Source organism: Python bivittatus, unplaced genomic scaffold (genome assembly GCF_059951505.1).
Source record: "Python bivittatus isolate LINGU-HERP-01145 unplaced genomic scaffold, Pbiv_v1 ctg000020_np1212, whole genome shotgun sequence".
Lineage (NCBI taxonomy): Eukaryota > Metazoa > Chordata > Lepidosauria > Squamata > Pythonidae > Python > Python bivittatus.
The window spans coordinates 51,907,112-52,195,469 of NW_028277030.1; positions in this window are offsets into that span (position 1 = coordinate 51,907,112).

The following is a 288,358-nucleotide window of genomic DNA, read 5'->3' on the forward strand; positions in this document are numbered from 1 at the left end:
TAAGTTCTCCAGTGGTATTTATATTGTTTCTTATATTTCCAAATTTTGCCAAATCATTTTTTCTGAACATTCAGAAAGGTGGATAAACAGTATGCCACATTTCTTAATTTTTGTTTAAATCTTGGAAACTATTTCATATAACATCCAGTGATCTGTATCATTCAGTATCATCTTCCCTTATTTGCACCATCTCGCCAAGGTTTCAGACAAAATCTTTCTTGGAGACACCAGCAACTGAACCTGAGAACACCTGCATGCAAACTATTTTTTTTTTTAACCATTGTAGAAGATTACAGGCTATTCCCTTAGTTTAGCTGAGATTGCTCACACTATATTATTGGAAAATTCTGATCGCTTTCACTGGACTAATAAAGTATTGCTTTTAATATATACTATGCATCCACTTTCCCCCACCGACTATCTTCCCAGCTTCTAGGACTTGTACAATGCCTTTTAAAACAGCTATACATATTCAATTTATTTATTTAAGATTTATAAGGCTGCCCAACTCAACCAGTTGGTTAATAGCAGATATACATTTACGACATTTAATCATTGTCTATTTTGATCCCAAAATTAAAACGAAGAAACAAACAAGATATTGGAATGCATATACAGGTTGAAGACTTTGACAAAAGCACCAATGTGAAAACAGTGATTCATGGATTTGCGTGTACTCCTGTTCTATCCACTCCATTTCAATCTTTTCCAGGTTGATGGAACACATCTGAAGAGTAGCAATAACTGCATGGGATTGAACAATCTCATAATTGTTCACAAAATTGGGAATCTTAATTGCAGATATCTCAGTATGGTGGAGGATGATGATCATGTTTGATGCACTCTTCAAACTTTCTCTATTCTCACACAGATGCCAGAAGTAGAATAGACCAGAAAATATCTCCCCAGCTTTCTTCGTACATGGACATTTTGAATGCCTTGAATTCCTATAGAAATATGAGTTCATTCCAGGCAATGAATCATCACAATCAGTTCTAAGAAAGACAGAGTCTCATTTTAGTAAGATACTTAACACTAGATGAATACAAATGTCTCTTTCCTCAATGGGAAAGTGGCATACATTGATACCCATCTGTGTTGTCCTGTCAAGTGATGAGAAGAATTTCACAAGTCTCTTGCTTCTCCAGATTTCTTATCAGGTACAGAAATGCCTTTTATCACCTCCCTGAAGATTTATTTGTTATATTACATATCACTCTGTATTTTATTTGACACTTTCAGAGCTGCATGGTGTATCTCAAATTAAAATTAAACCATACAGGCCAAGTATTTCAAGGACTTATTCAATCTCTCACTTAAGCCCACGGCAGCTGAGGAGACTCAGAAGCTTTTAAATCTAATATGTATGTACAATATACAACGTGACAAGCCTTGTTGCTTAATTGACTATCCAGGGTTATTAGTTTTATCAGAAACATAATATTGATTTATCCGGTATGCTGTATATCACCATGAGGCCTTTGTGAGGCCATAAGCATCTCCTCTGCCTTTGATGTATTCTGAGGTTACAGCCAGTGTTATATTTCAGCATACTAGAAGCGTGGTTCCTGTGCACCTTGAACTCTTTGCTTTCTTTTAATTTAGTTGATTATTATTTAAATTTTAAAACTTTAGTATTGTGTTATTTAAGTGGGATAAGTGCTGGAACAAAGTCATAGATTGGAGATATCACAGCTTTCTTTTCGTTTTTGGCTGAGAAACAGGAGTTAGAATTATGAGCTGTAATACAATATGAAGATGATAATTTATTATGTTACTAATTTATTAGAGTTGACAGAGTTGTTAAGTGTTCTCTTTGGTTCATAAACTTCAAGGTCTGGCTGTATATCTGTTGTTGTTGTTGTCTGGACATGTTTTCTAAATAGATATTTTGGTTAGGTACAAAGGGGAAAAGAAAAGGGTGCCTGGGAATATATATTTTTCTAAAATAATTGACAGCATAAACTTTTTTAGTTATTCTAAAAGCCAACATTTAAATACTGATAATGTAGAATTTCCTTCCTGAATTTGTAAGCTTGTCTATAGTTACTTAGGCAACCCTGAGAATTTCTATCTTTGTAAATTCCAGTATGAACTGATCTGATCCATGCCTCACAAATTAGCAAATGGATTGAAATGAGGCTCTCAGTCAGATTTAGTACTTCTCTGCAGGTGGTGAGAGAGTTCACAGATTAAAAAATAAATAATAACTCAAAAGTTTGTACTCTAAGATATAATATGTTTAAATGTGATTAAGAGGAAATATTCTCCAAAGTATGTATTTGTAGTAAGATTTTTTTTTACATTGATTATATGTGTGTGTGTGTGTGTGTAGACGCGCGCGCACACACGCACACACAAGTAAATAAAAATTCTAGGCCTTCAAACTAAAATGATAGTACAAATATATTTAAAAACTTGCTAGAAAAGGCGAAGAAGAAGAAGAAGAAGAAGAAGAAGAAGAAGAAGAAGAAGAAGAAGAAGAAGAAGAAGAAGAAGAAGAAGAAGCAGCAGCAGCAGCAGCAGCAGCAGCAGCAAACACAATAAAAACAACCCATTAAAACATTTCTATGTATGGCAAAATAATTTTATATGGAAGGTTTTGAATTATTTATTTATTTATTTTAATTCGGAAAGGGGATTGAACCAATTTATGAGTAAATACTTCCAAAATTGGATAGAACAGAGGTTACCGTATCTTCCACCTTGTGTGATCAGGCGAGATAGTGACTGAATTACTAGAACTGAAGAAGCAATGTTTGGGCTTCTCCACTCACAGTACCATTGTACTTGTTAGAATTTGAAAGCAAGGTAACCTTGCTTTTGTTTCTTATGTGGAGAAATTTCATGTGAGTATCCTTCATTACGATGGCGTCTTCAAGAGGACATTTAAATTGACTAACTTATTGAGATAATTTTTTACAGTTATATAGAAAGCTGTTTGCTATCCCTATTGAGAATATGTGTCAGCAGTGAAATATTGCCAAGAAACATGTGTGAGTCCAAACCGCTGCAGGCAGCCTTTTTAATGCAATGTGTGAATGGCATTCCATTTTTCTTTCCTCCTACTACTTTGATTCTAGGTTGGAGAAGTAGAAGGGGGAAGAATCAACAATCAAGCTACCATCCATCTCATTGCTTTCTTCTTGACTATACCCCAAATCATAAAGGTGTAAGAAGTATAAAACTTCTATTTGCTAACACTCCTGGGGTTTGGGATGGCATGAGAATGAATAGATGCCTATGGAATCTAAGTCAATATATTTTATTATCTCATAGAATTATGTGCTATGAGCTGTTTGCACGCTACCATGATAGTGTATATGTGCAACTAATACCACAACCATTTTGAGTTCTAGTATTTATGTGAAGTAGTTTCACAGTGCTTCATTGCCCAAGTTTCCCAACACTCATGTTGTGGCAGCAAGACCATACTTAGGCATAATGTAAGGTCAGGACTCATGCCCTAAACTGCATCTTGTCTCCCTTTCAACAACACGACATAAGCTTGGGGAAGTATTGGGAATAGCTCAGTGGTGCTTAGAGGTACAGATCTTATGGAGAATTTTTTGGAAGAAAGCAGATGCATCCTTTTATGCTTTTGGATTATTTAATCAGAATAAACTTGAATATAATTCATTTTGAATTTTTAGAGAGAACAGATTAATCATTTTAGCTGAACTTCAACTCATGCTGAAAAATCTTCAGATGCACAATATACATAAACTGATTGTATGGTTAAATGGGACTTTGTCCAGATCAGTGTAGGGAGATTAAGATAAGTATCAAAGCCAGGAGGTCAAGTCAGAAACATACAGACCCAGGAAATGTATCACCAATCCAAGGGAAAACTAGAACAAATCCCACCCTGAGGAAACCCTTTATAGCTCTTCCTTCTGAGATGATCTCATGTTCACTTTTAGTTGCTATAGTTACTATGGTGTTTGGTACTCATTTATTATCTATCAAGGCTGTAATTCCTAGTGGGATTGTCACTATATAGAGGAGTCATGAACAGAATGAATAGGTTCTAGTTCTAGTTCTCACATTCTTGACAGAATAGAATATGCCATAGACAAAGAACAAGGGAAATTAGAGTATATTACATCACAGTCTGAACAGAGCTGAGAAGCTTTCAATTCATCACGCTAACCTTAAACCTAACCATGATACAAGGTACTGTTGATTATAAGTAAACTGAAATGAGTCATCTTCTCCCTTCTTAAGGAGGCAGCCTCTTACTTTTTCATCTTAAGGATGGAATGTAGAATCGTTCCCAGTAGAGACTTAATAGACAAGATCAGTGAAGTTTTTCCAGATAATCCTGTCTGACATAACAGCAAAGACGTGATGATAGACTAAGATAGGAAAATTTGGCCATCTGTATCTGCTTGTTGACTTGAAAGGACAGAGTAATAGTAGAAGAGAAAGAGAGAGGGAGGGAAGCAGAGTTCTTCTAGTTCCTAGCACCTATGATTTGCTTTGGCAGGTACAGAAGCAGCATATAGACCAGTGTTTCTCAACCTTGGCAACTTTAAGACATGTGGACTTCAGCTTCCAGAATTCCCCAGCTAGGATGCTGGCTGAGGTATTCTGAGAGTTGAAGCCCACACATCTTAAAGTGGCCAAGATTGAGAAGCACTGATATAGACAGATAAACTCAAGTTTCTTCATGTAAATTCAGGATCTTATGTTGTTTTCCCTGAAAGAAAAGTCTGAAAGAAATGGAAGCTGAGAAAGAAACCTTAGTTTTTTCCCATAGTTTAAAGTCAATATATTGAACTTACTCTCTTCCTATTTATTGGTTTCATTTAATGAGCTATTATCTGAGGGATGTTAGGAAGATCAGTGGATCTATTCCTGGTCCAGTGGATGAAACTCATATTGATCCTAATTAAGGGAAATATTGAATATCATATTTATTCACCAAAGTACAATGCAAAGAAGCTTGCCTAGAAAACCTCTTTCCAAAGCAGGACATAGTTGCATAACAGGATTAATAGAGAAGATATGTGAAGAAGCCATGGATTAGGAAACATTTGAATAAGCCAGTTAAATGTGCTAGGATAAGAAAGCTTACACTATGTTCTCAAGAAATCTAGGGGTCCTTGTAATACATTACTGTGAACTCTGTGATCAGAATGAAATTAATGCATGACATCACATGAAAGAGGTGCTGGTCTACCCACTTCTCAAAAGGCCAGGCCTGGATACAGCATAACTGAATAGCTACCTTCCTATCTTCGATTTTCCCTTTTGGGGAAATATTGTTGAAAAAGTGGTGGAGCTGCAAAAGCCCTGTACCAAACCAGGAGTCATCTACAAAATAAAATGCAAGGATTGCAAATAGCATTGTATACAGTAGGACAAATAGGCAGAAGACTAGTAGAATGAACCTTTGAACCCCAGCTGTTCAAGTATATGAAGCTACTTCACTAATCTCACTCCGCAAAGACATTCTTAGGCATAACTTCAGTTGGAAAACAATGAAATTCTTAAACAAGCCAGACTGAAAAATACAAGAGTATTCTTAAAAGCATGATATCCTGACTGAATAATGATCAACAGTCATACAGAATTAAATGTTGTCTATGGTCCTATCAAAAGGCATAACCAAAGACCCGACATTAACATATCAGCTCAATACACAACATCTCCCCATCACACAGCAATCAACCAACACCTAGTTAAATCAGAGCCATCTCCTTCTCAACCTAATACCCGAAAGCCAATTACAGTGTGACAATCACAGGAAGAGAACAATACTCTCTCAAAGAGCCATCCTTTCACCTAGCTATTAACACCACAGATTATGCAAGAAGCAACCAACATGGGGTAAATCAGAAGCAGTACCACATAACCCAAGTAAATAATCTACTACCAACACTGTATCTGCCATAGGACCATCCCATCCAAGCACATGCACAGCAGACAAGACAACCAAGGTGCTTCCCTTTGGCAGAAGCCCTGCGCTGATGATGCCACCCTGTAGAGCAATGAAGCATCTACTACCCCAAAACGCAGCTCAGAGAATGCCAATAGTGCAGCATGCCAACCCTGAGCTATGCACATTTGCTACCCCCGCACTGCTTCACAAATGAAGATAAATTGGATGAAGACATAATAGATAGAGGAGCAGACTATTTTTAATGTTTCATGGCAAATAGATAATCATGTACTACACATAGAACAAAACATGCAACGCATAATTTGCATTGAGGCATTTCAGTCAAAGGAGAATGAAAAGATACAGAATGACAATGATCCATAGCAGCAGCACCAGTTGGAAAACTGCAATGCAGCAAAGATAAAGTTTATTTTATATGACAGATATGGGGATTGCAAAATGGAGGAAGCAAAATCTGTGGGGTAATTTTGTTATGTCTCTAAGTAGTTGCCAATGATGAACGGTGTACTTTTCACTGAAGCGCTGCTCCAGGGACAAAAGAGGAGGCTATGTCTGCTATTTAAACTGGTTTCTGCCCTTGCCCTATTTGTTTGCATTAAACTTTGAAATCTGTAGGAAAGAGGGTTGTTTGAATCATATAAACAAATACAACTCATCCTTCCATACTTACAAACTGTAATGTGATCATCCTTTTATGTTTGTCTTTTTCTCCATGTGTGGTATAATTCTATGGTTGCAAAAAAAGATGAATATAAAATATATACAATAAATACAACATGAAACAGGTATGATAATAAACAAAAGGCATGCATTGGAGACATGCTTGCCAGAAATGCACACTTTAGGTACAACTTTTGTGCAGGCTTTAAAAAGTTTACTTAGCTGATGTGAAAGTGGAACAGAATGAAGTAATGAGGGGAAAACGATGAACATTGTAGAATATGAAACACCTCAAGGAAACTTGCTTCTATCATTCCTACTAAAAAATGTACCTGTGTTTCCTTCATTAGAAGGTTCTCTTTATAAAGCTGCCAAAAAGGAAGAAAAGCGGCGGGGTGTGTGTGTGTGTGTGTGTGTGTGTGTGAAAGAGGGAGGGAGGGAAGGAGGGAGGGAGAGAAAGCTATTTCTATTAGCTCTCAGGCACCATCTGCTGGCCATTTGTACCCTTAGACTGTCAATTGTGGTGACAAATGCAAGATACTTTGCCTTATCAAGATAGAACAAGTTTGGAAACAGTTACACTGCTCATTCTTTTCTTACAGAATACCTTGCAAGAATAGAAAGGCATGAGAAGCATAGTAATTGATCTTGGTGTAAACTAGATTTAGGTAGGTTTCCTTTTTTTTTAACACATACTTTTCATTTCTTTGGCTTACAATTTGTTACTATTTCCTGCACTTTGCATAAAGTTGTTTGCATCAAAAGGGCTCTCAGCAATATATAATAGTGTCTGAGGATTGTGTGACAGTGTCCTGTCTTTCACTGTACAATAATCTTTTAATATTGGTCAATAGCTCTTCTTTCTCCATCTCCCAATATCATAGCTAACACCATGAAGAAAAGATGTCATAAGGTAGATCTTCCCATAGTTCTTTCCCAGAGCAGAAGGGCACAGAAGTCATAGAGGAACCATGTTCAACCAACACCCCATGGGCCACAACCAACCCCTGATCTTTTCCTCTGTTCCTTCCATCCATAGCTACTGGGTTCCCCCACATGGTGCTACCAACAGTTAGTGCAAATCACTGAACTGCAGTGACATGATTTTCTGTAAAATATCAGTAGGAAAGGAAAGGAAATAACTATATGAATACTGTGAAAGCAACATGAAAGTGGAGTCAGAAATGGAAGAGTTCCAGCTCTAGGTCTTTTTCCACTACAGTCATTTTAAGATGGGAATTCAGATCATATAAAAGAAAGAAATCCTTGTTAGTGTCTGAGGCTTTCCCAATTTTTGGAGTTTTTTTACCTGTTTGTTTTTAACCCAATAGAGCAGCACACAATAGATTTAAGCAAGGCCCAGTACTCATAACGTCATATAACCACTGCTGAATATTGCCATTACATTCTGGCTGTAATGTGAAAGGTGTCAGAGTACTTTCCATTAGGTTGAATATTATAACTATGTTACTTTGTAAGCAGGGTGAATCCACTGTTCCTGAGAATCCACAAGAAATCTGAGGGCAAAAGCCCCCCCCCCCCCAAATTAATGTTCCCACTTTTAGTTTGAACACAGGAACTCTGAAAGACAGATAGCTGTATATTTTCTTGGTCCTAACCAACAATTCATCCAGTAAATATATAAACTCATATATTTTTTTATTTACCAGTCCATGTACTGACCACTGATTCACTTCAGATTCCATTGTTTGAAGTCTCCAAAACTAGAAGCTACATAGGGGAAAAAAGGTTAGGCAATTTTCAAATAGTTTGGACTAATTTTACCAATTAATGAGAGTCAAATTGGTTTTCAGTGGAATGTAAATACAATCAGTCAATCAATCAACCAACCAGCCAGTCTAATAAAAGACAAACAAAGGTGTGTATGTGTGTGTGTGTGACATATATTACTAGCACATGCATGCCTGTATTGCCTATTCCCTTGGGAAGCAAGACATTTGTAAGAAGCTGAGACACACTCTGTCACCTGAGACTTGGAACATTGATCTGTAAACAGTGACTACTGGAGTTACAGTCTTGTAAATACATTCCACTGATTTTTTTTACTTTTTCAGCATATCTCAACATTGATATTTGGCCATTTACATTTTGTAGTCCATTATGTAATTTAAATAAACATAAATGCAAATTTTGCATGTGGAAAAAGTAAATACACCCCTACATTTATCACTATACAAATACTGAAAATTAGAACCAGGTGCACTAAATCAGGTGCAAATGATTAGGCCATCATTAAGAGAGAATCTGGGAGGAACCTATCTTATTTAAACCTCAGACATTTAGTTTGATTTGCTCTTTATTTTTGAAGGGTATGGAATTACCATACCTAGATCAAAAGAGCTCTCGAAGACTTTCAGAAAGAAGGTTGTAGATGCCTATGAGTCTGGGAAGGGATTTAAAAAGATCACTACTCAATTAGACATCAATCATTCCACTGTTTGGAAGATCATTTACAAGTGGAGAACAATTGCCAACTTGCCCAGGTTGAGCCATCCCAGCAAGTTCAGCCTGAGAGTAAAATGGAAAATACTGAAAGAAGTCTCTAAGAGCCCCAAAATTTCATCCTGTGACCTACAAGTATCTCTCACCACTATTGATGTCTAAGGGCATGAGTCTACCATTAGAAAGAAGATGCACAATTTAGATCCACACGGGAGATGTGCCAAGAAGAAACCTTTGCTATCCAGAAAGAACATCAGGGCAAGAGTAAAGTTTGCTCACGAATGCCTAGGCAATGACCAGGACTTCTGGAACAATATGCTGCAGACAGACAGGGCAAAAATAGAGTTATTTGGCCACAGTACCAGAAGACAAGTTTGGCCAAAACCAAAGACAGCATTTTACCAGAAGAACCTGATACCAACTGTAAAGCACAGTGGTGGAAATGTTATGGTTTGGGGCTGCTTTGCTGCATCAGGGCCTGGGCAGCTCACCATCATTGAATCCACTATGAACTCTTCATTGTACCACAGGGTGCTTGAGGTTAATGTGAGACCATCTGTTAGAAGACTGAAACTCAACTGAAAGTGGACCTTGCTACATGACAATGACCCTAAACATTCTAGTAAATCCACTAAAGAATGGCTGAAAAAAAGAGAGAGAAAGAGAAAGAGAGAGAGAGAGAGAGCGAGAGAGAGAGAAGAGAGAGAAAGGAATGAAGGCAGGAAGGCAGCAGGAAGGAAGGGAGGGAAGGAGGGAGGGAGCGTTCTGGGATGGCCAAGTCAAAGCCCAGTTCTAAATCCCATTGAGATGTTGTGGGGTGATTTGACACAAGCTGTGCATGCAATAAACCCCTCAAACATTGCACAACTGAAAACATTCTGCATGGAGGACCGGGAAAAAATTCCTCCCACTCAACATCAGAGACTAGTAGACAGTTATAAGAAATGTCTACTTGAGGGTGTTCTCTGCCAAAAGGGGTAATACCAGGAATTAGAGGTGAGGGTGTACTTCCTTTTTCCACAGAAGGAAATGGCATATTTGTTAATTTTTTTGTTGAATAAATGATTGCAAAGTCAATTTTTCATAGTTTGTTTTGTTCAATTTCATCACCATGTACAAAAGAAAATAAAAACTTTACATGGGATGTACTTTTTCAATGACTGACAAAAATGGAGTTTTTTATGAAGCATAAAACTACAATAAACTGTCTTTTTACCCCAGCACTTTCTCATAGATAGATATACATGTATATGGATAGTATAAGGAGAGTCAAATGATTAAAGAGTGTAGGAAAAGAAGACTCAGGCTGCTATGCTGTGGCCTTGAGACAGTGCTTTTGGAGGCATTCTCAGCAAATTCTGAGACTTGCTGTCTCCAGGGTTAAAGATAGTGCTATCTTTCAGAAGCACAACTTTTCTGCTTGACTCCACACCTGGCAGCTTCAAAGACTGGGAAATCCCAACTTCAGAAATCTCTCATAGAAGTATCCTTGAAGCTCAGGCATGGTTGAGACAGGATGATCTCCACATCTAAAGGGATTCTGTTCTGCCCCCATCCCTGTCGCGATTGCTTGGAGTAAAGGATTCAGGACACAGTTACTCAGTTTCCCATTATCTGCAGAGTGGTCCACCTCCTCTCCGCTTCACAGAAAAGTTGTTCAGAGGAAACAGACTAAGCTTCCTCCTTCGGATATTTCAAGGGGTAAATTAGTTCTGGATGAGCAATAATTCCATTGCTGAAATTCCTGTCACCCTGTCGCTTTCAGCTCAATCAACCTTGTTAATGAAGGCTCTGTGAGAATCTTGCTTTTGGGCTGAGGCAGCTGCCAAAAGCAGAATGGTCCCTCTCCAAACCATTGTTGTGCGATGGAATTTAAACCAGACATTTTGCTCCCAGTGCTTGCAATGGGAAATCCAAACAAACAAGACCCCTGGAAAAGGACCGAGAGAGGGAATACAAACACTCCTTCATTCTAATTTCCAATCTGTTGCACTGGAATTGACAGTATTGGAGAATTTGGAATATGCTGGCCAGCAGAGTTCTTGACAGTTGGATGGCATACAAGTTTAATAAATTATGATTACTGAGAAGGCTTGCTCTGCCCATTTATTAGTACTGATGTTTTTCTTTCTACTATTCTTTAGCAGTAAGAGCAATTTTAGTAGTAATTGTAGTTGTTAGGCTGTGTTAGACACAAGAGAGGAAAGGCATTGTTCACTCTAGAGCTGTGCAAATCCCTTAGAACAAGAGCTTCACAAAGACACTGGAGTACATACAAAGTATCTACCTTTAAATCAATAAAGCAGCTACAAATATTTCCAGGGGTCACGAGGCTGCTCCCAGTTGCCTCCAGGAAGCAAAGTAAAGCACACTGGAAAATTACACAGCTAGGGCTTCATCAGGGGAAAGTGGGCAAGGGAAGAATGACAAAACCAGTGTTACGCTGTTGTGCCACAAACCCTGCCATTTTGTGTGTGCAATATGATGTTGCATGCATGTGTAAAAAGGGTGAAGCTTGCAAAGCAATGTTGGGACACTGCTTTCATCATTCTGACAAAAGCAGCAGAGTTCTATGTACACCCATATGCACTGTTGCAATATATTTAGTAGTAGTTTGTCAGCCTTACAAGGTAGACCAGACAGGAAACATAACCAGATGAGCTAATTCTACTTTATTGTAAGGTTACATTAACAAAGTCTTGCAGGTCTGAAGGTACTTCTCTCCCCCCATCCCCTTTACAGCCCCCAAATTAGGGAGGGTCTCTTCTGAGCCTCTTGCCTCACCCACATTCCTGCTGTGGGCTAAGCTGCCTTTTATCTGACCATTCCCTTGGCTGCATCTCTTCTCCCTGTCTCCCAAGGTCATTGCCACATACAATTATATAGTTGTACTCACACTGCTATACCTTCTAATAGCAATAATAATGTAATAAACACAGAGGAGAGAAATTATTATCCCTAGAGGTTACAATGTTTCTCCACAATGATTCCTACTTAGAGTCAAGGGATCTGAAGTCCAAAGTAATTATGTACCTAAACCCACTCTATCCATTTATGGCTAAATGAGTCAAGAACGGGGTAAAATCTTTCCTTCTCTCAGTTAAAGCATTGGTGTGACACTGTGAGACTTGAATCTCAGCTGAAGGCTGATACTGTGAAAAATTACAGATCTAAAAGGTGCCTGAAGACTGTAAAAATGAATTTGATTGTTTTAGAAATAATTAAACAGTGAAGACATGGGTTTCAGATTCAAAGTTGTAGTGCCATGAAGGGAGCACATTGTCCTGAACTGTTGTTAGATAGAATCCACCTCTTTTTAATCTTATAAAAACAGAAAATGTTAGATGTTGGTTCTTTCAGCAAATGTTAAGTGTCACAGTGCATTGGTGAATTAAGATATCTCTCAAGAAAATGAGCACTGTCAAAAAGTAATAAGTGCAGGTGAGGGGAAACAATATGGAAAATAATATACTGCCATAATATAAGTCAATGATAACTGCGTGTCCTTGAATGCCATTTTCAGAGTTGGGCCATCCCATTTTAGAAATGAGATAACAAAAGGTAAAAATAGCTTAGCTCGGAGAAAGGGAGCCCATCCCCCCCCCCAAAAAGATTGAAAACATGTGGTGGAAGTATTACAAAGAAAGATTAAAATTTGAGTAAAGACCAGAGATTTAAAAGATAATTAAGTTGAGTAAGTATAATGGATGTAGCTTAACGATCCAATTCATCTTTTTCTGTGCTACATGGAATATAGGTTGCATTTAACAACCATTAAGAAGGAAACATTAGATGCAGATTATCAACATTTCTATAAGAAGTATTTTATACTACTTCATAATTATATAGCTAATTCCTATCATTTTCCTATCATGCTTATATTTTGGAAAATACCACATTTTGAACAAAGCAGATGTGTTTGAGTTTCATATGGTTCAGAAAACCCTAAATCTGCTGATATTATAAGTGATAGGAAACCACAGTTATTCCTCATGTTTCTAAATATCATGTGATTGTTCAACTGAAGAAATAGAATGGGTTTCTCAAAAGACAGGTGTGAAGACAAGGTTGAAATAGTCTTGTCTGAAATAGATGAGCATCATTATTACAGACTGAAAGACTCTAATTTACTTTGCAGATTCTGAATTACTTAGAACTAATTTATATACAAACTAGTGAGAATTTTGCTACAACCTCTACTTCTGAAATTTAAAAATGGTCTCTTTAGGTCCTCTCAGTTCTGTGGAAGATTATACTATAAAATGAAACAACAAGAAAAGCAGTTTTACAAACATTCCTGACTCATTCATATAAGTTTAGCATAGCACTTTCTAGGTTATTGTGCTATCTACAGCAGCATCTTCTGTAGCGGAATGGAAACAAACTCCTGCCATGAGGCTGGACACTTTCAAATTAATAATTACAATGTAATGCAATAATATATACCATACACAGTACTTCACAAACAGAGCATCCACATTGACAGCCGAGAACAGTCAGTATTGTTTGTGTATAATGTTATATCTGGTCCTCTTTGCTACTGCCTAGTGGCTTCAGTGTCAAACCATTTTTTATATTGCAGTTTTGGTTGTTATTGTCATAGCAGTATTTACATACATCGAAGATCTGATTTATTTCTGATGCCAACATCCTTGTGATGTTACACTTGGACAAGTTTTTATATAATAAGCATAGGTGAGATAAGACCTTTAATATCTGGGATAATGCTTAATGTACCTGCCTTGCCCAAATAGTGTTCCCGAGATTATCAAGTTTCCTACTAAATTGCCAAAATGTCCATGAAGTGACTGTGCTGCTTCTTGCTTTTAGATTTCAGCATATCTTCATTCATTCCTGGCCTCTGGTTTCAGGCTTGCAAAGCGTATAGGTTTGGGGTCCCTTCCTTATCAATGAGAAATTGATTGCTAGTCAAGGCAAACAGATCTGAGATCAGGATGTTACTGATCAGGTTGTTTCAAAGGTGAGAAGTTTCAGTTTCCCCAAATGCTCTCTATTCTCTTATCTCAGCTAGTCATGCCAGTCAAAAACAAACATAACTCATAAACAAGATTAGAAGATTATTTTCTAGCTATGATTTTCCCAGGGCTGAGAAGATACCATTTCCTGAAACTCTTAATCTGGCATGCAACTGAAGCACCAAATTAGCAAAGGGGAGACTCCTCCTTGTCTTCCTCCATTTACTTACCAGCTGTATTAGAACAGCCTCCAAAACAAGGAGTGACAAGGGAAGAAGAAGCTGGTGGATTGAAGAAAAGCAACAGAGTTTGTGGATTAACAGGAGAGAATTTGGATAATTGATCAGAGTTGTCATGTAAATGATGCACTTATGAGGTGGTTGTAGGGATGCAATATAATTTGAATTATATTTTGAATCAGGGTTCTTATATATATATACACACACTCAAATTCTGAGGTTGTTCAAAGCATTGCATTATTAAATATATTGCTTACAGGATCATTTCTTATTGCAAAGCCAGGTGACTGCAATCTGAAATTATTTCGGTTAGGACTGGAAGTGATTCATAACATGTTGTGATGTTAGGAAGCATAACAATGGCAAGATCTGACTTGGACCCTGAAATAGCAATGCAAATAACAGTCCAGTTTACTTCAGATGGATTCAGAGGCCTTCAATCTGATTTGGATTCCAAATCTATAACTTGATTCAGAAATCCTAATTTCCTATTAAGCATCACTCAAAATCAACAGCCAAAATATATTTAACAGTCAGTTGTTTACAATTCTAAGTGACTTTAAATTCTGACTTCTTTTCAGATGGTGTTGCTGAAAACTTTTATTTCCAGAAATAATTCTCAGGCAAAGTTGTCCATTGTGGGAGGATCAAGCATGTCAAGTTTCAGATTAGTAGGTTCAGGGATTTTTGTGCAAAGGGAGTATTTATTTTAGAGCTAAAAGAACATGTAACTTCCTCTTTTGGAATGGTGGATAATTGCTATGAAATATCTCCCTCCCTTCTTTCATCTCAGAGCTTTGGGAGAAATTTGTCTATTTTTGTCTATGTTTCTATGCCTATAGGAATATATAAATTATTAACAACTCTACAGGGGGATCAGAATGCCTTGTTTCCTGCTAAAATGGAATGACTTTGCCCCTGTATGTACTCAAGAACAGGGATGCTTGTTTGCCCATCAGGCAATTCTAATAGTGTGTAATAATGCACCCATGGGTGGTACACCTAATAAGATATGTGTTTACTTAAGATAATCACCCATGGATTGTCTTAAGCAGACACATATATTATTAGGTGCAGAATCTTCCTCCCCTCTCCTTTCCCTCTTTCTCCCAATAGTATTTGGTATCCCCTCTGACCCCTATTTCAACAGGTTGTGTTGTTGAGTAAGGCTTTCTTTCTATAGCTGATTGACTTTTACACCGACTTCAATACTGTCTTTCCAGGTCTGCTTTAGTGATAATGTTACAGGAGAAGAATGTTCTGTATCAATTTGCTGTAATGAGGTTGTCATGGATAAACAGTGGAACACACTAGGATTATAGGGGATTAATAAACTAATCTTGATCTCCAATAAGATTGGCCAGCTGTACAGTTGCTACGCAGAGAGTAGTTACCACCAAAAAACATATATCCTCAAATCAGGATGCACAATCTAAATGCTCCAGGGGCTGGTGATAAAAGGTGCTTCACTGTGGTGCTGGAGATGAACACATGAAGGAAGGTGGCCTGAATTACCAAGGCAGCTCCATGAGTTTAATGACAGCCAGCCTTTTAGAATAATTAGATTACATTATTCCAAATGCAGGCCTGTAGTATGCCTCTTTCTTCAGTTACTCCATCAGTAAAGTTATGGCTTAATTTTCTCAAACTTTGCAATCTCTTAATTAGGTGGCTCGTCTTTTCATTTCAGTGGATGGACAATTGGTTTTAGTTTGGCATTTCTCAATCTGCTTGAATCAGCCCAAATCAATTCACAGTTAAACATTTCTTCAAATGCAAAGAACACTTTGACAACTGAGCCTTGAATTTTAATTCAGCAAGGTCAACATATTTAGGTTTATGGAATACAGTTGGAAGTGACCATGCATTAATAGCAAATACAGTGATGAAATTATCAGCATTAGCATTTTACAGAAAGATATGCAAATGCATGAACAGTTGACCTCCAGACCTCCTCCACTGTATTGGGTTCCCAAGAGCCATAAATGCATAAAGCTCTTTGGGAGAGAACTAAGAATTGGAGAACTATCCTTCCCTGAATAGGGTGGCACATCTACGTTAGTGTATTTTGTGACTTCCTCTGGCTTCTTTTTCCTTTAGGCTTACTATGCTCATTGGTAGATTTCAGCTGCTCAGAGCCTTTAGGGCTTGAATCATATAGAAGCTTTTTTAAGTAAATGAATATGTAAGTAAGCAAATAAACAAAACCACTTCAAAGTGTTTCAGTTTCAGTTTCAGTTTCAGTTTCTGACAAGGTACTTTCATCCTAAGAGTTAGACATTATAAGAGTCAGCATATTGATAAAACAGAACACTAGTAACCTGCCGGTACTGCTAAACAAATAATAAATAGCAGCATAAAATATATACAGATGGCTAAATATGAATTAGCAGCAAGGTGGAGACCTGCTGTCAATTCAAGAAAGCAATGATTATGTAATACTAATCGTGGCTGTAAATACTGCTTTTAGACGAACAGTATCATTCCCAATATAGCATGCCAACTGGAAACCCAATTTAAATAAACATGATAGGTTTGATAGATGAGAGACATACACTGCCAAACATTGGATCCACAGTTTCTATGCTTGGTACTCAGAAAAATCTATGGCAGTTAAGCAGTAAATAAAAAATTGCTAAAGCCATCAGAAAACACACCAACAGATAGACACGCAATGCATACCAAAGTTCTATGGTCTTGATGTGTATCAATGCCAGTATTATTCCTCCCCGCAACAAGGTCACAGTTCATACAGGAAGAGGGAGTGTATTTTGCACGTGGGATGTCTCTGCATCATTCAGTCTCCTGTACTGATGGTTAAAAGGCTTTCATAATCATGGTGAGTAAATTACCTTTGGCTTAATTCAGGATATGCTTATTATTGGCAATCATTCTCAAGGAGCATTCCTGAAAAACTAATTCTATTTTACAAGCATGCTCTTAGAGCAGTTAATGTTGGCACAGGCATGCTGATCATCACAAGCAATGTCAATGTATTGATGCCTGAAGGCTGTTTTTGTTTTTTAGGAAGAGGAGTTGGTTTTCCTTTCTGGCACCAATCCCAAATGACAAAGCCACTTGGAGAGGGAAATACCTTAAACCAAACGTAATTCTTCCCTCCGTGGCTGAGTTAAAATAATAATAATAAAAAAGGGTTCTGAAATGGAAAATGGAACCCAGCTGTGTGAATGGCACTCTGCAGTTTGTTTTCATATTGTATATCATTTTATTAAGGCTACAAGTTAACAGGTATCATCCCCCACAAAAGGTAAAGCAAGCCTGGAATAAGGAATGAAAGGTAGAAATATTGAATCAGCATTTGACTTGTTTGCTTTTATGTCTAGATTCAGATATCAAATAAAGCATTTGCTATGTGAGCACTCTATGTGTATGATGTTCTATCATACATTTATCATAGAATCATTTTATTCGTTTTTGCATACAGTTTATTCTGTATTTTATTGTGCATAGTTTTTTTTGTTTTTTGTTTTGTTTTTTTGCAAATATTTTAATCTTTATCTAGGTGAAGGACTTGTGTTAGTATCAGAGATACTAGAGAAATCTAATTTCCTTTTCAACTGCAATCGACCGAAACAGAAACTATTGCAGCTTTACCAGGGGCATAATTTAGAAAGTTTGCAAGCATCTATCTCAGAATATTTCTCAGTTCAGAATATTGGGAAAGGTTGCATACATTTCATTTCAGGCAAAACTGAACAGCAATTTAATTACACCGTTCTTTAGAGATTCACTTTAGAACTTCTTAACTATGCTACAGGATCCTGAGTCTGCCAGTATACTTAATGGGTCTTTAGACTGGTGATGCAAGGTGTATTGGTTTACATGGTAATCTCTAGGTTAGAGACTACGGTGTGTATGGAAAAGTGTGAACATGCTTAGGATAAAACTGGGCTTTGGGTGTGCTTGTGACACAGTAGCCAAAGTGTTCCAAAACTGCCTGCTACTGTCCTTATCATTATCAAGGCGTATAGTAGAATATGATTAAAACCTACTTTACAACTTCTCAAATGTTATGTGAAAGCTCTGATTGATCAGACCCATGATGGATGGCAGAAGTCAGTATATATGGACTGTGTGGTGATATAGATCTGCCTTTCTACACAGTAAATAGTACAACTAAAAGAAAAACACTAAGCAGGGATGTCTTGGTTCACTAAGGAAAATACACATGGGGGAGTTTTTTAGCAGCAAATTAGAAACTAAAGTAGGGCAATTTTTAAAATGCAGCTGATCATAAGGTGATCTTACTAGGCATGACACAAGATGTGTAATGTAGAAATTATACATTTATCTTCTATTTAGAGAGCTATTTAATCTGTTTTCTCTGGTGATTTTAACAGTTCGGCTGATTAATGCCAGGTTCACTACGTAAAATTGAAAGTGGAATAGCTCCAGCTATAAAATGTGGTTACTTCATTGCCCCTTTAAGTTAAGTGATAAGCTGAAAGCTTGTTGTTAGAAATAATCCTTAATTTTTCATACATCTATTGATTTCTTCTGTTCCCATTATATTGCTAATTTTTGTTGTTTGATATTTCTACTTGCAGGATTTATTTCCAGCTCTCTGCCAGATAGTTTATATAGTAATTTTATTAAACATTAAAATTAAAAAGATAACAACTAATACAAACTAAAAAAAAAAAGAACAGAAAGAAAATAAAATAAATAAAAAGCGTTGAAAATAAAAAATAGAAAGATAAATAAAAAGAAAAAAATAAGAATATAGCAAAGAAGAAGAAAAGAAAAAATAAAAAGAAATTGCTTGCTCTTTCATCACAAGTATAAACAAATTTAGAAACTTATCACCTTCTCTTAAAATGCAACAAATGATCTCTTCCTCCCATATCCCACCTCTTTTCTATAAACAAATCCTTAAAGCCTTGTTACTCTGTCCTGGTCAGCAAAAGTCCATTAAGGGTTACCAGAGATAACAATGTATCTATTTTAACCTTGATCAAATAAACCAATTTTATATTCCTTCCTTTTACTTTTAACAATCTTGATCTTTAGTCCATTTAAATAATACTGTTGAACTTGATTTCTTTTCATTTTTACTTTGTCCCTGCTCAAAAAACTCTTCAAAGCTTTAACAAGTCTCTTTGTGAATCCAATATAGGAAAGTTGTCCACATTACCCTTCTGGTCTGTTATTTGTATATCCCTTTTAATTATTAGGACATCAGCCAGTTTCATTTGTATATCCAATATAGCATCTTTTTCTATATCATTCTTGTAGCCTGTCAACTTTTAAATCCACTTTCAGGTCAGTCTCAGTCTTGTCCAGTAGAACCTGTTCCACTTCCATAACATCTTTTAAACACAGTCTATCTCTAATGGCAGACACAGTTAAAAATAACTTCTGGGTCCATTGTTCAAAAAATATCCTTCAAAATTTCCAATGTCAAAATATTTTGCTTCATTCTATATTAATAAGTCAAATTTAAATGTTCTTCTCTTTTAATTGTAATCGTTAGTTCCTTCTGGTTCCCTCTAGTGTCCAATCTTCAAATATCCATCCTATCATGTTTGTGTGTGTGTTGGGGGGGGGGGTCAGTTTATTTAGGAATTCAAAACAACAACATTTTCCCATGGGAAGGATTCTTATAATTAATTTCAAAATCTTATTTCAAATCCATGTGGACCCTTAGTCCATTTGTAACTTTCCAGAATCAGCATTCTGATCAAGTTCAACTCCTCCCCACCCACACACAAAAAAGATTATTTTTAAAAGTCCTAAAATTTGTATTTAAAACTTCTTTCACTAAGAATTGAAGGAGACTCACCCAGTGCTGTAAAACCTGTCAATTCAAAGGTACCTAATAGCTGAAAAGCAATTAACAAGCAATTTTCCAAAGTGATTAGGAAAGGAAGTATGCGAACCCTGTGTCCTTTTAAAGGTGCTGACCAGGGTTTGAGCATTGTGGCTATTCCCTCATCTCCCAGAGCTCTAAACCCACTGGAGACTATTGTTTTGCAGTCTTCTTGTGAGGAGCAACTCTCTGGAGAACACGCAGGTGATCCCAAGTCATCTCCTTGTCCAGAGAGGAATCCCAAAGAGGTGATCCAGTTTCTGGATCTTCATTCTGCTGTGGTCATCGGCTCCTCTTTCAACAGAGCTGTCTTCAATTTGTCATTTCCTTCCCAGAAGTCTCAGCCCTCTGCCAGATAGTTTTTGTTGCTTTGTAATATTTTAAAGAATAATATTTACATCATTCCCCATATTTTTATTAATATGTAACACAGACATATACAAGTGCTATTATCATATAAGCTTATGAGTGGATCAGAAGAAACATGGCTGTGTAAATTAGGCTTTTTTGTTACTATAGAACTGAAAAATTATGATTTGTTAATTTTCATTGCCAGGGAAATACAATTATTGATATAAAACTATGAAATAATTGACAATATTTCTCTTACACTTTCTCTGCTCTGTACTTAACTGCAAATCTTCTATAGAATTATGCAGGTTTCCACTGGGGGGGGGGGTGGGGAATAAAACAAATAACAGTTGGTATGCACAGTACTGCACCATGATAATCCAATTATTTCCCATAGTGTGGAAATAACATGCAATTTCCACACCTGTGACTTCTGAGAAGTTGGTATTTGCACCGTCTGGATCTGAATACATAGTTAAATTTTCTCCAGTGTTCTGGCTCAGATTTACATTCTATCTTTTGCTCTCATAAACATCATAATGACATTTCTCCCCTCTTCCTGCATGTTGCTAATGTGCCCACCCTCTTGTTCAATAGGGAACCCCAGCTGATTTTCAATCCCCAGTTTTATTATAAACATGACCCCAAGATTGTGAGTTGCATGACTTGTGGAAGAAAGACAAAGTAGGGGAACCTATACATTTATGATCCTTCAGTATTCCTGTTAGAAAAAGAAGGGCAAGGTGTTAGGCAAATCATCAAACTACTATGAACTAAACAGGAGACATTATTCTGGGTTGATGCTAGTCAGTAAACACTTGGTGCTGCTTCTGTAATCATTTATAGTATGTGCTTTGATTTTTGTCCTGGATAAAGTCTGGTCTTTAAAGAGTTCAAAGAAGCATAAACAGTTTTATCTGCTTCAATTGTCTTTGTTACAACATCTGTAGATACTAGGACTAGGAAAATCAGCCTTGATTCAGTTCAGATAAATTGGACATCCAATATTTGAAGAAAGAATAATTCAATTCACGTTTGTGATTTGAGATTTGGAGGCAACCAGATTCAATTTGAGCTACTTCAAGATTTAAGTTAAAAATAAAATCCATAGGGCTATACTGGAAACATTTCAGAACTCCTGAAGTGGCTTCATTTTTTGGAAGAATGGAGTGCAAAGTAGCACGTTTGGTAAAACCCTGAGAGAAAGTTAACTTTGTCAAGTTTCAGTGGGTTAACTCCTCCTCCTTTTCCTTCTCTCTCTTTTCATTAATAACCTCCCACACCTGTTGAGCAGCTAAGATAGCAGAGGTGAGGAAAGGAAAGGATAGTGTGCTTAGCTGAATTGACTCAAAAATTATTCTAATCCAATTTAAAAATACAAACTACTGAACATTCTGTTAAACAAAATAAATTCTTATTTCTGTACTTGCCTTTCCTGGGTGCCACAACTTATGCGTTTATTATAATATTTTTCAAATATAGTGACCAGAACTATGTATAGCATTGCAGATGAGGACACAGGATGTATTACATTATAATGTTGGCATGTTTAACTGCAGTCCTTTTCCTAATGATCCCTCACATTGAATTTGCCTTTTTCACACCTGTCACACATGAGTCAACATCTTCACTGAGTACCCACCATGACCCCCAAATATTTTTCCTGGTTTGTTAGAGACAGCTCAGTCCCATTGGTGTATATGTTGAGCCAGGAACTTTCACCCCAATATGCATCATTTTACATGTCCTTAAATTGCACTACATTTGCCATTTGGCTGAGCATTTACCAGTTTAAAAACATTCCTACAGAGCTCTTCACAATCTGAATATTTACTATATTTACTATATTTGAATATTTACTGGTATGGTAGATCAAAGTTGGGAAGTATCTTGAGGCTTCTGAATCTCCACATGCAAAAAGTTTCATACCCTTCCCCAAACCAATATACAAATATATATTATTTAACCAAATATTTATTGAGTATAAGAATTGTTTCTACTTTCAGCCATAGTGATTCTGAAAATGGATTAGCATTGAGATATTACTGACATTGTGTACAAGCCATGGTTAATTTGGAATATAATTTTAATCAGAGCATCATGATTTAATTTTAAAAAATCATCAGCATCCTGAGGATAGACTCCTAATGAGAGTTCCTACTTTTTAAATATCAACCTCTTTTAGCATCTTTCTTTATCTATATGTACAGATGCTGCAAGTTGAATTGGAAGGCTTGTTAGCATGCTGAACACATTTTAGCTGAATACTCCTGTTTCTTTCAGGCAGAGGCACGTAGTAATCTTATCCTCAGCATTGCAATTAAACCTATGCAATCTTTTCTCTCTCACACATACAGAAACTGAACTTGCATTTTTTTTTAAAGAACACCTAGAACTTTGCCAGTTACTCAGTATTCTGATTCTCAACCATAATCATAGAAGTTAGAATCTTTTTTTTTTTTTTCTTGGCTTTTCAGGAGCTTGATGTCTGTTGTTTCATGATCGCAGAGAATCTATAGACTTCTCTCATTTGGAAAGACGCTGACTGAAAGAAGCTCCAGCCTACGGATTCAAGTTAAAGAAAAAATGGAAAGGTATTTAAACAGTTACAAATGTTTTAAAAAAAGGATATAAACTGTATGCATTATTTGTACACGCTGGCATAAGCATTTCAAATGCTTAATATGGAAAAGTATTTCTTTGGGCTCTGTGTGTGTGTGTGTGTTTACCAGTTCTGCAGCTCTGCTAAAATGTTTCTGGTGGTCTCTGACAAAGAAAGTAGTGATTTTGACTATTCATAGACCATTTGCTGCTTAGTCCTATCAGTGCATTGAGGTAATAACTCATTGGATTTGATGTGCAGTTAATTAAATAGTGAGAAGTTTAGAAGCGTCATCATAGGCTTCAAGGTGCTGGTAATAACTTTAAAGCCCTACATGGCATAGGACCAGGTTACTTGTGGAACTGCCTTCTATCAAGAACATCTGCCTGCCACACACGGTCCCATAAGGAGGGCATGCTCCAGGTACTCTGTTTTAAACTTTGCCACCTTATGGGACCTAGGGAGTGTGCCTTTTCAGTGGCTGCTCTAGAACAGTCCCCTTCCCCCATCCCAATATATGACAGGCTCCAACTCTGCTCACCTTCAGGAAAGCCATTAAGACCTGTCTTTTTCCACAGGTCTTTGGTTCCTGTTGAGTGGAGTGCCATTCTGGCTGTTTTCATTATTGTGCTAGATCACCATTTTATATTTTGTATTTTATATATTGTATATATTTTATGTTATATGGTTCTTTTGGTCTACTGCTTGTTTTTCTGTTGTATGTCACCCAGAGTTGTGCTGTCGGGCGGCTCTGTAAATCCAATGAATGAATGAATGAATGAATGAATGAATGAATGAATGAATGAATGAAGTATTAACCTTTTTCTGTTGCTTGGATTGTCCCAAGAGGTTTTGAGAAGACTGTTTTACTAAAGGAAGCATTATTTAAAAGGGCAGGGGAAATGTGTGGCTAATCTGTCTTCAAATCAACTTTTCTCTTTATTTTACATGCAACTTACTTCACAATACAAGCTTCATCGTTTCTTCCTGTTCCCTCCTAATTCCTCCTTTTATTGTGTCTGGTTTCAATTTAAGCCTGATGGCAGGGACCATCTGGCATTTATTTTTCCTGTACATCTCTCTGGGATTTCTTCAGGTAGAAGAATGGGATATAAATGCTTTAAATTAATCAATAAAATCCAGAGTTTAAATTAAGAATGGGGGTATGTACCTTGAAAAAAGCTTTTTGCTATGTAAGCAGAGGACAGCATCATGCATTCTATCAACATCCAAAAAGCTGCCAGTGTTGACAGATATTTTGTCAAGCTCTCCCCAGTGTGATCAGTACTGCCAGTCAGGCCTTTTCCTCTACTGTGGCTTATTAGCAGGGGCACAGATGCATGCCAATTGAACTATGTTGCTGGGTTCAAAGAAGCTGAACAGCTACTAGGCTGTAATCAGTGCTGGGACACAATCGCAATATTCCACAGTGCAATGCCCCATAGCAAAGATGCAGAATTGCATTATGGGAAATTAAGAATACTGGTGCTGCTTGAAGCTGAGCAGGAAGAACACCAGAGCAAAGAAGACGACTCAGTCAGCAGCAGCAGCAGCAGGACTGACTAATGCCAGCTTAATGAGGACAGAGTATCATCAAAAACATTATCCCATTCAATCCTGATGGAAGCCCTAGAGAGAAAGCATTCAGGAAAGATAATCAATATAGCTCATATCTCTTGTATACTGTTCATATGCATAATATGCAGACAAACCAAGTTATAAACAGAAAGTTTGACCAAGGAGGCCAAAGTTATGTCCGATTAACAATAATCTTCGTACATACAGTACTTATGTACACAACTGGAAGTACGGAAAGTCCTACACATTCCAAGGAGGTAAGATGTGGAATACATTTTTGCAGGCCACCATGGATTAGACAGCCAGCACACAGACAGAAACTGCTGCTGCTGCTGTCACTGAGTGGATAGTCCAGAAAATTTCAGCTTAGGAGTCATAAGCATCAATTACAGTAAATTAATCCAGGTTTCAAATAATTCCTGTATTACGGTGGGGTTTCTCTTTTGTGCACCTGTATAATCTCAGGTTCTGAACTTCCAGCCCTTGCAAAAATACACTGAGGTGCCTAGAAAAATAAGAGGCAATGCTGGTAGATAAAATAGAAAAAGAGAGAGGATAGCTCACTGGGTAGGTCAGGTTTCCCTTGAGTCAGTATGTACAACCCAATTTAGATCTGCTTAGTGTACACACGTGTGTTTCCCCAACAGAAGCAGGGCTGAAAGAGATGTGTATATATTCTGTTTGAATGGCAATCTCTTGAAAGTTGTAGTAACATAAGAAAGAGAAAAGAACAGTATGTCAGCTTGCTTGACTGAGCAGGAAATGTTTATTGCGATGATGGTTATTTAAGTTACACACTTGAGGTTTAGTTTTAAGGAGTCTTGACTGGGGGTCTTTGAGGCCAGCAAATAATTGGAAACACAAAACACAGCCATTTTCCAGCATGGATGCACAACTCTGATAAAGCAAAAGAACCTGGCACCAATACCAGGTCCTCAAGGTTTACCTCCTCCACCCATACAAATTAAAAACAAATCAAGCATTGATCTGTGAGAAAGCAGGAACAGGTCTAAGCAATTCAGCCTCTTTTTCCACCTAACATCCTTATATTATTTATGTACGTTCACACACACATACATACACGTACATACATACTGATAAATGGTGCTCATTATGAATGCTAGGATTACTTTACAACTTAGCACACTGGCAACGGTAAATGGCTGTTGACCTTTGCAAAATTGGAGCTTGAGGATTCTAATCTATTACCCATGCTCCTACATGTTGAGATCTCAAGTGCAAGGAAATCGGATCTATTAGCATGCATTTGGCAGAATGTGACATGCCCCACTGCTACAATGTAAAGGCAAATCGGTCCATTAGCACTAGTTATTCAGTAACTTGAGTATGTCCCCAAGTGTAATGGTCTGTCACCATTTTCAGCCAGGTGCTCCTGTTCCCTTCAGTGAGTAAGTATGGTTAAAAACAAGGTTTGTATTAAACTGTCAATAAATCTCTTGCAATGTGTATTTTCCTCATCTTGCCTTTTGGGTATGAATGTCACTAGCACATTGATATGACAGTAGCAGAATGGCTTAGTTTGTAGCTTGCACAGGTCATTTCATACCCCTAATATTAATTGGGAGTGTGAGTTTAGGGACATCTCACAAGTGAGACTTCAGACTTCTTAGGCTGAAGAGGCACAATCGGTTTCACTTTGCAGCACTTCTGAAAGATCACTCATGCAATGAAATAGAAAGATGGCTGTTTGTTCAGCTTGTTCCACCATGGAGTGACTTTGCCACACAGTCATAGGCTCAAAAGAAGATTTAAAATCATAACAAAAGGAATGGCAGTTCTGAACAAATTTATGTATGCAAATTCCTTTAACTGGAACCTTTAAGGATCTGTATTTGTGCCTGTTTATAGAATAAGCATAATTTTGATATAGGTAGCTGTCTTATCTTGACAAATGCATTGATCCATCTAGCTTAATATTGTCTGCTCTAATTAGCAGAAGCTCATCAAATTTGTAAGGAAGGTCTGTCAAAGCCTGATGCTATCTTCTGCATGCAAAAACAACAACAAAATCCAACCCCCGCAAAAACTCAGACTACTACCGATCTATGATTGTCTCCATTCCTTCTTCCCACTCTTCCATTATACTCTTTTACTTTCTTTCTTGTCCCCTTTTATTCCTCCAGCATATTGTTTTTTTAATTTCTTTGTTGTTATTTTTAAAATATACATGTATCTGATTTTATTGTCAGAATCTACTACTTGTAATTATTATTACAAATGTGTAATGTTATACATATCAATTGGTAAGGGTCATTGAATTTGGTGGGGATTACCTCGGTGTAAATTGTTACAGGATTGCAGTGTTAGCAGCAATTGCAAGAAGAGTAAATCAATCCTGACACATCTCTTTACAAATGTGAATTGCAAAGTGTAATAAGGGGAAGTAATTCATGCAATAAAATGAGAAGCAATAAAGAAACATGTGCTGTTCCTAAAAGAGATGTAGAAAGCTACTGGACAAGGACTGCATGGGAGGACCTGGGAGAACATGACCTCAATAGGAAAGCTATCAGAGGATAAAGATTCCAGAAAATGACTTTGTAAAAGATCTGTGTGTATATGTGTATGTGTGTATGTGTGTATATGTATATGTGTGTATATATATATATATGTGTGTGTGTGTGTGTGTGTATGTGTGTGTGTGTGTCTATATGTGTGTGTGTGTGTGTGTGTGTATGTATATATATTATATTATATATATTATATATATATTATGGAGGGTGGGAGAACCTGAATGCCTTGGGAAAAATGTGGAGGACTGTGGGTGAAAGACTGTCTCAGTTTTGATGGCTGTACCTTGTGAGAGCTGTACTTCTTCCATCACAGCAAGTAGTGGCAATACAATTTATTTCCTGCATTCACTTCCTGCTTTTCCAATAAACATAGCATGCAGGAAGGCTAATAATAACATACAGATAAAATAATAGAAACAACACACTTCATCAAATGTAAATGCAACAATCAGAAAGAAATAACAGTTCCCATCCCTTTTAGCAGCTTGTCAGCTTGAAACCTTAAAGTCAGAATGGAAATGTTTTTGACAGCCTGCAGAAAGAAAAGTGAGGTGGAGACATAAAAGAATTCAAACACAGATTCTGCATGGAGTGAATTTGGGTGTTCTGCTTCCAGGGGTTTCGTTTCCGCTTCAATGTAGAGTGCCTGGACTTTTTTTTATCCACTATATAAAATAAGGGGAAGTGTTTCCTATTTTCCTTTTCTGCAAGTGATTAACTGTTCTGCCCACACATTCAGAACACTGTGGAGCTCTTCAGAAGGAAGATTTTTCTCCCTCAGAGCTTTCAGAAATACACAGGTTGCCATGCAGTGCTAGGCTTGCATGGGTCACCCACTAAGTGCTGTGGAAAAGGCAGCATTTCTGCAAAGTGTCCTACTCTACTTTGACAAATAAATGAAAGGAAAATGGAAGACTAATCCCCAGGCATCTCAGTCAAAGCTGAAACTCCTCATCCAAATGATCCATCATATTTCCTAGAGGTTTGAGGATTTAAAATTCCATTACAGAAACTGCCTGTACAGAAATTTGCTCCCACATGTAGACAAAAAGATTGAAATTTAACATATCCTTAAGTTTGGCAAGAATTATTTTCAAACATACACCTGAGAAGACATATTTATTTATATGCTTGTTTGTTTGATTTACATCACAGCTTTCCTTCAGGGGCTCAAGGTGGCATTTATAGCACTCCCTCCAATGAATAACTCATGAAGTAGGTTGAACCGACAAGTAGGGATTGATCCAAAGCCACCCAGTGAGCATCCATGAGTAGAGGTAGACTTAAACCTGAGTTTCCCCAGTCCTAGTTGTAAACATTGACCTCAACTTCATGCCAACTCTCTGTTGCAACAAATGTGCAATTTAAAAACCTATGAAAAATATTTTTAAGGGTAGGATTTAGAGAAATAAACACACACAAAAACTCTATATATCTAGAGGTCCTTTGGAATCCCTTCTATTCTCAGATGATCATTCCCCTTCCCCTTCCCCTTCCCCTTCCCCTTCCCCTTCCCCTTCCCCTTCCCCTTCCCCTTCCCCTTCCCCTTCCCTCCCTCCCTCCCTCCCTTCTTCCTTCCTTTCTTTCTTTCTTTCTTTCTTTCTTTCTTTCTTTCTTTCTTTCTTTCTTTCTTTCTTTCTTTCTTTCTTTCTTTCTTTCTTTCTTCATACAGCATGGACTTATTGGCTGCCCTTTAAAGGAAAACACATCTGAGGAAATACATTTACTGTAGGTTCTTATTTTAATCTTAGCCATGCACTTATTGTCTGTGAAACACACACAAGCTGCCATCTTTCATCACACAACATGATATGTAGAAATCCTTTTTAAATGGAAGGAATAAACTCTCCCAATGGTATATAATACAGAATGGTATATAATACAGGCAACATATGGGCGAGCAGTCACCTTTCCAAATGAACTCTCTTCCTCCATCCTAACATTAGCATCTAAATGAGATGGGGATTGTCGTTAGGCATAAAACCAGATTGTGTAAAGTTTTATTTCTTAAAATATATAACAGCAAAGAAATCAATTATGGCTTTGCCCCCTCCTTCTGCTCGTTAGATACATCTGAAGCGTTGATGTTGTGAATTTCGTTTATTTGCTGCTGGCCTAATAATCCCCTGCATGCTGGGAAAAACCTTTGTTTTCTGACAGAAGTAATAAAGCTGTCTCCACGATTCCCCTGTGTGAGACAAGGAGTGCTCCTGCTTTATTTAATCGGCTAGTGTGCTGCCTTTTCAAAGTAAACACTTCATAGGGACCCAAGGCAGAAAGACACACAGATGACAGGTCTGCTGTCACATAAAAATTACCAGGAAAAAAAAAAAGAAAAAAAGGATAATAGAAATTAAGAAATCCTCAACCTGAGATGAAATAACAAGGTGTCTTCACTTGACTAATATATATATCAGGTCAAGCAGGCCCTGACATGGAGTGTGGATCTCCTGGCAAAAGTGCCTTGGGTCCCCTCCCGGATTTCTCCCTGGCCCCCGCCCCAATTCACTCTGTTCCCGGCGAACAGAGAAAAGAAAGAAAATGAAGCGATCTTAATGGCAGTGGGAGGCCGGCTGCTTTCTTTTTAGCATGTCCTGAGCCCAGTCACCCAGAACAACTTGTGATCCCCGGACAAAGCCTCTCCCAGCAGGTGGCCATATCAAGAAATTTTCCTCCAGGAATTAGATATTATCCCAGGAATCAGCACTGAGTCAAACATAATGCCCCATCCTGCTGGGTCAAGTAGGATTTCATTTCAATTTCTTTACACAACGATGCGTTTCATCTTGTCTGCGCACAATGACAGTGCTCAGGCATGAAATAAATTGAAGTGCTTGAAAGGCTGAATTATCCCTTGAACCTGCAGCATTCCCGACCCCCAAACACACATTGTCAAGTGAGTTCCTGATAAGCAGGATCTTCAGCCAGTGTTTGTGCTGCTTGGCTTCCTTTAATCATACTCCCTTTTGTAAAAGGGATTTTTTTTTTTTTTGAGGGGGGGGAGATAAATCATTGCTGAGCAAAAAAAGGTCATTTTCAAAAGGCTTTAAGAGCTTCATTTTGTGCGGCTTTTCAAGGTGAAACAGGTAATTCAGTGCACTGGAAGTCTTTTGTATTCAACTTCATTCACCCTTCATGCCACCGCTACCAACAAAAAAGTAATGAAATAAGCCCAAATAAAGTCCTTTATTAGGCGCATTTCCTAACTAGATTCAAGGAACATTTTTGTTGTTTCTTATACACGAGGTAGAGCATATGCCTTCCTAAAAAAGTTATATAAAGCGATTTAGTCAAGGGTTAACTTGCTTTTCCAATTTGTTTAATAATAACAACATTTTACCTCCCTCAGGTATAATTTCTGTATTCTCATCACTGGTGGAATTCCTCCATGACTGCATTTTTATCAAATGACCGATGAGGCAGATGGAGAGATAGAAAAAGGAAAAGAGAGAAACAGCACAATCTATCTGATATCTACATTGGTTAATTTAAAGGCCCTTCACATCTAGATATATTGTGAGTTCCTGCTTGAACATGTCGGCCAAAATAAACAATTTGCACTAATACTGAGAGGAAAATAGAAATAAACAAAATAATAATAATAATAATAATAATAATAATAATAATAATAAGCAGCAGCAGCAGCAGCAGCAATGCACAGTAGAATGGAAATAATGTATGACACAAATATAGATTGTATGACATGTATATCATTTCATTACTAAAAATGAATACCGCAAGGTAAATCTATTTCTTTGCTATAACATCTTACTTTTTTTCAAAATAATTACTTACAATAAAAAAATCTCTCTCAATTTAGAATCTCTTCCCTCAATTAAACCTTTTAAAATTATTTTCAAGGATAAAAGATTTATTTTATAATAGTACTTTTCATTTTTGAAGGTATGGAATTTGATAAATCAGCTGACAGTTATTTATATGAAATAACTAGAAACATTATTTCAAAACAGATTAAAAAAGAGAATTTTTAAAAATTGCATCAGATTTTTATTCATTATCAGGATTTTATTTTAAGCCATTGAATATATTGTCAGGTCTGTAAAAGAAGGAGGAGGAGGAAGAAGAGGGGGAGGAAGCTTCTTTCTGCATTTTATTTACCTTCACAGATGGAAAAGAAAAGGCTATCGAAGTTCTTAACATTCCAGTTTGCTTCTATGATGCAGGAAAGACATGATATTTATTTCTGTGGTTTGACATAGGAATAACAATCAAGTGTGGTGTGCTTCCGACCTTTAGTAGTTTTTCATTTACAGCACCAGAATGGTGTGTCAAGTCATCCTACTTCCAGCAACTTCTCAGTTCTCCTTTTAATACCTCTCACAGTAAATGGAGACTTTCTGGTAAATAAGTGAAACATTTTGCTATTGCATTTTCTCTGAAATCAAAAAGGCAACATGCTTTTAAATTTCCTACAGAAAGGGCCATACAGCAACCGCGTTATATTACAGCTGAAATTGTAAATCTTGAACCAGTGGAAACCAAAGACTCTGACGGTGCCATTACAAGGAATGAGCAAATGCAGAATTCAGAGCGTTAGTTGCAAACAATCCTTTCATGCAGGGCAAGAAGATCTTTCAAAGCTTGGCTTCAGCTGCTCTGAGGAGTTTGAAAGAAGAATCAGCATTATGATTGAAGATAAAAATGTCTTCACTCTGAGGTCTAGCATTGGTTTTTGTGACTTATTATACATGTGCTCTCCTAGTATACTGGAATATTGTAATTTTTCTTTTCTTCTGAATGTTAACAGGCCTTCTTTCTCCTGTTGGAGCCAAGTGCCTGTACTGTGAACATATGCTCAGGACTATTGATAACAAAGGCAGTTACGTTTCAGTCAAGAGGAAATGAAGGAATAGTTATTATTGTCATAGAAGCAATGGAGACATTCATATCAGAGATTAAAAAACAGTTGTACTTTGTACCCGAAATGGCTCTTCAAGGCTTTGCAGGGTTTGGGGAGGAAAACAATTGTCTTTGGGCAAAAGGACCTTAAAGCTGAGGAAGAGAGAATTGCCACAGTATTCTCCATAATGAGAAAATAATATGAGACTGTAGAGGAAATCATAAGCAGTTTAATGACCTGATCCAGAACTTAACTGAGACATTCTTCAACCCCTGGTACAGAATGGTGGCCCACTTTCAGTTCCACATTATCAGGGGTGTCAACACAGACATAACAGGAGTAGTGGCTGCCTTGGGACCTGCAGACACAAGGCACCTGGTTGGATCTTTCAATATATATATATATATATATATATATATGTATGTATGTATGTGTGTGTGTGTATGTATAAAGCACATCTGGCTGGGGCCTCCTGCAGGACTAGCGCATACCCATAAAGGAACCTAGAGTGGCACAGTGGAGATGCGGAGCGCCCAGACACCCTGAGCACCCATTGAGTAGGGCAGCCACTAGATGATAGCACAGAGAGACAGAAAACCTTCGTGACATTTACTGGTTGCCCATATTTTTGTAGCCCAGATCTGATAGCCCTAAGACCAATGCAAGTTGCTGCTGCGCCTCTACCCTTGAGAGAGCACCCCAAGTATCTTCACTGGAATTCTTGCCAAGAATGGTTTGCGTGTGGCATTAAATGCAGCCACCACTTCTTTAATGGATGACTAATGCATTGAAGGGGGTCCTACCTGAGAGGTTTGTCATGGGGCCCTGAGAGCTCTACTTAAGCTCTTACGAATTATGTATAACTCAAAATAACTTCCAGGAAAATCTGGGTCTTTCAACTCATAATTCCAGAACTTTAAAATTGCTTTCAATTTTCTATTTAATAATACACTGAGACGAGCAAAAAAACAAAAACTGTTGTGGTTTATTGGGGAACTCTTCCTTTCATTACATTCTGCAATTTGATTTGATTTGATTGATATTTTTGTGGTTTGCATTTTTAAAGGATGCTGACATTTGAACTAAATAAATTACAAGTGCCCCATCTGAATGCAGCTTTTTATATGAAGATTATTGGCCTTTCATGTGCTTTCTGACTCACAACAACTTCCAGACTGGGGAATATTCTTTCTACCCATCTATTTCTGAGTATATACCCACATGTTTATAGAATGTATATTTATATTCAAAATATATGAATTATAAATATGCATTATATAAAAATACATAAATTTCATTCTATATAAATTTGATTCAGTTCCACAATATCGGAGGAAGGAACTTCATGAAGCCCATGACAGTATATTGTTTTAAAAAACACAGAATTGTTTACCTGGTATTACCTATACCAGTAGCAAGTTACAAATGTAGTTTAAAATGAATGCAGTATGCAGTCTAATGCAGGAATGTAATGACAATTGACACAAATGATCCTGAGACAGCAGTATGAAACTAATAAAAATTGTGATTCAATAAAGTCATGTCCTGATTGGAAATGGGGGAAAAAAAACAACAAAAAAAACCCTGATAGCATCCTTTCGTATTCCATTTTAGAAGGTAGAAAAAGAGGGAAGCTAGTTATAAAGCTTTTTGCTTTTTCATAAACAGATACTTTTATTCCATTTTAATAGATCATACTTTCTACAGAAAAACAAAATCAAAGGCATATGAAATTATAGAAAATATTTTTTAAACTGATATGGTTGTTCTTGTTTTCTTCCACATTGTTTTAGCACTTCATTTTTTCCAAAATTCCCTAATTTTCTTCTAATATATTTCAGAAGCTTATATTAGAATGCTATACCTTTGACTAAAATGCAGTTGAAGTCAAGGTGATTGTTTAATAAATCTAGAAAAATTTTGACTTTGAATTCATTCTTTTACCTGCCCTTTGAAGCAGTGTATATTCTTTTGGAAAAATTAAAAAAGGATTGCAGTAGAAAATGACTCGGTTTTCTTTCATGTGTAAAACTGTCTCACTTTTAATTGGATATATAAAATAAAACCTCAAAAGAAAATGAATTATAACTGCTAATTTTCAAACAAAATTTGTTTGCACTATAATTCTAAATAGAAATAGAATTTTCTCTCTAATTCCATTAAGTCACACATCATCACATGTACAAAGTGACATGAAACACTTGGTGAAATCCACCAATATTATTGTCATGACAGATTCTCCTTTCTTTGAAGACTTGAAATTCATCCTAAAATTCTGCTCTGGGTAGATACATGTAAGTGTAGGAACTGCAGGAGAAAGAGAAAAAGAAGACGTCTATTTGTATAGCACGGGATGGAACTCTTTATAAAAGTTTGGAAACATGATGTTTGATGGCAAATGCCATAATGCTCAATATCTTTTAAAGTGGGGCAAATATTTATTCTCACTCTAAATATGTCATTTTATAATGTTTTGAGAGACACACAATACAAATACATGATGGCAAAGATAATGGACACTTACGTCTAATACCTGAGATCCTAAAATTCAACAATGATATAGATGTACCTGTTTTTCTAGACATGCATCTGCTGCAAAATCCATTAAAAAACGAGCTCAATCAATAATAATTGTGGAGTAAAGATGGAATAATAAACTTTTATTTATCACATGGCCACTGATGGTCCGCAGACTGCAAGTAGAGTTCTACTTTTGAATTCCAGGGGGAAAAGAGTTGTATTTTGGAACATGATTTCTATTCTTCAGGTTTGGAAGTTGTTTTAAGGTTGGGAATTGTAATCACATACAGTATCTCACAGAGCACTCCTGTTCCTATATGTGTCCTTAGTATATATCTAAAAGTTTTGGCTTTGCCCCTTCCACTGAGGTCTCTGCATCACTAGATGTTCTCATGAAGCTCTCCAGAAGGGTTGTACAACTCCAGATGATCACTTGATGTATTTCTTTGCAGCCATCTAGTGGTTGTCAGAGATCCTGTATGGTGTAGTTAATAAGGCACCAGGCTAGAAACTGGGAGACCATGAGTTCCTGCCAAAGCCAGCTGGGTGACCTTGGGCCAGTCACACTTTCTCAATCCTAGAAAAAAGGCAAGGGCAAACCACTTCTGAAATCTTGCCAAGAAAACTGCAGGGATTAGTCCAGGCAGTCGCCAGAAGTCAACGCTGACTTGAAAGCGTACACACATAGACACACAAAAGTGGTTGTCTGGCTTTCTGCAGCCCAAATCTTGTTGGCCTACAATTAATGTGTTTTTAAAATCCTGCATTTTACTTTTTTCTTTAAGTTCATGTTCATTTCATATATTTCATCTTTAAAAGTTGCATATAATTTAGAAATAAATTACTGGGTTTCTAGAAGGCATTCCTTTTGCTGGGTTTTCATATTTCCAAACAAATATTTTTAAGTCACTGAAGCCAAAAAATCTACCAAATATATCTGAAGATTATAGGAGTTAAAATATATACAATAATACTTTCTATGGCTATCACAGTTTAATATGCATTTTAGGGAAGATTTTATAATATCATTTATGGGAAGAACATCCCCTAAAGGCATAATGAATTCTTTCAGATGTCTCAATGCTTTTTTCCCTTCTCTCTGAAGATTAACTCTTCTTTATGCTGCACATGGTTTTAGGAATTCCACAAGAAAAGATAGTCATTTTGATGCACTGATGCTCATATCTTATAATCTACTTAAAAGCAACAGTAATGAAAACAGGCTAAGTTTAGGAACAGTTTAAGCATAACAGAAATATAGTGAAAAAGCCACAATATTAGACATTACAATTAATTACAAGGTGATCTATTTCTGTGGAGACCCAGTCTGGTGTAGTGGTTAAGGAACCGGGCTAGAAACTGGGAGGCTGTGAGTTCTAGTCCCACCTAGGCACGAAGCCAGCTGGGAAACCTTCAGCCAGTCACTCTCTCTCAGCCCTAGGAAGGAGGCAATGGCAAACCACTTCTGAAAAACCATGCCAAGAAAACTGCAGGGACTTGTCCAGGCAGTCTCTGAGAATCAGACACAACTGAATGGATTAAAAAAAAATATCTATTTCTATATTTAAGGTTCTATAATTTGACTCCCTGTATAGAACAACATTCAGTCAAAAATATTTTTTTCATGTGAAACTAGAACTCCATATGTGGTTTTCCATTGATTGGGGATATAAAAAAGTTATAAACCTGATGCCTTGGAATTAGGTGGGGGAAGAAACAATCTCAGGAACCGTTTCATGGTTGAGCAATACACTGCGTCCTTCCCATTCCAATAATGCTATTTCTAGGCAAAGCACATGAATACATCAAATCAGCATTTTGCTGCATATTCCCACATTTTGGAAAGTTATTAAAGATAAAATTCTTGCTCATCACTAGCTAAGGCCAAAACTACCTGAAAATATGAAGGTACAGGGTCTCACCTTGTGACTTAACCAAAAAAAACCCCAAAACAAAACAGTGTACTAATCCTTTGGGTACATCTGTGTGCTTACACTGACTGTAATAGGTTTAATTCTACAATAAAGTCTGCATTTTTTTAATGAATTGCATTTTTTACTTTATGATGCATTTTGTTTTTAAACCTATATTATTGTATTTGAGAATGTGCTTAGAGTATTAGGAGTGAAGCAACATAAGAGAACAAACAAACAAACAAATCCCTAGCAGAAGTATTTGGAAAAAGATGCAGAAATGCTGAAAATCCAGGCTTCTTCTGAAAGTAAAAAAGAGTGAAATAACTGGCTTGTCTCCAACATTCCGTGCATGTCTATAACACTTTCTCCATTCCTGCCTTGCTACACTGTACTGTGGTTCACTTGGCTGGCTAGAAGTTGGGCAATCTTAGTTTAAAATACGTTGCATAATCAATATGCATAATATTTAATTAAAAACAGTTTAGCATAGTCATTAAATGTATAAGTTAGTGCTGGACTTCAGTGTTATGTTAGTAGCAGAAAAGTCAACATGGTGTTCTACATTGAGAACTGACTGATAGTTTGCCACCTTCTATGAGTCCCTTCTGGTGTCTGGAGTCATCAGTTATAAGGGAGACAACTGTTCCATCTCTAGCTATCCAGCTGACGAGCCAGATTGCCAACTCCAGGACAGAATTTGTTCATTAGCAAACTCAGACCAGTGATCTGGATGTGCTCGCAGCATTTATTGCCAACTAAATGTCAGCATAAAATGTCCACTAAATTCCCTCAACAACATCAGGAGCTGCAAAACCAGCTGAACTTCAGATATAGCACAAAATTAATGGGCAAAATAATTTTGCAAATAACACTCTTGTTACTGTAACAGGAACATTGAACTAATCATGTATTTTTCTATAGCACAACAGTGACTTAACTCTGGAGTCCTAGATGGTCTGAATACAGCAAACAAAAATGACCTCTAATGATTTGTTTAAACACCAGCTTGTATTTATTGTTTCTCAATTTGTGAATTATATGGAGAAGATATAATTCATTTAATTGGTATGGACTCAACTTTCTTTGGTTTTCCTTAGAGAGCCTTGTACTTTAGGAATTGCAGTAACATTTTCCTAGCATTTATCTAGTCGATACTCATAAAGTGCAACTGGTAGCATCTCCCTATAGTTGCACTGTTTGCAAATAATTAATTGGGTCTTTTGTTTTTGTTTTTTAAAGATATAGTTATATACTGCCAGGAATAAGCACAAAATATCATCCCCAAATATCTGTACAAAGGCAGCTTATTGAAACAGCCTAAAGCTTCAGTAAGTTGTTATATATTCATTATAAAGATATAGAAGAAAACTAACCAAAAAAAGGAAAGAAAATATAAAGAAGTAACTTCCGCCTTCATCACAAGAAGTATAAACAATTTTAACAACTTGTCACTTTCTCTTAAAATACAATAAACAATCTCTTTATACCATATCACATCTCTTAACTATAGACAAATCCTTAAAACCTCATCATTCAGTTTTGGTCAGCAAAAATCCATTAAGGGTTACCAGAGATAACAACATATCTATTTTAGCCTTGATCAAATAAACCAACTTTATATTCCTTCCTTTTACTTTTAACAATCTTGGTCTTTAATCCCTTCAAATAATATCCTAGAACTTGATTTTTTTTCTTTTTTTTTCTCCCTTCTCACCAAGTCTTTAAAAACTTTAACAGGTTTCCTTTGTAAATCCAATATAGGAAAATTATCCAAGTCACTTTCCTGGTTTGATATTTGTATGTCCCTTTTAATTATTAAAACATCAGCTGGTTTCATTTGTATATCCAGTATTTCATCTTTTTCCAGATTGTTCTTGTAGACGGTCATTTTTAAATCCATGTTCAAATCTATTTCCATCTTATCTAGTAGAACCTGTTCCTCTTCTATGAAAACATACACACACGGTCTGTCTATGATGACAGATATTCTTAAAATTAACTGCTGAGTCCATTGATCACAAATATCCTTCAGTACATCCAATGTTAAAATATTTTGCTCCATTCTGTATTAACAGGTCAAATAAGTGTTCTTTTCCTTTAAATATAATCTTTACTTCCTTTACTTCTTTATATTTCTTTCCTCTTTTTGTTATATTCTTATTTTTTTCTTTCTTTCCTATTCTTCCTTTTATATACTTTTTTTTTCCTTTCCTGCACTTTCTATTTTTTCTTTCCATTTTTTCTTTTGTAGTTTGTATTAGTTTTTATCTGATAATTGTAATCCTTAATAATTTTTTAAAAGAAAACTATCAATCAGCAGTCAATTAGAACTGGATCAAAGTCAGACTTCTCTGAATTAAAAAGATGTTCTAAGAATTAGTCATTTATTGATTTATTGCTTACATTTATATTCCTTCTTTTCCAAGTTCTCAAAGTAACATATCTAACACTTCCCCACAATTGTACCCTTGTAGGTAAATTAGGCTGAGAGAAGGTGATTGGTCCAAAGTCAACCAATGAGCTTCATGACTAAATTAGATTGAATTAAGATAGTTCAGTCCAACATTCTAACTGGGACACCATACTGGTGGTCAGTAACAGACAGTTTGGCTAAAGGAGAGATAGGAAGCTCTGCAATAAGCATCAGCAAGGCTGAAGTCTGGCAAGCTTAATCCCAGATGACCTTAATGTAATGGAAGGAACAGTAAGATAAAGATATTTCATTGAATTCCAAACCCAAACCTTTTAGACCTTTTGTGGTTCAAAACAATATTATGATTTTTTGTATAAAGACAAATGACCCTGTAGAGCAGCGGTTCTCAACCTTAGCAACTTTAAGATGTGTGGACGTCAACTTCCAGAATTCCCCAGCCATGCTGGCTGGGGAATTCTGGGAGTTGACGTCCACTCATCTTAAAGTTGTCAAGGTTGAAAAACTCTAATCTAGAGTCTGTTTGTGACTAAGGCAACAGACAAGTTGCAATATATATATGAATTTTAAAAATTCATATATACATGAATTTTAAAAATTAGAATTACAAGGTCTTTGTCACAAGCACCAGTTTCTGCATCCTGTTGAATACTTGCAACAAACAAGTTTTCAAAGACAGCTTGGGACCAAACTAACACAAACCTGTACTCCTTTCTTAGCAGGCTGTCATGGTGTTAAGATTCTTGGTGGGGGGAATCCCTTGTCACAATTCTCACTATCATTGGTAGCATGTCTGGGGAGATTACTCTTAAATTTTAGACATCCTTGACAAAGGAGAAAAGGGCAGCTTCCTTCCTTTTCTTTTTCTCCCAGCAAGTATTGAACAAACAAACAAATTAGGATCCTTTGATGGGTAAGTGGTTAGGGTGAATTGGAGGTGGGTGTACTATATGTTTTTATTGCTGTTGCAGTTGTTGAAATAGTGTTCTAGATAGACTCATAGTAGCATCTTTAGGTAATGTATTCTTATGTTTGTTCTTAATGTTAGCCATCTGAGCAAGGCAACCTGATGAGCAAACAATATGATATACACATTAAAAAAAATTATAACAATTGAACTCCAGTTTCACTAAGTTATGTATTTTCACTGCCAAGGTCATCCTAGCCTCCTGTCTGGAGATGGAACATGACTCCATAAAAACTTTTTTTTTTTATGTGCACTCAATTGTTACCGATCCTGCGGTGACTGCCTGGACGAGTCCTTTGCAGTTTTCAAGGCAAGGTGTTTCGGAAGTGGTTTGCCAGTGCCTCCTTCCTAGGGCAGAGCCCAGCTGGCAAGCACAGGAGGCGGGGTTTCTGTTGCTTTGCGCCTTTTTTTTTTCCGGGCGTGCGCAGTTTCTGCGCTACCGGCAACTGCTCCCATCTCCTTTTTGCAAGGCGCCGCCAGCATTTTTCCCACCAGGGTGAGAGTCCCCATTTATCTACTCACGGAAGTTTTCGAGCTGCTGGGTTGGCAGGAGCTGGGGAGGAAGCAGGAGCTCGCTCTGCTGCGCGGAGCTGGGCTCAAACCGCTGAAGTGTCGACCATTTCTGGCTGGCAACTTTCAGCGTCATTAAGCCGCTGCACCACCATGTCCCCCACTATCAATTTCACTCTCTTTCAGATGGACTATATTGTGCAAAGCGTTATTGCCTAAAGCTAAGTAAAATCAGGTCCATTGGCTGGCTCTGCCCTTATCTGAGAGTTATACCTTTGCCCAGTTCTCTTCCTAAGAGCTCTTTACAGTTGCATAGTAGGGCAAAAATGCTGACAGTATGAACACTGTCAAAGCATGAAGCAAGACTGGGGTCGCACTTACTTCATCCCTGCAATTCCCACTGTCCAATATCCATGCAGTTACATTCTGAAATTAGAGGAGGCTACATATTTAGAATTTCTCACCCAATGACTGAGAACCTTGATTATGCAGCAAGTACGGAAAGAGAAAATGTTAACTTCCTGAGGAAATAATGCCCAAATAAATTTTCTGAATTCCAGCATTATGATACCAAGGAAATGACCTTCTCTCCACTATAATAATTGTGATATTTTTAATTTTTAATTTTTATTTCTTATTTTATTTATTCCCTCTTCCCCCTTAGGGCACTCATGTTGGCTAACAATAAGGAAAAAATAACCTTTAACATCTCATTAACCAGTTAAAACACTATTAAACTAACTCAGATTGTTCTAAGTGATGTAAAAGCAAGAGAGAAAGCTGTTGGAATTAGAAAAACATGGTTAGGATCATTTACAGGCTGGGTATCATGTAGTGCTGAAAATTATTCTAAAGGGTCATTAGGGTTATTTGCTCCAAGTAGAAAAATGTCCCCATTGGTACTAATCATACCTTGGAATCGTTATCATATTTCAGGATGCCTATATAAGGAATAAAGAGACAGATGGCTTTCCAGGGGTAAGATTCCAACTTTTAATATTTTTTGGCTACCTAGAGAAATAGCATAAATATTGCTTTGCAATTCTACAACAGAGAAGTTTATTTGAGCAAGTGTTGTTGTTGTTGAAGGCCAATATTGTTTTTTAAGCTTTTTCAAAAGGCTTATGTTGATTTTTACCTAACATGAAATGCCCTGAAAAAATGCCAGTCCCAATATTCATGCCTTAAGATTTGCTCAGGAGGATTTCCTTGGTGTACTTCTAAGGAAGACAAAGGTCTCTGCTGTGGCATTAGTGTATGTAACTCACTCTTCAAAGAAATGCAAATTGTGCTGCATTCCCTATCTTCTTGGCACAAGCGAGAAGCTTTCTGTTTGCCCAGGCATTTTAGTCTGTCAGTTTCTTCTCTTATAATTTGCCTTTTGCATGTTTTATGGCTGAACTCTATTTTGTTTTTATTGTATTTTAAGGTTATATCTCCTTTGCTGATCCTTGTTTTGCACACAGCCAGATATTTTTAAATGAAAAGCAGCTCTGAAATCTTACTGCCATGACCATTACAAACAATCTAGCTCTCTGAATTTCTAAAATAATTCATAGCAGTAAAAATCTTAAGTTTGTAATTCAAAATCCAGTCCTAGGCAGAGTACGTATAACTTATTTTTTAAACTTTTTAAAATACAATAGTTCTAGCAGTACATGATTTAAAAGTACAGACTTCCAAGATTGCTAATCAGCTCATTAAATACTTAAATTGTCACAATCCCATGTCACAGTTCTTTAATTTCATCAGATATAGTTTTTTCCTTGCAAATCTGGTTAATTATAAAAAACATTAACTCGTTTTCTTGATAGTTCTTAACAGAGACAGTTGCCAGTTCCTGGAATCTTTTAAATGTCCAAACTGGGCAATGGAAGCAGGGTTATCACTTCTTCTAGTGTCGGCCTTGCAGGGTAAACCTGATAGGAATCACAATCAGATGAGCTCATTCCACTTTATTGTAAAGCTACATTGACAGAATCTTGGAAGTCTGAAAGTACAATTCTCCCCCCCCCCCAGTTGCCTTTACAGCTGGAGAAACTAGGGAAGGTCTCTTCTGAACCTCTTGCCCTGCCATTATCCAGCTGCAGACTGTGCTGCCTTTTATCTGACCATTCTCTTGGCAATATCTCTTTGCCCAATTTCCCAAGGTCTTTCCCACATACCATTACCTCTGTTTGACACCAATTCTTAGCCCCCTTTCTTTAATCCAAAGGATCCATTTATAAGGATGTATTACCACATACTTTCTACCCTTTATTACATATATAAATATACTATATCCTATCTCATGACTGACTATAGATTTTATTGCAACCTATGATATAAAAAGGATAATGTAATGGAAGTCATAGGTGAGGAGGAGACCGGTATGAAAGATCAAGGCTACCAGGAGGGAGGTAGTGCATTCCAGAGAGGGGGACAAGGCAAGGGCTTTCTCAGTCCACAGCAAGACCATGAGAAGAAGAGCCTTAGGCTAGCCCCTCCCTAGACTCTCACAGGGTATATCCACTAGTAGCTTTAGGATAGGTTTAGTCTGGCGGGATTCTATCTATAGTGTGTAAGCAATAAAGGAACTACACTGGACTGGATTGTTTCCTCATCGTTCTTGGGCTGAACCTGACAGATACTTTGCATAAGTCTATAAGGATAGTTTGTTTCTATACTACCTCCAGGATCAATCCGATCAATAAACCAATTTCTGCTTCAATATAATTGTCTCTTGGTCTCTAGAACAAACATATCCTTGGGGGGGGGCGGAATCTTCATTCTATTGATGCAACTAAAATTAACCAAGCAGAGAATTTTCATTTCATTCATAAAACATTATTTTTCCATGATCATTTTATGAATACTCAAAAACAGTATTCAAGAAGTTTGGGAAATGTATACTTCCACTCTTTGAATTCAAATTAATGAAACCCATTTTGTAGAAGAAATAGAGCTATAGGCATATGTTTGTCTTTAAGTACTAGATGAAGTTGATACTAATTTTATAGGTTATATTGATCAGTGAAATTAACTCTACAGATTCAAAGAGAATAAAGTAAGGTTTAAAAGGGTAACTATGATATGTCTTGCATTTTTATTTATTTGCTGTTAGATATTTCCTGATCAATGCTGAACTCTTTATGCCAGCAATATATTGCTTCTAAAGTTAATACAGACAGGTCAAAGAGATCTCTAAACCTGGAATTCATATAATAACATTCCCTCCACTGTATTAAGGTGCTGCTTTAAATTCTACATGCAATATCATAATGAGTTCTATTAAAATGGATTTCAGTTTGTATCTAAAATTACATCTTTGGAAAGACATACTTATTTTCAAAGAAAATAATTATTTTTCATAAAGAAATGCAACAACAACCCTTGAATGCTAATATATGAATAATTTCTCTTTGAAAAAGTGTTACAATCTAGATTATAATATGGAGAAAAACATATGATTATAATATCATATAAAGTCAGATGGCTTGGTTATTAAGTTTCAAAAGTGATCCTATTGACCTTCTATGGAGAGAGCATATATACACAGAAACATACAGATACTTGGGTCAGTAACTACAAAATAGCAAAATTATATATACCCCTCCGTCTTGTGCACAAGTCAGGTTTTTTTAATATTCATCAGTAAAATAATTTATGAAATTTATTGACATAAGTGTAGATATAGCCTTTATCCTACATGATTAAAATTCATGGAAATCTATGAATATCTATTATATGCAATTCCAGCTTCAAAGCCAGTTTGTCCTATATGTTTGTTTTTGTTGACCAATAACAGTGAAATGAAGTATTTTTGTTTTGGGGGTGGGGGAGCTTCCCAGAGACCTCTGGCCACCATGAGAACACTAGATAAAATGATCCTCCTATGGTGTATATGTACTCTATTTTTTGGCTTTTTCTCAGACTTTCTTCAAAACATCTATTTTCTATCCATCGGTCCACCTGAAAACATGGGCTGTTCTACAAACCCATTCAAAGTTCTAGTGTCCATTTTCCTAAGAATTGCTTTTTCTGTAAATTTTTCTAGTTAAAGATTTTTCTCTTCAAGTCTATATTACCCCAAACATCACAACACATACAGTAATGGCTGAATTGCCACTGGTTGTTTTCTGAGTAGACTGGGCATCTTAACAGTGTTTAGAATGTTATAGACAATTTCAGCAGTGATTCTTATAGAACCAAGCAAAACTCCCTATAGTATTAGTTATCTGATTTAGACTTTGGCAATAATCAGTCCTAGCTTCTAGTGTGAATAAAATGTTTCTTCTTCTGTGTGTCATATACTGGTATTTCAAAGAAAAGTTGATAAGGTGTTCAAACTTAATGTCTTCCTTAAAAGCAGGCAAGAGGAAGCAAGGAGTCTACAATTACCAATGTTGCATATATTATATATAGGCTGAAGACAAGAAGATAAATCTGACTAAAAATGATGCATAATTTAGAATTAGAGTTCAGTTTGTTATGTGAGATTCATATATGGAAAGAGCTGTGTGTAAATATGGGGCAGAATTGATATCTAACAAGGCTTATTTCATTATTTGAGTTTCATTAATTTATAGATAATCTTAGTGGCATCAGTATAGTTGTCTCAAGCAACCATGGATGAGTTGTATCCAGAAGGAGCTTTGAGCAAATAGCTTATCTGCATATCAAAGTTGGGGTATCTGATTATCATGCATCATACCCACCTTCACTTCAACTCTACCCAGCCTTCTACAGTTATCCTTGTGGTTCAAGTGTCCATCTGGGCAGAAGAAGGTATGCTATGGAAAGGCTGTTGAAATTGATGAGGAATTAGGGAGAGATGATCTTCTGCCAGTACAACTGAATGTTACAATTTCTTAGAAATTTCCTAGTAGCAAGAGCAGTTCAATAGTAGTACTTCAAGAAATTATGGTCAACGTGAGGGTGTGTTCAAGTGGAGTTTGGATAGGCATTTGTTTGGGATGATTTAATTTGGATTCCTGCAGTGAGCAGGAGTGGCTTAATTGACTCCTTCCAATTCTATGATCCCAAAATTTGATGGTCTGATAAATTATTTGTGCCTAGTTTATGAAACATTGCTTCTGGTATGGACATGAATGTGTCTATTACCGTCAAGAATCAGTCGTTAAAAGTTCATGGCCACAGTCATAGCAAACTCTCCAGTTTATGAACCAGATGCAAAGTAGATTAGAGTTCACTTGTAATCTCACATTTGCAGGCACCTGTTGGTACATAGGCATAATAACTAATCTCACAAGACTTGAGACAGGCTGTTTATTTATATTTTTTTCTGAGCCAGAATAAGTCATCTGGTTGGAAAAGAGCTGTTGGAAATTCTCAGAGATAATAATGTTGTGATAATTGCTTTATGCAACTATTATCAATTGATTTAAATAGTCCACAATGAGCATCTATTTTTCTGCATATTAGGCATTACAACAATAAGCATGCCTGAACTGATGATGCACAGGAAAAAGAACCCAGAGTAATTACAAAACTAATAGAGCCAAACACATGTGTGCTTATAAATAGAAGAACAAATAATGAATATATAATTTTAAAAGATTTTTTTAAAAGATCTCTGCTGAATAGAGATTTCAGGTGCTGCCATAAGGATGCTTGAATAACTCTTTTTTCAGTCACAATGCCAGGAATCTCAGTTGACTGTGAGGCTCAGTTGAATTTTATTTTTGAATAACAAAGTTTTAAGTTACAGCTGTTTAGAAACCGCTTTCTGCAATTAAATAATAATTACCTACAGTTTACAACTGAGTGTTCCTTTGATAGAATCCCTGGGTTTGTCTCCAAGTAATTTGTGAAATGGCCCTTATACACCCAACAAAATAGTGCAACGTAGCAAGAAGCCAACTTCCCAAATGGAAATTCTAGCCAAAGGAGAGGAATAGTATTTTTTGGATTAGATGTTTCCTTAATAATTTCCTTGAAAATATCTGTTGAATTAATGCTTTATTGAAAAACATCAAGCAGCTTTGAATTTCTTTGATCAGGTGACAGCCATACACTAAGGCTATGCAGCACTTAGGAAATAATTCAGAAAAGTTGCTTTGAGGTATATGATAGCACAAAAAAACATAATAATAGTAATAGTAATAATAATTATAGTAATAATAGTAATAGTAACAATAATAATAATAATAATAATAAAAAGGGGGGGAGAACTTGCAATATATAGTATGGCAGTATAAGAAAATAACATCATAACATAACATGAATAACAATCAAAGAATATTCAGGAATACTGAAAATTATAACATAACCCAAGATAACAATCAAAGCATATTCAAGAATAATGAAGAACACAGTAAGACAAAGAAAGACCTTTACGCCTCTTCTGCCAATCAGGAAAACCCCAAAGATGATGGTGGGCAGACCCTTTCCAAACCACTAAATATGCAGCACCTTCCAGATTAAGTCTGCATTGAAGTTACATCCCGTGGACGTTTCTGACTAGTTAACATAGTCTCTAAACTATTATTAAGCACACCTACTTTTCAGTGGTGTCATCTCATTGGATTTTACCAAGAACAAGTTAACTGTCTTTTAGGTAAAAACCCACGTTGATCCTCATGAATAAATTCTTGCAAAGTTATTTTCAGTCTATCAGTCAGAATTGTTGTAAACAACTTGTAATCATAATTCCAAAATGATATTGGCCTACAGTTTCTTGTTAAAGGCGAGTTTTGTCTCTCTTTAAGTATTAGTGCTATATTGGCCTCTTTCCAACTCTCTGGCATCTTTCTTCCCTGTGAAATAGAGTTCATTGTATTTTGTAAAGGTTGTAAAAGTTCATCCTCAAAACATCCTCAGAACAAAAGAACCTGATAATCCGTCTGGTCCAGGCACCTTTCCTGGTTTAATCTCCTTTATAGCTTCAGAAACTTCCCTTATTGTTATAGGTCTGTTCATGATCTGTTTCTGTTCCTCTGTAATCCTTGGTGAGTTTTGTTTCTTTACGTATTCATCTGTTTTGTCCAGAGAGATGTCATTTGCTTTATACAGGTTAGAATAATATTGTTGAAATGCGTTTTCATGGCCGTCCTATCCATTAATATAGTATCTCCCTCTTGTAATTTCAGTATCATTTCCTTTTTTTTTTTCTTTTTGTAATTTATATGCCAACCACTTCCCTGGTTTGTTTGCAAACTCAAAGTTTTTTTGCTTTACATAGTTCATTTTTATTTCCATTTCTCTTACTGTGAGCATAGATAACTGTTGTTGTAAAAGCTTAATTTGTTAAGAAATACTTATCTCCCCTGGAAATTTCCTTAATTCTTATTTTCTCATTATCTCATCCAAAATAGCTTGTGTTTTCTCTTGCCTCTTCTTTTTGAGTTCACTATCAAGTTGTATGAAATAACCTCTGATAAAAGATTTACTTGCGTCCCAAACCATTCTTAAATAAGTATCTCTGTTTAAATTATTTTCAAAAAATTATTTTAATTTCTTTTTACAATCCTCCACTATTGCTTCATTCTGTAGCAACATTTCATTTAGTCTCCATCTAAAAGATGGATTTCCTTTTATAAGCCAAATTCACAGGATTATGATCTGAAAGAATCTTTGGTAATATCTCTACTTTAGAAAACTTAGTAGCCAAATTCTTCAAAATCTGTATCACATCTATTCTTGAAAAGGATCTATGTCTTTCAGAAAAGTAGGTATACTCTCTTGAATTGTCATTTTTCTGTCTCCATATGTCCACAAGCCCTAAATTGTCCATCATATTAAAAAAAAAAAAAAAGAACTTTTGGTAATTTGCCTTGAGTGATTTTAATATTGTTCTCAGAAGTTCTATCCAGTAAGTCATATACAATCCTATATACCATGCACCTAAGACAAAGAGGTACGCACTACTCCCAATTCCTCCTTGTCAATCTTCTGGTAGAACACCAGCACTGCACTAGTATACAATAAAGAGGAATAAAATGTCCATGCTTTTTTTTTCCTTGTCAAATGCCCAAAATATTGTAAAGACAATAAAAACCCTAATTAAAAAACAAAATACAAGGCATATTGTTCGCTAGCTCTGAATCCATATACACTACCTTGTTTTGTGTTTGGAGACTGACACAGCCCAGTAAACAATGAGACATTTTAAACTTCAGTTAATGTTCATCTCCTATCCTTCTATACAGATATACAAATTCATTTGTAGATGGAATTTTTCATTCATAGATCTGGAAAACTACTCTCTGACATTTTAACATCTTTTTCACAGATTATTTCCTAGGAGGAAATCTCTAGTCCAATAATTTTCTTAATCTTTTTAAAAACCACAATTTTTTAAAAGGTGTTTGAAGTCCTTGAATTTACCCCAGGGTTCATGGCCATCTTTAATTCTCATTTCTAATCCCTTAACACTGTTAATCAAGTCTTCAGTAGTTTTAATTATTATTCAACATCTTATTTAGGATTAGAATTCTTTTTTCCATGATTACCCTATGAATGTAGTTCATCAAATATTCGTTGTACAACTACAATTAAACATATAATTCCCCCAAAGCTGTTAAAAACAATTTGAAGTAAAGAAAGTGAGGACATTGGAAACAAGCCCTATAGACTGATTAAAAAAAAACAACAATAAAAATTATGTATTTCCTCCTCAAAGTTATACTAACTTAGAGTAACGAAGGAGTACGCATTGCTAGCAATATTACACATATGTCAAAGATAGGACTTCCATAAAATATCTAGTCTCCTTGAGAGCTTGATTTCTTTTAAGCTTGACTTGTCATCAGAGTTCTCCCATTGAGATGGGCTAATTTGTCCATTCTGATTCCTTTCTGGACTCGATCCTTTTCACTTCAAAACGTGTCATGTGTGGCCTTCCTCACTGGGCTCTCAGAATGAATTTGTTGCTGAATTTGGACTTTGTCAAGCTAAGCTTTAATAGCACTAATTCACAGCCTTTTTTTTTTTTTTTTTTTTGCGGAACAGCAGGCAGTATAAATGTTGTATGCATTCCTCTTCAGGAACGATATCAGGGCTCCAAAGCTAATTTCATCAATTTTCTACAAAAATCTAATAGGGTATACACCATGGGATACGCCATACTGTACATTTGTGAATCTTCTGCCTGTTTCTTTAAGAGCAGGACAGCCCTCAGAAGTAGCCTAGATACATGCTATTATAAATGTTAACAATTGCAAATACAGGAAATTCACCAAGCCCCCATATCCTAAGAGCTTGCTACTGTCATCCAAGTATGCATAATGTCCCTAAATGTCGTGGACTCATTTATTTCAGCAGAGATAAAAATCAGTGCACATACAAACAGAGATATATTTATGTGTGAAAGAGAAAATGAAAATCCGGAATATTGACATTCCTAGCTAGGATTTTTTTTTTCCTTCATGTACTTCAAATAAAGGGTGCATATAGCTGTTTAATGTTTTCTGTCTTGTGCCTCTTTGTAAGCCCTATGAATTATGTACATTGTGTTCCTTTCTATTCTGAAGTGGTTATCAGTGTTTTCTCTACACTGAATTTGTCCAGTGCCCTGAGATATTGTTGGTGCAACCCAGCAGCAGAATTGATTGGGAGGGAATCCTCTCACATTATAGGAAAGTGTTATCCCCAAAGCCAATGGCTGAACATTTTAATCAGTTAGATATAGATGGGGGCGGGGGGAGTGTTCCCAAATTCTCAGGGCTCACTCGAAGAAATCTTATCTGCAGAGGGGCCAAGAATCAAACAATTCCAAAGAGACTCCCCATGGCAGATGGCTCAATTTGTGCTAGTTGAGCAGTTGAATCAGGCAGTGGAGGTAGAAAATTACAGCCCTGGAGAAGGTGAATGTTTAGCTTACATTCGTTAGTAGCATTAAGGCTCAGATCGTCATCATTATCATTCAGCATATCAAACATCAGACAGATGTTTCTGATATTCCTAAGCAGCTTGTGAATGTTCTGAAGTCTACCACAAAATACAATCAAGGCCCATGTGGGATATCCTGCAACTGCAGAAAAATATCTTTGAATCCTGGAGATTGTATCCTAGTTTGCAAGCAAGTCACCGCTGCATCCCAACTGTTTATTATCATATGAATTCATCATATCCTCTACAACACTGTTATCTGGAGTTGATATTTCTTGTTATGAGAGGCAACACAGGTTATTTTATGCATCTGAAGACTGAACTGTGATAAGCAGTGCATCAAGAGTAATGGTAACAAATGCTTTGTGCTCTAGCAGTAGTCACTGAAGACTTTTTTTTCCTTTAAGAAGAAAATTGCTGGAAGATTGCAATTCAGAATTCAAGAGCCAACGAGATTTTTAGGAAAAGGAATACTTTATTGCTTATTATATACCAACTGACAATGTAACCCTGCCAAACTGTGCCCATACTCAAAATCAGAAGTGATAAACTCATAGGAAACGTGCAGGCTGCCTGCAACTCCAGGCCCACTTCTTCTGGCCGCAAAAATTACCCCAAACCATGCCACTGAAATTTAGCAGCTAATCATGATACAATTTTTTCACCAATTGGAAAAGAACTCTGAGCTGGAGCTTTAACTTCCAATGGGCTGAACACATCTATAAACCATAGCTCACCCCTCAAAGCATATGCTGCGAGCCCCTCCCCCAAGAACCAGGGAGGAAAAACAGCCTGAAAATCCCACATCAGACTTCTACAGTGAGATAACCTTGTCTGCCATGGCCCTCAAAAGGAAAAATAATAATTTAAACAAAGCAGCCCCATCCAGTCTAGATTTTTATAACATTCAGTGCCAGATGGTAAGATTGCATTTTTTTACGGCTGTTTTTAACAAAAACCACTTAGCAATCCTAAAACCAAAGGTAGAAAATCACCAGAATAATATGAAAAACAGTATATTCTGGGGGAAGGCAAGTGAGATTGTTTTGATTATTGTTGTCATCACTAATACATTTACACCATCCCTTTCTGCTTATATAAGCACTTAAGAAGGCGTACAGCAATAAAAGGGAAGAATATTAGGGGCAGGTTGCAGTAATACATTCTCACCCTACTCACAGTGCCCTACTAATTCTGACTAAGAACAAATCTCCACATAATAACCGTTCCTCTACTCCAGAGAATCACAAAAGAGTATATGGAAAACCAAATGCCTTCATCCAGTCTGAAAGCTTGGTGAGCATTCCTACACTTCCCAGTTGTGAGTAATATATGGCTGACTTTCTGCTTATTTTGGTGGAAAAATGGGTTCTGGTCAAGCAGCAAGAAAGATGAAGCAGTTAAAGATCTTGATGCTCTATCTATGACACTTGGCATGAGGATGTCAGAACATCACTCTTTTATTGCGATGCCTCATTGAAGCCCCTCACCATTTGGGAGGAAGTGCAAAGCCTAATTCTCCACCACCACCAAATCTCTGTCATGCTAGCTGTTGGTATCGCCTGCCATTCACTTGAAAATCCCATAATAACTGTTTCCTATCTTTTATTAAACTAGCTAAAAGCTTAAAGCGTCTGAAATAAATTCCTCCTTATAGAGTTGTCTTACCAATTCACTGGAACTTTAGGAATGAATGGTAGCCATTTGACAGAAAGGAACAAGTAAAAAATTATATTGGGCACACCTGGTTCCAACCTAAAATTCATCTAATTTTGCAAGGGAGAACATCTTGCCAGTTCCAGCTTCTTTCATCCAACATCATATAATAAAGAATTACAGAGTGATATTGCTATCTGTGTAAGACAAACTTTCATAGGCATAGTGCCTTTCTAAATCACATCTGAGTGTAACAACATTTAGGAACTCAGTAAGTTGCAAGTTCCACAGCAGCTATAAGCTATTTCATAGGATCAGAACATTACCTAGTCCAACCTCTTGTTCCATATAGGTTCTACTGCAGTATTTCTGACACTTGACCAATCCAGTCTTTTCTGAAGACCTCTAGTGAGAGAGAGAGAAGTAGAGATGAGAGAGATAGAGGTAAAGGCAGGGGCAGAGGCAGAGAGAGAGAGAGAGAGAGAATTGGTGCCTTTGAAATTGAGTCCTGGCGACTGCCTGGACAAGACCCTACAGTTTTCTTGGCAAGGTTTTCAGAAGTGGTTTGCCATTGCCTCCTTCCTAAGGCTGAGGGAGAGTGACTGGCCCAAGGTCACTCAGCTGCCTTTGTGCCTAGGTGGGACTAGAAGTCACAGTCTCCCAGTTTCTAGTCTGGTGCATTAGCCACTACACCAGACTGGCTGTCTTCTAGTGATTTGTCCCAATACAATGCTGTTTAAATGTTCAATCATTTGTTCCATGGATTACAAATGGCATATATGTAATGACAGTAAACATATTCCTTTTTCTCCCTCAATTCCAATATTCTTGCTCAAGAAAATCCACCGTCAAACACCATTCTAAATGTCACACTTTATGAACAGTGCTTTTTAAAATCAATTCATACATATGTAGTGCTCTTCAGAGATTTTGCTTGAAAAATCATAATCTTGTAGTAGCTGTCTTCCTTTCAGTCCCTTTAAACAAAGTGAAATTTCAGTTTGCTTCAATGGGAATTGCTGAATGACCTCATAGTTTTCAGTTTATTTTAGTTTAACAGAAGGAAGGAAGGAAAGAAGGAAGGAAGGAAGGAAGAAGGGGTGGAGGAGGTATGGCCTTTCGAGTAATGTGGTGATCATTCTGTATTGCAGCAACTCTTTTTGTATGGGGAAATAGCAGTTTATATAATTCCCCAATGAGAAGCTGTCATCCATCTTTTGAATAAGCTTTATCCCTCTTTCTGCAGTGAGTTCTTGAAACCGCTGATGACTCCAAGCAATTTTTTCTAACTTCCTAAATAAAGACATCACTCTATCTGCAAAAAACAGTACACGGGCAGGAAGGGGCATCTGTCTCGGGGGGGAAAAGCTCTTACCAGCTTAGTTAAAAGCTGTGAAATGTTATTATTGAGTGTATGTCAATGTGATGTGTCCTTACAGTTTAAAGTGCTGCTTGAAGCACAAGATTTCTCATTTATGATATATCAGCCTAAGTATATAAAGTGTTCTGGGGAAAGACTCTTACCACTCCATCAAAGGTAATTAAAGGCAGAAGAGTAAACTTCAAAGACAAATGGAACAGAGTTGGAGGGAAGAAGGAAGAAATGATCTTTTCTTCAGTTGTTACAAAGCGATTTATTGAGAGTTTCTTACGAGAAAGACTTTAATGATGACTAACTTTATCGCTATTCTTTTTTTTTTTTAATCATTACAAGGAGAAAATAAACATAAGAGTTTCTCAAGGATGTGCTATTAAATTTTAAAATGAACTACTGTAAAATATCTTATCAGTTTGGATTAAATTTTCCTAGATGAGTTACACTTATGTGTGCACTAGATACAATTGTTAGCTGATGTATTATTAATATATTGTTCTTGAATATTATTATTATTATTATTATTATTATTAATAATAATAATAATAATAATTAATCTTCTCAGTGTGGATGAACTACCTGGGTCTCAAATAATATATTGGAATAGGGCATTTTACATTGTAACTCAACATGAGAAATCAATGAATTGGAATTATTCTATCATGATGGATTTTCCCCTTCATATACTACAATTTAGCTTTGGATTATCTCTAATATTTTTATTGGGATATTTCTTAGAAAATGAAGGTTTCAGAACGTACTGCCTCAATTATGATTCATTTTTAAGTTGTTGCACAGCTGCTGCAGGTGCATCTATTGAATACACTGTCAAGCAGGATATGACATCCTGTTTCAGGGTCATTTTAATGAGGGATTCCAGGATGAACAATGCCGCAAGATGGGGATTTAGAAGGTGAAGGGTTAGAGTGAGGTTAAAACTGGAGAGCAACTCTGACCCATCATCTTGACTATTGTTATTAAGATAAAGTCCTGCTGGGTTTCCCAGGTATAATGGGCTGGTTACAATAATTTATTTGAAGCAAAATATGAAAGCTTTCTTTTTTTAAGTAAAGGGATGTTATGTTATATCTATGGTAGACAAAGGCAGAAGTGGACTTAACAGGCGCTAGCAATCCAAAATAGTCTGCTTCAAACAGTTGATTTCAGACAGGAAGCATTTTCCTGCCTCTGATCTCAGAGCATGGTGTCATTTCAATTTTTCACCTCATGTACAAAATGTATACAAGTCAGTATTGGATAGAAACCCTTGATTTATATGGTTCCAGGATATTTACTACTCTTTACCATTTTTAGAAAGCCAGCACCTGTGAATTAGGCATCATGAATATGTGTCTGTTTCATGCAGTTCATTCCAAATGAATGTTTCCCCATTTTAAGATGGCCAAAATACACATGAGAGGGAGAGATTTGGGGTCATCAATGTATTAACAAGAACTAAACAACAAAGGAAGAGCTGCTAAAATGTTTCATGTTATACTGTGATATGGATCCTGAAATCATCTGCAAATATCTTACATTGTAAAATAAAGAAAAGGTAAGTAACCTTCTAAACATATAATAATTGAATATATAATGCCCAAATTCTTTTCAATCCTTTCATTATTGGCTTTTTTATTCTGTTTTCTGTAGGTTAAACTCTGCTCGTAAGGACGGAGTTTAAAACAAACAAACAAAAAGAGTTAGCATTTTCAGCCAGAGGTTCTACTTGTCTTTTCAGTGATCTGCTGATACCATATTCCCCCCGCCCCAAAATATATAGGTCCACATATTTTGAATCTGATTGAATGCAGTTTTAACATGATTAAATTTAATGGATCAGGATTAAAGTATTATTGTTCCACATGTATTTAATGATTTCTTCCTTTGATCAAAGAAAAGTTGCAGGAGAGGAGAAGAACATATCTCCAGCACTACAAATTATGTACTGCTAGCTTATACTATCTGATAGAGGTTTATTTATTTTTATTTATTTATTTATTTATTTATTTATTTATTTATTAAACTTGTCCCTGCCCATCTTCCCCCAATTTATAATTTTATAACTGTATAATGAATGCAGGAATCCTTCTCTTGAAAGAACAGGATTGTAGTTTAAGGATTGTCCTTGTCTTGATATAGTCCACTGGTATACATACTTATAAAGTCTACCATTAAGAAGTTATTTATGGGTGCTATAATTGGCAGTGATTTACTTTTATTCCTAGGATTTTCTCATCAGGAAGGTACTGTTTTATGATATTTGACTGCTGTTTTAAATGTTGACAGAATCCAATATTTTTGCCATTATAATTTTTAAAAAATCACTTTGAAATATTCATCTTTTCAAATATGCTTTTTAGTTTATGGTTTTATAGTATTTTTGTTCTTTTTAAAATTTTTGAGATTATAATCTCTTCAATCAAGAGATTATAAATAAGATTAGAGCTGTGCAGAAATTTGATTCAGAATGTTAATTAGAAAGTAATTCTATTGACTCTTTGAATTGAATTGCCATTCTGAATCAAATAAAAATCAGAATGAATCAGTCTGATTCAATATTTGATTCTAACATCCAAATCCAATCCAATCCATTTTCCAAACTGAGTTGAACAATTTGAAGGGGATTTTCCTTGCTTTACCCAAAACTGCATAATGAACTTCTTGATTTTAAGGGGGAGGGCCCTCATGTTCAAATCCAATAGTCCTATCGGAAGAACTATACTGGTGCAACCTGGATTTGCATTTGCATATATGTAAAATGTATGCATGTTCCTGAGCTCTGTCCTTCACCAAGCTGTAATTCATAGCACGAGTTATGTATCATACACTGCTACCGGCTTTCCAGAATAAATATATGAAAACGTCATCACTTTCCTTTGAAGCTCTGAAGAAATGAAATCTTACAACAGAAAAAAGAGTAACTAAATAGTAATAGTAATAGTAATAATAATAATAATAATAATAAACCGAACAACCACAGATCAGGCAGGAGCAATAACAGTCAATGCATAATTGCAAAAAAAAAATGCTTTAAAAAATCAGAATATTAATTAATATTATTTCTTGGAATTAGCTATATATTCACCTGGGTTGCTTACTTACTATCCCTTGACTGATACCCTTAGTGTTCTTTCCTGAATCTTCATCTTCATCTTCTCTTATATATATATATATATATATATATATAAGGAAACATTTTCTTTTGTTTTTTATGGAAGATGCAGGCATGGGATCACTAAAACTAGTTTGAGAATGGAAAAGGTACAAAGTTATAATGAAAATGTAGTTTTAACTGCTTGGGCTGAATCCTATGGGGAAAAACATTCTATTATATAGCTGGTATTTGAAATCATTTGGAGATCAATCATGTGTCAACTTAACATGCTTAAATCTTTACTGTTTCTTAGATATGAATGTGTTCATAAAATCAAATTATGCATATCATGTTTAATTACCCTAAAGGATAAGATGGGAATACTCCCATTTTTGAAGAATTTCGTTTTTTCTTGATTAGGAGGTGGAAACACAGTGACTTTATATCCCAGATATATTCTCTGGGTATTACATTTTTAAAAATCTCACCAGAATAATTAGTTTAAAATACATTATATTCACACACTTCACATACTTCTCCGCATTTTTCTTGTTGCTGTTGCTGTTTTCAAAAAACTATCAATATATAAGCTAATAATTAGCTACAATACCATGGCTTAACAAGCTCATGATAATTACAATATACCTTATGCACCTGTGCGTAGTAAATATTTAATACATGACCTTGGAAGATTAGAACAACTTCAACCAGTTTCCCAGGCAGGAGATCTTTCTTTGCCTGTCAAACATTTCACAACTGGAGAAAAACCTCACATCCAGCATTTTTTAAACTTTGCCTACAATCGGCAAAGAAGCTGGAAAGGCAAATGGTGTGGGCTGCTAGAAGAGAAAATTGTATGGGATAGTTTGTTCTTTCAAAGAAAGGAAATAAATGCCAAACTGTGCTTCATGCAGAGGAGACTGTCATTCCTGATGTGGTTTCTCACACATTATTTTCCCTGTTATTTTCACCACTATAATAAGGAAGCAAGCAGAGTAAATTGAGACCAGAGAGGGGAGCTTTGTCAAGAGGTGCTCTAATTGAGTGCTTACTATACTGTTCTTTGCCCATGATGGCTTAATTAACCAGCTACAATGTATAGCCACTATCCTTGGGAAATGTGTGTGCCTGTGTGTATGTGTGTGTGTGTCTATATATACACATACACACACACACACACATAGGAATGATGGATGGATGGATGGATGGATGGATGGATGGATGGATGGATGGATGGATGGATAAGCCTCTCAACTGCTCTTTTAGTTGTAGTTCTTGGTTTATCTAATTCTACATTTAGTAGCCGGGTTTCAAAAAATAGACTGCAGCACTTTCAAAATGTTAGTTAAGCAATTTAGACACCTAAATAAAAGTCTTAAAAAGAAATCCCTTCTCACCCCTATGGGTGGTCTGTGTCTTCCACAATCTTGGGTCCACTACCAGAGGCCTGAGAGTTTGAGGGTTCTGCACAGTATCTTAGCTGTTTCTAGCACTGCACTCTTCTGGACAGAGAGCTCTGATGTTGTTTCTGGGATCTGTTGGAGCCACTCTCCCAGTTCAGGAGTCACAGCCCTGAGTGCTCCTACCACCACTGGGACCACTTTGGCCTTGACTTTCCACGTCTTCTCTAGTTCCTCCTTCAGGCCCTGGCATTTCTCCAGCTTCTCATACTCCTTCTTCCTGGTGTTACTGTTACTTGGCACCACTACGTCTATCACCACCACTGTCTTCTGATCCTTGTCTATTACCACAATGTCTGGTTGATTGGCCAGTATCTGCTTGTCTGTCTGGTTCTGGAAATCCCACAGGATCTTAGTCCTGTTATTCTCCACAACCTTCTGTGGAATCTCCCATCTGGACTTGGGAGGGTCTAGGCATTCTCTCAGCAGCTCATCTTTGGGTGCCATCTTACTGACGTACTCCTGAATGCTCTGGGTTTCATCCAGGACAGTGGTTTATATTCATTTCAGTGTGTATGTATGTGTGTGTGTGTGTGTGTACATACACGTTCATACACACACACACACATATACATACATCAATGTGTATGTATATGGGAATACATCAGTGAAAGTCATATCAAATCTGTCTTGATCGATCCCATGAGGTGGGACAAGATAATAAGTATCAAGTAACACTTATTAAATTAGAACGAGTTGGGGCATTTAAATCTTAGCTTTACTTTTTTCTGGTCCAGATTGCTGCCTACTTAGACTGGAGTGATTTGGAAATGACAAAAGTTCCTCCTAGGTATGGTTTCAGAAATAACTTCCATTACTGACCTTTTTCACTTTTCACAAATCTTTTCCTTGACAACTCTCTTCCTTGAGCAATCAGGTTCTGTACATTATATCTCTTAAGCTAGCCAGTCAATTGTTTTCCATTCCCCACCTTGTCCATCTGAAGGAGTTTCACTGTGCAATGGAGAATCAGTAGAATCTGTAGCCTCTCACAATACAATGTTGATACCTGCTCCTAAACATGAGTACTACTTAGATTTGCACACAAACCAAACATTGTACCATGGTTAACAATGCTAAACAATTGTCTATATTTCCAGTCCTTAAAAGTAGGTGGAGGGTTTAAGGGCTGTGGGTTTTACAGACAGAAAATCTGTGGTCAGAATATATTCTAGTGTTGACTGTTTACAGGTGCACTCTATTGTTTCTAAGCCATGTGCTTCATGTTGTTTCCACATTCAGTTGTTTATAATTTTATGCTTGATACAAACTCTCCCATCTGAGGGGTCATGAACGGTGAAGTCTAATAAGCCACAGTTGGGACACAAAATGGCAGACAAAGCAATAGGGCAGGAAAAAGAGCACTCAAAGTACAGTTACAGAGAGTTTAAAAAGTAAATCAATACACAGGAGCAAATGAAGAAAATAATCAAAATAAAAGCCAAGGTTCAAAAGTCAATTCTGGGCACACCACAAAGGAAGAAGGAAAGAGACAAACACTATAAATGTCTCAAAAAAGATCCTCTGCACCTCAGTGTCCTTTCATGAACCAAGTCCTTAGTCCTTCTAGGCTAAACTGGTGGTCATTAATGCCCTTACAAGACTCTGACAGAAACTCCAGGCTCCACATTTCCTCCTCTGAGTAGAAATCCAAGGCAGTCAAAAAACAGGTCATTCAGGTGTTTTCATCAGAGTTTTGTTTAACACTGATTATTCAAATAGTTTTTGCAATCTTTTTTTTTAAAAGTTAGATATCTAACATTTATCCAATCCACTGTCCAGGTCTAATAGTTTGCTGTCAACTTCAAGTTTCCTTTCTGCTCTTCTTCTTCAAGACTTGGAGATGATGCATTCAAATACAGGCCTATCCTTTGATAGCCCTTCAAACAGAGGATTATCTTCTGTAAAACTGAAATAAAATCAACGAACTTGTAACATACAAGATAGATATTGCAAATTCATTTGTATATAAAAGTATGAAATAGCTTTTAAAACTAGGGTATAATTTACTCTAAACAGAATGAAGATCTCAAAGTAAAGTTCTCACATGAAATTGCACTTAGGTTTAATTGCATAAAAGATTATGTGACATTAAAATAGCAGCAATACAAATAACACAGGTTGATTTAAAAGCAACTTAACAATTATATAGAATTTTATATAACTGGCAATTCTACTCCATTGTCAGACATTTCATACACACCAGTCCCTCAGTGTCTTTGAAGCACATTAACATGAGGAAGGGTGGCACTCCCTTTCTGCAATGAAACACTAATGGAAGAAAACTGCTTTCCATTTGCATTTCTATTAATGACAACCAATCTTTATAAGCAGTCTGCATTCCTATTAAACACAATGCTGAAATCTGAAGTAGGTCAAAAGAAAGAAGCACCTGCCCCACACACAGCTCCTGGAGATCAGAATTGAAAGAAAAAGCATGCACTGATCTGTGGACTTGTTATTAATGCAAAATGGAACTCAGGTCAAAATATACTTTTTTTATTCAGAACAAAGAAGAAAGGCTAGTTTAAAAGATTAAAAGAAAATATAAGCTTCTTTGTGTTATGGAAAAACTAAAATACCTATATTGCTCCTGAGAAAATGGACAAATTCCATATTAAAGCAGTACCAGTCATAGGCCACTTCAAGGTCAAAAAATAATGTGTAAGCTTAAGAACTCTTTATTGGGCAAGGACATAAATAAAAAGGGGAAGGTGGAGGATATTTGTTTACCATCATTTATATCCTGGCTACTTAAGTGATTCTAGGTAGTTCACACTGTGCATTGTACATTGATTCTAACATCCATAAAATCTGTATCAACAATGAAGAATAGTGGGAATAGATGACATTATAATTGAGTCCTTTGAGACAGCCAAGAAGATGGTCTTGAGAGGAATATTCAGAAGCCGTTACAAAAAGAAAAAAGGGCAGAGCCCCAGGAAAGTAGATAGTGTTAGGAACAGAACACAGAATCTTACAAGTCTGACTATCTCAAAAAAGTAGAGTTCTAGTCTTCTTGTGAAGTCTATTTCCTGGTCTGGACAACCTTGAAGGTCTGAGAGTTCTGTGGTGCTAAAGTGGTATCCCTTTGTCCTAGGACAATTCCAAGGATTGCTCTGAGAACAATAAACAAGCATACAATGATTGAACACTCTTCTACAAAAGTCTAAAATCCAGATGTTAAACACAAGCCTGCCTCCATTTTTAGGAGGAATTTAAAAATTCTTTGGTAAGAACAGAATTAGTAAGAATATAGATTTGATTTGAGCAACTCTGGAAATAATTTTCAATATTGTACTAGGTAAAAAAATAACAGAAGACAGAAAGGTTATGTTAAGAATTGATTATATGCCATCAAGTTGATATTGACCTTGGCACCCACATAGCTAGACCTTCTCCATGGTGATCTGTCCCCAATGTCACCCTTTAGGACTTCCAATGATGCACCCGTTACTGCTATACTTGAGTATTCACCTTCCTGCTGGTCATCCTCTTCTCTTTCCTTCTACCTTTCCCAGCATCATATACTGCTCAAGAGAAGTCGGTCTTTCCATAACATATAAAAAATGTGATAATTTTACCCTGTTCATTTCTGCCTCAAGTGAGAACTCTGGATTGATTTCTTCTGTGATACATTTGTTTGTTTTCTTGACTATCCATGGTATTCTCAGGAGACTTCTCCAGTATCAAAGTTCAAAAGATCAATACCCTTTCTATTCTGCTTCTTCAAGGTCCAACTTTCGCTTCCATAGTGTGTCACAGGGAAAAGCTGCATTATTCAGGTCTTTGTAGGTATTAACATGTCATGTCATGGGATTTGAATATCAATTCCAAGGCCCACATTGTTATCCCTTCAAGCATATTTCTTGACTGGTTCCTTTACCATTGATAGTTGATCCTAAAAAGCAGAAGCTATCTACCACTTCAGTATCTTCACTGTCAAGTCTAAGGCTGGCTGCTTGTACCTATTGTCATTAATTTGTTCTTCTTTATATTTAATCAAACCCTATTTTTCCACTTTGCTTCTGGACTTTCATTACTAGAGCTTGCTGATCACTTCTATTTTCAGCTAGCAGAGTAGTGTTATCAAATGTAGCACAGGTTATTGATGTTTCTTTCCCCAGTTTTAAAACCGCACTCATCTTGTTTAATCTGGCTTTCCTCAACATGTATTCAGTATATAGATTTAATAAATAAAGGGAGAGTATTCAGCCTTGTCTTATTCCTTTGATGATATACAGCCAATCTTTTTCACCATGTTACATCCATACTGTGGCTTCTTGACCTGTGTATAGGTTTCTCAGGAGGACAATGAAATGTTCAGAGATTCCCATTTTCCTAAGCACGTTCCACAGCTTGACATGGTTGACACAATCAAGGGGCTTTCTATAATCAATGAAGCACATATTGACTGCTTTTTGGTATTCTTTGGCTTTCTCAATTATCTAGCATGTATCAGCAATACTGTCTCTCATTCCTCAGTCTTTTCTAAAGCCATCTTGAACATCTGGCATGTCGCTTTCCATGCAGAGCTGTAACCTGCACTGAATGATCCAAAATATTATTTTGCTAGCATATGAAATTAAGGATATAGTACAATAGTTTCCATGCTCTATTAAGTCTTCTTTATTTGGTATTGGTATGTAGACTGACTTCTTTTAATCTGTTACCCACTGTTCACTGATTCTTCTTTTGCTGCTTGCCATATTTCTGTAGATTTTCCATAAGTTTTTATAGCCTTCCAGTTTGTTAATGGCACAGAATGCTGACCTAACTTCATTGCCTAGTGCTAGAAGGTATTTTAAGTAAGGAATATCTTTTAAGGAATCTTGGATGTTGACATCCGTACTTCACAGCATTTCGGTATACTTCTTCCATTTTTGAGTTTCTTTGCATCAGTTACTCTCTGTCCATTGGCATCCTGTAGCATACCAGTTTCAGGTTAGAACCTCCTTCTGAGCTTGGAGATGTTTTGAAAGACTATCCTTGTTTTTCTATGTCTCCATCTTCAATGTCTTTAAAGATGTCATTGTAATACTGCTTTTTGGCTCTTCTAACAGCTATCTGAAAATCTTTGTTCCTTCTTGAGATGTGTGTCTTGGCTTTGGCTTCTCTTTTCTTCTGTGTAGTTTGCACCATCTGTTCTCACAACCAGTTTGCTTTCTTCTGTTTTTTGGTCTTTAGTAGTTTCTTTTCATATTCTTCCTTAACACATTATTTGATTTTGTTCTATGGTTCCTCTGGTTTCCTATCACTGAGGTACAGGACTTCAAACCTATTCCTGATGTTCTACTTGAAAATGGTGAGCTGAAGATCATATCATAAAAACTGGTTGCCTTTGTTCCTCCTTTTAGTGTGACATGGAACTTACATGGTCATATCTTTGCTCTTTCTTATAGTTGAGCTTTTCTACCTCCTTGTATCAATAATATACAGTAGTCAATTTGATTTCTTCTACTTCATCTGGTGATATCCATTTATATAGCCATTGTTTTGATTGTTTAAAAACTGTATTAGCAATCATTGCATTGGCAACAACTGATATGTCATTCTCCTGCTTTGTTTCTGTTATCTAGGCCATATATTCCAACTATCTTTTCCTCCATATTATTTCCAACTTTGACATTCTATTCTCCAACCACAAACAGTATATCTTGCTTGAGTTGAACTTGGTCATAAAATGCATCGACCTCCTGTTCTGCATTAGTGGTTGGAACATAAATGTGGATAACCATCATATTAAAGGGGTCTCTGCAAAGTCTAATTGATATTATTCATTGACTGCATAGCAGCCAAGCACTGTCGTTGCTATATCGTTTCTGACTATGAAAACAATACTGTTCCTTGTTCTGTGTGTGTGTGTGTGTGTGTGTGTGTGTGTGTCCTGAATAGTAAACAGTGTGATCTTCTGACTGAAAGTATTCAATTCCAGGCCATGTCAATTCACTGATCCCTAAGATGTTAATGTGCAGTTGATTCATTTACTCTTCCACTGTTTTGAGCGTTTCCATGTTCATGCTGCTTATATTCTATATCCCCACTGTAATTCTTTCTTTGCAGCTTTGGAGTTATTTTCTTGCATGGCAACATCAGCAACTAGATGTCCCAAAGGCTTTAATCTACCTGCATCATAAATATCATAAGTGCTGTGAAGGATCCTCAGCTCTTCTTCAGTAGCATGTTGAGTACCATCTGACCTGAGGGGGTCCATCATCTGGCATTATATTGCCAGTCACCTAATATTGTCTAGTGTATGGTTTTCTTGGTAAAATACAGGAGTGGTTTACTATTGCCTTCTCCCATGCAGTATGAAATAATGTGTTTGCCATTGTCACTAAAATGACAGCCTGCCTCCAGCATCTTCCTGTATTACTGCGGTCCAGTAAAGGGGCCTGCCTCTTTTAGCTGGGAGCTGGGGTAACCTTTATGCCTTGGGTGACCCTGCTTGGATTATAGACTCCTGCTATACTTCCAACATTCTTTACTCATCCCAGCTAGGAACCATTGAGAGATTTTATTTACAGCTTTGTAAATAAAGAATATTTTAGCTGGTAAACTATTCCTTCACATGCAGTTCTGGCCCTTGAAGAACTAAATTTGGTCTTCTCCAAGAAATGCACATCGACATGCCTACACAGTCCTATTCCATCACAATTGGAATAATCATATTCTAATTTCTAATACAAATTATTCTATCCTGGGAAAAATAGAAAGTACTTGCTAAATTACAATGGAGCGTGCCAATTGTTTGTAAACCCTTTGAAAGCTGTGATTGTGTTTGATTAATGCTATTTTAACCACGTTTATTCAATTTCTAGATATACAAAATATGTTAAACCATAAACCAACTACATGATATGGTTTAGCAGAATAAAAATAAACATGTCCTTGAAGCAACCAGATTCCAGTTGACTATTTTCTTGCAGTTTTATTGGAAGCATTATGGAAATAGTTTGCTATTGCTTTCCTCCAGAATGTTTGTTCAACTTCCCAATAAACCAATAGCCCTGAAATTCCCAAAAGGTTCCCCCATCCATGGGAAACTAAGTCCATCCAAGCCACTGACCCAACTACATTTTAACCTAACGTATTGTATGAATCCAATCCAAATCATAACTTCTGGTTTACAGACAAGAGTGACTGGGTTCACACATTTCAGCTTACTATGTGAACCCAGGGTTAAATGTATTTGGTTAATAGTATAAATATATTCAGTTAATAATATAAAAGAGGCATAAAGAGTCTACAGTTCTTCTGTGATTCTAATATACAAGTGAAATTATTAATATCCACATGTATGCAATATGCCACAGACACCTCTAGAAGAATCTTTACCTACTTTTTCTTCTATAATATTTGTTTATACATACATACACATACAGATTTACTCACGTTCAGACATCCAGACATAAGCATGTACATTTTTGCATTTTAATATGCTTAAAGAGCAAAGATCTTCCTTCTTCTGTTATTTATGTCTGTGCAAACCCTAAACTATGTGCAGACTCTGAAATGATAATGAAATGGCAAATTGATAGGGTCTTCTTTCTGCTGTGTACCGTATAGACATCTCAGAATGCTCTCACCTTGGTTTCATTAATCATCATGTAAAGTAAGAATGAACATCTTAATTTACTTATTTTAAAAATTAGAATCCAGAGGTCTACTAACTAAAGTTAGGAACAAGTAATAGGTCACTGGGAAGGCAGGGAACATGCTATAAGGATTGAACACATCCTTAGCCCATCCTTTCATTTTTAGTAAGCCCTCCTTCAAACTGAGCTCAAATACCAGAATGAAATTGACAATCCTGTTGTACAAAAGATATTCTTTGTTCCTTCTCAAGTATTCTTCCCTCTCAGCAGCCTAATTTAAACTTGAGAGGGAGTTCTCAGTGTTATTAAACCACTGAGAGTCAGAAATTCTTGGTGGTCTATTGAAAATCATTTAAAGATCTACCAGTGCATCTTTGTTTAACTTCTTCCTGTCTTAGCTTAAGGGACTGTTAAGAAGAATAAATCACATCTTTTATTTCATTGGATAGTTCCTCAAGCTTCATTATTCAGTAGTCTGTGCATGGGGTTAAGATAGCATGCAGGAAAAGGAGGAACAAGCTGATATTAGGGCTGTAAATGCTTCAAAAAGGATTTAGAAGTGCTTTGGGCCTTGCACAAGTGAACATGCAGGGACTTCTGCTATTTCTTAAAACCTGAAAAAAAGGTGCTCCAGCTTGCAATGTCACTTTAACTTTGATGTGTGAACTTTCTTTTTCCCAGCCTGTCACAGAAGTCTGAATATGTCCTCATGTTTTGAGTCCCTTGGCTTTCTGGCAACACACTGTAGGCCAGCGATTCTATTTGTATATCGGGGACGTGTCTTTTTAAACAGCTCCCAAAATGATGATGTCATTAGAGGAAGCACAGCTCCAATGTTGAGGTCTTACTATGATGATTCTGATGATGATTATTGCTTTACATCCCTTCAAGATTTCACCATTGAATACTGGTATTTTTCTGTTGGATTTTGGTGAGACAGTTTGAAGGATTTATAGGGGGTATAATAAAAGAAACTAGGTCTATATCTGGCCTGTGGTCATGGGCCACTCATGTGCTCATACTGTAGGGCAGTGTTTCTCAAGCCTAGCAACTTTAAGATGTGTGGACTTCAACTCCCAGAATTTCCCAGCCTACAACACTGCTGTAGGAGCTTGTCCATAAATATGGATCCTATTAGATGCTTGCAGATTTTGCAGTGATTTGGATTACTGTCTTCTTATATTTCCTAATCATGGGAGGAATAGACTACCCCATTAAGCCAAGGGCATGGCACTGGCTGAACCAGCACAGAAAGACCCAACCCATATTTCACCATGAGATCTTAAGCATGTGGAAATGGCAACATCTGAATAAAGCATTTTTTAAACAGAACCCAGTAATTTTTTTTTTGGTTTTGTTTTTTTAATGTATTAATTTTTGAAACACTGGCATGGTAGATTCAAGTGGCAAGGAGGTCAAAAATATTGATGAATTCTTGTGTCTGGGCATTGCTAACTAAGCAAGGGCAGATGCTTTTGTAATATTAATTCATTGAAAACTCCTATTTTTCAGAGGCAAGTTTATCTAGAAGGCTTTAAAACTGTATTTCTAAGCACTTCTAAGCACATAAAAAGCTACATCAGTTGCAATAAAGAGCTATTTATCACACAGAAATATCTCTACAATTAAGAAAAGGAAAGACTCCATGGGTTAAAGGAATTGAAATATTGGCTTGCCTCCTACACAGTGCAAAACAAAGGCACTCTCTGGCATCTAGGTCAAACCAATGTAAGCCAAGCTTGAATTCTGATTTGCCCCATACAATTAATTATAATAGAGCAGTAGCAAGAGCATATTTAAATATAAGAGTTAAGATTATCCATGACTGGTTTGAGTGCATCAATCAAATGTTTTGGCATGTAATGAGCTAGACAAACCAGTGTGGTAACCTGGGGATAGGGGGAAAAAAAACCCCCTCTTTTCTACCCTTAGCATTTTTCCAAATTACCATGACATCCCTTTATATAAGCCACCCAACTTTCAGCAGGTGGACTTTTGAGCCATTGTCCTGGAAGCACAAAGAGAATTCAGAGAGAAACATTTCATTTTGTTTCCTGTCTGGTATCCTTGCAGCTAAAATTTGTGTAACTTTTCTTTTCATAAGGCTTAACCTTTAACTAGGGGGGAGGAGTAAAATGCATACAGTTTACCAAAGCTGGCTGCTCTTCTAAATGCAGTGGCTGTTCAGAGTTGGTGCATGGATTTTTCAAGAAGTTCCAGTAATTGAACTAAATGCTTGCTTCAGAGTAAATGTAAATTTTGATAGAAAAAGAGATGCAGATGTTGGGAGTAAGAAATAAGCTCACTTCATTAAAGTGATCCTGATAAATTCTGATTATCAGCATGATACAGTCCAAGTCAAAACTCATTTAGAAGGATTTTGTGCAGAATTGGGCATTTTAAATCCTTCTGATTTCCATAGGGCTTAACTAGTTTTAACTGCATGAGAACAGGGCAACTTATATCTTACATATACATGACTACATTCCTTTGAAACAAGCGCCAGCCTCATGAGAGAAAATTTCATTAGGAGATTGATTCTCAATTGCCCTTTTCTAGGATGACATTTTAGGCTTAAAGTATGGCATTGTTGTGCTATACATGGCTTCAGTGAACAATATGCAGAGAAGTCTGTGGGTTGAGCAAAGAGAGGCCTGTAATGATGTAGGGAAGATTAATTACAGAGCAAGTTGTAAAGTGCAGAAAGAGAGTAACTATACTATGAGCCTGCAGACCTTTGGAACCAGAGAAAAAGAGTAAGAAGAGAATGAGCTACAATGCATAGCAGAGAGGACTGCATGCAGTCCTGAGCTCCTACAGCACTTGACTCATTTCAGTCTTCTCTTTTGAACAGAGCAGTTGAGAGCTCTTGTGCAAAATATTTGTTCTATTAATTTAGGGAGAATGAAGAGTGTGTCAGAAAGAGAGTGCCTGGCAGATAATGTGTTCTACCCATTATTTGTTCCAGCTCCACTCGCCATGTCGTGCCCTGTAGGTTATTCTTGAGGGAATGCAGATCTTTCAGCAAAAGAACAAAAAAATCCACCTCTTATGTACTGGGGAGGAAAGAATGTTATATATTGAAAGGCTACTGAAAGATTTAGAGTGGCTCAAAAAGGCAGCTGGTATTCTCAGAACCCATACAGTTGAGTTCTCATTAATCCACTGTTCCTTGGGTTTAGCAGGATTGTACTATCATCTTCCTTCCTTTAGTTTAAGGTTTAATTTTTAACATAGTCTACTCAAACTTTCATTCAAAGTGAAGAAACGAATTTACATTTTGCAGGAAAATTTTAAGCTTGTGTCTTCAAAGTAGTATCAACCAAGTATCTTTAATAATTTCATTCAATGAGCTTTTGAGGCAGCTGGTGGTAACTCCACTGAATGTTCACATTTAATCAGCACAAACTGTGGGTAGAACAGATGTTTATCCAACTGCATTTTTCCTAGAAATTCCGTTATTTACTAGCCTTCAGAATCACCTTTCCATGTGTGTGGTATAGCCATCTGGTTTCAGTATATCAGTAGTTGTGTGGTATAAAGCAGAGTGTGATGCAATCTGGTGAGTTTCCCCTTCTTCTAACAGTGAAGGGGAGGAGGTGTTTGCAATAAAACACAAAAGTATGTCATTGGAACAAGTGAAAATATTAAAGAGATGGCTGATTACAGCAATCTCCTTGAAATGCACTAAGTTCTGCAGGATGCATTCTCCTCTTTCCTTCATTTTGCAGTAGAAATATACAGTTACAGAATAAATATAACACATTTCCATATCATGGTTCATTAGCTGCAACTAGACTATTCTAACCCCTGAAGTCCTACTTCCTCTTTTCTCTCAAAAGGCCTGAATGACAAAGTGAGGAGGGCTTTTCCCCCTTATATTTCTCATGTGTCGTTATAATTTCTTATACATTTGAATACTGTATTTCTGCTTACGTGGCAAATGGAAGTTCAGGCTATGGGGACTACTGAGGGGCTGCTGAATACCAAACACATATGGTATAGCCATGTGAAAAATTAAAACAGATAGATAGATAGATAGATAGATAGATAGATAGATAGATAGATAGATAGACAGACAGACAGACAGACTTCCTTCCTTCCTTCCTTCCTTCCTTCCTTCCTTCCTTCCTTCCTTCCTTCCTTCCTTCCTTCCTTCCTTCCTTCCTTCCTTCCTTCCTTCCTTCCTACCTACCATAGTTTTTGTTTATTTCTTATATGGAAGCTCCTCAAATTTTGATCAAAAGTACAAATAGCAACATTTATTCTGGCATGCGCCCACCCATTATGTATCCACTCTTCTAGTTATTATCAAGCATCTAATCAGGTAGCTTTATTCTAGATGTCTTACATAACTTATGGAAAATAATATCTGTGTCCAGTCAGGGAATGTAGGTTTTCATGGCTGCTATTTATTGGTGAAATTGCTTTTGGGTCATGATGTGAGAGACAATGAATATGTGGGACATTTTGCTAGCTTCTCTCCAGTGGCACGTAGCTACCATTTAGGTGACAGCTGATAACTTTCCTCCTATTCAAGATTATTGGGAAGTTTATGCTTTTCTTTTTTACTCTCTTGATTCTGAGGAAACAGCTGTTACTTTGTGCTGATGTTCTCCAAGTCTATATCACAAGTTGGCCCTTGTGCCTGATGCTTAGCCAAGTCTGCCTGCACTGTCCTTCCATTTTCTTTAATTCTGCAATATATGGGACAGAGTATTATACACCCATTCTCTAGACCCGGGAGCAAAAACTGCTGCTACAGCAACACCTAGCCAAACATGTTTCCTTTCATGGAGAGGTTCATTTACAGTTAGAGAAATCTCAGGCCCAGTTTTGGACATCTAAATTATGAAGTATACCCCCCCAAAAAAAAAGATACACAAAGACTGTTACATGAGCAAAAAAGATTAGCTCTTAGGTCACTAATGAACAGGGCTGATAAAATAAATGATGCAATTAGGACACAAATTAAGCTGCTATATAATGCCCATTTAAGTAAGGTGTACACAATAAAAGATGTAACTAGAGCAAAAAAAAAAAAAAAAGCAGAACAACCAAGAAGGGTTATAAAGGGCATGCAAATCTTCTATACATCTCAGATATACTGACAAGATGAAAAAAAAAAAAAAAAACTGGGGGGAAAAAAAAAGAAAAAGAAAAATAGGAGTGAGATTTGGGAAAGCAGACATGATAGAACAATTGCTACCCTCTAATAAAGATTAATGCGAAGAGAGATCTCTTTGGAGAAGACCCTGATGCTGGGAAAGATTGAAGGCAAAAGGAGAAGAGGACGGCAGAGGATAAGATGGTTAGATAGCATCACTGAAGCAATGAGCATGAAACTGAGCAAACTCAGGGAGGCAGTGAAGGACAGGAAGGCCTGGTGCAATATGGTTCATGGGGTCACGAAGAGTCGGACACGACTAAACGACTAAACAACAACAACAATAAAGATTAACTTCCAAAACAAAGGACAGTGCCAATGTATAAAATGTGGTGTGGGCACAGTTACATTGGATAAACTGGGCATTCCCTAGAATGCAGAATTGAAGAATCTGAAAGGAACATTAGACTTAAAAATGTAGAACAGACACCATCAGCCAATCACCAATCACAAGAACCAAATTACAAAATAGACCTGGAGAATGTTAGCAACCTGACATAATGTAATTGATATTTCTCAGAGTTCCTAGAGAGGCATTAGAAATGTAGACACAAATTCCCAAATACTTTAAATAGGGAGGAAGTCTATCTACTGTCATCTATATAGCAGTTAGTGATGGTTTGTAGGTATTTCTCTTCATTGGACACAGGCACTATATGAGACATATTTGTTGTCACATTCACTTTGAGATCTGTTCTCAGGAAGCTAGTAGCATGACTAGCAAAACGTCAACAGATACCCATTGTTTTACATGGCTTTACCCAGAAGTCATTCCACCGTTCTCTGTGCTTCTTAATTTCTTTAATGATCTTGTACTGCATTTGTTCTTCTATATTTATACATCTATTTCACAATAAAATAAGATCTAATGAAGAAAAAGATGATCCACACATCACTTAATTATAAGTGATTATATGTATGGCATTTAATTATAGGATCTTGATTCAAAATTCCAGTCCTGCTGAAAAAGATAAGTTGGGCCTGAGCACATGATGCCATCATAACATACTTTAATAAAAGCAATCTTAAATACATGTATTTTATTACTGCTGAGCAAATATTTTCTATACTGTATTGTGTGTGTGTGTGTGTGTGTGTGCCTGTGAGTCAAAACTAGTCCATGCAGTTTTATAGGTAAGATTTCTGAAGTGGTTTGCCCTTCCCTCCTTCCTAGGGCTGAGAGAGAGAGTAACTGGCCTCAAGTCATCCAGTTGCCTTCATGCCTAAGGCAGATCTCCTGGTTTCTAGCCTGATGCCTTAACCACTACACCAAACTGGCTCTCACATACTATATTGCTAACACTGTATTCATCAGTTTTAAGGGGCCTACTTTGAAGTGCAATTTTATAGGAAAATGTCATTTGCTTAATTTTGATCTTTGAATTGATTTTTTAAAAATCCAGAGTATACTGAAATAGCAGTCTCTTTTTGACTTGAACTAATGAAGGAAAAATAATTTACCCCCTTCTGATTGCATTGATATTAAAGCCAGCCTGAGAGAAGTTAGAGATTTAATGCAACATGTTGATCACAATAGAACTCATAATTCTTCTTCAAATTGAGAGTAATTACTACGTGTTTCCTAAAATCAGAGAAGTGTGTTCATTCTTTTTAGCTCTGTTGGAGGAAAAATGAAGTCCATGTTTAAGTTACCGCACTTGTATAAATGTATTTTATGGGAGTCATTTTGGTGTTGGTGCTGGCCTAGAAAAATAGGAGACTATGAGTTCTAGAACTGCCTTAGGCATGAAAGCTGGCTAAGTGACTTTGGGCCAGTCACTGTCTCTCTCACCCCAACCTACCTCATAGGGTTGTTTTTGCAGGGAAAATAGGAGGTAGGAGTATTAGGTATGTTTGCCACCTTTAATATATATATAACAGGTGGGATAAAAATCTAATAACAACAAATAATTTTTAAAAAATCATTTCATTTAAAAGATAATATGAAATAACTACTGCCCAGAAACTCCTTAATCGCATAGTTATTACAGAACTGGATTCAACAGTTGACAAACTTGTCCTGTTGCAGTAATTTCCCTTGTACGTTAACTGTCAACAAATGTCTCTGAAAAGCTTCTAATATTCCTGTATTAATTTTCTGATCACGATTGTGATGTTATAGTGAAATTTATTAATGAGATGTGCTGCATAATTTATTATATACCATTTTTCGTAAGCCACTTAGATTTGCTTTTTGAGTGAAGCAGCATGCAAGCACTTGTAAAAAAATAAAGTAGAACATTGTTTAACTAATTGGTAAAATTTTCATCCATTTGTTTTCCTTTAAAGCATACAATACTAACTCATAATTTAGATACTGTATGCAGAGATACTGTTGAGAAACTTCCCCTTCTTTCTTGCATTAAAGAAAAGCTGATCTGCTGAATCAAGTGTTTTCCTAATGATCTTTTTTATTTTTATTTTTTAAAAAAAGGCTTTATATGTATTTGGTGTCTTGTACTCAACAATAATGCAGATGGGATGAGATCAAAGCTGCTGATCTGACAAATTTTACTCTGATTTAGAATTGCACCTAATTATAGGATAATGTGACATCATGAGGCTTTATCACCAAATTTGTTTCCCTTTAAAGCCTGACTTGGTTTGATTATATGATTATGTTGCTATTTTTAAATGCAGTTTATGGTAGCTTTATCCAGTCAACACAACCAGCAAAGCAGCTAGATAGACAAAAGACAATGGTGGACTAGGAAAGAGATGTTCACCATACTTTTAATTCTTTACATCCTCATAATACTCTTATCCCGGCATAAGTAGATCCTGACAATTTATAGATCTATCAATATTTTTTTAAAGTCACAATAAATAAATAATTTGCAAAATGAAAAATGAAGCAGCATTTCCACAAACTAGTAGTGCCCATTTTTGCTTATTTTACTGTTGTTGAATAATAAACACAAAATAGCTATTTGACTACACTATACTCTAAATCAAACCTATTCCTTGAGATTGTCCTACAAATCCAGCCACAATTCATTTAGCTGTTGCTTCTGCTTTTGGCAGACTAGAAGGAATTCTTTGTCTCTCTTAATTCTGAGATTCTGGCAGCGAGATTTGTCGGCCGTAGACAGTCTACTTCTAGACAAACTGTCCTTGCTTTTTGGCTCACGCCTCAAACAATAATGCATAATGCTGGAGAAAGGGAAAGAAAAAAAAAGAAACACTACTTGATTTGAACAGAGCCAGGTGAATTCACTGCCCAGTCCTTCCCTCTTTGCCTCAGACAGGTCATGAGGCTTAAATACGTAGTATCTACAGGAAGGAGAAATAATAAATAATTATCTGCCTGAACTCACTCCCCCAATTCCTTACTCCCCATTCTATTCTGCCTTGGTGGAGGATATTGATGAAAAATAAAAGATAAAAGTGTAAATTTATTCCTTTTTATTGTCCATTTCTTCTGGATCAGTTTCTACCCAACAGGACTTTTAAGAAACGTTTTAATTTGACCGATCATTGATGGGAGTGGATTGATTTTATTCTGTGCATATAAATGTAAGAGGCACTGGTTTTCCATTTATTTTTTTTTTAATTGTTAAAAAAGCCCCCTGTACTTACAACAGTACAAAATGTATTTATACAGACTGCGTCTCTTCCAATGCTTCATGGAATGCCCATATAACCACAGAAAATCAAATGAGTTCTCTTCAGGTGTTTGTATGAATCCATAAGAAGTCAGAAATAAGGGATGAAGCACATATGCTCTATCTTATGGTTCTATCTTACTTAGTGTCCTCAGCTGGTACTAGAAGGTCTAAAGAGATTGTACTTGTGTTTACTTGACTACAGAAACTCTAAGATCTGGGATCCTGCTTTAGTCAGTAAGAAATTTAACAGAATAGATAAATCCTTCATTTCTTTTAGGATTCAGAATGTAATGCTGCTTTTAAAAAACCAGACAGAAAAGGGGGGGGGTGTCTCTTTAAGCAATGGAATGTTTTCATCTGCATTGCCCCCTGCAGAACAGAATCATTGTATGTCACACTGAATGTCACAATCATTCACTGAAGCACCACTCTTTAAGAATAATTCTTAAATCTGGAACAGATTAACAGATTACTCCACCCTGGAGATTCTTCCTACCCTACAAGGGTTTTATAAGTCTTTGAAAATGTGGCTTTGCTCTCAGACCTGGGGTTAGGTTGTTTGTTGAGTCTCTGGAGGTTTTCTTTTATATTATAATGTGCTATTTGGTCCAGCAGTGCATGTTCTTTTCCAATTGTCTTTTATTTTTTAACCATGTAAGCCACCGAGACTCATTTGGGAGTTAAGCAGCCTCCAATTAATAAAATGAAATAAATAACAAATCTGCTTAACTCTTCTTCATCCCCAGTATATATGTTTGCTTCCATTAATACTTGAACTGACACTCTTGTCTGTATTTAGAGTAAAGGCCAAATATTTGAATTAAAGCAATACACATTGTGTCATAGTCCACTGCTGTTGGAAGAACATTAAAGGAATTATGAAAATAAACAGTTGGAAAGGAATTGATAGGTTGGACCAAAGCAATATTTATGGAACACAAAAGAATCTACAAGGGAGTCTGTGTGAATAGAAATTAAATTCTACATGAGAGCTCCCTGGGCAAGGCCAATCTAATGCTAAAAGTAGTGGACTTGCTATGTCATGCCCTGAACATTTCCACCAGCTAGCCTTCCCGCTGAGATCCCCTCATCTGTAATTCTATTGCATTTTCCATTTTCTTTTTCCTCAGGATTTGTGTGTGTGTGTGTGTGTGTGTGCGCCTTTGAGTCAGTCTTGACTCCTGGTGACTGCCTGGACAAGTCCACGCAGTTTTCTTGGCAAGATTTTTTGGAAGTGGTTGACCGTTGCCTCCTTCCTAGGGCTGAGAGAGAGACACTGGCCCAAAGTCACCCAGATGGCTTTGTGCCTAAGGTGGTCACCTCATGGTCTCCCAGTTTCCAGCCTGACATCTTAACCACTACCCCAAACAGTCTGTCTATTGGTTACCTTCCTCAGAAGTAAAGGAGATCTAGAAAAACAAGGCCTAAGAAGCAACTAAAACCTTTGTGTTTTGATATTTCATTGACAGTGTGTTTTCTATTAGTGTCATTAAGGTGAAGAAAAAACTATAAGCTACATTTTCCCCTTTCAACAAGAAGATTCAAGAACTTTTCATATACAGAGGGAGAGAGGTGCTTTAATGTACTCAATACATCTTCAAAGCACTTAAACCTCCCAATCCCTTTTCTTTTCTTAAAGGAGCTTCTCAACCAGCACACATTTCACACACCTCCATAGCATCCAAATTTGGTTACCACTTACCAGAGGATTAAAAGGCATCTGCAGGACTGGAAGCTTTTGTGACATTGAGGAAAACTGTACAGTGCAAGGGCCACCACTGTGCTGTCAAGATGCACACACAAATGGAGCTTGCTTTGTGATGGTGTGATGGTGCTTTCATCATTTGCCTGCATGTCTGCCCTTCTTGGATGCCTCTGGGGGGATTCTTTCTCGACCATCATGGTTCAACTGAATCTTTGAACCATCGTGTCACCATTTACATGCATTTCACAGTTATTGTCAATCCTTTTCAAGGGCCATAGTTTTCCAGGAAGTCATTTTGTAAACCTCCCCCATCTAACTGGAATCAGAAATAATCTATCCCTTCTCCATGGAACCCAAACGCCTAAGCTACGAGCCTTGGCAATCACAATGCTCACCTATCTGGTTTCCAGTTGACATATTAATTTGATAATGCGACCAACTTAATTTAGATTTCACCTGAAAGCAAATCATCCAAAAGCAAAGTTATCCATACCTCCTAATGTTGTTGCAGAAAACGCAAGCTGGTAAACTATAGAGTAGTGCAGAGGTTCAGATTCAAAAGGAAAAGTGTTCTTTGGATTGCGTAGAGTTGTGCATGTAGCATCTGTTGGAGCTTCTCAGAGCACTTCATCTTTGGGCTGTCCTCTGCAATGTGGCACATCTGGCTTCAGGAGTTTCAGGCAGGGGCTAAGTGTGCTGCACTGCAAAGCAGCTTTTGGCCTTTGAATCTGAAGGCCCCAACAATTCCTTCTCAGACTGCAAGTAACTAGCTACATTTTCACTGATTTCATTTGTATTATTTACCTTTCTCATTCAACCTGATGGAGAATAAATCATTTTTGAAATCTCACAGGTAAAGAAAAAAGATTCTTATACTTTCTTGAGTTACAAGGTGACCAAGGAAGGTCATGTCTTTCCTTGTATAATAATCTCTTGGAATTAACTTCACTTCAACCCCAAGGTAACCCATCTTCAGGGAATTCTTTTCATGGGCTGTTTTCATAGTAGGAAGTGGGGGCAGCCAGGAAGACTGCAGACAGATGTATCATAAAAAAGCAATGATCATAGATCTTCAGCCAATTTGCAATGATAAAAGAAGTTAAAAAATACTGGAAGAAATCTGGACAAAAACATAACAATTCTTTTATAACTGACATAGTAATAAGGAAGCCTCTCTATCACAAAAGAAAACTGGGGGGTGGGGGAGACAACTCCTGTTTCTCTTTGATTTTCCCCCATCTGTTCTTGCTTACCTCTCACTTGTTACCACAGTTCCTACTCACTAAATTTACTCCTTCCAAAAATCCTAACCCTTCAAATCCTTTATCTGCTCACCTAACATTCCTCATTCTTTAATCCCTTTGTCCCTTCCACCACCCACTTCCCCTGCCAAATTCTTCTTCTCCTCATAGCTGAGCCAGAGATCAGAGAAACCCTCTTGACATCTGGACCTCTAGACATGGTGAGCAACGGGACAAAGCAGGGTCAGATTGTCTAAGAACAAACTTAACCTAGTATTCTGCCCCTGATAGTTGGGAAAATTCCACGTCTTCTGAAACTCTGTCATTCTGGCTTTGTGGTCAGTCGGGTGTTTGCTTTCCATTAGCCCCATTGCCAGCTCCAGCAGGCCAAGGGCTTGTGCTTGCACAACCCGTCAAAATTTTCTGGAAAGCCTGAGGGCTGCAGAGGGACAAGTCTTCAGTCTCAGGAATCACATGCACCTCAGCAATAATTTGCATCTGCCTTTTTTGTTGTTTATTGCAATTATTGGTTTTTTAGTTGTGTCAGTTGGGATCATAGCAAATACAGTGTGGGGCACAAAGTATAGGGGCATTGTAGAGATGAAAGGGACCAATCAAGTCCTTCCCTGTTCTAATCTAACTCACTTCCTAGTGGATGAAGGCAAAAACATTCTCCAGATAATAGTAATAAACACTTCCAAACGTAATTCTAAGGCAGCATTTTCTGCAAGCCCTTTTCCTCTGATACATATATTTATGGAAACTATTGCAGCTAGGTATGAAGAAAAATAGAAGTACCTCTTTGGTTCAGAGCCCACTCAATATCCTTTTTATTATGTTAAGAAGCTGATGGTTTCAGCTTAATTATCTTCCTGTAAGGTATAGCAGAATAGTTATAGTGTAAACTGCTTTTCCTATTAAGTTCCTCGGGTGTGTTTTCCTGGTGATTGGGTTTCTAAATGCCATTCCTTTGTACACTACGTAGGAAGAAATTATGTCTGTAAATGCCTTTTGCATTCAACTCAGCTGGTAGATATAAAATCAGTTGGCTTAGTCAACAGGAGCAAAGTAGAAGAGACCGTTGCATTTCATTACCCTTATTATGTACCCATTTTGGCCTAGTTTGGGCTTTAAGTGCTTCCATAACAGCAGCAATTGTTGAACAGAGGAAGAAGGTCATTTAAACAGAAACATACATTTGCTCTTTCCCTTGTCATTACTCTGTAGATGTCTTGCTATTGTAGGGTGTTAGAAGAGGATTGCTAATGCTTAGCCTGCATTCTCAGAGCAACATTCACTTACAGATTTACTTAACTGAAGCAGCATAAGATTCACTATACTGAAGCAGCATAAGTGTCTGTGTATATATATGCATATATGCATACACACACACACATGCATGCACACACACACACTACTGCACAACCGTTTCTTCTTGTGGGTCACTTATGTCATAGTAGCAATGGCTGGATATGCACATGCAGGGAGATCAAAACTGTTCTTACAGAGAACCATCATTAGGGCTGAACTCCATGGTAATTAGCTCTATGTAAAGATTTCAAAAAGAGGCTTCGTAAGTATATTAGCATGAATGAAGCACCTTCTTCAAAGCATTAAGAAGACAGTTGTTTAGATGACCCACGCTGTTTGGAAGGGGAAAAAATAAGCCCCTTACCCTTTTCAGTGAGTGGAGACCACATTCTCTGCTTTGAACTAAGTTTATTGTAAATGTGCAGGGGGAGAATACAAGGTTCTGCCCATTGGGCAAAGGCAGGGAAGCAACTAATGTCATAAACATGGCCAAATAAGGATGTCTCATAGCAACGGCACCCCACCTTTGGCAATCCAGAGTCTCCTTTGCCCTACCTAATAGAGCAGGTACAGTGTCAGCAAGTGTTAGCACTTCAAAGGCCTATTTCCCTATCCCTTGAGGTTCTACTTCTGCATCAGCATGCTGCATAAGATGTTCCTATATTTGTACTTTTTTATACCAGGTTAGTGCTTTTTAGCAAGCTGAAACCATTTCACTAGGCCAAGCTACCTCTCAGGTCAGGTTTTCTCCTTGAAAACATTCTTCCCATCTGTCTGGGTTTGTGTATGTGTGTACATGCATAGACGATCTCTTTTGCTAGTAGTCCCTGCAGATCTATTGGCTGGGGATGTTCATAGACATGCAGACAATGAAGAATAGCCTTTGAAGCATCGTGGAAGGAAAGCCTGCCAGTGACCAGCGTGAGCTGTTCCTTCCCTTTGTGTGCTCCCTTGGCAATTTAAGGCAGCCTGAAGAGCATGGACCATACCTGGTCTCCAATTAGAAAAGGAAAATGTTGATAGCAGCAGAGTATGAGTGTGCAGGTGTGTGTTGGAAGAAGGTCTGTATCATGCAGGAGAGAGGAGAGGGAAAATCTGCAGCTGAGGGAGTGGAGCAGCCATCACCTTAGCAGGCAAGTGCTGGTAAAGGAGGAGCAGGCTTGGACTTCATCAAACCAGCAACAGATAAGCTGAAAGGAGAAACGAAGCCCAGCAACCTCACCACCCCAGTGGAGATGCTGAGAGCCTACAGTCAACAAGGAGCTGATAAAGCATCTTCTTTTTCCCACCCCAGCACAGACTGAGAAGCTAATAAGCTAATGCTTCAGCAGCAGTTCAAAACAGTAGCCGATAGCAACAGGAGCCAACTAATTTGAAGGAGGCCAAATGGTGGCTAAAGGCTTTGCTAAAAGCTCAGCAACAAAGAAGGACAGAATTGTTCATAGAACTGTTTAGGAATTAGATAAACACATTGGCATAGACTTAAGTATAAGTATAGGTCAGGTAGCCCTCATTTAGTGACTGCCTCATTTAGCTACCATTTGTAGTTACAACAGTGATGAAAATGTAACTTTGTGACCAGTCCTCACATTTACCACTTTCTCAGGTTTGTAAAGCACAGGTTTACTTAGATCATAAGTACAGGTTTCACTTAGTAACCGTTTCACTTAACAACCAAATTGCTGGTCCCAATTGTAGTCGCTAAACGAGGACTACCTGTATACCATAACATAGCACAGGTTTAGTGACAAGTGTTAGGAACTAAATAAGTTTGTAATATTTTTTAATAACTAAAGGCTCCCTGGAAACACAGAGAAGATAACAACAGTCTCTTTGTTGGTGGGCTGTACCATTCCTTAAAAGAATCCCCTCACAAGCATCCATGCAGACCTTCCAAAGGACCTGACTGCTTTAACACTTTGGGTACTTTTCATGCTAATGTGCTTTGCAAAGTCTCTGTTTTGAATGCTTTGCACGGTCTTAATGGTAGCTTTGTATTACAGCCGCTACTGCCCATATCTTTGTATGTTTGCACATTCCAGGTACAATTTGCTACGATGGACTATTTTAATCTCCAAAGTTAAAAAGTTAAAATCTTGATAGCATTTGTGTGATAGAAATCTATGCTATCTAAAATGTATTTTGTGGATTGACTTAACCTTCATTCCAAGTTACCTGAAAAATCAGAAATAAGTAGATTGAGGTTCTGCTGGTAGCAAAAGTAGAGCTTTCTGTAATACTTGATTTGTTGTCATGGTGGCTGCTTGCTTAGTTATGATCAAATGGTTCCATCAACTTCAGTATAAGCCTAACAATTTCAGTGTAAACCTAACCTAACATTAGACCGGTCTGTCCCCGGCGACTGATAGACCTGGAGGGGTTCCAGAGGGAGCTGGGGGCTGTTCCTGCTGGTCTGCTGTATGGCCAATCCAGACTTAGTTGCTGCCTGGAATAAAAGGGCAGTTGAAGCTTTGGCCTGGATTGCACCTATGCAACCTCTCCCCTCCTATGGATCCCATAACTTCCCAGGGTTTACCAAAGGGTTGAGGGAGCTGAGATGAGACACAAGACATCTAGAGTGTTGCTGGCATTCATCTAAGGATGAACTTGACCAAACACAGGTTAGAGTCATTATTAAGGCCTACCAAGTGGTGGTAAAGGTGGCAAAGCAACAACACTCCTCCGCCTTTATTGCATTCACAGATTGCCACCCCACAGCTCTGTTTTGAGTGATACAGGCTATCTTGGGTACAAGGGCCTCAGGCAACCTTTTGCAGGGTTGTGTGGAGGAATTTGCTCAGCATCTGTTGGATAAAATCACTCGGATTCATTCGCATTTGGACATTGGCTTTGCTGCAGGTCTATGGGAAATGCCCAGGGTGAAGTCTTCCTGGTTATCTGGGAATGGTTTGAACCTGTTGGACCTAAGGAGGGTCCTTAGGACTGTGAGTTCAGCCACCTGCTGTCTAGATCCATGCCTCTCCTGCATTGTGAAAGCAGCCCAGGGGGTGTCGTGTGGGTGGGTTCTGGCGATGGTGAATTCTTCTTTGAGTGAGGGGGTTGCTCCTGCACATCTTAAGGAGGCTTTGGTGCACCCCCTCCTCCAGAAGCCATCACAGTACCCCATGATTCTGGACAGTTTTCATCCAGTATCCAACCTCTCCTTTTTGGGGAAGGTGATTGAGAAGGTGGTTGTGCAGTAGCTTCAGAGGACTTTGGATGAAGTGGATTATCTGGATCCTTTTCAGTCAGGGTTCAGACCTGGGTATGGTACAGAAACAGCATTGGTCATGCTTCTGGATGATCTCTGGCATGGGCAGGATGATGTATGTGTGTCCATCCTTGCCTTACTTGGCCTCTTAGTGGCTTTTGATACCATTGACCATGGTATCCTTCTGGACTGACTCAAAGAATTAGGGGTGGGCGGCACAGTATTGTGCTGGTTCACCTCTTTCCTCCAGGGCTGGTTCCAGTCAGTGGTGGTTGGAGAGGAAAGATCCTGCCCCTAACAGGAGTTGGTGCTCTCACCTCTCCTACTTAACATCTACATGAGACCGCTGGGTAAGCTCATCTGTCACCATGGCATGAGGTATCATCAATATGCTGATGATACGTAATTGTATAACTCCAGCCCTGGCGACTTAAGCAATGCTGTGGATGTCCTATCTTGGCATCTGGAGGCTGTGAGGATCTGGATGGGGAACAACAGGCTTCAAGTGAACCTTGGCAAGACTTTGGGTTTTGAGCCCCTCTGGTTTTAGGATTTTACCATCTTTGGTACTGGATGGGTTTGCACTGCCCCAAATAGAACCTGTGTGCAAGCTGGGGGTCCTCCTGGACTCATGACTCCTGCTTAAAGAGCAGATGGCAATTGTGGCTAGGAGGGCCTTTGCACAACTTTGTGTGGTGTGCCAGTTGCACCCATTCCTAGATCAGAGGGACCTACTCATGATCACTCATGGGCTGGTCACCTCCTGGTTAGACTACTGCAATGTAGTCTATATGGGACTGTTCTTGAAGAGCATCTGGAAACTTCAGCTGGTGCAAAATGCAAAAGCGTGAGCAGTTAGGTGTGCTTCTAGTAGGGCACACGTTATACCTCTGCTTTGCGAGCTGCACTGGTTACTAGTTTGTTTTTAGGACCAATTCAAGGTGCTGGTATTCACCTTTAAAGCCCTTCATGGCATGGGGCCAGGCTATCTGTGGGGCCGCCTCTCCCTGATTTCATCTGCCCATCCTACCAGATCCAGCAGAGAAGGCATGTTATGGGTTCTATCACCTAGGGAGCTACATTTGGTGGGCCCCAAGCAGTGGGACTTTTCTGCTGTGGCATCTATGCTGTGGAACCTTCTCCCCAATGAAGTGAGACTGGCCTTGTCATTGTTGAGCTTTGGGAGGTCCCTTAAGACTTGCTTATGCCAGTAAGCCTGGGGACCCCAGGGGATGGGGGAATTAGTAATGTGGCTCTCTTATTTTTAACATCCTTTTATTCTCTGATTTATTTTGCTTTTTATATTTTTAATGTATTTATTGACTGTTTTTAGCTGTTGTATGCCGCCCAGAGTCACCTATGGTAAGATGGGCAGCTGTATAAATTGTTTTGATAAATACATTAATAAACTACAATAAACTTTCTGGACTAATGTCAGATACTTAATATCAATACCTATAACTAATGATTGGTGGATGAGTACAAAAAAATGCATTATGAAGTCATTCACGTATACAAATCTTCATAAAAGACTTTTTTTTTTTAATCTGTTCAGTTGAATCCGATTCTCAGAGGCTGCCTTGACAAGTCCCTGAAGTTTTCTTGGCAAGATTTGGGAAGTGGTTTGCTATTGCATCCTTCCTAGGGCTGAGAGAGAGTGGCTGGTCCAAGGTGACCCAGCTGGCTTTGTGCCTAGCGGGACTAGAACTCACAGTCTCCTAGTTTCTAGTCTGGTGCCTTTAACCATTACACCAAACTGGCTCTCTGGCTGTCTGGTTGATTACAAATCTGTGATTGTATTCATACTATGTATTTACCTAACTTTATACACTAAGCAATCAATAGCAAACATTCTTCAGCTTCCTTTGCTAAGTTTGGATTAGTAAACTGTTAGTTAGTTAGTACATCTATCTTCTTGAAATATAGTGGAATCCCATACCAAAACAGTTAAGCAGTATCTTTATGATCAAAGTGAGTAGATTGTTTTCCTCAGTTTTCCTGTAAGTGACACGATATAGCCAAGGTTCCTGGAAAATGCATTTATTTAGAGCCCTAAACCTCTGCTACTTAAAAGACATTACTTTTCATATCAGGTTATGGTAAACATAAACAATAATAGATTGAGTTGGAGACATTAAAACAGCTGATTATTGAATTATTCATTTTTATTCCATTAAATACTGTGCTTGAGACAGGATATGAACATTAGGGAATTAGGGTTAGGGTTGTTTTGCATTAGAAGAATTGCTGGAAATCATTCTATGGGACTATAGTTAGAATTAGCTATTATATTGCTGACAACCCAGCTGTCATATTCCAGAGTCCATTTGGCTGGACCAGATAGGCAGAAAATGTAAATCATGCAATATCTTTATATATGCATTACTTTGGTAGCCCATGAAAATGACACAGATGCATCCTCCATCCATTTACTTATACCTGAATTGTAGATAAAGTCTATGTATGGAAATTCTGCACTGTTTCTATCGATGAATAACATTTTATCTGTTTTATGTATCTTATTCTCAAATGCTTATTTTTAAGTAATGTATGGAAAATATTATTTAGATTTAAATTTGCTGAACCACGGCATGCTTTTAAGTTGAACTATATTTTTTCTTTTCTGATTTTGATAAGGAATATTCACATTCTGTCCCCTTATTACATTTACTGTTTTTGTGTAACCATTCTTGAAATGTGTATATAATGACTTTTTCACTTATTATGTAACACTTTCACATTCAGGGGAGAGCAACTTTATCTTTGCCATGTAGGCAAACATTCAATAGCAGGCCTTAGTGGATTCTAGTGCCCCATGCAACTTCACCAAATCCTTCAATATACACAAATGTGCTCTCCCCACTCATGCTGTCCAACCTCCTATTAGGATTAAAGCTACTGATGGCTGGATCTTATGCTCAGCACAGACAACATTGACAATTCACAAGTAGTAGTCATTGAGAATCCTTACAATTTTATTTAGCTTCCCTGTTAAATTTTCCAATAGTCCTGAGAATGGACAGTCTACACACTAACAATCTTTACGCTCACTGGGGCCAGATGACATTAGACCTAATTCCCTGAGATGCAAGATTCATGACCTGTGGAGTCTCAACCCCCTAACACTTACCACCACTCAGCATGAACACTTTTCTACTTTTCTACTTTTCTACTTTCTGATGGGCTTGGAAAATGAGAAGCACGAACCATGCCCCCACACAGGTTTTGTAACTGAACAATCCATTTTATTCCTGGAACCCAGACTCCTAAAAAACTCCACTAGCCACTGCCAGACACCTAAAGGAATTTACTGATGAGAACTTACAGAAAGTTTTTAATCTATCTCTCCTCCTCTCTCATCAGTGTTCCCACCTTTGTATGAGGAAGAAGGGTAGCTCTTTACATGATTACTGAATGACACCTGAACCCTGTAAGCATTAGAGTTCACTACTCTTCATTTCTGAATTTTTAGAATGTATTTTTGTGAAATTAGACTTCAGAAGGGCATACGATCTGATTCTCAATAAACAGGGACAGGAATATTTCACTGCCTTTGATTGTCTCTATGGAAAGTTTGAATATACAATAATGCCATGGACTGGACAGCAGCTTAGTGTTTCAAAGTTTTATGATCCATATTTTCCATGATTTTCTGGACAAGTAGTATATTTAGATGATTTACAATTTACCCTGAAGGCACTGCCATTCTCAGTGATCAAGTTCAAGCAGTTCTTCTACCGCTTTGTGACTGAAGTTGCTATGCTAAGCTAGAAAAAAGTATTTTTGATTTGCCTGTGTTGAACCATTTGAGCTCCCACAGTTCTTAAAAAAGAATCCAGAGTGACCCAGCTAAGGCTGAATCCATTCCAGTGTGGGAAACCCCAACCTAATCTGACCCACATCATTAGGGATATGTAATATTTGAGGTGGGGGGGGGGGTTGCCAACATTTTTTGCAAATGTATTCCTTCCCCCACCCCCATACCATTAAATTGCCTTGCTAAGAAGGACGTTTGGATATTCCTTATTTAGTTATTTAAGTGAATTCCAAAACACAAGTTGTTCTTGAAATCAAATAGGCATTCACTTCTCAGCCTATCCTCTAACATCCAGATCTCCCCTGCCCATTTGTTGTACATACCGATACTTCTTATTTTATTTTGGGATCTGTGTTCTACAACCCAGAATTTGAGGACAGTTTCCTCCTATGCATTCTCTTCCAGCAGTTCATGCCAGCCAAAAGTAATTATATCCCTCACCTCCTTAAATAAGGCTTTTTCAGCACTGGCACCATCTGTTCAAAGAAACTGAAAAGCTTATAGATGTTCAAACAGACTACAGGAATCTGGAATACTTATACACCTCTCACAGTTTCACACAGGGCTAGATCAGATGGGTATTCCCTCCCCCCTCATTTTGATTTTTGAATATTTTACCTTCCTAGTTCATAGAACAAGCCAGCTTATATTTTACTGGGTAAATCAAAATATTTCTTAATTTACAACCCTCCTCCAACTTCTATTATGGACATAGAAAACTCTTAACCCCCTTCTGTGATGCCTGGTCCACCTTCTAAGACTTTTTGAGTCGGAAAGGAAATTAGTTATTTAATTGATTTTTAAAAATAACTTTATTATTTAAAAAAACAACAATAAAAAGCTAACAAAAACTAATATTGAGAAAAGAATATAGAAAGAAAGAAAGATGAGAAATGAGATACAAGATTAACAAGTGTGAAAACAAGCAAAAGAAGAAGAAAATCAAAAGAAAAAAAATTGACTTCTGACCTTTCTCACAACAGATATGAGTAACAATGTACAGCCAATTCTTACTCTAAGGTTAAAACATAACTTCCATTATTTCTATTAATCCATATTATTTCTAATCATCAAATCCATACAACAAAATTTCATTTTTTCCATATCTTGCAAAAAGTCCATCAATTTGCCATCTCAGCTAAATCCATCAACTTCACCATCCATTTTTCCACCATAGGTAATCTCTTGTCCTTCCACCTCTGTGCATATAAAAGTCGTGCTGCTGTTATCATATATAAAAACAAAATTCCAGAGGTTTTTTTCCAACTGTTTGTCCATCACCTAAAAGAAAAGTCTCTGGTTTTTACTGTATGTTAATCTTTAAAATCTTCTGAATACAAATAAGTATCTCATTCCTTTTTTTTTTCTTCTTGCATTTTTACAGGTCCACCAAAGATGATAAAATGTCCTTTCATGTTGTTCAGATTTCTAGCATACATTTAAGTACCTTTACACATTTTAGTTAGTTTTTCTGGTGACAAATCACAATGATGCATCATTTTATAAAAGTTCTCTTTAAGATTATAACACAATGTAAATTTCAGTGCTTTCTGCCACATATTTTCCCATTGTTCCAACTGTACATTGTAACCAAAGTTTTTAGCCCATTTTATCCTGCAATCTTTAACTTGTTCATCTTCTGTCTCAAATTTCAATAAAAGTTTATACATCTTTGCAATAGCATATTCATCACTGGTACATAATGTTACTTCAAACTCAGTCTTACCATATTCAAAACCATAAGCCTTTCTATCCATTTTAAACCTTTCTTGTAATGAATATAAGAAATTGACATACATATCCCTTTTCTAACAGGTCTTCTCTTGTCTTCAATTTAAAATCCCTTTGAGAAAATTCCAATACATCACCATAGGTTAGTCATTTATTTTTAGTTATCATTTCTCTTCTATAGAAAGCTTCTTGTTGAGATAACCACAAACAAACTTTCAGAGACAATTTATATCTATTCCATATTCTCAAGATGGCATGTCTGATAAAATTATTTTTAAAATCTATATTAACTATCATACCATAAATAGTCACGCCACCCAAATCTTAAAGCCTGTCCCTCTAGTTCCAGTAACCTTCTGTTTCTCAAAATCATCCACTCTTTCATCCAGACCAAACAGCAAGCTATAAAATAGACTTTCAAATTTGGAAGACCTAAACCTCCTCTTTCTTTAGCATCTTGTAATACTTTGTACTTAATTCTGGGTTTTCTACCTAGCCACACAAATTTAAATATACAGTATCTTTATGCCATTGTTTAAATGGAACATCAATTGTCATCCCAGGTATTCTCTGAAACATAATTCTTTAATTGATTGACTCTGTTCTCAGCAAGAATAAGACCCATATGTGCAGGATTGCCATTATGGGTCCTTTTGCTTCCTGATCCTCTCTGTATCCTAGAAATAGGGAGAACCACACCGTAACTACCTCATGCATCCTTGCTTCCTTGAGAGAAGTATTGCAATTTGCACTAGACAGATGGACATTTTGAAGTATTTAAAACTACTCATTTCTGTGATTTAGTGGCTTTTTGTAAGAGCAGATGTTAAGAATTATGCTTCTTTATTCCACATTTATTGCTGTGCCAAACCTCAGATTTGCAGACTTCTGGACAGTTGCATCTCTTTTCCTGTCTTCTCCTGCCTTGGGATAGTTTCCTTGGACTTTAAAACTGGCCTACCATGTGTCAAGGGCCTGGATGCCAATCTGATCAATCACTTTTCTAAAATGGCCCACCATTTCCTGTTATGTCTGGCCCTCCTCTCCTGAAACAGTTTGTTTATTCAACAAGTTAGTGGAAGCCCAGTTTGCCCAATCTCTTGCTTTCTGACAGAGGTATATAATTCAAAGTATACTTGTGGACATCTCTATTTCATCTATTGGATATAAAGCTCCACCTGCCTTCTGCCTTTCATCTACAGCCAAGTGGAAACATGGAGAAGACAAATGCCACTTTCAAGCAAAACCTTCATTGCTGTGTAAACATCCAACAAGACAATTGGCCTGCCTTTTTACCTATGGAAGTGTTAGATGGGGAAATACCACCACCATACCTCCACACACCCACACTTTCTCCTGCCTTTAGTTAGGAAGTGGGATTACTATTAGTTTTTATAGGTATTTGTTATCAATAAATCAATTTGATATGCAGATGTTAAGGGATGACTGGAATAAAGAATCAGAGGTTCCTGTATTGCCTAGGCAATGGGAGAATGTCTTAACTTCTATAACAAGATTGTCAATGGACCTTAAACTACAACTTATACAACAAAAAATAATATTTACTCCACTATGTATAGAAAAGGATTATCAAAAACAGCATTTTGCTGAAGATGTAATAAGGACAATGCCACTTTAAAGCATATTTTTTACAATGTCCTCTACTTATGTTTTGGGAGAAAGTAGTGGACTATATAAATATGATTATGAGACAACAGCTAAAATTTTCAGAGGATAATATTCTTTTGAACTATATATCTAGTACATGGAATCTGACTTCTGGACAATGTAAATGGATTCTCCGTGCCCTTACTTTGGCCAAAAGATTGATATTGCAGCATTGGAAAGACAAAGGTATGGCCCCATTTATTCAATGGACTGAAGACCCGTTTGCACTTGCCACCTATGAGCGGATTGCCTATAGACGTAGACTTTGTAGGGACAAATATAATGAAATATGGGACTCATTTATACAAAATACAGTAGGTTAAAAAAAAGAATAGTCATATAAATCTATTAAAAATATATATATGCACTTGAATAATATTTGCATTAGACAAGCATATATAGAATTGTAATTGTTTATTGTTATAATGAGGGGGACGCGGTGGCGCAGCGGCTTAATGACGCTGAAAGTTGCCGGCCAGAAATGGTCGACGCTTCAGCGGTTCGAGTCCAGCCTTCGCGTTAACAGGGTGAGCTCCTGTTTCCTCCCCAGTTCCTGTCAACCCAACAGTTCAAAAACTCACGTGAGTAGATAAATGGGTACTCTCACTCCGGTGGGAGGAAAAATGCTGGCGGAGCCTTGCAAAAAAGGAGTCGGGAGCAGTTGCCGGTAAGCGCAAAAAACTGCGCACGCCCAAAAAGGGCGCGAAGCAACGGAAACCCCGCCTCCTGCGCTCACCAGCTGGGCTCTGCCCTAGGAAGGAGGCACTGGCAAACCACTTCCGAAACAATTGCCTTGAAAACTGCAAGGACTCGTCCAAGCAGTCACTGCAGAGTCGGTAACGACTGAGCGCAGATAAAAAAAAAAAAAAAATTGTTATAATGATGTATTGACACTTTTTTCTCTTTTTGTTGTATTTTTTTCACTTTTTTGTTAAAGCACTTTTATGTATTTTTTTATTTTTGTAATAAAAAAAAAATAAAAGATAAAATAAACACATGAAATAGTTAGGAAGGGGGATGAGTGGAGAGATTTGAACTAATGATGTTCCTGGCAAGGAAAAGTTGGGAATAGATGCTGTACAAAGGTAAGTATGGAGAGGAGCTGAGCGTTTGGACAGCTGAGGGAGTTCCTTTTGAAAAAATAATGAAGATAGAAGAAGGGGAGAAATGCCCTTCAGCTGCCCACAACAGAAGTAGGCAGGGAAGAAGCTTCTGATATTTTTAGATTCAAAACCAGTTCCAGGCTAGAGGTGGCAATTATGGAAGCATACCGCAACAGCCCCAGGCACCAAGCACATGCCAAATATCTCTCATTCAGAAGGATAGGAAGAAAAGGCCTTATGTTTAAATCCTTCAGAACATTAAAAAAAAAAAAAATCCTGAAATCTTTGCAGTGCAGTTGGAAGTCAACAGTTATTTGTGTGTGGCCTCATTCTTGTCCACAATAAGCTCTCTAATCTTGACATCCTGTGCCTGCGAACCTTTTGCTAAATTAAGCAGTTTAGCTAGAGGTGAAGTATCTGCAGATTGGGGATTTATGGTTGAGCCCAATTGTGATGCCTGATATTTACGTTACAGAAAAGCTACTGGGAGCCCATAGATTGTTTAGGGATTCTTTAAGACATAATGATAAACATGTTCCACTAGGGAGTTACATATGTTTCCTGACCACCACCAAGTTTCCCAATTGTTACTGAAATAAATTCTTCTTTTTATTTCAGTAACAGGGGTTAGTGGAATGTGGGGAGAATATAGATAGTCAGTCAAAGGTGCAGTGTTTAGAAACCAGAATAAAGTAATGTTCATTGTTTAACTTTAAAAGGTCAAGTGAAGTTGGCATTTATCTATATTAAATAAAGTTGTTGGTAAAACAGTGTTGCAGCTTGGAAACTTTATAAAGAGTCTCCAGTAAAGGGAAGACCATACCTTGTACTTACCTAGAAAGAAATAGTGTGCAGTTTGGGGGTCCTTTTGAACTCATAACTCCTGCTTGAAGCAGGTAGCAACTGAGGCCAAGATAGCCTTTGCATCAAACCTTTTGCAAATTGCTTCTCTTCCTGGATCTTGAGGTTCTGCTCACAGTCATTCATGCATTGGTCACCTCCTGCTTGGACTATTACAATATGCTTTTCATGGGGCTCCCATGAAAGACCATCTGGGGAAACAAGCTACAATTGTTTCAGAATGCAACAGTGTGGGCAATTATGGGCACACTACAGTTCACCCATGTAACACTATTACTTTGCAAGCTGCATTGACTTCTTATTGGCTTCTGGGTCAATCCTAGATGGTGTTTATCACTTCAAAAGCCCTTCATGGCACAGGACTGAGTGATATGCAGGACTATTTTTCGCTGATTTTGTCTGCTCATCCTACAATATCTGACAGAGTGGGCATGTTTGGGGTCCCCTCTGTGAAACTATCTATGGGACCAAGAAAGCATGCTTTCCTTGTTATATAGCCTGCCCTTTGGAATGGCGTGCCCCTTGATATTTAGATGTCCCTGACTCTGTTGGCTTTCCATGAGCCCCTAAAAACTGGTTTTTGTTTTTTTTCCCTGAGTATTGGGTTAAGATGTTGGGTGAGCCCATTTGGTAAATGGTTTTGGAATTTGAATATGTTGTGATTTGACACAGTTGCTTGTTTTTTATGTTGTGTTTTAAATAAACTTGTAGATTACTTTTGCCATTATATTGAGTCAGTTGCTTAGATTATCTTGTGATGTCCTCCTTTATGTCCCAAATGCCGTCTTGAAGTTAATTGGACTGGGAACTTCTTGGCTTTTCTCTTCTAAAATCTGCAGGAATGTTTACTATTGTTCTGGATATTTTCCCTTTTACTTCTTAATTAAATATGTTATTTATATACTGTTTTCACTACAGTTTTTGCAGTGAAAATGTATTTTTATGGACTCATTGAAGAAGAGGGTGATGGTTATTGATGAATATCCATTAAATCAGAAAGTTTGTTGCTTGCAGCAATTATACAAATTATACAAATCATGTTATTTATATCCATTTGCATCATTTATATCATGACACCATTACACAAATGAGGCAAATCAACATAAATGACATCATGGTCCTAAGGATGCCATTACACAAATGACATTAATTAGTGCAGAAAATTGGTGTATTCCATGTGAAGTCCATTTCACAGAACTGGGATAAATTGTGATTTCACTATATTATATATTTTAATTCTTAATTGCAAATTATGTTGAGATTTCTGATACTGGTGTAAGCAGTGAAAATATTCACTGCATGAATACACTGTATTCACTTTATACATACTGTATATATTCAATCATTGATATCCCCTGACCAGGATTTTTAAAGCAAGTTTGGATCTGACTAGTATTTAGATGGGAGATTGTCAGAAAAACCCAGAGTGTAGGTAAGACCTGAAGTAAAACAAACAAATCATCTTGGAAGAGAGCAAGTGCAAACCACTTTCTTCTTCTTGTCAAGAAACCAAGAATTAAGCTCAACTCCAGAGAATCTTTAGTTTTACTACTGAACAGAGAGTTGGACTTATCCCCTAAATACCTCCTTCCAGCTATATGATTCTATTATGTCTTTCACTGTAGGGGCTTTATTATATGAACAATGGAATGTTTGGGCATGGTCAGAAGAAGTCTTGGCCTCAGTTTGACATGACTCTGTCCGTCAATACAATTGATCAAGGAGTTTGATATGTTAGATTAGTTGCCCTAGTCTACTTCCAGCAATTTGTCAGAAAGCGTTTCTTTAGTGGACATAAAATTCTACCTTTGTTTTACCATTTAAACAGAACACTCCATTCTTCCATAGCAAAATTAAAACTGTTCTTTGAAAACAACCTCAGGGGACATTAAATACAATTGTATACTCTGCTTATTGCTGGATGTAACTATGATTAGTAGACACTATTGGCACTGACTGGCTCAATACCTGAAATATTGCAGTTTCATGTAGTCATATTGCTTGGGAAACAAATATCTATGACTCCTTTGGGGAAAATGTAGTGTCTTGCAGAATTTCTTTCCAACTGTACCAACTCAGGAAAATATACTTCATGTAAGTCTGTAAAGGCTTTTTGTTTGAAAACTCAGGAATCATGGTGTAGCATGGAACCAAAGCTGATGCAGGCTTATTAATATTCAAAGGGATGCAAATTAAAAATAAAATTTAAATGAAGTTCTGGCAGGTTTTCATTACTGGAAATACAATTTGCTTCTGAGATGCAGTATATCTGTAAATCAGCAATTCCAATCATGCCAGTTATTGGAAGTTATTGCAAGAAGTTGCCACTAGGCAGCTGAAATAATAGTTGTTTGGGTTTTGTTTTTAAAGCATGCAGACATAGTAATAGTAGAAGGAAACTGAGGAGAAATATGTGATTTGTGGTATAAAGGGTGAGTTCTGAATAAAGACAGGATTCCATTGCCATAGCCTATAAATAACTTGCTTGAAATGGTCAATCATGTGTCCTGCTGTAATGTTGAAATATCTGATCCGGCACCAGAATCACAGTATTCAGACAAGAACACAGCATCCTATTATCCCACACCACCCTGCTGCATTTATTGTTCACATATGCTGTACATATATCATAGCCTGTTAATATTGTACTGTTCAGTAGCTTAGATGGCCCAGTCCAAAAGTCAGACCTGGTTAAAACATAGATGGAATTCCACAAGGCTAGGCTATGATCTAGTTCAGGAAGTTGCAAAAAGAAAGTAACAGCAAACCATTTCTGCATCATTGCCAAGAAAATGTCATGGCTGTATCTGTGTTGTCAACAGGAGTTAAGTTTAATTTGAAGGCATCTTTCCCTTTTTATTGGTTTAATATTTTTATGTACATCGGATTGTAAGATCCATCTGAAAGACATACACATACACACAAACACACAAACAGAATGTACATTATTTAAGGAATGCATCCAGACCTGCTTTCAAAACAACCCTTACAGCATTCTCCTTTGTTTCCTTTAGTTATTTCTTACCTGATCTTTGCAATTTACCAAAATAAATTATAAGTGCTAATTTCCCCCACTACATATAGATTATTTGTATGTATTGCTGAAGATAAATATTAAACAGTTCTTCCACATAAAATATCAAGGCAGCGGAAAGGTCAATATAAAAGTAAATATTCTTATTTTGACTGTATATACTTATTTCTGAGTGACACTTAAAAAAAAAAAGAATATCTGTCACAACTTGAGCTATTATCTTAATCTTAACCCTAAGAGAAATCCCTGGTTGATCTCTAAATTTAAATTGCTATACTGTTTACTGAATGTACTTAGCCTGGGTGTATACATTATTCTTCCAAGTATTAAACACATTCTGTTATTTCTGAAGGTTAAATTATTGACGAAGAAATGTTGAGTCTTACGATGAGAAAGTTTTCCTTATTTCTCCATACCCTTTTAAATGTAGTATTCTCATAGAATAAACATCACAAAGAAATCACTACTTTCCAGGGCATTCTGTTCCTTATTTAGGTATCATTAGTCATTGCAGACATAAATTCTCACAGAAATGGTGTCATGCAAACTGAGCAATAGCCTGTAAGAATGTATTTGCCTAAAAGTGTAACACCCATGAGTTTGCCTATCCATGCGGATTCAATGTTGTTATTGATGATATATTAATAACATTAAATAAATTCATACATTGTATCTCAATGGCAACATGTCTGACTTCTAGGAATTGAATCTTATTTCCTGCAATCATGCTGAATCCATTTTTGTATAAAGCTTTATGTGACATTGTTTTAGGTGCTATAATGATTTGCCCCCCTCTCATTTAAGGTTGACTGAAGACCTAATAACAGACTGCCCTTGGTAACAAGACAGTCCTAGGCTATTTGCATTCACCATCTACATATGCAGATAACAAATAACTAACCCATATATTTGCAGGGACTTACTCAACCTGTAAATCTTGGCTGGCTATACAATTCCCATCTAAAATCAATTCTTTCTTGAGAGAAGCAAGCACAAGATTTAAATTACGCCCAAATTAAGAACAGAACAAATGCTCCTGAAGCTGTTGATATTTCTCACTTGTCTTTTAAAAATGTGGAGATTATGTGACAACCACTGCTAATCATTTCAAATTGGCATCTGTAGCTAGCATTTATGTCTAAAGATAACAGCTTTCCAAAAGTTTGTGAAATGGTTGTAGGGAATTCTGCACAGTTGTGTGCAGAAATAAACAGGTGGAAAGAAAACCGTGATCCTGTAACTCTGCACAAGCTCAATCATCTTTTTGTACAAGGACTTATGCATGCATTTATGATGTTGTACAGGCAACCAATGTCTGATTGGAACAGTTCATTACTGAAATGCCTAATATCATTGTTACAACATCTCTTAACTGTAAAACCCTCTCTATGTGGAGGATAGTTAGCACAGCCAATCTCTGCCCTCCCTCAATTTATGCCTATGTTTCTGCCAGACTTTATCTATCAGCTCTCAGCAGACAGTGAATCACAGAGTCCATATTTTATCATCTATGTCTATGTAAGTTACTAGTCTATAAATAATTCCCTTGGTATTTTGCAAAATTTGGTACCTGATTTATTCCCAAATGTTAGTTATGTTAGTTACTATTCAGAGTCTGGAGTAGCATCATGACCTATTCCTCCTGATGAAATGTATTACCTGAAACTCCCCATGGCATGATGTAGGAGGTCTTTGGGGCAGACAAGTATTCACACTGGGCATGTGACTGAAAGAAATAAAGTTGCATTTTGAATGGGAGAGATGACTAACACCATTCTTCTTCCATGCCGGGTAAGAAAATTTATCTGAGCCGAATAGAATATTCAACTGAATATTGAACAGAATATTTATTCAATGTTTTCTTCCTGCCAACATTTGCCAGCATCTTTGATGATAAATGGAACAATAAAGTTGTGTGTCTACTTCTTGCTCCTGCCCCTTTTGTTGTACTGGTTGAGTCTGGCCATTGTGGGTCTGCTGAAGAGAAATAATAGAATAAATAATTGGGATGAACCCAGTATGTCACTGTGGTCATTGCTGCTTGCTCTGTTCATTTACTCAAACAATCCAGGCCAGAAAAGTTCTATCCTCGCAAGAAAACTTTCATCTCTAAATGACTTAGGTGACATGCCTGACACAACATGAATATCATGGCTATATTCTGTCCTTTTGTTTACAATTTCACACACACAGAGATACATACATACAGGTATTTTCTTACCAATCATTATTTCCAATCAAATTTTCTTCCTATGTGCCACTGAAAGAAATATGACTTTGCGTGCATCTAGATTTTTTAGAAGTCTATATGGGCTTGCATGCAGCAATATGGCCTTGCTTTGTTTGAGATTATTAGGTGCTTTTGACCAAAATATTAGATTATTCTCCATAACAAAGGGAACAGGTGAGATAATAATCCTTGAAAAATTCTTTCATTTCCTTCATGTGCGTAAGCTTTTAATCTATCTACCATCCATCCACCATCCACCATCCATCCATCCATCCATCCATCCATCTATCTATCTATCTATCTATCTATCTATCTATCTATCTATCTATCTCCAACACACTTTTCACCTTCCTGCCAGTTGGTCACACAAAAGGGAGGAGTTGATGGAGAGCAAGAGAAACACCTTTGTACTACCTATCACCCACCAGACAATTTGGAAAGTTACTCATATAGTATTGGATTGTCAGAGGGAGAGAGGAGGTGGATGGAGGAAGGAGAATAGCTTTGAAAAAGGCAATGTTTGCAATATATGCCTACAGAATAAAGGGGCAATTAGTATAATAGGTCTGATATTGTTTCAGGGGAATCCTAATGACAAAAGAAATGGGGTTGCATTGTTTCTGAAGAATCTGGCAAGGAAGGACGTGCCACTCAGTTCCTGAGACAAATGTTCCATCTCCTTCTGACTAGATCATGCATTATTAATGAGCTCAGTTTCAAGTGTGAAAGAACTATTTTAAAAGTATTAACATAGTCTATTAGCTGTGATTGGCACTGCCTTCCTTTTCATTTTTGGCTGCTAGTGAGAGGCATCCCAACAGATTTCTGTGCATTTGGACATTGTTAATACCCTTCTTGTTATGCAGTCTGGACAACTGTATAGGCATTTGTGGCAAAAACGAGGGTAACGTTTTTGCTTTTCATGTCTCTGGACCCAATATATTAATTTCTGAAGCTCAATACATTTAATGAAAACACCACATGAGTTTATCTTTTTTATATGTCTTTCAGAATATTTCCATCAGCTCTTTTCAGCAAGAAGTAGGGAAAAGGCAGAGTTTACAGCATATTTTCCACTTGTGGAGTAAGCTATGAGCAGATGACAGATACATATACCAATGAACACTGGCTGGTTGTCAGTCTTGCATCTCCCCATGTTACAAAAGAAATCTCCACCTTTTAGTGAAAAACAGTGGCAACAAAATGTCTCATTCACATGAGAGGGGGATGCTTTTGCATAAATCAGCTGCAGGAACTGAGTAGAGGTTTATTAATGACATCATAAGCTCCAGCCAATCAGCAGTAGCACACAGCCATCTTCTGGTCAAAGTTCCAAAACTTTTCCTTTCCTTTCCTTTCCTTTCCTTTCCTTTCCTTTCCTTTCCTTTCCTTTCCTTTCCTTTCCTTTCCTTTCCTTTCCTTTCCTTTCCTTTCCTTTCCTTTCCTTTCCTTTCCTTTCCTTTCCTTTTTTTTTTTTTTTGTAAAACTATACAAACTATATCTTAACATGCCTTTAGGATGAATAATGGACCTAGATTGACTTTGTAACTTCTATTGTACTTTATTGTTATATAGTGAGTCACAGGAAGTTAAGGTGGGATAGAAATGTTGGATAACTAACTAATTATTCAGAAGATTGCTCCACATATCCAGTTGATGCACATATGGAAAAATAGCTTTTCATGTCTTCTGTCTGAAACAAATATCTTGCTAGTTCCACCTCATATTATGTTCAGTTGCATATATACATATGTGTAATATGAACTTTTCACAATTGGATATGACAGTCTTGTAGAGATCTTTCTTAAGTTGAGAGCCAAAAGGGTGAAGGCACCAGAGATTCTCTTCTTGGAGCATATTCAATAGAAATTGAATTTTGGAAAGTGAGTGGTGGTGCATATATTTTCACAGAGAAGATCATAGATTGAATTTTTGGCATTTCTAGATCAGGCTAGATAAAATTCTGTCTAAAGCTCTGGAGATTCACTGTCAGTCAGTATCAACAATTCCTTTGCTCTGACTCAGTAAAATGTAGCTTCCTATCTTTCACAATGAACACATGGGCTTTTCCAAAAATTAAAAAAAAAGGTATGCACTGATGGTGGATTGTGCTATTTATGTTGCAAAGACTGGCTAATTGTTTGGCAGTGCATCACTTCCTGAACTTGTAGAATGAGATTTTGAATGATCACTTTACAAATACATTAAACAATATACTATGAGCAACCATGAGGATCTCCTGCAAGAGAATCTCTTCCTTTCTGAAACAGGTGGTTCAAAAGTGCTGTGGGTTAGTGACCAGCAAGGAAGATGGAGCAAATTACATATACAGAAAAGACTCCCCAGAACTAGTTTGGATCATGAATCTGGAAGTGATTCTGGGCCTGAAATAGTTGTCCTGCCTTTTCTTGTACAAACATCTCTCCAGTTATCTATAGCCTCCTAGGTTCCCAATTTCTACTTTATCTCAGAAGATGACCATTTGAATAAATTTCTCCTATAGGACCTGTTCAGATCAGGAGATCTGGGCAGCCATGGATGCCTATTGATTTAGATATGAAACTAAAAGAAAGAGGACCCTTTCAGCTCTTGAAACAATAAACATACTTCAAAACCCCACAATAAGAAAGAAAAACAAGAAATTCTAAAACACCTTGAGGAGCTTCTTTCATAACTGAAGAAAGTTTAGATATTGGAAGACAGGTTTCAGCATAATATGAATCTACATTATGAATAAATATTTTGTGTCTTTGGACATCTGCAACTCTTTATTAGAAGCAGTATGCTCTTATCCACCAGCAAAAAAATAAATACACAAAAACTTAGCCCAGCCTATATATAGTTATATTCTGCTTCAGGGATGTACATGATTCAATAATAAAGTATGGTAAATGGCTAGGTTAAGCTGTCCCTTATTCACATTGTACCAGAGGTAATCTTTTGAGAACTGCAAGAAGCTACTGAAAAATTGAGTGATTTATCTTGGGGGGGGAAGAAGATTGCTTGAAGGGAATTTTGAAATTGGGTTGAGGGTATCATATAGCACAGAGACTGCAGGGAATTCACCCCTGAGATGACTTTGAGAGAAAAAAAATTAAAAAGACAACTTAGCATTTTGCCCATATGTAGTATGTAGTATGTATCTTTGCACTTATGTCTGTGTGTAAAACAAAAAATGGACTAGAATTCATTTTTTCAAAGATAGGTTAGGCTGACTACAGTGAAAAGACCTTTTAGCTATTTTAGAAAATATCCAACCTTTTTACTCTGAGATAAAGTAGAACAGGAGTTTCAAAAAATAAAGACACCTTTGAGTCGAACTCAGCTACTGATGACTACATCTCTCCAGTTTTCTTGGCTGTGTTACAGAAATGGTTTTTTGACATACTTTTTTTTTTTTTTTAACTTCCCAGTCTAGCCTATAGATGTGGAATTCTCTGCTGGACATCCATCCAAATTCTAAAATCAGGTATGTATTAATCAGGACTTGACATAGGAGGAGGATCCGGGGCACCTCAATGAAAATCACAAAATCTTTCCCCTGAGTTGCTTCTGTTTAAGCCTTCAGTAGTGAAGTAGAAACAATTGTTAAAGGTAGAAGTACTGAAGCTTCCTGTAACTCAAGTACTAGTATTAATAAAAGCTCCATTTGGATGCATTTCCATACAGATGCTTGACAGCCCAAGGTGAAACACCTGTTCATCTTACATATTCACCAAATGAATCTCTGCCCCCATTGCCTTTAGCTTTTAGGCTTCTTAGTTTGATCTGATTAAAAGAGACTGAGAAGCAGCTGACTTCCAATTTGGCCAACTTGTTTGGACTTTGAATGACTCATCCCCCACTTTTATTGAGAAATCAAGCCATCTTCTCCATCACAAGCTTATTGTTAGCCATATCTGGCAGGCAGAGTTCAACATCCAGATTTCTCTTCCTTGGAAGCATACAGGGCTGCCTGTTCTCTAGACAGCCTAATTATACCAATCAATCATGTAAAAAACTGGTCTCAAATGAAGAATTTACATCTTGTGGAGATACTAGCCAGCTACAGAGAAACATAAGCTCTGGAACTGATGGGCATGTTAAATGGAGGGAGAGGGGAAGTGTAATTTATAAAATAGAGTCCCAGTATGACTTCAATCAGTTGATGCCTCCTTATTCGGAACAGCACTTTTTCACAGCCTCATGAGGTATCAGCTCAGAATGAATGGTACTTGAGGACTGAAAAGATAGGCTGGCTGCAAATTATATCATAGGATATACCACAAGGAAACCACATACCATGCAAGGTCTATCATTGCCGAGATATTACTGCATCCTCTTGGATGTCTCCATTTTGAGAGGCACCTGTAAACGATAAAAAGGTTTGTGTACCTAACAGCAGTAAAATATTTATGCTCTGTTTTGTCATCTCTTAATCCACTTTAGAGTATCATGCCTATTTCTGGTGAATCCTCAGAGGAAGAGAGGAATTGTTGCTGTAGCAGCGTCCAAAAAAACTTGTCAAGGCAGAGCCACTGGATAACATTGAGGCAGGGCCAATTTCTGCTGGTGGGCAGCAAGGGATTAATAAGGAAGACCTGCAAGGCACTGCCTGACCTTTTCCTGCCTGCAGAAATCCAGAGGACCACTAGATAACAGCAAGAAGGATCTCACTGGTGCTGTTTTGAGATCATCAGATTTTTGCACCCCAGACAGGGTAGCCTACCCCAGGTCCTCATGGACCCCAATGCTTGAATATGCAGGAGGCCTCTTTCTCATGACCCACTGAAAATGCTATCCATACCTCCTTGGGCTGGGAGAAAAATATTAAAGCAAAAAATATGCTGTCCCTATTGTCCATTCCTATCCTCCCATGGACACCCTGCCACTAAACATGGCATCTTTTCTATTGTGTGCAGGAAGGGTTTGGTGAATTCCCTTTGTTTCCTTCCCATCCCCACAAGTGTCACCAGGCACAGACCAAAATCCACAATTCCCTTTAATTTGGGATGGGACTCCATGTTGCCTAATAGGTGACAGGTATGACAGAGGGCTGTAAAACAGGTGGGAGCTCTCCCACTGTACCATGCAACCCCACACTTCTGCCCTTCTCACCTGTTGGACTACTTTTAAACATGGGTTTAGTTCTTTACTTTTAAGAACAGGCTTATTAATAGCTGACAGACAGAATGGTTGCACAGGGTCTCTTTCCTGCTGCCTTTGTGTATCTGTCAGCTATGCCTTCTGCACACCTGTCAGCAGTGGAAGGGATGCAAGACACACACACACACACACACACACACACACACCTCAATGCTTGTCAGCTGTTGGGTGTGGAGAGCATGGGGACAAGTGTGGGCATTACTGGATGATACATCAGAATCTTCCTCAACCTTCCCCTCTGCTTATCACCATTGGTGTAGTGCAGTGTTGTCCAAACTTAGCCACTTTAAGATGAGTGGACTTCAACTCCCAGAATTCCCCAGCCAGCCATGCTGGCTGGGGAATTCTGGGAGTTGAAGTCCAGCCATGCTGGCTGGGGAATTCTGGGAGTTGAAGTCCAGTCATCTTAAAGTGGCCAAGTTTGGACAACACTGGTGTAGTGGTTAAGGAGCTGGACTAGAAGCCAGGGGACCATGAGTTCTCATCATCCCTTAGGCATTGAAGCCAGCAGGGTGACTTTGGGACAATCATTCTCTCTCGCCTCCCACCCCACCCCACCCCATCCCACCTCACATAGTTGTTGTTGTGGGGAAAATAGGAGAAAGGAATATCATATATGCCACCTTGAGTTAAACAAACAAACAAAAAAAAAGGTGAGATATAAAGCTAATAAATAAATACATTAGGCTGTTTTACCCATGGTTTAGGGCTTTTTTGACCGTAGCCCAAATAACAGACGACAGGCATGGGGGTATGGGTATGTGGAAGAGCCCTCTCTTGCTTCATAGGAACGTATAATTGTGGTGTTGGAAGGGATCACAAAGACTATCTAATTGAACCCTAGGATCATCTAGCCTAGTCAGCTGTCAGGCAGGCTAATTTTAATGTTTTAAATACCTGGAATAACATCTGACAGGCATGGAAAGGTGGGGGTTGGGCTGTGTTATCCTTGTGAGGTAGACCAGACAGGAAGCATGGCCAGATGAGCTAATTCTACTTTATTGTAAGGCTATGTCAACAGAATCTTGCAAATTGGACTCTTTTTCAAGGGTGCTAAATCTGTGTTCCGAAGCAGCTGAAATAGATTACAGACACAGGAGGGGAGGACATAGGCTTAGGATATTCAGGTTGATTCAGGTCTCTGAGTTCAGATTGGCTTAGACACTTAGTGGGCATTGGGGAAGAGTCATGGTTGAAAGATCCAAGAACAGAATGGTCTTGGATGATGATATCCAGAGTCCAGACAGGAAAATATTAGCTGTTCCCATCCTCTAGGGTCAGTTGACAGGAGATGGTGAAGCATATCTGCAGTAAAGCTGAAGTGAACTAAACCTTTGGCAGCTGCCTAAACCAAAACTGATTCTTTTCCAAGTACAATTATAATAGAGCTTTCTTCACACCCTTCCTGATGCCCCTGATTCTGTCTTATCTACATTGGTCATAAGTCAGTGCTCACTAGATCAGAGAATGAGAAAATATCCAGAACAAAAGCAGGGTCAGAAGCCAGTGAACCACATAATCATCTTCTTTGCATAAGGGCAGCAATCCAAGGAGGACTTGGGAGCTGATCAGAAGCATATGAAACCACAGAAAGCCACTGACCAGTTGCCAGTAGCTGATATGAGCTCAGGTTGCTGGGAACAGTGAAAGGCTGCCAAACACAGGTTTAAATACTGTAATAGAGGAAAACCCTCTGAGCCCTGGTATTGCCAATCACCTAAGACTTGGAGGGATCCTAATTTTTCTGTCTACCCTGAGGCGACCTTAGATCATTAGCTGCTCTGGTTTTAAGGTAGTGTTGTCTCTTTTAAGCAGACAACAATTCTGTGGAATTATTTCCTTGCTCCAATATTCAGGAAATCCCCATTGTCTGTTGGATCTTGGGATAGAAACCCCAGAACTTTGTCGGCTTGCATTTCGAAGCAGGATGTCCTTAAGATTATGCTCTTCCCAGTATAGGGGTATGCTTTATCATAGATTCTGAATGCTGCATGGATGATTCAATAAAACAAGGGATCTGCAAGCATTAATAGTTGCTGTGTAGAGTATGTTTACATTCCATGGGGTTGCTAACTGGGACTAGTGCTGGTTAACCTCTTAGATCCCTGGTTTAGGAGAATGCAGAAGGAAAATCATTCAAGGGATTCTTGTTTCATTTGCTGCAATAATTTTCTTTACATTTTATTTGCCTAGCTGAAGTGTTGTTTTAGTTATATCTGCCAGCAAAGAAGCATAGCAATGGGTCCCATTAAATCAGCATCTCCAGCAAATATCTCCCTGGCCATAATCACCACCTGATATCAAACAGGTCAAAGTGCTACTGCTATGTATGCTGACATTCTGAGTTCTACTTCTGAGGAAGTAGAAATGATATAAATATAGAAATAAATCATCACAAATAAAAGCCCTCCACCATTATCTCCAGACAAGCAAGTCATGTACAAGGAAGCAACTACCATAATTTCTGTACAGAAGTCAAAGGGGCTGCAAAATGGGGAAATGACAATTCAGCATTTTTAAAATGACAAGCCAGCTTTATAATACCTATTTAGGGAATTTACATATGCAACAATGTAATGTTTTGCCATGTAAGATAATAGCATACATGTAACCAATGAAATAGATATATTATGTCATGCTTGACATCCTGTAACCTTTTAAAATCTGTCTTCTGTCTTGCAGGGCAGGTCCTAAAATATCATAACAAATACATTTTTAATTATTAGTTAACCATCTCTATTCATTAGATACACAATCATTATTTCACAATAAAAGAACCAGGAAAAAAAGGCCTGTTTAGTCTCGTAAACATGTATGGCCTTTAAAAATGATTGTGGTATAAAATACAATGGAGCAAGGGAGGGAGGGAAGAAGTAGAAGAAGAATTACAAAAAAAATCACTTGAATGGTTGGATTGGGTAAAGGTAAAGTCTCATTTGAGTTGATGTCAACTCCAGTCCATGCAGCTTTCTTGGCAATGGTTTGCCATTGTTTTCTTCACATCTGGAGGAATGCATCATTTTGTTTGGCTCATGACTGGCATCACCAGATGAATTTTGCTGATAGACAATTCCTTCTTCCACAATACAATCTCTTTGTTTAAAGAAAGAAAGGCATAATCTTTTAGAACATTGTTCTCTTTCTTAAAGAAGCTTTACTAAAGAAAGGTATAATTCTATGCATGTTTACTTAGGAGCAAAACAGAGTGCTCAGTGGGTAGATTCTCCAGTAGGTGAGTTTAAGATTGCAATTTAATAATGAAAAAATACCAAACATAAAGGACAACAGTTTTTAATAATTTCATTTTGATTGCCTATTTCAGGAGTATGCTTGACCAAAAATAGGCTCCCCAAATAAACAAGTATGTCATTAGCTTGAAATCTTAATCCTTCTAATTTGTTAATCATGGATTTTCTTCATAAGCCTACAGTTTAAAGCTTGAACCCCACTGATTTCCAAAATCCAAACCTCCAAGCAAGTATTCTCAGACCCTCTCAAAACATGCTAGGACTTGCCCTTTTATCATATTATCCAGTGTTTTCCCTTATGTGCCCATACAAATTATGCCTCCAAATATATGAATGTATAACCTCTTACTTTAGCAGTTAAAGGAGAATGAAAGAGGGGTGTTGCATCACTCCTATCCCTTACTCCAGACACTTTGGTTGTTAAAGATCTAAGATGGCTCAGGTCAGAAAGCAGCAATTTTGAATCAAAGCCAGAAAGCATGGGTGCCAGGTACATTTGCAATGGGCTGGGAAGGGAGCAGAATGATGTCATCCATTTCTTCACATATGAAGTGGCGAATGGCTATTGTGGAGATGGGCCAAGAAGAAAGTGCAGCTCTGCTTTGTATCTTTGTTTAGATAGAATGTGTAAGTAGAGAGTTCCATTCTAGGTAACCAAAACATAATTGTTGTCATAGAGGTAGAATACCATAGACCTAAATCCAACCTGACATGGTTTAAATGATTTTGTTTGTTTGATTGATGGATTCATTCTTGGGGGAATGAATTAGGAATGTAAATGCTCATTAAAATTATGAAGCATTAAAACACACACACACATACCCCCCCCCCCCCAAATAATGAGTACTACATTTTATGGAAAATAGGCAAGTTGGGTCATTGGGACATTGACATCATACTCCAAATGGATCCACACAAGTTAATATGTTGATTAACAAGCCTAGAAATTTTATTTTGTAACAAACTGCAATTAATCATATCTAAATGTCATTCACAAGTATGCACATACTGCAAACAAGATGATCTTTGTTAGGCCACTCAACCCAGGCTCCAACTGATGAATCTGATGATGAAAGGCTTGTGACAGAGCAGCCAATTGCTTCATTTCACTCTAACGTGTCAGTCTTAGATACAATGCAAAGGGAGGCGCTTAACTAAATTTAATTAAACACTTTTCTTTTGGTTGGAAATAAAATAAAATAAATGAAACAATTCACGTCTCTCAGAATGTAGACATTTGTCTTCACATCTAATTTTAACTTAAAATTCTTCTCTGCCTGGTTCAGGTCTAATAGCTATGACTATGTTGAAGAAATATCTATTCAAACTAATTTACACCTTCTCAACTGTTGGGTGTTTTTGAAATTTGTATGCCGTTTTTGGGTTGCTTTGTATTTATATTGCAGGGATTCAAATAGCAGCATTTCAGTTGGTCCATATTGTGCTGATGTAGTTAAATGTGAAGTGATGTATGATATCTAGAGTTATATGTAGAAGATAGAGAAGGATAATACATTTTCTACCCTAGATAAATGGCTGAAGATTGAACTGGAGACATCTGGTATACACATGTCTCATGATCAAGAATGGTAACTTGTAATGAGACCTCTACCTAAGCTTTACCTAATCTCCACCCAAGTTGCACCCAGGACTAACATTTTACATGAAACATCTGAACCATCCTGAGATGAGGGACTTGTTGGGTTGCAGAAAGGAACCAATCCGGAGTGGAAAAAGCCAAGGTGAGGAGTGTGACAACCAATCAGAAGGACTAAAACCAGGGGAAATGCAACTGGTAGACTGATCCCAAGAGAAATAAAATACTGAGCTTTGGGATGAGAACCAAAGGGTTTCTCCTGTTGCTTCAATGCTTGTCAGTGTCCAACCTCTAAGCCTTGCCTTCAACCAGGTCTTCAGAATTTGATAGACTGCTAGTCAGACTAGTCATCATCCCAACTTACAGAGGTGTAAGACAAGGTTGCATATTAGCTCCATTACTTTTCAATCTGTATCTAAATCCAATAATTCAAGCGCCTGCTGCTGGAGCCCATCATCCACCTATTTTGGCTGACCGTGCAATTCCAGCCCTACTATACGCCAATGATGTAGTCATTATGTCTACCACACAAGTGGGAATGAGAAGAGCACTTAGGGCACTAGCTTTATTCTGCACAGATCAAGAACTTTGAATAAATGATCAGAAAACTAAAGTTTTAGTTTTTGCCCGATATTATCATAAAAGCCATAAATGGCAAATAAATGGGACCCCAACTGAACAGGTGTGCACCTATAAATACCTTGGAGTGCAATTCCATGCTTCTCTACTCTGGAATACACATTTCCTTTATCAAGCAAGTGTGGCACAGCACACTTCATCAGCAATTATAAGATTCTACCACTCAAAATATCCCTGCAGCATGCAAGGTTTTCCAAGCTAAAGTAATACCTCAGCTCCTCTATGGCTCTCAGATTTGCTCCTTTGCAAACCTCAGTAAAATTGAAACTATTCAAAATAAGTTTATGAGAGTCATTTTGATGGTACCAAAAAGTGTTAAAAATGCCATCTTAAGGGTAGAATTAGGTATAATTTCATTGGAAGCCAGAGCATGGTTTCTTCTTCTTACCTTCTGTCACCTATAGGTTTAGCCCCATTAGTATTTAGGGATCATTTCAAATCATTGCGGCAAAAACAAGCCTCAGATAGAATTCAATTGCTGGGCTTCTCTATGCAAACTCTGTGCTTATTAGGATTTGATAATGCTAGAACTGCCCTTAAACAACGTATCTGGGATACGTTGTATAGATTTACAAACAAATTTAATTAAGGTGTTGTACCCCAATATTTGTCAGTTTCTACCACAAGGGTTTATTCCAGCTTCTTATTTAACATCTATTACATTTCTGAAATTTCGCAACGCTTTCACCCTAGCTAGGATGGATGCGTTGCCCTCAGCAGTCCTTTTTGGACATTTTAAGGGCATTCCTATGCACCTTCAATTATGTCCATGCGGAGATGGCTCAATAGAAACATTAAGCCATATGCTACTATATTGCTCCCTATATAAGGATTCTAGACAGATATATACTGTATATATACCCAATATTGAAGAGATTTCCTGGCAGGGAGTGTGACTTCCATCTAATGCTACTCCTTTCGGACAAAGACCCAGAAATATCCTCCCAAGTTGCCCGGTTTTGTGCTACCATCTGTACAATACGCTCCACCATTATTTAGAGTTAAAATTCCACAACATAGTATCTTACTTTGATATATTTTAGCACTGTTATTTTAATTATTAGATTAAATAATATTAATTGTTCTGTTTTATAGATATATATAAATGTAAGATGGTTGTATTGTATACTTTGATTGTATCTGGCCTTAGGGCTGTAATAAACGTGTGTGTGTGTGTGTGTGACTAGTCATCCAACTAGAGTCTGCATCTTAGTAATATAAATTTGGACTGTAATGGGATGTTTCAAATATAATTATAAGAGCAATATCCTTTGTGCTTATGTAGATAATATTTTGCCAATGTAAGGTAGTTTGCTTGCTACTTCAGTAAAGATGGAACAATATTTAGCATTACAATCTCTGTGTTTTTCTCTGTTCATCTCTCAGCCACAATTGGGTAAATTAAAACAGAAGCAGCAGATTTCCTAATGTTGGAGTGTTGGTGATTCTGTGCAAAGTGTATGCAAGGCCAGTAAAAACACTTAGACAGGGTTACTTGCCTTTAGTTAAGCACTGAAAGAACAATTGAAAATAATAATCTGGGAAAGATCTGGGCCGAGAAATTGACTCAGTTACTTTGGGGATCCAAGATATCTCAGTTGGTTTCACCATCAATATGTGTCTATATATAATCCTTGGGGAGGAATCTGTTTGCTGGATTGTCTTTTCTAGTAGCAAATTAAGTTTTTAAGTACACCACAATAAATAAATTTCAGAATTTATTAGGCCATCATTAAGCTTAGAGACTTAGTGACTGGACTTGGTTATTAAAGCCTGGATTTAATCCAACTCATTTTTTCCCCCCTTGTGTTATATATGGACTAGTAAAAAAACATTCCTACAGAGAGTGTCAAACTCCTAACATCAGCACATGAGCAAGGAAATCAAATTCATGCAAACTTATATTAATTGGATTTAATGTCAGGAAAAAGAGGTTAGGTTGCAGAATCTTGGAAACTGGGTAAGTAAAATCCATTCCTCACTTATTAGCGTGTACATAAAAGTGGATCTCTGTGAGTTATCTGATCATCTTTCCCACAAACTCCCTAACAGATGGACCAATGCTTTGCTTAAGAAGGTTAGCTGAAATGTCCATCTGCTCCTGATCTGCTGTGTTTTGAAAACCTCCCTATTTCTCCCCAGAGTCCAAGAATTCCATTACTTAGGTCCTTGTCAGTGATGGTGGCAATATTAAAACACTCCTCCCCAAAGAACTGTATCTTTCAGCCTTCCCAGGTAGACCAGACAGGAAACATGACCAGATGAGCTAATTCTACTTTATCGTAAGCTACATTAACAAAATTTTGCAAGGCTGAAAGTACAAACCTCCCGCCATCTCTTTTTACAGCCTGATAAATTAGGGAGGATCCTTTCTGAGTTTCTTTCTTTTTCTGTTATGCAGCTGCAGGCTATGCCACCTCTTATCTGATCATTCCCTAGGCAGCATCTCTTTCCCCTGTCTCCCAAGGTCATTCCTACATACCATTATAATAGCTGACTCTGTCATTACAATTATGTTTTATACCAAGTTAAGACTTTTTATGAGTTGCCTCAGGCTTCATAATGTACAAAACAGTAAAGTAACCATTTTAGTTTATTCCAGTAGGAAGACAAAATGATTGATTCAGACTGGGATAATCACATGCAAACACATGATGGCTGAATTCTTTCCATGAGACACTATATTAAAAAAAAAAAAAACAACTTCTACCAAATGTGATCACTTAAAAAAAAAAAATGTATTGTGCCTATAACAGGCCCAGCTGAATCCAGCTGAACCCAGCTGATGAAAGGTTGGAAGTAATCCAACTTTCTTCTCAGAAGTCCTATCATAGTTCCCACTGCCACCATTTCTTTTCAGGGAGCACCTTACCCGAAGTCCTCCCCTTAACCCTGCTGTGTGTGAGGAATAAGGCTCTCCTACTCTTTGTTCCCTTTCTGAATTAAAAAGTAAGAATTAAAGAAAAAGAAATAGTATTATGAAAACTCAAAACTATTTAGCTTAGAGGAGTGGGGCTAGAGGATTCAGACCTTCCTGTGGAGATGGATCAATCTCACAAGAAATAAAATGAAACTTTATTTTAAAAAATGGTCAAATCTATGAACCCTTTAAATTTTAACTGTTCAAAATACAGACAAACAACTGTGAAGAACATCAATTCTGTACTCTTCAGATTGCATGAAGGCAGCTGTTTGATTAAGAAAGAAAATTTACAACAGAAAATGTAAAGCACTTGGTAGACCATAAGATACCGCTGGTCTGCTACAGATAGCTTATTACTGCCCCAAAGCCTTCATTAATCAAGTAAATCTTTCATACACCAGCATGCAGTCTTCATTAAAAAAAGGAAGGGACACAAAGTCACTTGGTGAGATGGGCAGCTACAGAAATCAAATAATTAACTAACTAAATAATATAATATAATTAATTATAAGACAACTGTAAGAAAGAGAATGTCCTTAGGCATACCATGAAGTACTGTATGCTGCCAGACTGATATAAAGCACAATTTACTAATTTGCACAGAGAACTAGAGGTAATTTTTACCACATACACACGAGAGACAGAGAGAGAGAGAGAGAAGAAAAAATCCTCTAATGCAAATTCCTGATATACTTGCTCACCTATTTTTTTTCCCCCCAGAAATAATGCTTTTGAATCATTTGATCACCTTCAATTTTTCCTGGACATCCTGCTTCCTGGGGATATCTATCTATCTATCTATCTATCTATCTATCTATCTATCTATCTATCTATCTATCTGTCTGTCTGTCTGTCTGTCTGTCTGTCTGTCTGTCTGTCTGTCTGTGTCTGTGTGTGTGTCTGTGTGTGTGTCTGTGTGTCTCTGTGTGTCTGTGTGTCTCTGTGTGTGATTTTTTATTGTGCCTTTATTATTTTTATAAATAATTCAAGGCGGTGAACATACCTAATGTTCCTTCCTCCTCCTATTTTCCCCACAACAACCACCCTGTGGGGTGAGCTGGGCTGAGAGAGAGGGACTGGCCCAAAGTCACCCAGCCGGTTTTCATGCCTGAGGTGGGACTAGAACTCCTGTTTTCTATCCACTAGATCAAACTGGCCCAAAGTTAATTCTGAGGTTGCTGTGGAGGTGGAAAGAACCACATTTATCTCCTCAGTCTTGGTGTACAGCTTCTGCAGTCCTACCCTTATTTTTAAGACAACCACATTTTTTAAATATCCTCCACAGAAGGAGGAACTGGAATAAACTGACTCAGTGAGTACATAACAAAGAGCATCTCTTCCCCATGGATAAATATTATGTGTTCAGCAGCTGACTTATTCCAATCTCTTAGATCTTGGGAAAGATGAGGGGCAAAGAACCAGGGAGAAAGCCTTGTCTGATCAAGCTGAAATATTTACTACTCCTTCTGGGCACACAGGCATTGCATGGTGCTCTTCTTCATTCCAATCTTGTGCTGCATCTAGAACAGGGATCCACAAACTCTCATTGACCCCTTCATGAAGTTTCAGATTGTTCATCAACCCCCAAAAATTTATTATATGAAAATAATTTAATTAATACTACTACTGCTGCTGCTACTACTACTAATAGCAACAACCCCTTGGATCATCCCATCAACTCTTGGGGGTCAGTATTGATCCCTTGGGGAACCCTGATCTAGAAGAACCATCATTTAACTGAGGGCATCCAGTATCCAGAAAGTTATTTTGTTGCACTAAACTCTAATGACTTGCAAAAAACAGCATGACATAAACCAGAAGCTATCTCAAATACAGTATCAGCTAGACTTAATCAACAATCTATGAATCAGTCTATGCTTAAAAACCATGATCTAGAAAAGTGGTGCACTTTCAGTAAAACTACAAGTTGCAAAGTATAGTTTCTGGGCATGTTGTATTTTTACATGCCCCAATTGTTTGGCATTATGATTTTATCTTGCTTCATATTTTCTGTCCTGCTGTTCCTGTGAGTCACAGTAAATTTGTGTATGTGAGATAAGGAAAAAAAAGAAGGAGAAGGAGAAGGAGAAGGAGAAGGAGAAGGAGAAGGAGAAGGAGAAGGAGAAGGAGAAAGGGAGATAGACATATGACACAATAGTTCTTTCTTTTTCCAGGCTGCTGGATAGAAAAGTTATGAGTGTCTCAGGCTGGTTGTGAATGTTTCACAATGATGCTTTAGTTCACTTCTCTCAATGACTCGGCTATGAAGCAGTAAATACAGCATGCCGGAAAGGTATTCCTGTGGCACTTACCTTATTTTACTGCATGGTTAGTCTTTGTGATGCCTGTAATCGATATGGCACTGCTGACAATTTGGAATGAAGTGGAATAAGAAAAAGAATATTTCCCTCAAGACCCTGAGAAAAAGTAATGTTTGAAGGGATATAAGGTGTATCAAATGATTGCAGTCATTTGCAATGACTGAGGAGATCTAGAGATGGCATAGCTTGGGAGCAGAAGTATTCTAATAGCTATGAGAAGAAGAAAAAAAAGAGTAAAAAGTGCCATTACAATAATCAAAATGCAGCTAGTGGTCTTCTGCCTCCCTAAAAAAAAAAAAATCAGCTACGTACGTGCTTTTCCCTTTTGTCTTAAAAGAAGGAAAAGTGTTGGGGAAAATAAGCGCAGCAAAACCACACATTTTCTGTGATTTATTTTAGACAATGATTGGCATGAAATGCAATTAATTTCCATAAAAAATTAAGCCTGTTGGTTTAGGCTTCTAGTGATTTTGTACTCTGTAGTAGTATCAAAGTCCTTCCTTTATGCTAACAAAAAGTTGAATACATAATACAAATTGTGAATATGTGGTGAATATTCACATTACAGTCTGAAAAGAATACTGAGTGATATTTCTTGCTGTTATTATCAATAATCAATATTTGCATAGTACTTCAACTTGGTGGATTAGTTTGTGTTCTGGGTGGGTGTGCATCAACCTTGGATGAACTCTGGATTCCAAGGCAATTTGGAATAGATTTTCATCTCCTCAGGTGATGAAAACTCACCCTTTTCCAATTTGGGGCCTCTACGATTTGTATCTCCAGAGCTTGAGGTTCTGAGAAGGATGGCAACTTGGCAAAAGAAAATAATAATAATAGCCTTTGTTGTGTACCTAATCATAATAAGTAAAATACATCTAATTGGTCTGTCTCCTGAATTGCTGATAATTTTAGTTTAGGCAAAAAACTGGACGTACAGCATTACAAAATGAGTTGAGCTATATGGTCTTTGGCTGTGGACAGCTATAGTTCAACAGCATCTGAACAGTTACTACTTCTATTCCTGCCCTACGTATTTTCTCTATTGGCTTTCCAGGGGATGGAAAGGGGCTTTGAAAAGCCTTGGATAAACTGTTTCAGTTGGCTCAGAAAGTTCCCTGAGTTATTCCTCATTTTTTAAAAAAAGAATGGTTTAGGAATCATTCACATAATATTAATTCTAGTTAGGCAAGGGAAACTCAAAAAATTATGCAAGCGTTACTTGGCTTAGGAATTATAATGGATCCGGAACTGTGTTTACATCCATGCAAAGGCCTTCTTAGACACTTACATCATGTCTTGCAAAATGCATAAATTAAACTGTGTTGGCCACCAGTTCAGATAGTTTAAATAGTAATCTGGAACAATTCATGGAGATAGATTTGTCAGTAGCTGCTAGGATGGATGGCTGTTTGCTACCTTGAGAATTCCACATGGCAAGCCTTGGATACTGCCACCTAGGGAGAGATGGGGAAGGAGAGCCATTTAGCACCCAGCCATATTCAGTTCCTGAATGCATCTGATTTGCTTGCTGTGTGACATGCATGTCAAAAAAGAGAGAAAGCTTTTTTTCATTTTCTTGTTCTTATGAGATAAACGTCTATCAGGAAAATGCTGTATCTAGCCATGCTTTAAATTTGATTTGAACCCTGGCAAATAGTTTTTTTTAAAAAAAACATTCTGAATGTGCTGCAAAGTAGCATATATTCCCATTTTGTTCTTGCTTTTGGGATTCTCTTTTGTCAGAAATATCCACAATTAGGTCAAGATTATTTTTATACAAATGTTCTTTCCTTGTTAATTTTTTATTCTACTTTCAGTGACAATAGCAAACTACATTTTCCTCTGTTCTGTAAATATATTATTTTTCCAGAATTTATAAAATTGGATTAGCAGACAAAAAAGTGTGGTAGAATATTTGGCATGCATGTTGAATCTGACCATTTGCATTTTGCGGTAATTCTTTTGTAAGTGAAATAAAACATGGCACATTCAGTTAAATGATGATAACAACAACAGCAATCATTGTAAGACTTCAGATCATTTGTTTCATTACCCTATTTCTGCCTTAGCCAAATTTATTCTTAGAATAATTAAGTCAAAAATTAATTTCTAAGATCACTGGGATACTATGGGGAGTAGAAAGAAAGATATAGGGTAAAAATATGGCTACACAATATGGCTTTATTGTTTTATTATCTCAAAAGCTTCCCATCTGATTTCCATGAGGAAAACCAATCCTACAATTGTACAATTCAAGTAATTAAGCACACTTAAAAACAACACCAACAACACTGCTTTGATTTCTATAGTTATGTACCACATTAAAAACTAAAAACAGAGATTCAGTTGGTGAACTCCTTGGGCCCATGTATGTTTTTAGTTATGCTATGAAATTGGTTTATATCTCATCCCTTCTGATAGTTTCTTTTCCCACCATTTGTTTGATTTTTTTCTTAATCTTCATATATCAGTGAACTGCCCAGAAAACAGAAATTATGGCATGGTCTTTATAAATCCTGTAAGCAAGCAAGCAAAGAAATAAATGTATTGCAGTAGCAAAATTGTGGCAGAACCGCAACATCACAGCTTGATTCGACCAGCTCCTTCAGCTGCTTCAGAACAGGGGATCTCCATACCTCCGTAAGAAAGTCTTTGTTTGAGGAAATTAGGATCAAGATTCACAACTGATGCTCAAAATTAACTAAATGTATTTTCAAGTCCAGTTTTAAACTGGATTGAGCCATGTTTCCCAAGATGTTACTGGGTAAAGCAAATGACTTAGTGGCTACCCTTGAACATCTCATCCTATTGCCCAAATGCTCTAGTCTACAAAACCCAGGTCATTTTTATTTCATTTCATTTTATTTACGATCCCAAAACAATAAAGACTCAGTTCCACTTGGAGGAAATCAAAGTACTTGTATACTATCCAAGTCATGTCCCACTTATTTCACAGATGATCTAGAGTCTGGAAAAAAAAGTCTACAGCACTCTAGAAAGTTAGTGGATTCATACAAGTGAGAACTTCCTTAATACAAGAAGATTTATTTGGAATTATATGGCTGCCTCTCTACCAAAACAACTCTGGGCAGCCAACAGAATTTAAAATCATAACAACTATATAAATAACTGTAAAAAAACCCACAGCATATCATCAAAGAAAAAGACATCGCAGATGAGAATAAAAAATCTCAAAATAATGATAAATCATCCTAGCTTCACAAACTTCCCAACCCCCTTGCTCAATGAATAGAACTCTTTTTTTCTTTTTGAAAAGTTATTTGATGTATGATGAAAGATTGTATGAGAAGGACTCACAGATGCTTACCTATATGCTTTTATTAGGTCGATCCTCAAAGATTCTGGAAGCTTACAATAGCTGACTATATCACTTTTACATGTTGTATCAAAGATAATCCATCTATTTGATTGATTTTGATTGACTATGTACCATTAAGTCATTGTTGACTCCTAGTGACCACATAGATAAATCTTTTCCATGACAATCTATCACTAAACTGTTCTTTCAAGTCTCCCAACAGTGCACTCATCACTACTATGACTGAGTCCATCCACCTTGCTGCTGGTCATCCTCTTCTTCTCTTTCCTTCCACCTATCCCAGCATTAGAGCCCTTTCCAGAGAGCTGGGTCTTTGCATAATGTGTCCGAAGTACAATAATTTTAGCTTGAATCCATTTATTTAAGAACAAACAAAATGTTATGTGATAAATAGATAGAGATGAGAGAGAGAGAGAGAGACAGAGAGAGAGACAGAGATAATAGAATGTACCCACAAAGTTTCAGAACATTTAAGGGTGAATTATCATAAATAGCTGTTAAGTTACTTAGGGAAAGTATATAACACCCTATATAATTTTCATGGATTCCTTTGCATTTGTATACTGTATCTAATAAAGTATGTTCTACTTTAATAAAGAGTTCCTGCATAAACCAGTAAAGCTGAAAAATATTTGGAGTTTTAGTTTCTTCCGTCAACTTGACATCCCTGGTGTTAAATCATTTTAACTGAAAGCATGCCAGGTTAACTGTCACTTGATAGTTTATTTGGGCCTTTTGGGTTTGTTTTTTTTTTTTGGATTGTTTGTTTGTTTTTGGTCTGTATGATCGGTTAAAAATTAAATGGGAAAGATGTTTGCAGATCTCCACAAACAGTGACAGTTTTAAATTGTTCACTGTCTTTTAAAGTGGAAATAAATATGTGGAGAACCAAAAGATGGAAGAGGAGGAAGGGCCATTGCTGAGCATTTTCAGATGTCTTCACAGCATGTGCAATGGCACTAATATTACAACGTTTGATTACAATGACACTAGAAAGATGGCAAAGAGGTTAGTGGTCCTTGTTGAGAGGAGAACAATGAGCAACTTGTCATCCCCCAAGGTGGAAAAAGTTTTCCCCTCATTGACTTGCCAGGTTGAAGGACCAGAAGATCCTCTTCATTTGTATGTGCAGCTGTTAGTTGTATGTATTTGTTGCTCTGAATTGCAACCTACAATCCCATCTACCTTCTCTTTTTTTATAGGCAACCTGATGCCATCTTCATCCTGAATAAGCATGATTATGAAATGGTTTTGATAAAATGAAATAATCAGAGATTTGCTCTGCTATTCAGGGGATGGAGGGAAAAAACCAGGCAAAATAGGATTAGATGGCATTTGTGTCTTTCTCAAAAGGCAGCAATATGATTAGCCTTCAGAGCAGACACGGGTGTTTTTGAACTGTACATAGGCTGTTGTACAAAGGATGATGTTCAGCTTGTTAAATGCGGTTTGCCATTCAACTCGTGATGCTCTTCTCTTTTCAAAGGGAAAACTCCAGCCTGCCTCTCCAGCGGCTATTAAATAAACAAAAGGCCACCTTGATTTGCTCCATCTTGATTTTGAATTTGCTTCTTCGTGTGTGCCACATTTTTTATTGCTGCTGCTGCTATTATTAATATTATTATTATTATTATTATTATTATTATTATTAATTACCAACTATGAGATCTTCCTTAATGACCGATTTAGATGTCACATTAAACTACGGCTAAAGCTTAACTGATGTTTGGCATGAAGCAAATGTCAACAACAAAACCCTATGATTTCCTGATGACAAATTTAGTAAAATGAGTGCTGAATGAAGGACAATTCATTCATTTTCTAAACATGGAAATTGTTATCCAGGCTCTCCATCATGTCTATACTTTTTCCAAATTTGGCAATGCAGTTTTCAGCTGAAAAAAATATTAAAAAGTTTTAATGAAACGATATTTCATTAGAGAAACTCCTTGCAAAATATCATTTATTAACAAAATGTGCACAGAAGTGTGTATATTGGAAGAAACATTCATGAAAAATGTATACAAATATTCATGCAGACTTTATTTTGAAACATTGCCAACATATTCAGAAATGAAATGATTTAAACTTAAGGGTGGAAAATAAAAATTCAGTGAAATTGAACATTACAGATCCACATATTTCTAATGCTAAGAAAACCTATGAAAACAGAAAAGCATCTCTAAAGTTTGATTTGGAATACTTTTGTAAACCCATTCTATGATATATAGCTACAAGGAACCAAGGTTTGTCATAAAGCTCAAGTTCTGTCTTAATTCAAGGAAAAGGTAAATTATAATATAAATGTCTTTGTGATGATTTCCTCAGTAATCATAGTAGTTAGTGATAAAAAGTGCTTTTCCCCTATTCTTCCAGCATGATTTCAGGAAAGTCACTTTATTTATACTCCTTAAAAAAACTAAAATACTTTGTGAAAACATTTCCTTTTGGAAGGTCAGATAAACTTTATGCTAGTCCATGCATTATCCAAATGTATCATTCATTAATTTTGTAGATAGTTTCAAGCTCTTCAATTAAAATTGCACATATCATAAAGAGTTTGTGCAGTGCAGTGTTTTGAGTGGTAGAGGAAGACTAGGAAAATCCAGGTTAAAATCTATGAAGTTCATTACATGACCTTGAACTATTTTGCAACTTAATCTGCAATATAAAATAGAGGTGACAACATATGCCACCTTACAATCCTTGCTTGAAAGATGAAATAAAAAAAAAAAATTCCTTGAAGGTCTATTTCAATTAATTCCAAGATTAGAGACTAGTTGCTTTAGCAATACCTATTAGGGCTGTGCAAAACTCAATTTGAAGATTTGGTTTGAGGGCAATTAGACTGAGTTACCCCTTCATGGATCACTGCCTTGTCGTGGCGAAGGGGCTTGCGTAACTCAGTGAAGCCATGAGCTATACCGTGCAGGGCCACCCAAGACGGACAGGTCATGACAGAGAGTTCTGACAAAATGTGGTCCACTGGAGAAGGAAATGGCAACCCACTCCAGTATCCTTGCCAAGAAAACCCCATGGACAATGTTAAAAGGCTAAAAGATATGACGCCGGAAGATGAGCCCCTCAGGTCGGAAGGTGTCCAATATGCTACTGGGGAAGAGCGGAGGGCATTTCCAAGTAGCTCCAGAAAGAGTGAAGCGGCTGGGCAAAGCCGAAAGGACGTTCAGCTGTGGATGTATCTGGAAGCGAAAAGAAGGTCCGATGCTGTAAAGAACAATATTGTATAGGTACCTGGAATGTAAGATCTATGAACCAAGGCAAGCTGGATGTGGTCAAACATGAGATGACAAGACTGAACATCAACATCTTGGGAAGCAGTGAACTGAAATGGACGGGAATGGGTGAATTTAATTCGGGTGACCATTATATCTACTACTGTGGCCAAGAAACCCTTAGAAGAAATGGAGTTGCACTCATAGTCAATAAGAGAGTGGGAAAGGCAGTAATGGGGTACAACCTCAAAAATGACAGAATGATCTCAGTGTGTATCCAAGGCAAACCATTCAATATCACAGTCATCCAAGTCTATGCCCCAACCACTGATGCTGAAGAAGCTGAGGTTGGCCACTTCTATGAAGACCTACAACATCTTCTAGAACTAGCACCAAAAAAAGATGTCCTTTTCATCATAGGGGATTGGAATGCTAAAATAGGAAGTGAAGGAGTAATCGTAATAAGAGGCAAGTTTGGCCTTGGAGCACAAAATGAAGCAGGGCAAAGGCTAATAGAATTCTGTCAAGAGAACAAGCTAGTCATAGCAAACACTCTTTTCCAACAACACAAGAGACGACTCTACACATGGACATCACCAGATGGTTAATACCGAAACCAGATTGATTATATACTTTGCAGCCAAAGATGGAGAAGCTCTATACAGACAGCAAAAACAAGACCAGGAGCTGACTGTGGCTCAGATCATGAGCTTCTTACTGCAAAATTTAGGCTTAAATTGAAGAATGTAGGGAAAACCACTAGACCACTCAGGTATGACTTAGATCATATTCCTTGTGAGTACACAGTGAAGGTGATGAATAGATTTAGAGGATTAGATTTGGTAGACAGAGTGCCTGAAGAACTATGGACGGAGGTCCGTAACATTGTACAGGAGGCAGCAACTAAAACCATCCCAAAGAAAAAGAAATGCAAGAAAGCAAAATGGCTGTCTGATGAGGCTTTACAAATAGCTGTGGAAAGAAGGAATGCGAAAAGCAAGGGTGAAAGGGAAAGATATAAGCAACTGAATGCAGATTTCCAGAGAATAGCAAGGAGAGATAAGAAGGCCTTCTTAAATGAACAATGCAAAGAAATCGAGGAAAACAATAGAATGGGGAAGACTAGAGATCTCTACAAGAAAATTGGAGATATGAAAGGAACGTTTAGTGCAAAGATGGGCATGATAAAGGACAAAAAAGGCAGGGACCTAACAGAAGCAGAAGAGATTAAGAAGAGGTGGCAAGAATACACAGAAGAACTATACAAGAAAGATCTTAATGTCCCCGATTTCCATACTGGTGTGGTCGCTGACCTTGAGCCAGACATCCTAGAGAGTGAAGTCAAGTGGGCCTTAGGAAGCATTGCTAAAAACAAAGCTAGTGGAGATGACAGTATTCCAGCTGAGTTATTTAAAATACTAAAAGATGATGGTGTTAAAGTGCTGCACTCAATATGCCAGCAAGTTTGGAAAACGCAACAGTGGCCACGGGATTGGAAAAGGTCAGTTTATGTTCCAATTCCAAAGAAGGGCAATGCCAAAGAATGCTCAAACTATCGCACAATTGCACTCATTTCACATGCTAACAAGGTTATGCTCAAAATCCTACAAGCTAGGCTTCAGCAATACATGAACCGAGAACTACCGGATGTACAAGCTGGGTTTCGAAGAGGCAGAGGAACTAGAGATCAAATCGCCAACATTCGCTGGATCATGGAGAAAGCACGAGAGTTCCAGAAAAATATCTACTTCTGCTTCATTGACTGTGCAAAAGCCTTTGATTGTGTGGATCACAACAAACTGTGGCAAATTCTTAAAGAGATGGGAGTACCAGACCATCTTACCTGTCTCCTGAGAAATCTGTATGCGGGACAAGAAGCAACAGTTAGAACCGGTCATGGAACAACCAATTGGTTCAAAATAGGGAAAGGTGTACGACAAGGCTGTATACTGTCACCCTGCTTATTTAACCTATATGCAGAGTACATCATGAGAAATACCAGGCTGGAAGAATCACAAGCCGGAATTAAGATTGCAGGGAGAATCATCAACAACCTCAGATATGCGGACGATACCACCCTAATGGCAGAAAGTGAAGAAGAACTAAAGAGCCTCTTGATGAGGGTGAAAGAGGAGAGTGCAAAAGCTGGCTTGAAACTCAACATTAAAAAAACTAAGATCATGGCATCTGGACCCATCAATTCCTGGCAAATAGAAGGGGTAGAAATGGAAGCAGTAACAGACTTCATTTATTTGGGCTCCAAGATCACCGCAGATGGAGACTGCAGCCATGAAATTAAAAGACGCTTGCTCCTTGGGAGGAAAGCTATGGCAAGCCTAGATAGCATATTAAAAAGCAGAGACGTCACCTTGCCGACAAAGATCCGCATAGTCAAAGCTATGGTTTTTCCAGTAGTAATGTATGGCTGTGAGAGCTGGACCATAAAAAGGGCTGAGCACCGAAGAATTGATGCCTTTGAACTGTGGTGCTGGAGAAGACTCTTGAGAGTCCCCTGGACTGCTAGGAGGTCAAACCAGTCAATCTTAAAGGAAATCAACCCTGATTGCTCATTGGAAGGATTGATAATGAAGCTCAAGCTCAGATACTTTGGTCACCTAATGCGAAGAGAGATCTCTTTGGAGAAGACCCTGATGCTGGGAAAGATTGAAGGCAAAAGGAGAAGAGGACGGCAGAGGATGAGATGGTTAGATAGCATCACTGAAGCAATGAGCATGAAACTGAGCAAACTCAGGGAGGCAGTGAAGGACAGGAAGGCCTGGCGCAATATGGTTCATGGGGTCACGAAGAGTCGGACACGACTTAACGACTAAACAACAACAGACTGAGTTACCGCTTCAAACTGAAATTTCTACTTGAATTTACACATTAATTTGATAGACCAATCAAATCATTGTGTTTTCAAATTGATTCAGATATTTAATGGACTTTTGTATACATATACATACATACATACATACATACATACATACATACATACATACATACATGCTTCTATCTAACCAAATCTTTGAATTGATTTGATTTACCAGTTTGGTTCACCAATACAAATAGATTCAACTCTTCTAATTGAATTGCAAATTTTAATCAGATCTTACTGATTTGCACATCCCTAACTGCTATTGATGGACAGGGAATTGATAACAAAGAACATAGCTTGGTTGATCTATCTGTCAAAGTTTGGTAAATTTCTACTTTTTAAGTTTTTGCTCCTATAGGCCTCCCAGATAGACTATTGCAATGTGCTCTACATGGGGCTGCCCTTGAAGAGTATTTGGAAGCTTCAGCTGGTACAAAATGCAGCAGCACAGACACTTATGTGTGCCTCTAGAATGGCACATGTTACACCTCTGCTGTGTGAGCTGCATTAGTTATCAGTTTGCTTCTGGATCTGCTGGTTTGATCTTTAAAGCCCTTCATGGCACCAAGCCACCTCCATCTGATTACATTTGCCTGTCCCATTAGGTCTGGCAGAAGAGATATGTTACAGGTCCCATCTGCAAAGGAATTACATCTGATGGGCCTTTTCTGCTGTGGCTCCTGTGTTTGGCCCCATACCTGACATCCTTCTGGAAGTCCCTTAAAACATGGTTGTGTCATCAGGCTTGAGGATCTCAAGGACGTGGTGAATTAGTGAGATGGTTGTATTGCCTATCATGATAGCTGTCTCTGCTACTCTGCTGTTGGTAACTCTGACTGGTGTTTTTAATTGTAGAATGCTTTTTGTTAGTTTTTATGATGTGTTTTTATTGTATGCCCCTCAGAGTCACATTCTATGAGATGGGTGGCTATATAAATGTGAGAGATAAATAAATAAATATTCTCCCTATACCAGGCATGATATGTTATGGAGGAAAATATCTTATCCTATTGGCTTACCCTAGTACCAGCTAGAATGTCACCATGGTAATAACATTTTATAGTTGGTATGAGAATCTGGACTTCAAAATGTCTGATACATGAGATTTCAATGAGTAAGAGAAACTTGTTCCTGATGTACAGTATCTTCATAACAGAAATGATAGCAGTCCTCTTCACGCTATGAAACTCTTCAATCCCTACTTTCTTCATAGCAAGCTGTTGTAGTGATGGATTCCTCTCTGTCAAAGGTTAGCAGATGCTCAATGTTTAGCTATCATGGATATTGTAGTAATTCATTTTCCATATTTACTGGGAGCTGGACAAAATGATACTTGAGGTGACTTTTGACTCTTAAGATTCTCACAAAAGTTCAATTCAAGACTTCATGCTTCATGCACCATTCTTGTAAAACAGATTTTGTTCTACATACTGAATGAAACCCATATACTGTGGGTTGATGTAGGATGAACTGGAATGGTGCTAGTAAAAATTCAAAATAGTAGTATGCAGTATAATGAGAATAATAATAATAATAATAATAATAATAATAATAATAATACCTAATGCATACTAGAAGATTCTTATTCTGAATGTGAAAAGCATATGATAATAGTCATGATAAAAATCCTTTGAAAAGTTCTTTTTATTTTTCAGTCTCATGAAATGACAGACATGTCGTAGTTTCCTGATTTTCCATCTTCTTGGATCTTCCTTTTTTAGTATTGTTTTAAATTTTGGATGTATTATGTGTTTTAGATATATTTATAGTTTTAATGTTTTCTGTAAGTCTCCCAGAGTCCCCTATTGTGGGGGAGATGGGCGGGGGAGAAATCCAATTAATAATAATAATAATAATAATAACAACAACAACAACAACAACAACAACAACAACATAAGTGAGTTGAACTTGCCACCTCAAAAACTGAGGATTTCTTAGACCATTTTGTTTTTAAATTATTGCTCACATTTTTGGTTAATGTGCTATTATGTACTTGAATAAGATCACAATTATATGATGTACTTGTATAAGCAGTGTATATTTATACTATATAATTTATATAATGAGTACCTGGATTAATACTGCTAAAGTTAAAAGGCCTAATTTGAAGCTTCTTTAAGTCAATGTTGGGTTACATGTGGCTGTGGAAATAAACACTTTCTCCCTAAAGGAAACACATTTTCTGCAAAGATTCAGATATCTATATAACTTTTTAACTTACTTGCACTACACATGCTTTTAGGAAAAGTTCAAGGATTAACAAAGATAAGCTAGAAGGTTAGCTTTCTTCAAGATTTTTCTCCGTCTTTTTTCCTGGGATACGTTCTTACTTCATTTTCACGGATACAGTGCTTTAACCTTAAAACATAGACTGCTATAGAAGGTAAAATGTACTGTGAATGAGAGAGAAAAATTAGCTTTAGTGCTATCACAACTTCTGTGTAGGCTTGAGACACTGCTAAGAAACTACTATTTACTGTCCCCAAAGTGCTCCAATGCCAGTTACCCCCTCCTAAGTTCTGCTTATTCAATATCCTTTTGGATGTTATGAGAATGAGGCATATTTACATGAAAAGACATGCCAATCAATCAGCACGTGCCCTTTTGGAACAGTCAGTTACCAATTGGAACAGTCAGTTACCAATCAACCAGTGTTCAGCTGCTGACCACAAACTGGTTACCTTGTTCTACCCACTCAGTAGAACCTGTAGAATAATTTAAAACGTATACTTCTACTCCATCCGGGTTTTCCATGACAACCATGTTATTGCTTAAATCCAGAAATTAGCATTTTTTTTCAAGTTAGCATGTTACAAAAGTGAGGATCAGTAGAGAGACTAATAAACACAGGGTGTCCTCAAGTGAAGTTACAGGCTGTCCTGTATACCCAAGGTGGAAATGTTTTGCCTTTGCAATGACATTCGTTGTTGCAGAACCGTTGGGTTTTATTTCCCCCTTAATTCTAAGAAAAGCTGGCACTGGATCTTCATTATGGCACAATCACATGACCCCAGATTCAGCGGCCTCCAGACCTGTACCCCCATTTGGAAAAACCCTTGGTTCCATCTTCCCAGGCTGAGCTGGGTGCAGTATGGAACATGCGACCTGAAAACCAGCATGTTTAGCAAAATATATAAGAACATAGCACAATGTTTTGTCTTGTTTAGGAACATAGGATTAGGAATCAGCATGTCCTCATAGGATACCCAGGATGACATAAAAACAAGAAACAGCAAACTTTTCCAGAAAAAAAGATGGGATATACAATAAAATAAAACAAAAGGCAACTTGTAAAGTCTGAAATCATATCAAATCAAATAGGAAAAAATAAAGGACACAGATGTAAATAAGGAAATCAGTGAAGTAGCCATAAACTAAGCAGGAGGATGAAGCAATCAATGCTGGAAAGTTAGGCAGCAAGAATAAGAAGCAATTAAGGGAAGGGAAGATGAGCGAGGGATTTCGCATCGCCTATCTGATTTATGCAAAACTATATTAAAAGGAAAGGAGCTACAGTATTTTCCTCAGGATTAGGCTGAATCTGAAATGTGGCAGGAAAAACAGACATTCTCTGGGCAAAGCAAATCCTCGCTGGACAGATGTGAGATGTGAGATACAGAGATGTATGCCAAATGATGTATGTCATTACACATCAGCAAATGGGCCCTCCTACTATCACATTGGCCAGGGAACTTCATGGAGTGTCTCAAAGAGTTGGGACTTCAGGGCATTTCTATTTGTAGAAAGACACAACAAGCAAAAGACTACAGTGGCAGCTGGTAAGATCCAAGAGCAAAGAAAAGAACTATTATAATTTTAGTCAGATATGTTTGAATGCTAATTGAGAGGGACACAATATTCACCTCTGCTCTTCCATAACTGAGCAGAAATGAAATGAACATTATGAAGTGTATTGGAATTGGAGAAACAAAGCAAGTAGCCCATTGGTGCTCTCAACACCAAGCTAGCCCCACTGTAACTAAAGAACTGCTTCTATCCAAATGAATCTGGTCATTCTTGACAAAACTTAGATAAGCCGCCTGTGGCCCACAGCTTATGTGCAGCCATGATCACTTATGCCATAGCCCCATTTCAAAACATAAGAATGTGCTTGGCATAGGTTAGTGTAAATATGTATTTTACTAGGCTCAGCAGCTGATCAGCTTCCAGTCCTATCCTGGGTAAACAGCATTAAAACAGGTCTACCACAATAATAATCCCAAATTTATTTCATTCACCCTATCAGTCATGCACTTATTTTATAAGAACTGTTTTCTTCTGGCAAACATGATGAACTTTTTGTTTCTTGATGGAATAGTGGGGTGGGGCAAAAGAGACTCCTATGGCCACCAAGATTCCTTTTAGAGAGAGTACAATTTTCAGCTTTGTCTTCTGTTTTATTCTGTTTTCCTTCCTCTTCCCCAGTTTTTCACTTGAATATGTGCTTTGTTTTTTTCACATTTTGCTGTAGGGTTATGGATAATCATGTGGTTGTTGTTAATCATGTGGGCATGTTCATTTTTAAAAAGGAGTGTATACATTCCACAGTAAATTAATTCTATTTAATTAAGGATATCATTTTAGTTGGGGACTTGTTGTTTGTCTGTTTGTGCTTTTGAGCCAGCCTGGACTCCTGGCAGCTGCCTTGCAGGTTTCTTGGCAGCATTTCCTGGAAGTAGTTTGTCCTTAACTTCTACCCAGAGCTGAGAAAGCATAACTGGCCCAAGGTCACCCAGCTGGCTTCATTCCTAAGGCAGAACTAGAACTCACAGTCTTCTGATCTCTAGCCTTGAACCACTACACCAAGCTCCCTCTTAGATTCAGTTTAACAAATACTAAATTAGACTTCAATACTCTGTTCCCCTCCTACCCCCCTCCTACTCCTTTAGCTAAATAAAATGTTCTGATAGTTATAAATCCAAAGTTGCCCAGCTCTTCATGTATGATTGCATTAGCATAGTTAAGCTAAAACAAAATAAAATAGGAAACTAATAAAGTTAATCATTAATTTCCCTTTTCTATTTTTTTCTGTTTGTTTAATTGTCATGCCAATGAAAAGTTAAAGTGTTAAAAGAGTGGACATGTTCAAACACATATTTTTGTTTGCATTTTAGCAGTCCTTGGCTCAGGATCTTTTTTTCCACTTCATATTGCTTGCTTATCTCTGTCCTCATTTCAGTTGTCCTAGATCTACAATTTTACCGTAAGGAGGAAAAAAAACAAAACAAAAACACCCTGCTAATAATAATAAGGTGGTCTTGCAGCATTTTTAGAGGCACCTCACATTATTAATATTTTATAATGTTTACTGCAAGTCAAATTCAGGAAGAAAAATATAAAAATCTCATGAATCTAACCGTTCTCCCCCTCCTTCCCTCATCTCTTACATGGAAATTCAGGTTGTTTATGCATTATCATTGGTTGATGATTGCAGATAACATTTTGCAACCAAGTATGCATAAAAATTACATCAAAATATGTCATAATTTTTAATATTCATTCTTCAGATGGTCTTTCCTGATGTATACAAAATCACTGAAAACTTTCTGAAAAATTACTTTAAAATGCATTCACACATTCTGTTATGTTTATTTTTAGAAAGCTTTTTTCACTTTTAATCTTTCCCTTTCTCTGTGTCACATGCAATGATATTTCTGGCAAATAAGCTTTTTTTTAAAAAAAAAATTTCAGGCATGTTTGTGGAACATATTTTTCTTCTTTTCTTCAGCTTTCCTTTTGTCTTTTTGATGATCATCATGCTTTTATTCAAGGCTGAAAATGATTACTTTTGAATGTTCTTCTGGAGCCTAACACTGACGTGGATGGCATTTTCAAAGCATACTCTGTCTGTGAGGTGAGCAGCCACAACTGTCTTCTTTCATCAGAAATGTTGTGATTTGTCCCTCCCCAATCTATGATTATCTTCAGCAATTTAATCTAAATAGACTTTACTACTTTCACACATGAACAGCCAGCAATAGCCGCCGAGGTGCAAATGTGATGAACCACTGACTGTGCCACGCGAAGGCACCGAGAGTTCACAAAAGCTATAACCTATGCAATGAACACAGAGGTAAAGAGTTACTAGCAGTTATAAAGGTATTGGACATTTAAAAAAAAATGTAAATGGTGCATGCACTATGATCTTTACTGTAAACCAGATAGGGAAAAGAGGCATTAAAGGTAATTATTGAAAGCCAATTGCATAGAACTACAGAACAAAAGCTATTTCCTTTTATGATGATAAGTGGATGGGCTGCCTTGGCTTAGGAGGATAAAATGATTTCAAGTCTCCTTATGTTTCCTTGATTAGAAGTTTCAAGATGTGATGTCTTAATAAAAAGAAATGTACAGACCTAAAAATGCTATTCTTGCTGTTTATCCATCCCACTTTTATATGCAAATAATTTTGTTTCTTTGATATTCAGTGGCCCAGTATCCTTACTGAGCCCTAAAGGACCATTCTGTGCTTTATTTGGGTGGCCTTTACAAGTTTTTATTTTATTTCTTTATTTTGCTTAAATTGTATTCAGCACTCAAAGCAGGAATGGACTGTGCAAAATCAGATTTTTCTAAGCAGTAAAATTAAATACTCACACCGCTTGACCTTTCTAGCAAAAATGTGATCCCCACTGAAACTCAGCATTCTGCAAAATGTTTTTCAAAACCTACTATTAGGTTTGAATTGATGAGTTGTTTTTTTCTTGGAAGGCACAGTGCTGGGGTCACCACAAAAAGAGCCTTGCTCTAGCAGAATCTTGAAGTACAGGAAACTCAGACAGCAATTTTTCTGCAGATTTCAAATGATCTCAGTGGAAATGTGATGGAAAAAATGGTCTATTTAATTGTTGGAAGAACTGTGTTCTGCCACATAAATAGAAATGGTGGCAATTTGTCTTAAAAGGTACCTGGTTGGATCCAGAAGGAAGAAATGGACAGGAGGCTTTTGTTGTTTTCATTATTCCTGAAAAAGAAGGCAAAGTTTTTAACTGCGATTACATGTTACAAGTCATAACAACGTATTACGGTACCTTAAAGCTAATAAATAAAACATACTTAATATTGCACAAGTTTTTGTGGATTACATTCTCTCATCTTTACAAGCTTTCAATTCATTTCCAGGACAATTTCAAAATGCTGATGTACCACCTGTTTCTCATTTATACCTACCCATAATATCCACACATAATGGAGAGCCAGTTTGGCATAGTGGTTAAGGTACCAGGCTAGAAACCAGGAGATTGTGAGTTCTAGTCTTGCCTTAGGCATAAAGCCAGCTGGGTGACCTTGGGCCAGTCCTGCTCTCTCAGCCCTGGGAAGGAGGCAAGGGCAAACCACTTCCAAAAAAACTTAGCAAGAAAACTGCAGGGACTTGTCCAGGCAATTGCCCAGGTCAACATTGACTCGAAGGCTATATATGTGTGTGTGTGTCTCCACAAAACTCTTCCTTCAGGTACCTTCACATTCTGAAGTTTTGGGAAAGGGGGAAGTCAAGGCTTTCTCACTGGTGTCCTGATATTCCTCTAAGGCTGGAATGCACCTGCAACTGAAGTCCCTATATTGTTCAAGTTGTCAGTATCAAGGAAAGATTTTTCCATTCTGTCTGAATAATTATTTTCATATTTAACATTGATTCCATTTATATAAGATCTATTTTAACCTCTGTTATTTTATCCCTGATAATAATATTATCTGTCTTATTTATCACTTCTAGATTATGGATGTTAAATTACCCAACTCTCAAGAAATTATCTTATGAGGCATTCAACAAATTAATTGATCGAAACATTATTATTAATAATAATATAAATGTTATTATCATATTTAAGCCACTCTTCATCTTTGTACCACCCAATTTGTTTCATAAAACTCTTGAAACATATGGAGGGCTCAGGCTAAAAAGGACATTTAGAACAATCCCCATGAAAATAATCGAAAGTTGGCTGGCTTGTCTCTCACCAATATCTTATTTATCATTAAATAAGATGCCATATTTTTCATCAGTTAAATCTCTGTCCTTATACAAGGTTCTCTTGCTTAAGGATACCCCCTACAATTCTCTAATAATAAAGCAGTAGGAAAGTATCACTGGTGGTCCAGTGGCAGAATTTATTCATTCATTGTTGCATATTAGGGTTTATTTTAATTTGTCAGTATGCCTGTGGCATTTTGCAAGGGAGGAAATCATTTGCAATAAAAATGGAAAATGCAATCAATGTTTTATTACAAGCAATGGTCACACTGACCATTGATGCAATGCCATAGTTCTTCTTTCTGACTAAGGTCATGAAAGTTCATGCCCATGATTTTCAGTCATTTGTCATCATTAAATAGAAAAGTACTTTTTTTTTTTTTAATGAACGCTGCAATAACTATGGCCCTCAAGGCAATGTCTCAGGGGCCAAATGATTTATCATGTTTCCCTCTTCAAGCTGGTGGAGCAAATGCACTGACCTGGATGAAGCACCCTTCAAGAATAAAAACTCTGATGTCATGAATAACAGAAAAAAGGAGCTATGAGTTTGGACAGGAAGTGATGATTGATTTAAAAGAGCCAGTTGTGGATCATTTAATCCAACTATTAGAGATTGATCTAAACAATAGAAATTTAGATTTCTTTTTTTACACTAGCAGAATATTCTCTACAAGAACTACAAGAATGACCAGCAGTGTATTCAAACCTCTTGTGCTCCTTGACTGATGTATATAAAGGGTACGAGTACTAGATGCAAGGCCTTCTACATAACAAGACTGGGCAGTTATGTTTGTGTGTGTGTGTGTGTGTGTGTGTGTGTGTATAAACTATGTCACCACCCATCTCGTTAAAATGCAACTCTGGGCAGTTTACAGAGAAGATAAAATCAGTTAAAATACAATATAAAAACAGTCTTAAATAAATAATAAATAAATTCCAAGAATTGGTGGAATTGGCAAGTAACTCTGGGAGCATCATCAGGGTGCCAGCCACCCCCAGGATTGATTAGAATTCTTATCTCCCCACACAAGCTGACAGAGCCAGGTCTTTAGTTCTTCCTGGAAAACCAGGAGGATAGGGGCCCACCACACCTCTGGGGGGAGACTATTCCAAAGGGTGGGGGCAATGGCAGAGAAGGCTCTCCTCCTGGATCCCGCCAGCTGACATCCTCTCACTGATGGGGTCCACAATGTGCCCCTTCTGCCTGACTGGGTGGGATGGGTTGATGTGATGGGGGTGAGACGGTCCCTCAGTTATCAGGGACATTATGTCCCACTCGGCTTGACTCATGGTGTAAGGGCTCCAAAGCATTTTATCCGATCACAGCAATGACATTATTGTCCAGACCTAAGGAACAGGATGAGTGCATGGAGCTCATTCAGTCATTACCAGTTCCATGTGTGACAGAAATCAAGTCCGTTCTGTATTGTTTCCAAGTGCATGTACAAGGTTATTTTGGACAACCTTTTTAGAAAGATGCATGCAGCCAATTCATGAAGTGTTTTAAAGGCAGCATTTTCTGAATACAACCCCCCCCCTTTTTTTTGTACCTGTTGGAGACACTTGAAAAAGGCATGAAGAGCAGCAGATGCTGCACATGTGAAAACAGGGAGGGAACAAAATGTGATGATGCCTTGATTCTGACTGAGACTGGAAAAATTACAGTTCAGGGCTGCAGAATACAGTCAGCATATCCAGTGAACTAAGTACTGCCAGAGCTCTTGTAATGAAATGAAAATATTTGAACTGGAACTACATGTAGTAATAGTCTTTTGGTGTAGTAATAGTACTTTTCAAAAAGTTATTTAAAGGATATACAGATCAATAATACAAAGCAACTTGCTGACGATATGGCTTTGCCTGGAAGCACAAAGAGATGACAAGAGTTGAAGACTCTATACCTAATCATGAACTCCTCCAATTCACCCATGGGATGTTACAATTAATTGGAAATTTTAATCATTTCACTGAAGAGGAGGAGGAGGAGGAGGAGGAGGAGGAGGAGGAGGAGGAGGAGAAAAAAAGAAGAAGAAGAAGAAGAAGAAGAAGAAGAAGAAGAAGAAGAAGAAGAAGAAGAAGAAGAAGAAGAAGAAGAAGAAGAAGAAGAAGAAGAAGAAGAAGAAGTGGTGTGCCCAATCCTCTTAGAACATTTCCAGAATCTCCCCAATGAAATTACGGAATCTTTCTTATCTTCTCATATTGAGCACCAACTAAAGCATATATGAAAAATGAAAAGAAAATCTTTGAAAAATATCAATTATTTTGAAAAATATCAGTTAATGTGGTATTGTAATATCCATCTCCCAAATGGAATGGATGGCATTATGTGACTTCCAAAAGCACACATTTTGCGAAAGCTAAAAAAGGAATGTTTGTAGTAGCACCTGGATCTAGAATCCAGATGTTTTTTGCTCCTGAAACAATAATGCCAAACTTTAGAGATGGGCATAGGTCATAGGGTAGCTTTATTTTCAGAGCAACTGACTCAGACAGCAGATTTTGGTTGTTATAAAAGCTCAGCAAATGATTCCTTATTAACTTAGTATTGCTGTACTGTATTGTCTATGGGGTCTCTTGTTATAAGATATCAGAATAACTTGGATATCATAGATTTTGATTTGGGCAGATTTAAAATGAAAAGAGATGGAGAAGGAGAAGGGGAAGGGGAGTGAACTGCAAAAGCAGACATCTCTTATGCATGAAATAAAACTATGTATGTGCCACATAATGCAATATAATTACTAACATGTAAATGAATGTATTTAACAATAGAAAAATAGTAAACCAGCATATGAACAATCTATCTCAGATTTCTAAATTCTTGTGACTCCTTGTGGCAAAAGGCTTGTTCAGATATATCAGGTTGTTGTATAAGTGACAGAGAATTTAAAAATCCCCAGGCTTTTTTAAAATAAATGCAATCATAAAAATGTAAAATATTCATAACCCTTGACCTCCTGATTTAATGGGACTTTAAGAAAGGCTCATGCCAAGTACTCCTTGAAGTTGTTTCACAGAACAATATGACCCCACTTCTAAAGGTGAAACAATGCTATCATGTTGCTTTGCAGTGCTCCAAAGCCTCAGCTCACAGCTGTAGTAGCTAGAATAAGCTTCTGTGCACATCAGAATGAGTCTCATTTACTCTTGGGACTAACTAGCAAGGCTTTGGAGTGATGTGAAATCCCTTATCAAGGTGAACTGCATCATCTCTGGGCCTTTCAGATACATACTGTGTTGGCTCATGATTTTCCAACTTTATGCTAGCTGGAGAATTCTGTGAGTTGAAGTCCACACATCTTAAAGTTGCTAAGGTTGAGAAACACTGGTGATGTGTGCTATGATAATATAGTACACTAGGTGATAGCAGAAATCAGTAATTGCCATTTGATTCTAATCATTATGTAGTCTGAGTATAATTAGGATGATTATTTCTTAAGTATTTAATAATTATGTCCTTTGATCATGTTAAAACATTATAATTGACCAGCAACGTTTGGAGGGGCTCTTGATGCTTCAAGCAAGCGACATGGCTCTGGTGTTGTAGTTAGTATGTCCTGCATTAAGCAAATTCTGTGGATTCTGTGAATTCTGGGCACTCTTGATAAGTTTGAGTAATATACCAAAGTGATCTTAAATCAATTTTCCCCTTTCTATAAATTTCATAAGACGAATCCAGATGGCTCCCCACCCTTAGCACCCTTATTCTATTATTTAGCTTAGTCTTTGTAATTTTCCAAGCCTCATTACTACTGAATCTGGCTTTTTGGTTTTAAGTCTTCATGCCAGAGCTTGTTTCATGATTTTAGATGGTTTTAATGATTTGTTTTTTCAAAATTGTTTGCATGGAATATTGAAGTAAAAGTGAAAGTAGAATCATGGTTTGTCTTGCACTCTCCACCCCCGACTTTTGTGGACTGAAGAAGGGTTTTTCAGTGTTCTGCAGAACCCTAAGTGGAGAACCTGATGGGGTTCTGGGAGGGATGAAGAGTAACAAAACAAAACATCCAAACATCCTTCATTCAAATGTAGCAAGCCTTCTAAAATGTAATGGAAAAGGCAGGGCTTGTTTTCCTGCAAAAAATGTCACAGCCACCATTTTGCAGATCAGGGGTTCCAGGATTTTTTTTTTTTTAACAAACAGTTCCATGGCCTGAGAAAAATGTGAAAGCCCCTGGATTGATAGGGAAAATCTGCAAGTAACAGGGTGCTTTGTACCATCAGGAATCCTGATGGTGCTAAGGACTGTGACGGTACAGTGTCATTTCAAATCTTCTTCATCAGTTTTAGGGAGTTGGCGTGGAGATGCAGAAACATTCTTTCCTGACTGCCCTCCATACTTATGACTGTGTAATGCCTATTGAAGACTGTGAGTAAAAGGATTGTAAAATCCTTTTGTCCTTGTCAATACGCCTTTCATAACTTTGAGCTCTTAAACGGCATGCACTCTTCTTGGCTAGCTCCCTGCTTCTCTGTCTTTAAATGAGTGATTAATGTATTTAGCAAATTGCTCGTCAGCTTTCTCCTTAGCTTAATTTATCAATTTATATTTGTTTTGCTGGCATATATGCTCTTTTTTAAAAAAAAAAAATTGTACCAGGCAGGCCTTGTGCCTGGATAGAGGGGTCCTGGCTGCTTTTCAGACTCATGTGTGAATGCACCGAAGCCTTGCTGAAGCCATTCATTTAAGTAACGAAGGCTGTGAAACTGGTTTGTGGTAGATTGCACCCAAGACATTAATCTTAGAAAGCAAATCTTCAGTTTTGGAGAGCTGAATGCACAGCACTGAATCTCAGAGGGCTTAATGGCTTCTAAGTAGATTGTCCAAATGGGAGGGCCATAAAGATGTATGTGAATATATTCTGAGCTCTCAGGTTTGAGGGAGAGATGCACCAATGTCCTATTATCAGATTGTTCTGGAATGAATGCTGGCTATTGTGGACAATCTGTGCCATAGGCTGACTTCCTATGAGATATAAAACTGCTTTAAAGATTAGTGGATGGATTGCAATTCTCTAAGTTTAAAGAAAAGCTGGAATAAAAGAAGATACACATAGATCTAAATTTCATTAGATTATATTGATGTAATTGAGTGCTTCAAAATGTGCTTAGTGATCCAGGTTGAGAAATATATATATACTTTTTCCAATTTTTCTAGCAATCAGATCTTTAGTTTTTGGGTACCAAATCTCACTTTTATTGATTTTTGTGGAAATATAATTACTTTGAAATATTAAAAAGGCTGATATGTGAATTCTAATACAAGGACTTGGGGGGCTGGCTTTTAAGATACTTCATCATCTTTATTCTATCTGGCCTTCCAGAAAATCTTGAGATACTTGCCACCTGGTGTGAACTACAATGGTCCCTTTGGAATGTGAAATGGTGGGAGGTATAGAGAAACTCAAGGACAAGGCCACAATTTGAGGCCAAGAGGAAGAGATGGATGAGATTTTCAAGCTGTATCCCTTTCCAACTTGTAACCATTGCAAAACATTTGCTCCTAGTCCATGGTCTAGAGGAATGTGATATACAAATTAAGCAATGGTTGTATGGAAGACTATCTGGAAAATTTATATTTTCCACTAGTTTCAGTCCTGGAAAAATGACATGTTAATAACACAACTAAATAATTATATCTAAAGACATTTTGAGAAAACTACACATCAGTCTGAAAAGACACTCATAATAAAACACATGGAATTCCACAGCTCTAACTGCATGCTAATTATACAGTCATTGAGCAAATGGAGCAAAGAGGAAGATTTTAGTGTTGTCTCTATCCCAGTATCTGCACACTTAGTTGAAGATCTAGATAGAAGCAATCACAATATGGGAGATGCCTTCTGCAAATGTCCTGATGCCACAGGGAATGCCTATGCTCATAAAGTTGTAGGTGTGCCTCAATATGTCCATATAACACTAGATAACAGTGGTTGCCCATCAGATTTCAGGTGTGGTTCAAGGCTTTAAAGGCTTTATGAATCAGAACCTGGCCATTTATGGGACTCTATGCCTTCTCTCACTTATAGTTGCCTATCCAATAAGCTTGAATAGAGCAGACTCATCTTGGGTTACTTCTTGCAGGCACTGCCATCTGCAGAGACCACGGATGCATGTCTTTTCAGTTGTAGCCCCCATCCTCTGATAAAGCTTGCCCCCAGACACCCAAACTTTTAGAGAAGTTCATAAAATCATGGCTGTCTCATCAGGCCTCAAGGTCCAGAATATTATGATTCTTCCCTCTAGCGAGGAATGGTGTTTTAAATTTGGGCCAGGGATCCTTGTATTCTTGTTGTTTACATATTGGTCCCCTCCTTGAATTGTTGGATTGCAACTGTTTTATTGTTTACGTTAAATGGTACAAAGATGGGTATTGTATACTGCTCAGTCAGCTTCAATTGTTTATAAGTCCTTCAAAACAAATAAGCAAGCAAGTTTTTCAATTTATAGCTTCTAAATGTTTTCCCTAGTGGCACACATATTTTAGGTCATGAAAAGTAGCATTTTCACACAGGACAGGTCCTGATGGGCTCCTTTATTTGTCAATAAGTCTTCTCTGCCTCTGCTATTGCTTTGTGGAACAGCATTCCCTTCAAGATTTGGACGGCCCCAACCCTGCCTGTCTTTTGAATGGTGCTAAATGGACCTGGTTTTTCTACCAGGCACTGAGCTGAGAGATTGATGTTCATCTTGATTGTTTTTTGCTGGTTTATTAGTTTGAAGTTGCCCAATGTAGTTTGTTTTATTACGTTTTATCATTTTAATATTATTTTTTTCCTCTGGTTACTGTTTATTGTTTTTATGATGTACACTGCCCTGAGTCATTGAGTGGGTGGCTATATACATTGATTAAATGAATATCTGAATGAGAATCCCAGAGTATAGATACTAGTTAATGCCATTAAGTCAGATGTTGCTAATAACGCCTTGCTACTCCCCACTTACCTTTCCATTGTCAGAAGATGTGGGAATGTGGAAGTCATAACAATGCTTGTATTTCTTAGAATACAAGATGTTTCCCAATCATTTCATAATAGAGGAGCACGCAGATGAGTAACAAGTATTCCACACCTATTATATATACCCATTTATTCATAAGCCTGTGAACCTACTGTTAATGAAGAATGTGAATGACATTCCCCTCATTTCCATGTGGGTTGGGCACTGTGCATATGAAATACAATATGGTTTCTTGATGCAAGGTGTAATTCCAGACTATTCTATGGCCACCCAGTGCTACTAGACAGCGGGACTATTTGTGTAGCCCATCAAATCCATCAAATGTATTTTCAGAACATCAGGGGATCTCTTCTAATGAAAGAAAATTGCTCAGTGGAACCTATCCTTCATGTGCTGCTGCCAACATTGTGTCAGGTGTGAGGACTTCCTCATACAGCAGGTCCTCAACATCTGACTCCAAAAACGGTATATCACATTAAATAATAATCCAGCGAATCAAAAACACTGTTGAAAGAAAACATTAAATAAGAAAAAAAGTCAGAAAGACTTTTTTGGGGAGCAAAGCAATGGATTTGCTTTTTTAAAAACACATGACTAATCTCTATATTTTTTCATATGTGTAGTTTTATTATATGCTTTATTATGTTCTTAACAAATATTGCCCTCTTATTAGGATATTTTAATTATTTTTAAATTCATATAGCAACCTTTCCCAACCGCATATCCTCCAAAAATGCTGGGACTGGCAGGAAGTGCTGGAAGTTCAAGTTCCAGATTACCTGTAGGGTCCCTGACTGAGGGAGCTAGCTCAAATGCTTAATATTAGTGTGTGACAGATTTCTGAAAAATACGTTTCCCTCTGTGCAAATATTTCTTAAAATATGTGTTGCCCATCATCATTTAGGAATGTACAATTTACTAAATTCTGTAGAGGTAGATATTGAGAAGCTTGTTTTGTATTGTTCAGATATATATGAATGCAATGCTCTTTGTAGGCGTTGCTGGGAGCAAGCTCCTCTGAAGGTAACAGGGCTTCTCCCAGTAACAGACAGAATGTATAAGACAGACATTGTTAAGGACATAGCATGAAAGTGAATCTACGTTTAATGTTGACGGTGCAAAGAATTGTTTCAATTGATTATGTATGCTCCAGGGGATTTTGGCACCCTATTCAAGTCAAATTTAGCCAAGGAAAGGTAAAACAGCAAACAGCTATGGCTACTCATTGTGCCTCAGTGAAATAGAGATGATATCCTCATGGCCTAACAGCTGATGTGGTCATTTCCTGTATGTCCAGTGCCTTGCTCCTCTTCTCTGCTCTGCCACTAACTATATCAGGAAGGCTTCGGTAGCAGAAGCAGGATCACCACCACCTTCCACCACGTTCCCAGGTTCTACATGGCTCTTTCTGCATGTCTGAAAACAATAGTCTCTGGATGATTCTGGGTCATTGGCTGCAATCTTATTTACCTTCAAAGTGAGGAGAAAGTTAAGCTTACTTCTGGGTAGGCATATTTAGGCATACAATATAAGTTTCATTAAACCTACTGAATAATCTTAATGCTTAGAATTGTGCTGTACAATGTCTAAATGCACTGCTGTAAGGACAAAGCTTCCATATTATTTCTACATAAAATCATAACAACAAAATGTCACATTATTTCTAACCCAAAAGGGCGCAACCTAATGCTGTCTGATATGAAGTTCTGGTGTGTGGCTTGATAGACCAACCTAAACGCTTCGTTTTATTTTCAGTGCTACTGATGCTATTTTCACATTCCATTTTTCAAACCAGAGGGGAATGAAAGAGGAGATGATATGATCACCGCCTGTTCTATTAACATGCTTGGATGCCAAAGAAGATCTTTGTGTTAATGAGCCTTTTTAATTTTTGTGTAGTGCTTCTCTTTTCCTTGCCAGAATGATTTGCCATGTTGAGAAGCAGCAGAGTAACATCGCCACCCTCTGCCCCATTTCAGAGAGAGTGCTCAGAAGTAACCAGGCCTTCCCAATTGCAACTGTAACGTCTTTATTAAGCTTCAAAGTCCTCTTTAGTGGAAGTAAAAGCATAGGTGGCTGGAGAATTCTGGGAGCTGAAGTCCACACATCTTAAAGTTGTCAAGGTTGAGAAACATTGAGATAGAGTATGATGGGTTACATCCTAAATTAAATTGGCCCTGACCACACAGTGCCTTTACACACCAGTTTTTGCTTCCTGCTTTCAGGCAACCCATTTCAACAACGCTGCATTAGTAGTTCAAAAGCTGGGCAAGCCATCGTTTGAGCAACCAGGGAGGACCAGGCCGCAAAGGACCCTCACCTTCACTTACACAGTGAGGCCCACAGAGCTTGAGCAGCTGTTTGCAATCCAATGTACAATAAGTAACACTGGAAAAGCCAAACTGTTTAGGCACAGTGCCTCAGACTCGTCCATCTTTTCCTCTTCATCACAGCATTAATGTATTTTAAATTTCTGTGATGGAAAACCTTTGCATTTCTTGTTCCAGAAGGACACTTTACTTTTTGTGGCCATTCCTCTCATAACAGCTACAAAATGCAAATCATATTGTGTGATTTATTTTTAAAACTACTGTCTTCAAACCCTAATGTTGAAAATTCCTATATTTAATTACTATGTTCCATAAAATGCCTAATTTCTGTCTATTTTTTTAAGTATCATGAGTATTGTGCTCTCTCTCTCTCTCTCTCTTTGAGGGGGGGCACTGCCCATTTTCATCCTAAGCATTGGCATTCATAATACATGTGAAATGAGGCATGAGATTTCTGATGTGCCATATTTTCAGATATTACTGGAAGGTCTTCTCATATGAACCCACATCAGTTTGCCCAATTCAGGACCTCTTAATATTTATAAATAATATAAGAGAAAATTACTAGCTTTGCTCTGAAATACTCATCAAATTACTAAGCACTGCTCTCGTTCATGTAAAATTAATTCACAAGTCTGGCACTGGGCTTTGTTCCCTTATAAGAAATTGCATTGTATCTCACATGCATTGAATAGAGGGCTTAAGGAAAAAAATCAATAAAAGAAATTAAATATAGCTAGCCTCCCTCAAACAATAAAAAAAATCAATGTTCTTTTAGCGGGTACCCTTAGAAGCAGGTTTATTTTCAACATTAATCTGGATACTAGTTCCATAGTAATTGATTTTTTTTAATGCTTAAACTGTCAAAAAGTATAACAAGCAATGATTGCTTGTTATTTTCCAGATTCATAAAGTAGGCTTATTCTAAGGGAGTCATTCACTGTTTCTTTTGTTCTCTAGTACTGAGCTGTACTATTTGTCACTGAAACAATTGCAAATCATTCATGATATGATAGTAATATTAGAGACAGAATTCCCAACAATTCAGCCAGTAAACAGGATATAAATAATCATGAGTGTTGTGTTTGTGGATAAAAATGGCAAGGCTGCATACCTCACTATTTGGGCTGGAAAACAATATTTCCAAACAATTTCTCTAATGGTATATGAAATATGGTCCATTGAACAAAAAGAGAATCTCACAGAACAGGTATCTTTTATGGGATGATTCTTGCAAAGCGAGTGAATGTAAAACTTCAGCTCAGAAAGCCAGTGGCCTACGCTTCATGGAGCAAATGATTAGGGGTGTAAAAGAAGTCTGCTATAGTTTTCTGTGGGAGCAGATTTGCAAGGCCTAACAAAATGGGTTCTTGAGCTGCATGAATGCCAGCTTCAAAAGGAATCTGAAAAATTTTCACCTTTCCCTGATTAGAAATCTATACAAAATGTTTTGTTTTTAAACATGTTTTAAACATATGATGGTGAACTAGTGAGGTGAGCCCACTGCCTGAAACATCAAATATGCTCTCTCCTAGTCTTTTCATAATAATATTGATGTTTTTTAATTGTGGAATGTTTCTAATACTGTTCATTTTATGGCTTGTTCTTTTATTGTATGCTGCCCAGATTCACATTTTGTGAGATGGGTGGCTATATAAATATGGTGAAACAAAAAAACAAATAAAATAAATAAATATTTCAAAAATGGCATAAAAACGTCTAGTTTTCCATTCTCTAACTATAGTGAGTTCTGATAGAGATCATTAACCAGACCAAACAAGGCTGCTTCAATCCCATGCCCAGGCCTGAATACTGACTACAAAGATCTAGACAATCTTTAATCCAGGATCTCCCACAGTTCAAGACCTACCACATTCTCCATGATCTTCCCCAGAAAGAGAAGATTGGTGATTGGTAAAAAATTGTCTAGCATGACTGAATTGAGAGGTGACCCCTTTACATGGGAGCACACCATTGCCTTCTCAAAGGTAGATGGTACTTCCCTGTTTTTCAAAGCATCTTTAACCTTTGAAAATCACCTTTTCAAGATCAAGCTGAAAGAGCCAGGTATGCCATGGATCTAACACATACTGTAGGTGGTGGAGTTGTACTATAGAGAATCCTATCTATAGTACCTTATTGAACTTTACAAGCTAAAAATAATCCCAGGTGGTTCTACAAGATATTTTTTCTGAGTAGTCTTGCCAGACTCTCAATTGGCATCCAAATGATTGAGCAATGTGCTCTGAAGAGAATCTTGCAGAAATATCACAGTGACCTACATAAGATCGTCCATCTCTTTATCCAAAAGGGAAACCTGTACCTGTAGATGTGAGTCAGTCACCAGGTCACAGGTTAGAGGGCAGTGGGCCAGAAAGAGGGACTGAGACCAAATTAAAGGTCCTTCTTTTCCTGTAATGGCCAGCCTGATCACCTAACATACCTCATTTTGCTCAGCAATCTACATATGTGGGAGAGCTCACCATAAGCTCTCCCACATATGTAGTCTCCTTAATCTCCACACCCAACCCACCACATAAAGCATTCTAAATGGAATGAACCCCTCAAATCACACAACCAAAAAGAGAGAGGTACCCACTCTTGTTCACAACTGTCCACACTTTCATTCATCAGCTAAAATGTTCCAGTAGCCATCAAAACATCCACTCCTCCCAAAGCCCCTCATCCACTCCATCCTGCTCTCAGTAGGGCAATGAATGGCAGTCCTATCCCTGTGTTTTCACCCCAGGGGGCCCTCTTGCTCCATTCCTTGTCTTTCTGGGGAGTAGTATTCCTCAGAACTCCCAAAGTTCCTTCCTGGTTCATACGTAGAGCTGAATAGATCTCCCGCTCTATTTACAGTCAACCCAGTCAGTAGTGTCTGTTAATTCTAACTGTTTCAAGTTCAGCCCTGCAGATATCTGCATGAACTCCTCTGTTCTATTCTATGCAACAATTCCTCCAGGGCCTTCGGCATGCTATCTTCATAAGGTGGCTTCTTCTCCAACCACTTCTTCCTTTTTCTGACTATTTGGTTGCTTGTGATCTAATGACAGTTGGCAAAACAGTGGAGTGCCTCTCACAACATTGGTGGTATCAGCACCAGCAGTCTCAGCCTCTACAAATATTTAATGGTTCTTTTAGGGGGGAAAGAAAAATGTTACGGTGGTGTTTAAAATGAGCAACAGGGAAGGATTGTGCACTCTCTCAGTGCATCAGAAATATAGGAATGATAGAGGAGAAATCCAGTTACATATATCATTTAATCTGCCCTAAGACCCAGTGCAAGGCATTGTACACAAAAAAATAAAAAATAAGAATTCAAAAAGCTTCTGATTTACTAGCATTAAATGACATCAAATTTCTGTGCAGAACTAGCTAATTTTAATGACTTCAAATCTCCAGGGCCAGATTAATTGCATCCTGTAAGAAAGATGATTTAAGAAAGAAATTAGAGTTCCTCTAACTATAATCTTTGAGAACTCATGGAATCTGGTGAGGTCTCAGAAGACTAGAGGAGAGCATATGTTATTCCTGTTTTCAAAAAAGGAAACAAGAAGGAATCAGAAAATTACACAAACAACAATTGGCTGCTTTAGGGTGGATCTGCACTTTCTGATTGGCCTATCATGGGTGTGGGCCATTAACAATTTACTTCAATTATGTTTCTGTCCAGACTGAGTAAAGGATGGTCCCCTTGCTTTTCCAACTCCTGCCCACAATACTGAAAAGCTTCCCTTCCCTTCCCTTCCCTTCCCTTCCCTTCCCTTCCCTTCCCTTCCCTTCCCTTCCCTTCCCTTCCCTTCCCTTCCCTTCCCTTCCCTTCCCTTCCCTTCCCCTTCCCCTTCCCCTTCCCCTTCCCTTTTCATATTTAAGTTGTAACACAGGAACATTGCTACTTTGCTCCTGTGAAAGCTGAATTATCAATACTTGATTACAAAGTTTTCTTGGATCAAAAGGGATGTAGCAATTAAAGAACAACCTTTTCTCTGTTGCTTTTAGTAGTGGATCATCAGAGCTATGATGGTACCACAGGGGGGAAAAAGGAAAAAAAAAGTCTACTTTAGTGACAAAGGAAATAAAGTTGGAAGGGAGAAAATGTGCAAACATCTGGAAAAGCATGGGTCCTAGTGTGAAGGGGACAATTCCTAAAACAAGAAGGCAGGCACTAGTAGTTTATTGCTGACTAGAAATCCCTGAAAATATCTTGGGTTTCACTAATAACCAAAAGTGTACTTTCTGCAAGGTTGAATTGCACTAAAACTCTAACTCTGGGAGGAAATATCTACAGAGAAAATATCCAACTGTTCTTGAAAACTACCCGATGAGTGTTAGACAATTTGTAAGTGTGTGGAGGTTTTATTATCATAAACGTCTTCCATATGAATAATTATGGCAGCCAGAGTTGAAGCCAAGCTCATATATTACCATAACAGAGAAAGGCACAAACTTTTTTTTCCAGTAGCACCAGCCCACGCAATGCTATACATAGCAACTAAGTGCATGTATTTTAAAAGTGGAATGCTGCTAAGCAGCCTAGGGCAGAGTTATTCACTAGAGAATTGCCAAGGTCCAACCTGGATGCAAGAGATACTTAATAGGGCCATAGGTGCATTAAAATGTATGTCTGTCTATTTCTTTATTTATTCAATTTCTATGGCCACCCATCTCCAACAAGGACCCTGGGCGGCAAACAATCATAAAATCAGTTAAAACCAACTACAAACATAGTGCAAACAATAAATACATATAGCAGCTGAGAAAAATTATAACCATAGATGTTAATATAACCAGGAAATGGGGCCCTTAACCCACTCAGGGCCCCAGGCCTGGGTGCATAACTAGCTTTTCAAGGCCTTATGAAAGGCCAACAGGATCAGGGCCATCCTAATCTCCGGAGGGAGAATGTTCCAGAGGGCAGGGGCTATGGCAGAGAAGGCATGCCTCCAACTCCCCGCCAGCTGACATTCCTTGGCTGATGGGACCCAACCTGCCAGACCGAACTGGACAGGTAGAAACAACTGGGAGAAGATAGTCCTTCAGGTAACCCAGTCCCAAGCCATAAAGGGCTTTAAAGGTGACAACCAGCACCTTGAATTGCACCCAGAAACACACTGGCAACCAATGCAGCTCACGAAGTAGTAGTGTTATATGTGTTGAATATCTGACACCCTTTATTACCCATGCAGCTACATTCTGCACCAGTTGAAGCTTCCGAATGGTCTTCAAGGGCAGCTCCATGTAGAATGTGTTGCAGTAATCCAGACAGGAGGTCGCAAGGGCATGAATGACTGTGAGCAAACCCTCCTGGTCCAGGAATGGGCACAACTGGTGTACAACCCAAAAATGTGCAAAGGGCCTCCTAGCCATGGCTGCCATCTGCTCTTCTAGCAGGAGCCGTGAGTCTAAGAGGACTCCCAGATTGTGTACCATGTCTGTCTGGGGCAGTGCCATGCCATCCAGGACCAAAGGTGGAAGTACCTTGCCACCAGAAGGCCCAAGTACCCAAAGTCACTCAGTTTTGCTTGGGTTGAGCCAAAGCCCATTGCATCCAGACCCCTACAGCCTCCAGGACATCCACGACATCACTCAGGTAGCCCAGGGTGAAAATAAAAAGCTGGGTATCATCATCATGATACCTCATCCCAAACCATCAGATCACCTCACCCAGCAGTCTCATACAGAAGTTAAATAAGAAAGGAGAGAGGACCGAGCCCTGAGGCACCTACAAAGTAGGTGCCATGGACCCCTCCCCCCATCAACACTGACTGGAATTGACCCCAGAGGAAGCAGGAGAACCAGTGCAACACAGTGCCACCCAACCCCAACTCCCAAACCCAGTCAAGAAAGATACCACGATCAATGGTATTAATAATCACTCCCAAATTAGTGTGGAGGATCCATTCAAATCATTTACTTTCAAGAAATGGATATACCATTTTTAAATCTGTGAATCTTGGTTTTAGTGCAAAGAAAATTGGGCTTATAGAGCCAAATCCAATTCACATTTATGTGGAATTAATTCCATTGATTTACTAATTTTTATCTTTCATGAGACTATTGGTTTGATCCCTCTCTGTATCTATGTATCTACATCTGCCTATAAGAACCAGTTTGGTATAGTAGTGAAAGCCACCAGGTACAAGCTAGCAGACTGTGAGACAGGGCCACATAATGACTTCTGGGGGCCCTAGGCACTTTGCCTTTGTGAGCTCCTCCCTCCAAAAAATAATAGAATTATAAATTATACTTCATATTTTTCAGAGAAATAAGGAGTAGTAAATAATATATTTTATGTATTCCTTTGAAATAATAATCAGTGGTTGCAAATTAATTACAATGTCTGTCGTGCATCATCAAATTTTAGTATTCACTCCATGACTATAGGTTAAAAATAAGATCACTTGTTTTTGTGCATTTCTTGCCTGCTTTTTATTAAAACAATAGTAATAGTAATAATAATAATAATAATAATAATAGTAATAATAATACTTTATTATTTATTCAAATTTTGTTATAGCCGCCCAACCCTGACCGAATCTGACATGAAAATAAATATTTAGTAAAAGACATGAAAATAAACAACTTCTACTTCATTTTTATTCTTCTGATTAAGACAAAAAGTAAACCATTTTCTTGGGCCCTAGGAACTGTGCCTATTGTGCCTAATGAATAAGTCAGCCCAAGTATGAGCTCCAGTCCCACCTTTGGGTGGGTTTGGCCCAATCCCTGTCTCTCAGCCCTAGGAAGAAGACAAGGGCAAACCACTTCAGAAAATCTTGCTGAGAAAACTGCAGGGACTCATCCCGGTAGTTGCTGGGAGTCAAGACTGGCGAAGTCACATATACACATGCACAGAACAAAATTAAAACTAGGTTAAGTCTATAATTATATAGGAAAGCTTATTGTCCCATAAAACTCCATAAGCTGGGAAAAAATGGTCTTGACATTTTCTTTTTTTCTATCTCAGAGATGCTGCGGGGATGCTCTGGAGGCTGCATCAGCCCATGGACTACCGGTTGACCACCTCTGAGCAAAGTCAACCTTTCCCCATATCCATAGTCCTAGGAAAACTTAACATTAGCCGGTAAATTGAGCTGGAATGCTTGGGTGTATAAATTAGGTACAGTTGTTGACTTAATGACCTGCTTGTAGATTCTGTTCAGCAGTGTTTCTCAACCTTGGCCACTGAAGTTGTGTGGACTTCAACTCCCAGAATTCCCCAGCCAGCCAGCTTTCACAAACTGAAAGCCTCTATTCAGCCAGGAATGGCAGCATCTCCATGTTTCTACTGTTTGACACAATGATGGATGATTTATTTACTGAACAGCATTGGTGGCCAGAAAATCTGATTTTCATGCCTGCAAATCCATGAAACCTCAGCCACTGAACAGCTTCTTTTACATGTGGCAAAGGTCACCTATCAAGGGATTTTCTCATGTTTTCTGTGATTGGTCATGGCTCATTTCCCACAAAAAAATATGACTTCCTCAAAGTGGGTGAGTTTGAAGAGACTCACAAAGACCTACAAAATCATTACTTCTCTGTGTGATAAGTGTAAAATATAGAGATGAACCTATAGGAGCTAAAAGCAACTGTTTGTAGTTGGAAGCTATATTTAATCCTATCATTATGAAAAGTCTAAGAGCTCCCCAGATATAAATGCAATGGAGAAATTAGGCTTTTAACCTTGCCACTCAACCTTGTGGATTCAAAAGTGTTTTAGTAACATGCTGAGAATATCTTCTGTATGATGCTGTTAGCTGAACACTTGTATCTAATGTTGTAAGGAAAAAGGTATAGCAAACAAAATCTTGGTGATTAAATATATACAAATAGTGCACCAGGTATTCATAGTTTCACTTTATTGTTTTGAAACAGGAAGCCAAATGCTATCTTTAGATCCTCTTCATGCTACTTCCCTAATTTTTCTTGCTGGTTTCTCCATTAGGGTGTTTGAATGTGTCTTTCTTTCACTGCAGGACGAGATTGCACCAACTGCCAGACTGCATCCAAATGTTTCTCCTTAGGTATAGCAGACACCCTCAGAGGCCTTGTGTGTATCCCCTTAAAGCTTCCCAGATTTGTTCCTGCACTACGCTGCACTTCATAATGCAGTAGAAGAGGAAAAATAACTAAGCAAGTGGAAAGTATTCATAGGAATTGTGTTTTATTTAACTTAACTTAAATGCAATTTATATTAACTTTATATTTTTCCTTTTATTAACCAAATGATTAATTAAGGGAGCATGGCTCCTGACATAAAACAAAAACCACATTTCTAGGAGGCTTCAAGAAAGCTTATGCCTGCAGTTTGGATCTTTTAAAGAAATCGAGAAGGCCCTGAGATAGGATATTCCATTGATTCAAAACCTCTCATTGGGTATCAATAAACTGGGTTTTTTTCATTGCTTTTGTCCATTTAAATCACTATCCCAGTAAATAGGTTAATGTATAGAGCCCCAAGAAACTAAAATAACTCTTCTGATTAAATCTGAACATTAGTCTTACTGTTCTGAACAAGAACTATTGATTTATCCAGTCATTTCAAAGTGCTAAGCCATACTTTGGACAGGAGCCTATTGCCTCCCTTCCTAAAAAGACCTAGTCCTTCATGGAAACAGGATAAGCTTCAGTCTAGGGCTGTGCAAAGTTTTTAAGGGATGTTTTGCCTGGGCAATGGTGTGAGGAAAGCACCTCTTTGAAACTGCCCTTTAAAGCAACATGGACCCCATTGCTAATGAGTAAAGAAAAGCAGCCATGTTATTTCACTTCATATTGTTTCTGGGGCACTTCCAGCCACTGGATAGATCAGAGAAATCCCTGAAGCCAGCTAAGTCCTCTCAACACTGTCTCAACAAGACCAATAGCATCACCTTCATAGTGCAAAGCGTCTCAGCCAGGTGAGGTTGTCAGCCCTGCGAGGTAGTTCAGACAGGAAACCAAGACCATGGGCACTAATACAACCTTTACTGTAAGGTCACAGTAGCAGAATCTTGCAAGCCTGAAAGCTCTTCCCCCGTCCCTGCCTTTGTGTTCCAGAGAAATGGGAGGGTCAATTCTGAGACAGTTTCTCTGCCCCCATTCCTGCTTCAGACTCAGATTTCTCTCATCCAACCATAGTCTAGGCTGTTCCTCCTCTCTATCAAGGTTATTCTCACAGCCCATTACAGGAGTGCAACACCTCACATAGGCCTGATTACTGGCCAATTTCATAGTCTGTGCCAGCACTGGAAGGAGAGGTTGCTTTTGAAGTATTACTAAGAGTTTACAGCAGGCAATAAATGTATACCTACAATTGCCAGCTGGACAACTTACCTGTCTTATTCTTGGCAAAGATGAAATTGCAGTAATTGAAACACCCGAAAAAGCAGATGTAAACAATAACTTTTTGTGTGTTCTCTGCAGGACTTTTTATACAAACGCAGTTCTGGTTACTGTTCTCTCTTTCCCTGAATATCTTGGGAAATCAAATTCTAAGAGCTGGGCTATCACAAACCTAAAGAGACAAATTCCGAACAAAAATAAAGGAAGGAAGCGGAACTACTTGAATGCAATTGTGAGTCTTGCCATCTGTCTAGGGCAGCACTTTTTGAGGAAGCTGTACTTCTGCTGAAACAGCAGAAGAAAGGAATTTCTTGTTAGCCCAGTGTTGTCCAAACTTGGCCACTTTAAGATGAGTGGACTTTAACTCCCAGAATTCCCCAGCCAGCCATGCTGGTTGGGGAATTCTGGGAGTTGAAGTCCACTCAATCTTAAAGTGGCCAAGTTTGGACAACACTGTGTTGGCCCTTCTTTAACCTGTGCGCTTCTCTTGCTAGTTTGCAGTGGGTAGAACAAATGAAAACAGGTGGAGAAGATGCTAGTGAAAGAGAAAGGAGAAAGTACTGTTAGCTCAGAAGAAGGAGAAATGTCATGGCTGAAAGAGGCACTGAAGAAAATGAACAGCAGGCATGAAAATTATCTTTTTCCATCAGAGCTTGAAACCTGGGACACCACAGAGTACTATCCATTTTGGTATGAGCAGTAGAGCTCCAAAACCTTCTCCTGCAATACAACATATGAGAATTATTAGTCTTTAAAATATTACGGGGCACACACACACATACACACAGAGGTATTTTGCTTTAGTTTTTTTTTTAATCTTTCCTTCAAATACAACATATTTACATTAATAGCCTGCAATATTCTAAATATTTCAGGTTTGACAACAATGGTTTCAAAATGAATGTTCAGATACTCACAGCATAACAGCCTCAGCATTTTCCTGTTTTGATTCAACTCAACAAAAGCAAACAATTGTCCTAACAGTATGTTTGCAATCTAAAGCAAAAAATTTTTAAAAATCCATTTGTCTATCTACTGATATGTTTTTCAGAGGACTTAACTGCTGAAATAAATTCTACTTCTTTCCTTCTTGAAATTAGCGTTATGTCATCACATTGTTAAAACTCATTATTACTGAGATTTAGTAGTTATTTCTCAGTTGCTCGCTACTTCCATTACTGATATGTAAAATACTATTCGAAATATCTAGGACACTTAAACCACTAAGTATAAAAAGCTGCAGGAACAAACAATTCTTCACCACTTTCTGATCTGCTCTGGTGTTTCTAGTGGCATTCAAATGACAGTATCACCTTTGTGATCGTAGAATGCTATCTATTTCAGAATCCTATAAATACTCTTTCTTATAAGTGTACTGGCACACTACACTTGACTAAAAATACAACACACTTTTTCATTAAAGAAGGCATAGATTGATGAGTAAACATTTTTAGCATCAAATTCCTAGATTATTTAAGATGTTTCTCTTGATAAGTTAAATGTGACATTTCCATATAATCTGCATTTTTATATGCAAGTACACACACCTTGCAGAGAATATAAAAATTTATCATTTACATTTTCAGTTTTCTCAAGGTTGTTCCCTATGGTTGGAATATTTCCAAAGGAATGGTTTATGTATATTTACTATGAATTATATAAATGAATGTGCCATGTAATTTATTTCATGTGCAGTTCTTTAGAATAAACATGAGTCTAGAAGATGAGCATTCACTGTAACTCAACCATCTTGGGGCTGTTAATCTGAAACCCACAGCATGTGATTTCCTGGTTAGCGTGCATAGTCGTTACGGTACAGTAATTGGGAGCCTATGGTGCTTCAGAGGGTTGAGAGGTTGATTAGAGTTAGGTTTTTGCCTTTAATTTCCATTAGCTTCAGCCAGCATAGCCATGACACATTGTACTCTTCAGAAATACCTGGAAATCCAGTTTTCTCACTCCTGCAATAATGGATCACAATGTCTGCTTTTACTCAAAACTGTGGAGAAGACTGGAGATTTATAGAAAGGCTACTTCATCCTCCCAATGGATGTAGAGAAGGCCAAGAAGCTACTATGATCCTGAGAGTGATGTTCCCAGTAAGATCATCCTTGCTGATAAGGTCGAAGGGAGAAGGATAAAATTAAAAGTAATCCACAATAGGGGATGAGGGCAGATTGATCTCTGCAGGCATGAGGGAAACAATCCATCTAGCAGAAAGAACTCCAAAATCAAACTCTGAAAAAAAGCAATAGCAAACAATTTCTGTATTGTTGCCAGGAAAATTATATGGACATGTCTCAAATATTTAGGTAAGTTTAAATGCCAGATGAGGCAAACTTTAGTTCAAAGGGTGATCCTATAGCTACTGGGAAAGAATGCTGAACTTTACAAGTAGAGCTGCAGGTGATAATGTGGATGACCTGTCACTGACAGTGCCAGCTCAAGCAGTCTTCAGATTATGTAAAGCCTCACTTACAACAAACCTGAGCCAGGGGTCAAGCAGAGTGGCTACTGTTTTGTATATGTGCAAAATGGGACTACCCAAGTTTGCCCATGTGGAAAATGGCAGTCACTATATTTGCATATGCAGCTGATACATGTGAAAATTAGCTTACGCAAGAGTTCCTAAAGTAGAAATTTTGCATAATTATAGGACTTTCGGTACTGAAATAGGAGATCCTTGTGGCACATGAGAAGCATGAGCCAAATAAAAGTTGAAATTGTTAAAAGAGAAATGGTGCATCTCTCTCCTCTACCAATACTGACTAGAACCAACTCCAGAAGAAGGAGGAGATCCACTGTGACGCTGTGCTCCCTCCACTCAGCATTTTCAACCCTGTGAGCTGGTCTAGGAGGATACCATGATCAATGGTATCAAGGGCCACTAAGAGATCAGTGAGGGCCAAGATGGATATACCAGCACTATTCCATTTTTGCTAAGTATCATCCACAAGTGTGATCAGTGCTGTTTCAGTAGTATATTTTGGGCTGAAACCCAACTGAAAAAGAAATCCCCTCTAAAATCGTAGCCCAACCACCTTCTCAACAATCTTCCATAAACAGGGAAAGTTGAAGACAGAATGGAAAATGTCCAATATTTTGGGGGCTGGCAATGGCTTCTTGAGGAGGAAACAGACCACTGCCTCTTTAAATGTGGGTGGGTGGCAGCTTCAAAGAACTGCAACACAATCAAATAGTGATTTGTTCATGACAAGGAACTGATGTTAACACCCCCACCTCCAGATCAGATTCCACTGCCCTGAGACAAGCCCTATCTAATACTCACATGACCCAGCCACCCAACTGGCTGGCTGATTTGGCTCCCTGGGTTGTTTTTTCCTCAGCACTCAATGCGCTCTAGCTCCAGCCACCTATTCCCCACCCCCACCCCATATGCAAATATATCAACACCACATACACACTTCATACTTGCTCTCACCCATGTGCTAACGGGTATAAGAAACCCTCTAATCTCCTCAAATACCAAGGTGGACAAAGATCACCACTGCTCCCTTCCATCTCTCACTCTGAATAGATATGTACAGGAAATAGGTTAATATAATTTTGCAAAGATACTGGTATGTTCATTGCTTCAAGCAATATAAGTATAGTTTTTAATACACCTCAACATCACTGGATAACAATAGTATTGAATCAATTACATAAGAAGATGGAGAGGGGCAATCTAGTCAGCTAGAGAATTAATCTGAACTATCTCAAAAGCTTTTACAGCATCCAAAATATTAATGTAGCAGAACCCAGTCTATCTTGATTTATGTTCAAAATATCTATTTATAAACATAAATTATCCAATGCTTGTTTATTTTGGATAGATCCAGATTGAAATGGGTGAATTATGTGTGGTAACACTCTCAGTAATAGACTAGCCTGTGAGATTTGCCCCGTTCGACAGAGAAACTCTCGTGACACGTGTGGTTCACAAAGAAGGTTTACTCATGCGTAACGTAGTAGTCACAAGCAAAGCCAGGACTGGCTTGGTACAGTTGCATCACTTGTTATATTCCCCCCTTCCCGCGCTTTTTTCCGCCCCGCGATCACGTTGCTGCTGCGGATTATTGGCCCCCCAATAATCCCCCTTGATTGTCCATGATGGCAGGTTCGGTCAGGGTCCATTGTCCTTGATGGGCAGTCCCCCCCGGCTTGGGTTGGTCCCTCCCCGTTACGTGCAAGCCCGCGGGTTCTGTGCTGCGCGCGATCTTGTTTCGCTGCCTGCGGCCCCGTTCATTGTTGGCTCGCGCCGTTATCAGTTTATAGTTAAAGCTTCCGCTGCGGTTTTCCTGTTTGGCTGGGCGCAGGTGGCCCGTTAATTAGCGGCGCTTTCAGTTCCTCTTTTCCTCGCTAGCTGCCGCCGGTGGAGTTCGCTGGCTACGAGCTTCCCCGAAGCCCCGTGCTGACCGAACCTGACATAGCCAACAAAGCAGTTAATATTGTAGTTTATACATTAATTAACAAACTGAGTCTATAACTTGCACAAAATGTAGAATCATTACCTAGTTTTAAAATCAATGCTATATAAGCTTCATAAAGACAATTTAACAAATTTAAATTATTCATTATAAGCCTCTAACAATATTGGAGCCAATAAATCTATAAAAGATTTATATAATTCAGCAGAAAAGCCATTTGGGCCAAGGGGAGATTGTAGAACATACCAAGAATTATTAGTGTCAAATATACAGATTAAGCTTAAGTTAAAAAGTGTGCCATCAAGATTTGACTTAGAAGATATACAGTTAGAATCAGTGTGAGGTACTGTACATATTTAGTAATATAAGTTATGTGAAAGAGAACCTGAGAAACTATGCGAAGTGGTAAGAGACATTTTGCAAACTGAACCAAAAATAGTATTTCCAAAATTTCAGAAGGAAACCTTCCTGTGGCTTTCAGTATAAATTATTATGATAGCCAGGAAAGAATGGAGGATGAAGCAACCAGAAGATTGCACAATGGCTGCACACAGTTTCAATATCAAACAAGAAAGAACAAGGAAAGGTATCTCAATGACGATGAACAAATAGAGGGAAAAAACAGAAATAAGAAAATGAGATATGCTTTATAAAGGTGAGAGAAGAAACAGGAAAATTGATAGCTAGGATAAGACTAGTAAAGAGTAATCATGGATATGAGGTTAAAGGAAGGTAGAAAGACTGTGCTGAAACCTTTGGTATAAATGGGTTTATAGGATGACACTTCTGGGGAAGAAATGGCAAATTGAAGACAGCTCCACTGAGAACAGAGCCAATGACCATGGCAGAATGAAGAGTCAGTGAATGGACTGACTCTTCGCACTTCCTCTCCATACAAGGAGAGGACGGGGATCACCCACAAGTGCTCCAGACAGTTGTTCCTCACAGGGAGACTGCAAAATAGTGGTCTCTGGTGGATTTAGATCTCTGGAAGAAGAAGGAACACCATCATAGCCCAAACTGCGGTTTGGTGCCTTCAAAAAGGACACTGCATTTGCATACTTTTTTTCTTCATCACTTTTGGAAATTGCTTGTTAACTGTTTTTCAGATATTAGGAACCTTCAGTTTTGCTACACTGGGTGAGTTTCCTTCAATCCTTAGTGGAAGAAGTTTTAAACAAGTTTAAAGACTTTAAAAAATCTCTTTTTTTGGAATAAACAGCAAAAGGGTGATTAGAACGTTGAGTTTGGAAAGTTGCAAATGGACTAAGGGTCCAGATGGATTTGAAATAGGATTCTGAAATTAATTATAAGAATCCTTCCTATGGGAAAATGCTGTTGTTTTGAATACTAAAATAATAATAATAATAATAATAATAATAACAACAACAACAACAACAACAACAACAACAAGAGGAAGAAGAAGAGGAAGAGGAAGAGGAAGAAGAAGAAGATAGGATTTTGAAGGTTGGACACTAGAGGGAACCAGAAGGAACTAAAGATTACAATTAAAGGAGAACAGCACTTAACTTTGACTTACTAATACAGAATGGAGCGATATATTTTAACACTGGATGTATTGAAGGATATTTGTGAACAATGGACTCAGAAGTTAATTTTAAAATTATCTGCCACTATAGATAGACTGTGCTTGGAAGATGATATGGAAAAAGAGCAAGCTTTACTGATAGGACTGAGAGTGATTTGAAAATGGATTTAAAAATGATAGGCAATGGGAATGATGTGGAAGGAGATGCTACACTGGTTATTCAAATGAAACTGGTTGATGTCTTACCAAACCATAAGAGTGACCTGGATAACTTTCTTATATTGGATTTACAAAAGAGATTTGTTAAAGTTTTGAAGAATCTTGTGACAATGGACAAAGAAAAAATGAGAAGAAATCAAATTCCAGGACATTTTTTAAGGGGATTAAGGATCAAGTTTGTTAAAAGTAAAAAAAAAAAAAGGAGTATAAAAGATCAAGATTATTAAAAGTAAAAGGAAGGAATATAAAGCTGGTTTTATTTGATCAAGATTAAAATAGATACGTTGTTATTTCTGGTAACCCTTAGTGGACTTCTGCTGACCAGGACTGAATGACAAGGCTTTAAATATTTGTTTATAGATAAGTGGTGAGATATGGGAAAAAGAGATCATTTGTTGTATTATAAGAGAAAGTGATAAATTACTAAGATTGTTTATACTTGTTATGAAGGGGGAAAGTCATTTCTTTCTTTCTTTCTTTCTTTCTTTCTTTCTTTCTTTCTTTCTTTCTTTCTTTCTTTCTTTCTTTCTTCCTTCCTTCCTTCCTTTCTTTCTTTCTTTCTTTCTTTCTTTCTTTCTTTCTTTCTTTCTTTCTTTCTTTCTTTCTCTCTCTCTCTCTCTCTCTCTTTCTTCTTTACTATATTCTTTTTTCCTTTCTTTTCTATTTTTCTTTCTATTTTTTCTTTTTATTCTTTTAATTTTTTTAGTTTGTATTCTTATCTTTTTAATGATAATGTTGAAAAAAATTACTAAAAAAAGGATTATAGGATAACAGACACATTAATAGAGAGAGAAAATATTCAGGAACTGACTCAGTTCAGGCTAGAAATGGAGGAATAAGAAGCAATAAACAAACTGTCAAACAGAAAAGCACCAAACCCAGATTAAATACTCAGTTTAAAGCTGCCAAAGAAGAAGCTGTTAAATTGCTAACAACTATTTATAAACAAATATTGAAGAAGACTGTGTGGCTTAGAGATTGGAAATGTATGTTGTATACACCTATCCTGCAGAAAGAAGATGCAAGAGAATATGCAGATCATCAAACCCAGTCCAGGTTTTGCTTAATATCTTACAAAAAACAAACAAACAAATAAGCAAAGGCAGGTTTCAGAAAAAAGCAGAGAGACATGAGATCAGATAGCTAACATAAGACAGATAATGGAGAGAAGAGAATTTAAAGAGGAGCTTATCTTTGCTTTGCTGACTATGGCAAGACCTTTGAGTGACTAGATCATGCAAAATGTAGAACGTGTTAAAGGCAAATGGACATATGAGAATAACTGATTATTCTTCTGAAGAATTTTTATAACAGAATGCTATTATAAGAATCAAGTTGGGAAAAATAGAATAGGAAGGGAAGTGACATAAAAATGCATACCTGTACATCTCTGTTAACTTGTACAGCAAATATAAGAATGGTGGATGTCAAGGGGCACCTGCAATCAGCATTGGAAGTTGAAGCGCTCGCTATCTGAGAAAGGCAAACAACACCGCTTTGTGACCTGAAAGAAAGAATGAAGGTGTATTACAGTCATCAGCCGAAAAGGGCAGTAAGTTAAGAGCACTTTTCATTTGGAAAACAGAAAAATGGAAAGTGAACAATGTGGGTTAATGTTAAATATTAAAGGTGTGTTACCCAGCAGAGTCTTGAATTCACAGCTGACAGCTAAGAAATGAGAGTGGCGGATAGTTCCATTTTGTTGAGCTCAACAGTATAGATGGAGATGGAGAAGTAAAGAGGGGGGAAAAAATCTTAGGGAGGAATGTAATTACAAATTTAAACAAGATCATGAAGGATAAGATATTTATGTGATAAGGAAAATCAGAATAGGTTTCAGAATGGTAACCTAAAGCTTGACATTGAGAAACAGGGAAAGAAGTTGGGTGCTTTGAATTATGGAATTGGAGATGGTTACTAAGAGTACCATGAACTTCAGGAACCATCAATCAGTCAATTCTGGATGAAATAAAAACTGATTGCTCCCTTGAGGTGATTATCAGCAAACAGAAAGTCACGTAGGCCACTTCCACATGGCTGCTTTGACACACATCCCACCTATATTGCAGCTGGCAGGTAATTGAGCCACTCTGAATCTTGCTGCACCTGCCCCCTCCTAGACCCCCTTGCTCTGTGTTCCCAGAGCAGGTCTGCCTTAGTCTATATAGCTTTAAGATGCAACATGCTAAGGGATGTGATTGGAGGTTCTCTCATTTGAAATTGCAGCCCTACCCAATGTCATCCAGCCATAAAAAGCCTCCTTCAACTGGCATGCACAACCTAGTTACTCTATAAAATGCCATTTTTTAGTTTTATTTTCCATTGTACTGTCCACTGATTGAACTTGATTTTGTTCAGTTTTTGAGAGTATATATTGATTGGTCAACTGTTTAAAATAACAACCACTTAGTGGCTGCAAAGTATGGAGGATTTTTTTTTAATCTCTTGGCTGCCATCTAGAGGTCATCCCCAAACTGAGCTTGCTCCTATATTGGTTTTTTTTTCCTGTTTCTGTTTCTGTTTCTGTTTCTGTTTTCTGTTTAGTTTACGTTTTTCCCCCTCTTTGTTTTAGACTCTAGAGTTTCCTGACAAAGGTAAGCTGATGTAGGATGGGGTAGGCAACTTTTTGGGATTGGAAAACATTTAAAATTTTGAGAGCATGTCGTGAGTACACTCTTAAAATGACTTCCAAGAAAGCTTTGTATGTTTGGTTGATTATAGCACTATATTAATCTGGTAGACAAACAGATATATACATGAGAGTAATCTGAAAATTTTCATTTCCAAGAAGGCTAACTAGAAAGCTAGATTGTAGAAAGCATCATTGTAGAAAACATCATGGTAAATGAATATATATGCATCAACCTAAAATGATTTTTAAAAATATTTGTATCCGGGCTGGATGGGTTTTCATTGACCTAATTCTGCTCAAACCACAAATATACTGTTATCATTTGCCTTGACAGTTTCAAATGAAATGTACAAAGATGTCTTTCTGTGTTGCATTTATCAAACCCCATATTTGCTTGTTGAAATGCACTTGCCTAAACCACCTTATTCTAGGATGTGTGAGTTAAACAAATAATCTAATCTTGGGACTGTGAAGCAGTTCTGAGTCTTCTCAAACACAAACCATTTTAAGAATATCAGAGGTGAGATACAATTGTCAATTGTTCAGAATAAATCAGGTATTCTTTTTAGCCATATTGATTATGATGTCTGCATTATATATTGCTCTCCTTTTAGTTCATGCACATAATTTTGTTTGTCTGCCTGCATGCATGCAGGAAGGAAGGAAGGAAAGATGGAAGGAATCTTAAAGTTTGGAGAGATTTCATACATTTTTCAGTTTCCTGCCAGTGTTAAAAACCTATTGAAATCAACCCTTTCATGGCTGGGAAGAGCCATGCTATGCAGGGCTTGGGAGAAGGCCTTCTTTGTTTTGGTACCCTGGTTTTGAAATGCCCAGCTTCTAAAGGCCAAGCTGGCATCAAAATTATCTGCTTTTCAGTCCCTTGGGAACAGCTGGCTTTTTACTCTTGAATTTGGGACTTGACAGCCTGATCATGCCATTCGACCTTTAAATGTCTTGCTGTCACTATTGATATTTTTCTCATTGTGTATTTTATGTTGTGAGTGGTACATTATTATTTATTCCACTGGGTTTTACTGCTTTTTCTTGCTTCATAGGAATTGTAAACCAACATGATACCTTCTGGATGGTGGCTGAATGATAAATATTTTAAATTAAATAAAAATAAAGCTGCTTTGCAGTATTTTGTCAGCCTTATAAAGGCCCATAAGGGGAAAGAGCTGTGCTAGTTCACAGATGGTGCCATTTGAAATGTTTATTTCTCCCCAATTTCACCTGGAAGAGCAAGGGGTATTCCAAAGCCACTGAAAGGTAAAGGACAAAGCCTTCTAACACTGCTACCCTAATGGACCTTTGGGACATTCAAAGACATTTGCACAAATAAATATGATGCTAGTGAACTAGTGCATTGTCTAGAAAAATACTTATTACATTTATATATTAAATATTATTTTAACATATGCTTAAAAATCACAGGAAACAAGGACCCTGGCTTTCACCAAGGGAGGTTTCTGGAAGTACATTGTGTCCATGTGTCCATACTGTCTACCTCTGGAGTATGAGTCTGATGGGGACAATTGAAGAAAAGTTCAGATGAGTACAGATAAAACAAGAAATAAGCAGTGTCCTTAATAAGCCATGAATGTCATCAAAATGGCAATCCAAGGGACACAATTATGTAACTGACTTGTGATGTCTGGTGCAAGTGTGTAAGTCATGTCATTTGCATAGTGGTGGGTGTGTTTTCATTTGCCCCTCCTCCTCCCCCTGCAGACACTTGTGCAAGAGATCCTATTTCTGTGAATAGTCAGTGAATAAGTGGCTTCAGTGATCAATAAAGTGTCTGTCAATTTGTTTCCCTACCTGAGAATAGCACAGACAACCTTTGTAGCAAATACAAGTTAGTTCTGTTGGAAATGAAGAGGCTCCGATGCTCTGTACACTTCTTACAAGGTTTGGAAAGAATGTGCTTGGTAAGAGCCAACAAACTGGCTCAAAGAGATTTTAAACTGAATCTGGGAGGGTACAAAAGCTCAGTCCTAATGACAGAGTTAAATATTACATATAACCACACAAGTGACCCAGAAAGAGACAGAAAGGTGGTGGTGGTGGAACCCTGTAATTTATAGGCAAATACGCAGCAGCTTAATGACAGTGAAAGTTGCTGGCCAGAAATGGTCGACACTTCAGCGGTTTGAGCCCAGCTCCGCGCAGCAGAGCGAGCTCCTGCTTCCTCCCCAGCTCCTGCCAACCCAGCAGCTTGAAAACTTACGTGAGTAGATAAATGAGTACTCTCACCCCGGTGAGAGGAAAAATGTTGGCGGCGCCTTGCAAAGGAGACGGGAGCCATTGCTGGTAACGCAGAAGCCATGCACGCCCAAAAAAGGCGCAAAGCAATGGAAACCCCGTCTCCTGTGCTCGCCAGCTGGGCTCTGCTCTAGGAAGGAGGCAATGGCAAACCACTTGCAAAACACCTTGCCTTGAAAACTGCAGGGACTCATCCAGGCTGTCACCGCAGAATCAGTAACGATTGAGTGCAGATAAAAAAAAAAAAAAAAGCAGAGAAAATGGAAGAATGGAAGAGTACCCATAGCATCTAATGTCATGGAGCATGAAAAACTCAGAGGATGAACTTAAAACTCTAATATCAGATGATAAGTAACATATCTCTGAGAATGGACTAATGATTCAACAATCCCTGTTAAAGAGATTACTTTGTTCAAGAAAATAGACCTAACAGAAGGGAAGGAAATGTGATAGTAGCATGAAAGAGGTAGGGTGTCTGTCACCAACATCCATACAAGCCTTCTAGACCCCTTCCTGTGATCTCCACCTGCCCACCCACCCACTCTTCTGAGTTTTGGAGTGTCTGGGAACAGCTGTTTCCCTAGATGAAGGAGTTCCACCCAGATAAATAGTTATACTGTCACCCTCTCTTTAGTGGGGAGATGCCCTCTTCACCTGGAATCTGGATAAGGTAGAGCAGGAATTCTCCAATCCTAACATTAAGCTTTTATATATAAATGGTTCTAGTTTCCTCTCTTTTCCAGCATACAAAGGCCCAACTAATTTCAGAGTACATCGTGCTAGTACATACCTAAAGCCCTGAAGAAAGAGTACAGGATTTTTATTTTAGTAAATGCAACAACCTAAGGATTTGAGAAAATAGTTCAGCTGCACCAAATTACATGACTCTGAGACCTGCATACTAAAGCTAGTAGTCACTAACCTGTAAACACGCTGAACAAAGAGAACAAGAGTAGATGGAAAGCTACATAAGCTGAGCAAAACAACACTGAAAAGAAATGAAAGACTCTTGCACATCTACCTGTACTTTCCCTGCCAACTGTTTCTTACTTGTTCCAATTCTTCCTGGTTGTTTGGACATTTGGCCATAATCCCAGACCTATTCAGAAAAATGTGCTTCTACAGTCCTTGTTGCCTTCCTGATTATTTTGCCCTCACTCTGGATACTCTGGAAGATAAATGTCTAACTTCTCTTGCCCCTGAATCCCATCTCCTCACCTTTCATTCACAGTGGCAATAATTATAGGATATTTAGTGTTGTCAGCTAGCCAGCAGGCCACTCACATAAAACTCACCCGATAGCTTGCAGACATCTAGATCTACGAGTAAATGTGCACTCGTACAGAAGCCCATGATTCTGAAACTGGAAGACCTCTTGAAAAGAAACCATCTGGGTAAAGATAGGAAGAGGCAATTTGAGGAGAAAGCTACTATGTTCTTTTAATGTTTATGACAGAAAGGACACTATAAACTGAACTTAATTGGTTGTATGCCTGGTAGTTTAGTAAAGCTTTTTTAAAAATCAGGAAAAAATGACTTGGATCTTATGGCTAGAAATATAAACACATTAATTAAATAAAAGGATGGGATGGGAGATCCTGAAAGTGAAATAGTGAAGACACAATCATAAACTGTTGCTATAAGAGGGGGAAACTGGCCTGGGTTCTTAGTATACTGGGAACTAGCACAGGAGTGACACAATATATGAGGCCCACTGTCCTGGCTTTGATTACACTTTGGAGCTTCTGCTGAAGAATTCTTCAACCTAAAAAAGAATTCCATGTTTATTTCATACAGTGATGAACACCTTTCAGACATGACTACATAATGAATTTTGGAAGTTGTAAGAATTTTGCAGTAGGAAATAAGCAGAGAGGTTTGACCAATCCTTTCTTAGCCCAGATTCAACTTTCACACTTCATATAATAAACAGATTATATTTCCAATATTTGGAGAACCAGAGTTTGGCTATTCTGGTTTCAAGGCTTTATGTGACTTAGAAACTGGGTACCTGAAGCTATTCCTTCATGAAGCTGCCTGATATCTACATTCATCATCTGTGGTCTCTTTCTGAAAGCTCTTGCCACAGGAAATGAAATGGGGTGGGGTGGGGGCAGCTTTTACTATTAAAATATTTGTAATCCACCATTTTTTCTAAAAAAACAAAAAGAAAAAGAGAACGGTTTTGTAACAGTTGATGTGCTATGTTTGTGGTTGTTTTAATCTTTGTTTAAAGTCACTGTGTCTAAAATCAAATTGAAAACCAGAAAAGATTGCATTGAAAAGTGGGATAGAAGCTTTTTAGATAAATAAATCAAGGGTTCCTGAATTGATTGAGGGAAAATGCACATACTGAGTTTCCACTGACCTTTATTCTAACCTCAGGCTTGAGGGAAAAGTGGTTAAAAACACTTAACCACTCCTCCTGACAGAAAAGTCAGTGGCCAAATTATTCCCAGAACCACTTTGCAACAGTCTTCTAAGTTTTCCTTTTCTCTAGTTATTTTTCTCAGGCTTTGGCCATTCCATACAAGACTTTTTACCTCTCCCACCTTTCCCTTGCTAAATTATCGGAGTTTACTTCCCCTAGCAGAGTAATCACAGCTTTTAACCTTGGCCTGATCTTCAGATGGAACAAAACTTCTTACATTCTGCCATTTAGAAACCCAAGTAACTTTCCTTCTTTGCTTGCCACATACATGAATCAGAGGCTCTCAGAATAACAAAATGGTGTCAGAATTGTCTCTTTTGCTAAGCTTTCTGTGTAGTTTATTTTAGACTTCAAGCAACACAGCATGTTCTTAACTTCAGGTTCTGAGCTCCATCTCTTTCCAATAACATTCCAAATACTGTTTTCTCATCTGGCAGCTCATTGTTTTATTGTTCCTGTAATTTAAACAGCAGCAGGGGCTGGTTCATTGAATTTAAACTGAGTCTGTTCTACAATGGAATTTAAGAATTCTGGGTACTTTGTAAGCAATGAAAGGCTATGCAAAAACAAAAAACAAAAATCAGTTGAGCACTTCACACAATCTGTCATTACATCTGGAATTTTTGAGAAAGGAACCATTCAATTGGACTGTCTATATTTTAATCTCCTGTTTTATTCGCTTCCAAAGTAGGAAATATCAAAAGGACTGAACTGGCATTCATCCAGAAACATTGGCTTAGCTGATTTGTTGATAATTTTTCTGTAAGTGGTTTCAACAGTCTAATAACTGCATAGCTAATATTCTATGGCTCTCAGGCAATTAAAGATGTCACATTTTTTCATATTTCTTTAAATCATCATTCCAGCCATGTCTCATCATTTAGGACAGGAAAGGTGATAGGGAATAAGGGGAAACAGTGGAAGTTGTGGAAAAAAGATATCATGGCTACTGGTATCCTTGCCATTGTCACAACAGAACAGAGAAGCCAGCACAATGGATCACCAATTACCTTATCATCTGTAATGGACAATGAGGTGTCTGGCAGCCTAGCATACAGTATGGATACCTACTCCAGTTTCTCCATTTTACCACAACATCAGAGTAGGGTGCAATTAACAGCAGTTGCATTAATCATATGGTATATCATTCTGTACATGATCCAACCCCCAATCCTTATATGAAGAGGGATGTACATTATAGTAGTTTTTATCATTCTTCTTTGAAGAGTGTGATTCTATGGTGTCCTTGTTCTCAGTCTTCCCTGCTTCCTTGAAGATTAAAAGATCTTTTCAGAGATTTCAATAAAAGCATTAAGATGTTTTTCTTTTATTTATATATTGATTTAATTTCTAAGTTTGCCCCTTGCTAAGCAACTCAGGAGTTTACAGAGGGTAAAAAACAACAGATAGTGAAAAATAAACATAAATACCATAACAATAAAAATAACTCACCAGGGGAAAAGGCAAACTCAAAATGCACAATATTTAGCAGGTTCATACATTGTCTTGGCCTGGTACCTATGGGAAGAGCCAGGAGTAGTGCAATGCAGAAGACCATTGTTATTTCGAGGAGTTTAGGTGACATAGTTTGATTTCTCCTGCACATATTAAGAAAGTTCACTTTAAATCATAATAATGTTTAGCTGACTTGTTTTTTCATTTTTACTTAGAAGTGTGTGTGTGGGGGGGGGAAGCAAAACCTTCAGGATTGTTTAGATTAAGTGTTAGATTATCTATACAGTTCCCAGGCTCTGCAATCTTTTGATGAGCAGGTATCACATCTGGCCAAGGTCACTTTCAAAGCCCCCGACTCCAAAACAGAGCCATGGGATTGCAGTGCCAGATGTTGATAAAAAGCCCTGGCATTGCACCTGGAATTTGGAGTGTGGACACAGGCCTTGGGACTAGGCGCGGTGTTATCTAAGCCATCTTGGGGTCTATCACCTTATGATAGCTCCCAACAGTAGGGGAAGAGTTTTATCATCTTGCTTGGTATGTTCTGTTTTTATATTATGCTTCTGTATTTCTGTTTACTGCTATCTGCTAATTCGTATATAACTGTTTAAATCTGTTTACTAGGGTTAACCATAAAGCTTAAAATCTCCTCACCTGCTGGTGTGTTCATTGTCTCTGAATCTAAAAGAACTAAAAGAACCAATTGCTTGGGCACCTGATCACTGCCTTGACAACTGGCAAAACACCAGGTCTTTAAAGCCTTCCTAACCAGCAGGGTTGAGGCCAAATGGACCTCAGAGGGGATGATGATATGTTAGGCATAAATAATTCAGAGCGGTATATGTGTCAAGCTACATGTTTTTCACCCATTCAATAAAACATCTTTTAACTAATTCTGCTATCAAGTGCCAGCTTTAAGTTATGTCATTACAAAGAATAAAAATATTTATCTGTCCATTTTCTCTCCATGTAACATAAAGAATCTTTAATCCAAGCTAAAGAGCCTCAAGTAATTTTGTCTTCCCATTGTGGGGTGGTTGCCACAACTTCCTAATCATTCCAATTATGTATTTATTTATTTTTGGTTAAGTTTTTCTAATAAAACGGCAGTCTTTCTGGGATGGAACAATTGTATTTATTTATTTTTAATTTATTTAAATGTATTATAGCCACCCAACTCCAATGGACTCTGAGTGGCATACAAAGCCACCCCCAAATCCATGAAAACAGATTGTGTGTATGGGTGATTGTGTAAAATGAGAACAGTTTAAAGTTTTCCCAAAGCACTTCCTCAATTAATATTAAGAAAAACAATATGATGTTACCACTTTTATTTTCAAACTCTTTCTTAATTCCCAACAAGATGTTTGTCCTTCGCACTGAGCTGGCCAGCATTGCCTGGAAAACTTTTTCCTGGTAAGTCAATTAAGACTGAGTTGCATATGCAGAAGGGTGTTTGGGACAGTATGTTTTGTGAATTTAATATATGTTGACTCTTATTTCCCATTTTGTTTCCTCTTCAGTCTGCCTGGTGAGATTGTTGTGGAATTTTTGTACTAATGTGGATTTCCAGCTGGCCTTGCTAAGCAGAGCAGGAGACTGTAGATACAAGTTTACTGGAAAATTTGCCATAAGAACTGCTGGATTTATCTGTGAAGTCACCAGAAGTCAGGTTTAACTCAAGAGAGTTATGACTTTTTATACTTTTTTTGCACAAAAGTGCTTTCTTTTGTGCAAAAATTTGCAAGTGCAAATTTGCAAGTGCTGCATTTCATGAAGTCCCAATAAACATATTAATATTGCTGTAGTTGAATGACCCTAGATTTTAAAGAGAATCTACTTTGAAATCAATCACCAAGTTACTGAATTTTTTTTCAGTAACTACAAAATCCTTTTTGGGAAGATTGATATTTGAATGTCTGCAATAGTTTACAAAGTTTCAGATGCCCACAAATCTACTAAGCCACCCATTTAATCTAAATACACTTGCATATTTTAAAAACTTCTTCCCTTTGAATATTAGTTCTGAAGTTATGCCTGAAATAGAGATGTCTTTGAAATGAAATGATGGCACTGGAATTAGTGTTGGGCTTGTGGCATGCTTAATGATAGTCTTGACCATGCTTGCCACTGACAGGCAGCACGTACAGTAGTTTGGAGTCAATAATCCTCCAAAGGAAAGATGGGGAGCATCTTGGCTCTTTTCATCTTTGCATACAGATTATTTGGACACAGTGCGCTGGCCAGAGACAGGCAGCTTAATGACAGATGGCATTTCTCCACTGTGTAGAAAGATTGCCTGCAGATTTCCTTAGCCACAATGTCCATCCAAGAAATAAACAGCATGGGCCAAAGTGAAATATGGCAACTGATAGAATCTTTTGTAGAGATGTCAAAGGATTTCATAGGATAGTGAGGTCCAAAGGAAAGCTTTTCATGTTTTGCCATTGGCCAAAAATGAAATCAAATCCTGAAAATGGTGCCATAGAATCCTTCATTCTGTCTGGATCGATAGTATCATGGGACTGAGGATGAAAGATTCCTCCTCATAAAACAGGGCACCCCTACAGTTTATAAAGGAAGATTATTAAATATAGCCAACTTTTTAAAAAGTCAACAATTTTAAATTGCTATAGAAAGGAGAAAATAAGAGCTTTGGGTTCTGATAAATTCCCCACTTCCTCTTAAGTTCGATTTACAAACTTTTACAAGGATTGATTCTACTTGAATGGATTGTTTCATTTTCTTGTTACATTGAGAATTGGCCTGAATTAGCACTATCTAAACAAATACACAATCTCTCATATGGCTTTGCAATGTATTGAGCAGCACAACAACATTAATCACAATGATGTCTGCACCAACAGACCATGTAAACTCCATATCATACCCAACTAATACTCCACCTCAGTTAATTTAGTTGAAAGTAGTCATTCATAAATCTGATACTAGGAAAACTTGTTGTTTAACACAATGGATTTTCTTCATCTCTGTAGTATACCATCTTGCTTCTTTATCAGAGCTTTTTCTCTTTTGGTCTTATCTACTATATAGAAATGTTTCCACTTATATTCTCCTGTTCTCTAGCTTTGAACAGCTGCTGCTTCTTTTCCTAGAAAAACATCTCAAAGTTTCTCACACATATTCAGCCACATGCACACAATAAAGTTAAAGGAGCTGTACTTCCTCAGGATGTTATTTTCTAAGTGAGGATCCCTTATTATTTTGCTATTTAAAGTCAGAACTACTTGTCCATAGATGTGCCACAGCTACATCCACATATATCCATGATCTAACATAGCTTATAGTTTACAGACCTCTCATAAATAAATGATCTATGCCACAGACCATTATACTTAATGTATAAGAGTAAACCACAGATAAAATCATAGGCAAAAACAAGATTCAAGCTGTAGTCTGAAATCCACTAATTAGGGAATAAGCATCACTGAAGACATGTGAAGTCCAACATATTTGGAAGGCATGGCATCAAAGAAGACTGCCATAAATATTCAAATAAGATTATTCTGCAAATAAAACTAATTTAAAGTGAATGGATATTTGCTCTAAATAGAAATGATTGGAAAACAGTCTTTGAATTCTCCATCTCCTCCAAAAGAATCCCACTTCTCATGGCAAGAGGAACCCCAGTCACCTTGCTTGATTGTGGTACCTTGCCATACTTTCAGAAGACTTTAAAACAACTTTAGTAAATCAGATGTGTCAGAGATGTAAACTTAGGGAAGAAAAAGTATCTGTTCAACAAGATGTTGAATGATAGGCCTACCATATCTGAGCTGCAAAATCTAGACTACAAGATAGCAACAAAGGTATGTTGGATATTTCTCTGCTGCCATCTAGTGGTCATGTGGATTCCTGCCATCTAGGTGTGAGATTTGCCCCGTTCGACAGAGAAACTCTCGTGACACGTGTGGTTCACAAAGAAGGTTTACTCATGCGTAACGTAGTAGTCACAAGCAAAGCCAGGACTGGCTTGGTACAATTGCATCACTTGTTATATTCCCCCCTTCCCGCGCTTTTTCCCGCCTCGTGATCGCGTTGCGGCTGTGGGCTATTAGGCCCCCCAATGTCCCCCCTGATCGTTCATGATGGCAGGGTCGGTCAGAGTCCATTGTCCTTGATTGCCAGTCCCCCTCCGGCTGGGTTGGTCCCTCCCTGCTACGTGCAGACCCGCGGGTTCTGTGCTGCGTTGCGATCTTGTTTCGCTGCCCTGCGGCCCCGTTCCTTGCTTGCTCGCGCCGTTATCAGTTCATAGTTAAAAGCTTCCGCTGCGGTTTTCCTGTTTAGCTGGCCGCAGGTGGCTCGTTAATTAGCGGCGCTTTCGGTTCCTCTTTTCCCCGCTAGCTACCGCCGGTGGATTCCGCGTGGTCTGGTTGCGAGCTTCCCTGCAACCCCGTGCTTCCCTGAAGCCTCGTGCTGACCGAACCTGACACTAGGTAGGGTTGCTTTTCTGAATGGCAATAAAATTAGAAATGTTTCCTGTCCCAATATCCTTTGTTAAAGCCATCATAGTGTGGGACAGACAATGATTTCTATCAAAGCCAACTCAAGAGTAGTTAATCAGCTCTCAGGTTTTGGAATCGCTTCCTCTGAGATTTCCATCGTGCTTGGAGAGTGTTTACTCACATTCTTTTCCTCTTTCCAGAAAGTAGGTTTAAAACCTATATATCATTGTCTGAGAAGAATGACACACTTAGCTTTTCTTTAATGTGTTTGTTTAATTGATTTCTTTGGAGGTAAATGGAAATTTGTCACTCAACAGCAGCTGCTGCATTTTTTCCCCTAGTATCTGCAAAGCATCAGCCTTCTAAATAAAGCAGAGTCTCAAGAGGTAGAAAGCGGAAGGTAAAAGCACATTCACAATTCTGTTAGCTACCCACCCTCTCGGTAATGTATGCCTGCCTCTGAGGTGACAAGAGATCTAGGTCTTGTCCTTGTTCAGAATGCGAATACTTTCTCTGCCAGCTTAGTTTCATTAAAATGATTCTGCTCAGCTGTGAAAACACATTTAGAAGGGACCAAATGCGTTGCCTCTATCTACCGATTGTTTTGAAGATGGGCTTTTTCAAATGTCATGAACTAAATACATAAATAAAGCCAACATTATGCTGGCAGATTTGGGATTGGCTGGTTTGTTTTTCTCAACCTGTGTACAGTTTTCCAAATGTCTGTCCCCAAGTCCTACTGTAAACCAGTTTAAAGAACAATGAAAAATAATATTTTATAGCTGTTGGAACTGAAAAAATGATACTAGCACCTACATATTTGCATGTGTGCATATTTTTATCTAACTATCTATTGTATCATGATTTATCTTTGCAAATACTGGCATAGTGTGCATATGATTTATGAACTTTTAAAATGTCAGTTTGGTTATGTCCATATTCATTGAAGAATCCCTTGATACGTAAAGATTTTTGTGAAAAGAAGGATCAGTTTTACTAATATCCCCTTCCCTCTGGAGGCCTTATAACATTCCCTATGCTGTCTCATAGGACCTTCTATCAACCAGAATATATTTGGACAAGATCCATTAATGAAAATGTCTGCTACATCACCATCTTCCTTAAACAAAATAATATTTGTTCTCTCTTTCTTGCTATTAATAAATAACTACTGATGAAGAAAGAGATCTTTTGAGGCAGTCAATTGCTATTATTTGTGTTTGTGTGTATGTATTTCATTTTCAGCACAGAACAAATATTAAATATTACCTTGATTTCACCTCTAGGTTCCTCATCTCTTTAAACTATATGATATTATAACCCTAAATAAAATAAATACTTCAAAATCTAATCAATAAAATGCCTGGGTTGTGTCATTTAACCTCCTGTGTCAGCAAAGCAGTATCTGGTGTCCTGAAAAAAAAAGAAGTCTCACTTCCAGAGTGTTTATGCTAGCAAGAAATGATGGACATTAATGTTTTGAACTCTGTCCTGAGAATTTGTGCATCTAACATAATTTATTTTACTTTTTTTAAAAAAAATTCCCACTGCCCCTTTCTTAAAGCTTTATCTCAATTAGGTTCAGAATTAATGAATACTAATAATAAATTAAAGTAGGATTATGAAGGCTACAAGTAATTTACTCTGTGACCTTTTAAAATTGCATGTGTTTTCTGGATTGAAGCACATTTTTACATTGCTGAAGAAGGCTATATTTAAAGGAATTATGGTTTCCTTTATACTGTACAGAAAAGAAGATTTGTTTGTCACTCTGATGCCTTTGGGGGGTAAGTTCTGGACATGGATGCCAGTTGTTGCCTATCTCAAATAGGAGACTGGTCCTTGCGCTAAATACTTGATTAGTGCAGTCCCACATATCTTGGGCTACCACATCTGGGCTGCAAAAAACTGGATGGCCACTAGATGGCAAAAGACAGATGCAGAAAACTTCTGGCTGTCATCTGGAGATCATCTGGACTTTTGCAGTCCAAATCTGTTTTCGTAATATAGCTGTTCCAAAAAGTCAGCCTCATACCGAGATAGACAAATCCTGTTAAACCTCTGGCCAGTGCTAAGGGAGGACTGTGAAATAAGAAAACTTGAATTTAACCTACTATGATGTGGGCATTCAGTTAAAACTGAAGAATGCTAAGATGATGTGATTGTGTGACAAAAGTAAGTACCTTCAAGTCTAAGGCAGATAGGTTGACAGCGGCATCCATGAGGAGGAGGGCAATCAAAACCGATAAGACAGAGGTGGCAATGTCACAATCGAGGACTCACCTTTTCTACGTGCATGTGATGTCAACACAGATACTGAAAGAGACAGGTCATCAGCTGTAATGCTGCAATGGCCATCTCGCCTGTTGTGACTCACTTGCCCCTGTTGCATACCTCTGGCAGTGGGCCTCTCCCCTCTCTAGTAAGGCATAGTTTGGCACAGGACAAATTACAAATGCCTTTCTCTGGGACACAGGAATATTTAAAGCAAAAGCCTCACTAAATCATCTCTTATTAAGCTGCCGAAATCAAACATTTCACAATGGGAATCTGGGACTTTATTGAACTGCCACGTGCTTGGGCTGGCACAGTTCCTAAAGACATGAACCACTGACCTCTGTACCTGCCAGGCTGTAAGAAATATAGGGAGGTCACAGATCAATTTTCAGCCCAAATAGTGTCATCCATCCAAATATAATGCTTTGTAGATGCACAAATGAGCATATAACTCACAGAATCCATTTGTATTGGTCTCAAAATATTTCTGAGCTCAAACATTTTGTAGAAAAGTGTCTGTATCAGGAAAACTTGCCTATAACTATATATATTTAGCTATATAGTTATATAGCAACGTGTGTGGGAAAGTTAATATCAAAATGCATATATTTGAGAATGATACAGGGAAGTTGTAAATGTTAGAGGTTACATGTGAAAATAAATGCAGATTTATCTGGTCCCCTCTCTGCAAGATGACTTTTCTTTTCTTTTTGCATTTTAGGTTGCTGTGAGGGTTCTGATCACTAACTACCAATATTCTAATCTATAGAAAACACTAATTTAGATTTATGCAATTGAAAATCAGTTTAAACATTGACGTACAGTAAATTACCATTTACCTGAAAATTCTTTCCTGCTTTTGTGCACTACCCATTTCATAGCCACAAAAATAAAAGGTGTTGTTTGAATTTGTCAGAGAGCTGGGTGTTTACCCTCAGAAAAACAGATGGAAGGTATTGGCTATGCAACAAAATCAATGAATTGGAGGAGGAAAAGGAAGATAGGAATACCTGATGTGGCAAGGATAAACAAGGTAAGAACAGAGGTAGGAGTTCGCTTGATAATGGGGCTTTCTGCTTAGAAAAGGAGTCTAAGGACTGGAAGCAGGGTGTGTATATGTTAATTATGTTATACTTCAATCAGTTATAGTATTCTTGTCTAACTAAAAATCTCAGGCCATTTATCAAGAACAGATGGGCTCTATTTCCTGAACTTTCAGCTATACTAAGGCTTGAAATTGTATCATTCCAGACTGAATTGCATTGACTACCAGGGAAAATCTTACACTAGATTCAGTGAGAAACTCCTCGCAATTTGTTTCAGACCTTCTGCCCCATTCCGTTATGGATTCCTCAACAAAAATGGATCTGAATCTGATGGACCACCAGCCTGATATGGAAGAATAGTTTGACTCACAGCCTGAAGAGGCAGATACTTGTGCTATTGAGCAGAATTCATACCAGGTGGATAGGCATTTAAGGCCAACATATCTTGGCCAAATCCAGGATGAAGGCAGAAAATAACACAGTAGCCCTTTGATTGTTAGAAAGGAAGAAATGCAAGCCAATTCCTCTACCTTTTTTTAGAATAAGGCAAATGTTTAAATTATATTAAGAGGGCCTAATAGACCTCTATGCATAAAAGAGCTTTCTTTCTTTCTTTCTTTCTTTCTTTCTTTCTTTCTTTCTTTCTTTCTTTCTTTCTTTCTTTCTTTCTTTCTTTCCTTTCTCTCTCTCTCTCTTTCTCTCTCTCTCTCTCTCTCTTTCTTTCTTTCTTTCTTTCTTTCTTTCTTTCTTTCTTTCTTTCTTTCTTTCTTTCTTTCTTTCTTTCAATAACTTTTTCATTTTGGCCAAGTTCCCTGTTAAATTCTTGGTGCTACTGCTTTTGATTGATTCATCTTGTATTGGTGTCCATTCCTGCATTGTGACTTCTATGATTATATGATTTTGATTCTTGGAAGGATATCTTATGCTCGTGCTGATAACTACCTGACTTCTGGGACTGAGATGCTTTTAACTGTACCTTAACTATTTTCCATTAGTACTAAAAATGTCTTCCATTCCTGTGATAACTTACCAATAGTGTTCCCACCCCCCACCCCTCTTGCTTGCAACACTTGGAGTCTTGGCTACTAGATTTGGCTCTAAATTATGAAATGGTATGTTACTCTCATTTTGTAATCCTTGGATACTGCAATGTCTGCAACGAACCACGATAGTGCCAAAATGGGCATCATTATGTTGACACATAAATGCTACCATTATGTACTTGTATTCTGATATTTCTCACAAGTATGTAAATTGCAGCATTGGTGTAATGACATTATCACGGTGGTGTCATCATTCACTCCTCTTGCCTCCCGCTGCAGACACCAATGCTAGGACCAAAACCAATTATGCAAATTAATTCTTACATTGCTGTCAACAAAACTACGGTATTTATAGCCTAGCATGCTGGAGCAGGATTCCTAGCAAGAAGTCTTTCCCAGCAGGACTTCTTTTCTGGATGGAACTGTGGCTCCAGATCCATCATCCATTCAACTGCCTTGCTAATACCAGGTGCAATGGTTCACCAGTGTTGAAGTGAAAATGCTTAATATTAAGTATTTAAAGTATAGCATTAAATATTGAAGTAATGATTCGTGGCTGGGAAAAAAGAATGGGGAGAATGTGTCACTAAACTTCCATTTCACGGTGATTTTACTTATGTTCTATTTTTCATTTGGCCTTTTGTATCTTTATTCTTTTGTACTATTTAAATTTATGCAATATAATATAACATAAATAAAATTAAAATTCAACTGCCCATCCAGTAATCTTCTGTACATGGAATGGAGTAGCCCTGCCCTTCATCTCAGATAGCAAATTTCTTTGGATCAGTGCTAAATGGAGAAAGGAAGAAAGAAAATACCTGGCCTGGCTGCTCTTCTGGTACGAACTTGGCTCATTCCGGAAAAGAAGGACTTTGTTCTAGCTCTACTACAATTCCTGGTTTAAAGTGCTACAAAAAAGACATGTAAAACATGCATACCAATTATCTAATGTAATGTATATTTTATGAAAGTTAGCACCCATACTGCATGATTGGTAAACTTAAAATAATTCTGAAAATGAGTATATTACAAAGCTGAAAACATTAGAGCTTATATAATAGCAGTCCAAGTGGATCCAGTGGATGAGCCGGGGGAAACATCAGATTGTGTTTTCTGGATCATGTAATATTGATCTGCAATGTGGTTTAGAACCACAGCATACTTTGCCAGTTTATATATAATTACAACCTATGTATGAAGAGACCAGAGAAGGTATGGGAAAAAGATGGAACAGTCAAGTTTCTGTAGTTTACAGTTCTCTTAATCACAGTTTAGAGGATCATATACAGGCAATGGCTCCATTTGTATATTCATATTTAGCCATAAAATGGTCATATTGCAAATTTGCTGATCTAAAGCCCCATATATAGTTGTTAGCTCCTTCTGCAAACAGCCAAAACAGCACAGCTTCTTGCCATGATTTATAAACCAGTCTGCTTCCATTCTAGTTAATTAGCCATAAATGAATATATCACAAAACTTTGGCACATTTTGTGGTTTGCAGATGACTGAAGTATGATATGCCCTGCATTCAGTTGCCTCAGTAAAACATTAGAAATTATTTACAAATCACAGTTGGGAGTTTTTGCTGCTATTACTCTTTGGAAGGAGGTATTGGCAAGAACACATAATTTTAACAAACCACTTATACTCCTTAGCTATTTTATGCTTAGGTATAAGGGCTGTACATACTTAACAAGTAATCTGGAAAAGGTTCTTCAGCCTCACATGAATGCAGCTCTTCTTTGCAATTCATTAAATAATGGGCTTCTATATACAGTAAGCCTGAAGAAAAGTGTGACTGCTTTAAGAGTTGCTTAACTGAATCATCTTTTTAAAGTAGCTGTACTTTTTTTTTCAAGCTCATTCAGGAAAAACAAATGCAATCATTGTGTTTGATTGAAAGCTGTGGATTTTGTCTTAAAGAGCCAAAAGTATAGATTTTAATATCTTGATTGTATTCTATATTCTAATAATATACGTTAGCAGTAGAGATCCATCTCAAGATCTGTCTTTTTGGTTAGCTTTTCCTGATTTTGACCAGACCCTGACAGTTCTTCCAAATGTATTTTCCAAATATTAGTATACACTTCCATGTGCCCTTTTAAAAATGCTTCATAGCAGGAATGCATTCACTGTTTTCACTAGGGATGAAAATCTTTATTTTAGTCTTAGCCTAGTCTAATGTGCCAACCTGGAGTATTCAGCAGAGAGTTTTGGTTTGGTTTTAATGAGATCAGGATTCAAAGGGCAGTTTTTGCAATGACTATTTTTTCTGGAAATGTGTCAATGTTTTACAATTAATCAGTTTGCCTGAACTATATATGGAAGGAAATTTTTTATGCTGATTTCACTGCCTACCCTCACTCTGTTGCCAAATGCCCATGGGTCCATAAGTATGGTTATTTGTAATGATCTTAAGAGAAAGGAAGGTATCTTCATTTGACAAGGACAGCAGTAGGTTAATACTGACCATGGGGGATTTAGTGCCTTTTATTGCTTATGCTTACTAAAACTAATGGGAGCGTTATAGGTATCCTGGAGATTCTAAGGCTTGATTATTTCTACAAAGGATACATACAAGATAACCAAAGATTTCAGCTGAAGACATTTAGGGTAGTACCTATAGATGCCTAGATATGACAATGAATATATAAATTTGCTAAGCAATACAATACAATGTCTCTCTTCAGTTTTGGGAATACCTTTTGTGAGAAAGCAATGGCAAAAATGAAATCAAAGGATTTTAATTTGGTTCATTCATTTCTGAATTTTTGGATTTAGATATGTTCTTAGGGACAGAGCTTGTGGTTGCACACACAGCTGTGGAATCTCAGTTCCACATCTGCAGAACACATAATTCCCTTTAAAGTAGTGTATGTTTGAAGATTATCTAAACTTCCAATTGTCTTCTCTGGAAAACCTTCTTGTGTTGCCCTTCTTATCAGATCTACAGGTTTTAATGAAATTATGTAAAATGTGTGAATGTAAACTTCTATAACTAAGGATTATATTGTTTAACCTCAAACTGCATTCTGCTTCCGTGTCCTTCATGACTGAAGGCCAGGCTATATGCTAATACTAACTCACTGGCTGTACTTCTGCCTTTTCTTTCTTACACTGCACAGATAGGGGAGATGTATAATTTATCTCCCTGAAAATGATGTCCAAAACTCCACAATGGAGACTTTCTGATATGACTCCTAGCTAGGCAGCGATCCAGAACTGCATCTGGAGAAACATCTGAAATTTAAGAAAGTATTGACTGTATTTGTAACTGTTTTGAGAGGGAAAAAAAAGACAAAATTATGCACTGTGTAGTGTGAATCATGTGCAGTTTGGCCTTCAGACTGGACAGCGTTCATATCTTGTCACTTCCATAGAATTCCAAGGAGCTCCTGTCATGTTCTATTAATGTATCTTTGCAATGACTGTGAATTTTTTTAAAGCTTCTGAGTTAAGCGTTTTCATATTTTGCCACTCTCAGATCATTCCTGTTCCTTACACCCTACTTAATGTTGCCTAGATATGACAATGAATATATAAATTTGCTAAGCAATACAATACAATGTCTCTCTTCAGTTTTGGGAATACCTTTTGTGAGAAAGCAATGGCAAAAATGAAATCAAAGGATTTTAATTTGGTTCATTCATTTCTGTATTTTTGGTTTCTTTAGAGAAGCAAACTAGAAATAAAGAGGACTAGATGTATTTTATTTTACTTTAGTTTTAGAAATGGATGCACAGTTCCTTGGATGGTGGAATGTGGAAGATTATAGTGGAGTTGGCAAATATCCAGTCACCTGCTTCTATTTGCATTGGAAGATATTTAAACAACCTCACAATGCCATTTTTTCCCATACATTCTATGTTTCTCTGTTTCATGTATTCAAGGCTTATCAATGAAAAATCAGAGTAACATAATCTTGGTCCCTAAAATAAAAATGTCCAAACCTCCCATCTTATTTGCAGTGTGCAAATTACATTGGCCTCTCTCTTTGCTCTGATGTGTTAGAAAGACTTACTAAGGGATGGAAGCCTTGGTATCGTATTGCAGTAGGGAGAGAGAGCAGTGTTTTTAACAAATGCCTGGTTCCCACAGAAATGTTGCCAGCTGCTGAGGCTGGCAGACTTCTCCTGATCCATGCCTGCAATTCAGAAATAATTTTGTGGCTGTAAATAATCTGCTATATGACAGTTTGTCTACAAATATGTCACTGTCTGTTTACTTTGCCGTGCATCAAATAGTTTAAAGGCGCACGCGTGCACATAGCTGCACACACATAGACTTCCCTCCTTATTCAGAGGAAAGGCATGACTGAATCTAACTTGACTGACTCCCTGCTGCCTGATCTAGCATTGCCTCTGGCTAAGAAAATGAGAGGAAGTGAAAGGCCACTCAGTGTACAATAATGTAGATTTAGCTAGAACAGAGGTGCAGTAGCTAACAAGCTGAAAGAGGCAGTCTACTTCAGGAGTATTCGCAGCTGGTTGCTCAGAGTTTGGTCTTTTGTACCCAACTGTTTAAGCTGAGGTGGAATTTTAATAGACCACCAATTACAATAAATCTTTCGAGCTGAGGCAAGGTTGGGTGACTTCACACACCTCTCTTCAACAGAGGCACAACTTCCTTTTTTTGAAAACAGCTGATGTGCACATAAAACCTGGATCAAACAGAAAACTTACTCAGCAACTGAAAGATACCCAAGAGCAAAAGAACAAAGTATCAAAATGTTGCATCTTTTTTTTTCTTTTCTGCTTCCCTTTCTGTGAGGCCACTTCTCTAATCTTTAGGATGCTTCTTCCTTCCCAAGATATTTAGTATTATAATAAGGAAAGATTGTTAAGGGTTTGGGTGGCTCTTTCATATGCAAAACATTGTTTTGCATGGAACCACACATGAACTCTTGACCTCCATCAGCATAAAATAAGATGCTTAAACAGTGCCAAGATTATTGGGATCTTAAAATTGCCTTTGTGTATGTATTAGAGGGGAAAAAAGAGAAATGATAGATTTTCTTTTTTTTTAAGTAACAGAATTCATTCAGGAAGGTGGATGATAAACTTGAAACAATATTTTTTAAAACAAACAGTAATGAGTTTATTATTATTGAACATTTATTATTACAAGAAGGCATAAAGACTTTAATTCATGCCACACCCAGTCACACAGAGATACGTTTTTCAGCTTTTTTTCATTTTTTTTCTTGCATTAGACTTTTTAAAAATCCATATTCAGTTAATAACAGCAAAGAACAGTTTGGAGATGGTGAGTGGACCTTATATAACACTGATTACTTCAGCATTCTGATCCTGTTCCTTTTCAGACAAGTGGAAAAACTATTACTGTACTGGCTTAATGAGATTAGAATTGGTTCCTACAACATCTTTCTGGGAGGGAGAACAAATGGATATGCCAAATCATGACTATAATGGGCTAGTTGGCAGATCTGAAACTACAGATCCATTCACACAAGGATGGATTGCTATGTCTTAAAAGAAACTGATGTGCAAGCAATTGCCTTCAAGCTCTTAGAGCCTAAATATCAGTTAAAAAGCCTTTTTAAAAGTTGCTTTATGAATGTATAGAAGTAGTGGCAGGAAGATAAATTTTCTTGATCTTTTCCTGCTAATTCTCATTCAATTTAAGAAGAATTGGCTTAGAAAAGTACTCTTCTAAAGGAGATAATTCCTCCTTTTTAAGAAGAATATTGCTTAGTAGGTGGTCCATGACTCAGTATGAATCTCCTGAATCTCTCCAGTCACCTGCATCCTTCTGAATTCCTCCATGTCAGTCTAATCCCAAAGGAATACTGCTCATGGGCTTTTTCATAGTAGTTCTTAGGGCTCTTGCTAAGAGGATCTTGTCCTTGAGAAATTGTCAAAGAATTTCTCCTTCCCTTGGATAAATTCAGCATAATTATCCATCCAATTTATCTGTCCACAAGTCTGGGAGAGAGTTTTGAAAGGCCATTTGGGCCTGTATGGAAGTGGTCACTACAAAACAACCTAGCTGGCCTTAAAACAGGATTAAACATATTTCTGAAAGACAAACCTGAATGTCTTGTGAAAGTGGAATGGAACCTCACAATACTAGATCTTGAGCGCCAACGGCACCTGGCCAATATACCCTACTTAGGAGCCTCATAGAAGTATTTTTGTGCTACAGCTTGAATTATATTAGACTAAACTTGCCTTGATCCAGCAGGGCTCTGTCAATGCCCTTACATATTTATCCAAACAAAAGCTTGGTATCAGTCCTTTTAGAACATAATCTCTTTCCAATCTGATGCCTCACCAATGTCTTGAGTTACATGCTGACATATTATACCTATCATGCTAGCTAGAAAATGTAAGAGTTGAAATCCAACACATCTGGAGGGCATCAAATTTAGAATGTTAGTTCTGAGAGTTTAATCCTCAGGGCAATAAGGTGACTGGCAATTTTTAGACATGTCTTGGGGGAATAAAACAAATGGAAGAGGACTCTGAATCCTTTATTCCAGTTTTTCCCAACCTCATAACCTCCATATATTTGGGACTGCTACGATCCATAATTCCAAGATAGTGTTGCATATGCTAGCTGAGAATTCTGGGAATTGCAGTCTCAGCACATCTGGAAGACACCAGATTGGGGAAGCTCCTAAACAAATTTTGTTAGGCACAAAGTTCCCTTGGAACTCAATAGGACTTCTAAGTAGACCAGTTGTACTAAAGCTTGAATGTTTAACTCCAATACATCCTTTGGCAGACTGTCTTCACAGAGCTTTGCCAAATGTATTTCACAGAATGATACAGGAATGTGCCCCATTATATGAATTATGCATTATGAATTAGTATCTTTGGCTATTTTCTAGCCAATTACTCAATCCATGAGAGGATGGGTTGGATTGGGAAATGACATAGCTAATTTATACATCAAGATTATGTCTCTTAATAATTTGTGTTGCATTAGCAGAAATGATTATTAATTCAGAAATTGTACCAGTGTTTTCCTTTTTATTTATGAGCAAGAATTTTGAATATAGGGAATTACTTGCAAATTTTGTGAATATTTTATTCCAATTCATTTTGGAGACCCGTCTGAGACCCGTCTCATTTCTGAGACCCATCCAAGAAACATATCAGCCCTGTTATTTGGGAGGAGTTTGAGCCAGTTGATCCTGAGAAGTGGACAGGGTCCTTGTGGCTGTGAGTATGGCCACCTGTGTCCTGGACCCATGTCCCTCTTAGTTAAGACCTCCCAGCAGGTGGCATGTTGTTGGGTCCAAGTGGTGGTTAATGCCTCTTTGTGGGAGGGGGTGGTACCAGCTTCCTTGAAAAAGGCAGTGGTGTACCCCCAAGAGGCCATCTTTGGATTCAACAGTGTTAGACAACTTTCATCCAGTCTCCCACATTCTCTTTTTAGGGAAAGTTGTTGAGAGAGGGTGGTTGGCACTCAGCTGCAGAGGACCCTGGATGAAGCAGATTATTTGGACCCATTGTAGTCTGGGTTCAGGCCAGGATATAGTACTGATCACACTTTAGAGAGCTTGGGAATGGGGCAGTGCAATTGTCCTGGACCTCCTGGGTCTCTCAGCAGCTTTTGATACCATCAAGCATGATATCCTTCTGGAGCATCTGTGGAGGCTGAGAGTAGGAGGCATTGTTTTATGGTGGTCCTCCTTTCTCTGTGGCTGGTTCTAACTGGTGTTTGTGGGAAGGAGAGGTCAGGCCCTTGGACCCTAGACTTATGGCCCCCTGCTTGAGTAGCAGGTGGTAGCTGTGGCTAGGTGGGGTTTTGCACAGATTTGTCTGGATTTTTGTGCCCTTTCCTGGACTGGGAGGCCTTGCACACAGTCACTCACACCTTGGTCACTTCCCATTTAGACTACTGCAATGCACTCTACATGGGGCTGCACTTGAAGACCACCCAGAACTTACAACTGGTTCAGAATGTGATGGTGCCCACGTTACAACCCTGTTGTGCAAGCTGCACTGGCTCCCAGTTTCCTTCTTGGTGCAATTCAAAGTGCTGGCTATCACCTTTAAAGCCCTACATGGCATGGAACCAGATTATTTGGAGGGCCACCTCTCCCTGAGGATATCTGCCCATCTCACCAGAACAGATAGGGAAGGCATGTTGAACATTGCCACCTTGCAGATCTTTGGAAGGGTGCCTTGTCTTTTGCAGTTCTGGACCTATGGAGCACCTTCCTCCTTGAGATCCATCAGGCCTCATCTTTTTAACCTTCCAGAAACCACTAAAGAGCTGGCTTTCCCCCAGGTATTGGAATAGGGTGAGATCAGAATGGGAGGAGAGTGTTGTGGGCTTTATCAGAAAAAACCTGCATGGCACCAGGTTTTTCTGGTTTTGGTTTTTTTTTTTTTTTTTTTGGCTGTATACATTGTGTTTTTATTCTTTGGTTGTGAGTTGCCCAGAGTTTGGTGTAAGATGTTTTAAATAAATAAATTTTACTTGTGATTTATAATGTATATAGAATTATTTACTTCCATAGTTATGATGGCTATGGTGCACGATCTGATCCTCTGCATGATAATTCAGAAGGAAGTTCTATACAAGCATTCTTCAGGTGTTCAGCTGAATATGTGGACCACTTTTAATGGGATAGAGAATGGGGCTACTCATATAACCCAATCATTATTCTCTCTAACTTCCATACCTTCAGTTGGAATTCTCCCACTATTTGCTTGAACTGAAGAATATGTTACCTCCCTAATCATACATTAGGGTTTCAAATCATGTATATCAGTGTATTTGCATTCATGTCGACATAACAGACCTCTAGTTGAATGCACGGGGGTCAGGTGAGAAAAGGGCAAAGTGATGTGCAAGATTAACCTTTATTGGACTGATCAGAATAATTCATCAGTTGAATTGTGGGGAGGAGGAGAGGGTGATACGTTTTTAAGTACTGAGAAAACCTGAGTGCTCTATCTCCCATTCTGGAAGAAATGGTGCAATGAGAACTGATGGGGCAAATTAATAAAGAAAAGTAATGGCAACCACTTCTCAGCAATGAAGGATATCTTTGGTATGAAACATGGAGAGGCAATTATTAAAGCAAGGAGCACTTCAGATAGTGCCATGTACGCTAGAAAGCTGTATGGAGTTCAGACATTAATTTCTACAACACTACACTTCTCATTGCCGATTGTTTGCTTCTTCCCCTGTGATTTCCTTGTATGTATACTTATTCCTCTGGAATATTCTCAATGGCCATACAGCAAATACTGGTATTTTCAGGATGAGCCATCATACCAGACAGAAAAGGAGCAATGCCTTATCTCCTTGGATACCACTTTTCCTCTAAATGGGAAGGACACATATAGCTTTGCAGGATTAATATTCCAACAGCATATATTTCTTGCCAGAATTACAGGGTCCAATCAAACTTTATACAAGCACATATTCATTTGGGTGACAAGATTTCCTTTTGCTATTTCCTTTATGACCCCTTTCTGTCCCAGAGGGATTTTCCAACCCTCAAAAATCTTTCACAGTAAAGAAGAATTCTGTTTTGTCATAATATCTAGTGGACAGACACAGTTGGATAGAACTGACTGTTTTTATCCCTATGCAAATGCAATCAATTAATTATTTGATTAATTTGTTAAATCTCTAAGATTAATCAAGAAAAAGTTCTTTAATTAAATGATAAGTACAATATAATCCCCTGACAATTACATTATCATTGGAAATTATTTTCTTCAGAAATTTTGACTGAACAAATTAACATAGTTCATTGTTTTTTAAAAATTAAGATTTACAAAATTTAAAAATAACAAAACAGATTAGATTAAAAACAAATTGGATATGAAGAAATGTCTGAGTCCTCATGCTATTTTCAAAATATTGGTCTAGAGCAGTACCTTCAGTTGGCCCTCTCTAAGAATCACCATTCAAATGCAGAGATAAAAAGATGCTGTATGGCATAAAAATTGTCACGAGTGGCCACTTTATTTCTGTTGGGATAGAAAATATTCAGATTGTTATGTAACAAGAATGCACATGCAGAGTAGATGTGAGTCAGGTGAGGTGGCTGCTTCATGGAACAAATGTAGGGATGGAAAGCAGTCGAGAAGAATAGAAACAGTGTCTTGATGCTGCTTGGCCTATTCCCCTTAAACCAGGGTTCCTCAACTTCAGCAACTTTAAGATGGGTGGACTGCAACTCCCAGAATTCCCCAGCCAGCCATGCTGGCTAGGGAATTCTGGGAGTTGAAGTCCACCCATCTTAAAGTTGCTAAGGTTGAGGAACCCTGCCTTAAACTCACCTTCTGTCATGTAAGATGTCCTCCTCTCTTCAGCGTTGATGGTTACCTGTCCAGGTGGTTTCTGCTAGGTTTTCTACCCCAGGTGCCAAAGTATGCGTAGCCTGAGAGGGCATGAAAATACAGAGGGCAGAGAAAAAAGTGCAGGATAGAAGATTTGATAGAAAGGAAATGAAGGGTAAAAAGAAAATCAAACAAAGAGGGGAGAACAAGTTGGCCAGAGGCATTCAGGTAGAGAAAGCTAAAATGGACATATTTGTTTATGAATGAGATTCTATGTAATAGATCTTTATTTTTTAAAAAAGTTGTCTCACTGGCTGTTTTGTGTATTAATCCATTTTGACTCTAATGCTTTATGCAACATCCTTATGTTTATAGTCCATCAAAAGGGTTAGCTCTTGATTTCTATCAGCTTAGAGAGAAATTTCAAATTTGCATTGCAATGGGAATAAGGGAAATGTGATAAAAGTATCAATTAAAAGTTCATTTTTTTAATTCATTTTAATAGGAAGAGTAAAAAATTATTGGTTGGCATATATTGTTGGTTAGTCTTTCTTTTTTTAACAAGCAAAAATCAACACATTCTTCTCACCATTATCTGCTGTGTCAGGAACACTCTTTAAAGGAGACTGTCATTTTTAGTGATTTACAGAACCTTTGCTGTTTTCCTAGAAATGTTTGTCACAAGCAAAAGGGAAAACCAAATCAACCACACAGTTGCTTGTAAAGCATAAAGCATCACAGTGATGCTTTACACTTGGTAAATAAAATGAACCATATACCACTGTGAGTTTAAGATATGTAGTCAGTTTTGGAGAAAAAAATACAAGTTCGGATTATTTATTTTTACCTCTTAAAAGTTCCGTAATTCATTTGTAGATATACCTTCCTATTTTATCAATATACAATTGTGATATCAGAAGTAGAACATTTACATCAGTGGTAAAGCCATATTACAGGTAATCCCAGTTTAAGAACAAGTTCTGTTCCCAAGGTCTGTACTTAAGCTGAATTTGTATGTAAGCCAGAACAGTATTATTGTATAATACTGTATAAGTAGTATTGTGTAATGAACTTGAACCAAGGTGTATTTAACTCGAATCATTGTGTATTTAACTTGAATTTGCTACAGACAGACTCCATTCTTAACTATGGGTTGTCCTTAAACCAGGCGTTCTTAACCCAGGGGCTACCTGTAATCCAATATTGCTTCACAGATTGGAGCCAAAGGAAGGATGTTCCTTGTACTTTTATCTGCTTTCATAGTGGCTTACAAACTCTCCTCTGATTTGCCATCTGTATTATATAAAAAATTTGCAGTGTGAGGTGCTGGCAATAAAGCTGTGTCATTGGGAGATTCTATGTGGTTGGTTACTGTGACTCTTCTCAGTAACTACTGGCCATGATCCCAATTTGGCCTAACAGCATGCAACTCAAAGTACTGTGGAAAATCTTACAATACAAAAATAATATTTCTAAAGCCTGGAAGAGAAATCATTACTGGCCTTAGGTGTTGCACTGATCTCATGTTTCACAATGGGAAAAATGTCTAGGAGTAGCAAAATAAGTTGATATAGTACCAAAAACCTATGAATCAGGTTTTTATTTCCCAAATGAGATCTCTGCTTTTTTCCTTCATTCTCAGGGTGCTTTAGAAATTATTTTAGAATTGACTTTGGTTTTATTTCTAGGTTCACTTTGTTGTTGCAAGGTGACAGTGGTGCTGTTAAGATGGTTTACCTTTACTTTACTCTGGAACTTCTCTAGATGTTCCTCCTTTATATGGAATTAATTCTCCCATGAGATCCTACTTTGAGATCTAACTGAAATGTGGGAGTCTCAGTAAGCAATCTTAACTCTGTGATGGGTAGGATTAGAATAGGGAAACTGGTAAGTCTAGATGATCTGAGGTAAATTAGTGTATATATCTATATCTGTATCTATATCTATACACATACACATGTACCCAGAAACAGCATAACTCCATCACTCAGAACCAGAAGTCAGTTTTGGCGAGACCCATGTGGTTGGGGTTTTTTTCTCTGAACAATTCCCAGATTCTGAGTTCATTATTTCTGGGTAATGCTCTTGGATTTACTTTGTAAACATTCTGCTTTACTTCTTTTAATATACTCGATGTATATTGATTGGAGAATTTGCACAGCCATTCTTCATACTATTACCATGTTTGTGCTTAGCAAGATGTGCACTGCAACATCTTAATCTATGTACATTAATGTGTGACTAAGCACATGAAACCTGAAAATACACAGTATGCTTTCAAAGTGGGCTATGAAGCTGATAGAAAAAAATGTTACTGATTGGCATAAGATTTGTAATAGTTCCCTAATCTTTGAACAAGGTACATTGAACATTTTATAGAAAATGTCTCCCACTTCATTTTGTTTCCAAGAATTACCACTTAAACCCAATCTAATTTTCATTAGTAACATCACTTTGACTTCCATTCTCCTGAATACCTCTAAAATAATATATGTAGTCCTTTGGGTTTGAAGAAGACACGCGGTTGTGCAGTTTATCTGTGGCCACGGAGGTGGCTCTGCAGTCCCAGTCTGGAAGTGCAGAGTCCAGCATCATTGGGGCACTGCTAGTCCATTGTTGTAGTAACTGTAGGCGTTATGGTTTTCTTTCAGTTCTTTCAACCATGTATGCTCATGGTTTTCTTTCAGTTTTTGGAGGTGCCTGTCTTCAAAGTCAGTGGAGGCTTCATAGCACAAGGCTTGCCAGTGGGTTCTGTCAGCAGCCGCAGTTTCTAGTTCCCTTGGCTGGATGTCACAGTGGCATAGGGTTTCTTTCACAGCTTCTTTGTAGCACTTGTGTGGTAAGCCTCAAGGTGTATTCCCAGACTCCACTACACTATAGAGCAACTGACAAGGCATACAGTGGTCATCCATTCTGATGACATGTCCCACCTGCCGCATCTGGGTTCTGATAATGAGGGACTCAGTGGTGGTGGACTCCGCATGATCCAAGATCTCCAGGTTAGAGACATGGTCCTGCCAATGAATGCCAATGATGAAGTGGAGAACATGCATGTGAAATTTCTCCAGTTTTTTGATGTGCCTTCAGTACAGAGTCCAGGACGTACATCCATATAGGAGAGAAGGGATGACCTTTTAGATTTTCAGCTTTGTGGAGATATGGATGTTGTTTTGATTGAGCACTCTAATATGCAGCTGCCCCAGTGCCTGGCTGGCCTTGCTGTTTCTGAAGTCTATTTCTTTGTCCAAAGACCCATCGCTCGAGAGGATGCTTCCCAAGTATTTGAAGCTATTTACATTTGTCAGCTGGGTGTCATCAGTAGTGATTTTTGGTTCTACAGAGTTGGTATTTGGCACAGGCTTGTAAAGTACTTCAATCTTGTTCAAGCTGATAGTCAGGCTGAAGAGCATAGCAGAGTTTGAGAATTTGTTCATCATCAACTGTAGATAACTGTCTTTGTGCACCAGGAGCACACAGCCATCAGCAAAGAAGGTTTCTTGGATGACTATATGAAGGCACTTTATCCATGCATTCAAGCAGCAAAGGTCAAAGAGAGAGCTGTCCAACTGGTACCTGATGTATACTCCCTCCTTCAGACCTTGGACAGCACATGACAACATGCAAGCAAAGAACAGATTGAACAGGACTGGGGCTAGCACACAACCCTGTTTTACCCCATTGGAAATGGCAAATGCAGTTGATGTATCACCATTATAAAGAACCTGTCCTGTCATTCTGTTGTGGAGTAGCTGAATCAACTTCATGAATTTTCTTGGGCATCCAAAACACCTCAGGATAATTAAGAGAGCCTCCCTGTTTACAGTGTCAAATGCCTTTGTCAGGTCAACAAAGGCAGGGTAAAGACACTGTTTGATGCACTTCTCCTGGACTTGCCTCATGGCAAATATCATGTCTGCTGTACTCTGTTCTGGCTGAAAGCCACTCTGAGCCTTTGGGGGGTTCCTTTCCAAGACAGTGACAAGTCTGTTCAGTAGAATGTGGGTAAAGATCTTGCCTGCAAAGGACAGCAGTGAGATACCCCTGTAGTTTCTATTGTCTGATTTGCTGCCCATATTTTTGTAGAGAGCCACAATGAGGGCATCATAGAAGTTGTCAGACTTCTCCTCTTTGGACCAAATGTCTTCTAAGATATCATGGAATACCTGTAACACGTTTGGGTCTAGTGCTTTGCAGATCTCATGAGGCATCCTATCCTGTCCTGTTGCTTTATTTGAGTTCATCTGTGAGATCACTTTCTTGATCTCATCGGTAGAGGGCATCCAAGACTGCCAGTTGAGGAATCTGCTGTAAGGCATCATGATCAACTGTGGACAGCCTGTTGAGTAGGTTGAAAAGTGTTCAGCCCAGCGGTTTTTAAGTCCTGCCTGGACTTTGATCAGGCTTAACCCATCACATGACAGCAGGGAGGAGCATCCTGATTTCGAAGGACCATAAACTGACTTTATGGTGCTGAAGAACTCTCTGGTGGCATACATGTCTACATAGCATTCCACCTGCTCAGCCTTTCTCTGCCACCATTCATCCTCCATTTCTTGTAGTTAAATTTGTCTTTGAGACAGATGATGGCTGATTCTGCCAGTCTGCATAGGCCTTTTCTTGGCCTGGAGGGCTGCTGAAATGGTCTCATGGTTTTCATCAAATCAGTCTTGATGCGCCCAGGTCTTCAGTCCAAGTACAGTTATTGCAGTCTGTGTGATGACATCTTTAAGCTATGTCCACTTTTCAGAACAGGTTCCTACAAGCAGTAAATTGCCAGAGAGTTTTTCCTTAAGTACATGTTGGAAACATTGGACTTAGCCTGGGTCTTGTGGTCTGCCAAAACTGAATGACTTTCTGACAGTCCTTGGTTGCTTACGATGTAAAGGGGCTATGTGCAGGTTGAGGACCAATGGAATCAGTCTGTGATCTGTCCAGCACTCAGCACTGTAGCAGTAATTACTTTTCTATTTTCCATTTACTTTAGCCATTGGTCTCTAATTTATTAACAGCATTTCTGCTAAGAACTGCTGCTTTCAGAAAAGAAAAGAAAAAAGAAAAGATTTAAGTAATTGCTCTATTTAACCACAAAACCCACCCACCCATTCCCCAACATGCACAAAATCTGCTGTGGCCATTCTTCTTTTGTGGGGAGTCATGTAAGAGCTCAAGCACTGAATTAGTAAGTACTTGCTTTCTTGCTAACAGGACACCAGCTAGTGAGTAAATGGATTAAGCTACTTGTATTGCCAGATAGGAGACATCTTGACAGTTCTGTTTTCATTCTCAGGTGTCTAGTTAAAGGAAACACATGGGTCCAATTCAATCTTGAAAAACTGTATCTTTAGCTAGAATGATTATGGTTTTGAAACACAATGTGATTTTGCACAGTAAACCTATCTTGGGATTGCTTTTTTTTTCCCTTTCTCTCTCTCTCTCTCCTCTCTTCCTTTCCAATAGTGAAAAGAATGAATACAAAATATAAATAGAGGCCACCCTGTTATTAGCAGATGCATATTCTGTTAGCTCAATTTCATAAATGTGACTCAAACAGTAGAAATGGATTAGCATCTTTTCTCCAGCAGTTCTAAGGCAGGTAAGAAAATATTTTAAAAGATGCCAATGTATTCGCTTATTTGCTCAAGACTGTGTTTTAATTAGCTATTTCATCTAGTTTCCTGATCTGATAGAATTCAGAAAACAAAGAAATGTTTGCGTGTGAAGCAGATAAGCTAAGTTTGTTCCAATGGCTGGAAGAAAAAAAAATCTGTGACAAGTTAATCTGTCTCTGTGGCATAATAAAGAAAGAAGCAGATGGTGATATCTCCCTCTAGAGTTTCCTAGTAGGGGAGAACAAATCCCTCCTTCAACTTTCTGAGGCTGTTATTATTGGTTTCTTGTCATCTTTATCTATTCCAAAGAGATAGATTCAGATAATTTTTCCCCACCATGTAGTGAGTTTCTACAGTCAATTCTCAATGGAAATCCACTGAAGGGGATGAAACAAGGTGGGACTATAGCTATCAGCTGTGTTGCCATTCTGAGTTCTCTTCCACTGTAACACAAACTCATCTTTATTCTAAATCATGAAATAAGTTCTTCAACCTCATTCCCTGCTCATGGACAGAGAATAGGTAAGTGCACCATCAAATCACATTATTTAGTTATTTAAAGCTTTGAGAACTCACCTCTTAAGGAAAAGCCTCCAAAGATGGCATGGAACAGCATTTTATTTTTGATAATACAGTAGAACAAGAAATAAATCCAGTTAGCAGTTAAAAGCAGAAAGCACCCTACACCTGATAGCACTAAACTCAATTAAAGACAAGTATAAACAGGTTATTCTTCAAGGCTCATTTGAAAGCTTAAGGCAATAGGTTTGGTGGATATGACTGGGAACAGGATTTCATAGTGGGAAGAAGAAATCTCAAGGCATTTTCCTTGTATAATAAAGAAAAATAAAAATCTCTGGAAGGTTAGAGCCAGCACTTCAAATTAAGAGGCAGGAAAAAGGCAGCACCATTTATAGAAAGACAGGAGCCATCATCTGGAAGTGAGCACATTATGTATGCATTTCACAAGGAATGGAGAGAAAAAACAGACACCCTAGGAATGAAGAAGCCAGCCAAAGAGATAAACAAATGAGTGGCAATTAATCAATTAGCATTGTGCAGGGTGAGATTTTGCTCAGCAGTGCAAACTATAAAAGCTTCAAAAAGAGAAGGTGCAAACTGAACGCTTCTGATCTGGATAAGAGCTTCCTGTCCTTTTGCATTAGGCTCAGCCAGCTCTAATAGTGAGAGAAAGGTGAGTGGGGGCCAGTGTGTGTGTGTATGAATGTGTAGGTGCCTATCTTGTTAAATCAATAAAGCTTTGTTGTCCTTAGAATTCATGACTCTCAAAAAGATCCTAGCTGCTTCTCTAATTGGTGCCTAGGAATTCTAAAGGAAAAAAAATAAGAAAGGGGGTTCTACTGAGTGCTGTGTTTGTGATTTTCCAAAATAAAGCGCTCTCCTGTGCAAAATAGCTTCCTTCAAGACACCTGATTACAGCTGCTTGTGAGCTGTTGATCAAAGCAAATGGGAGGAGCTTGACCATGTGCTCAAAGGGGAGAAAGAAAGAGCAATTGTACATAAATTGGAACTTATAAAACATACAACCAATTGGATTTTAGGAGAAAAAAAATGTAACACTGGCAGCCTCTCATTGTTTTCACATATATTATCTCAACTGTCCAGTGACTATATTAGATATATAAAAGACTAACATGTGGATAAAGGAGAACAGGTTGAACTGTTGATCACCCAATATCACATGCTCATTTTGGGTTTTATCCTTTGAATTCCTTATGTTTGGCCAATATCTGAAAGGACACATGACAACTTCCGTCCGTGATCATATATAATAGCCTGCATAATACAACTCCTTGTTCCTTCAAAACTGTGGAGATGATGGAGCAAGATAATGTTGGTATTGAGCCAGAAAGCTAACACTTGTGCCACATAAATTTGATCCCTGTCTTGGAGGGGGGAAAGAAAAAGAGATTAGATAAGGAAACAAAGCAAGGACCCAATCTTGTGGGGAGGGGGGTGAACCCGTATTTTCTTGAACCAAGAACATTCCTTTGAGGGTACAGATCTTTTGTTGATAGGTGATTTGATCATTAGAAACACAGACAGATGCTTTTGTAGCAAAAACTTAGATCATATGGTGACCTGCCTCCCTGGTGCTAAGGTTGTAGATGCCTTGTGCCATCTAGATAAACAGCTAGATAATACTAGGGGGGAGGCAGCAATTGTGGGTCCATGTTGGCACCAATAACATCAGAAAATCTAGTCAGCCAGTTGTGGAAGCCAAATTTAGATTGCTAGGTAACAGACTGTACTTGATGGTTGCAAAAGTAGTGTTCTCAGACATGTGATGTGTTCCATATTCAAGATCAACTAAATGATAGAACACAAGTGTTTTATATATATGGTTGAGCTGATAATGTCAAGTAGAGGGGCAGAGTTTCTTAGGCACTGGAATAACCCAAACCTGCAGAAGAGAGATGGGGTCTACCTGAAGCCAATGGAACCAGACTGCTAGAGCATAGAATCAAAAAGGTGGCAAAGCAGCATTTAAATTGATCCCTAAAGGAAAACCAAGAGGTGCTGAGCAGCATCTGGTTTGGAAGGATTAGATATTTCAGGAAATTCTGTAAGAGATACCACAAGGTTAGAAATGCATTAATGGGCAGTCATGTCAATGTGGATTACAAAAAGACCAGGAAAAACGTTCAGGCCAACACATTTTTGAAAGAACATGGCATATATTTCTGTACCAATGCTAGAAATCACCAATTGAGATGAGAAATTAGAACACTTGATCAAGAATGAATGCATAGAATATAATAGAAGCCTGATGGGATGGAGATAATCAGTTGGATACATTCATTTCTTGATAATCATCAAAAAAAAAATAGGGAACAGTACGCCAGGAGAGTCACTGTTCTTTATATCAAGGACAGTATGAAACCTAACATATTAAGAAATACTGGGTGACCATATTCCTTCATAGAATCATGGTGGGTGGCAATATATAAATTTCATCTAGCAATCTGTTGTGATTCACCTGATCAAAATACTGAGGGTGATCTTGAAACATTGAAATAAATCAGGGAGACAGGCAAAGCAGTTATTGTAATACTGCAGGAGAGCCACCCTCACATACTGTAGATTCAGTGCTCAGGCCATATAAAGAATTCAAACGTCTAGATACTTGGAATGGGTCAAAAGAAAGGCAATCCTAGCCTTAATTATAAGTAGCAACTATGATCTGGTGCAAAATGTAACTCTTGTGGAGTCAGCTGGAAACTGTGATGCCAATGATAATGCTACTAGGTTTAGCATACAGGCAAACAGGAAACTAACTAACTAACTAACTATTCATTTATTTCATTTCATTTCATTTCATTTCTTCTCCACCCATCTCCCCCCAATGGGGGAACTCTGGGCGACTCACACAGAACATTAAAACCATAAATATATACAAATACATAAAACATCAGTTTAAAAACATTTCTAAAAAAGGGGAAAGGAGAGTCCAAGAAAATGAAAACTCGGGCTGAAGACAGGAGGCATCTATGGGGCTAGCCATCCCCATGCTTGAGGTATTCCCTCCCCACCGCAGGCCATGTGGGAGAACCAGGTCTTCAAAGCCCTATGGAAGGCCAGAAGTGAGGGGGCCAATCGTACCTCCGGGGGCAGAATGTTCCAAAGAGCAGGGGCTACTGCAGAGAAGGCCCACCTTCTGGACCTCGCTAATTGAAGTTCTTTCACTGAGGGAGTCTGAAGCATGCCCTCTCTGTGTGATTGGGTGGGATGGGTTGAAGTCATAGGGGAAAGGCAGTCCCTTAGGTAACCTGGTCCCATGCCCTGTAGGGCTTTAAAGGTGATAACCAACACCTTGAATTGGACCCGGAAGCAAACTGGTACCCAATGAAGCTCATGGAGTAGTGGCATTACATGGGCCCTCCTTGGGGCTCCAAAAATAGCTCGCGTGGCTGCATTCTGGACCAGCTGTAGCTTCCGAATACTCTTCAAGGGTAGCCCCATGTAGAGTGCATTGCAGTAGTCTATCTGGGAGATAACAAGGGCATGAGTGATTGTTCGAAGGGCATCCCGATCCAGGAAAGGGCGTAACTGATGCACAACCCAAAGTTGTACAAAGGCCCTCCTTGCCATGGCTGCCACCTGCTCTTCAAGCAGGAGCCGTGAGTCTAGGAGGACCTCCAGATTATGCACTAGGTCTGTCTGGGGCAGTGCCATCCCACCCAGCATCAAAGATGACAAAGTCCCGGATACACAGCCACTCCGTCTTACCAGGGTTCAGCTAAAGCCTGTTGTTCCCCATCCAGACCCTTACAGCCTCCAGGCACCATGAAAGGGCGGTCATGGCAACACTTACTTCACCTGGGATGGAGATGTATAACTGCGTATCATCAGCATACTGATGATACCTCATCCCATGATAACAGAAGATCTCACCCACTGGTTTCATGTAGATGTTGAAAAGGAACAGAGAGAGACCATGCACAAGACCGTGCCGCCCACCCCCAATTCCCTGAGCCGTCCCAACAGGATACCATGGTCAATGGTATCGAAAACTACTAAGAGATCAAGGAGAGCAAGGATGGTCGCACTTCCACCATCCCGCTCCCGCCAGATGTCATCCATAAGTGCGACCAATGCCGTTTCTGTTCCATAACTGGGCCTGAAACCTGACTGAAAAGGGTCCAGATAATCCATTTCCTCCAGAACCCTTTAGAGCTGTGATGCCACCACTTTCTCAAACTCCTTCCCCAAAAAGAGGAGGTGGGAGACTGGACAAAAATTGGAGTACAGTAGGTTCCAGGGAGGGTTTCTTGAGGAGGGGGTACACCAATGCCTCCTTAAAAGCAGTTGGAAACACTCCCTCCTGCAAGGATGTAGTAACCATTACCTGGATCCAACCACATGTCACCTCCCAAGCTGCTTTCACCAGCCAGGAGGGGCATGGGTCAACAATAGGATCCAAAACAGTCACATTTGATTATAAAAGGGAAACTGTTGAGCTAGTGAAAATGGTCTGAAAGGAAAAGTTAAGACTGGCAAATCTGTTCCTAGTGCCTATAGCTTATTGAAAACTACAATAATGAATGCTCAGCTAGAATGTATTCTACAGAATAAGAAAGGATCAGCCAAATCCTAGAAGAAGCCAGGATGACTTTCTAGTAGTCCAGGAAGCTGTGGATGTTCAGAAGACTTTCTTCAGGAAAGAGAAAGTCTGTCTTAGCAAGGAAAGTAAAATGGAGCACAAACCAGCAGGGGTTAAAAAAGAGGGTGTGTGTGATAAATACAGAATGAAGAGTGGTTGGGCTATTAAATAACAAAAGAATGAAAGAGATCCTCAAGGAGATTGCAGAGAAACTGAATTATTTGCATCCCTCAATACAGAAAATATAGGACAGATACCTGAGCTGTACTGACTTTCTCATGGAGGGAATTAGAACAACTAAAGCAAATTACTGTACAAGAGAAGATATTCCAGGACATCTTGAGAAATTACAAGTAACAAATTGCTAGGTCCCAATGACATCCACTACATGGTTCTTTTAAGACCTCCAATGTGAAATTGCTTATCTCCAAACAGAAATTTGTGTGTCGTCATTCAAATCAGGTGCAGTGCCAAATGACTAGAAGCAATGCAACACCAATTTTTGAAAAGGAATTGAGGAAGCCAGTCAGCTTAATGTCTGTTTCAGGCAAATTGGGAAAAAATGGCAATCGGAGAAAATAACCTGTCATATAAATTAAAGTATTGCTGAAGGAAAATCAGCATGGATTCTTCAAAGGTAAATCTTGCTTCACCAACCTTTTTAGAGTATCTACAGGAACGCAGATGGAGGTGACCCTATCAACATTGTATATCTGCATTTTCAAAAGTCTTTGACAAGGTTCATCATCAAAGGAACAAAATAAGAAGGTGTATCCTTTTATGGATTGCTAACTAGTTAAAAATAGAAAGCAAAGACAATCCATTAAGGAACTATAATGGGACCAGTGCTTTATAATGTGCTCATAAATGTTTTAGACTTAGGAGTAACCAGTGAGCATGCCAGGTTTGTGGATGATACTATTATATAAACTGAATATAAACTATTCAGCTAGTAAAAAGCTCCAAAAGGATTAAGTATAAAATAATGTACACTGGGAGAAAAACTGTAATTTCAAATATACTGTACATTGATTGGGTCTGAGCTGTCTGTAACTAGCTGGAAACAGATCTGGAGGTCATTGTCAATAGCTCAGTGAAGATGTCAACTCAGTGATGTTAACTGTGAAAAAGGGAAAATGCATGGTAGGGATCATTAAGAAAAGAACTGAAGATAAATAAATAAAAATAAAACAAACCTTTGTACAAATCTATGATATTTCTGCATCTGGAATACTGTGTTCAGTTCTGGTCATCACACTTTGAAATGGCTATAATAGAACTGGAACAAGTATAGAAGAGGACAACCAAATTCATCAGGAGGATCAAACACCTTCCATACAAGAAAGGGCTAGAATGTTTTGGGACTCTTTTAGCTTGAGAAAAGCAACTGAATGGGGACATAACTGAGGTGCATGAACCCATACCTTGCATGGAGGAAATAGACAGGGAAAAGTTTTTCTCCATTGCTCAGGGCCACAGGCCATCCAGTAAAGCTGATTGGGAGGACATGTAGAACAGCAAAAAAGCATTTCTTCACACAGCCCATAATTAATCTATAGAATTCATTGCCACAAGGCCTAGATGGGTTTAAAAGGTGGTTAGACAAATTCATGGAGATCAAATCTATTTAGAGCTACTGGTACTGAAGATTCACTCCAGGTTGGAGACAGCATGCCTCCAGATACTAGTTACAGAGGAGCAATGCTGGAAGTAGGACACGTCTCTGTCTCTCCTATTTGCAAGTGCTCCAGAAGCATCTGGTTGATAACTATGAGAAACAAAATCCTGGACTGCAGTAGGCCTTGGCCCATAGATTCCTAAGGAATTTTCAGATGAAATATCTGTTCTTGGTTATGCAATAGGATAATCTCTCAGATATGGGACTTCAACTAGCTCTGAACTTAATATCCATTTCAGGTTTCTGGAAGCTAACCTAGATTTAGAAGCTACACAAAACAGTTAATGGTAAAGAAAATCTTTTCTGCATTCAGGCACAGCTTCATTTGCCCTTCATTGCTCTGACTTCTCCACTTGCAATTAACAAATGGGAACAGCATTTAGACCTCTGGACCCCACATTCCTTTCTGAGATTTCATCAAAGATTCTTTGTGCTTCTACTGCTTCTTTTCTCTTGGGTTGTTCTTGTCTCTTTTTATCACTATGATTGTTAGTTATATTGGAATGACAGGTAGAGCTCATAGTTAGATTTAAAGAAGTATTGAGATACATATTAAAAGATGAATTCTCATCTCAGCTGTTTATAATCTACATTTCCCTCATCTTTTCTTATTCTCATCACAATGTTTCTTCTCTCTCTCTCTCTCTCTCTCTCGTCTTCAGAAAAGATTTTTCAATCTCCTGCCCTCCTGTCTGTATGGGGAGAGTCACAAATATATGCCGTGAAAGTAGCTGGTACATTATTCCCCCTCTTTTGCTACTGGGCATAATAAATCAAAGTTAGGATTTATAAATAGTGCTGTACTGAATTTCCATGGTGTTCAGTTTTCTATGAGGGGGGGAAAATAAGAAAGCCCTGCAATTTTGAAGGGTGCTAAAAGGTCTCCAATTTTGCCCTATTTTCCAGTGCTTCATAAATGTTGTGTTCATAAACATTGTTACCTGACTTGCTGCTGCTTTGATACCAGTTTTGAAAATACTCATAAGGATTTCTGCTTCTTTGTTTAGCTATATCTGTGAGCAGATGTATGCCGTAATGGAGATTAAAATCAGAGTCGCAATATACCTGTAGACATCTTGTGCAGTGATATGTAAAAACATCTAGCCTTTAAAACAACTATTATGACATAATGTATTTAAAAGATTATTTTTATACTCATTCATTACACAGTGTAATCCTGCAAAGTTCACCCTTTTCTGTAAGTCTGCATCCACACAGCCTCTTTTCCTGGCTCAAAGCCTTCCATCTGAAGGGTAATCCTCTGAAAAAGGATAATTTCTGTGCAACTCCAATTGGTTGGGTGGTCTGCTGTGGGACTGCCCCCTTCCATCTGGTCTCTGGGCTTGGCACCTGTCCTACAGTGATTTGGCTGTGAGGAAGGCTAGAACCTTCCTTCTGCAGCTGTGAGTTTCCTTTTTTTAATAAATGGATCAGTCAACTCCTTGATCTAAATCAGTGTTCTCAACCTCTGCAGCTTTAAAATGTGTGTGCTTCAACTCCCAGAATTCTTCAGCCAGCACCCTAGAGCAGGGTTTTCAAACTCTGCTCTGCAGAACCCCAGATTTCTGTGACAGCTTGATGGGGTATTAGGAGAAACTAAGGGCAAAAACAGACAACCAAAAAACTTTAATTGAACACAGCCAATTTTCTACTGCTGAAGCTTTGCCTCTTAATCAGGGGTTCCAGGCTTTTTTGTTTCATTTTTTTAACCAACATGGCCTGAAAAAAGTTGGAAAGTCTGACCTACAGATTGCAGAGCCTAAAACTGAGTACCTCTGCAGACTCTCCCAGTGACCTTTGCTCCCAGAGAAGCTCTGCCTCTTCCCTTTCTCTCTTCATGTGCTCCTACATTCCCCCACTGCTAACCCCCTTTCTCAAACTCCAGCTCTTCAATAACAGCCCAGCTGCACAAACCCAGACAACCACCAGTTGGTAGTAAGGAGACAGAAAAAATACCTCCAACTGTTTGCTGCCACCTAGTGATCAAACTGCCAACCCACATGTATAAGGAATAATAAATATTTTAAGGAATAATAAAAATAAACATCTACTCAGGTGAAAGTATGATGGGAGAAGGGAAAAAAAATTAAGAAGGTGAGGAGAGAAGTACACAGAATAACCAGACCATTGTACCTGCCAATTGGAGGAAGCTTTTCAGCCACGAACCTTAGAAAGTTGTGTTTTAAAGCTACAGAGCAGTGCAGCATGGACATATTTGGGATATGTGGTAAGGACATGCCGTGCGAAGGCAGCAAGATTTGAGCGACATGGTTTTCTGCCAGCTCAAGGAAGGGAGGGGAGAACAGCAAAGTAACTGTGTGAACATGGCTGAATATTCAATGTTTACTTAAACCTGTAGAATAACAATGCCATTGACATTCAGTTAGTGATATTTTGATATCTGCTATCCTCTACTAAAACCAGATTTTTGAAAAATTAATGTATCACTGCTATGTGCAAGGCTGACATAGATCACTGTGTCCCAAAAGGACTGTCAATCCTCCAGGTTCATTACTTTCTGAGAAAGCCTGGGTATTCCTCCTCCTCCCACTTTCTAAACTATGGTTCCAGCATCAGGAAATAATCCCTAAATAAGTGTCTGCAGTAGCTGGAAGGGAGTTTGGGGGAAAAAGTCTTCAGATCTGAGACTGTGTTTCTGCTCTTGGAAGAGGGGATCTCAACAATCTTCTTTCCCCTGGAACATTGGCTTAGGAATCATAGGACTGCACCCTAAGACTTCCACTGGTAATTTCAACTAGATATATTACTCATACTATAAATAACATAGGCAAATCAATAAATGAGAGAGGATGGAATGGCATTATTTCTTTAATAAAAATTGCGAGAAAGAAGGACAGATTTTTCCAAAGTGAATAATCAAAGACAGTTTTATATGCATAGTGATTTACAGTCTGTATAGCCAGAGGAGAAAAATTCACAATCTTTAGACAAATCATTTAACAACTCAACTGGTCCAGCACTGCTGCATCTCTGGGACTTCAAATCATCCCAAGATAGTGAAAAAATAGTAGAAGATCTCAATTAAACGAGAAGAGACATCCAATAACTAAGAGTTGGTTATAATATTAACACCTTTGGGTAGGAAGTTTACAGTTTTAGAAAAATCATAGACATGTATGCTATTTTTCTTCCAAGAAAAATAATGGAACTTAAGCATATCTATGGTAGATTGGTAGTATTATGATGGAATACAGTGTGAAACTATAGTATTATGCTCATTATATTTTTATAAGTCCACTGAACAGATCTATGCTAAAGATATGATCTTATCAATATTTCTGTGAATATTTCTTATCAAGAAAACTGTGAAAATTATTGTTTTGAGAAGGAAGTACTAACTGTCAACAGTCACCCAAGTACAATTCCTAAGATTCTTGCAAGACAATCTTGAAAGTCAAAATGATTTTTAGAAAAGCTAGATGTTTGCAAGGTAAATCTGTCCTTTGAATTCCCTCAACTCTGTAACTGAAAAATGTGTTGCTTTGGTAATAGAAGAACTAAATAAATTTCAATATATTTTTTAAAAACCTTCATTTAACTCTGGAAGGGAGACAATAAAACAAATAATTATTGAGATTGGAAAGGTTGAATTAATTAAAGTGCTAACTCAGTCAAAGTAAAAAGTCAAAGTACTGAATTACATGAACAACTGTCTTGTTTCTGAAGCATCCATGCATATTTTGTTCCATTTTTCTTGCAGAGGATAAGAAGATGCATAAACTTATTTGTGGGCTTAGTCACATAAGAAAGCCAACAACCAGAACACCTCAGATTTTATTTAAAGAACATCATATATCAATACAGCCTGGCTCATTGGTTTTATATATTATTGGATGACATACAAAGAGAACAGTAATGCAGGAACTATTTATCAGTGGTGTTTATATCAGGACCAAAGGATCCAGGTTGACAGGTTTTAAGAGTTCAAGACAAAGTACTTACCAAACTGAAACAACCTTTTCTTCCCTCTTTCCTTTGGCTTTCATCATTTAAAAGTGAGACTGATAACCATTTTAGATGATGCTTATTAAAGGTCACCCATAGCGAGCAGTAATTGCTTCAGCCACACAAGTTTTTGTCTCATTTCAGTATATATTTTAGCTAGAAAAATGTCATCTTTTATAGCTAGGTTATGAAACAATAAGTTGTGATTGCCTTGTTTCTTTGTAGTTTGACCCTGTCTTTTCTTTGTTACATATCACAATATTAAAAGAGGGTTTTTCCCCCCTTTTTTAAAAAAGATCCATATGCTCTCCTGCTGACTCAGACTTAGCTCCGTAAATACAGAGTTGTATTTACATTATTGGACCTTCAGGTTCTTTGACCCATGGCAGCCAAAAATAAATTACGGGAACAACTTGCAAGTGCTTTAATTTGAAAAACAAAACTGTTTTTTCTATTTATTATCTAAGATGATATGTTTGAAGAAGGAGCTATGTTTTTCCCTCCCTCACCCAATTAATACTGTTGTGCTGATCAGCTTTGATCCACTTCATTTGCTCTGCATCAGTAAAACTATTGATGTAGGACTGTTCCAACTCAGTTGACACTTTGCTTTTTTTTTTTTTAAGGAGGTTCTTGTACATGTATTACACACATTCAGAAGCCTCTTTGGTTAAGCAGATTTCTCTTTACCTTACCTTAAGCACTGTGAGGAAATGCTTCAATCATTGTCTTGTCAAAGCAAAGCTTGATGGCCAACTCAACCCTGTTATTTAAGCACAAATTCTACTCCATTCTAAAGCTTTAAGACATTGGCTAAGTCAGACAAACATGAAATAAAATAGAAGAAAATGTTAATAAATGCTTGGGCCAACAACGGGTACTCTTTCCTAATCACTAGTTAGAATCATGGGATACAATAAATACTCAAGAATGACTCAGGCAGCATAAGTAAAGTCAGAATGGGTTTAGAAGACTGGATAGCAATAGCTTGTTCTATCTACCAAGAATCCTGTTGATCTTTTGCATGCATGAATAAGCTAACTTTGGTGCAAAGAGCACCAGGCTACATGTTTCCTGCCATCCCCATAGTCATGTCATCTCCTCAGTAAATTTTGCTATGTTTCATAGAAGGTTCTCCATATTCATTCATTCATTCATTCATTCATTCATTCATTCATTCATCCACATTTAGAGACTGCCCAACTTTTTAGTGATTCTTGGCAGCTCACAAATAAAAAAGAACAATATATAAAGATGCAAGTAAAAAGAGATCCTGGTGTTAAACAGAACTCACTACTTATCTATGATCCTCCTACTGAGTTTCACTCTAGTCCCAATTACTATCCTCCGAAATTGTCTTGCTCTTAACTTTTTCAACCCCACGTTGTTTTCAGGTTGTGAACTTTGATCTCTGATTCCATCTATAATTGATAAGCAGATTTCAGAGTTGGAGATAAAGGCTGGTGTGTTGGAAAAAGATTCAGCTGTCCTGACATCTGTGATAAGATGGATTAGGAGCCAATAAAGAAATGATATGGTTAAATTTCTCAAGCACAATTATTTATTGTAACCAACTATGGTTTCCAAGCCATTTTTAAGCAACCTTACAAAAACGTGCCTCCTGGATCCTATACTACTCTTGTATTTATGGATTTTGATGGATTTTATATGCATATGCTGGTCTGACCATAATAAAAACTTATTATGAAGAAGTCCAAAACTTTTACAAAGAACTTATGGATAAATTAACTAACTTACCATATGAAAATTGATGTTTAATGGGGGACTGGAATGGAGTAATCTGTCCACAAAAGGACAGAAGCTTTGAGAAAGATATTAAAACAACACAAGGGAAACTACCAAAAGTTTTTTTTTTTTTTTTTTTTTTTTGGCATGATGGACAATTTAGAGCTGGTAGATGCATGGAGACACCAAAATGGTGATGCAAAAGAATATTCTTATTTTTCTGAAAGACACAGATCTTTTTCAAGAGTTTTGGTATGTAAGAATTTGGTTACTAATGTTCACAAAATGGAGATATTGCCAAAGTTTTTTTCACACCATAATCTAGTGACTTTTGTACTTAAAAGGAAAACCAGTTCCTTCAGGTGGAGGTTAGACAAAATATCACTGCAGAAAGAAATAGTAAAGGAAGACTGTAAAAAGACTGTAAAAAGTTGAAAGAATTCTTTGACAATAATTTTAATAAAGATACAGATATAAGAATGGTTTGGGATGCAAGCAAAGCTTTTATGAGGGGACATTTCATACAGCATAAAAGCAAACTCAAAAAAAAAAAAAACACAAGAAAACACAGACAATTTTAGATCAGATAAAAATGAAAGAAGATTTTTTTAAAAATCCCAAAAAAGAAAATCATTTCACAACAACTTAAACTTTTACAATGGCAGTTGTATTTGTTAAAAGTAAGAGAAATGGAGGTAAAAATGAATTATGCAAAACAAAATAATTTTGAATTTTCAAATAAACCAGGGAAATGGTTGGCATATAAATTGAGGAAAGAAGAGAAAAAAATTATATGAAAACTACAAGATGGAAATACCATAATAACTGATAATTTAAATATGCAAAAAATATTTCATCAATATTCTTCTAAATTACAAAAAGGAGAAGACATTTCCGTGGCAAAGATTGATGAATATTTAAAGAAACAAAATTTACTGAAGATTACAGAAAAACAGAAACAGTTAAAGAATAGACCTATAACAATAAGGCAAGTTTCTGAAACTATAAAAAAGGTCAAAATACAGAAAGTGCCTGGACCAGATGGTTTCCCAGCCTCTTATTATAAACATTTTAAAGATGAACTACTACAACTGTTGCAACACATGATGAAGTCTATTTTACTGATTGGAAAGATACCGGACAGTTGGATAGAGGCCAATATGGCATTAATACCTAAAGAAGGTCAAGATTTGACCACACCAAAAAATTACCACCCAATATCATTACTGAATAATGATTATAAGTTATTTATAATGAATTTAGGTAAGAGAATGAAGATGGTTTTACAGGTCTGTATTCATGAAGATCACTGTGGCTTTTTACCTAAAAGATAGCTGCGGGACAATATTAGAAACATATTAGATATTTTGGAATACTAGGAACAACAAAATGAAAAACAAGCAGCATTGATTTTTCTTGATGCACAGAAGGCTTTTGACAATTTGAACTGGACCTTCTTGTTTAAAACTTTGGAGGATATGGACTTTGGTGAGAATTTTATCAAATTGTTAAAATCGATTTACACTTCACAAAAGGCCCAGATAATTGTGAATGGGGAATTAACAAAACCTTGTCAGATACAGAAAGGGACTAGACAAGGATGCCTCGTCACCATTGCTATTTGTTTGAGCACTGGAAGTATTGAATAGAGATATAAGGTGAGATGAGAGAATTGCTGGAGTGAAGATTAAAAGAGAAACTTATAAATCATGAGTGTTTGCTGACAACTTGGTGATAATCTTAGAAGATCCTCTGGAAGGAATAGAAATACTAATGGAAAAACTAAAGGACTTTGGGGTATTAGCTGACTTTAAAATTAACAAACAAAACACAAACACGTTAACAAAGAGTATGAACATTGAAAAACCAAAGGAATTGATAAAATGTAATATTTCATTGTCAATGCCATTTCAATAATTTTCTGAAATTTATCACCTTTTCTAAAAACTACTTAGATTGACCAAGATTGTTGGATTAAGTATGGGATATGCTAATATTGGAAAAATAATTATTTATATCTCACATAGACAATGTTAAACCTAAGTGACAACATTAATTAATATCTCACATCTCTCTTTCTAACCTTCTACTAATAATTGAATTCAAGAATTAAAAATTAAAAAATATGAGTCTCTGAATCAGAATTAGAAGGATCAAGAAAAGGATATTGGAAAGCAAATCTTTTTTAATTGGGCTCTAAAATTAAAAGGTCAGAGATATATATGTGTTAATGGATTTTTTTTCCCCCTGAATTTGGAAGGGAAGAAAATGTATCATCACTAGCAAAATTTCTCAGAAAACTTGGCCAATTTTGTTGATCAATTGCGTTTTTCAAGAAGCCTTTCTTTGACCCTTACAAGCTTAAGAACAAGCACAGATAACAGATTATATTTTTATGCTGTTTATTTTTTTAAGCATATCTATATTCTATATTTTCCACTCAAGATACTTTGGAGAAAACTCACATAAGTTCTGTGGCATGTTGTATTCTGTTCTATCAGCTCCAGCCAAGATGGCCATTCTCAAAGGATTGCAGTCAGCAGCATCCCTTGCCAGCACCATTATGAACAAGCTTGTGTCCCACCATCAGAGTCAAGTCCATAAAATGTGGCATGTACATGATGATGTCATCATTCATGAGTTGACCTTTGCCCCACCATGCCCTCTCCCTATGTATACCTATAACTATGGGAGCTATTCAGAGCATAGGGAGAGCAGTCTACCTCTACTACCAACCCACAATCATGGAAAATAAATAAAAACTTGTGAAATTAACAAGTAAAGGAAGTAGTTTATATAAATTGGATCAGTAATGTAAACCACCCCCTCTTTCCCTTCCTCCACTCATCTTCCCCTTACCTCTCCTCCTCTTTCTTAAGATCTGGGCCATTGGGAGCTCTGTATCTGTATCTCTGTGTGCTCAAGATGGTGTACAAGCAGAACTAGATTAAACAGGGATCTTAGCATGATTGCCCAACAGATTGTTAGATGAAAAGAGGACAGGAGGCAAGCAGTGCAATGCTATGTTTTATTTATTTGTTTGTTTGTTTGTTTGTATATCCCTTCTCCTCCAAAAGAATCCAGAACAGTGATGTCCTGACTCCAGTTCAAACCTCTGGGCTCCTTGTTTCCTTTGTTTGCCAAACAAAGTTGGGGCTTCAGTGATTAGAGGCATTCATGCAAGTTTAGCAATAAGCACCAAAAGCTTCTTTCACATCAAGTGTGCAGGTTCTTTACATGAAGAGGCTGATTCTACATATCAGAATGTTTGCAGAATAGAAATACAGGAGGGAGTGAATGGAAAGTACTCACGACAAAGAGCTAAAATTGTTATGTCTGTGTAGGAGTATGCAAACAAGCTGTTTGTGCATTGTTTTCATATCTGTTCTTGTATGCAGATTTATTTATGTTTTCCAACTTGGCATGCATATGCATATATATAATATATTTATATACACACACATATAGCTTTCCAATTTTTAAAGCATGCAGTAAAACAATAAAAATAGTTTCAAAAGTATCTGAGAAAGAAATGCAAAAAATAATGCTGAGTGGGTTAAGAATAATGAAAGGTTGCTAGGTAGCTGGAATAATAGTGAATCCTAAGTCACCTTGAAGAAAGGCTGTAGCAGAGTGAATGTTTTGCATGCAAAAAATGTTAGTACAATAGCTGTGTTTCCAGTTAGTTCTGGAAAAAAAAACTCCTGTTTGATACTTCAGGGACCCCCATCCAAGTGCCATTATTCTGTCAAGCCAATTTCTGCTATGATGATTTTGATTCCCCAAGAATTGTGGCAGTGATTTTACTGAGATTTTACTCTCAGCAGAGCAGACTTTGGCAATAAGGTTTCAGGCTGCCACCGTCTTCTTTTGATCTCTCAGCTTTTGGTTGGGAGCTATCTTGGCTCTTATCAGCATATAGCAGGAAATGGCAACTTCTTACAAAACTCTGTTCTTCACCAGGAGATTACAGTCAAAAGTGCTGCACTTCTAAACTCAATGTGTACGTTGACCAAGCAGCCAGAACCATCAGCAAGTTTTGCACTCCTTCAAATGCATAGGTGGATGAGCCTTTAAATGTAATCAGTTCAGTTCAAAGAGACCACTTGCCACTACCTTCTGAATGAAAAGCACAGGACTCTTAAACTGCAATCCCTTGCCTTGGATATGTGAAGTAAATGCCATACAACCTAATGAGATTACCTTCTGAGTAGACACTTATTTTATTTATTTGTTAAATTTATGTCCTGCTTTTCCTCCAGGAGCTGAAGGCAGTATAGATAACACTCTCTCCACCAGTTATTCCCCACAACAGTTCTGTGAGATAGGTTGGGGTGATTATTGAATGACTTGCCTAAAGTCACCTAGTGAGCTTCCATGCAGATTTGAACCCTGGTCCTAGGCCAACACCTTTACCACTGTACCACATTCTCTATACCATGTCAGTATGTATCTGGCCAAAATTTTAAACATCTTGAAGAGATGTAATATTTTATGAAGGGATAATTTATTTGGCTGGCATCAACTTTATGGAATGGTCTTCCTCTAGGTATCTCCCATGGTACAGGCCTTCTAGAAGGTAGGGAAGACAAAATTATTTTGGATAGCTTTTGATGGCCTATGGTCATCTTGATAGAGGTATGGTATGCCTTTTTGATGGGAGTTTGAGTTATGGCTTTCTTTGAGTTATGGAACATTTTACCATAATCATTATAATATTTCATGTTGAAATTGTTATGGCCCTGATGTGCCTGTCTTCTGATGAGGAGATGGAAGAGGAAGAGGAGGAGGAAGAATTCAAGCCAGGGACTTCTAGGGATAATAATCCTGGAGGGGGCAATTCCAGCAGTGTTGGAGCCAATCACCCCACTCTGGCTGAGGCAGCTCCACCAAGCCTCCAGGACTCCGTACCTGTACCTGTTGGCTCTGAGGTTCACCCACCCAGCCCCAAGCAGAGGCATGGTTTAAAGATACAGCAATGTAGGGCTGAGGTCCGCAGGTCAGATAGACTAGCCAAGGAGCAGGCAGGCGAGTAGACTCAGATGAGTGATGTACCTCAGCTGTGCATCTGGGTGGTGCCTCAGTGTGGCTTCTTTATTGGCCTCCCTCCCTGAGAGAAAATGTTAAGAACAACTTGTCAAGCCTCAGTTCTATTGTATTTACCTCATCGTACTGTGCTTTCACCTCTGGATTCCACCTCATTGTGTCTCTCGTCTGTTCCCTTGGATTTGTCATTTGATTAAGCCTTTGCTATGTTACAGTTGCTGTCTCTTGATGCAGGCAGAAAGGACTCTTGATTCTAAAAGTCCTGCCTGAGTTTGCCTATCTCTGGTCCGTGGCAGGCATCCAGCTTGCTATCTTGTTGGCTGGCAGCCAGCAGTGCTGGCACAGAAAAGGAATTATTTTAGCAATTCCTATTTAATATTGATTTTGGATCATGGATTTTTTATATATGTTGCAACTACTGAGCTTTATTTGATTGTAAGCTATCATAAGTCCATGTAGATTTGGATCATGTATATTTAATAATACATAAATATGTGTTCAGTAGTCCAAGACAACAGGTGAGACATATTCCTTCAGAATCCACTGAAGTCCAAATACATTACCTTAGATAACTCTTCTGTCAGTTAAATAAATAAATAGAAGATTCTTTCTGACTTCAAAGGTATTTAAATGTATAAAAAGAAAGTAAGTGGTTGAATAAAATAGTTAAGTGCTATGACAGAGCCGTCAAATCAAATCTGTGACAAGGTTCACATATTGCACTAAGCTATGAATAAACCACAATAGCACAGGATTCATGTAAGATGCTAAGCCATAACCCAAGGTTTACAAAGCACAATGGTTAGGTTTTTACAATATGCTAATGCAAAACAAACAAGCCACATTCTGGCTTAGCACAGTGTGGGAACCTTCCAGTATCTACCCAGTAGAAGAACAGCATGACCAGCCATGGCTAACTTGTTCCACCTGACAGCTTGACTCTGAATGACAGGAGCTGTGGTCCCACATATTGAAACAGTATCAAGGCAGAAAAGATTGAACCAGCTTCATAGGTAGAGAACTTGGCTATATAAGAGTCAGAGTAGTCCATGCTACATCAGAAAAAGTTGAAGTCAAGGTTTTCTGAGAAAAGCTGGCAGGCAGCAGAAACACTGGATATAAGAATAAGATCAAATTTAAATGTGTTTGCGTATTTTGTGCACATTAATCCTTCTGCATAGTGAGGGCCATGAAGGATTGGATAAAAATGCTGAGGTGGAACTAGGATTTCAGGGAGTGACAGGGTTTGGGGCAGGGATTTTTGTTTGTTTGTTTTAAGCCTATTTAGAACTTACAGTGAGTTTTTCTCCTCTCAAAATGGCAGGAAACCATGCCTCCCACATTCAGCAGCTGTGCTTGGAGGTTGGGGCAGCATAAACAAAGTTTATCTCAAAGATCAATGAAGAGCTATATCGACGTTGTGTAATAATAGATGCCTGACTGGAGGAGTTAAGGCATGGAAGGAACGGGAAGGAGAAAAGAACCTATAGCATGTCTTTCCCCATACTACCCTCCCAGTGGCCTCTTCAGAATGCAGTGCAGGAGAACCCATGCAAATCAAGGCAACCAAGAGATCCCTATCATCAGCAGAGGAGCAAAGAAGAAGGAATCATGGACTGTGCTTTTACTGCAGGGCCCCCAGCACATAGCCAGATCATGCTCCGTGAAAGCTCAGGCGTCTGACACAGCAACAGAATGCAGAACTTTTAAATCAATGGAGCACATAACCAGCAAGTGCCCAGCTTGCTTCAAAGTAGCACACCAGGGAAACTTTGCCATCCTCTCTTCCTGGAGCTCTGAAGGGGGGCACACCACCAGTGAAGGAGAGCTCATACAGTCGAGAGCAGGTAAGCACATCTAATTACTCCTGTTATTGCTACTCTAGATGCTAGGCAGAAGGTGGAACTCTCTGCTCTTGTAAACTTGGGGGCAACCACTAATTTCATAGATGTAGAAACAGTACAGAAACTAAAGTTGCCTTTCAAGCTCTAGAAAGCCCAATGATAGTTGAGACAATTTATGGACAGCCACTAAGAGCAGGGCTGATTTTGCAATTGACAATCAGAGATCACACCGCATTCGTATCACTCCACATGACTGCTTCCTTGCAAGTGTCCATCATCTTGGGAATAAAGTGGCTTCAGCCACTTGATCCAGATGTAAGTTGGGCACAAGGGACACTCTCATTCCCCTCCTGTAAATGCCAGCAGCATTGCTTACAAGCTTACCTCCCCCATTCCAGTTCAGAACAAGGGAGGATCAGCACCATCAGAAAAATATTCAGACTTTGCAGATGTGTGTGTTTGGGGAAGAAGAGGCAGCTGTGTTATCCCTCCCCAAGTATGTGATTACATCATCAATTTGAAGCCAGGAGCCCAAGTCTGAGCAAGAGGACAATCTCTCATGTCTACTTGTGAGTTAGCCAAACTCAAGGAATATTTGGATGCAAATGCCATAAAAGGGTTCATTCAGCATTCCAACTCGCCAGCATCAGCACCAACAGTTTTGTGCCCAAAAAACAAGATGAAGAAACAGCAGCTACTCTGAAGGGAAAGGAAGGAGCCCACATGCGTACTGTTCATGACTACAAAGACCTGAACAGAGTGACAATTAGAGACCATTATCCACTCCCACTTATCTCAGATCTACTAGGCCGACTACAAAGGCATGAATCTTTACAAAACTAGACTTGAGAAGTGCTTACAACCTAATTAGAATGAAGGAAGGACACAAATATTTGTCAGCCTTTGATACAAGATACAGCAAGTTTGAATACACAGTGATGCTTTTCGGCCTGGTCAAGTGTGGAGCTGTTTTTGCTAGATTCATGAATGAAATATTTTCAGACATTTTAGACAAATATGTGGTGTACATAGATGACATTTTGGTTTATTCCGAAGATCCCTCCTTGCATGTCACGTATATCAGAAATGTACAGCAAAAACTAAAGGACAACAAGCTCTTTGCCAAGCCTGAAAAATGTGCATTTGACGTGCTTTAATTGGACTATTCAGGGTACAGAATCTCAACAGAAAGTATACAGATGGATCCAGCAAAGGTAGAGTCTATTCTATCATGCCCCCACCCACCCGTAATGTGAAAAACATGCAACATTTTTTGGACTTTGCTAACTTCTATTGGAAATTCTTCCTTAATTTTACTGACTGTGTAAAACTGCTATTTCAGTTGGTGATTCTCCTGGTTGAGCAAGTGGCATTTCAAGAGTTAAAAGAACTCTTTGCTTCTCAGCACCACCCCCACCACCCTGACCCCTCCTGCCCCTTTGTGGTGCAGATGGACACTTCAGATGTGGTGGTTGGAGTAGTCTTGCTCCAAGCAGAGAAGGAAGGGGCGGGGGGCAGATCTACTACTGTGTGTCTTTTATTTCAAAGTGCTCCTCCCAGCAGAAAGGAATTATTATATTTTCAATAAGGAGTTGCTGGCAGTAAAAACTGCCTTTCAGCAATGGAGACACCTTCTAGAAGGACCTGCCCACCCTATACAAATCCATATAGATGCAAGAATCTAGAGGTTCTGCAGAATGTGCAACCTCTCACCCCCTCAGCAAATCAGGTGGGCAGAATTCTCCCACTTTGATTTTTACATCTCCTACATTCCAGGCTTCCAAAACAAACTTCCAGGTGCCCTCTCAGGTAACCTGGACTACAGTGTACCACAGTCACCCTCCCCTGCAAAAATGCTCCAGCCATGCACCTTTGAATCACATCATAAATCAGATCAGCCTGAAGAGCTGGAAGCAGGGAGGCAGACTGTTGATCTCTTAGGTCAGATTAGGGCACAGCCACAGCAGGATGATTATGCCAGGGCCTGGATGGATGACCTCCAATGAGCCCAGCAAGGTAATTTTGCACCTTTCACAGTGGAAGGAGGGCAGCTGTTGCACAATGGACATTTACATGCTCCTCTTCCCCTAAGGGAAGAAGTACTACAGATGTGCCATGACAATAAAACAGCAGAACATGGGAGGGGGGATGTTTAAAACTCAACTTGGAGCTCTCAGAGAGTTTTGGTGGCCTCACCTCTGTGCAGTCATTAAGGATTATGTTTCCTTTTGTCATGTCTGTCATAGAGCAAAACCACTTCCTGTTAAGCTGGATGGATCATTGCAGCTACTAGAGACCCCGTCACAATCCTGGGACACTGTTTCTCTAGTTTTATCACTGATCTTCTCCCAGTCTGGGGATATATAAGCATATTGGTAGTAGTGGATTTATTTACCAAACTGGCTCATTTTATTCCTTGCAAGGGCCTCCCAGAGCCCAGGAAACAGCTTAGCTCTTTTTTGAACCATGTCTTTAGATATAGAGAATTGGTCAATCACATGATTTCAGACAATGAAAGTCAGTTCACTTCCACATTTTAGAAGGCCGTCTTGTATTAAAAATAATTTGTCTTCCTTGCATATCTGACCTCCAATGGAGAATTTGAAAAGCTTAACCAACTGTTGCAGCAATATTTAAAATGCTATATTTCATATCAGCAAGACAACTGGGCTGACCTTATACCTCTTGCTGAATATGATTACAACAATGCAGCACATTTCTCTATCCATATGTCCCCCTTCCAGGCAACTTACGGATTCCACCCATGGGTCTTACCAACAACCAGGCAAGAAAGTGCTGTTCCTTGTGTCACAAATTTCCTGCATAAGAGGCAAATGGCCCAAAGCCTCTTAAAGGGACATCTAGAACTAGCAAAGGCCATGTACAAAAAAGCAGCAGATGCACACAGACAAAAGGGAGCTAAAATTGCAGAAAAGGATTTGGTGTGGTTTTCTACAAAATGTTTGACTTCCACAAGGCCTTCCAAGAAACTGGACTCAAATGCAGTGGCCCCCATCCCAGTGATTAAGCAAATAAACCCAGTAGTATTCAAGTTGCAATTGCCAGCATCAGTGAAGGCTCACCCTGTATTTCATTGGTCTTTGCTAGTGAAAGAGGCACCCCCCTGAGCTCTGTATTCACAGGAAACACCATCCCCCTCCCTACTGGTATACAGGGAGGAAGAATGTGAGGTGGAGGCAGTGCTAGGCTCTAGATGCAGAGGGAAGCAGGTTGGATATCTGATCCACTGGAAAGTCTACCCAGAGTCGGAGAGGTCACGGGAGGCAGCTACAGATGTGCACATGCCGCAGTTGGCATAACACTTTGACAACCAATACCCTGACAAGTCCCATCCTCAGAAACTACTTGCCTTGCAGGAATTTGGCACTGACCAAAATGGACAAGAGGTGTTCTTTGATGGGATGGAGGGCACCTTGGGGATAACAAGAGACCAAGTAGGGAGCAGGGTAAATGACGCAGCTCCTTCCATACGAGGCATACAGGACATGTTCTTGACCTCCTCCACATTCAGAAATTTAATATTCAGCAGATCACTCAGTGTACTTCATGTGCAAAATGTTAAAAGCAAAATCCAAATCATATGAAACTTGGCTGATAGTAATAGCACTAGAAATTCAGTTCTTATCTCCGATTCCCTAAGGTTCACTTATCTTTCAAATTAATCCATCTCTAATTCCAAGCAAATCAACCGGAGGAAAACTTTACCTCATATATTATACTGGAATGTGTGTGTGTGTGTGTGTGTGTGTGTGTACATGCACCATAAGACTTTGTCTTTGACATTATAATGCTCAATTTTTTAAAAAAACATCTCCACTATTTTAAAAAGTCAAAGGTAAATTTTAATCCTGATGTAATCAAATTATACAGAATATAGATATTAACAAGATTAGGGCAAGCATCTTTTGAGTGGGATGGGATCATGAGGAAGGCCTTCCCAAAACAGTGTATGAGGGCCAAGAATGCTAAGAAAGTAAAAGACTGGTTGGGGAGTGAAATGGAAAATCAGAGGATAGAGAGCTGTTAGAAAAGGGAATGATGGCAGAGGGCATGGCTGAATGACCATGCTGGAACACTTCCTACTGCAGCTTAGTGTTGTAGGTTATAACTTCCAAGGTAAAAATGAGACGAGTTAACATAAAGTAAAATAATAATCAAAATAATAAATAATGTCTAACAATCTTCTCCACTTTTCTGTTCTTATTCAGAATAGGTACTTTTTAAAAAAAAAACGTTTAGCCATAAGTAGAGCTCAAGTAAATAAATAATGCTATTCTTTTTATTTGTCAAATCTGGAGAGTATTTTGAGGCAACACTTTGAAAACAAAACCAAAAGTAGTTAGGGTGAAATGACATAGCCAGTAAAATAACTCCTTCTTTTAATTTTCCTCCTCCACCCCTTATTAAACATATACAAAGATTCCTGGTTTAGCAGCAGTGTTGTCAGCCTGATGATAGCAGCAAACCAACTCAGGTGGCCGTTTGTTCTTTCTTTACCAAAAGTTAGAGGATTTTTAAAGAGGGCAAAAATAAAAGAGGCAACATAACACTTCCTGGGTAGCACACACATGTACTGACATACACAGATCCATGACGGTTCACATGGAGTACAAGCCCTTTCCACACACTGCAAAAACCAGAAATATTTCAACTCAGTATGCCACTCCACCACTGCTATAAATGTATGTATGTCATGGAACGTGAATTACATTACCAATGGCAAGCCTTATTGTTACTGGGGACAAATACTGGCCAGTGCTTAGTTTATCTATAATCATTCATAGAGATAGTTTACATTCTGAAAAGCAAGGCCGACTAAATTCAGTAAGACTTACTTGCAGGTTGAATGTACAGCAGGCTTTGTAACTCATGCTGTATGTGTAACTATCCATTATCTTCTCAGAAACCACATAGTTCAGGCTCCCAAAGTCAGCTTAACCAAGAATAGGCAGTAACATAAGGGATGTGGCACAGATAGATAAATAAATAGATAGATAAGCAGAAGTGATTTATTAATAGATGGGATATAATGGTTTTTGAAGGTAAATTTATGTTTTCCCAGTCTCTTCAGAAAATCAGGCCTGGATAAATGTAGATGACTAAACTATGGCATCTGATCTCCCCCATGCAAAATTAAAGTAAGGATCAGTCATCAGGGCTCCAGCTGTGTTTTCATGCAGAGCCCAGTAATTAGTAACTACAGTTAATTAGACTTTTTTCCCCCTCTCCCTTCCAATTACTCAGTTCGTCACCCATCTCATTAGGAAGAAATTCTACTATGTAAAACTTTGAGATTTCAAAGTCCTTTTTATTTTTCCACACCCATCAATTCAATAGTAGCACTTCTTTTCATAATAAAGGCTGTCTGAGTGAATGATCATTATTGTCACACAGCTAGATACATGGTAAGAGTCTTCACTCACATTATGGGCCCCTAAAATCTGACAAATTTAGGTGGATTAAATCCAGATTTAGTCATGATTAAAGTAGACAGGTGTGACTGATCAGTCAACAGTATATCTCGAAGATAGAATGCTACTAGTTTATATTCAGTCAAACTAACATCTAATTTCTTTAGTCATTCAGTAGCTGAGTAATGAGGGGAAAGCAAAAATGGCATTCACAAAGTTTCTGTGAATGATTGTGGTAATTTCACAAGATCACTGTGTAGAAGGATAAAGAAACAAATTAATTACGTGGAGCCATTTTTTGTTACTTTTATTTGTTTTCCCTTTTTTTTTTCCTGAATTTAGAACTTTGGGTGTGAAAGGTAGCAAAAGGTAAAGGAAGATTAAATGTAGTTTTGGAGTAGAGCATTTAAAAACAACCCAAGCCCACACAATGTGAAATAGCATGTTCAAGCACCGCCTACATACTTAATTTCAAATTCTCATATAGTTCAGAGGTAGTCACTGCCAGCACCTATGTGATTACAAACTCTTGCATGGTTTTGTTTCTAAAATCTAAACTTACATATTAGAGAAAGAGATGAATGAAATGTCCCTGCTCTAAAATTTTCTTTCATCATGGGCTCAGGCTAGACTGAAGAACTAAACCTATAGTGATTTCCAATGTACAAAAATTCATATTTTGCAAAAATGCACATAATATCATGTTCAAATGTTGTTGTGGATTTTTTCCTCTCTTGCTTATATTTTTTCCTGAATCTCAATAAACTTGATAGATTCACTAATCCTATTTCAAGAATACCGACTGTGGTTTGGATGAATTATTTGACAAAGATAAGGAGAGAAAAATCCGTTTTATCATTTTTTAATCCCTTATTGTTGCCTCAATCAAACCAAACTAACAAAAAGTCTTATTCACAGTAACCAGGTTTTTTTTTTTTAACCAAGGTGAGAAAACACACCACACCCACAGACACATATTCTTATATTCTGCAATATACTTTCTAAGGTTTTGCTCTAACTTGGTCCATTGCTTTTTTGTGAGGGAAATTAATTAACACTATGTTCATTAAATCATGCAGCAAAGTTTCTACTCTGCAAATAATAAAGATTAACGATTGCTAAAATATTTGCTCTAGCAAAGCAGAACTCATTTTTTAAAAAGAAATTTCACAGCAATATGCACATCTAACTCATCTTCCAAACATGTAGCACAGAGCGGAACCTCGCTGAAGTCAGGCCCATCTATGTAAACTATGGCTTACTTAAATCTGGTAATTTTAAGGGGGAAAATCCTTAAACAACATCCAGCTGTGGCCATCTGCTGATGCAGTGTATCTATTACTTCTTTCCTTCCTGCAATTCCATTGCTTGCTTAAAATATGCACTTGGAACATTGTTTCTCAACCTGGCACACCCAGATGTGTTGGAAATGCAACTCCCAAAGTTTCCAGTCAGCTTGCTAAATAATTCTGGGTTTGGGATCCCAATATAACCTTGAGAGCAGCAGGTTTGAGAACAGTCTGTTTGTTTGACAAAGACACACACTCTCTCTCGGGGTGTGCTTCGAAATCACATATCAAGTATTTTCAACCTAACTTGATTTAGCGTGTCAGAGATACAGTAAATTCATATTCCATCTCTCTGGAAAAATCAGATTGATTGATAATATTATAATTATAGTTTTGGTGGTTTCTCTCACAGATTGCACTTTGATTTTGGCCTTTTCAGTACAAGGCTGATATGAACAGGGAGGAAGTGCATATTTCAGTAGCTTCAATTTATATACATTTAGGTTAAATAGAATATAAATCAGTCTAGTTTGAGAAATTCACACAACTTTCCAAATACAAAGACAAAACAGATAATGACCTATACTTTCAAACCATGCCCCCCCCCACACACACACAATGTGTTGCTTTCTGGGACCATCAGTTGTTTGTGTGACTTAATGCACATGTCTGAAGATGCCAGTTTTTCCTTTTTCCTTTTTCCTTTTTTTTTTTTTGAGAACCAGTTTGATATTGTAGTTAAGGAGACTATGAGTTCTAGTCCTCCCTAGACATAAAAGCCAACTGGGTGACTTTGGGCCAATCATTCTATCTCAGCCCAACCTACCTCATAGGGTTGGTGTTGTGAGAAAAATAGCAGGTAGGAGCATTAAGTGTACTGCCTGAAGTTGTACAAAATAAAATGGGGTATAAATGCTTCAGAGCCACTTTTATCACCACGCTAAAACAAAATCTGTAGATATCTTGCGTGTCCTTTGGATTTTCAGAAATAGGGATGTATCAGCCTAGATCAGTTTTGTATATACTTGAGCATAAATCTTTTTGGTGAAATATTTGTGTCTTTCTTTCCCCTCACCCCACCCCACCCCACCCCAGATTGCATTATTAACTTGCTTTGAATTGAGAACTTCAGTGCAAAATCCAGGGACATATAGAATCTAAAAGAGAACTGTGGTTTGAGCCCAATATTAGCCTGGGAAGTGTGACTTAGAGTGGCTTTATTTAGATAAGAGGAATACATCAAATTGTTCATCACCTCATTCAGTAGCAGTAGCCGATGATAGTTTTTTAGTTCTCCATATTATTCCCTAAGCTTATTATAGGATACTGCTATGTTTGGGGTCTATTTTTTTCCTTTCTTTTTTTAATCAGGTGCTTGCCCATCATAACAGCCTTCTCATTAAAGCAGTGTTGTCCAAACTTGGCCACTTTAAGATGAGTGGACTTCAACTCCCAGAATTCCCCAGCCAGCATGGCTGGCTGGGGAATTCTGGGAGTTGAAGTCCACTCATCTTAAAGTGGCCAAGTTTGGACAACACTGCATTAAAGCATTTTCAGAGAATTGTTTGAAACTATTCAAATGAACTGAAACAATGTTCCCTATTAAATTATCTTTTTGGAACTGTCCAAACCTTTAGTTCCTGTAGGGTTGGTAGAATTTGTGTTCCAGTTAAATAATAACAACCACCACCACCACCACAACCAGAAAAAAGTCTGAAATATCTTCGATCCTTGAATTCACTTTCAAACTGCATCACACTTATGTCTGCTTTTGGCTGGAAAGCATTTTCTCGATAATGTGCATTAAGATGGTTATATGAAAATAAATTACATTATGCTGTATTGCAATGTTTTCAAATCTGACATTAGGTTAGCCTAACAGTGTAATTTTCTCCAATACTCTAATGACATTTTGCTACAGTTTGCTCCGTGGCTATTTTGTTCTTTCTGCCTCCGCGTCCCGTTTGTTCCTGGAAGAAATGCACAAGGTTTCCCAGCACACATAAATAAGATCTGACTGTTCTTTGCTGTGGTCACTCAGGCAAGGGTTCTTTTTTCTTTCTTTCTTTTTAGCTGACTAAATCTAATCAGCATCTTTTGGGATAGCAACTTTTAAGCCTTAATTTCAATATTAAACATGGCAGGGCACTCATCAAGAAGAAAGGCAGCCACTGGAAGAAAATACAAATACAGATTGCCATCTTCCAGTGGAACATCTCATAAGCAAACAAGTTGAGGAACTTGGCTTCAGTCAATGACAATCTTCTGCAAATAAATGCTTATTTAGAAGCTGGAATCTTCTCAGCAACTACAGCTTCTGTAAGATATTTTCACCTGCAAATCTGTAATTATTTTGCCTGGGATTTATAATATTTGGACTATTGCTCTCCTACTTCATTTTTCCTTCTCATTAGTTGTATATATCATTGATGGACATCTAAATGAACTTTCAGTGTGAATTAATACCTAGCCTTTCATTTCTATTTTAATTAAAATTTTCATTTTGACTGACTGTCCCCTTCCTCTAAAAATATTGTTTATGATTCATATAAGAAGCTGCTAAGGGATATATACCGGAGAGCACTTATAAAAATTGCATGCATTAGTGTTTAACTCAATATTGCCCATTCATGTAATGTCAAAAAACAGCTACAAATGTCAAAGACATCTGTAAATCAGATAAATGTTACATAAATCTTGAGATATTTTCTTGGGTAGGAAAAAGACTTTACAGATTTTATTCTGCTGTCTTGTTTTTTAGATGTTCAAGTGAAATGGTTTTGTGATTAAGGAATGGCAGACAGGGTTTGATAAGTAAAATAATGATAAGATTAAGAGATGTTAAAAAATACAGAGGGTGATATCTAATGCAATTAACTTTCAATAATATATGATTACATTCAGGCATTTAAGAAAATTATGCATATGCAGAATATGCATACCTGAGGGGAAAGTGCACAAAATTGTACATATGCAAGAAGAATACTGAACAAAACACATTATTTTAAGGGAAAATAACTTCCAAACATTTATATTTGATGAAAATAGCATTCTCAAAGGTGTACAGTAGAAGGAGTGTGCACAAAAATGTATATGATCTTTCATGGTGACTTTAAAAACAAAACAAAAATGTGAAAAAAAACAGAACAAAATGAACTTTTGACTATAATATTGAGGAATTGAGTCTGATTAAAGTTGAAAGATTTGTCCCATTTGCTTTGGGGCACATGATTTTTTCTTGCCCACAACGATAACCTATTTCAGTGGATGTAACAGGAAAATAGGAGTTCATCATTAAGTGTCCTCTCTGTGTGAGTATGCCACAACATTCCTTGTTTTCACAGTGATCAGTATCCATGCTGAGTTTGCGTGTGCACTACTGTGAATGTATATCATGTCAAAAAGGAGAAAAGCCATTCCAGGTTTTAATCCATTCCTGTCGTTCATACATTTAGAACAGTTGGTTGTCCTCTACTCCTTTTTTTTTTTTTCTTCCCCACTCTTGAGTACTGTATTTTTGCTTGCAGTTTGTAAGAACTTAGTGATGTTTGTCCATCTCTAGAGTGGAATAAATGACAACTGGCCCTTCCCAGCTCTATGACTGTACGATGTTAGGGGTACGAAACTATAATCTTCTACTGCAGTCATAAACATTTTGCAAAACGTTCTCCAAAATGTTTTCTGTTGTTAGAATGCTGTGCAGCTCCACAGAAAGGGTTTTAATTTAATTCTACTATAGAAGGAGCTATGATATCCTGGAATAAGTGCATTCAGTGATTTATCTTATTAGTGTTCAATACTACTGCTTCTTAAAAGAAACACTCTATAAGGCTTCTCTTTCTATGCTGCCAGAATAAATTCATTCCATCTTAAATATGGTTTGAACATGTCTACATCTGGCAAGTTCAGTTTTGCATGTTAATTTATTATACTAAGGCTTATGAAAAAACAGCTAAATCTTTGACAGTTCATTTACTGGAATGATTAACTGTTAATTTTTAAATAGAATTGTGCAAAATGGCAGTCTTAAATAAAACTTCTGGTAAGCAGTACCTCATCTAACATGATTACGATCATCAGTAACTGTATGATTACCCTCTGGGAAAGATATATAGGCAATATAGTCTAAAATAGCTGTAAATTAACTGAAGACTTGATATTACCAATAAAATGCCATTTGTGGTCAAGTCTGTAGTGGTATTTTCCAGTATGACTGCTGCATCTGCTGCTGTTACTTAATTTTAAGGTTGTCATCTTCTCCTTAAACACATGCTTAAAGCATATTGTTGATATATGCAGAAATGATAGCTAAATTACATGCTGATACGTGTAGAAATGACAGCTAAGCTAAATGATTTTTACAGTCATTGTCGATGGTGTTCCTAAATAATACAATCCACTTATCTTTCTTAATGGAGGAGTCATATAAAAACACTCTGAATTTGGAAAATTAGCATGTTAGGAAGAGAGGCTACCTGTTAGTCTTGACATTCAGCTTTCAACATACAAACATATCTCTGTGTATTTTTTTAATATTGGAGAGTGTTCAGTTATAGCACTCTTTCAGCAAGCTTGCATGAGGCCAGCCAGAATCTTTCTCTGATATTATGGCAACATAGGAAGTCAACCTCTTGTGCATCGTTTGTGATGGATTGTAATATGATTGGGGATGCATCATACACTGTACTGTTGCCTCTGTGTAGAGTGCTAATACCCATGACAATATTTCCCTATCCTGTGCAATTTTTCCAAGCTGTCACCCACCCCACTGAAAAGGATGGGACACAGCTTCATGGGTGCTCTCCAAGAATTGGTTAGGTGCAAATCTATGCAACTTCAACAATTCTGCAGTAAAAGGACCTGCCTCTGTAGTTTTCTGATTTATTTTGCTATCTAAACAGTTCTGGTTTTGAATCTATCACATTAAAGAACTATCCTACTTTAAAAAAAAAAGATAATTCTGTTGCTACTTATCAACTACAGCTTTGTGTTTATTGATTTCCAAGCAGGAATAGGTAAACCACTGCTCAGGGACTGTGTGTACCCCCAAAATCCTGTTTAGAACATTTCAGAATCCTCTGAAATTCTCTGAATGGGAACTATACAGCTCTTTAATGACTTATAGCTTTTAGATAGCATTCAGTCCAGATTCCTAAAGGGACTGTCTGAATACCTTGCTGTATTTTGAATACAGCACAATTTTTATAAACTGAGATGATCCCACTATAATCTAGGGTCCATATATGGTAGCTCTAATTCTGGTTCAAGTGTGACTTTTCCAGCAATTCCACAGCCACCATGTTCCTTCTTTCTTCCAATTTAATTTATTTTAATTACTTTTTTTTTTCCAATAATAATTTTTCTTCTTTCTGGAAAGGCAGAACTCAGAATGATTTATGCCAGTGTAGAATCTTATAAATATACAAGATTTTTTTTTTAATGCTTTCCATGTTGTTTCATGTTTCTATGTCTTTCTGTTACATCTTGTAACACATTGTCCTAAATTTGGTTTCTATAGAACTCAAGCCCTGAAGCACACCAGGAAATCAGGAGGGATTTGATCTACGGCATCTGAAAGACTGAATATCAGGAGTATCAACTGGGAGTGGAGGGGAGAGTTGGGTTGATATCCAAACCAGTAAGATGGTGGGCATAATGTGACAATCCAAGCCCTGTCAACACACATGCAAAAGTTATAAGACTTGAATCATGATGCCACACCCACCATTTCCCAAATTTTGACTTCCCCATGTGGATGTCACTACTGAGCATATAATAAGTTGTATATGCCTCAGAAAATGTTTGGAAGCAATGCTTTGGATCTTGGACAAGCAGAGCACATCTCTGCTATTCAATGAAGAGGTACTGATGCCTGTGCAAGGTTGAAGCACTTCTGAATCATTTCAAAACACACAAAAATGTAATTATCTATAATTTTTCCTTTACTGTTGAAGTTTCTTTCCTAGGGCCCAACTGCATATTACATGTAACTACGACTTCTCAAAAATCTGATCCCCCCCTCTCCACCTAACAAACAGTAGCCAGTGATTTAAAACTTTCAATGGAGAAACAGCCAGAGGAAGGGAAGAAGACAGCACTGTTGCTCATCTCTGACTCTCCTGGAAATAACTTCTCTCCAAAAGAAAAACTATGGGTGGGAGTAAGATGATAACATTTTTCTTTAATTGCTTTTTTATCAAAACAAACAAAAGATCAAAACTAAATGTAAAAAACAAACAAACAAACAAATCAGAATTTATAGAATAGCTTCCTACCCCCAAGTCTAGCACAGATTTTAACATTATTTCACAAAAGAGTAAAAACCTAGCTGCTCCGTAGCATCTTTGATACTTAAGGCTACGAGTGTTGATAGCAATCATGGTTGGTGCATTTAGATATTGGGGAGGGTGGTTGGATTTTTTTTGTTTTATAGATTATCATAGTTGTATTACTGTTTGTTTGTTTGTTTGTTCATTTCCTTACCAGTTGGTTCAATTTTTTCTTGCCACAATCCAAAGACTCTTGATGGGAAACAGTCTCATTAAACTGCATTAAAACCTCAATTGTGGTCCCACCCGCCATTGTCAGCAGCAGCTTCAGCTTCTCATTTTTCCTTGCCTCCTCAGCAACTTTGCTTAACATAAGAAGATGGGAATGTAAAGAAGAAAAGTTGGTGGGAACATGGCTTCAAATCCCCAAGGAGGAAGGTCCCCAGGAAGCAACTCACAAAACCAGCTCTCAAGGGTGCACCCATGGGGACTGTGGTTCTTCATAACATCAGGCATTATCAGATAGCAACTGAACTTCTGATCCACAGTCTTCCATTTCAGTGCTTGGGATATGAAATTACTCAGGATGTTAAAGCACATGCGTGTTTTCAAAGCCCAGCTATTGCCATTTGGTAGGAGGGAAGTGAGAACTATCTGATTGGCCTGTTTGAAGACACAACCTGAGCGCTATCCACACCAAACATGTCATAATGCTGCAGAAAGATAACCAGCTAGCATGCCACATATATACAGGGAGGGAGGGATTAAACTGTACAGCATGCTTATTTCTTATATTTTGAAGATCTGGGCTGGAGAAGAGGGAAACAACTAAGTTTCACTTCATGCTGTCCACACAGGTAATACATGAATACCTAAATAACCCTAGGGAGAAATGCAAACTGTTTAAACATTCAACATTTCTATCCAGAATGGCATTTATACAAACACAGTTAAAAAAAAAAAGTTAATATAGGTAAGAAATGGTAACCAATGATAAACCTTCCATTAATATCTCTTCAAAGCTTTTTGCTGATTTCTTGATTTTTTTTCACTAAAGCAATTTCCCATATTTTTAAATGAAACTATTCTAAAGAAATGGTAGTTTAGGTTCTCAGTGTTTTGTGATAAGGAAGATAGTAGCTAATAACAGAAATTTGTATTATACACCTTATATATACACCTAAGAAAAAGGGGATGAGAAAAGCAACAGCATGATTCATTATCTAAGATTACTAGGTGATTTTTCCCAATTGACCAAAAAGAGTGACTAATTGGGTACTGCCACCAGTGATGTTAATTTGTATCACTCTGCTTGCGGCCCCAACATCTGGACATGTAGCTTCTGCCTATACAGGTTGTAAACTGAATAAAACTTGCAAAAAATCAAGTCACATTTTTCTTTTTAGTTAGAATTACAATACACAAATAACACACCCACAGCAAATATAGAGAAGGAACTTTAGATAATACCAATTTTATTCCAAAGAGGGTTATGTAATTCTTGCATTCCCCCTTTATAGCCAGCCCATCCAAATATTCTTTGGTTCCTCCAAATCTTTGCCATTTCAATTTCTATTCAGCAGGCAAACTACGGGTAGTCCTTGGTTAATGATGGTAATTGGGACCGGAATTTCTATCCCTAAGCAATGCAATCGTAAAACACGATGACCACATTGCTTAGCACTGGTAACCCCTGCAGTGCCCATTGCCACCGTTAAGCAAGGATCACAAGTCGGTAAATGAGGACCTCCTTGCAACTTCCTGCCAGCTTCCAGCAACCAAAGTCAGTGGGGAAGTCGGCAGGAAGTTGCAAGTCCCAGGTGGATAGCAGGCAGGCCAGCAGGCAGGTAAGTAGCTGCTGCTGAGTGGGGGAGGGTGCATGAGGGTGTGCAGGTGATTGGCAAGGCATGCTGTGGGCACCGAGGGGCTGGGGGAGGGTGCATGAGGTTCCGTGGATGGGGTTGGGAGTAGCTGCTGCCGGGTGGGGGATGGTGCACAAGGGTGCAAGAAGCCTGAGAGCCACAATGTGGCAAGAAGTCCCAGAGCTGTGGTGCCTCCCCATGTGTGGGTGAGATGGTGAGCCCAGCAGAGGGAAGGTAGTCAAAGAAGTTGAAGGTCAGCTGGGGGGGGGCAGGGGCAGCAGGGGGGGCAGTCATAAATGTGGGCTAGTTTGAATTTTTATCACATGACTGTGGGGCACTGCGATGTTTGTAAGTTCAAGCACTGGTCACAAGTTCCTTTTTTCAGTGCCATCATCACTTTGAATGGTCACTGAATGAATGGACATTAAGTGAGGACTACCTGTATTTTCCAGCAGGAAAAGTGCATATGCAGCAGGAAAAGGACCCAGTAATTGAGATGGGAGAAGAGTTTGATCTTTCTCCATTGTACCCTCCTTCATACACAACCTGCCCTAGGCAGTAACAGCCCTGTTCTGGCTAGTCTGTCACCTGAAAAATTCTTGCAGTCTCCTCACAGCGTGACCCCCTCAGAATAACATATATAAAGCAGTTAGCTGTGACAGCTAGCTGTTCCAGACCAGCATGCCCTTTAGGTGTAATGAAGCAGATTTGAATGGCAGATCAGAAGGACAGCAGGGAGGACTTGACCCAGCCTACGGCCTATCCTCGTCTGCTACCTGAAGCATCAACTACATTCTACCTAATGACAGAGCTGGCCCTGATTCCAGGGTAATGCAGCAATTGGCAAGTTATGAATGGGAGTATGAAAGCCAAAGCCTTACTATAACAATGCACGTATTACAAATGCCATATGCACAATAATTGATTTCCCATCCCCTTGCAATTAAGCTATGTGCATATATCAACTCAATTTACCTTATACAAGATGATAAGCACTCATAATAATTATCATTCATCTCTTCACCATTCATATGATAAAAGTCACTGTTAGATGGTGTTGATGTATTTTAAACATAATTATAGGTATAAAATAATTGACTATAAATGCTTTGCCCTATAAATACTTTGTTGATGTGCACCATATCTATGAAGGAGACCATGTGGGCTTCATGATCTTCTTCTGTATCTTTCTTAACTAGGCAGCTCTACAAAGCAACACCAGTGTGCTTGACCCTTGAGTTTTGAAATGGTTACTTGGAATATTTGGAGTATGATCTGTGATGCAGAACTTGATCTTCAGCAAACCATGAACTTAAACTGTTAATATTGTCATAAACAATGCTGGGACAAGACTGCCACACCAAAATTAGGAGACATTATTGAACCGTTGACTTACTCTGTCATGTAGAACATAGGACTCAGTTTTTTCTGCACCAAGGAGTTATTCAGTCAGTTCACTATATGGCACGGGCTGTTTTAAATTACGCTGTATCGGTCTTCAGCCATAATAAAGATACTACTCCTACTCCTACACTACATGGCATGAGATCTCTATGGTTCTTCATAGAGAAAAATGAAAATGGGAATGGTGAGGAGCTATTTGTTCTGGACAGCCAATTCAGCTTATTATTTCAATAGGCTTTCTGGCCTTTCCTTCATATTCTGTAATGTATTTGAGAGCAGATGGGTGCCTATGATATCTATTTTTATTTTTAATTTCCTCCAGATTATCATCATCCTGTTAACTCTACCTTTTGTGCCCTTCAAGGGTTTGTTTCCCTCAGATGTCTGCTCAGCATTCAAAAATCACAATTCCTATTCACTGTTTGCCATCATCCCCCAATCCTCCTTTATTGTGTAATGTTTATTTGGAAGATATCCCACAACATTAATGGTGTTTAATCTTCATGCATTTAGTATATATAATTACAAGATCAAGTTTTTTTCATTCCTATTTTTGAAGAAATGTGCTAGTTCAGGTAAGTTCTTCACAAAGAAAGGAACCAAGCAAACTTCTCAGTCATCTGTACTGGCTAAATTCAATAGATACATTTATTCCCAGCATGGAAAAAGTCATGTTGTATCTTGTTATCATCTGTCGGTTGAAGATGAGGAATCGATTAGGAGAAAAAAAGTGTGAATCTAAACTTGGAATCCAGACTTTTAAGAGCTAAGCATCCAACCTGGATGACTTTTGATGAATGGAGGAGACTTCAGAGTGGCCACATTTAGTACACACCTGTGGAATTGTCCACATATGGACCAGGCTGGAAGGTGTTCTGGTGAACACTGCAGAGGAAGTGCCGCTTGTCTCCTCCTGATCAAACTGGTAAGCGGTCAAAAGAAGACAGCGCCATTCTCATTGCTTGTCAAAGCATTCAAATGATCAGTCTGGAGATTCCTGTGGGATTGTTCCCAGCATTTATCAATACTGCCAACATGTATGACCATTGCTGCAAACCACAGACTTTCCAGGATGGCTGTCTTTGGCAAAAACTGTAGGCAAATCCCACAACATTTGCAAAAGCTGCCCAGCCTGGAAAAAACTTGTGTTAGGATGCCAAGAGGCAGCTCTTCTGTTCTCAGCCTTTCCTCACAACATGAGCTTTGCAGAAGGAGGTTGGGAGGGAGTTCAAAGCAACATGTCACTTTGCTTTGCTCTTAGAAGTGAAAGGACTGTGATTACAATGTAGCTTCAACAGGATGCTTTCCTCAAACCTTGACTGGTGAAGCTTAAAGCTTTGCACATACCTACTGTTTGTGAAGATATTCTCAAATGTTAGTTAATTCTTTTCCAAAAAATGAAACAAACAAAATTCTTACTCATAACTACAAACTAGGTCTCTACTAAGCAGCTTTGATTCACTTCAGCACATTGTTTTGCACCATGAAGAGGATGCTCTTTGCTTCACAACCACCTCTTAGCCTCCTCTGCAGTTTTAGAAGTGAGGTGGCTGATGTGAGATGGAAGTTCTAACATGGTTACCAGAACAAGGAACAGATTAAAATTGTATCTCTGACCCAAAAGAGAATCACTTCCAACTTTTTATGCAGAGCAGGTAGAAGAAAGAGGTGCATGAAACTCAGCATGGACTGTGATATAAACAGGGCTTACATTTAATACACAATAGTCGCTAAAATCCTAGGCAATATAGTTTTATCAGCTGGGAGAGGCTGATAGCTGTTCTTTACAAACTAGTTTCTAAAAGCTACTATGAGTTATCAAATTCCCCTTTATTATCAGTCTCTTCCCTCTTTGACATTTTCCATATCTCTAAAATTTAGAATACAACTCCATCATGATTTCTGTTGTTGATCTGATAATGAAGTGTCCCAAGAGATGGCCATTTTACAGTAAAAAAGTAAAGTGTCAACTTAAAGGCTAACTTATTATTATCACATACGCTTTCATAGGTCTAAGTCCATATATCAGATGCATAGAATGCAGTTCTAAGAAAAGATTATTAAAACTGTTAGAGGTCCAAATCCAGTGTCATTGACCACAAGGGGGAAGTGGAATGTAGATAGAGCTAAGGATTTACTCTGTGACCCCTCTTTCTTTATCACCCTGCCAGCTCTTTGTTTGATGAGATTGCCAATCTCAGGCCACTTATTATTATTTTTGTCTTTGTTCCCAGGTGCACAAGTACGTGTGCTTGTAGTTGGTTGTGGTCACTAGGTGCTAGGCTTGGCCTATTCCTTTAAAATATTTCCTTTTAGTTATAAAACCTGCTTCACTAATCATTGCTTGGGTCATTCTTAGGAACATGCACACACACAGAGTGCTTCAACCTCCAGTGGTATCTGCACACAACTTTTATCAGGGAAAGAAAAGAGGAGAGAAAAGAGGGAAATGGGTGAAGAAAAGGTAAGATCCAGAATCAGACATAAAGCAGGAGTTGGGTGTGACTTGAACATTCTTACTTTGAATAGCTAGTTAATATATGCAGTATGTCAAGAAACCTTGCTCTTTTTTAATTCATCAGAAATGGAGTTAAATTTTTCAGTGAATTTTTACGTACGAGTTTCATGATGTAATTTGTAATTCCTTTTTTCTAAGGGTGGCCAGCTTCAGGTCCGAATTACAGGATCCCGAATAGCTGAAATGTTCCCCAATGATCTCACTATTTTGCTGTACCTCACATCAGATGGGTGTCCATCGTTCTATCTGTATCATTGTAGCATGGTGAAGAGCTTTAAAATAATCTACCTATTAAAGTCATTTCCAAGTTTCCATCGCATCTAGAAATCAAGGTGGAGATATGGAGACAGAAGCAGGATGAATTCTTAGTGATTGGGGTCACAGAGGGAAAGATCCAAGTTTAGCTGCCACTAGGCATTCCATGGGAACTGTCCATTTCAGTATTTGTTGCAGGTATTTCATTCTACAGAAGCAGATTTGTGGGGACTCTTATTATGAAATATTTTCATAGCTAAGGAAATAATTTGCTTTGAAATCTGAACGTTAGTTCTGACAGATCTATAATATTCTGCCCTTGGTTAGAATAGCTGCATTTGTTCCTGCAGCCCTGCAGTAGTTATAGAGTAGAACTATGTGTAACATGGAGTTCAGCACTGTCGATTTCACCTCAAGATGAGCTTTCTCCATTTGCCTTCTCCACTCAGTCCTGTCAAACTGAAAGCATGTTCTCTTGATTCATGCTTGTCAATTTCACTGTTAAATCACTGATCTAAGCAGGGAGAGTGTGAAAATACATTAAGAGTTGATGCAAAATGCAAATCTCTCTCCTACCTATGCAGAAAGTTATAGAAGCACCGTTTCCTAAAAGTTAAAATAGAAATGCATTGCAAAGCCGTTGTTCATCTTACCACCCCAGTGAAAAGATTTTGGGGGGTGGGGATTCTCTGCAGAGGGATGAAGAAATCTTCACTATTACATACATCACAGATATTTGCAGCCTTTGTGCCAGAACTATGTAGTATATAGTTAGCTTTGAACCTGCCAGAACTGACAGCTGGATTATGCGCCATCATGAAGGACAAAAACTATCAGAGGTTTTTGGTGAGTCTTATATCTTCTGGTTGCTGGATAGCACCAGCCAGGATGTGTGTGTGTGTGTGTGTGTGTGTGTGTGTGGTGTTTCCAATAGACATATGGTTGGCTTCTATGGGAACAGAATTGTGGGCTAAACTGGTTAGATGCAGTACGTCTCTTCTATGTGAATAAATGTTTGAAAGGCAGAGTGAAGAAAAAGCAGGCACAACATATACAGAACTTCTTCCAGGAACTCTGGATTAGAGATAACATGGACTGACCCAGTGAAAACCTCCCACCTTTACAACAAAGAGTTAGCTCCTATCCCCAGTAAGAATCCATTACCATGACAAAAAAAGGTAAGGCTGTTGGAAACAACATAGTAGTGTTTGTCTTCTCCTCACTGCAAGGTGACCAGCTGCTAAATGGCACCTATGCATGCATACACACACACACTCATCTTAATCCCTTACATGGCACAGTTTTCACTTCTTTCATTTACTGTTGCATCCCCTGTCCAGTTTGCTGCTTTTTCTTTTGTGAGGGGCAAACATAATGTACTAAATTTATACTACATCAGAGGATTTTAAAAATCCATTTGCTTTTTTTTTTTTTTTCAATTTAAAATGCCTGCTATTGAAGTTTTTATTTATTCATTGGAGTATCTATTTTCTGTTTTTAAGACACACCAGTGTTTTTGTCTTTGTTCCAGTGCACGTACAGAAAAGATTATTAAAGCAACCTGGAGGAGGGCAAAATGTAGGAATGTAAACTTGGTATCCAAATGTCCCTTTCTGATGGGTCAGACATTCCATTTTAATCTTTTCCAGAAGTCATTATATTTGAATAATTCTATTGCTTACATGTGTGTGTGCCCTGTGGAGTCTCTAACAGCATCCATACTGCCAAAAGAGGAGATCTGGTTGGGTTCCCCCTCCCTCCCACCACCATCAATGACAGAGGGAATTAGAAGCCCAAAGTATCTCATAAACCCCTGAATGCCATCTCAGATCCAGAAAACTTCAGCTTGAAGGACTGAGGACTAAAATGAATGGAGAACTCTTGTTAGAAACTCTTGTTGGTTTCTCTCATCATGCTGATCCAAAATAAACTTAAATTTTAGTGTGATGTGGGAAATGAAATGTTTATGCCCCAAGGTCTGACACAATTTCTTTATATACACACACACACAAACACACACACACTGTTGTAAAGTCTTTCCTTTCTCCTCCTACTTCCTGTTTCCCCCTTCTGAAATCAATAATTTAGGCAATGCCTACTTGGACGCATCCTTCTTAGCTTACGTTGGCAAGCCTGATAAACATTTAATAGACTGACAAAAAAATCAGTGACAACTTGACAGTTACTCCTGAAAGTTAACAATTCATATGAACATCAACATTCACTGGTGTACATTCTGTGTTGGACATAGCCTACTGAATGCTGACAATCTCATTTAAGTGATTGCCAGCCTCAATTGCTGCATGTTTGAGATGTTTGGCTGTTGGGAGACAAACATTCAGCAAATCCTAAACATTGGGTTGTATCCAACTGCTGGGCCTCTGATTTTGGAAGACTCTTTGATCCATCACAGGTTCTCTCAGGGGAACAAGGAGGAAGATGATATGGGGATTCTTCTTTCCCAGTGCAGCCACACATATGATTTCCCATGCTGCTCTGAAGAATCTCCCAACTCTTTGGAGCAGATTTGGAGGATGTGCTGAATGGTGAGGGAAATTTAATGAAATTAATTCCTTCTCCATTTTGCTGGATCAAGCAGCCTTCCATGGAGAAAACAATGGAATATAACAACTCATTCCTTATAAATGTCCAGTAGGAAGAAAAATGAGTGTAGAGTAGAAATGCAATGTTTCCTAAAAGGGTAAACCCTTTTCATTGCTTACAGACATATGTATATACTGAGAGAAAAGATTTGGGACATTTTATTTCTTAACTAATGTGGTAATTTGCATATTCTAGCTATAAAAGAGAAAAGAGATTTGATTTGTTTGGCCACCTTTGTCAACTTTCCTGGATTTCACTGATAGCAAAATCACATACCTTTAAGCTAATAAATAAAAATGGAAAGAAGAAATATGATGTTGTTTCAGTGCTCAGTAATATGCAGGCCCACTGTGTACCTAAGGTACATTAGGCACTGTCACTCGTTTTATTATTCCCTCTCTTCCACTGACAGCAAGGTTGCAAAAGAAAATTAATGGGATAATTCTGCTTTTAAAAGTCTTCTGACATTTATTGTTCAGTATTCTGTGGTAGGATATTTGAGTTTTGGCAAGTTGTAAAAGAAGCAGACGTGGCAACTACATTTTTCAAATTACCTACTTCAGTGCAGCCACACTTAAGTCAACAGGTGTTTTCTGGATTTTATGATGTAAAACTGTATTGTTATCTGATTAACACTACACATGAACATCTGTGGGAGAGGGTAGACAAGGGGGGCAAGCGACAACCCATGCATGATAATATCATCTCACAAATCCCACAAATTGTATTCTTGCACCAGGTCTGGGGGTGCAAATGAGAGTGGCCTTTGCATAATCAGATCATTGTCTGCATGTCATGATTTTGGCATCATTGTGGTTTGCTCCAGAAGTTACTGAAGGGTAATGTTTGGTGTGTGTGTGTGTGTGTGTGTGTGTGTGTGTGTTGAGAGAGAGGGAAGTTCCTCAAAAGTAATACTTAGTAAGTTCATCCATGAGTCTCACTGAATGGGTGTTATTTCTATGGAAGTATACATAGGATTGCAGAATAGTACCCTAAATGAATACTTCCAGCAGATCATATTTCCATCTAAAGATGAAGTAAATTAATAAAAATACTGCTTTTATTCATAGTGTAGTGGGTTCCCCCCCCCCCCTAATATGAAATGAGAGAATCAGTCCAATGGAAGCTGAATGATATAATATTATTATATTCCACATGGATTATAGTAAGTTGCCAAGGTCAAAGAACATATTGTCATCAAATTAATTCAGATTAATTAGTTTGATTAATGGCATCTTATATGAAAAACCTATGCCTATAATATTTTTATTGTTTTAAAAACGTATTCTTAATGACTCTCCATACTCTGTGTTCTTTATTTATAGACCTAATATTTTAAAATGCACACATAGAAAGATTAAATTTGTCAAACTGATGTTTGAAAGCTCAGTTGTATTCATTAGAGAGCTAAGTTAGACTGGGGACAAAGCTCATATTGACTATTTTATTCAGTTTTCTGCTTTTTAAATATTTTTGGAAATGTTTAATGTTTTAAGCAATTTTGTATTCAGCCCAGAGAATTTTGATTATTGGGTGGATTAAAAGGATAATAAATAAGTAAAACTAAGTATAAACTTTGCAGGTAGACCATATATCTAGTATGATGTAAATTCGAAGGTGAGGCCTTAGAAGTTAATCTAACACTCAGCTAGATAGATCGATGGCCTGGCTCCAGGTAGCTTTATATAGTAACTTACTTTACACAGTAAGTTTGTTAATGATTTTATATGTTTATGATTATCTCCATTGTGATTTTATCATGACACTTAAAACTAACTTTTCAGATAGCAATATTAAAAGATGGTAGCTTTAAAATTGCTTAAATAGGATTGCATGCAGACTTTTGGAATAAATGGAACCTTATGTTGTGGTTAATACTCTGATGGGTCTTAGGTCAAATAAACTAAACTTTGGTCCTAGAAATAACTATAATAAGTAATTCTAATATTATGAAACTATAATACCCAAAGATTTTAAAGTTTCAACACTATCTCTAGTGCAAAATCCAGTCATGTTTCTATGAATAGTATAATAGGCTCATAAATGCAATATACCTTAACTTTGACTAATTTAAACCTCAAGGAAATATATGTGTCTACACCAAACTGACTCTTCTAGAAGTAACCCATAGAAGAAAAGGACCATTTTTAGCATGGATTGGAAGATATGCAACACTGTTTACCGTGATTAGTTTCAGTAATTTCTAAGTGCATTTAACTTGTAAACTATGGATATATGCTATAGTCTGAACTTAGCTTTTTAAATGCATTGAGGTTTGTTGGTGTTCAGAATACTATAGAAGTAATTCTAGCTTGTGGAAGCTTGAATTAGTACTAGTAAAAAATTAACATGTCCTAAGATTGCATCATTAAGTAAGATGCATGGTTGTCAAACTATGATTACCAAGGATAGTCAAAGCTTTACAGAAAATGCTAGAGTGCTCTGGTGTCTGAATTCCATGAGAACTAACTAGTTAAATATGACTTTATGTCATAAGTCCTTTATGCAGTGCTTGACTTGGGAGAGGGGGACCAGCAAAAGGGAAAAATAAGCATTCAATATGTTTCAAGGAAACCTTAGTTTCCCAGAATCATCTATTTTTTCAGTTTTCCCCAAGGTCAATGCCTGACTCACTGTTTAAATTCTGCATGTTGCTGCTAGCATCTAAGTAAGATTTATATAAATTTATATTCTGATAAAATTCAGCAGCTGTTTAAAGGCCTAGTTTGCTGATTTGACAACCCTGAATGTCATGCAAAGAGAAAATTTGTGGAGCACATTACAAAATCTGAATGTATGTGGAATAGAGCCATTGTTGATACCTTCACAAGATAATAGAACAACCTCTTATGAACATCCTTCTGGAAGTGTTGCACCTGTTAACCTCAGCAAGTATTATTGTTTCAGTATATGTATATTATACAGAATGGTAACTCTGAATAACTATTTCAGAATATTTATATAGCTGAGAGGAGCCGATGCTGTATCGTGTCTCTAGGCTCATATTTCAATGACAGTGACAGCTGCTATTTTTGAATGTTTTCATTTTGTAGGCATTTTTCAGCTGGTACTGCTTAAGGGTAGTTAGATGGTTAAGATCAACTTCTACTTGCATGGAATATTCAATAAGCAAATAATTTTAGCAGGCTTCAATTATCAATAAGAATTGTGCCATATGAGTGAAACTGGAAAAAAATGTAAATGTAAATCCTATGGATCAGAATATAGCATTGCAATCTATTATTAATTTAAAGTTATATCTTTGCCAGTGCTGACTTTCTAGGAACAACTAGCCTGATACAGAGATACAGAGATACAGAGATCTCAACACAGAGATACTGGACAACACCAACAGCCACTATACCAGGCTATACCGGGAAGCCATTGAGATTCACAAACACCAGCATAGCTTCAATAAAAAAGAGGAGAGTCTAAAAATCAACAAAACCTGGCTACCAATCCTGAAAAATACAGCCTGCAAAAGGTCAACGAACTCAGCTCAACCACCAGGACATGTGAACAGTTCACACAATGAACTTGCTAATCACCCCCAGCAGCCCCTCGTTAACGATTCAATAGAAGAAAAAACCCTGCCTAATTCCCAGGAAGATACACACAGATGCTGACACCAAAGCAAGCAGCCACTCAGTAACCCAACCCCACCCACACACACCCAATCTCCCCCCCTCCCTCCCCCCCCCCAGATCTCTATAAATACCCACAAAAAGGGTCACATCACCCTGGGCACAGAGAGAACTGCTCTTGTCTGTGCTCCTGCACTCTGAAGATGCCGGTCACAGGTGCTGGCGAAATGTTAGGAAACAAAACTTCAAGACCATGGCCACACAGCCCGGAAGACCCACACCAGCCAACTAGCCTGATACCTTGATTCACACTCCTTTCCCCAAAGATCTGGGTTGCTAGGTCTAAGGGACATCTAACTGAAGTTTTCATTGAATTACTTGAAAAAAATCAGCATTACACTGGCTTCATCTTGGTCATGACAAACAGAAATCAATATGGAAACAAAATCTGATACTGATATATACCAATTATACAGGACATTCTCCAAGAATGCTTGGTGTGGGGAATGAACCAGAGACCCAAGTCATTTTTAGATTATATAAGAACATGAGTCCAGAAACCTGCTCATTACTATTTGATCAGTTCCATATTTCTTCTTACAAGATTCTCATAGTATTCCAGATTGATGCTCAAGACCAGTATAGAAAGTAACAGTACTTTTATTGAGGGAGACAGAAATAAAATGTTAGATTTTAAAGCCTTTTTTAAAAAAATTGCCCATTATTAGTGGACCCAGCTCTCTTCATGCATGTCTGTTAGAGTTATGTCTGAATCTGTACTTATCTAGATGTTTAAGACTTTCCCCAGTACTTTCTACCTTTCTGTTCTCTCCTTCTCCTTCTCCTTCTCCTTCTCCTTCTCCTTCTCCTTCTCCTTCTCCTTCTCCTTCTCCTTCTCCTTCTCCTTCTCCTTCTCTTTCTCCTTCTCCTTTTTTGTGAATCCTATTATGCTGCAACTAAATAAAGATGTACAGTGTCTCCATTTAATGAAATGGATCTCATCTTATTATCCATAGCCTTGTCACAAAAAGAAAGCAATGAAAGAGAATGAGATTTGGGAAGCTGTTGCTAATTGAGATCACAGTACTAGACTAAACGGACTGATAAATGGAACCCATTCCAAGCAGCTTCACATGTTCAGTCCAAGATCCAACCATATATTCACATTATAATTCCACTTTTTTTTTTTTTAGTTAACTTAGTTTTACCTGAATTCTACAATTTTCCTGGAAGTGCACTATAGTGCTATTGTGTACTGTATAGTACATCTTAAGTAAATTATAACTACCTTTCTTTCATATCACCCATTACCACATTGTTCTTTCTCCCTGTTTTAGCAATAAAAAGACAAATCACACAAAGAAATACCATTTGGCACATCTGAAGTATTGTTTGCATATGATTAGCTTAATCAGGCACAACATTTAGTCTTCATTATGTTGAACTTTGTTAGTAGTTGGTGCCTTAGAGCTCAATAATACATAATTTTGCATTAATCTCTATGTGCTCAGTTTTCTTTATTAGTGCTGCAAACATATGTTACAAATTAGCACTCGTTTTGAAACTTCAGGGAATGCACAGATTACACTTACACATCAAGGTTTTTCTTAGCTTTTTAATATAAATGTAGACATCCTTACTTTCTATAAGAAAAGGCAGAACCAGATTTTTCTGCCCCCCTAAATGGCATGAGAAGCAAACACAAAAGGCAAATGAAATCCCTTGAGAGGTGCAGAAATTGTTCACTCTTCCATACTCTCAACAACACGTTTTTAGCCTATTGGTATTTGCACATGTCCTCCAACTGGAATAAAAACATTGAAACAAATATTTGAGGGAGGGGTCAAAACTGCATTGATTAACATCAAGGAGCTGCTTGAGATAACACGCTCTCTGAGGTGTCATGGGCAATCCCACACAGTAGGGATCTGTGCATTATTTGTGGTAATGCTTTGCTTCATTTGTTTTTTTTTAATCATTTTGTTGAAGTCTTTAATAAACATAGCAAAAATTAATACAAACTAAACTAGAAGAAAAAAAGAAAAAAGTTCAGGAGGTATAGAAAAAAGAGAAAAACAGAAAAAGAAAAAAAGTAGAAAAGAAAAAGGCAACAAATACAATAACAAAGAAGGGGCTTCCAGCCTTCATCACACCAAGCATAAGCTAATATAATAACTTTTTGCCCTCTTTTAAAGTTACAAATTAAAAATCTCTTCTCCCCATAGGCTAACTTTTATTTATATGCAATCCAGAAATTGACATCTTTTCAGTCCTGCTTCAGGACTTAACAGAAATATCAAACAAATAGTTTCTCTCTGATCAAATAGTCCAACTTTATATTCCTTGTTTTTGCTCTTCACAATCTTGACTTTAAATCATTCCAATGGCACTGCAGGATTCGATCTTTCATCAATCTTTGGCATTCAAGAAGAGTCTTCAAAGCTTTCACCAGCCTATTTGTAAATCCCATAAAGAGGCATCATCCAGGATTTCCATGTCCAGATCCTTTTTTGGATTTTCTTTTGTATTCTCATTTTGATGATTTCAATTTTGTTGTCTTCTGTGCCTTCAAACTCTGTAATGTCTATATCAGGTAAACGTATTTTAAATGTTTTCTCATAATTTGTATCTTTTCTGAAACTTTAGTTATTAATATCTTAGTCCAATTATCAAAAAAACTCTTTAAGATAAGTAAAGGTTATAACCAGCTTAGCCATTTTAAATATTTTCTGTTTGGTCCTTTAATTCCCTCTAGCGTCCATTTGAAACCTTTAGCAAACCTCAGTTCCTAATATGGGTTTACAGTGGTACCTCGGGATACGAACTTAATCCGTTCCGTGACTCTGGGCGTATCCCGAGTTGGTCGTAACCCGAAGGAAATTTCCCCATAGGGTTCAATGTAAATCCGGTTAATCCGTTCCGCCCTCTGAATTTGGTCGCACCCCGAAGCAAATTCCCCATAGGGTTCAATGTAAATCCGGTTAATCCGTTCCGCCCTCCGCCCGAATTTGGTCGCAACCCGAGGCAATTTCCCATAAGGTTCAATGTAATTACCGTTAATCCGTTCTGGCGTCCACGGACCACACGGAAAGCGGCCGGGCGCGGCGTGGTGCAGCGTGAAAACGGCCTGGCGTGGCGCGAAAACGGCCCGGCCCGGCGCGGCGCGGCGCGAAAACGGCCCGGCGTGGCGCGAAAACGGCCGCGGACCACGCGGCAGGGCCGGAAAAACAGCCGCGGACCACGTGGCACGGGCGGAAAAATGGCCGTGGACCACGTGGCACGGGCAGAAAATGGCCGCGGACCACGTGGCACGGGCGGAAAATGGCTCGTACCCCGAGGCGGAGTTTGCAAACCGAGGTAAAATTTTGGGGCCAGAGCTGGTCGTAACCTGAAAAATTCGCAAGCAGAGGCATTCGTATCCCGAGGTATCACTGTAGTTCCATTTCAGTAATTTCCCATGAGTATATTATTTAATTATATACTTGTGTTTCAAGTCTTACAGCAAAATAACTAATGCTCCATATCTCTCTGGACTCTCAATCTGTTTCAAACTTTCTTAAATCAATTTTTTTTTCTTTTTGCCAATTTTATATTATTTTAAATACTTAAATCTCTGTGTAAAATTTCTTAAATCCAAAGAAGAAGGTAAAACTCACCAGGTGTCAAATTAAGCTCACCATTTTGAAGGTCTCTAATACCCATAAAGTGGTTAAATTGAAATTTCTGAATGTGATTAGAAAGTGAGTTTGGCTGGCTTAATGTTTATTAAAGGCTCTGCCACTGCTGAGGGCAAAGATGTCATCTCCCTCAGCTCCTGGTGCTCAAATCCATAGGAGACAACTGTTTTAGTCTCCTCACAAGGAGCTGCTATTCAGAGCACTTGTGAGCATCTCCCATTCTCTCCTTCTCCAGAAAGCTTCAAAGGACTGGTCTACTCATCAGTCTTTTGTTCTACACAGCGGTCATTGTCTCCGTTTGTCTTCAGTCAGCCATGACTCACAGCGGAAGCCCAAGGTGATGCTTTGCTTTGATGAAGTTTCAAACAAAGCATTCCCTTGGAACTGCTTTGCAAAACAGGATGACCATCTTGCTTCAAAGACCTACACATTGCCAGCTTCTCCTAGGTTCCTTGATATAACTAGCCAAGCTTTGGTAAACACTAAGTTACCTTACACAAGCAATGTGATCTCATATGATGCCCAGCATGAAAGTTGACCAGGAGACAATAATTTGTCTTACTATTTCTCCTGGGAGATGTTTTGAATCTAAAGCTTGCTCCAGTCTTCCATCCTCTCAATCTGGATTTCAATACAAGGTGTCAAGAATAAGACTGTCCAGTTAGAGAATGGGGGATCTCTTGAAATTATTGTAGTCCAGGTAGGTAGAATGAACTCTTACTCAGTAGTCAAGAGTCCATGGAATGAGATTACCACTACCAACTATACTCTATAAAATAGCTTAAGCTAGAGTCATGCATTTTAGCTTTACCTTTGATGTTCCACAATGCAAGATAGGGAGTGGTCAGTGGCAGTTTAGATATAAAAGCTCATAAACCTGTTGGAGCTTGAAAAAATCCTTAAGAAAAGGGATCTGCTCCACTGAGGAGGATCATAGTTTTAGTGAGAAGGAAATTTTAATCCAGCACTTAAAGATTTAAAGCAATGATTCAAAGGGAAAACTAGCTGACCACCTTTTCTATCTTTTGAACTGCCATATCCCACCTTTGAAATCACTTACATTTGGCCGAGGAAATTTACAATAATATTTTCTTATTTAAGTTTACTATATTCCACAAAACTAATAGTTTTAAGGATTTATCTGTCTATCTGGCTATCTTTCCTGGAAAGGCCTGGTATGGTTCCTGACCTTGTTATGCTTTGTAGGGTCAGTTGAAAGATGGGGTATGCTGTCCCTGAGATGCTGCAAACTATATGTCAGAATACCTAACTGTCCCTCCTACCATGCTGGACACTGGCTCAATTGACATGGGCCTTCAAGAGAGGGGTTGGGGCCTAAGCTGAAAAGGCAATAACTTCACTTCTGTAATTATAGAATCACCTTCTATCCTTCCAGGAAACTGCTAGCCCCATTCTTCCAAGTTAACGGACCTCCTCTCCTCTCCTCTCCTCTCCTCTCCTCTCCTCTCCTCTCCTCTCCTCTCCTCTCCTCTCCTCTCCTCTCCTCTCCTCTCCTCTCTTCTCCTCTCCTGCCAAAAGATGACAAGGCTGCTTGGAGAGCAGAATCATTTTATCAACCTATGGGCCTATTTATTGCTTACTTGGTCATTCTATTCTTCATTGGTGGTGGTGGGGCACATTTATTTTTGACCCCATAAAAGAATAACCAGATGCTTTCTGCACAGGTCACCCAAGTCTCTTAAATCCTAAGCAGGGGACAACCCACTTTTAAAAAGAGAAATCATCTTTACTATATGAAACAACAGTTTTTCCTCTTGAGGAAAGGGTTATTATTTGAGTCCAAAGAAGGTGTCTATTACTTTAGAGTTTAAAAGCCCACACATTGTTTCTAGGGGAGAGAAGCAATTACTTTTTACTGCTGTGCTCAGCATGGAAACATCTGAGCGGGGAAAAAAAAAAACTTGTTCCTTTAATCATGTTTTGATACCTATAGTTAAAAATAGCTTCTGATAACAAATAGAAAATGCATGTAAAATCTGCATGAAGATTGAAAATCTGTAATAGGAACAACTAAGTATTAACAGATTAATAGAAAATTCAAGACTTTTCCAAACACCTATAATATTTTAAAAGTACTAGTTTGTACATATGATTAAAATATAAGGATTTAAAACTGATTAAAATAGTACTTTTTACATCTGAATTTTGAAGAATATGATTTAAAGTCTTAATTTCTGTTCCAGTCTGATATCATGTGAGTGTGAAAGCAAGTTTCTGCACTGGTGTCCCCAGCCAGCAAATAAACATGGTGTTCTGTATGTACAGATCCAGGTGCTAGAATTGTGTTCATTATTTTGGCCAAAACAACATTTTAATTTTGTGGATCAACTGCTCAAAGAAGAGTTTCCATTCATTCTCTGCTTTCCAAAGAAAGAAAGAAAGAAAGAAAGAAAGAAAGAAAGAAAGAAAGAAAGAAAGAAAGAAAGAAAGAAAGAAAGAAAGAAAGAAAGAGGGAGGGAGGGAGGGAGGGAGGGAGGGAGGGAGGGAGGGAGATAGAAAGATAGAAAGATAGAAAGATAGATAGAAAGATAGAAAGATAGAAAGATAGATAGAAAGATAGAAAGATAGATAGATAGAAAGATAGAAAGATAGAAAGATCTCAAATCTGTTGCCCTGCATTGGGGCAATTCCTAATATTGTCAAGCAAGTTGGCATAGTAGTTGGAAACTTTTTGAAATTTTAGACCCAACACATATGAAGGCCACCAGGTTGGGAAGGGTTATTTTATATATGTTCTGTAAGGATTGGTATCTCCCAGAACCCAGGTACCAATCTTATTTTTAAAATATAAAAACTGGAATTTAGATGTTTAATTCCTATTCTTGGACTTCCCCATCCCACCCCCCCACTCTATTACTGCGAAGCTTGTTTTCTTAAGTTTTATTTTGGTTGTATATACTGTTCCCTGGTGTTAATTCTGACTGCCAAAATAATAAAGTTTAAAAAAATCAGTAAACATTCAAATAACTTTTTAGTCTATACTGTCTTCTGAAAATCAATGAATTGAAAATGTGAAACTGTCAAACCAATGCTTGAAATGTTTTGACTGTTTCCAAGAATAATTGACAGAAATGGGCACAGTAGGTAAAGCACTTCTTAACTCTGCCTGTAGACATGATAATACACTTACATATATCTTTGCTTCAATAGATAGAAGATACCCAAATAATCTGTGATTAAGTAAGAACATTTTTAAAACAGTCTGAAACAAGAGTTGGTGTTAAATATGTATCCCTCATTTAATTTTAAATTAATGAAGCAAAACGCTGAAATGTTGGCTTCTGTGCCATGATCGTAGCTTAGTGTACTGAATCAATATGACTTACTTTTTTGCGGGGGGTGCCTTCAAGTCAATTCCAACTCCTGGCAATTGCCTGTACACATCCATGCAGTTTTCTTGGCAAGATTTTTCAGAAGTCGGTTACTCTTGCCTCTTTCCTAGAGCTAAGAAGTGACTGGCCCAAGGTCACCCAGCTGGCTTCATGCCTAAGGCAGGACTAAAACTCACAATCTCCCATTTTCTAAGCTAGTGCCTTTAACCACTACACAGACTGGCTTTTTGTAACTTATTTTAGAGTAAATATGTATGTGATTGAGATGACAGAATACATCATACATAAGTCAAGCAGATTTGAACTTACCAATAAGCTCAACCCATTTCTATGGAAAACAAATCAAGATCTACTGTGCCTTTATTTAAGGCTCTAGCAAGGGGGTATTATTGGCTTTACTTTGGTTTTAACTTCTTAGATGTTTTAATTTGCTTAAGCTTTCATGTTGCTTTCTATTATATAGAGTTTTTAAATTCACTGTATTTTATCAGCTACCCTGGAAGCTTTGACTGTTGGATGGTATAAAAACATAAAGCAAGCAAGCAATAAACATGTTCATAGGCATATAACAAACAAATAGAAATCAATGCAGAGCCCAGAATTATGAGTCAAGCCCATCTCCCAGGGACTTCATGTATTTTTCTTGGCAACAGTATGGGAGTGACTTGCCATTGCCATCTTCTGAGATGATTTTTTTTTTTTTACTTACCTGTCTTAATTTATGGTCCTGGAATTTCCTGTTTGTAGACAACTAGGTAGTAACCAGGTCTGGCCCTGATTCACTTTTTTGGGACACTCACAGTTAGCTGCCTACCATTTGCCATACAGATTTACCATTATCTGGCTATCTCTAGGCTGCCTTTAAGGATAAAAACTGCATTCAAGAAACTAACTTTAAAAGTAATACTTTATAAAAGTTAAAGTGTTCCTCCAAACATTAAAATTAATTAACTTTAAGGTAAACTAGAGTTCTACCCATTCAGGAGAAACCTTGAGTGAATAAATGGGTCTTTTAGACTTTCTTCGAAGCTGGCAGTGAGGTGATATTGATATATTTCTATAGGCTAGAGATTCTGTAAGAATTGAGCTACAATGGAAGAGAGTTTCAACAGATGAAACTTCAAGTAACTTGGTTTTAGTCTATTAAGGACTTTAAAATCAAAAACTAGCTTTATTGTACTAGTGGAGCTAGTGTGATATAGGAGTCTTCCAATCATCAACTGAAATAGCCAGACCATCTTCAAGGGCAAGCCTAACATACAGTCATCAAGCCTAGACATTTCTCGACATTGCCAGCATATAAATAAGTGCAGCAAACAAGGCCATCTTATCGGGTTGGGCTGCAGTTAGTCTATCACTTAAGATGGGGTAAGGAAGGGGACACAGTCACCCTGAGTTTTACCAAAGCATAGAATCCAGGGTTCTTCCCAAAACTTTGCATTCTGGGTTTCAGGGAACTGCAGTCACAATCTAAGACCTAGTTAGATGACTTGTTTTCCTTCCTACAATGCTACCATTTTTCCAGAATAAATTGCAGTTTATTCACCCTCGAATAATGCCCCCACCAAGTCAAAGGAGCTGTCAGAACAAAGCAAAATTAAGGGCATAAGAGAAAAAGCAATGATGCTTGTTGACAGGAATCAAAGTGAACACAAGGAGATAGGTGTGCAACCAAACAGGTAGATCAGGAACCAGCAATCATGGGTCATGACCTCTGACAATTTAATTCCAAAGAGCTGATAGTCACTTGACTCCAGACATGACTAGAATAACTTCTGCTACAGTTTCTGTATATAGTGGATGGTGAAAGATTTCCTCAATTATCTGGTTTTAATATAGTCGAGGAAGTAAGTAAGTCTGTTCAAGAGTAGAACTGATTGGAACTTGAAAGGGCCACTCCTGGATTTGTTTAGAGAATCAATTGGTTTGGGGGGGGGGGAAGTGTTTAGGTTATTATGGCCTAAGCTTGAATTCCAGATATAGATAATAACATTTAAAATTAACATGTAATAACAGACATCTATCACACATAACTTCATTGTGCAAAACCTGGTTATAATCTCTTTTGCCTGCAAATTTATTGTTTGGGTTTCTTCCTCTTCAGAGTTTATGACAGCCACTTTGTTAATATTATTTTGATAATGTGTTGCTTTCAGATTCCAGTAATATTCACACCAGAGCCATATGGATTGGGGCTTAGAGCTCCCCACTGTGTAACTCGCTACATTGCATCTGTAACTCCAACCAGCTCCAGTGCCTGCTGCCATATGGTGCGCCAAGCTCACTGTAAAATGCTTCCCATTCTCATTCCTGGGGTCATTATTAGAATTACCACCATCCAATTTGTGAATTGTACCAAATATCTTGGGGAAGGGAGGGGAAGATAGCACCTGTTATTTCCATTTCTTTTCATTTGTTATATCTGAATCTCTTCCATAATTATTTTAGTTCATTAGCTTGCTACTTACATTCAGTCTTGATAAATAGTTGTGTTTTTTGTCACTGTGATGGTCAGTTATATACTGCATATTAATCCCCTTTGTGATTTTAAACATGCCTTTTTAATTGATAAACCTCCAACTAATCTGGAGAACTCCATTCAAGTCCACCACCAGCCATGAGAAATTCATTGGCCAAACCTACCCCATAGGATTGTTGAGAGGATAAAATGAAAGATCTTCATGTAGGCAGCCTTCTGCTCCTGGAGGAAAGGTAAGATAAAAATCTAGTAAATACATGCATGCACACATAGATACAAACCCATCAATCGGAGGGGGGGGGGGATATGCAACATTTTTAAAAATGCAGAAAAGGAATAAGAAATAATGAGCAAAAGGAATTAGAGACATAAGGTAAGAAAAAATAAAGAGAATATAGCTAAATCTAGTTCACACCAACACTATTCACTATATCTTTTTATCTTTGCAAACAATCCTTGCTTCCACCATTGCCTCCATATATCATTTCATGCACTGCCTTTCATTCTTTAAACTCCTCCCCTTTCTGTTTGATGATCTCATCAGCTTCATCCAACTGTGACTTGCTTAGTCTTCCCCTCCCTCTTAACTCATTATCCCTTCTTGTTTCTACACACACACACACACACTTCTTAAAAACACCATTCCCACTTCATTCAATTTATTTTTACATTTCTCCTGAAGGACCTCCTTTCACTTCCATTTAACATAGTGGGCAGAAGCATGTTCATATACATAGCCATTTTCACTTTTTTCAACAAATATTCCTTCCTCATAACAGACTACAAATACTACCCTTATCTTTCTACCAATATTTGCACATCTTAACATTTCCCCATCTTCACTAAACATTCTACCAAAATACACACATTCATCTACTTGTAGTTTTTTTTAGTCACACCTCTAATGTCACCAAAAACATTCCTTATATAATTATCCCTACATATATTATACAACCAGGGGGACATCACATAGCCTTGTCATACTCCATGGTCAACATTTAACCATTCAGATTAATACCTTGTTCATCCACATTGTTTCCTGTGTTCTGATAGGGTAGCTAACTAAAAGTCATAACTTGTATTTAAAAAGCCAGGCTATAGTATATATTGCATTCAAATTTGCCTGTGCCACTGAAGCTTGACTGGGAAGTTGAAAGATTGTGGAAGAAGGGAATGGCAAATCATGCCTGTGTTGCTGCCAAGACAATTACACATGTATGTCCAGAAAACCACCAGGAGTCAAATGACAGAAATAAAAGTGATGTATTCAGAGTCTGGCTTCCTGAAGAACGATACTTGTGAATTCTCTAATTTAAACAAAGAGAGAAAAGCCATGAGCAGGTCATTCCTTGATGGAACTAAATCTTCAATATCCTAATTGTGTTTTTCTTCTTCCCTCCCTATTTACTTTGGTGCTTCTTTATGACTTTCAAGGGATCATCCCAAAAACTTGCAGAAGAACCAGAAGAAGATATTATGTCACTACAGAGCACACAATGAAGCACTAAAATTGTGTGAAAGCTGTTTTCTTATTGTTGGGTATGATACCATGTTATGTGGAGTGGCATCAAGATCACATCAGTGGATTCCCATTTGTGTAATGGGAAACCCACACCTTGTGCTCATTATGCACCCTCATTCTTCCTACATATATCAGTAGATCAGTGTACCAGATACAGGTAGCAACAAGAACAAAGCAAGCCTCTTCATAAATAAAGGCACTTAAATTTGTTTCAGAGCCTTACTATGTGTTAGGCACAGGACAGTACTCTCCTCCTCCTCCTCCTCCTCCTCCTCCTCCTCCTCCTCCTCCTCCTCCTCCTCCTCCTCCTCCTCCTCCTCCTCCTCCTCCTCCTCCTCTTCTTCTTCTTCTTCTTCTTCTTCTTCTTCTTCTTCTTCTTCTTCTTCTTCTTCTTCTTCTTCTTCTTCTTCTTCTTCTTCTTCTTCTTCTTCTTCTTCTTCCATGACTTTTTTTTTTAACCTTCCAATTGGGTCCATGTGATCTAGGGAAACTTATAGTCCATCAGAAGATTCCACCCTTTCCTAAACAAACCTCCATTTGCAAAATTCTAGTCTTAAAAAGAGGTGGACTCAGGGGTTAGGACAGGAAGCATCTGTAAAAAGGGGGCCAATGTCATTTTTCTTCTTTTGTGAGCAGAGAAGGGCAGCTGATTTCTCCAATGGCTTCTGATATTCTGTCCTGGGAAGCTAGAATTGCTCCCTGGCCTTGAATTTTCTGAAATGTTAAGAAATGAATAGATGCATTGAAGCTGATTCCATGAAAACTAAGCATCAGTTAAACATTTTCTTTCATTACAGTTGCATTTTTCAGAATATTGCTTTGTTTTCCAAATTATAGAAATGTTTGTGTACATAAATCTGTCTCATTGCTTATTTCCCAGCCCCTTAATTTTTCTAACATGTTGCCTTCCAGGTTTTGCATTAGAATCACAAATTTCTTTTTTATTACATCCCAGAGCATGTTAGCTAGGCTTCCTGCTGATCCCAGTGTGTTCAAATATTTGTTACATTCTAATCACCGCTGAGACTTTTTTTTAATTATACACACACACAAACACACACACATATATGTATAAAAATATTTCCAAATTTCTTTAAACATCATTAATTTCACCTCTTTCTCTAAATACAGTACTCTTAAGCCCTCCAGTGGAAAATGTAATTTTGTTTCACACCTGCCAACATAATGGTTCTTGTTTTTGTTTTTTTTAAAGCAATTATGGGGGTGGGGGGAATGTTGCAGGATTGTAGTTTTTTAAAAATTCTGCTTCCTGGCATGAACTAACAATCAGAGACACCCTCCCCCCGCCCCAGTTCAACATAATAACAACTTTATTTGTGAAACTTATGGGATTCTAACTGGAAAACAAAAAGCAAGGAAAGTTGAATACAATAATCAGAGGGAACATCCAGCTGGGATGAATCTCTTCTCTATCTGGCAGGCTTGGAGAGAAGCCTCAGAAAGACACCACCAATGAGATTTTTGCATAAACTGGCAATAGGAGATCTTGACAATTGGAGCTTTAAACCAGACTCATCAAGCGAAATTCAAAGTAAAAGAGCTGTAGTACTGCCTTAGGTGCAGAGGGCAGATAAGGAGATTAGGTAAGGCAAGATAATCACTTCAGAAGGAAAACTTCTAATTACTTCTTAATTACACATTCCAATGCTTCCAGTAACACAGATGCTAAAAGGAGGCCCAGCAGGCAAAGAAAAACCAGATGTAAGCCTGTGTTTGGTGGAAAGGTCCTGATCCTTAGATGATAGCGCATTTGGAATGAGAATAAAAATTGCACAACATAATCAAGTGCTACTAGGTTGCACTACATCTGATAGACACTGAGCAGAACAACTTGAGATAGGCCTGCCAAGTGTAGAGCCAACATTGTGCATAATACGCAGATTGGGTCCCTCTCTCTCTCTCTCTCCACCCCTCCCTCCCTTCCCCTCCATCCCAGGACTGTAAGATCTTAGAATGCACAGAGACATCTTCTAGTGGGGGCAAAGTATTCAGTGAAGCATTGGTCTAAGTATTTCAGTTCTTGTCATTGGGTAGATCAAAGATAAATGGATCACTTACCTGTTCCAGAAAGCAGTCAGGGTCAGCCTTTTAAATGCCTTGTCAGAGTGTACGTAACTGGCTTTGTAATATCTTTGTATCAAGCAGAAGGTAAATGATTTTTACAATGTCTTTGGCTTTCCTGTACTTGATTTTGTCAGGTTGACAGCATGCGGCTCCCTCTGAAGCAAACACATAACAACCTGTGTCTTGTTGTATATGTCTCATGGTAAAAGGCAGAGTCAAACCAAGTATGGGACATGAATGGCCAGTGACAAGTGAGCATTGGTAACTCTGGTCCTTACCCAGTTTTGATCCCATCTCATACATCAACGATGAGGGTGAAAAGTGTTGAATATTCTGCTAGGCAAGAAGGGTATTAATGACAAGAACATTTAAAATTGTTATGCATCTATTGATGATCCCCAACTCCCTCCTTGCTTAATGACAGTCTATTATAGTGTAGTATAGTTAGGCTGGAGAAGTATAAATATGCATCATATTGAATCCTTGAGGTTCACTTAATTGGAATTGTTGGTAAAACACTGACCTGAAATATTGTTATGAACAAAGGCTTTGTAACACTAAGTTCTAGCAACTCTGAAAAATGGAGAACAGGATCCAGGTTTGCAACTGTTTTCCGCACTGTTACTGTGGTAAATGAGGAGGGCTGTTACTGTGGTAAATGAGGAGTTCATGACCCCACATCATTTTGACTATTTTGGTCTTTATGAAAGCAAGACATCAAAACAATCTGAAAGGTTCATGAGATATACTGTAGTTGAGGTTGTTTGCCATTTCTTGGACAGTGATTTTATGCAATTTTTTCTAGCAATGATTCTTAAACAGCTTGCACGTGTGTGCCATGGTGGCTTCCAAACAGGCAACATTTTCATTTCAAATGATTGACTTCCTAGGATTTTAAAACACATACAGAGCCAACAGAGTAAAATTTTCAAAAATGTATGACTTCCATCCTTACACAATTCCAAGTAAGTCAGAACAGGATAAATAGCATCTAAAGGATATTTCTCTTGCTGATTCCTCATCTCATCTCATCTCCTTTCACTCTTTTAAAGATTTTTTAAAATCAAAATTTGAATAAATATCAACTGGTCCGATGGAAGGAAAGCATTAGATTCTTTTTTTTTTCCCTCTCTTGAAAATAAATGATCAAAGATGATCTCAGTTCTGGAATAGTAGGAGCAGCAGCAATTTTCACTTGGAATTTTATCATAGTATTTCTGCTAAGCTAGCCAGGGACTTTATTTATAGTGTCATTTTGCTTTACCATGGTTCAATTATCATGTAAAACATGTCTTCTGAGCCATGAAGATATTGCACCCAGATCAATTGAAGACAACAACTGGCAAATTAAAATTAAAAATAAATAAATAAATCCCTGCACAGCAAATAATATAAAGTGATACTGACAGAACTACATCGAGTTTCTTCTTTACTGATGTGTTGGCCCAGAAATTCACTTTCTTTCACCTTTGAAACTGCATGCTTGAGTATCGTTTGTTTGCTTTAATTTCTGTTTCTCTTGATCCAGAGCATAGCATTGCCCTTCTTCTAAAACACTCAGAAGTGTTGCAACTCATGGGACTTCAGATATCTTTGCTATGGTTATTTTTAAAATAAGACATAATTTTAATTTTTAACATTTAACAAATAAACATAAAATGACAGCTGTTAATGTAAAACAAATTACAGTAAAACTGACTGAGATTTTCCACCTTGCATGAACTTTAAAGAAAAAAGAGAGAGATGCAACATAAGGAGATTGAAAGGTAAACAAGAAGTGTGAGAGATATAAAGCAGTAGATCAGCCTGCCTCCTGGAGTTATGGATGCCCAATCATCAGAAGTTTCCAAACAAAGGTTAGACAGCCATTTTTCTGGGATGATCTGAGGTATCCTACCCTGAGCAGGGTTGGACAAGATTTCCAACATCACTTCCAACCCTATGATTTTAGAATTCTACAGTTTTACAATTCTACAAGGTACCTATTTCGACTGCACTATCACGTGACTATCAGGGGCTTTCCATCAAACACAGGCATAGGTTTGTTTAATTTCACTAAGTTTTCCCTTCTGAATTTATACCGCTACATTGATATCTGTAGTAATTTGATTTAGCAAACCAAAGTGGCATATCAAATTTGTCCCACAACTTAGAAGGCTGTGTGTGTTTGTGGGTGTGCCCACTTATCTTTTGTGAGGTGCTTCAAAAGCCTGTTTCAATCAATCTTTCATCAAAGCTTTGTTTAGATCTATTTGATTGTATAGCTGGAGTGGAGAATCTCTGGCTCTACAAATGCTCTGTTGCTCCCAGCATCCTTCTTTACTGGACTTGCTGACTGTGACTGCTGGAAATTGTAGTTCAAAAAGATTTGTAAGAAGGAAGGAAGGAAGGAAGGAAGGAAGGAAGGAAGGAAGGAAGGAAGGAAGGAAGGAAGGAAGGAAGGAAGGAAGGAAGGAAGGAAGGAAGGAAGGATTCAATATAAAAGTGCCTGTTCTTATTCTGTTTTGATATTTGTTATGATGTGTTGTGCTGGCCTCTCAAAGAGGGCTGTGAACCAAATTGTTGGTTTCAGGCCAACCATACAGAGCTGGCTCCAATCTTCCAACCATGTGAAATGCCCCATCTTGGAGCTTGAAGTACAGAGAGTAAAGCATTTGATCTGACAATATGCTGCTATTGCATAACATACAATGCTAACAAACACTATGATGGCATTTGCTGCTGTGGCTTCTGTGCTGTGGTACTATTCGGTATCCTGTCTGAAATGTTATGAGATTTTGTGCATGCGGATTAGCTATGGAGGTGGAAGAGAGGCTGATCTGCACAAAGTGTGACTTGATAAAAGTTAGAAAAGGTTGTGAGAGACAATGCCCTTTATATTGATGGCCCTTATGCAGCGTTCATTTGTAAACATCAATGAACCTGTGCAATCATTCCAGAGAATGCAGAGTGCTTCCTTCAGACAGGAAGGGAGGTAATTACATACTGCCTGACATGCAATTTTCCTTTAGTGTCAGAATACAGATCTATTTACTTTCTTACCTGCAACTCTCCTCTTTTTTATGCATTTTTGTGAGACCAGAAAAGAAAGGAAACAATATCTTTCTCTTTAGAGAGGGCTGCACTTAAAGACAAAAGTAGCTGCCAACCCAGATTCTTCTGTCATTCTGTTCCTAACCATTTTATTGCTTGTGTCATGTCAGCATTTACCCACAGGTCACATTACTGTAGCTACTAGCTCACCCTATCTCTCCATGAATCTCCAGTAGCTAAATGCATTTCTTAGTGCACCACAGTGATCTCAAAATTGTCTGTCCAAATGACACATTTTGCCTTTGACATATTTGCTCCCGGAAGACCTGAAAATAAAAGCTTGAGCCGAGTCAATTCAGAGAGCAAAGTAGACATGGCGGTCAGTACTAAAAATCCTAGAGATAGGGAATCGATGGGATAACAAAACAGTCCTGCTGAGCAGTCCTTTGAAGAAATCTTCTATTGAACAGAATGCTTCAAAGCATTTTGCTTTGGATATCACACAATCCAGATGAGAGTGCTTTCATTTTTGCTCCTGGAATTAATCTGCCAGCTTCTCCTTTCATCAGAAGGTGAATTCAGGGTAGTGAGAACAGAAAGGGTATTTGGTAAAGCTCTTTTCAGTGGTGGCGTCCATGCTTTGGAAGTTCCAGTTAAAAAAAATGAGAGAGAGAGCTGTTCCATCTTTTCCCACTGGCCTTCTGCACAGTCTCTGCTTTATATAGCTTTCATCACCATCTGGGGATGGGGGAATAGAGAAGATGGATTGTCAAAAATAGAGGCAGAGTTGGTGTTGCCAATCCCCAGCTGAGTCCCCCTCCCAACCAAATTAAATGTCCAGTATTTGCAGTCAGAATGAGTCTTGTGGAACAGATGCAGATTTTTCATCCACACTGAGCTAAATTTGAAGGTCCCTGTTAGGCTGAAAGCCCTCACAAATATTAAGAGAGGGAAATATATATCAATGATAGGTATAATTTGGTATTCTTCAATAGGCACACTAATATTAAGTTCTCAGCATGTCTCCCATCTCAGTAACCGATTAGTCCCAAACATGCTTTGTTTAATCAAGATTCAATATATTTTTTGTAGACTGGTCAAATTTCATCTGCAGTATTTAAGGCATTAAAAAAAAAAAATCTGTGTTCTGTTCTTAAATCAGGAGAAATAAGTTTTATGTTTGTTCTTTGGCTCTTAAAGGTGACTTTGAAGGGGAAGGAAAATGTTTTGCTTCAAACGAGGCCCTGTTTATCCACTGAGCCAAGTAGGGTGTGGAAGTATTTAGGAATTGGTATTGATTTTTAAGCATCATTTTGGCCAAAGAACAGACTGCAAGTGACCTTCCGCTGTGATAACAGTATCTGTAATCTGGTCTATGTGTGTGGTGTGAGTGTGTAGAAAGCACATTCTTTTATAGAGAGGTTATGGTCACAGGGTATGAAAATAAATAGGAATTTAAGGTCATTTTTCAGTTTAAAACAGTTGTGCTTGACAATATTTAAGCTATCAAGTCAAGAGGACTTAGTATTTCAGAATTAATCATGTCTATTTTATATACTACCAGCTGTTCTTCACTGCCAGTTAATTCATATAACAATTTCATGATGAGAGCTCTAATACCAAATCTTTTCAATCTGTTTTAATGAATTTCTTCACCTTAATTGCAGATTTTTAAAAATAAATTTACTTCTCAACATAATGTTTTTAAAAAGCAGTTGCAGTCTTAGAATATCCCAGAACATCTCATTGTCCTCATGAGAAACTTACATACAGGTCAGGACGCTTCAGCCTGGACAGAACATGGTGAAACAGACTGTCTCCAGGATGGCAAAGGAGTGCAACAAGGTTGTATGCTCTACCCTTATTTATTCAATGTATATGCTGAAACATATTAAGGAAGCTGGATTGGAAGAAGATGAACATGTTTTAAAAACTGAAGGAAGAAACTTCAATAACATGCACTATGCTGATCACAATACCCTGATAGCCAAAAATGCAAAGGAGCTGCAAGCCCTAGTAATAAAAGTCAAGAAACACAGTGAAAAAAATGGAACTAAAATTAAATATAAAGAAAAGCAAACTAATGACAATGGGTAAAACAACCAGCCTTAGAACTGACAATGAAGATTTTGAAGTGCTTGATAGCTTAATAGATAACCCTAACCCTCCTAGGCTCAACTATCAACAGTAAAGGAACAGGTAGTCAAGAAACACTTGGTAAAGCAGCCATGAAGGCCTTGGAAAAGATATCCACATACCATGATGTGTCTATACCTACAAAGATCAGAATAGTGCAAACAATGTTATTCCCTGTGACACTCTATAGAAGCGAAAGTTGGAATTTGAAGAAGCAGGATCGGAAAAGTATTGATATTTTTTAACTATGGTGTTGGAGAAGTTTCTTGAGAATACCATGGACAGCCAAGAAAACAAACAAATTGTTCATCAAACAAGTCACTCAAGAGTTCTCACTCAAGGCACAAATGACCAGGCTCAAATTATCCTACTTTCGGCACATTATTCAAAGAACCAGCTCTCTGGGGAAGGCTGTGATGGTGGAAGGAAAGAGAAGAAAAGGACAAGTAGCAGTAAGGTGAATGTACTCAGTTACAGTGACGATTGATGCACTGTTGGAAGACCTAAGATAGGGTTAGGGATAGATAATCATGGAGAAAATCTATTCATGTGGTCATTCAGAATCAACACCACCTTGATGGCACATAATCAGTCAATAAATCTTGGAATATAGATTTTTAGATTTGGAGGGGCCATTTAATTTTTACTTAGTTCAGGGATCCAATTAGAAGCATCCTGGGCAGATGGCAATCTAGCTTCTGCTTGAATACATTTGATGAAAGGGAGCCCACCATTGGATTGGATCCACTTTTGGAGCGAATTGTTCTTCCTGTTAAGAGTCTTTCTCTAACATTCAGTAGGAATCTATCTTCCTGTAACTTAAATTCATTATTCTATATACTGCTCTCTGAAATGAGAGTGGACAGGTCTTGGGTGCCTTGGTGACATCCTTTCAAGTGTTTAAAGAGTGATATTATACCCTGCTCCAGTTTCTCTAAATTCTTCTTAGTGGCATGTCCAGAACTAGACACAATGCTCAAAGGGTGGGCAGGGGAAGTCTGTCCAATGCAGAACGAAGGGAAAGTATTACTTCCCTTGAGTTGGAAGTTATACTTCTTCTGACAAAGCCAACAAATGCATTTGCCTTTTTGCATCCACACCTCACGAGCAAACCATGTTCAGTTTGCAATCAATTACTATTCCAAGGTGTTTTTGTGAGTACTATTGCCAGATGAACTGCTTTCATATTTGATAACAGATTTTTTTTTAATCTATTAAAATTATTTTTAATGTTATTTTTGTCTTCTAATGTATTGATCATCCCACCCAATTTGGGGTGATCTGCAATTTTGTTAAGCATTCCATTCACTTCACCTCTTGAAGTCATTAAAAAAAATGTTGCAGATATCATTTGCAAAACAGAGAATGAGGGAGAGAGAAGTGTTTCTTTTAGAAGATCTCAGATTATTAGATGCCTTGGAGAAAAATGCTTTTCTGTTCCTTCAGACTTCAATTAAGCTTAGGCATGTAATGATGAGTTTGAACAGATTCTACTTTAACTCAAATGTGCACCTTCCTAGCTTGTCTGACATTCAGTTCCAAACAGATGAATTTGTATATTCCATAGCAAATAGGGGAGATATTAGAGAGATGTCATTATTATTGTTGGTCACACAGTCAGCCAGATGTTCAGACTGGATTTGGCATTTTTATCCACCTATCAAGTCCTTCCCAAGGACCTGGGATAGGCAGATGTTGTTGTTTGACCGTGTTAAAGGTATCGTTGCAGAATGTAAGCTGTTCCAAGTAAAGCTGCCTTTTGCAATTGACTGGTGGTGATTTTGTCAATGCCGATCATCTTCAAGGGGTAATTATTATGGTTGATCACACGTCAGCCAGATGTTTGGACCGGATTTGGCGGTGGCTGCTGCTGCTCATTATTATTATTATTATTATTATTATTATTATTATTATTATTATTATTATTTTACTTACCCTAGCAAATAGATGGTGTTACATGAGAGGGATCGACAACTGTATCCCATGATTACATGCAGCTCCACACATCTTTGTTTTGCTGCCCTTATTGAAATTTTGCCAACAAACTGCAAAATGTGGCAGGGTGATATCCCACCATTTTGTGGTAACGGGTTGGGGAATTCTGGGAATTGAAGTCCACACTTCTTAAAATCACTGAGGTTGAGAAACACTGGTGTATACAGTAGTAGATAGAACACTTAGGGCAGCTTCACACACCAAGTTTGCAGGACCCCAGCATTAGTTCCCTTCCCCTATGATCTGACAATATTGCTGTTCAGCAACTGAGCTGATTTATTTCTGGCTCAGCTATGGTGCTGCCCCAAACATCAGGAGGGCAGTTTTCAAGTTGAGCTGATGAATCACTGGAGAGCTTGGGGTGGGTTTGCCCATTAGTAAAAACTCTCTCCTGGTTGTCTCCACAGGAACTCAACCACAGTGGTAGCATGGCAAGGTATCGCCTTTTAAAATGTGAGCAGAGGATGGGACACTGGTGACACCAATTGTTCTAGTGATTGTGGTGATTTTATAAAGCACCAATAAGGAAATACAGTGTTGAAGAGAGATGAGCTGCTGGTTGGGTGCCATTTTTAAACTCTTCCATTGATCATCTGGAGGAAATACTGGTTGACTAATGTATGGTTGTCAGGATTTCGTAGATGGTTGTAGGGAGGGTCAGTCTGAAAGTTTCAGATGGTTTGGAGAGAGAAAATTGTGATGATGTGGAAGGGACTGTTACATACCACTGTTTGTGTTCAATCTTCAGGTGTGGTTCTTCGACCTTCCAAAAAAGACACCAAGTTTGTTTCTAACTAACCCACAACATTAGTGAAAATTCTAAATTAATAAATAGAATAAGCAAGCTATTCCCTAGCAGAAGCCAATGTAATAGATCAAGACTTTATCAAAAGGGCAAATCTTATCTCACCTGAATTAATGTCCAGAAATCAGATTGAAGCTGAGAGACGCCAATCTCACCAACCCATCAAACAGACTCTTCAGCGACACAAAACATTGTGAGTGACCTGAAACACCACTATTTTCTCAGAAAGTTATTTCAACAGTCTTCCATTTAGGGACCCATTCCTCTTCACACCAAGTTGCAATGCCACCCTCTCCAGCTCTGCACACTCCTTAGGACATTATTTTCTATGACAGACAATGATGCTGGTGGGAATGTTCTGCACAGGGTCCTGCGATGTCCACTGCACTCAATCTCAGAGGGGGCACCAGTAAAATACAGTCATTATATGAACTGGGGGAGGGTGCCGGTAGCTGGGGGACTTCCTCCTCATCTTCTGCCACTTTCCCCATGGTTGCTCCCTCTTGCATCATGAGGGACAAGAATGCAACTGCCCCTTTGTCTGAAGCAGATAACTATCACAACAGCAGTTATGATAGGGCTACTAACCTCTGAACCTCTGTTAAAATATGCTGTGTCAAAGAAGCATTTTAAAAAAAAAATGTAGCACTTAGTTCAAACCTAACTCTTTGGAGAAGGCTGTAACGCAGGGAAAGGTGGAGAGAAAGAGAAGGAGAGGATGACCAGCATCAAGGTGGATGGGTGGCAGTGGGTGCACCATTGGAAGACCTGAAGGACCAGGTTAGGGGCAGATCATCGTGGAGAAAATCTATCTATGTGGTCGCTAACTGACTTGATGGCACATTATCAATCAATACTGAGGGCAGAGAATTTAATTTGATTTTCAGTGGGCAATGGATTGACCTAATTCACACTTTCTGAACTAATAAGCAAAGGAGAATGCAGTTATCCTTTCTTTTTATCACTTTTCAGAAGTTAGTGATGCAGCTTTCAGATGTACCCATTAAAAGAAATTGTGTAGAAAAATGCATGCAATAGACAGACAGTTTCTTATGAAAGTATGTACAGTATATTAAGGAAATAGTCCTTATCAGATGCTTTTAAATGTATGCATGATAAATAAAACGTTATATATAAACTAGCATAGAAGAAATACAGACAGAAGTAGTATATATTTTTAATGTGGAATTAAACAGATGCATAACACAACGGAACAAATTCATTACCAAAAAGGAGAAAACTGACATGGAAGGAAATGGATTCCATGTTCCAATTAAGCTGGATCTTTAAAGCAAATCAAGCCAGATTAAGAGGTTTCAGTGCAAAGGTACTGATAGTTTCTCTTTTTCATATTTCTAGAGTTTCTGCTATTTTAATTTTTGTATCTCTTCTCCAAATATCTAAACAGTAACCTCACTGGAAATGTGCAATACTCAGTAAGATAAAGTATATGATCATTTACTATTTTGTTTTCCTTTTTGCTATAATGTATAATGTAGAAATGGTTTGGCAATACCATCTTCCAGGATTTTTTTCTTTTTAAATTCCCAAGTCTAGTTTATAATCCTGGGGTTTCCTAGTGGTCTCCCATCCAAATATTAACCAGATCCAACCTGCTCAGATTTTTCAAACTCAGCCAAGGTCAGCCAGGCCCTGCCAATCAATATGGAGTGCAATTAATTTTTAAAATATCCTTGTGGTCTCTCTCCTGTGCAGAAGCATTAATATTCAGTGTGGTATGTTACTTTGGTTTCATAAAAAATATCTATCATATGCTAGAGGCAACTTTTTTCTCTTCTTCCCCTCAAATGTAGGCCAGTGTCCCACGTCTTGTTGCTATGCAATTTATCCATAGCAACCAGCACGCACAAAAAGCTGTGGTAGTGTGATTTCTTTTTTTCCCTTCCAGGCAGGTTTACCTGGCCAAAAGAGACATGCTAGAGATAGTGCTGTCAAAATAGGTGCAGGATTTCCTCTGAGAGAGATGTCAAACATCTCACTTTTCAAAAGATTATATTGTGCAAAAATGCTAAGTAAGGAGGTGCAGAGGTTGTGCCCTACCTATCCATGGAGCCTGGTTTTGTTGTTGTTGAGGAAGTGTACCTTGTGAAAAAGACAGACTCGAGGATTTTAGGGAGATGCTTATTCTAGAAGAAATGTTTAAAAAGAAATGTAAAAAGCAGTTTCTTCTTAAGGCATTTGATGCTGCAGTTAAGGCATTAGGGGAACAGTGGGATGTAGATCTATTTCAATTTCTGCCCAGAAACCACCATTATCTCAGACAGAGTAACGTGTGATTGGCCATGTTCCTTCATGTCATTCTACTATTTTATACTAGCATTAATAACCTGGGAACTAATGGATTAAAAAAACAGTATCCTACAGCTTGCCTATAGCAGTAGCAGCTGGCTGATTTCCAAAAGCTAAGCACCGTTGGACTTAGTTAACAATTGGATGGGAGACAACCAGGAAATCATAGGGCTGTAAGCTAGACTCAGAAATAGTATAGAAACTATTTCTATACAGCTGCCAAAAAAACTACATGGAGGTTTCTCTGTAGTCACCAGGCATTGAGCTTGACCAGAAGAACTCTTTACCTTCAGTATTTGCTACCATTCCATTTGATGCAAGGGTTGAACAAGTAAAAATTTATGTCCTGCCAGGATTCTAGTTTGCTAGCAAAGCTTAGGAGAAGCTGAATCACCCTGACCTTGGGGAGGAGACAAGGCTGTGAGAGTTCATATAGAACTGCCTCGCGCAGATTTGGCATTACTCAGCTTACACTAAGCATCCAAGATTGAGAAGGTGCACAGGTTGAAGAAGGCTGATATAAAAAGTCATTGTCAAAGTGACCAACAATGAGAGAGCTCCAGTCAAAAGCTTTGTAAGGTCAGATGGAGAATTCTGGGTGAGGAAGAGACATTCATCCCCTTTCTCTGCAGACATGTTTGCTTTTGGAATGCTGGCTAGTTGGGATGGAGGGATTCCAGCAATATTTTACAGCTTCCTGCTAATAGAAACTAGCCATTGGGTAGAAACACTGCCCTCCATAGCCACATTGTGTTCTCCAAACTACATTGCTACCTATGAGAAGAGAAACATTAAAAAAAAAAAAATCAGCATTCACCTCTCTTCTTTTTCTGACACCCTCTTCCCTTAAGAACTATTTGACAAACAGGTACTGTATAGTGTGTTCAACCATGCTGGGAATAGCTGTATTTCTTGAATCTGACTGGTGAAGATTTTGTTGGGTACATTTTTAATCAGGACTAACCAGATCCAATTCCTCCTCCTGCCCAAATGAATGGAAAGAAACGGAGATTTGGAAAACTGAACGCATTCAGAGATGCATCTGTCCATCTCTAGGAAAACTCTGATTTTAATGAAAAATGCATTCAGATGCTTCACCTCAAAATCTGATTTGAAGATAGAGCAGCATAGGGCATTGCAAGATGGAAGGAAGAATGTTTGAGTCCTTGCAACCAAATTGATGCGGGTGAGGGGGTGAGGGAGGCAGGGAAGCAAGCTTTGATGAGACAGAATGTGGATGGTCATGCTAGTTATTAACTATAACTATAAGAAATCTTGACCTGAGGTTGATGAAGTATTTAATATTTCCTATGCCACCATGACATCTTATCAGAGATACTTGAGTTAGAGTGCTGGGCAGGATTGGAGGAACAAAATCTGCTAGGTCAAATAATAGTATGTCACTGTCCACTTTTGCATATCAGTTATTTTGTTTTATGTTTCTTGCTTCTTTCTGATATGTGTCTGAATTGCTTCCTATGATTTTTCTGGACTATTTTCTTTGCCTTACTGCAGCCCCTTCACAATGCTTTCTCCATATATTCCCTGCACCCTTAGGGCTTCTGATATACAGACAAACTGGAGGTAGGCAGACTTCCTGATTGTCCTCCAGTTAAACAGATAGGGGTTAAGGATGCAGAGCTGGTGGGAAGGTTCAGGTGAGGCGGGGATGGCAGGGTGATTCCATGTTGTCCTTTGTTTTCAGAGAAGGATACTTTTAATGTCAAAATGTGTAAGGGAGGAATTCTGAAATGTTAATAGCCTTTAGTTTGGGGTTCACTCCAGAGCACCAACAAAATAGGCCAAGAGGAAGCTTGTTGGAATGGGAAAAAGGCCAACCTAGGGCATGATTCTGTTACTGCAGAAGTCAAGCTGATTCAAATGAAAAACACATAAACAGGATACACATGCTACACTCTCCTGATCATGTTCTCCAGCATGTCCTACTGAGAGGTTTATTTCTACCATTTATAGAGATAAAATATAGCCATCATAACTAACCCTTATTAACAGTCTCCTTAAAGCTCCCCAAGTTGGTGGTCATCATTTGTAATCTCAAGTTCCATCCACTAATTATACATTCCATGATTTATACCTGGTATCTGTCTGGAATCCCCCACCATTTATCTTCATTGAATGATCTTGGGAGGGAAAACAGAATTGTGGCTTCTTTATCAACGTGTGCACCAAAATACAGCTAGCAACATACGTCCACAAACATTTGGCAGAAAGGATTGTCTTTCGGCTTCAGCTTCAAATTGGCAACCCATGAAGCAATGGCCTCATATATTGCAGTGCACCTTCCCAAACAGGATATTAGACCATACAGGTTCAAAAGTTTTTAAAAACAATGGAAGGAGGGGACAAAAAATCAGTAGAAAATGCCTAAATAAGCTGTGCACCATCAGAGATGGCATAAACAAAATAGCCACCAGTGACAGTGTTTGCTTTTCACATTGCAGAACTATATGCAAATACAAGGGAGAGTGAATGAACATCAGCTCTTCATTTGCAAATTAAGACAGACCAGCAGCGCCAATAACAGGACATACAGCAGTTCACATATGATGCCTGGCAGGGCGCACTGATAGCCACCAAGGAGCTACAGTCACCTAACCCTTTCCTTTTGGCTTTACAGTGACTGGGGTAGGGGGTGGAATTGAATAAACAAGCACAATCAAGGCGGGGGAGGGGGGGAGGCTGTGAGAAGCTGGCATATATTCTTCTGCTCCAAGAACTCATCTTCTGAGAAAATTAACTTGATGATGCTCTACAATGTGTGCCATTAACAAGAGCATTCAAATCATTTCTGGTCTTAAGTACTATTTTAAGCTGCTTATCTGATTTTCATTTCTAAATCCATTCAGTTGTCAGGCTTACAACTTGGTCCTTTATTGAGGCTCACTCCGGAATCCAAACCTTCTAATTTCCTATACCGATTCATTTCAGAATCAATTAGAGCTGGTGGAGGCTCAGTCCTCTATGCTAAGGGGATTAACTGGCCACTCGCTCTGTTAAAGTTACCTTTGAGTTGTACATTCAACCTTCCACCATGAAGGAGATTTCTTTCTGCACAGGCCTCAGAAGCAACAGAATGACTGCAGCCAACAGATGGCACATAATTGTTGGAACGGCCTACAGATTTGTCAGAGAAGCAAAATGGGTATTTCTGTCCTTCTTAGAGACTTACAGGATTTAGCGCTATCTGTCTTGGCACCTACTTCATAAGCAAACAGAGAAAGCAAGCCTCAGCCACTGAAGCTTTTTCTTCTCTAAGAAGTATCCAGGGGAAAATGAATGTTCTCAATCAAGCCAACCCAGAACTTCAAAGAGTTTCTTCCTCAGCTTTCCTCTGTCTGAGCTTTTGTATCTCTTTTTTAAGCAGGAAGTGCTCCAACTCTCAAAAATCCTTTCCAAGTGTGGATTATCCTCTGATTTGTTAATTCTCATGGACAATTTGCTCCTACGACACTTGTAGCATGTCTGTTAACCAGTATGTAAAAGTCAGTTACAATCAAGCCAGCCATGGATTCTGCTCTGCCAAGGTTTGACAACTTCCATGTATTTGTCATTTCAGGAAAGCAGCAAAAGCAAGGTCTACTAAGCTCTAGGCAACCAGAATGTAAGGTTAATTAATAGCAAAGTTAATGAATTCTTGCAACTAGATGAGTATTGTTCTTTACCATATTTTATCCATGGGAAAAATCTTCTGATGTTTTACACTCTACCTCCTCACAGTCACCATGTTTACATCATAGGAAACTAAGGGCTTTTTTTTCCCCCTCAGATAAATTACCTCTGAATTGGGTGAGGGGTGTGTGTGTGACCTTACATTTGCCAAAAGAAAGAGGGTACCACTGAAAACAAATGAGTAGCTATCTGTGGATGCCTTTGAACTTTAAATGTCACTTGATTGCTGCTTGCTTCATTAAATTTAACTCTTTTTGTAACCCCTAGCAGGCTTTTTTCTCTTTTCTTTCTTTTCTGATTCAGCTTTTCACATTTCTACTGGAAGGAGGTTAGTATATACATATGGAGATACGTGTATTTTATAAATTTTATTATTAGATTTAGATTCAGCTTATCATGCAAAAGTGGCTTGAGGTGGTTTTCTCGGAGACCTCCCCTTATCCCCACCATAGCACTCTTAGGCTGAGGGAGAAGGACTAGTGCAAAAACACCCAGTGCGTTTCCATGGCCGAGCATTTCACAGCATGGCAACTTCCTTGATTATGTTAAAATAAAGAACCTACAGTTTAGTGATCTGGATTACAGTAAAACCAGATGGCCTAAAATGTCACCTGTGGGATCCCCTTACATCTGCCAACCATATGCATGTTCTGTTATTACAAAAGGCCTCATCACAAGATCCTGGAAGTAGGCAACTTATTTTCCATTGAACAAGCTGCATTTCTTTGGGAATAATCTGTAAGAGACCAGAAGTAAAGAGTAGGTAAGCCTTAAACAAAAGTGGGAAGAGGCAGGGACAATGATGGCTTGGTAACTTAGCTTCCCTCCTTCTAATTTCCCCTGTCTCTTCTCTTTCTTTTCTTTTTCTTACTCCCTCTTCTCTGCCTTTCCCAAACTGCAGGGTAGGACAGTGACTGCATGAAAATTAGCAGCTGTATTGATACCAACAACAAATGCATAAACTAAATTATAAGGGCTTTTCTTCTTCTTCTTTTTAAAAAGAGCAATCCAGAATATGTTGCTCCTTGGTTGTGGAAAACCAGTTTTGATAGCTAAAACAGGGGCCACCATTCACTTCCCAGCCTGTTAATTTAGATAATGCAAAATAAAAAAGTCACCTCTCAGCATTCATTTAAATTTGATGAGACGTAAATCCACGTACCTACCTCCCCTTCAAAAGCTTAAGTAATTAGCCATGCTTTGTCCTACCATTAACCAGAGTGAATCAACCATCTTTGGTAGCAGATGCTAGCAGGAAACAGCAGCTGCCTTGGCTATTTCTCCTGAGTCCATCTATCCTCACATTTTTCCTCCATTGAAGAACAGAATTAGATGTTCTCTGCAGCCTGCCTCGCAGTTTCTAAGCTGTCTTGTTGACCTCTACTATGACAGAAAATATTAACACATCTCCAATATTAAAATAAGATACTAATCAGTTTGTGTACATGTTGTCTCTTTTTCCATTCTGTCTTGTCTTGTTCTTAGCCTGATGCAGCCAGAAGAGGATTAAATTCAAAGGCACATGTTTCTGAGAAATTAATATTGTAAAATATCACACACATACATGTACACGTACATGTATACAATTCCATTAATTTTCTGCTATTCTCCAACTTGGCATCCCTCTGTCAAATGTAGTGAAATTTCAGTCACAAAAATGATTGGGATTTTGCAGTCCTAACACAGTTGGAACATTCCTGATGAGGAAAGATTGCTTTTCTAAATATCTTTTTTGCATTTCTACCTAATCGTTCATTATAAACAATGTAAGCTGGGAGCATTTTCATACTTACTAAACTGCTAAAGTGTATCTATTATGTTAGACTTTATGAAGACACCACTTTATGGGGAATAGGTTTGATATATTTCCCACATTTCTGGCTATCAACTGAAAAGGAGAAATTGGGTCAAAACTAGTATTTGTTAGATTTTTCTTTCTTAGCGTGTTCAGTACTGCAAAGAAAGTCATCTGCTTCACTTTCCCGACACAACCTCCCTTAACGCCTGTGCTTCTTCCATATCCTCAAAAAAGGTCAGCAGTTCATTGATGATCATGAAGAAAGGGTTTTCCTGAACCCCAAAGAAGAGAGATGCTGCTTGTCAGTCTGCAGATTTAACTGCAGCGAAAAACCAGCTTAAGACACTGCCGCTTTGTTGCAGCATTTATATCTGAAGACAATGACACCAAGAGGGAATTATACTTTAGTATGGAATGCAGTTCATGCTCTTGCTTAATTCCCAGCTGGAATTCAGAAGTGTTCCTAGTGCTAAGATTATAATACCTTGTTCATGAAAGTTAAAAATGTACAACCTAATCTAAAAAAGAAGTGTTAAGAAATTCACCTGAAAGGGATCAAACACAAAGCTGTTCATCTGTATTTCAAGTGAAATAAAAAAGTGTACAAGTTTTGTAGTTCTGATCCAATCAGAGATATCTCTGTGTGGGGATGAGTTTGGATACGAATATTTTCTCTGATGGTCTTATTTCCTATTACTGACATGTGGGTGGGTGTTATTTATATTTTATACAATCTATATTAACATATTTTCTTGATAGTTGAAATAATGTAGTCACCATTGTAAATCATACAATGTATTTACTAGTTCATACTATATAGCCATTTGTATAATTGTATATACTTTATGTTATTGAAATAATAAGGCTTTATAGTTAAAGAACATAATAATGCATTGGTTTTATTTAATTACTTCTATTCTGCCCCTTTTCCAGGAGGGCAATTCAGCATACAAATCTTCCTCTCATGCAGTCTAGGCTGAGATACTGACAATATCACTCAGTGAGTTTCCATTGCAGAGAACGAACTTGAATCTGAGTCTCCTCAGTCCTGGTCCAACATCATAATCATTATTCCATACGGACTCTCAATGTTTTAAGCTTCTTAATATAATCATGTTAATGCATGTTGAATAGTAACATTGATCACGCAGTACCATCCAGAAGTATATCAACTGTGCATTTGTAATAGCTTTCATGTCTATACTTTGATGGTTGAGTGAAATGTATGCAGATCAGAGTTTTGCAATGTTACATTAATTGTCTACATGAGCCACAGTTTGCCTTCAGACTGTAAGAAGAAAACAATATAATAACAGTATTATAAACAAGCAATCTAAAATAGTATTTTCATAGGTCTGCAATATTAATGTATTAGAAAGTTGCAGTGGATATATTGAAACATGTCAACTGTATCATGTCATCTATCCTCCCTCCCTCCCTCCCTCCCTCCCTCCCTTTTCCTTCCTTCCTTCCTTCCTTCCTTCCTTCCTTCCTTCCTTCCTTCCTTCCTTCCTTCCTTCCTTCCTTCCTCTCTTTTTCCAGGCCTCCCTGCAATTACCATAATCTTTTTATATAAGAGAGATTTATCTAAAATAGTTGAAATAATAATTGCTTAAGCAAAAATATAGTATATTTTTTCTGTGTATCTTATAATTGAACTTTATTTTTGACCTATCATAGAGAACAAATTATTTGTGCTATTCTTAATATTGCAATAATTGTATTCACCGTTTCTACAAAAAGATAAAATCCATTGGCCCACCCACAGTCTTCATAATAAGGCACTGAAACATCTTGACAAGGGTGTAGGTTGTGAGATAAAGTCTGCTGTCAATCTGAATTTGTATTTAGCGAACATAACCACACAATACTTGAAAGGGGCTAGTTAGAGCGAATGCAGTATATTATGGTACCCACATTTCCTGAAAGTTTTATTTCCCTATTTTCTGTTTCATTCTCATTCAGCTCATTTTTCTTCTGTTCATTCCAAAGCTGCTTTAGAATTTATTTCAATATTTCTTCTGATGGTGTATTTGAATTTACTTTTCTGTCCATTAGGATGGGTGTCACTTTTGTTTTCTTTTTCTGGTCACATGTATGTCTCTCAGCATCCTGAGGAGTTCCATGATTTCTTCAGATCACTGGAGATACAATGAAAAGTATCCCTTAAACACATTTCTAATGTTAACTGCAAAGATCCTGTACTCCCAGCTGTGAGAAATAAAAGCTGTTAATTTTCCATCAGATTAAAAATGTAAATGAATGATCAAAACAATGTGGGGGGCCGGGCGGGGGAATCGCCCATCAGGATCCATGGACTGATGCTTATCAGAAATGTAAAACAGTTTAGGAATATTGGAAGATAGGATGAGTGAAGTGAAAATAATAGAATGGAATTTCCCTTTATTTCCAAAAATATAAAAAAAAATCTATTTTGCTCTATGGATACTAGAACTAATTGCATTTGGAAGCTAAATAGAAATTATTTAGATTTTATTTCTTTATGTAATATCTATATCACACTCCACCCAAGCTGGCTTACAGTGATTTACAATGTAACATAGTACACTGTAGATCAACACTTAAAACTTTCCTATTTTTTTTTTTCCCTTAAACAACAGAAAATGTCTGATACCTCTGGCTGAGCCTAACTAAAAAGAAATGTACAGCACTTCTTAAGTATGGTGAAACTATGTGGCTATAGCAGAAAAACAATCTTATATACTGGTAATAGTTCCCCTTCAATTTGATCCAAGAGAATACAGATATTATTTCAAAGGAGAAGACAATTTCAGTAAAATTTTCATGGGTGGAAGTGTTGTTATGGCAGGAGTTTAGTTACAAAGGGACCAAGTGCTATGTTTACATCCTATTTCCATTGCACCATCATCTCTCCAACAGTCTGCAGGCTCCCTGGATTCCCATATCTATATACTGAAACTTTCCTGTCTGTTGGCCTGTTTGTAACCTTCAATTGGCCAAAACGGTGCATCACAGGGCAACAATTTTTGAAGAAGGGTACCTCAAATGGGCTAACTTAAAGAATGCATCTAAAATCCAGTACCCATGACTCCCATGGAAGTGAAATTTCAAGGATCTTCACACCAGTTCTATTTGGAAAGCTGCAGTAGCATTACCATGGTTGTGGAGTCCTGGGGGTTCTCTGAGCTTGGTTGTTTTCTTGCAAATGTTTTGTTACCCGGCTAGATAACATCTTCAGTGCTAGAATGGAATGGGGTTTGCTCTCTGTTTATATTCTGCGGCATGACCTGCCAGTGTTGGTGGGGGTGGGGTTTTTGTTTTGTTTTATTTTTTCCCCCCTCTGGTAGTTCCTTGATTAGGGCATTGTTTACTGCTTGATTGTATGTCTGGTGATAATCTTGGTGTTAATCGCTGCTTATCTGAGTGATGATTGCTGGTAAGAAGATATTCTGGTCTTTTGTTTTCCTTTCTATTGTCTCTTTTGAATAGTGTGTAGATGCTGTTTATCTCTGTGTGCCTGTTGATGGCTGCCTTGTCTGAATACCAAGCTTCTAAGAATTCCCTTGCATTTTTGGATTTAGCCTGGTCTAAGATGCTGACAGTTTCCCAGTTGAAACTATGGTTAAGTCTGTCCATGTGCTGTGAGATTAAGGAGTTTTCATCATGTCTTCAGGCTGCTAGTTGGTGTTCCTGGATGCGCTCTGCAAGCCTTCTGCCTGTCAGTTCTACATAGTGGTTGTTACGGTCCTTACACTGTATGTTGTAGATGACTCCTGTTTTTTCTTCTTGGGCTACTGGGTCTTTTGGTTTGCTTAAGATGTTTTGGAGGGCTTTGGTTGGTTTGTGTGCTATAGTGATGCCATGTGGTTGTAATAATCTGTTGGTAGTTTCTGAGATGTTTCTGATATATGGCAGTGTTATCCTTTTCATAGCTTGTGTTGGTTGTGTTGTAGTAGGTTGAGTGGTCAGGCACTTTTTGATAAAGTTGCGTGGATATCCATTTTGTTGGAAGATGTTGTATAGGTGGTCTGTTTCCTTTTTCTGCTGTTCTGGGTTGCTGCAATGCGTTTGTGCTCGTTTGAATAATGTTCTTACACAGCTTCTCTTGTGGGAGGCTGGGTTGTTACTTTGGTAATGGAGTACTTGATTAGTGTGGGTTGTCTTCCGATGGGCTTGGGTTTCTAATTTGCTGTTGTTTCCTCTGCTGATGAGGATATCCAGGAAGGGTATCATGTTGTTGTTTTCTTCCTCTCTGGTGAATTTTATTCCTTTGAAGATGTTGTTGATGGTTTCATGTGTCTTCTCTAGTTGTTCCTTTTTTATTACAACAAAGGTGTCATCTACATACCGGATCCATACTTCAGGCTGTATGTGAGGAAGTGCTATAGCTTCTAGGCATTGCACTACAATCTCTGCTATGAGTCCTGACAGTGGTGATCCCATGGGTGTGCCTCTGATTTGTTGGTATATTTGTCCATCAGACTGAAAATAGGTAGTGAGGCAGAGGTTGATGAGGTCCATGATCTGGATATTTCGAACTGGGTGTATTTGGTTAGGTCGGGTGTGTTGTGTAGTACTGCTGATATGGATTCTTTCACTAATAAAAAATAAAACAAAACAAAACCCCCATCCCCATTCGCGTCCCCACCAACACTGGTAGGTCATGCCGCAGTATATAAACAGAGAGCAAATCCCATTCCATTCTAGCACTGAAGATGTTACCTAGCTGAGTAACAAAACATTTGCAAGAAAACAACCAAGCTCAGAGACCCCCCAGGACTCCACAGTTCAACCCTGTGCTACACATATTTGCTTCTGTTGCCATGGTTAGCCATGGTCACATTTTTGTGATTTATGACTCCACTTCCCAGAAACCCATAAGTTGTGTGGTGCAAGGGAAGGCCCAGTGACTGAGCAGCAATTTGCTGCTTTGGAACCAAGGCCAACAACTGAAATCTCTTAACAGTGGTGGGTGGTGAGAGAAGGATGAGGGGAGCAACTCAGATGCCTGCTGGCAGGGTAGGGCTGGCTGGGGGGTGCCCATGGTCGATGGGTGAACCTTCTTCCTCCCTGGAGGGAAGGTGCCCTCAAGGACACACTGGAATGAGGAGTGGGGATGTACAGTAGTTTTCCTTGCAGTCCACAGGTCCCTTTGTTCCACTTCCCCCCAGCAAACTGGCAGGCAGTTCCACTGGTCAGCTGAGGAAGAAGAGGATGAGGTAGCTTCACTGGGACTCTGCTGAGGGTTTTAAGGGGAGGTGGAATGGTGCCAGCCTACATTATATTTAGAAAGAAGGATGATCCAAGGGGTCATGGGTTATCAAGTTGCAGTTAAAACACAAGGGAAGACATTAGATGGGAACTCCTACTGAGTTTTTTTTCAGACTGGGAAGTCTGGACAGCCAAGATGGCTTCAGTGATGGACAGAGATATAACAGAAAAGTACCCAACAGTATAACTCTCCACCACCTCCATCAGAAACACCACCAAGATAAATTCAAAAGATATTCTTCAACACCTGGCTGATACAGTAGGAAAAAGAAAGAAGTCTCTTTTGCAGGGGAAAAAACTTAGAGAACTTGCTAGGAAAATTTCAGCTCAGTCCTAGTTGGGCAGCAATTTTCAGATGTCAGTAGTAGAGGACAAAGTTTTACCAAAGTTGAAGAAGAAGCTGCGAGGCTCAGGTTCAGCTCTTTCTCCATGAAGCGGATGCCTTGTGGTAATAGGAGGAGATAACAAAGTAAACCATTTCACCTTAGGAAATGTGCTGACTGTGGATTATGGTGTACAATGTACATGAGTGAGAGCTGAGAAAGAACACAAAAAGAAACTAGAAATTAGCAAGATGGGCAGAAAAAAAAATGAAATTCAGCTCAGATAAAATGCAAGCTGGTACATCTCTGAAAGGAAGAAGAAGCTGAAGCTTTCCCGTGGATGCAGAAACAAAGGCACCGGCTCAGCAGGAAGGAAACCTTAAAAACCAAAGTTGTAATTCTGTTAATAGTTGTCGGTCAATGAGATATCAGTCCGCAGTTTGACACTAGTATTGAAGGGGAAAAAAAAAGCCAGCTTAATTTCAGGCTTCATAGGCAGAGTCATTATGTTAGGAAGCAGAGAGAAATAATTGCTTCTTTCTTTTCCCACCTGGCTCAGGTGATGACTTCACCTTAAATATTGCATTTAGCTTTTGGCATTTCATTTTTATATAAACAGGGACATATTTGGGTTAGATGAGCTACCAGAAGGGGAAAAAACAAATTATTCAGAATGAAAGAACTTTTATTGAAGTCCAGGTTCTTAAGTGACCGACAAATGCCACTGGGTAACATTCCTAAATTAAAAATCAAAACACATTAGCAGTGGAATATATTAATACCGCTGATGTTACTGCGTGCTATTTTAAAGATAAAACAGGAAGCAACAGGCTGCAATGAAGAGAGGGAAGTGTTGGATAACCATTCAAAATATGCTTTGTGACAAAATCCTTAGGTATAGCTTTTAAAGACCAAGCCCAAACAAATATTGGGGATGGGGGAAAGAGATAGTGTTCCTGTCATTTTCTCTGTCACACTCTTTGTACAGAAAGGGCAAACTCAGGGGACAGGATGATTGTGAAGCTTTCTTTGTTTTGTTTTGGTTTTGTTTTGGTTTTATCTGTGTTGGTTTGGTTTTGGTGTTTTTTTCCTTCTGGTTAGTTGTATTTTTATATATTAGTTTTTGGTTGTAAGTTGCCCAGAGTTGTTTGAGACAGAGGCAGTTCCCATGAACTGCCCAACATTGGAGGGCTTGGATGACCCAGAAACAGGAGAAGGAACTGGACCACACACCTACTAGAAAGCACAGGAATTCATAGGAATTGAAAATAAGAATGTCTATATAATAATGGTTTTATATGACTCTATGGTGACTCCACACTTGGAGTATTATGTACAGTACTGGCTACGGTGCCTTAGAGTGATATTAAAGAGATGAAAAAGACACACAAAAAAGAGCATCCATGAAGTACTTCCCCCAAAGAAATTGTGGCTACTTAGGCTGGAATGAAGGAGAGGAAAATGAGAAATGATACAGGTATATAAAAGCAAAGATGGCATGGACAACATGGAGATAAAGCAAAGTTTCTCTCCCTCACACAGTGTTAGAACTAGAGGGCATTTACTGAAACTAAATGCAGGCACATTCACACAGCACTTAGTTAAACATATGGAATTTGTTCTAGCCAATTTGGATGGCTTTAAAAAATCATCTGGATAGGTTCGTGGGGGACCAGGCTATCACGGTGAGTAATATTTGTGGTCATCTTGTTCTGAATCATAGTCTTCATGCCTGAAATATTGGTTGCTGGGTAAAGTGCTAATGCCCTCCAATCCAAGCTTATGAACTTCACAAGTGCATGCAGTTGGCCACTATATGACACAGAATGCTAGACCACATGGGTTGCTCCTATTATTTTCTTATGTCTTGTGTCTTTTCATGTGTTTCTTAACCTACATAAATATATAAAATACACCTGGTAGCTTGCAAAAAAGCCAGAATATTTTGGCTTCAAATGCACCCAATGATACAAAGAATTTTAAAGATTAATATTCAACTGAAACCAGAACTTTTCTTATTGGGTCTAATGGATAGACAGTTAAGAAGGAGTTATGGAAAATTGCTTTTATATATGATGACTGCTGCAAGATTATTATATGCACAAAAATGGAAAGACTCTGAAATACCCCCAACGGAGGAATGGTTGGTAAAGATGACAGAATTAGCAAAGATGGCAAAATTGATTTCTTTGATTAGAGAAAGGACAATAATTACATTTATTAGTGACTGGAAACCCCTTACAGACTTTTTCCTTGAACAAGAAAAAAATGAACTTGTGATTTATGAGTTTGATGATTAGAAAGGGTAGACTATGGAAATAAGGAAATTATGTGGTAACCTTAGAGAGAGAGGGTAAAATATAAATGTACTTGTAACTGCTGTTAAGATTGGAAGCTGTTTCTTTATAACTTCCTTTCCTCCTTTCCTTTCCTTTCCTTTCCTTTCCTTTCCTTTCCTTTCCTTTCCTTTCCTTTCCTTTCCTTTCCTTTCCTTTCCTTTCCTTTCCTTTGCACTTTTTTTGCTTACTTAATACTTTTCTTACTTTCCTTACTTTTTCCTTTCAAAATTTTAATTGTTTTTAATTTTTATTCTTTTAAAAAATCATATACAGAGAGAGAGAGAGAGAAATAATTGCTTCTTTCTTTCCCCACTTCGCTCAGGTGATGACTTCATCTTAAATATTGCATTTAGCTTTCGGCATTTCATTTTTGTATAAACAGGGACATATCTGGGCTAGATGAGCTACCAGAAGGGGAAAAAACAAATTATTCAGAATGAAAGAACTTTTATTGAAGTCCAGGTTTTTAAGTGACTGACAAATGCCATTGGGTAACATTCCTAAAACATTCCTACACACACACACACACACATACACACAACAAATAAATAAATAACTACATAAATAAAGTCCCCACCAATTTTAGGTCCTGCTTCCCCCCTATTGGAACAGGGCCTTGCTGGGCCATGCAGTAACACATTCAGCTCTTGAAATGACAGAACTATGGTACTTCTGGTATTAAGGCTGATTTAGTGCAGTAAAAACAAAGATAGGGACATAAAAATAGTGAAAGCAGAGGAGGCCACTGCCTGGAAGACTGGAGGCACAGGGGTCCTCAGGCTTCCTTTGTTTCAGAAAACATGGTCATGTAGGGTCCCTAAAGGAGCTGTAGCAGAGAAACAGTGTGAAATAAAGGAGGGGCAAGTGAGAGATGATCTGCCACCACTGTTGTTGCTCTTCCATCTCCATTTCTGTTGCTGCTCAGTCAACAGTCACCACCAGCTCCTGCTTCCTCCTCCAATCACTCCAACTATCTGGAAGTAGCACAAGGATTGGCCAGACCACCTGATGGAAGTGGAAGCCCTGATGGCTTGTTTCTGGCTGCTCTTTTTTTCTCTCCTGAGCCCCCCAGGGGTGCAAGAGCACTGCTGTTGCAGAAGAGGAGGAAAAGCCTTAGTGTGACCTCTTCCTCTCTTTCTCCTGTCCTCCCTCACTTGCCACAACTGGGGGAGGGCAGTTGTATTGGTACCTGTAGTCTCTCAACTTTAAGAAGCCCACAGAGTTCTTTTTACCCCTGAATAAAGAGATAAATCTCTGCTCAGCTATTTATAAATTAGCTAATCTTGGGCAAGTGATAATCTCTCAGCCTATACAATATGCTTTAGAGGAAGAGCAACAATCAGATGTGTAATTTATATCTGTCTCCTACATATAGCAAAGGATCCAAAGAAAACTTTAATTCTAAAAACCCAATTTGGGGCCATTATTACTCTCTAATATTTTTATAATTTATTTATTGCTTCATTGTACATGGATTCAGCCTTTTGGAAAGAAATAAAACCACCATCCTTGATACACTGTACACAGAGAAGCAAGAATCTAATACACTATGAATCAAACTGTATTAGCCTCAGCTTCTGCCTGGACACTTGCAATCAAGGTGAGATCACAACTTATCATTATCAAGTTTTTCTTAATATCCAATTGGAATCTGCCTTCCTATAATTTAAGTCCATTTTTCATGACTAGTATTCTGTAATGAATACCTCTTAAAATTCTGCAAGTCCCTCAAGACCTGGCTGTGTGATCAGGCCTAGAGGTCCCAAGGGACTGGGGAGATTTTGCGAAGGATCCCTTATTAATTTTATCCCCTCCTGTTTTGTGTGCTTTTATAGTTTTTTATTTGTAATTTTTTTATGCATTTATCCTTTTTAGTTGTTCTACTCTGCCTAGAGTCACTTTGTGTGAGATGGGCAGCTATATAAATATGATAAATAAATACATAAAATGATGCAGAACAATTGATGGGTGTCTTTTGCGTGCCATCTTTTCAGGAATTTAAAGAGTGCTATCATCTCTTCACTTCTCTTGAGAAAAAAAATATTTTCTTTTCAAGAATGGACAGCCATAACACTCAGTTGTAGAGGCAACTGAACTTGAGTAGGGAGATATAACTCACTTCCCCAAGTAGTCTGGTAATCACCAAAGTCAGTCAGTCAGTCAGTCAGTCAGTCAGTCAGTCAGTCAGTCTCTCTCTCTCTCTCTCTCTCTCTCTCTTTTTCTCTCTTCTCCCACCACCCCCAATTTTGTGTATTTTTTAAAGGATGGGAACTGGAGCAGAATGCAAACCCTTCACATTCTTACTCCTTTCAAAAATGGATAGAAATGACCTAAAATTCTGCCACTGAGATTTGGCAACAAAATGACTAGTTTTCAGTTATGTAGTTTGGGGTTATTTGTGAGTAGTTTCTGGAATTCAAGGTGGAAATGTGAACAGTTTACTTTGAGAAGGCTCCAACTTCCATTCTCATCCCTAGTTTTCTTTTGTTTTTAAAGGAAACTGCAATTGAAAATGAGCTATTTTGGTGCTAAATTTCACAGTGTGATTTGAAGGTCCTGGGGGCTGCAAATTAGTTGGTAAGGGCTTTTCACCCCATTCTAAAACTTTGTTCTGTCTCCATTATACCTGGTTTCCTTTTCCCTGATTATCGACACTGCCATTTTCTGAACCAATTCCAGTTTGAAACTTACTAAATATATGGGTCCCCAAACTGGACACAATATTCAAAGCAGGATCTGACTAATGCCAAATAAAGTGGAACAATTCTTTCCCATGATCTGGAAACTACATTTGTTGATGCACCTTAAATCTGCATTTTCTTTTTGCAATAGGCATATCATGTTTCTTACTTATGTTCAGTTTGCAATCAATTTCTATTCCAAGATACTTTTCACAAGTACAGTTACCAAATCAGGCACCATTCATCTTATACCTGTGCTTTTGATTTCTTTTCCCTAAGTGAAGAAGTTTGCATTTCTTAAATTTCATTCTGTTACTTCAGACTATTTTTCTCAACAAGCAAAATCATTTCAAATGTTGTTTCTGTCTTCCAGAGTGTTACTTTTGCCAGCTAATTTTGTGCCACCTGCAAAGTTAATAAGCACTCCTTTCACCTCTTTATCCAACTTATTAATGAAAATGTGGAAGAGTACTGAGCCCAGGATTAAACCCTGGGTGCCCCACTTATCAAACCTGTTCCAGTTTGACAAGAAACTATTGACAAATGATCTTTAGTTCTGATTTTTGAACCATCTTTGTATCCAGCTAATAGTTATCTCATTCATCACATTATTTAATAGCTTGCTAATCAAAATGCTTTGAGGTAGTTTATCAAAAGCTTTGCTGGAATCACAATATATTTTGATCACAGCATTTCCATAAACTAGAAAGGAAAACATCCAGACAAAAAATAGATAAGGTTACCTGGCAAGAGTTGTTCACAAATGTAAGCCAGCTTTTAATAATCGTTGCATTGCTTTCCAGGTGCTTACAGATCAATAATTTTATATCTGTTTTAGAATCTTCCCTGGTATAAATCAATCCTCCTTCTTTATATAGTCTAGTCTAGTCTAGTCTAGTCTAGTCTAGTCTAGTCTAGTGTGTGTGTGTATCTATATATATAATTAGAAATTTTCACATAGGTAAAAGATAACATAAATAAATTGCATAAATAATAACATGAAATAATACAAAGCAAGAAGAAGAAAAAGAAAAGATTAAAAAAACCATGGATGACATCAAGCTGTATGCTAAGAGTGAACAACACATCAACTCACTGATCCACCTGACATGGATCTACAGTGAGGACATTGGGATGTCATTTGGATTGGAGAGGTGTGGCTGGATGGTAGTAAAAAGAGAGAAGGTAGTTAAGACTGGAGTGGAACTACAGCAAGCCACATAGCAGACATACAGACCAGCTACAAGTACCTTGGTATTTCACATTCACATGGAAATCATGATGAGGAGGTAAGGAAGAAAGCAACATGCAAGTACCACAAAAAGATAAGAAAGGTCCTGAAGAGCCAGCTCAATGGGAAGAACAAGATCCATGCCATCAACAAGTATGCCCTACCAGTCATCAGATACCCTGCCAGTATAGTGAGCTGGCCAAAGGCAGACATGAAAGCTGCTGATGTGAACACTCAGAAGCTCCTCACAATGTACAGAAGTTTCCACCCCAAGTCCAACACCCAGAGACTGTACACCAGCTGGAAAGAGGGTGGGCGGAATCTGGTGAATGTCACAGGCAGTGTCCTGAATGAAACCCAGAGCATCCAGGAGTACATCAGTAAGATGGCACCCAAAGATAAGCTGCTGAGAGAATGCTTAAGGCAGCAGCAGACATGGAAGGAAGTTCAAGCAGAAGAAGTGCCATGGCAAGACAAGCTCCTGCATGGGATGTATCATCGATGGATAGCTGAGGTGGCTGACATTGGGAAATCCTACCAGTGGCTGGAAAGGGCTGAACTAAAAGACAGCACTGAGGCACTGATCATAGCAGCACAAGAACAGGCACTAAGCACCAGATCCATAGAAGCAGGGGTCTACCACACTAGACAGGACCCAAGGTACAGATTGTGCAAAGAGGCCTCAGAGACAGTCCAATACATGGTGGCAGAGTGTAAGATGCAGGCAGGAACAACATACACTGAATGGCACAACCAAGTAGCTGGCAATGTGTACAGGAACATCTGCACAGCGTATGAGCTAGACCCCCCCCCCCAAGTCCAGATGGGAGATTCCACAGAAGGTCGTGGAGAATAACAGGGCTAAGATCCTGTGGGACTTCCAGATCCAGACAGACAGGCAGGTACTGGCCAATCAACCAGACATCGTGTAGTAGACAAAGACCAGAAGACAGCGGTAGTGATAGATGTAGCAGTGCCAAGTGACAGCAACATCAGGAAGAAGGAGTATGAGGAGCTGGAGAAATACCAGGGCCTGAAGGAAGAACTAGAGAGGAAGTGGAAAGTCAAGGCCAAAGTGGTCCCAGTGGTGGTAGGAGCACTCAGGGCTGTGACTCCTGAACTGGGAGAGTGGCTCCAACAGATCCCAGGAATGACATCAGAGCTCTCTGTCCAGAAGAGTGCAGTGGTGGGAACAGCTAAGGTACTGTGCAGAACCCTCAAACTCCCAGGCCTCTGGTAGAGGACCCGAGATTGAGAAAGACATACCACCCAAAGGGGTAAGAGGGAATTTTTTTATTTTTTAGAAATTTTCACATAGGTAAAAGATAACATGAAATAATACAAAGCAAGAAGAAGAAAAAGAAATGAAGATAAAAGAAAAGGACAAAAAGTAATATAGATAGAAAAAAAGAAAAGAAAAAAAAATGTATAAACGACTTCTGATCACCTTTACAGCAGGTACAAATACATTTATTGTCTCTCAACCCTCTTTAAAATTACATATGATTCCCTTCCTCCCATATTCAACCCTTTTTTAACAAGCAAATCCATAAATCAGCAACTTATTTTTTCCCAGTGTCATTATAGTCCATATGAGGTTCCAGTCTTTTATAAAAGTACTTGTCTTATCCCTGATCAAACAGGTCAATTTTGCCATTTCTGCAAATTCCATCATCTTCACAATCCACTCCTCCATTGTGGGTGTTTCAGTATCTTTCCATCTTTGAACCACCTATTTTCTCCTACCTTTTCTTTTCTATAAAATGCTTCCTGTGCTGAAACCAATAAAGGCATTTTCGGGCATAGCCTGGGTTTATACATATTCCATATTCTTAGTACAGCACTTTTAACAATGATTTTTAAAATCTACATTAATCTTAACTTTATCATACCATGAATATCCATGCCATCCAAACCCCATGTTGTGTTCTAGCATTCTAACATTCTTTTATTTCACAACAGCACCCACTCTTTCATCCAAAGCAACAGCAGGCTGCAAAATACAATTTGAAATCAGGCAATCCTAACTTTCCTCTTTCCTTTGCATCTTGAAGAGTTTTATATTTAACCCTTGCCATATAAATCTAGATATATATTTTTGCCATTGCTTGAATATGTATCATTTGTCAAAACAGGTATTGTTTGAAATAAAAACATCATTCTAGGTCATACATTCATTTTTACCACAGAAATTCTCCCCAACAACAATAATTGTAACTTTTCCCATCTTCATATGTCTTTCTTAATTTCATTCCATACCTTAACATTATTATTTCAAAATAATAAATATTTCCGAAATATTTTACTTTTCTCTTAATATAAAAAACCAGTTTTTGCAGTCTTTCTGATCTTCCATCCTCATATTTTTGTTAACATCTTCTTCTTTTTATTGTTGATTTTAAATCCAGCTAGTGCACCAAATTCCTTTAATTTTTCCATTTATATTTTTATTCCTTCCATAGGATTTTCCACAATTAAAACCAAATCATCTGCAAATGTCCTTAATTTATATACTTCTTTTAAAACCTCACCTTAGCAATCCTCTTACCCTGTATTATGTCTCTATTCAAACATTCAAGAGCTAAGATGAATAACAATGGAGAAAGTGGACATCCTTTTCCCTTTCTGATCTCACATGGTTTTGTCATTTCCCTATTAACTATGATTTGTGCCTTTTGTGAAGTAAATATCAATTTCACCCATTTAATAAAATTTTCTCCAAAGTCCATATCTTCCAGGATTTTAAACAAAAAAGTCCAGTTCAAATTATCAAATGCTTTTTCTGCATCAAGGAGGAGCAGCATGGCTTGTTTCTCATTAGGCTGCTCCAAGTATTTCAGTATATTAAGAACATTTCTAATATTGCCTCTTAATTGTCTTTTCGGTAAAAATCCACATTGATCTTCAGGAATAAAGTCTTGCAAAACACTTTTTATCCTTTCAGCTAAAATCAATGTAAATATCTTATGGTCATGATTCAATAAAGATATTGGTCAATCATTTTTTGGTAAAGTCAGGTCTTGATCTTCTTTAGGGATTAATGCTATCTTTCCACCTGTCCAGATGCCTGGTATCTTTCCATTATCTAGAATAGAGTTCATCATTTTTGAAGAGGTTATAACAGTTCACTTTCAAAGTATTTATAATAGGAAACTGGCAGTCCATCTGGACCAGGTGCTTTCCCTATTTTTGTCTTTTTTATAGTCTTACAAGCATGCCTTATTGTTATAGTTCCATTCGTCATCTGTTTTTGTTTATCTATTACCTTTGATAAATTTTGTTTCTTTAAATATTCATCCACTCTCCTCCTCCTTTTTCCTGTTTGAAGATAGGGACATTTGTTCTCCTCCAGTTTTCTGGCATGTTCTAATTCTACAAGATTCCTCAAGTATGATAGAGATTTGGCTCAACAATTCACAAATTTCTACAGTAAGCTAGGATAGAGAGAGTGCTAATCAAGGGACCAGAAAGTCAATGCACCTTAGTTAGGTAAATCAGGTCACTTTGGCACCTGCATAAGACATTTCTCATACAATCTACTAATTGGGGACCTAAAAAATAATATATCACTGGTCTGGAGTTTTCTCATGCTAATCTAGAATGAGACAAGTTAACCATTAATAGTATAAGTTATACATGACCACTGAGAAGTATGTTTAAGATAGATCACTGACTTAATATGCCACAGTAGGTATGTAAGTTACATACATACATACATACATGCATACACACACATACATACATACATACACGTATGTATGTATGTATGTATGTATATGTATATATATATATATGACCCCATTCACTAGCCAAAGTTTAAATGGAAAAAAATTGTGTAGGCTATAAGGAATTACAGTCTGTTATATCCCTCTGGATGATTCTTACCAGAGGATGAATGTGTACCTTCAGATTTGTCATAGATCCTGCTTGCTTTAGAAGCAGGTTGTATGAAGGAGTTCAGGAAAGCAATCCATTGTGAGTCAACAGAGGGGATGAATTCCCACCATGCTTAGCAATGAGTGTGCTTTTCTGGGAACAGGCCCAAAAATGCAATGCACATCTGAAGAACCTGTTTTCTCAAGAGTAAGAGCATACATGTGGATAGAACTTTCCCTTAAGAAGGAATGTCATCTCTAGTGTTTAATGGCTCTCATTTCAGAAAATGCTAAATCCCATTACCACTTAGTTTTTTTAAGCCCTCAATCAATTAGAAAGTGGTCTGCTGTCATTTCTGATGGCTACCTCCTTGACTTACCCTTTTGGAAGCTGACATTGCCTACTGTTCATTCACATGCTTGAACCTTGAATATGGATTGCTGGCTTGATTAGTTACTGACTTTCTGCATTCTGCATTCTGAATCTGAATGTGTTCTAGAAAAAGTGAGAGAAACTAGGATTAAGCCTGGAATGGTCTAGACTTAAAAGCCTCGCTGTTGAGAAATGTTCACAATGTTCCAAGAAATACAGACTTTTCAAGAAATACAGCCACAATGTACTGTATTTTGATCCACACTGTGTTGTAATTGTCATTCTTTCTATAAACATGCATATATCAATAAATCAACATGTCGTTAAGCTTAATTCTGGGCATACAATTTCATTTCATTTCATTATTCTTTTATTTATTTAATAAAAAGCAGTCAATTCATAATGACTCTGGGCAGCACAAAGGTTAAAAACTAAAACCAATACAATTAAACAGATGGCAATAACCAGAGAACTAAATTCACACATTAACACAATTTCACTCAGGGACACATAGCTTACTAACCTAAGGCCTGTGGAAAAAGCCAGGTCTTCAAAGCCTGTTCAAAGGTCAGCAGGGTCAAAATATCTCATACCTCCATGGGTATACTGTACTATTCTAGAGGGCAGGCACTGTGCCAGAGAAAGCATGACTTCTAGGTTCCATCAGGTGATGGAGTGACTGATTAAATGCCATTAAGTTGGTGTCAGCTCTTAGCAATCACATAGAGTTTCTCTTGGCTGATTTGTTTTCAACATGGCCTTTTAGGTCTCTCAACGGTGCATTCATTGCTATTGTAATGTTGTAATGTTATCACTTTGTCTTGTCTATCCATGTCTTTTTGGGGGGAGGGGGTGAGGAGTAAAATATAAAAGTGGTTTACCATTACCTCCTCCTGCACAGTATGAAATGACACCATTGCCATTGTCAAGTGATCATCTGCCTCCACTGCTTGCCTATATCACCGCTTCCTGATATAGATGCCAGCTTCTTTTAGTTGGGCAGCTAGGATGATCTTCATTCCTTGGGTGATTCTACCAGGAGTATATACTGTACTGGTGTCCTGGTGTGCTTTAGTCATCCTTCCCATGAACAGCTCTCCGCCACAATGAGGCAACATAGCAGAACTTTGAGGGAGGTGAAATCAGATGACACTGGTTTACAGATGGAGGGTGCCCATTCTGTTTTTCTTACCAGGTGGTCAAAGGCAATGAGAAACAGCTGGTCCCTTTGGTACCCAATCCTATACCATGAAGGGCTTTATAGGTAATGACCAATACCTCGAATTGCTTCTGTAGCCTGCACAGCAGATATGTTAGATCAGTGTTGTCCAAACTTGGCCACTTTAAGATGAGTGGACTTCAACTCCCAGAATTCCCCAGCCAGCATAGCTGGCTGGGGAATTCTGGGAGTTGAAGTCCACTCATCTTAAAGTGGCCAAGTTTGGACAACACTGTGTTAGATGGATATTCCAAACTTTGCCCATCATTGTCCATGCCATAGCTTCCTAATGGGTGTGCCAAATTTGGACATGGATTGGATCTAGTGGTATCATTCTGACAATGGAATGTGTCCTTACCCGCTTCTAGCCTAACCAGTTCCCTCCAATTCTTCTCTGAATGTAACATTGGTTATATGCCAAAGATATAAAGAAGATCTCACTGTTCCACAGAAATGTCCTCCTTATTGTCTGTATCCAGGGAGTTCCCAAAGTACCTTTTGGACCCTACCAGGCTAGCAAAAGTGGCTGCAATTTGTTGAAAGAAGAGTTTAAAACAAAGCTCATGGAATAACTTTTCTAACAATGCTGGTACCTTTCCTAAAGTAATGTCTCAAAAAAGTTTTTATTTTTGCTTTGTGATTAAACACTGTATTGCTTCTTCATTTCTGCAACCTGACAATCTGAAGTGAGACAACAGAACATGAAATTATGTGCGAATGGAACAGAAGATTCAGCTAGACTTATTTTTAAAAACCCCACAGAATTTAGCATAGCCATAGCAATTTTGTATTATTACAGGAGAAAGGGAAAAAAATCTTGCTATTCCTGCACTTTTGAGAAAATAATATGGATAGATTTCTGGAACACTAATGTAACTGTCATTTTTGATATATCCACATATTGCTGAGTGAAGATCTTTCCAGCAATGGTCACCCAATGTGACAATTTCAATGGAGTGTCAAAGGAAAAAAAAAAAAAGGCTTTTAATCGCTATCCATACACACACCGAGTTCATTCACATGGATCTTGTAGATGAATCAAACGCCACTCAAATATATGGTAAGCATTTTTCCCAAATTCAAACTCCATTTGTTTCACTGATGTGGAAAAATGCATTTTCCTTGTCATTGTTCCTGTTGAACAATCTCAAATCTATCCCCCTCCCCCACAACAATTCTCATAGTGGTATTTTAAATATAGGCAAGAACCAGTTCAAGAATCACAAATATAGTTGTATTTTTTAAAAAGACAATTGACATGAAATACAAATAAAAACAAATAAAACTATTCTCCTGATTATCTTTTGTTGTTTGCTGCCAGATCAGATAATTTTACACGTGCTCATGGCTTTACAGTGGGAATGTCCATCAGTTATGGGAACATCTAAGATCATGCATGTTCATCCAAATCAGTCTGAAGGAAACTTGGGCCCTCGAGAGATCTGGAGGCAAAGGAAAGCAGCAATTACACCTAGGTTTTCCAATCATAATGTTGAGGAGTGCAGAATAGCTTTGAAATGATATCATCTCATTCCTTCTTTGCTAATTCTCTCTCTTAGGAATTTGTGGGAATTGAGCAAGTAGTAAACCATACAAAGAACTGGAAATGATAAAATGAACTTGATTCCTTGTGACTGCATGGATATGGCCATGTGGTTTTCTTGGCAACAGCTTTCAAATTTTTGGTCTACCTACAACCCTGAAATTTCCTGGTGGTCACTATTTCAGCACTCCTAGAAAAAAAGTGGGCAAGCGGAAAAGGGCACAGAAAGTTAGACAAAATTTCAGGCAATTGTGGCAAATTGAGAGTGAAAGTTATCATCCTTAGACAAAGATGTCATGTTCCTCATTCTAAAATCTAGGAAATATCTTCATATGTGTTCACCAATATTCAGATGAAAATGTTCAAATATACATCTTTCTAACACACTGGGGAAAAAACTCAGGAAACCAGTCAATAGACTGGGAAGCTGAAGCAATGTATTCCTTTTGAAATGATGATTCCCCCAAATGTTCTGGTTAACGCAAAGAAGAGTAAAACAATGTGCTTTTTTAATGTAAGGAGATAATATTTGGCATGTGATAATTCTTCATTTCAGTTCAAGGTTTTTACAAGGACAACAGCTGGATACTGTGTTAATCCAAACTATTTCTATTCAGCCAATACAGCAAAGCATCGCTGCTTGCTAGGCAGATTAAAAGTGCATTCAGAGTTTTTATCTCTGCTGTTAAATAAAGGAGTTACAATCTGCAAAGACTCTTGTTTTCCTTTTGTTTCTATCCATTATTATAGACATTTCTCTATCATAATTGAAATAACAAATGTTATTATAAAGAACAATTCAGTACCATTTCCCAGAAACTGTAAATCTCTCAACATGAGACACTGAATTTGAAAAGCACAGATTCTTAAATGTAGGCAGTGTTTCCAATTAGCTTCTCTTATCAAGAGAAGACTAAGAGGCTAAGCCTTAGAGACTAAAGCTAGATTTACATGCTTCTCTTTTCTTCTGTGGCAAATGTGAAACCTGTACTGGGATTCCCAAACAAAGTCATGAAGCAGTTGAAGGGTGAAAGCTGCTTCATAGGCTCTCTGGAGGTCACCCGGGAAGTGTTTCTAAGATGTTCTGGAGTTCCTCGGAAAAGAAAGATCCTTGGAAAAGCAGCAGAAAACACATTACAAATCAATTAATCAGACTGGTAACATTTTGTATGGAAATAATGCATTTGAAAACCATATCTTCTCATAGCTAAGAGTTCCTTCAATTGCTCTTCATAGATCATGGGTTCTAAGAGGGCTCTCCCCCCCCCCCCCCGTTTTCTCTCCTGATCATGCTTATTGTTCTTCTCTGCCTATTCCAGTTTCTCCAAGTCCTCTTTTTAGTGTGGTGCCAAGAACTTGTTACAAACTAAAAATGTGTCTGAGCAATTCAGGATAAAACATAATATTACTTCCCATGATTAGGAAACCATTCTTCTGTTAAGGCAGCCGAAAATGGTTTTTACTTTTTCTTTCCAGCTGATTCATATTTCAGCCGCAATCAACAATTATTCCAAGAGCCTTTTCACAAGCTTTGCTGTCAAAGTAGACATCTTCCAATCTATAATTGTGCATCTGACTTCTGATTTCTGATGGAGGAACTTTCCATTTGTCCCTGATAAATTTCTTTCTGTTATGTTCACCCTGTATCTGTAACCAGTCAACATCATTTTGAACATTTCTGTCTTCTGTTGTATTTGTTGTTTCACACAGTTTTTCTATTATCTGCAAATCTGATACAACCCTCCTCCTCCAAATCATTAATAAAATGTTGAGGAACACAGGGACCAGAACTGAATATTGTGGCACCCCACTCAATTCCTCACTCTACTTTGACAAAGTACCACTGACAAGCACTCTGAGTACAATTTTCAAGTCAACTATATCCACTTAACTGAAATGCCATCTACTCCACACTTAACTACCTTATTAATCAGAATATTGTGGGATTCTTTGTCAAATGTTTTGTTGAAAATAAAATCAATTATGTCTACAACTTCCCAATAGTCTACTAAGAAGTTTATCCAGTTAAAAACTTAGATAAGGTTACTCTGGAAAGGTTTGTTCTTGACAATTCTTGACAACTCTATGTGGAGTTCTGGTAACTACTTCATTGTAACAAAGAGGTTTAGGTATAAATTTAGTAATCTAAAACATCTTGATAGTGGCAGGTTGCCTGCCTCTACATTACATAGGGTGTGGCTTTTTGGTAAAGAACAAACAATTTATTTTATGGAAGGCATGACATTCGTACTATACCTCTTAGAGATAAAACAGTACTGATATAAGCCAAATAACAAACCAATCAAAGCTGAGTCCAATTCAATATGAGAAATATTCTCAAACTCTTGCTGCCAAAATCAGAAAGACTCACAAGTGTGTTGCATCATGTTCTATATCTTTCTGACTTTCTAAGATATCGAGATAATTATTAATTTATTTTAGCACCCCTTGTACTACACTTATGATTTGGAGATTATAGTCTTTAAAAACTACTCTAGAATCACACTTTTATTAAGAAAGTTGAAAAGGGAATCTTTAAAGATCAATAGCATAATATCAAATTAAAATACCAAAATGAGAAAAAGTTATATTAAAAAAAAGTAAATATGTGGCATGCTAAGGAAAGTGTAGTTTTCAACAGAGTATTTTAAATTAATAGAAGTCCATGAAATGTGTTGGGGGAAATGGGGGGAGTCTGTTATTTATGTCTTGGTTTAGAAAATTGGAAGAAAAATAAGCAGAAAGGGAAAAATGAACCTGGAGCTCTTTTTAAAGTGAGCATTCCAAATTACACAGTGATTTGGTTTAAGGCCATTGATTATTTTGTTCTTAGTAATTTGTAGCTGAATACTTGTATTCTGAGGGTTGTTTTTAAGTGATGGAACAAATGCTTATAAAAGTGACTAAGGACCGAGATCACTTCTAATGAAACAGCCATACTTCTGGCAGTGGGAAACAAAGTTCTAAATCTTTTGAACAAATTAATATTTTGATATATATGCAAATTTAAGTCTCCATTGACTACCATTGCTGTCCATGTGGTCATTAAGGAATTCAGGTTCCTTAACAGCAAGCAGTTATACAAGGAATACAAATTTTAGAAACGAAGGTAAAGTTTTACCTTGCTTGTCTGTTTTTAAATAAAAGCCAAATTGATACAAATCAGATTGATTTTATCTGTTATTCTTTATGACTGCCTGGGTGATTACATGAGCTCTGTTAAAATATGATTGTCAAATCTATAACTGCTTCTATTAGATTTTTTTTAAAGAATACAAGTTCTATACAAATGAGTCTAATTTATACTTGACCATTTGTAGACTCTGAAAGTCCACAAAAATAGCTGGCATTGGATGGGACCATGTCTGTTTAACAGTTGTGGTCATTACATATACGGACTGAGATTGATGAATATGGGGGGAGATGGGAAGGGGAAAGAGGTTCCTCTCTATTCTCTTTGTGATTTAGCTTTCTATACCTTTATTGGTCCTTGGCTTGAGCCTTTCATTATAATGAAGCCATATAATTAAGCAAACATGAAGAGAAGATCTCCAAATCTGCTGGATAGTTCTGTCCACCACACTGTTGATTGCAGGTACCTCCTGCTGTCCAGGGGAAAAGCCCTGCCCTTGAGCAAAAAATGTTGAAAGTACAGTTGCTTATTGCCTTTTTTGTTTCTTTAAAACAATATTGTGATTAACAGGGGCTGCAGAGGGGGCTTCTCCTGGGTTTCTGGAGCACCCATGAGAGGATGTCATAATATAGCTATGAAAAACCACCAGACAGCAGAACAAAACTTTAACCTTTCAACTTAAAAAGGGTGGGTCAAGTAAAAGTAGGCTAATCCCACTTCTCAGCTCTTTATATACCTCCTGGAGGGCAGTAGGCATGATGAGAATTAGGAAGAAAACGAGCATGTTCTTAATGGGAAAAGCATTTCCCAGCACTGATTAATGGCTTTCAGCATCTCTTTAGTTGGAGTCTGAGTCAGTGTGCACTTTTCCTTTTCCTTTTCCTTTTTTTGTTTTGTTTTGTTTTTTGTCCCACTGGGCTTTGGCCTCAGTTTTCTATTTGGACCAAGCAAAATATATACAGTAGCTATGACCCCCAATCACTTGAAGACAGTAGAAATGAGAAGTGTCATATCATTAATTCCCCCATGTGTGCTGGTAAAGTAGGGTGTTACTTTCTTGATAAACAAGAATATTTCAAAAGACTATAGCACTGTGACAGACGAAGAAGAAACCTTAGGGAAAGAATGGAAAAACTAAGAGGTAGTAATAGCATAACTATTTACTACTTTTACAGTAGTAAAAGTGATATATACAACTGATCCTGAAGCTTTTGATCTTGGCCTGACTAAAAGTAATATTTCAGAGAGTAGCTTTTGTACAATAAAAGGGTATAATTTTGGATTTAAGTATTCCATATCTGAACCAAGTTTGCTCCCAAGTTCATTAGCAAATTCTCTAACCACAATGTATAGAACAAATAATTCATTTTCATATTTTAAAGTTGATCCTTATTACCATATTTCTAAGTGTTTATAATAACTGCCAAAAAGCTGTTTTGCTTTCCCACTGTTTTAGCCAAATCATTTTTAATCTAAAATTTCCAATTGCAGCACTTATCCCAGCAAGAAATCCATTTCCTTAAAAAATAATGGAAAGGGGCATCTTGTATACCAACAGAGCATATTGGTTCATTTGAAACAAATAAATTTAAATTCATTCAAGTGCATCCTTTGGTTAATTACAGTAACCTCCACTTTATTTATAGCTTATTCTCATTATTTTTAAAAAATAACAAGATAATAAATTTATGCAATCTGACAATTACTTTCCAAGCACTAAGATGTTATTCTTGATTAAATGAAAAATAAGAGAAATGAATCAGTGAACACGCTCTTCCTAGACTGTGTCTCTTGACATTGCAGATGATACATCTTATGTACTTACTACTTCCCTACATATTCTGGGCATCAAAAGTTAGCATGTCAGGCAGAAAGTGTTTCAGACGTACACTGTCTCTGATTCCCTCCTTTCTAAGTGTACATATGTAACAGTCTCTTTGGAACCCCAAATATGGTGATGGAAAAACTACTACACTGCTAGTTCTTGTTTTCCAAGTAGCATATTGGACCCTGAGAAGAACACACATGCTTACAAGATTTCCTTTTGCACCTCCCCTTGTGCCCCTATAGATCCTCCAAATCTCCCCATCACCTCGTGGAGATTTGAGAACCAAGCCATTTTGCCAATAGTTGCCATTCCCCTGCTAGATAGTCAGCACTGAATGCAACCTAGAAAAGTTTGTTTTCATGTTCCTTGGACCCCTGTCCTATGGGGATAATATTTATTATGTTTCTCATTTTTATGTAAATATTGTTCCTCGTTTTTTAAAGTTACTTAAATTTGTTATAAACATCCAACTCTGACAGACTCATCTGCCATTGTTTAGGAAGAAACAAAATGATCAGAATCAACTCATAGGATTTAAAATATGTATTTATTTCATAATTCAGGATGAAAACACAACATGACAGGCTAAGTCACTATGATACTGAGACCCCTTCCCCATGGGACAGCTACCCTGAACTGGGATTGGCATGACACCCTCTGTCTATGCAACATGATAGGTCTTCTGGAAATCTGCAGTGAAGTTAACTCCTAGCTCAGTTGCTTCTCCAGAGCATTTGCAAAACAGTGGCTGCAGTAAAGGTTATGCAAACCAGAAAAGGTTTAAAATGTTAAGCAAAATATCTAAAACAAAGGATACAGGAAGAGAACTGCCTTTCTTGCTAGACTTTCTGGCATCCAGGTTGTACTTTAAGTAGGTCAAGTCCTGGGGTGCAGGGAATAGAATGGATATAAAAGAAGTGTCCTGTGCCAGCAATTAGATGTGCAGGATATCCAACACAGAATAAGGTCTTTATGGCAGCTATTAATCTTACTACACTGCAGGAATGTGAGGGCTTAGGAAAACAAATAAGCTTTCTTCGGAACCTGAAGTTCCATACAGACAAATCCAGGAACTAGAAGCAGCACACATTTAAGAAGTCACACCCAAGACTGGAAAGCTGTTCACCAACAGACTCCCAAGCCCTTTTTATTGCACTGACTCAGGCATGCCTATTTTCCTGAGTCATGTCTCTTTCTTTTGAGGAGCTTCACTGAATATCTCTATTCTACTCCCTTGAGCTTTCAATGTGTGCAAGGACTAAGAATCTTGCCCTGCTCAAGCTATAGATTATTGACTCAACCTCCTGCTGTGCTTCTGTAACAAGTGGCTGATTAACTGACTGCCCCAGACCTACTGGCCCTCCAACAGGTCCTGCTGTTTCTGAATCATCTGAAAATAACTAAGAACCCATTGGCTGCTGAGTTTTAAGATCACAACTGTCAAGCCATCTTTCTCCAATTCAGAATGTGATTCATCAGATAGGCCCATAACAAGAAGCTAATTTTAGGAATAAGCGGAGAGATAGCTCAGAAACATATAAAAGCCCCACGTTTGGGTGTCATAAGAGAAAAGAGGAGAAGAAGAAAGGAAACCAGCAGAGTGAAGAGTCATCCTTGGCTGGCAGAAGGACTCCTCATGAATAAGAGGTAAAAAGAAAGAAAGCAGGAGGCTGAATGGGTGAATTCCCACTGGAGGGAACTTCTGTTTTATATCACCTCCCTGAACTTCCTTTCTGCTAAAACCAAGGTGCCATTGTGCCTTCCCCCAACTTCCCTAGTTTCTCTGAGAGCCAAACAAGGATGGAGGGACAATACTACATGGCTGCTGTTTTCATACTCTCCCATTGGCCAGCTGTAAGGATTATTAGTACCGTGAGGAATCTAACAATGGAAATACTCATACGGCTGAGCCAAAAATGCTGCAGTGGTGAAGGTAGGATCTCTGGAAGTGTCTGAGATTCACAAAATGAGATCAGTGAAGTTCAGTTCCGTAATGACAAGTTTTGATATACAGGTTTTTAAAGTACATAATTTTGCTTCTTTAGACTCAGCTCATGTTATAAACTCATATCAGCTAAAAAAAAAAAAAAACCCTATGGCAATTAAGATCTTTTTGTCTGAATTGAGAAGTCTTACACAGGTGTTATGTCTTGTATGACCAACAATGTATGACAGAAAGAGTAGGATGCTGTTTGTAGGCTCTGTCCCATTCTTCTATGCCTTGCTCACCCATGCATTGGAAGGGAAACTCTGAAAAGAAAGTTCCTTCAATGCTTATTATAAGCATGGCTTAGAAGAACTTTGACAATGCAAAGTTTTGAATTATGTGGGGAACATTTATTTGTAGAGCATGTTTCCTACTTCAGACCTTTCCCTCAGTGGGAGATAGTGGGGTCAAGGCCAAGAAATGAAGCCCTGCAATTCCTCTCACAAGAAAGTAATCTGACAATACCATATAATAATGCATTGTATCACAGAGTTGTTTTCAGTTAACCAGCAGCAGAAGTGAATGTTGAAATGTGAGGTCTTCAAAGAAAGGAATGGCAATATCTTAGGCACTGAACTTTCAACTAACAGCTGCTTCTGCCCTTGAAGTAGTCCCACTGAGAGCAATGTTAGAGACTCAGGGCCTTACCAGATAAAGATAAGATTCTATCTTTTTCAGTAAAGTGGTCAGAAGCTTGTGGCTGTGATACTTTCCAAGCTTGCTTTGTTATTTCTGAGGAATGGAAGGAAATTATTTCAAGAAAGCTGTTCTGCTCCTCCTGAATCAGGAACAAACAGAGCTAGATAAGACAGTCAATTGCTCACAGACAACTAATTGGTTAGTGTTTCCTAGATTTGTAAATATGTAAATATGCCCATCCTCATGGTGTTATTGTCCTGATAGCTACAAAATTCAGAATATAGAATAGTGAGTGATTGTACAAGCTGTTTCATAAGCCAGTATGCTAGTGGTTGTACAAGCAACCATGCGACGTGCTTCAACTTCTTTATGATAGGCTTTGTTGAACTATTTATACCAGTTGTTCCTCTCTGCTTCCTCAGTCAGTTATGAAACCAATGATAACTCTTCTTATACTGTTATTTCTGAACTAATAGCCTGTTTTCCTCAAAGCTCACCACAATACAAATGTATCATATAAGGGATTATTGAATCATGATAAATTTTAAAGGATATATAAAATTATACTATGAGGAATTGCTTTATAAACAATCTACTAAAAAGTAAAAGTCTCTTAACCACTATGAGCATATGGACAGTTGTGATAAAGTCAATTCCTTTAATGATTCCAGTCACTCAGTCAAGCTGCAACTTTAGTATTGTGTGTATAAATGTCTAGCTTGTGGACAAACTTGTTAACAGGATAAATCCTTTGT